At 34.7% G+C, this 279,406-nt stretch overlaps 36 protein-coding genes, 2 long non-coding RNA genes, 1 other non-coding gene and 2 pseudogenes across 80 annotated transcripts; 23 read left to right on the top strand and 18 right to left on the bottom strand.

Moving 5' to 3' along the window:
- Positions 1–2,359: 2,359 nt before the first annotated feature.
- Positions 2,360–5,274, top strand: LOC102615071 (putative F-box protein At1g49610). 2 transcript variants are annotated; one of them, XM_052444376.1, is made up of 4 exons: positions 2,360–2,795; positions 3,092–4,392; positions 4,498–4,692; positions 4,871–5,274. In XM_052444376.1, the coding sequence occupies exons 2-4, from the start codon at positions 3,151–3,153 to the stop codon at positions 5,099–5,101; spliced, it is 1,668 nt and encodes a 555-aa protein (XP_052300336.1). In that variant the 5' UTR covers positions 2,360–2,795; positions 3,092–3,150; the 3' UTR covers positions 5,102–5,274. The 2 variants fall into 2 exon arrangements, with proteins under 2 accessions (XP_052300336.1, XP_052300335.1); XM_052444375.1 differs by having other exon boundaries at positions 2,363–2,795; positions 3,126–4,392.
- Positions 5,275–14,716: 9,442 nt separating this feature from the next.
- LOC127903726 (uncharacterized) lies at positions 14,717–40,822 on the top strand. Of its 5 annotated transcripts, none has more exons than XM_052444379.1 (5): positions 14,717–14,877; positions 14,937–15,017; positions 15,637–15,789; positions 20,481–20,628; positions 40,638–40,822. In XM_052444379.1, the coding sequence occupies exons 1-4, from the start codon at positions 14,776–14,778 to the stop codon at positions 20,604–20,606; spliced, it is 462 nt and encodes a 153-aa protein (XP_052300339.1). In that variant the 5' UTR covers positions 14,717–14,775; the 3' UTR covers positions 20,607–20,628; positions 40,638–40,822. The 5 variants fall into 5 exon arrangements, with proteins under 5 accessions (XP_052300339.1, XP_052300338.1, XP_052300337.1 ...); XM_052444378.1 differs by having other exon boundaries at positions 40,632–40,822; XM_052444377.1 differs by lacking the exon at positions 40,638–40,822 and adding an exon at positions 20,729–21,107.
- Positions 23,821–26,733, top strand: LOC102615945 (putative F-box protein At1g49610). The gene is made up of 4 exons (XM_052444374.1): positions 23,821–24,255; positions 24,586–25,852; positions 25,957–26,151; positions 26,330–26,733. The coding sequence occupies exons 1-4, from the start codon at positions 24,248–24,250 to the stop codon at positions 26,558–26,560; spliced, it is 1,701 nt and encodes a 566-aa protein (XP_052300334.1). The 5' UTR covers positions 23,821–24,247; the 3' UTR covers positions 26,561–26,733.
- LOC102615353 (uncharacterized) lies at positions 39,274–40,822 on the top strand. Its single transcript, XM_052444382.1, has 4 exons — positions 39,274–39,409; positions 39,500–39,579; positions 40,323–40,475; positions 40,577–40,822. The coding sequence occupies exons 1-4, from the start codon at positions 39,298–39,300 to the stop codon at positions 40,688–40,690; spliced, it is 459 nt and encodes a 152-aa protein (XP_052300342.1). The 5' UTR covers positions 39,274–39,297; the 3' UTR covers positions 40,691–40,822.
- A 5,429-nt stretch (positions 40,823–46,251) lies between these two features.
- Positions 46,252–49,159, top strand: LOC102616234 (F-box protein At5g03100-like). Of its 2 annotated transcripts, none has more exons than XM_006466004.4 (4): positions 46,252–46,680; positions 47,011–48,277; positions 48,383–48,577; positions 48,756–49,159. In XM_006466004.4, the coding sequence occupies exons 1-4, from the start codon at positions 46,673–46,675 to the stop codon at positions 48,984–48,986; spliced, it is 1,701 nt and encodes a 566-aa protein (XP_006466067.2). In that variant the 5' UTR covers positions 46,252–46,672; the 3' UTR covers positions 48,987–49,159. The 2 variants fall into 2 exon arrangements, with proteins under 2 accessions (XP_006466067.2, XP_024952274.2); XM_025096506.2 differs by having other exon boundaries at positions 46,296–46,680; positions 46,977–48,277.
- A 7,326-nt stretch (positions 49,160–56,485) lies between these two features.
- Positions 56,486–58,252, top strand: LOC127898586 (uncharacterized). Its single transcript, XR_008056690.1, has 2 exons — positions 56,486–56,612; positions 57,824–58,252. It is a non-coding gene; the product is annotated as an uncharacterized LOC127898586 (long non-coding RNA).
- Positions 58,253–66,587: 8,335 nt separating this feature from the next.
- LOC102616528 (inorganic pyrophosphatase 1-like) lies at positions 66,588–68,491 on the bottom strand. 2 transcript variants are annotated; one of them, XM_006466006.4, is made up of 4 exons: positions 68,022–68,491; positions 67,786–67,907; positions 67,502–67,709; positions 66,588–67,054 (listed from the first exon to the last, which is right to left on the bottom strand). In XM_006466006.4, the coding sequence occupies exons 1-4, from the start codon at positions 68,157–68,159 to the stop codon at positions 66,728–66,730; spliced, it is 795 nt and encodes a 264-aa protein (XP_006466069.2). In that variant the 5' UTR covers positions 68,160–68,491; the 3' UTR covers positions 66,588–66,727. The 2 variants fall into 2 exon arrangements, with proteins under 2 accessions (XP_006466069.2, XP_006466068.2); XM_006466005.4 differs by having other exon boundaries at positions 66,588–67,078; positions 68,022–68,490.
- Positions 68,492–69,693: 1,202 nt separating this feature from the next.
- On the bottom strand, positions 69,694–71,525 carry LOC102617018 (inorganic pyrophosphatase 1). The gene is made up of 4 exons (XM_006466007.4): positions 71,307–71,525; positions 71,006–71,127; positions 70,703–70,904; positions 69,694–70,359 (listed from the first exon to the last, which is right to left on the bottom strand). The coding sequence occupies exons 1-4, from the start codon at positions 71,442–71,444 to the stop codon at positions 69,994–69,996; spliced, it is 828 nt and encodes a 275-aa protein (XP_006466070.2). The 5' UTR covers positions 71,445–71,525; the 3' UTR covers positions 69,694–69,993.
- A 5,978-nt stretch (positions 71,526–77,503) lies between these two features.
- On the top strand, positions 77,504–86,285 carry LOC102617320 (serine/threonine protein phosphatase 2A 55 kDa regulatory subunit B beta isoform). 8 transcript variants are annotated; one of them, XR_003064525.2, is made up of 15 exons: positions 77,504–78,062; positions 80,827–80,930; positions 81,050–81,148; positions 81,247–81,366; positions 81,669–81,857; positions 82,441–82,532; positions 82,941–83,059; positions 83,512–83,635; positions 83,837–83,960; positions 84,527–84,595; positions 84,685–84,776; positions 84,864–84,941; positions 85,023–85,090; positions 85,204–85,562; positions 86,221–86,285. XR_003064525.2 is itself a non-coding variant. In XM_006466013.4 (15 exons), exons 2-15 carry the CDS (start codon positions 79,974–79,976, stop codon positions 85,350–85,352), a joined length of 1,458 nt encoding a protein of 485 aa, XP_006466076.1. In that variant the 5' UTR covers positions 77,504–78,062; positions 79,901–79,973; the 3' UTR covers positions 85,353–86,187. The 8 variants fall into 8 exon arrangements, 7 of the variants coding, with proteins under 7 accessions (XP_006466076.1, XP_006466075.1, XP_006466072.1 ...); XM_006466013.4 differs by lacking the exon at positions 86,221–86,285 and adding an exon at positions 79,901–80,004 and having other exon boundaries at positions 85,204–86,187; XM_006466012.4 differs by lacking the exon at positions 86,221–86,285 and having other exon boundaries at positions 81,669–81,854; positions 85,216–86,187.
- A 993-nt stretch (positions 86,286–87,278) lies between these two features.
- Positions 87,279–89,365, top strand: LOC102618563 (uncharacterized). Its single transcript, XM_052444317.1, has 2 exons — positions 87,279–87,735; positions 87,864–89,365. The coding sequence occupies exons 1-2, from the start codon at positions 87,329–87,331 to the stop codon at positions 88,096–88,098; spliced, it is 642 nt and encodes a 213-aa protein (XP_052300277.1). The 5' UTR covers positions 87,279–87,328; the 3' UTR covers positions 88,099–89,365.
- Positions 89,366–89,511: 146 nt separating this feature from the next.
- LOC102618851 (hypothetical protein) lies at positions 89,512–92,533 on the top strand. Of its 3 annotated transcripts, none has more exons than XM_052444318.1 (3): positions 89,512–89,891; positions 90,014–90,189; positions 92,139–92,533. In XM_052444318.1, the coding sequence occupies exons 1-3, from the start codon at positions 89,710–89,712 to the stop codon at positions 92,243–92,245; spliced, it is 465 nt and encodes a 154-aa protein (XP_052300278.1). In that variant the 5' UTR covers positions 89,512–89,709; the 3' UTR covers positions 92,246–92,533. The 3 variants fall into 3 exon arrangements, with proteins under 3 accessions (XP_052300278.1, XP_052300279.1, XP_006466079.2); XM_052444319.1 differs by lacking the exon at positions 92,139–92,533 and adding an exon at positions 91,618–92,015; XM_006466016.4 differs by lacking the exon at positions 92,139–92,533 and having other exon boundaries at positions 90,014–90,497.
- A 3,334-nt stretch (positions 92,534–95,867) lies between these two features.
- Positions 95,868–97,729, top strand: LOC102619338 (dof zinc finger protein DOF3.1-like). The gene has a single exon (XM_006466017.4). The coding sequence runs from the start codon at positions 96,548–96,550 to the stop codon at positions 97,298–97,300; it is 753 nt and encodes a 250-aa protein (XP_006466080.2). The 5' UTR covers positions 95,868–96,547; the 3' UTR covers positions 97,301–97,729.
- A 6,111-nt stretch (positions 97,730–103,840) lies between these two features.
- LOC127903749 (putative disease resistance protein RGA3) lies at positions 103,841–104,962 on the bottom strand. The gene is made up of 2 exons (XM_052444441.1): positions 104,885–104,962; positions 103,841–104,260 (listed from the first exon to the last, which is right to left on the bottom strand). Exons 1-2 carry the CDS (start codon positions 104,960–104,962, stop codon positions 103,841–103,843), a joined length of 498 nt encoding a protein of 165 aa, XP_052300401.1.
- A 10,755-nt stretch (positions 104,963–115,717) lies between these two features.
- LOC127903748 (uncharacterized) lies at positions 115,718–117,526 on the top strand. The gene is made up of 2 exons (XM_052444440.1): positions 115,718–116,666; positions 116,754–117,526. Exons 1-2 carry the CDS (start codon positions 115,820–115,822, stop codon positions 117,524–117,526), a joined length of 1,620 nt encoding a protein of 539 aa, XP_052300400.1. The 5' UTR covers positions 115,718–115,819.
- Positions 117,527–127,092: 9,566 nt separating this feature from the next.
- On the bottom strand, positions 127,093–129,041 carry LOC102619632 (peroxidase 21-like). The gene is made up of 5 exons (XM_006466018.4): positions 128,907–129,041; positions 128,330–128,478; positions 128,007–128,195; positions 127,744–127,909; positions 127,093–127,650 (listed from the first exon to the last, which is right to left on the bottom strand). Exons 1-5 carry the CDS (start codon positions 128,983–128,985, stop codon positions 127,229–127,231), a joined length of 1,005 nt encoding a protein of 334 aa, XP_006466081.2. The 5' UTR covers positions 128,986–129,041; the 3' UTR covers positions 127,093–127,228.
- Positions 129,042–129,043: 2 nt separating this feature from the next.
- LOC112498942 (putative disease resistance protein RGA3) lies at positions 129,044–133,057 on the bottom strand. Its single transcript, XM_052444321.1, has 2 exons — positions 129,846–133,057; positions 129,044–129,192 (listed from the first exon to the last, which is right to left on the bottom strand). Exon 1 carries the CDS (start codon positions 132,618–132,620, stop codon positions 129,918–129,920), a length of 2,703 nt encoding a protein of 900 aa, XP_052300281.1. The 5' UTR covers positions 132,621–133,057; the 3' UTR covers positions 129,044–129,192; positions 129,846–129,917.
- Positions 133,058–134,538: 1,481 nt separating this feature from the next.
- Positions 134,539–141,147, bottom strand: LOC102619927 (ubiquitin carboxyl-terminal hydrolase 6-like). The gene is made up of 18 exons (XM_006466019.3): positions 140,980–141,147; positions 139,717–139,862; positions 139,519–139,554; positions 139,338–139,445; positions 138,907–139,007; positions 138,665–138,791; positions 138,028–138,087; positions 137,856–137,923; positions 137,497–137,547; positions 137,104–137,212; positions 136,260–136,348; positions 135,952–136,021; positions 135,661–135,741; positions 135,482–135,580; positions 135,339–135,390; positions 135,052–135,177; positions 134,876–134,950; positions 134,539–134,762 (listed from the first exon to the last, which is right to left on the bottom strand). The coding sequence occupies exons 1-18, from the start codon at positions 140,987–140,989 to the stop codon at positions 134,707–134,709; spliced, it is 1,464 nt and encodes a 487-aa protein (XP_006466082.2). The 5' UTR covers positions 140,990–141,147; the 3' UTR covers positions 134,539–134,706.
- A 980-nt stretch (positions 141,148–142,127) lies between these two features.
- On the top strand, positions 142,128–151,224 carry LOC102620203 (uncharacterized). 2 transcript variants are annotated; one of them, XM_006466020.4, is made up of 12 exons: positions 142,128–142,635; positions 144,011–144,237; positions 144,825–144,892; positions 145,320–145,391; positions 145,537–145,889; positions 146,065–146,133; positions 146,213–146,301; positions 147,298–149,556; positions 149,695–149,772; positions 149,869–149,980; positions 150,703–150,753; positions 150,845–151,224. In XM_006466020.4, the coding sequence occupies exons 1-12, from the start codon at positions 142,285–142,287 to the stop codon at positions 150,911–150,913; spliced, it is 3,798 nt and encodes a 1,265-aa protein (XP_006466083.2). In that variant the 5' UTR covers positions 142,128–142,284; the 3' UTR covers positions 150,914–151,224. The 2 variants fall into 2 exon arrangements, with proteins under 2 accessions (XP_006466083.2, XP_052300280.1); XM_052444320.1 differs by having other exon boundaries at positions 142,488–142,635; positions 144,024–144,237.
- An 824-nt stretch (positions 151,225–152,048) lies between these two features.
- Positions 152,049–159,448, top strand: LOC102621047 (uncharacterized). Of its 6 annotated transcripts, none has more exons than XM_006466026.4 (16): positions 152,051–152,330; positions 153,117–153,708; positions 154,210–154,339; positions 154,448–154,649; positions 155,019–155,105; positions 155,205–155,264; positions 155,371–155,457; positions 156,020–156,091; positions 156,317–156,372; positions 156,729–156,814; positions 157,208–157,298; positions 157,455–157,612; positions 157,707–157,798; positions 158,217–158,297; positions 158,701–158,774; positions 159,067–159,448. In XM_006466026.4, the coding sequence occupies exons 2-16, from the start codon at positions 153,150–153,152 to the stop codon at positions 159,140–159,142; spliced, it is 1,911 nt and encodes a 636-aa protein (XP_006466089.1). In that variant the 5' UTR covers positions 152,051–152,330; positions 153,117–153,149; the 3' UTR covers positions 159,143–159,448. The 6 variants fall into 6 exon arrangements, 5 of the variants coding, with proteins under 5 accessions (XP_024954357.1, XP_006466089.1, XP_006466090.1 ...); XM_006466027.4 differs by having other exon boundaries at positions 153,087–153,708; XM_006466024.4 differs by having other exon boundaries at positions 152,051–152,344.
- Positions 159,449–160,811: 1,363 nt separating this feature from the next.
- LOC102621902 (uncharacterized) lies at positions 160,812–163,823 on the bottom strand. Its single transcript, XR_369378.4, has 3 exons — positions 163,094–163,823; positions 162,794–162,994; positions 160,812–161,289 (listed from the first exon to the last, which is right to left on the bottom strand). It is a non-coding gene; the product is annotated as an uncharacterized LOC102621902 (long non-coding RNA).
- A 4,041-nt stretch (positions 163,824–167,864) lies between these two features.
- Positions 167,865–172,601, bottom strand: LOC102622100 (uncharacterized). 3 transcript variants are annotated; one of them, XM_006466028.4, is made up of 11 exons: positions 172,447–172,600; positions 171,660–171,725; positions 171,509–171,576; positions 171,052–171,085; positions 170,816–170,885; positions 170,327–170,384; positions 169,969–170,097; positions 169,251–169,342; positions 168,986–169,079; positions 168,387–168,465; positions 167,865–168,234 (listed from the first exon to the last, which is right to left on the bottom strand). In XM_006466028.4, the coding sequence occupies exons 1-11, from the start codon at positions 172,451–172,453 to the stop codon at positions 168,155–168,157; spliced, it is 777 nt and encodes a 258-aa protein (XP_006466091.1). In that variant the 5' UTR covers positions 172,454–172,600; the 3' UTR covers positions 167,865–168,154. The 3 variants fall into 3 exon arrangements, with proteins under 3 accessions (XP_006466091.1, XP_052300283.1, XP_052300284.1); XM_052444323.1 differs by lacking the exon at positions 172,447–172,600 and adding an exon at positions 172,361–172,382; XM_052444324.1 differs by lacking the exon at positions 171,509–171,576 and having other exon boundaries at positions 172,447–172,601.
- Positions 172,602–174,900: 2,299 nt separating this feature from the next.
- LOC102622398 (uncharacterized protein At1g51745) lies at positions 174,901–179,593 on the top strand. Of its 5 annotated transcripts, none has more exons than XM_025098122.2 (4): positions 174,901–175,039; positions 175,482–175,858; positions 176,825–177,870; positions 178,137–179,593. In XM_025098122.2, the coding sequence occupies exons 2-4, from the start codon at positions 175,653–175,655 to the stop codon at positions 179,174–179,176; spliced, it is 2,292 nt and encodes a 763-aa protein (XP_024953890.2). In that variant the 5' UTR covers positions 174,901–175,039; positions 175,482–175,652; the 3' UTR covers positions 179,177–179,593. The 5 variants fall into 5 exon arrangements, with proteins under 5 accessions (XP_024953890.2, XP_006466095.2, XP_006466093.2 ...); XM_006466032.4 differs by lacking the exon at positions 174,901–175,039 and adding an exon at positions 175,114–175,341 and having other exon boundaries at positions 176,825–177,864; positions 178,170–179,593; XM_006466030.4 differs by lacking the exon at positions 174,901–175,039 and adding an exon at positions 175,114–175,341 and having other exon boundaries at positions 176,825–177,864.
- Positions 179,594–181,787: 2,194 nt separating this feature from the next.
- On the top strand, positions 181,788–181,879 carry LOC112496417 (small nucleolar RNA R24). The gene has a single exon (XR_003062976.1). It is a non-coding gene; the product is annotated as a small nucleolar RNA R24 (small nucleolar RNA).
- Positions 181,880–193,178: 11,299 nt separating this feature from the next.
- Positions 193,179–199,657, bottom strand: LOC102623481 (anoctamin-like protein At1g73020). Of its 13 annotated transcripts, none has more exons than XR_008056492.1 (17): positions 198,639–199,643; positions 197,908–197,977; positions 197,644–197,759; positions 197,133–197,259; positions 196,947–197,047; positions 196,768–196,859; positions 196,550–196,654; positions 196,164–196,433; positions 195,409–195,544; positions 195,216–195,329; positions 195,054–195,124; positions 194,826–194,956; positions 194,565–194,647; positions 194,356–194,463; positions 194,087–194,245; positions 193,742–193,991; positions 193,179–193,646 (listed from the first exon to the last, which is right to left on the bottom strand). XR_008056492.1 is itself a non-coding variant. In XM_052444309.1 (17 exons), exons 1-16 carry the CDS (start codon positions 198,810–198,812, stop codon positions 193,866–193,868), a joined length of 1,983 nt encoding a protein of 660 aa, XP_052300269.1. In that variant the 5' UTR covers positions 198,813–199,645; the 3' UTR covers positions 193,179–193,646; position 193,865. The 13 variants fall into 13 exon arrangements, 10 of the variants coding, with proteins under 10 accessions (XP_052300269.1, XP_024955183.2, XP_052300272.1 ...); XR_003065671.2 differs by having other exon boundaries at positions 193,179–193,639; XM_052444309.1 differs by having other exon boundaries at positions 193,865–193,991; positions 198,639–199,645.
- Positions 199,658–200,365: 708 nt separating this feature from the next.
- On the top strand, positions 200,366–201,888 carry LOC102623873 (ESCRT-related protein CHMP1B). Its single transcript, XM_006466034.4, has 2 exons — positions 200,366–200,822; positions 201,433–201,888. The coding sequence occupies exons 1-2, from the start codon at positions 200,498–200,500 to the stop codon at positions 201,717–201,719; spliced, it is 612 nt and encodes a 203-aa protein (XP_006466097.1). The 5' UTR covers positions 200,366–200,497; the 3' UTR covers positions 201,720–201,888.
- Positions 201,889–202,455: 567 nt separating this feature from the next.
- LOC102624357 (jacalin-related lectin 19) lies at positions 202,456–203,768 on the bottom strand. Its single transcript, XM_015532213.3, has 3 exons — positions 203,550–203,768; positions 203,060–203,284; positions 202,456–202,937 (listed from the first exon to the last, which is right to left on the bottom strand). The coding sequence occupies exons 1-3, from the start codon at positions 203,550–203,552 to the stop codon at positions 202,593–202,595; spliced, it is 573 nt and encodes a 190-aa protein (XP_015387699.1). The 5' UTR covers positions 203,553–203,768; the 3' UTR covers positions 202,456–202,592.
- Positions 203,769–206,337: 2,569 nt separating this feature from the next.
- LOC102624642 (IAA-amino acid hydrolase ILR1-like 4) lies at positions 206,338–210,184 on the top strand. Its single transcript, XM_006466037.4, has 5 exons — positions 206,338–206,932; positions 207,321–207,446; positions 208,160–208,474; positions 209,028–209,156; positions 209,573–210,184. The coding sequence occupies exons 1-5, from the start codon at positions 206,558–206,560 to the stop codon at positions 209,978–209,980; spliced, it is 1,353 nt and encodes a 450-aa protein (XP_006466100.2). The 5' UTR covers positions 206,338–206,557; the 3' UTR covers positions 209,981–210,184.
- Positions 210,185–210,824: 640 nt separating this feature from the next.
- On the bottom strand, positions 210,825–214,452 carry LOC102619633 (glycosyltransferase BC10-like). Its single transcript, XM_052445103.1, has 2 exons — positions 212,983–214,452; positions 210,825–211,463 (listed from the first exon to the last, which is right to left on the bottom strand). Exons 1-2 carry the CDS (start codon positions 213,499–213,501, stop codon positions 210,825–210,827), a joined length of 1,158 nt encoding a protein of 385 aa, XP_052301063.1. The 5' UTR covers positions 213,502–214,452.
- Positions 214,453–214,737: 285 nt separating this feature from the next.
- Positions 214,738–216,372, bottom strand: LOC102624924 (40S ribosomal protein S30-like). Its single transcript, XM_006466038.4, has 3 exons — positions 216,208–216,372; positions 215,965–216,102; positions 214,738–215,077 (listed from the first exon to the last, which is right to left on the bottom strand). The coding sequence occupies exons 1-3, from the start codon at positions 216,209–216,211 to the stop codon at positions 215,031–215,033; spliced, it is 189 nt and encodes a 62-aa protein (XP_006466101.1). The 5' UTR covers positions 216,212–216,372; the 3' UTR covers positions 214,738–215,030.
- Positions 216,373–217,504: 1,132 nt separating this feature from the next.
- Positions 217,505–223,167, top strand: LOC102625205 (uncharacterized). Of its 2 annotated transcripts, none has more exons than XM_006466040.4 (10): positions 217,505–217,980; positions 218,279–218,521; positions 219,189–219,350; positions 219,901–220,010; positions 220,283–220,391; positions 221,499–221,654; positions 221,771–221,886; positions 222,105–222,170; positions 222,622–222,752; positions 222,829–223,167. In XM_006466040.4, the coding sequence occupies exons 1-9, from the start codon at positions 217,579–217,581 to the stop codon at positions 222,725–222,727; spliced, it is 1,470 nt and encodes a 489-aa protein (XP_006466103.2). In that variant the 5' UTR covers positions 217,505–217,578; the 3' UTR covers positions 222,728–222,752; positions 222,829–223,167. The 2 variants fall into 2 exon arrangements, with proteins under 2 accessions (XP_006466103.2, XP_006466102.2); XM_006466039.4 differs by having other exon boundaries at positions 217,506–217,980; positions 222,004–222,170.
- Positions 223,168–223,872: 705 nt separating this feature from the next.
- On the top strand, positions 223,873–233,661 carry LOC107174269 (uncharacterized). The gene is made up of 8 exons (XM_052444439.1): positions 223,873–223,962; positions 224,066–224,098; positions 224,214–224,270; positions 225,910–225,996; positions 226,417–226,575; positions 226,769–226,813; positions 232,991–233,167; positions 233,284–233,661. The coding sequence occupies exons 1-8, from the start codon at positions 223,873–223,875 to the stop codon at positions 233,659–233,661; spliced, it is 1,026 nt and encodes a 341-aa protein (XP_052300399.1).
- A 563-nt stretch (positions 233,662–234,224) lies between these two features.
- On the bottom strand, positions 234,225–235,121 carry LOC127903747 (uncharacterized; annotated as a pseudogene).
- Positions 235,122–237,640: 2,519 nt separating this feature from the next.
- LOC102629794 (uncharacterized) lies at positions 237,641–239,671 on the top strand. The gene is made up of 7 exons (XM_052444438.1): positions 237,641–237,787; positions 237,880–237,966; positions 238,071–238,286; positions 238,414–238,572; positions 238,766–238,810; positions 239,001–239,177; positions 239,294–239,671. The coding sequence occupies exons 1-7, from the start codon at positions 237,641–237,643 to the stop codon at positions 239,669–239,671; spliced, it is 1,209 nt and encodes a 402-aa protein (XP_052300398.1).
- An 844-nt stretch (positions 239,672–240,515) lies between these two features.
- LOC127898651 (uncharacterized) lies at positions 240,516–241,265 on the bottom strand. The gene has a single exon (XM_052444788.1). It carries the CDS (start codon positions 241,059–241,061, stop codon positions 240,588–240,590), a length of 474 nt encoding a protein of 157 aa, XP_052300748.1. The 5' UTR covers positions 241,062–241,265; the 3' UTR covers positions 240,516–240,587.
- Positions 241,266–244,778: 3,513 nt separating this feature from the next.
- On the top strand, positions 244,779–246,790 carry LOC127903746 (uncharacterized). Its single transcript, XM_052444437.1, has 7 exons — positions 244,779–244,940; positions 245,020–245,106; positions 245,185–245,400; positions 245,529–245,687; positions 245,881–245,925; positions 246,120–246,296; positions 246,413–246,790. The coding sequence occupies exons 1-7, from the start codon at positions 244,779–244,781 to the stop codon at positions 246,788–246,790; spliced, it is 1,224 nt and encodes a 407-aa protein (XP_052300397.1).
- Positions 246,791–247,292: 502 nt separating this feature from the next.
- On the bottom strand, positions 247,293–248,644 carry LOC107178093 (uncharacterized; annotated as a pseudogene).
- A 1,080-nt stretch (positions 248,645–249,724) lies between these two features.
- On the top strand, positions 249,725–252,317 carry LOC102621816 (uncharacterized). The gene is made up of 7 exons (XM_006466102.4): positions 249,725–249,967; positions 250,094–250,180; positions 250,282–250,485; positions 250,617–250,775; positions 250,865–250,909; positions 251,014–251,160; positions 251,664–252,317. The coding sequence occupies exons 1-7, from the start codon at positions 249,818–249,820 to the stop codon at positions 252,036–252,038; spliced, it is 1,167 nt and encodes a 388-aa protein (XP_006466165.2). The 5' UTR covers positions 249,725–249,817; the 3' UTR covers positions 252,039–252,317.
- LOC102630386 (uncharacterized) lies at positions 252,206–253,402 on the bottom strand. Its single transcript, XM_006466494.4, has one exon. It carries the CDS (start codon positions 253,288–253,290, stop codon positions 252,268–252,270), a length of 1,023 nt encoding a protein of 340 aa, XP_006466557.3. The 5' UTR covers positions 253,291–253,402; the 3' UTR covers positions 252,206–252,267.
- Positions 253,403–253,526: 124 nt separating this feature from the next.
- On the bottom strand, positions 253,527–258,142 carry LOC102622101 (ELF3-like protein 2). Its single transcript, XM_006466103.4, has 4 exons — positions 257,260–258,142; positions 255,679–256,646; positions 254,875–254,926; positions 253,527–254,753 (listed from the first exon to the last, which is right to left on the bottom strand). The coding sequence occupies exons 1-4, from the start codon at positions 257,482–257,484 to the stop codon at positions 253,746–253,748; spliced, it is 2,253 nt and encodes a 750-aa protein (XP_006466166.2). The 5' UTR covers positions 257,485–258,142; the 3' UTR covers positions 253,527–253,745.
- Positions 258,143–260,320: 2,178 nt separating this feature from the next.
- LOC102622399 (mediator of RNA polymerase II transcription subunit 6) lies at positions 260,321–264,179 on the bottom strand. Its single transcript, XM_006466104.4, has 5 exons — positions 263,844–264,179; positions 262,502–262,676; positions 262,043–262,112; positions 261,163–261,275; positions 260,321–260,709 (listed from the first exon to the last, which is right to left on the bottom strand). Exons 1-5 carry the CDS (start codon positions 264,077–264,079, stop codon positions 260,548–260,550), a joined length of 756 nt encoding a protein of 251 aa, XP_006466167.2. The 5' UTR covers positions 264,080–264,179; the 3' UTR covers positions 260,321–260,547.
- Positions 264,180–269,735: 5,556 nt separating this feature from the next.
- On the top strand, positions 269,736–272,403 carry LOC102630692 (transcription factor bHLH87). The gene is made up of 4 exons (XM_006466495.4): positions 269,736–270,068; positions 270,250–270,393; positions 270,501–270,789; positions 270,911–272,403. The coding sequence occupies exons 3-4, from the start codon at positions 270,598–270,600 to the stop codon at positions 272,018–272,020; spliced, it is 1,302 nt and encodes a 433-aa protein (XP_006466558.3). The 5' UTR covers positions 269,736–270,068; positions 270,250–270,393; positions 270,501–270,597; the 3' UTR covers positions 272,021–272,403.
- Positions 272,404–279,406: the final 7,003 nt, after the last annotated feature.

The raw sequence follows: 279,406 nt of genomic DNA, 5'->3' as shown, positions 1-279,406 counted from the left end.
TATCAAAAGATTCATTATCATCTTCTTCTTCTTCTTCTTTGCTTTCTTCATCAAAAAATGATCTAACAAAGTTGGTTAAGACATAAGGGTGGAGATCGCCAAGAAAGAGGAATGGCATTGATATTGTACTGTTTTTATTGTCGGTAGATTAATTATGACCTTTGATTAAAGTGACCATCTTATTCTAAAAAATAATCATGGAGATTAGAGGATTGTTTTTAAACTGTAATGCCTTTAATTATAGTAACCCAAATATATTTCATCCATACATAATTATCAAAAATAGATTTCAATAATCTTTTCTTGAATAAATGAGTGACTGTACTTAATCATTTCACAAAACAAAAGTAAACTTGCGCTGTCATTGTCTTCATGCTTACATAAAAAATCTGCCAGTAAATATTATTTCACATGAATGTTTAAAAAAAAAAAAAAACCACTGGGAAAATGTTTCAAGTCAGATTATTTTGTTTATCTGTTAAAGCCATTGTAAAACATCTGTCATCAATAAATCTCCCGTTGTTACTTATATGGTCGTTATTTGTTTTTATCTTGTTAATGAATATACTGAAGTTAAATTGTTTCTCCGCAACTCTAGATATTGGAGGAGTGGCAACGTGGGCCGAATTTGCCCACCCCCTTTTAATTGATCAAATTAAATTCGGCCCACGTCGCCACTAAATTAAATCATTCTCAGCAACTCTAGATATTAAAAATGAAAATTAAAAATGAAAAGAGTGTTTATTTATTGAAAAAAAAAGAATATTATTAAAATGAAGGTAAGTATAATTAAAAGAGAGATTTTAAGATAATTTTGGAGGAGTGCAAGAATCTACTAAAAAACTTGTACCAAATTAACAAATTTTGATTGCAAAAGGGTGGTATTGAATTAATTTTTGCACGAAACTCAAAAAGTCTATTTGCATAATACCAAGTCAAAATTGAGGAACTTTCTACAGGACAAGACTGTCTAATGAATAAATTTATATTAATTACCAAAGTAATAATCTTTTAAGGATCATTTCTTAAGTTCACGGGTAAGCAATTATTTTGGAAAGGATATAATCATGCAAAACTCTTGTGTTCATTGAGATTGACGAAGAAAATAGATATAAAAAGGATATTTTTAGCAATTAAAATGGGAGTTTAAAGGAAAACTATAAATTTAAATCTTTGTTTGATGGGAGTCACGAGAAATTGGGTTAATTGAATATTTTATTGAGTCAAACTGTCCGAAATTAAATGTCAAGACTTATGATAGCCTCACCCTCAAAATTTTTATAACATCTCTTCTAAATTTTATTTATTTAATTTATAAAATAAAAATGTATATATTAAAATTAACCTATGTAATACAAAATTATATGCTAAAATTTTTATTTATAAATATATTAAAATATTAAAATCTTAAATTATTTTTTCTTAATATATAATTTTTATCTCCATTACTTTAAGTTTTTGTACTTTTCTCAAGAATGTTTGGGGATGTACTTCAACGAGACCAGTCGGGTTTAGCAGACTTCTAGTAGCAGGGTTTCACGAATAGGTATATCTTGTAAGAGTCTGGTAGCAGGGGAACATGAGTAGGAATATTCTGCTCGTCCACGAATACGCCATCCGCGAGGCCGGTCTCCTGTTAGAAGTATAAAGCCATTCCTGCTAAGGGTTGAGGCGAGGAGACCCGGTCAACGAGAGTTGGCCAGACGTGCTCTCTAATCCGAGAATCAAGGCACGAAGGTCATGCAACCACCCACGATTACAGAAACGGAGCATCCACTTTCGAGAGGTGGGAGGATAACGGGCGTGAATGGAGGGAAGGTTTGAATTCAGGAGAAGCTTATAAAAAGGTAGTCAACAAAGGTAAAAGGGTTAGGATTTTTGACATTGAAACTGAGATAAAGAGAGCATTGAGTAATCGATACCAAAAATAAGCCATAAGATTAGTGGCTAACGTTCCCAGGAACACAAAACCTTCATTTCTGACTTGAGCGTCGGAGGGTTTACGCCGAAAAAACAACCGGCGTGCTCTAACTTATTTATGTGTACGCAGGAATTTTTGGGGAAGAAGTCATACGAGAAAAGATCCTGATCGTGGTCGAGTTGATTGAGCAGAGATGCTGGTCGTGGTCGAGAGGGTAATCAGAATCTCGCATCAATAAAAACATATCTTTAATTAAAATTTAAAGAATAATACAAATTATGAAATAAGATAGTGTTAAATTTTTTTTCAAGGAATAATAATATTTAAATATTTACTTGAATTTCTTTGGGATAAAATTTTTAAAATATTTATCATTATTCATAAATTACCTCGATTATTTAAGCAGTTCGGAAATTTAAAGGGGGTGTCAAGAGTCAAGACTCAAAAGCCTATTTGATGACAAAAGATTGCGTCATCCGAAGTTGTCAGGGTTAGATTTGCGTACTTTGTAACAAACTAGTTCTTCAACTAACAGATGGAAGTACATAAAATAGATGGAAACGAAACCACTCTTTATCTCCAAAAAGCTTAATTACTGTTGCGTAGCGACTAGCCGCATGTCCGATTCGCGTTAGGAGAAGCAGAAGGACGTGTCCGATTTGGATTTGGAATTTTCAAAATATATATACACGGAGCAGACTGAGGCTACATAATTTTGCTGTTGTGACTTTGTCTGTTTTGGATTCGGAATCCTCAAAATTAAGCCTATACAAAACATAGTTAAAGCAGATCAATCCTTTCTTGACAGTTCTGCTGTTTCGGTTGCCGTCGCTGTCGCTGTTGGACTGTCACGATTGATCGATCGGATGAATAGGTATTTTATCATCCTCATCCATATTGGTTCTGTGTTAACGTGTCTCTGTTTCTTTTCTTTTCTTTTCCTTTCTTTTCTTTTATAAATAATTCAGTTCTGTTTTAGGCTGATTTTTCTTTTTCCGGTGAAAGTGAAAGTTTCAGTGTCTCTTCTCGTACAAAAAAGAAATTAAACATGTTCAATTCAAAATAGTTTTTGTTAGGATTATTTATTTTCTTTATTACATTGAATTAAATTGATAGAATCCAGCCAATATTCTTATTATTATTAGTACTCCGTTGTCTCAATTTAATTAGCATACTTAGAAGGAAGATGTTGCTACTGATTCAGGGAATCTGGTGATGATATTGTTATTATGGAGGAGGTGCTTAGCAGCATGGACAGGATATCTAATTTGCCGGAACCAATACTGCATTGTATTTTGTCATTCCTCTCATTTAAACAAGTAGTTCAAACAACTGTTTTGTCGCAAGCATGGGAACATGCCTGGCGTACATTCCCAATTTTGGAATTTGATAAAACTTTCTTTAATCAAGTTCCTTCGGTTTCTTGCAACAACAAAATTGAAGCTCAACTTGGAGATGAGAAGTTAAGCAGGGCATTAAATTATGTAGAGGGAACTCTGCGCACCCGCCGCAGGGAGATGATAAGGTTAGACAAGTTCACACTTGACTTGTATGAATTACGGGTAAAAGAACTCGGACCATTTGTAGACCGGTGTATCTTCTCTGCATTAGAAAGTGATGTCAAAGAGCTGAAACTCGCACTTCCATTTCATACTAGTGCACGTGTTGTTGATACTAGACCAGGAATGCCTTCAGTTGACGCTCATAACAAGCGCTGCTACAATTTGCCTCAAGAGGTTTTATGCTCAAAATCAATACAAGTGTTAGCCTTAAGTTGTTGTAAGCTGCAGTCTCTGAGAAGTGTGAAGTTATCTTCTTTGAAAAAATTATGTCTCACAAGCGTTTATGCTCCCGATCTAGTCCTTGAGAGCCTAGTTGATGGCTGTCCTTTGATTGAACATCTAAGTCTGGTTAACTGCCTTGGCTTTAATACTCTAGATCTATCTGGTCTTACCAAACTCAATGAATTCAAGGTTCGTAACTGTCTGGAAGTTCTATGGCTTTCTATCCAAGCTCTGAATGTGAAGACAGTTAGCATTCAATTAAGCTTACCATGTGAGATCAATGTAGCCTCCTGTAAGAATATTAAATTTTTAACTCTGCGCCTGCTTTCTCTGAAGGATGAGTGGCTTTGTAGCCAAATTCCTAACTTTCCATTCCTCGAGAATTTGAATTTGGTTGGTTGTGACAAGTTGAAGAGTATTAAGATTTCAAGTCTCAGTCTTAAGATGCTGAAGATCTTTGAATGTGCAGGGTTGATTGAAGTCAAGATTGAGGCTCCTAATTTAAGTATTTTCAGATATCAAGGTGATGTGGTATCTTTCTCTATAGGTGCTATGACTTTGTTGGAAACTCATCTCAGTTTCAACAAGAATAACAGCGACATTGACTGGTATTCTGAGTATATTGGACTCCTTGCAATGTTCCATAATGTTTCCAAAGCGGTGAATTTGGAAAGTTACAAGGGTGAGGTATGTCACTTCTTGCATGCTATATGTATACATTTAAATATCGAGCTGTTTACCATTTTACATACTTTTTTATTTCTTATATATTATTCAAATTCTTTTGTGCAGAATGCGGATATTCCAGAAGACTTGAGGCAAATCCGATCTTCCCCATTCTATGGTTACAACAACCTGGACTTTGTAATAAATGGAACCCGTGTGCAAGTCGCAATTAAAAACACTATCGATGGTTTGCTCTGGATTTCACCTCATTTAAGGACTGTTACAATCAAATCATTTTACTCGAACTGGTTCTCTTTTAAGGTACTGGATATTTTGCGTTGGTCTGAATTAGTTCTTGGTTTATACTGTGAGAATTATGTGATTATGATACACATGTAATGCTGGTACTTAAGTTGGTCCATTTTACGTTTATGCCTTTGTTTTGCGTGCTTGTAACAAACGCTGCTTTGCTTATAACTGCCTTGTCCTTTTGTTTCAGTTTGAGTTTTCTTATAAGAAGCAGGCAGTATATGAAGGAGGGATTGCTCAATGCTGCAAATCCCGTCCCATCTCATGCTGGCGGCAGTGCATAGAGCAAGTTGTGGTTGAGTATACATCTAATGGTGTAAACAACGTCAAAAGGTACATTTTTAACGGTGAGGACATTTGGGAGAAGATAGATTGGCTTGCAGATTTGGACACTAGCTTGGCATGGAGTGTTGAACTCTAGCCTTGCGTCTGGCTAGCCCCTATGGCTCTTGTATTTTTATTTTGGATTGATTAATAAGGAGTCGGGTAATACGGTGCCAGGACAGCTTCTTTTATGTTTGTCAGTTGAAGACATTGTTTGTCATTTTTATTTATTGAATAACAAAAAGGTCAAATAAAGTTTTTCTTTGGACTTTTTGTTCTTCAGAGCAGAATGAAACTCAAATTAAGTTTTTCATTTAGCCGATGGGAGGTTCTCTCGATTTTTTGGAAAAAGTGTTTTGATGATACAAGTTTCAAAAATTAGGTAGTGCAGATTATTTTGGTGACTATATGGTTACATGAACTTCTTATAAAAGATAGGTGGTGGTAGAAACTAGATGATGTGAAATTTTTTGGTGGCTTAATATAATGATGGCTATCTGATGCAAGTTTCAAAAGTTAGGTAGTGCAGATACTATGATGAGATGCATATTCTAAGGTTTAAAGTTGTTGGCGTGATCACAGGGCTAAAAAATTATTGTTCAGTCACATTCGTTAATGAGTTTGTTAATAAGAATTAAGGAAGCATGTGATCACCAAGTTTGTTGTACAGTTTTGGAGTCTTACTAAACTTCTTGGTTCATGCTGTTATGAAAATGAATCTTGCAAAGTTGCAGATTTAGCATTAGCATCTTTGTAAGTAGAAAGGAAGGTATTTGGGACAACAATGATGGTGTAAATTAGTTTGTGTTGCTGGCATATGTTATTTAGACTTATTTCTTATGGTGTAAAAGGTGTCTCATTCAAACGCTCATATTTTGTTAAAATTTTGATCTAAAGCGATCTTGACATAAATAACTGCTAAAAGCCAACCAAAAAAAAAAAAAAAACTTTATGAAAGAAGATTTTGTTTCAAATTTTAATTAGGACATCCGGAATAAAAACTGATTTTGTTGTAGTGTCCTGTATATAAGTACATTTTTCTTTTTGTTAATTATATGAGTAATTTGTATAATAAGTTTCTAATTTTCTGTTGTGAGCTAGCTTGCATGGGGTTATTCATAATTAGAGCTAGCTCTAATCAAAGCGTAATTAGATCTCGTTCTAATCCAAATGAATCAATGAGATTTTTAATAACACGTAATGCGAGATTAGATGATGCTCTAATCCAAACGACTCTACAAGAGAGATTTTGATAGATAATTCCAAAAGAAATTATAAAAAGAGAGTTTTACTGAATAATTGAATTTGAAGTGCTGAAAATAATAATAAGACTTTTCTATTTATAATATAGTAAACTCACTTCCCTAAGTTAACTTAAAAAGAGGAACTAAATCACAATTATAATGGAAACAAAAGATAGTTTCCTAAGTTAATTAAATATCATACCTTAGTTGATCCTGATAAAAATAGAAAGTCCTAAAATATTAAAATTCTAGAATTTTAAAATACCTCAAATAACTTCCTACATCATAACATCTTACTTATGTCACACTTCTTGCTCTCATATTGTTATGACAGCTTGCTTATATTATGCTTCTCACATGCATGCTTTCTTGCTCACATATCTTCGTGATATTTTACTTACATCATGCTTCTTATTCTCATATCTTCATAGCATCTTGCTTATGTCATGCAACTCACGTACATGCTTTCTTGTTTTCTCCTGACAACAAATAATAATACTAATTAGTAAATTTTATTTAGGTAAGGATGAAAATTAATTAATTAGATAAGAATATTTTGGAGAATATTTTTTAATGATATCATTCAGATTTTTTAGATTAAACGAAAAGATAAAAAAAATAGCTTAATAACTTAATGATTAATGATTAAAAATTTTCATTAAATTGAAAAAAAAAACTTAATAACTTAGTTGATTGGAATTAAGTCATTAAATTAAAAAAAAAAGCGCCCACTAAACACTAGCCACTGAGCTTTATATTATTACTTGAATTAAAGGTTATCGTGGATACATTAAACAAAGCATATTTACTGCCAATTGAGCTGCGTCAAGAGGACTTATCCAAAAACTTAAATAATAGTAAAGACTCGCATTAATACCAACAACATATCGATTACCAGTGGTAAATTTGTTTAAACAAAGAGCAGAAGCAATAATTTTTTACACCAGTTTCCGTAATTTAGTTCACAAGGCTGTGGCACTCAACCCAACAAATCTTGTGTAGTTTTTTTTTGGTGTATTAAATCATTTGGTATCCGAAAATTACATTGTGCCCGCCTAATCTATATTCGAGTTGGGTAGGACCACTAAGGCGGCAAAACTCTCTAAACAAATATTTAATGCAGCTGCATTCCCAAATCTTAAATCTTAGTTAGGATATAACAGCCCCTGCTAGCTGATGTACGCACTTGTTGGTAATCTCGTGTAGCTTTCACAGCACATATGCTGAGCCAGAATTTCAATTCGTGCATCTCGCTATGGCAGGGCCTTTAACTAGCTAATAGTATTCACACGACATGACAAACTACAAAAATAACAGAAAGTGAAACAATGTGATAATCAAGTTTACTTAAAATAGTGAACTATCACAAAATGTTGAATAATATGAGATTGAAACAAACAAATCCAGAATCAGCAAAATGGATAATTGTGCATTGTACAAGAACACAATTGCAGCTAGGTACCTTTGCTCGACATTATTATTTGTTTGTTTGGAAGATTGGGTTCAAAATATCAAACACCCTTTTCTTAAAGTGGACCTGTTCATGATTTGCAATAGACTAATTAGGCCATTGTGATTTGCAATCAAGATTTGGAAGGATATCTGTCATAAGCTTTGGAAGAAATAAATCACTGTGGCTGTTAATTCTTACCATTTTAGGCTATTAAGTGAATCCTACTATGCTTTTTGTTAACTACAAATTCAATTGCATCTTTTCATATTGCCATATTCAATGAGTTAAGATCACTTTAAGGAAAGCATTTTCAGGAGTGTTTCTTAATCTTGTGGATCATTCATGAGAGAAGCAGGCAAATTCTGAATACAACGAAAGCAAAAGAGCACTAAATCTATGAATGGCCTTTCAATTTCAAGATAATTCAAAAGCTATTTTCAATGGAGTAGTCTATTTCTATTTGATATATACCTATTGCAGACAATTTTCTGTCTTAATCACTCATCAAAATTAATATTGCAAAATTTTGGGCATAACGTAGGTAGTTTGCAAATAGTTATGCGCTAATCATGTAAGCAATCTAGGTTATAATTAAATTTCTCATATATATATATATATATATATTTAAAACAGAAGAAATAAAATGCAAAAAGTTATATAAATTTCAACCATACATCTATTCAATATACATGATTGGGTGAGTTTCAGATTACTCCACCTGTGAATTGATTATCTTTGTATTATCTCTCTACTTTTGAAAATTTCAAATTACCCTAAAAATAGTTAACTATAACGATTCACTGTCGTTGACCTGTTAAAGTACAAAAATATCTCTTTTTTAACAATTTTTTTTTGTTAATAAACGATTTCAAGCAGCCATGGGTTTGGTATCCATGGCCGCGCTGCCATGGATGCATGGCCTTTGAGTTCTTAGAATTTTCTTGACCATGATATGCAACTATAATCGATAACTATTCTGAGTATTTTCAAATATGGAATTTTGACTTCAAAACTAATTGAGTTATTGCAAAACTTGCTCAGATTTTAATTGGATTTTAGTTTTACTTTAGTTTTTATTTACTAATAGTTTATTTAAAATTATCTATCAACAAAAATTTTGGGAGAGAGAATGTTTCAATTGTACTGCATTTATTTACAGAAGAGAGTAAGTTTTATTAGATGAGAATGAATGAACGAATGAATAGTAAGCAAGTGAGTTTTACTAGATGAAGATGAATGAACATTAACAAATGAATTTTGAGAATTTTAATTTTTTGAAATTAAATTAAAATTAATTTAATTTATGTTAAAGTATCTTTGTTCTCCAAAATACAAGCCAGGGGCATTAGTCATTTTATCTAATAATAAATATAAAAGAGTGAAGATATAGAAAGGCTTGATTTCTTTCGATTACTGAATGTTTCAAATTTTACAGATACTAATTTACCCTTTTAACAATTAAAATTAATGGAGAAATAATAAGATTTGAGGAGTAAATTTAGGTTTTTAAAAATAAGGGGATAATTTGAAGATAGTTAATTCATGAGTGGAATAATTTGATATTTATCCTAAATATTTCAAAATTATGGCTAATATGCGAGGAACGATGATATAGCAAGCGTCAATTGGATGGCAAATCTATATATACCTTTTTGAATTATATTGTTAGTCATTTTCATTCCTTTAATTTGATGATTATATGATTTGAGATCCCCTTTTTTCAATCTCATTTGTATAACTTTCTCAGTGGCCAGAACTTTAACAAGGCAACAAGCTAACTGAATTGAAAAAAAAAATTGAAGCTATATTAAAAAAAAAAATTGAAGCTATCTCATATTTGTAAATTTTCATTCAATTTCATTCAACAGCAAACACCTTCAACATTAATTGCTAAGGCTGAAACATGTGACATTAACATCAATTCTACAACATCGGCTATACTAACAATATATGCTTCACTCAATGGGCAGAGACTGGAATTTTATGAAGCTTGCAGTCAATTGTTGAGAGGTTACTGACTCGAATTTTTGTTTGGGGATTAGCAATTATTTTTCTAAATTTAAATTAGGATCCGTTTGGGATTATGGTTGAAATTTAATAAGCTGCTTATTTCATAATTTTCAATAAAAATAGTGTTTAGTAAATTTTGTAAAAGCAACTTATTTCATAATTTTCTCCATTTTATCAGCAGCTTTTAAAAACAGCTAGGGGGTTACTTTGATAAGCAGCTTATTTAATAAGCTACCATATCTTTTTAAAATTCCTATTATAACCCTATATTTTAATAAAAAGATAATTATATCTTATTTATCCATAAACTCTAATATATAAATCATACATTTAACTTTATTATATTTTAAGTAACAGATTATAAAGTACTTTAGATTTTTTTTAATTGATTATTTAATGTAATTTTACATATTTAAGAAAAAAGATATGTCTAAACAATTTTATTAAACATACTCTAAAAATAAAAAGTAATTAAAACTTATGTCTATTTTGGTTATTATATAATAAAACAACACTTTCGTAATAAAATTTACCAAACACATACACTATACTTTTCAAACTCACAGCAACTACAACTGCACAGTTTACCAAACTCCAAGTTACTTTTTTAATAAGCGACTTATTTTATCTGCACAGTACAAGCGGCTTATTTCATCAGCCTCCGCAATCCCAAACTGACCCTTAGTCTGAATTTAAAAAACAAAATTGAATGTATGAATATAAATGTTTTTTTTATTTCTAAAAATAAGTATTAAATTTTTTTAAATTTAAAAATTTTGAAAACTTGTATTTTTACATTTGTACTCTTACAAATTATAAAAGTTAAACCAACAATAAGTATCTCAAAGAATATAAATAGGATAATTTATTATCATAAAATAAATCATGTTCAATTGAATATCATCCTTTAATATTCTAAATTAGTATATGTTAATCAATTTTATTGTAGTTTATGATGTTTTTCTTGGAAAAATAGTCATAAAAAATTATAAAGATAAATAGTACTAATTTGAAGAAAATAAAAAGATAAAAAAAATAATAAAAAGATAAAAAAATTATAAAGATAAATAGTACTAATTATTTAAAAAATAAAGAAATAATTTGAAGATAGTTAATTCATGAGTGGAATAATCTAAAATTTATCCTAAATATTTCAAAATTATGGCTAATATGCGAGGAACGATCGGTGTAGCAAGAGTCAATTAGATAGCAATTCTATATATACTTTTCTCGAATTATATTGCTAGTCATTTTCATTCCATTAATGTCATGATTACATGATTTGGGATCCCCTTTTTTCAATCTCATTTGTTTAACTGTCTTAAGTGGCCAGAACTTTAACAAGGCAACAAGCAAACTAAAATAATAATAAAATAAAATAAAATAAAATAAAATAAAAAATTGAAGCCATCTTATATTTGTAAATTTTCATTCAATTTCATTCAGCAACAAACACCTTGAACATTAATTGCTAAGGCTGAAACCAGCCGGATGAAATGTGACATTAACATCAATTCTACAACATCGGCTACATTGATAATATCTGCTACACTCAATGGGCAGAGACTGGAATTTTATGAAGCTTGTAGTCAACTGTAACTAGCTGAGTGGAATCGCCATTGTCGTCGCCGTCGTGTTGTTCTTTAGAAATAATAACATTTGAGTTAATAAGTTGGAGCAGTGCATGTTGCAGCTCTTGTCCATCATACCATTCATGTATGTCTGCCTTTATGAGCTTATGATTTTGGCATATCAAATCCCAGACTGGGAAATTCTTTCTTGGCATGATATAGTCAGTCTGTTTGAGCTTCAAACTAGGGCAAAAATCGCCGGTTCCATCTCCAAAATCGCTTATGATTTTGGCAATAGCACCACTCATTAAAAATTATTAATAACATCAACAATAAAGTTGCCTTGTATAATATCAGTAACTTAATATAACTAGTAACACGAGAATATATATTAACATTACAACATAATAACATTACAACATGTTTACTTATAATCTGTTCCACAAAATTAATTATTAACAAAATTACTTTTGTTTCTCATTTTTTAAATCTTTTTCCAAATAAGTTCTCAAGCGAGTGTTGGAATTAATTTATCAAAAGTAGGGATGGGCATCCTATTCGGTTTTTATCGAACCGAAATTATTAAATTCATTTCGGTTCAGTTCAATAGCTAAAAACCGAATGGTTCAAGAATATAAGACCCAATCGGTTCTTCACTTTAAAATTTAAAAAAAAAATGAAGAAACCCTAGATCTAATTTCATTCCCTATCTGTGGAAAAAAATATATCAAACCCATCTCCTCTCTCTCACACACCACATCCCCCCAACTACCATTATCTTTCTTCTCTCTCACTTCCATCGTTTGTCTCACAACCGTCTTCGTTGCCCATTAGCAACTCTTTGCCGTGTTCTTACAACCGTTGTCGTGGGCCATTAGCAATTCCTTCCGGTGTTCTCACAGCCCGTCGCCGTGCAACGTCATATCTTTGTCGTCTCATCATTCTGTCGCAGAGTTACTTCTTGCTTATTGTACGCAGAGGTTGAAGGATTTAAGATGTGTTTTTGATTTTTTGAGCTCTCTCTCTCTCTCTCTCTCTCTCAATAGGTTTTAAAGTTGATTTTTTCACTTATGTGATATCTAGTGATTTAAGTTGAAGGTATAGCTCTTAGGGATTGAGATTGTTACTTTGTTTAATTTTAAATGCTTTCAATGTTGTTGTTTCTGTTTACTGTAGCTTTTTTTTTTAATTGCACTGTACGTGTTGTTGTGCAAATTTTAATGTACTCGCAAGCGCACGAATCTATTGTAGTATAGATCTATGGTGACGAGTGTCGATCCCACGAGGAGGTGCAGTTTAATTGTGTATAGAATTAATTTTGTAAATGGGTTGTTGGATTTATGGTGGAAATGATTTGGAATATGCTAAAACTTAAATTAAAATGGCGAGAATAAATTCTAAAATTGGAATTGAAATGGCGAGAATAAATTCTAAAATTGGTATTGAAATGGCGAGAATAAATTGACGAGAATTATATTGAAATGACGTACTTGGGTATCTGGATCCGTATCAACATGCATCATGGGCTAAATAATCCGTATTAATACCAATTAAATCATGAGGGGGGAATCCACACCTCATGAACCACGCTCTAATCAATATGGTGCTAAGGGCTTATCGTGCCAAATAATAATAACCTTGTACTAGAGGGCCGGTGAAACCAAGGCGGTACTAGACAAGATTAGTATTATTTGTCGACGAAAAGTCAAAACATCCACAAAAACTAGAGGGGAAGAGAAAATAAATTTACCAAATAAAGCCCATGACACATGTTGAGACTTCACCTTCAACCCAAGCTTGAAAGAAAATTAGCCGCTCATAATTGAACTAGGGGCAAAATGGAAATTTATTAAAATACGAAGAAAATACAAGATGGAGAAGGAATTACAGAAAATGGATCCCAAAAATGGATTCAGAGATATCAAATTAGGGGGGAGAGGCCCCCTTTTTATAGATACATGGAGTAAATCATGGCCATCGGATTAAAAACAGTTTGGACGCTCAGGATTGCGCCACGTCATCAGTCAACAGTCCACGGTTTGACCACGCGGATGAACAGTAACACGGTTTGACCCGACTTTGAACAGTAACGCGGTTTGACCCAGATGAACAGTAACGCTGTTTGGTTGAAAATAATCCTGTGTGATGCATGCACCGTACGCGAGATTTTTCATCCACTGATATGCTGCCACGTCACCATCAACAGTACATAAGAATTTTAGTCCAACAGGATCGTGACACCTCATCAGTCAATGCCACATCATCGGTCAATGCCACGTCATCATCCGTCTATGTGAACAGTGTCGTGAACAGTAACGTATACAGTACCGTACACGTGAATAGTACCGTACAAGTGAACAGTGCCATTTTTCCTTTTATGCTCATCCTAAGGTTTTCGACCGTCCTGAGTTCAAAAGTGATGTCCGTTTTGCCATCTGATTTCTCGTTTATTGTGAAATGACTATGATGCCCCTAAAATACATAAAATACTTAATTAAAATAAAACACATGTAATTAAATCACAAGAAGGTTAAATACATAAAAGTAAGGGTTGTCAGTAAGACTTGAAATGTAAAATGATGGTTTTCTCCTTTATAAATATGCATTTTCTAACACTCAACACGTGTAGCCTAATCCAAGAGACATGAGGGAAAAAATAATATAAATAATCTTACCTCTACTAATACTTGGGTTTGGTGTGTTTCCGGGTTACATTTAATTCACCTGCAATGTGCTTCATTGCAATTTATTCTTCTCAAAACATGCAATGCATATTAATGAAATTCAAAATGCAATGTTATATGTGGAAACTTTGCTTATTCTTCCCAAATACAAAACTATTCCTTGAAGTTTCAATGGAAGACTTGGTGATAGTATAATTTTCTCTTGTTAGACAATTTGAATTATATGTTTCTCTATTAAATATATAAATGTAATTATAATGTCTGTAAACGTAAAGAATAAAAACATGGAATAAATTTATCTTCATTAATGCTGCTTGATTAATCAATTATCTATTTTCTTTCATATTAACTCATCCTTGCAGATATCTAAGTCTTCAAGCAAGAGTTCAAATTTCAAAATAAGACAAAATTCAAGATGAGAATGAGTCTCCTGTCTATCATGAAGTTGAAGATGATTCATTTAAATTCTAAAATTCGTTTTAAAAAATATTGATTAATTGTAATTAACCAATTACATGAAAATTTTATATAAAGTTTTGTGTGGTTATATTTAAATTAGGATGTAAAAAGAATTAAATTTAGGCTGAAAATTTTGAGTAATTAGAAAGGGGAAAAATTGAACCGATCTGAACCGAACCGAATTAATTTGATTCGGTTCGGTCTCCTATTCGGTTCGTGTTTGGTTTCAGTTTTAAAGAACCGATTGGTTTCCAAAACCGACTCGAACCGAGTAAGGCCCAGCCCTATAAAACTCAAAGATTCAAAGGACATTTTCTTCTCTAATTCTCCATCCAGTCACCGCGAAAGCCATGGGAGTCGAGCGCTTTTCTCTGAAAATTTCCGCTCAACTTGAAAAAGTTGCGAGAATGGAACCAGATTTTGAGGATACGGAATTCCCGTACTGGCTGAAGGTAATAAGTTTACTATCTTCCTTAGGGATTTCTTTTTTTTTTTTTAATTTTTTTTTCAGTTCAAGTGCACCGCAGAGGGCTGCCGTTTGGAGCACAGCAAATGGATCCCTCTTTTCGTTGGATCCAAGGTTGCACTTCAGGTATAATAGATATATTTCTTTCGGATGTTATTTTTACGAGTTTTGTGTACACACTTCAGATCTGGTGTCTATTATCATAGAAACTCGTTGTTGAAATGCACTTCAGATCTGGGCAGTACCACTGCTAGTCAATTCAAATTCCATTCACGTAATACTTAATCTTTCTTAAATGCTACTACGAAAAACTAAGCCCCGAGAACAAAAACTATTAGTTGTAGCAATCTATACCTAATCATGTTTGTGCGCGGCGTGCACATCAGCCACTGTTTGATTGATTTAGATGCATTAATAGTTCTCTAATGACTGGTTTATAGAAACACAATTGGCAGCCACTGTTTGATTGATTCCGAACATATTGGTTGGTACAAATTAACCCAGGTCTTGGGAGTCAATTATGCATCCTTCAATTCAAATGTGCAATTGAGCTAGCTAATTTGTCAACAATTTAGGCTGCAATTAAGGTACCAATTTCAAGTATCTAATAGCAATTCCTGCCTATGCTTTTGGTTCTGTTTATTGTTGATGGCTGCTTGTGTCTTATTAATGTATGTGCAATCCTTCTTAGTCATAACATATTTTGTTGTTTGCTTATGATATGATTCAATTTTATGTACAATAGTGTAATGACTGCTCTCGGAGAGGGACTCTAGGCCTGGCCTCTGGATGCTTTGGCGTGCCTTATGTTGGAGGTGAGTCAACACTAGCTGTTGTGGAGTGCTGTGGCTTCGAGCCAATAGCCTATCAGTTTGACATGGGCTGGAAGATCGTGGGAGTAAGTTTCTGTTGCTGTACTCTGTTTTCATTTGCTAATACTTCATTTACCATACCATGTAAATTGAATTGTTTAACTACAATAAGACAATTGCAGCTGGGTACCTTTGCTCGACATTATTATTTCTCTGTTTGGAAGATTAGGTTTCAAACACCCTTTTGTTAAAGTGGATTTGTTCATGATTTGCAATAGACTTGTTAGGCTATTGTGATTTGCAGTCAAGATTTGGAAGTATGTCTGTCATATGCTTTCGAAGAAATCAATCACTGTAGCAATTAATTCTTACCATTTTAGGCTATTAAGTGAATCCTACTATGCTTTTTGTTAACTGGAAATTCAATTGCATCTTTTCATATTGCCATATTCATTCAGTTAAGATCATTTTCAGGAAAACACTTTCAGGAGTGTTAATTAATCTTGTGGATAATTTATGAGAGAAGCTGACAAATTCTGAATACAGCAAAAGTAAAAGAGCACTAAATCTATGAATGGCCTTTCAATTTCAAGATAATTCAAAAGCTAATTTCAATGGAGTGGTCTATTTCTATTTGATATATACCTTTTGCAGACAAGTTTCTGTGTATTACTTACTCATCAAAATTAAAATTGAAAATTTTTGGGCATAATATGCGTAGATTACAAATAATTATGTGTTAATCATGCAAGTAATCTGGGTTATATTAAGTTCCTCATGTATATGTAAAACATAAGAAATAAAATGCAAAAAGTTATATAAATTTCAACCATACGTCTATTCAATATACATAATTGGGTAAGTCTCAGATTACTCCACCCCTATGAATTGATTATCTTTATATTACCTCTTTACATTTGAAAATTTCAAATTACCTTAAAATAACTTACTTTAACAATTGACCGTAGTTGATTTGCTAAAGAACAAAAATGTCTCCTTTTTAACAATTTTTTTGTTAATTATCGATTTTTAAGCAGCCATGGGTTTGGTATCCATGGCCACGGCTTTGATTGCCTTTGAGTTCTTAGAATTTTCTTGACCATGACAATCAACTATAATCGATAACTATTCAGAGCATTTTCAAATATGGAATTTTGACTTCAAAACTAATCAAGTTATTGCAAAACTTGTTTAGATTTTAATTAGATTTTAGTTTTACTTTAGTTTTTATTTACGGATTGTTGATTTAAAATTATTTATCAACAAAAATTTTGGGAGAGAGAATGTTGCGGTTGTGCTGTATTTATATATAGAAGAGAGTGAGTTTTATTAGATGAAGGTGAATGAACATTAACAAATGAATTTTGATTTTTTTGAAATTAACTGAAAATTAATTTAATTTATGTTGAAGTATCTTTGTTCTCCAAAATATAAGTAAGGAGTATTAGTCATTTTGTCTAATAATAAATATAAAAGAGTGAAAAAAAAATAGAAAAGTTTGTTTTCTTTCAATTAATTGAATGTTTCAAATTTTTTAAATACTATTTATCCTTTTAATCATTAAAATTAATGGGAAATAATAAGATTTAGGGAGTAACTTTAAGTTTTAAAAAATAAAGAAATAATTTGAAGATAGTTAATTCATGAGTGGAATAATCTAAAATTTATCCTAAATAATTCAAAATTATGGCTAATATGCGAGGAACGATCGGTGTAGCAAGAGTCAATTAGATAGCAATTCTATATATACCTTTCTCGAATTATATTACTAGTCATTTTCATTCCATTAATTTCATGATTACATGATTTGGGATCCCCTTTTTTCAATCTCATTTGTATAACTGTCTTAAGTGGCCAGAACTTTAACAAGGCAACAAGCAAACTAAAATAATAATAAAATAAAATAAAATAAAATAAAATAAAAAATTGAAGCCATCTTATATTTGTAAATTTTCATTCAATTTCATTCAGCAACAAACACCTTGAACATTAATTGCTAAGGCTGAAACCAGCCGGATGAAATGTGACATTAACATCAATTCTACAACATCGGCTACATTGATAATATCTGCTACACTCAATGGGCAGAGACTGGAATTTTATGAAGCTTGTAGTCAACTGTAACTAGCTGAGTGGAATCGCCATTGTCGTCGCCGTCGTGTTGTTCTTTAGAAATAATAACATTTGAGTTAATAAGTTAGAGCAGTGCATGTTGCAGCTCTTGTCCATCATACCATTCATGTATGTCTGCCTTTATGAGCTTATGATTTTGGCATATCAAATCCCAGACTGGGAAATTCTTTCTTGGCATGATATAGTCAGTCTGTTTGAGCTTCAAACTAGGGCAAAAATCGCCGGTTCCATCTCCAAAATCGCTTATGATTTTGGCAATAGCACCACTCATTAAAAATTATTAATAACATCAACAATAAAGTTGCCTTGTATAATATCAGTAACTTAATATAACTAGTAAAAATTATTAATAACATCAACATCCCCCCAACTACCATTATCTTTCTTCTCTCTCACTTCCATCGTTTGTCTCACAACCGTCTTCGTTGCCCATTAGCAACTCTTTGCCGTGTTCTTACAACCGTTGTCGTGGGCCATTAGCAATTCCTTCCGGTTTTCTCACAGCCCGTCGCCGTGCAACGTCATATCTTTGTCGTCTCATCATTCTGTCGCAGAGTTACTTCTTACTTATTGTACGCAGAGGTTGAAGGATTTAAGATGTGTTTTTGAGTTTTTGAGCTCTCTCTCTCTCTCTCTCTCTCTCAATAGGTTTTAAAGTTGATTTTTTCACTTATGTGATATCTAGTGATTTAAGTTGAAGGTATAGCTCTTAGGGATTGAGATTGTTACTTTGTTTAATTTTAAATGCTTTCAATGCTGTTGTTTCTGTTTACTGTAGCTTTTTTTTTTAATTACACTGTACGTGTAGCCTAATCCAAGAGACATGAGGGAAAAAATAATATAAATAATCTTACCTCTACTAATACTTGGGTTTGGTGTGTTTCCAGGTTACATTTAATCCACCTGCAATGTGCTTCATTGCAATTTATTCTTCTCAAAACATGCAATGCATATTAATGAAATTCAAAATGTAATGTTATATGTGGAAACTTTGCTTATTCTTCCCAAATACAAAACTATTCCTCGAAGTTTCAATGGAAGACTTGGTGATAGTATAATTTTCTCTTGTTAGACAATTTGATTTATATGTTTCTCTATTAAATATATAAATGTAATTATAATGTCTGTAAATGTAAAGAATAAAAACATGGAATAAATTTATCTTCATTAATGCTGCTTGATTAATCAATTATCTATTTTTTTCAGATTAACTCATCCTTGCAGATATCTAAGTCTTCAAGCAAGAGTTCAAATTTAAAAAAAAAAACAAAATTCAAGATGAGAATGAGTCTCTTGTCTATCATGAAGTTGAAGATGATTCATCTAAATTCTAAAATTCGTTTTAAAAAATATCGATTATTGTAATTACAAGAAAATTTTATTTAAAGTTTTGTGTGGTTATATTTAATTTGGGATGTAAAAAGAATTAAATTTAGGCTGAAAATTTTGAGTAATTAAAAAGGGGAAAAATTGAACCGATATGAACCGAACCGTATTAATTTGATTCGGTTCGGTCTCCAACTCGGTTTGTGTTTGGTTTTAGTTTTAAAAAACCGATTGGTTTTCAGAACCGACTCGAACCGAGTTAGGCCCTGCCCTATAAAAATCAAAGATTCAAATGACATTTTCTTCTCCAATTCTCCATCCAGACACCGCGAAAGCCATGGGAGTCGAGCGCTTTTCTCTGAAAATTTCCGCTCAACTTCGAAGAGTTGCGAGAATGGAACCAGGTTTTGAGGATACGGAATTCCCGTACTGGCTGAAGGTAATAAGTTTACTATCTTCCTTAGGGATTTCTTTTTTTTTTAATTTTTTTTTCAGTTCAAGTGCACCGCAGAGGCTGCCGTTTGGAGCACAGCAAATGGATCCCTCTTTTCGTTGGATCCAAGGTTGCACTTCAGGTATAATAGATATATTTCTTTCGGATGTTATTTTTACGAGTTTTGTGTACACACTTCAGATCTGGTGTCTATTATCATAGAAACTCGTTGTTGAAATGCACTTCAGATCTGGGCAGTACCACTGCTAGTCAATTCAAATTCCATTCACGTAATACTTAATCTTTCTTAAATGCTACTACGAAAAACTAAGCCCCGAGAACAAAAACTATTAGTTGTAGCAATCTATACCTAATCATGTTTGTGCGCGGCGTGCACATCAGCCACTGTTTGATTGATTTAGATGCATTAATAGTTCTCTAATGACTGGTTTATGGAAACACAATTGGCAGCAGCAGCAATAGCTGATGCTTTAAAACAAGTAATTGAGATCTTCTAGGAGCATTATTATTAGAGCATTGAATTGTCATCGACAAGAATTCCATTCTTAAAGAAATTGACACATTCATGCATATCACACAAGCAAGCATTTTCCGACCATATTGGTTGGTACAAATTAACCCAGGTCTTGGGAGTCAATTATGCATCCTTCAATTCAAATGTGAAATTGAGCTAGCTAATTTGTCAACAATTTAGGCTGCAATTAAGGTACCAATTTCAAGTATCTAATAGCAATTCCTGCCTATGCTTTTGGTTCTGTTTATTGTTGATGGCTGCTTGTGTCTTATTAATGTATGTGCAATCCTTCTTAGTCATAACATATTTTGTTGTTTGCTTATGATATGATTCAATTTTATGTACAATAGTGTAATGACTGCTCTCGGAGAGGGACTCTAGGCCTGGCCTCTGGATGCTTTGGCGTGCCTTATGTTGGAGGTGAGTCACCACTAGCTGTTGTGGTGTGCTGTCGAGCCAATAGCCTATCAGTTTGACATGGGCTGGAAGATCGTGGGAGTAAGTTTCTGTTGCTGTACTCTGTTTTCATTTGCTAATACTTCATTTACCATACCATGTAAATTGAATTGTTTAACTAGTGCCCCCCCCCCCCCCACAGACCAATGGGATTGAATACCCTAATACCAGTCTCTCAACTGGGGGTTTTTCTTTAGATGAAGTTGGTGTGTCGGTGAAGAATCTGGAGTGGAAGCTGGTGAAACTCAATTGGTAAATAATGACACCTGAAATTAGAATGGCATATCAAGAATCTGGAGTGGAAGCTGGTGAAACTCAGTTGGTAAACAGTGACACTTGAAATTAGAATGGCATATCAGCATAAATAAAAGACTTTTTTTTTTTTTTCTTTTTTCTGATCTATGTTATGTTCAATGAAAGAGTCTTAAAATCAAAAATCAAATTAGAAAACTAAGCATAGAATATAATTTGGATGGACCCGGCTGCCTTCCAGTTGGGGGAAGATACCCCTTATTTTGTCATCATTTGCAATAGCCGTAGGATATATGGGCACATGATCTAATGGCTCCAGTTTGATATCTTTAATTATGTTTTAAATTGGCAACCGGTTAAGACAGGTTACATGGTACTTTAGGGTTTTAACAAATGTTCGTGCAATTCGAGGCAGCGAAAAAATTGAGAATAACTGTAGAGTTGGCCATTTTGGTTATGAATTATCCGCGTTGGTGAGTTGAACAACAGAACCTGTTGGAAATTTCAGGTAAGTTTGTATGAAGTGGCAATATAATTGTAGCTATAAGTATAGCAGTGGCTATTAGATCAGTGTTAGGAGCACTGCGTCCCCCTATTAATCTCATTAGCCCACTGCTGTATTATAATGATATTTAAGAATAAATATTAGGATCAGGCTACGGTGCAACTGTGGTACCGTGCCACAGTTGCATCCAGCCGTTGGATGCACTTGGATTGGTGGGATCCATTGGCATCCAACGGCTGGATGCAATTGTGGCACGGTACCACAGTTGCACCACAGGTTTTTCCCAAATACTAATAGGATTATCTCAATTTGTGTAAAACCCATATTTTATTTTTTAAAACCCCTATCGTATCTTCTTTTATTTACTTTATCTAGCCACTCTGGATTCTTTTCTACTCAAATGACATTTTTTGTTTAATTGTTTGTAGTTAATAAACTTGATGGTGAATTGTTACCGGAGAGTTTTAAGGTTGGCCAGTAGCCAACGACCTTAAAAGTAAGGAGTACTAATTATACCATGCACAAATTCAATTTGTACTTCCCTAAGCAGCTCCTTTTTTTTTAAATACATTTGATACTGAAGAAGAAAGATGGGGCATAAAAGGGTAGCTTACCCAAAACAATTTAGCCATATGATCTTGCAATAGCAAACATTGACTTGACTGTGGCACGTCGATCGCCTTTGCCAATCAAAATCGCCAACATGAGTTTGTTATTGGAATTTATGTCATGCTGAAAAAAAAAAATCCAATCTTTTCTTCTTTTTTTTCTTATTTATTCATATTGATTAATTATATTTTGGAAAAGCTAGTGTTTTGAGTTTGTAAAGAGTTTAAACAATTTAAAATGAAAAGAGTGTTTATTTATTAAAAAAAAGAATATTATTAAAATGAAGGTAAGTATAATTAAAAGAGAGATTTTAAGATAATTTTGGAGGAGTGCAAGAATCTACTAAAAAACTTGTACCAAATTAACAAATTTTGATTGCAAAAGGGTGGTATTGAATTAATTTTTGCACGAAACTCAAAAAGTCTATTTGCATAATACCAAGTCAAAATTGAGGAACTTTCTACAGGACAAGACTGTCTAATGAATAAATTTATATTAATTACCAAAGTAATAATCTTTTAAGGATCATTTCTTAAGTTCACGGGTAAGCAATTATTTTGGAAAGGATATAATCATGCAAAACTCTTGTGTTCATTGAGATTGACGAAGAAAATAGATATAAAAAGGATATTTTTAGCAATTAAAATGGGAGTTTAAAGGAAAACTATAAATTTAAATCTTTGTTTGATGGGAGTCACGAGAAATTGGGTTAATTGAATATTTTATTGAGTCAAACTGTCCGAAATTAAATGTCAAGACTTATGATAGCCTCACCCTCAAAATTTTTATAACATCTCTTCTAAATTTTATTTATTTAATTTATAAAATAAAAATGTATATATTAAAATTAACCTATGTAATACAAAATTATATGCTAAAATTTTTATTTATAAATATATTAAAATATTAAAATCTTAAATTATTTTTTCTTAATATATAATTTTTATCTCCATTACTTTAAGTTTTTGTACTTTTCTCAAGAATGTTTGGGGATGTACTTCAACGAGACCAGCCGGGTTTAGCAGACTTCTGGTAGCAGGGTTTCACGAATAGGTATATCTTGTAAGAGTCTGGTAGCAGGGGAACATGAGTAGGAATATTCTGCTCGTCCACGAATACGCCATCCGCGAGGCCGGTCTCCTGTTAGAAGTATAAAGCCATTCCTGCTAAGGGTTGAGGCGAGGAGACCCGGTCAACGAGAGTTGGCCAGACGTGCTCTCTAATCCGAGAATCAAGGCACGAAGGTCATGCAACCACCCACGATTACAGAAACGGAGCATCCACTTTCGAGAGGTGGGAGGATAACGGGCGTGAATGGAGGGAAGGTTTGAATTCAGGAGAAGCTTATAAAAAGGTAGTCAACAAAGGTAAAAGGGTTAGGATTTTTGACATTGAAACTGAGATAAAGAGAGCATTGAGTAATCGATACCAAAAATAAGCCATAAGATTAGTGGCTAACGTTCCCAGGAACACAAAACCTTCATTTCTGACTTGAGCGTCGGAGGGTTTACGCCGAAAAAACAACCGGCGTGCTCTAACTTATTTATGTGTACGCAGGAATTTTTGGGGAAGAAGTCATACGAGAAGAGATCCTGATCGTGGTCGAGTTGATTGAGCAGAGATGCTGGTCGTGGTCGAGAGGGTAATCAGAATCTCGCATCAATAAAAAACATATCTTTAATTAAAATTTAAAGAATAATACAAATTATGAAATAAGATAGTGTTAAATTTTTTTTCAAGGAATAATAATATTTAAATATTTACTTGAATTTCTTTGGGATAAAATTTTTAAAATATTTATCATTATTCATAAATTACCTCGATTATTTAAGCAGTTCGGAAATTTAAAGGGGGTGTCAAGAGTCAAGACTCAAAAGCCTATTTGATGACAAAAGATTGCGTCATCCGAAGTTGTCAGGGTTAGATTTGCGTACTTTGTAACAAACTAGTTCTTCAACTAACAGATGGAAGTACATAAAATAGATGGAAACGAAACCACTCTTTATCTCCAAAAAGCTTAATTACTGTTGCGTAGCGACTAGCCGCATGTCCGATTCGCGTTAGGAGAAGCAGAAGGACGTGTCCGATTTGGATTTGGAATTTTCAAAATATATATACACGGAGCAGACTGAGGCTACATAATTTTGCTGTTGTGACTTTGTCTGTTTTGGATTCGGAATCCTCAAAATTAAGCCTATACAAAACATAGTTAAAGCAGATCAATCCTTTCTTGACAGTTCTGCTGTTTCGGTTGCCGTCGCTGTCGCTGTTGGACTGTCACGATTGATCGATCGGATGAATAGGTATTTTATCATCCTCATCCATATTGGTTCTGTGTTAACGTGTCTCTGTTTCTTTTCTTTTCTTTTCCTTTCTTTTCTTTTATAAATAATTCAGTTCTGTTTTAGGCTGATTTTTCTTTTTCCGGTGAAAGTGAAAGTTTCAGTGTCTCTTCTCGTACAAAAAAGAAATTAAACATGTTCAATTCAAAATAGTTTTTGTTAGGATTATTTATTTTCTTTATTACATTGAATTAAATTGATAGAATCCAGCCAATATTCTTATTATTATTAGTACTCCGTTGTCTCAATTTAATTAGCATACTTAGAAGGAAGATGTTGCTACTGATTCAGGGAATCTGGTGATGATATTGTTATTATGGAGGAGGTGCTTAGCAGCATGGACAGGATATCTAATTTGCCGGAACCAATACTGCATTGTATTTTGTCATTCCTCTCATTTAAACAAGTAGTTCAAACAACTGTTTTGTCGCAAGCATGGGAACATGCCTGGCGTACATTCCCAATTTTGGAATTTGATAAAACTTTCTTTAATCAAGTTCCTTCGGTTTCTTGCAACAACAAAATTGAAGCTCAACTTGGAGATGAGAAGTTAAGCAGGGCATTAAATTATGTAGAGGGAACTCTGCGCACCCGCCGCAGGGAGATGATAAGGTTAGACAAGTTCACACTTGACTTGTATGAATTACGGGTAAAAGAACTCGGACCATTTGTAGACCGGTGTATCTTCTCTGCATTAGAAAGTGATGTCAAAGAGCTGAAACTCGCACTTCCATTTCATACTAGTGCACGTGTTGTTGATACTAGACCAGGAATGCCTTCAGTTGACGCTCATAACAAGCGCTGCTACAATTTGCCTCAAGAGGTTTTATGCTCAAAATCAATACAAGTGTTAGCCTTAAGTTGTTGTAAGCTGCAGTCTCTGAGAAGTGTGAAGTTATCTTCTTTGAAAAAATTATGTCTCACAAGCGTTTATGCTGCCGATCTAGTCCTTGAGAGCCTAGTTGATGGCTGTCCTTTGATTGAACATCTAAGTCTGGTTAACTGCCTTGGCTTTAATACTCTAGATCTATCAGGTCTTACCAAACTCAATGAATTCAAGGTCCTTAACTGTCTGGAAGTTCTATGGCTTTCTATCCAAGCTCTGAATGTGAAGACAGTTAGCATTCAATTAAGCTTACCATGCGATATCAATGTAGCCTCCTGTAAGAATATTAAATTTTTAACTCTGCGCCTGCTTTCTCTGAAGGATGAGTGGCTTTGTAGCCAAATTCCTAACTTTCCATTCCTCGAGAATTTGAATTTGGTTGGTTGTGACAAGTTGAAGAGTATTAAGATTTCAAGTCTCAGTCTTAAGATGCTGAAGATCTTTGAATGTGCAGGGTTGATTGAAGTCAAGATTGAGGCTCCTAATTTAAGTATTTTCAGATATCAAGGTGATGTGGTATCCTTCTCTATAGGTGCTATGACTTTGTTGGAAACTCATCTCAGTTTCGACAAGAATAACAGCGACATTGACTGGTATTCTGAGTATATTGGACTCCTTGCAATGTTCCATAATGTTTCCAAAGCGGTGAATTTGAAAAGTTACAAGGGTGAGGTATGTCACTTCTTGCATGCTATATGTATACATTTAAATATCGAGCTGTTTACTATTTTACATACTTTTTATTTCTTATATATTATTCAAATTCTTTTGTGCAGAATGCGGATATTCCAGAAGACTTGAGGCAAATCCGATCTTCCCCATTCTATGGTTACAACAACCTGGACTTTGCAATAACTGGAACCCGTGTGCGAGTCGCAATTAAAAACACTATCGATGGTTTGCTCTGGATTTCACCTCATTTAAGGACTGTTACAATCAAATCATTTTACTCGAACTGGTTCTCTTTTAAGGTACTGAAGATTTTGCATTGGTCTGAATTAGTTCTTGGTTTATACTGTGAGAATTATGTGATTATGATACACATGTAATGCTGGTACTTAAGTTGGTCCATTTTACGTTTATGCCTTTGTTTTGCGTGCTTGTAACAAACGCTGCTTTGCTTATAAGTGCCTTGTCCTTTTGTTTCAGTTTGAGTTTTCTTATAAGAAGCAGGCAGTATATGAAGGAGGGATTGCTCAATGCTGCAAATCCCGTCCCATCTCATGCTGGCGGCAGTGCATAGAGCAAGTTGTGGTTGAGTATACATCTAATGGTGTAAACAACATCAAAAGGTACATTTTTAACGGTGAGGACATTTGGGAGAAGATAGATTGGCTTGCAGATTTGGACACTAGCTTGGCATGGAGTGTTGAACTCTAGCCTTGCGTCTGGCTAGCCCCTATGGCTCTTGTATTTTTATTTTGGATTGATTAATAAGGAGTCGGGTAATACGGTGCCAGGACAGCTTCTTTTATGTTTGTTAGTTGAAGACATTGTTTGTCATTTTTATTTATTGAATAACAAAAAGGTCAAATAAAGTTTTTCTTTGGACTTTTTGTTCTTCGGAGCAGAATGAAACTCAAATTAAGTTTTTCATTTAGCCGATGGGAGGTTCTCTCGATTTTTTGGAAAAAGTGTTTTGATGATACAAGTTTCAAAAATTAGGTAGTGCAGATTATTTTGGTGACTATATGGTTACATGAACTTCTTATAAAAGATAGGTGGTGGTAGAAACTAGATGATGTGAAATTTTTTGGTGGCTTAATATAATGATGGCTATCTGATGCAAGTTTCAAAAGTTAGGTAGTGCAGATACTATGATGAGATGCATATTCTAAGGTTTAAAGTTGTTGGCGTGATCACAGGGCTAAAAAATTATTGTTCAGTCACATTCGTTAATGAGTTTGTTAATAAGAATTAAGGAAGCTTGTGATCACCAAGTTTGTTGTACAGTTTTGGAGTCTTACTAAACTTCTTGGTTCATGCTGTTATGAAAATGAATCTTGCAAAGTTGCAGATTTAGCATTAGCATCTTTTTAAGTAGAAAGGAAGGTATTTGGGACAACAATGATGGTGTAAATTAGTTTGTGTTGCTGGCATATGTTATTTAGACTTATTTCTTATGGTGTAAAAGGTGTCTCATTCAAACGCTCATATTTTGTTAAAATTTTGATCTAAAGCGATCTTGACATAAATAACTGCTAAAAGCCAACCAAAAAAAAAAAAAGCTTTATGAACGAAGATTTTGTTTCAAATTTTAATTAGGACATCCGGAATAAAAACTGATTTTGTTGTAGTGTCCTGTATATAAGTACATTTTTCTTTTTGTTAATTATATGAGTAATTTGTATAATAAGTTTCTAATTTTCTGTTGTGAGCTAGCTTGCATGGGGTTATTCATAATTAGAGATGCTATATTCAGCTCTTTGCAAGATATACATTCATTTGAAAACAAAAGAGGAGTACGAATGAATTAAAATTGACAGTGTTTAAACGTATGATAAGAAGAGAGCTACAATTATACAACTCCATCTTGTGCCGTGTGAGCATGATTGGTTTTGTTGAGAGGTGACAGACTCTATATATATATAATTTGGATGGGGATATCAATTATTTTTTTTAAAATTTAAATTAGTCTGAATTTAAAAAAAAAAATTGAATGTATAATGATTCTTTTATTTGAATCGTTAGAAATAAGTATTAAATTTTTTTAACTTAAAAAATATGAAAATTAGTATTTGTATATGTGTGCCCTTGTAAATTATAAATGTTAAACAAACAATAAATATCTCAAAGAATATAAATAAAATAATATATTATCATAACATAATTCATGTTTAATTGAATACAATATATGTTAATCAATTTTGTTCTAGTTTATGATGTTTTTAGACAAAATAATGTAAATTTGAAGAAAATAATAGTAGTCTTACTACTATATTATCACAATTTATTAAGATGGGTAATAATACTAGGTAAGGATAAAAATTAATTAGTTACACATGTTTTAGAAAATATCTTTTAATGACATCATTTAGACTTTTTAGATTAAACAAAAGCTTAAGAAAGTTTTCTTAATAACTTAATGATTAATAACTACAAATTTTCATTAAGTTGAAAAAAGGAGGACTTAATAACTTTAGTTGATTGAAATTAACTTAATACTAGTTTTACCACTGTATTATCACAGGTTATAGAGATAGATAATGTCAGCGCTGATTTTTGGTCAATTGAAAAATTACACAAACAAGACGATGTAAAAAAATAAAACATAGAGAATTTACATAGTTCAGTGCTTAGCCTATGTTCATGGGAATAAAAAGAGCAACTTTCACCATTTAGGGTCTGTTTAGGATTAATTTTAGAAAGCTTAAAAGTGATTTTGAAAATTTAAAAACTAATTTTAGTGTTTGATAAAAAAAAAATCAAAACTACTTTCATCAAATCAAAATTAACCCATCCTACAACTAATTCTGAAAAGTAAGGAAGAATTAGCTTTTAGATTCTAATTTTGAGAATTAATTTTATCCCTTAATTTAATTCCATAAATATCCTTAAAATTATTACTTAAACCCAAAATTATTTTTTATCTTTATTCAAATTAGAAACAAAATCAATATTTGAATAAATTTTTATTATAATTTATCAATATAAATTTAATAATTTCAATTTGTTGGTTGAATTATTATTAAATTTGTTTTACTATATTATAAATTTAATTATCGAGTATTTTAAGATAAAAATAAAAAATAAAATCAATATATTATAAATTCTATTTTTAATAAAAATTATTATAATACACAATTAAAAATATTATATGTACATGTTTTTATATGTATAAGTAAATTTTATCATGCATCGTGTACGTTTTAGTCATTTATTTTTCTCAGCAGTTTAACAGTAAAAGTAACTCAACATTTATAATTACTTTCAAGACTCACAGTACTTATAAAAATAAAATTTACCAAACGCTTAACTGATTCTCTTCACAGCTGATTATTTCTACAGCACAGTTAAAATCAATTATTTTAAAAGGCACAACATTCCCAAACTAGCCCTTAATGAAAAATACAAAAAAGTTTTTCCTTTTTTTTTTCTGACTTAACTCTTGCCTCTGTCTTATATGCACGAAGAGCTCTCTATTTATAATATAATTTTAGGTGCCCTAAGTCATTGATAACTTCTTGTTCTAATCAACTTTTACAAGTTAATTAGAGTTTTATCCGAAATCTATATTTATTTCTTGTTAAATTGGGTTTCTGAAACTTCTAAATTTTTCTTTTGGGTTTAAATAGCGGGTTCTGGATTCTTCCTTTGCAACTGTGATGACTTTGGCTTCATGACCTCAAGCTTTCAGTTCACATATATTCATGACATCTTATTTATGTCACGTAACTCACATGCATGCTTCTTGCTCTCACATCTTCATAACATGATGGAGCGAGTGCAGTGGAAGCGGAATTGATTGGATAGAAATGCTAGATATCATTGTAGTATTGGACCAAGCCAACGCAATTAGGTCACGCTCTAATCGAAGCGTAATTAGATCTCGTTCTAATCTAAATGAATCAATGAGATTTTTAATAACACGTAATGCGAGATTAGATGATACTCTAATCCAAACGACTCTACAAGAGAGATTTTGATAGATAATTCCAAAAGAAATTATAAAAAGAGAGTTTTACTGAATAATTGAATTTGAAGTGCTGAAAATAATAATAAGACTTTTCTATTTATAATAGAGTAAACTCACTTACCTAAGTTAACTTAAAAAGAGGAACTAAATCACAATTATAATGGAAACAAAAGATAGTTTCCTAAGTTAATTAAATATCATACCTTAGTTGATCCTGATAAAAATAGAAAGTCCTAAAATATTAAAATTCTAGAATTTTAAAATACCTAAAATAACTTCCTACATCATAACATCTTACTTATGTCACACTTCTTGCTCTCATATTGTTATGACAGCTTGCTTATATTATGCTTCTCACATGCATGCTTTCTTGCTCACATATCTTCGTGATATTTTACTTACATCATGCTGCTTATTCTCATATCTTCATAGCATCTTGCTTATGTCATGCAACTCACGTACATGCTTTCTTGTTTTCTCCTGACAACAAATAATAATACTAATTAGTAAATTTTATTTAGGTAAGGATGAAAATTAATTAATTAGATAAGAATATTTTGGAGAATATTTTTTAATGATATCATTCAGATTTTTTAGATTAAACGAAAAGATAAAAAAAATAGCTTAATAACTTAATGATTAATGATTAAAAATTTTCATTAAATTGAAAAAAAAACTTAATAACTTAGTTGATTGGAATTAAGTCATTAAATTAAAAAAAAAAGCGCCCACTAAACACCAGCCATTGAGCTTTATATTATTACTTGAATTCAAGGTTATCGTGGATACATTAAACAAAGCATATTTACTGCCAATTGAGCTGCGTCAAGAGGACTTATCCAAAAACTTAAATAATAGTAAAGACTCGCATTAATACCAACAACATATCGATTACCAGTGGCAAATTTGTTTAAACAGAGAGCAGAAGCAATAATTTTTTACACTAGTTTCCGTAATTTAGTTCACAAGGCTGTGGCACTCAACCCAACAAATCTTGTGTAGTTTTTTTTTGGTGTATTAAATCATCTGGTATCCGAAAATTATATTGTGCTCGCCTAATCTATATTCGAGCTGGGTAGGACCACTAAGGCGGCAAAAGTCTCTCTACAAATATTTAATGCAGCTGCATTCCCAAATCTTAAATCTTAGTTAGGATATAACAGCCCCTGCTAGCTGATGTACGCACTTGTTGGTAATCTCGTGTAGCTTTCACAGCACATATGCTGAGCCAGAATTTCAATTCGTGCATCTCACTATGGCAGGGCCTTTAACTAGCTAATAGTATTCACACGACATGACAAACTACAAAAGTAACATGTGAAGCTGACAAATGAATCTAAGTTGAATTCGGAAATACGGCAACGTTTTAAGGCTTCTAATTACTTAAGAGACTCACGTGCAGCTCAGCTGCTCTCAGCATAAAACATATGCATCTAAACGACGTGACTGAGGCGCGTTTAGATGAGCCACTTAAGTGACCACGTGAGGAAGCACATGCAGGAGCCTGAAATGAGTTCGTTAAGTTTGTTATCCACGTGTTAACAAACTGAACGATCTGGTAATTCCTTCTTGGCCTCTGCAACAGATTATAAAGGCTGAGAATGAGGGTCAGAAAAGCATGGTACTAAGTGAGTCTTGTAGAGAGAGTTCTAGAGAGAGTAAGAGTGCATTTTGTTCTCGAATAGAATCTTGTAAAGGCTCAGTGTAAAACCTCCATTGTAGAATCAATAAAAGCTCATCAAAGACTTCTCCCGTGGATGTAAACAGAGTGCTTTGTGCTTTGTTGAACCACGTAATCTTTATGGTTCTTGGTTGGTTTTATCTTTTGATTCTTGGTTCTTTCTGGTGCTTGGTTAAATTCCATTTGATTACTTAAGCTGTGACAGATTCCATTCGATCTTAAGCATTGTGCAACTTGTGTTTGATCTAATCTAAGAAATCTTGGGCAGTAACTTGTTTTGTTTAAGGTTAAAGAACTGACAAGTTACTACATAACAGAAAGTGAAACAATGTGATAATCAAGTTTACTTAAAATAGTGAACTATCACAAAATGTTGAATAATATGAGATTGAAACAAACAAATCCAGAATCAGCAAAATGGATAATTGTGCATTGTACAAGAACACAATTGCAGCTAGGTACCTTTGCTCGACATTATTATTTGTTTGTTTGGAAGATTAGGTTCAGAATATCAAACACCATTTTCTTAAAGTGGACCTGTTCATGATTTGCAATAGACTAATTAGGCCATTGTGATTTGCAATCAAGATTTGGAAGGATATCTGTCATAAGCTTTGGAAGAAATAAATCACTGTGGATGTTAATTCTTACCATTTTAGGCTATTAAGTGAATCCTACTATGCTTTTTGTTAACTGCAAATTCAATTGCATCTTTTCATATTGTCATATTCAATGAGTTCAGATCACTTTAAGGAAAGCATTTTCAGGAGTGTTTCTTAATCTTGTGGATCATTCATGAGAGAAGCAGGCAAATTCTGAATACAACGAAAGCAAAAGAGCACTAAATCTATGAATGGCCTTTCAATTTCAAGATAATTCAAAAGCTATTTTCAATGGAGTAGTCTATTTCTATTTGATATATACCTATTACAGACAATTTTCTGTCTTAATCACTCATCAAAATTAATATTGCAAAATTTTGGGCATAACGTAGGTAGTTTGCAAATAGTTATGCGCTAATCATGCAAGCAATCTAGGTTATAATTAAATTTCTCATATATATATATATATATATATATATATATATATATATATATTTAAAACAGAAGAAATAAAATGCAAAAAGTTATATAAATTTCAACCATACATCTATTCAATATACATGATTGGGTGAGTTTCAGATTACTCCACCTGTGAATTGATTATCTTTGTATTATCTCTCTACTTTTGAAAATTTCAAATTACCCTAAAAATAGTTAACTATAACGATTCACTGTCGTTGACCTGTTAAAGTACAACAATATCTCTATTTTAACAATTTTTTTTTGTTAATTAACGATTTCAAGCAGCCATGGGTTTGGTATCCATGGCCGCGCTGCCATGGATGCATGGCCTTTGAGTTCTTAGAATTTTCTTGACCATGATATGCAACTATAATCGATAACTATTCTGAGTATTTTCAAATATGGAATTTTGACTTCAAAACTAATTGAGTTATTGCAAAACTTGCTCAGATTTTAATTGGATTTTAGTTTTACTTTAGTTTTTATTTACGAATAGTTTATTTAAAATTATCTATCAACAAAAATTTTGGGAGAGAGAATGTTTCAATTGTACTGCATTTATTTACAGAAGAGAGTGAGTTTTATTAGATGAGAATGAATGAACGAATGAATAGTAAGCAAGTGAGTTTTACTAGATGAAGATGAATGAACATTAACAAATGAATTTTGAGAATTTTAATTTTTTGAAATTAAATTAAAATTAATTTAATTTATGTTAAAGTATCTTTGTTCTCCAAAATACAAGCCAGGGGCATTAGTCATTTTATCTAATAATAAATATAAAAGAGTGAAGATATAGAAGGGCTTGATTTCTTTCGATTACTGAATGTTTCAAATTTTACAGATACTAATTTACCCTTTTAACAATTAAAATTAATGGAGAAATAATAAGATTTGAGGAGTAAATTTAGGTTTTTAAAAATAAGGGGATAATTTGAAGATAGTTAATTCATGAGTGGAATAATTTGATATTTATCCTAAATATTTCAAAATTATGGCTAATATGCAAGGAACGATGATATAGCAAGCGTCAATTGGATGGCAAATCTATATATACCTTTTTGAATTATATTGTTAGTCATTTTCATTCCTTTAATTTGATGATTATATGATTTGAGATCCCCTTTTTTCAATCTCATTTGTATAACTTTCTCAGTGGCCAGAACTTTAACAAGGCAACAAGCTAACTGAATTGAAAAAAAAAATTTAAGCTATATTAAAAAAAGAAATTGAAGCTATCTCATATTTGTAAATTTTCATTCAATTTCATTCAACAGCAAACACCTTCAACATTAATTGCTAAGGCTGAAACAAGCCAGAAGAAATGTGACATTAACATCAATTCTACAACATCGGCTATACTAACAATATCTGCTACACTCAATGGGCAGAGACTGGAATTTTATGAAGCTTGCAGTCAATTGTTGAGAGGTTACTGACTCGAATTTTTGTTTGGGGATTAGCAATTATTTTTCTAAATTTAAATTAGGATCCGTTTGGGATTACGGTTGAAATTTAATAAGCTGCTTATTTCATGATTTTCAATAAAAATAGTGTTTAGTAAATTTTGTAAAAGCAACTTATTTCATAATTTTCTCCATTTTATCAGCAGCTTTTAAAAACAGCTAGGGGGTTACTTTGATAAGCAGCTTATTTAATAAGCTACCATATCTTTTTAAAATTCCTATTATAACCCTATATTTTAATAAAAAGATAATTATATCTTATTTATCCATAAACTCTAATATATAAATCATACATTTAACTTTATTATATTTTATGTAACAGATTATAAAGTACTTTAGATTTTTTTAATTGATTATTTAATGTAATTTTACATATTTAAGAAAAAAATATCTAATATTTAAGAAAAAAGATATGTCTAAACAATTTTATTAAACATATTCTAAAAATAAAAAGTAATTAAAACTTATGTCTATTTTGGTTATTATATAATAAAACAACACTTTCGTAATAAAATTTACCAAACACATACACTCTACTTTTCAAACTCACAGCAACTACAACTGCACTGTTTACCAAACTCCAAGCTACTTTTTTAATAAGCGACTTATTTTATCTGCACAGTACAAGCGGCTTATTTCATCAGCCTCCGCAATCCCAAACTGACCCTTAGTCTGAATTTAAAAAAAAAATTGAATGTATGAATATAAATGTTTTTTTTATTTCTAAAAATAAGTATTAAATTTTTTTAAATTTAAAAATTTTGAAAACTTGTATTTTTACATTTGTACTCTTACAAATTATAAAAGTTAAACCAACAATAAGTATCTCAAAGAATATAAATAGGATAATTTATTATCATAAAATAAATCATGTTCAATTGAATATCATCCTTTAATATTCTAAATTAGTATATGTTAATCAATTTTATTGTAGTTTATGATGTTTTTCTTGGAAAAATAGTCATAAAAAATTATAAAGATAAATAGTACTAATTTGAAGAAAATAAAAAGATAAAAATAATAATATCCTACCATTATATTATCACAAGAAGATGGGTAATAATACTAATTAATAGATTTTATTTAGGTAAGTATGACAATTAATTAATTATATAGAGATATTTTGGAGAATATCTTTTAATGATATCATTTAGATTTTTTTGGATATGTTAAACCATCTAGTATACGAAGACTATATTAAGCCCCGATTAATCCAGATTTAAGCTGAGTATGACCACTAAGACGACAAAACTCTCCCAATAAATATTAAAAGCGGCTACATTCCCAAGTCTCAATCCAAGAATCTTGGTTAAGTTAGAATAATTAAAAAAATAACTTAATAGCTTAACTGATTAACTATAGTAAATTCGTTTAAACAGAGAGCAGAGGCAATCATTTTTCACACTACTTTCCATTGTGATTTAGTTCGCATGGCAGTGGCGCGCAACCCTACAAATCTCGTGTAGCTTTCACAGCACATATGCGCAGCCAGAATTTCAATGCATGCATCTAGCTATGGCAGGCCCTTTGACTAGTTAATAGTAATTACACGACACGACAAACCCCAAAAGTAACAAAAAGTGCAACAATGTGGTAATAAAGTTTACGTAAAATAGTGAGCTGAATATCATTAAATGTTGAATAATATGAGATTGAAAGAAACAAATCCAGAATCAGCAAAATGGATCATTGTGCATTGTACAATAAGACAATTGCAGCTGGGTACCTTTGCTCGACATTGTTATTTCTCTGTTTGGAAGATTAGGTTTCAAACACCCTTTTGTTAAAGTGGATTTGTTCATGATTTGCAATAGACTTGTTAGGCTATTGTGATTTGCAGTCAAGATTTGGAAGTATGTCTGTCATATGCTTTCGAAGAAATCAATCACTGTGGCCATTAATTCTTACCATTTTAGGCTATTAAGTGAATCCTACTATGCTTTTTGTTAACTGGAAATTCAATTGCATCTTTTCATATTGCCATATTCATTCAGTTAAGATCATTTTCAGGAAAACACTTTCAGGAGTGTTAATTAATCTTGTGGATAATTTATGAGAGAAGCTGACAAATTCTGAATACAGCAAAAGTAAAAGAGCACTAAATCTATGAATGGCCTTTCAATTTCAAGATAATTCAAAAGCTAATTTCAATGGAGTGGTCTATTTCTATTTGATATATACCTTTTGCAGACAAGTTTCTGTGTATTACTTACTCATCAAAATTAAAATTGAAAATTTTTGGGCATAATATGCGTAGATTACAAATAATTATGTGTTAATCATGCAAGTAATCTGGGTTATATTAAGTTCCTCATGTATATGTAAAACATAAGAAATAAAATGCAAAAAGTTATATAAATTTCAACCATACGTCTATTCAATATACATAATTGGGTAAGTCTCAGATTACTCCACCCATGTGAATTGATTATCTTTATATTACCTCCTTACATTTGAAAATTTCAAATTACCTTAAAATAACTTACTTTAACAATTGACCGTAGTTGATTTGCTAAAGAACAAAAATGTCTCCTTTTTAACAATTTTTTTGTTAATTATCGATTTTTAAGCAGCCATGGGTTTGGTATCCATGGCCACGGCTTTGATTGCCTTTGAGTTCTTAGAATTTTCTTGACCATGACAATCAACTATAATCGATAACTATTCAGAGCATTTTCAAATATGGAATTTTGACTTCAAAACTAATCAAGTTATTGCAAAACTTGTTTAGATTTTAATTAGATTTTAGTTTTACTTTAGTTTTTATTTACGGATTGTTGATTTAAAATTATTTATCAACAAAAATTTTGGGAGAGAGAATGTTGCGGTTGTGCTGTATTTATATATAGAAGAGAGTGAGTTTTATTAGATGAAGGTGAATGAACATTAACAAATGAATTTTGATTTTTTTGAAATTAACTAAAAATTAATTTAATTTATGTTGAAGTATCTTTGTTCTCCAAAATATAAGTAAGGAGTATTAGTCATTTTGTCTAATAATAAATATAAAAGAGTGAAAAAAAATAGAAAAGTTTGTTTTCTTTCAATTAATTGAATGTTTCAAATTTTTTAAATACTATTTATCCTTTTAATCATTAAAATTAATGGGAAATAATAAGATTTAGGGAGTAACTTTAAGTTTTAAAAAATAAAGAAATAATTTGAAGATAGTTAATTCATGAGTGGAATAATCTAAAATTTATCCTAAATAATTCAAAATTATGGCTAATATGCGAGGAACGATCGGTGTAGCAAGAGTCAATTAGATAGCAATTCTATATATACCTTTCTCGAATTATATTACTAGTCATTTTCATTCCATTAATTTCATGATTACATGATTTGGGATCCCCTTTTTTCAATCTCATTTGTATAACTGTCTTAAGTGGCCAGAACTTTAACAAGGCAACAAGCAAACTAAAATAATAATAAAATAAAATAAAATAAAAAATTGAAGCCATCTTATATTTGTAAATTTTCATTCAATTTCATTCAGCAACAAACACCTTGAACATTAATTGCTAAGGCTGAAACCAGCCGGATGAAATGTGACATTAACATCAATTCTACAACATCGGCTACATTGATAATATCTGCTACACTCAATGGGTAGAGACTGGAATTTTATGAAGCTTGCAGTCAACTGTAACTAGCTGAGTGGAATCGCCATTGTCGTCGCCGTCGTGTTGTTCTTTAGAAATAATAACATTTGAGTTAATAAGTTGGAGCAGCGCATGTTGCAGCTCTTGTCCATCATACCATTCATGTATGTCTGCCTTTATGAGCTTATGATTTTGGCATATCAAATCCCAGACTGGGAAATTCTTTCTTGGCATGATATAGTCAGTCTGTTTGAGCTTCAAACTAGGGCAAAAATCGCCGGTTCCATCTCCAAAATCGCTTATGATTTTGGCAATAGCACCACTCATTAAAAATTATTAATAACATCAACAATAAAGTTGCCTTGTATAATATCAGTAACTTAATATAACTAGTAAAAATTATTAATAACATCAACATCCCCCCAACTACCATTATCTTTCTTCTCTCTCACTTCCATCGTTTGTCTCACAACCGTCTTCGTTGCCCATTAGCAACTCTTTGCCGTGTTCTTACAACCGTTGTCGTGGGCCATTAGCAATTCCTTCCGGTGTTCCTACAGCCCGTTGCCGTGCAACGTCATATCTTTGTCGTCTCATCATTCTGTCGCAGAGTTACTTCTTACTTATTGTACGCAGAGGTTGAAGGATTTAAGATGTGTTTTTGAGTTTTTGAGCTCTCTCTCTCGCTCTCTCTCAATAGGTTTTAAAGTTGATTTTTTCACTTATGTGATATCTAGTGATTTAAGTTGAAGGTATAGCTCTTAGGGATTGAGATTGTTACTTTGTTTAATTTTAAATGCTTTCAATGCTGTTGTTTCTGTTTACTGTAGCTTTTTTTTTTAATTGCACTGTACGTGTAGCCTAATCCAAGAGACATGAGGGAAAAAATAATATAAATAATCTTACCTCTACTAATACTTGGGTTTGGTGTGTTTCCAGGTTACATTTAATCCACCTGCAATGTGCTTCATTGCAATTTATTCTTCTCAAAACATGCAATGCATATTAATGAAATTCAAAATGCAATGTTATATGTGGAAACTTTGCTTATTCTTCCCAAATACAAAACTATTCCTCGAAGTTTCAATGGAAGACTTGGTGATAGCATAATTTTCTCTTGTTAGACAATTTGATTTATATGTTTCTCTATTAAATATATAAATGTAATTATAATGTCTGTAAACGTAAAGAATAAAAACATGGAATAAATTTATCTTCATTAATGCTGCTTGATTAATCAATTATCTATTTTTTTCAGATTAACTCATCCTTGCAGATATCTAAGTCTTCAAGCAAGAGTTCAAATTTAAAAAAAAAACAAAATTCAAGATGAGAATGAGTCTCTTGTCTATCATGAAGTTGAAGATGATTCATCTAAATTCTAAAATTCGTTTTAAAAAATATCGATTATAGTAATTACAAGAAAATTTTATTTAAAATTTTGTGTGGTTATATTTAAATTGGGATGTAAAAAGAATTAAATTTAGGCTGAAATTTTTGAGTAATTAAAAAGGGGAAAATTGAACCGATATGAACCGAACCGTATTAATTTGATTCGGTTCGGTCTCCAATTCGGTTTGTGTTTGGTTTTAGTTTTAAAAAACCGATTGGTTTTCAGAACCGACTCGAACCGAGTAAGGCCCAGCCCTATAAAACTCAAAGATTCAAATGACATTTTCTTCTCCAATTCTCCATCCAGGCACCGCGAAAGCCATGGGAGTCGAGCGCTTTTCTCTGAAAATTTCCGCTCAAATTCGAAGAGTTGCGAGAATGGAACCAGGTTTTGAGGATACGGAATTCCCGTACTGGCTGAATGTAATAAGTTTACTATCTTCCTTAGGGATTTCTTTTTTTTTAATTTTTTTTTCAGTTCAAGTGCACCGCAGAGGCTGCCGTTTGGAGCACAGCAAATGGATCCCTCTTTTCGTTGGATCCAAGGTTGCACTTCAGGTATAATAGATATATTTCTTTCGGATGTTATTTTTACGAGTTTTGTGTACACACTTCAGATCTGGTGTCTATTATCATAGAAACTCGTTGTTGAAATGCACTTCAGATCTGGGCAGTACCACTGCTAGTCAATTCAAATTCCATTCACGTAATACTTAATCTTTCTTAAATGCTACTACGAAAAACTAAGCCCCGAGAACAAAAACTATTAGTTGTAGCAATCTATACCTAATCATGTTTGTGCGCGGCGTGCACATCAGCCACTGTTTGATTGATTTAGATGCATTAATAGTTCTCTAATGACTGGTTTATGGAAACACAATTGGCAGCAGCAGCAATAGCTGATGCTTTAAAACAAGTAATTGAGATCTTCTAGGAGCATTATTATTAGAGCATTGAATTGTCATCGACAAGAATTCCATTCTTAAAGAAATTGACACATTCATGCATATCACACAAGCAAGCATTTTCCGACCATATTGGTTGGTACAAATTAACCCAGGTCTTGGGAGTCAATTATGCATCCTTCAATTCAAATGTGAAATTGAGCTAGCTAATTTGTCAACAATTTAGGCTGCAATTAAGGTACCAATTTCAAGTATCTAATAGCAATTCCTGCCTATGCTTTTGGTTCTGTTTATTGTTGATGGCTGCTTGTGTCTTATTAATGTATGTGCAATCCTTCTTAGTCATAACATATTTTGTTGTTTGCTTATGATATGATTCAATTTTATGTACAATAGTGTAATGACTGCTCTCGGAGAGGGACTCTAGGCCTGGCCTCTGGATGCTTTGGCGTGCCTTATGTTGGAGGTGAGTCAACACTAGCTGTTGTGGAGTGCTGTGGCTTCGAGCCAATAGCCTATCAGTTTGACATGGGCTGGAAGATCGTGGGAGTAAGTTTCTGTTGCTGTACTCTGTTTTCATTTGCTAATACTTCATTTACCATACCATGTAAATTGAATTGTTTAACTAGTGCTCCCCCCCCCCCCCGCAGACCAATGGGATTGAATACCCTAATATCAGTCTCTCAACTGGGGGTTTTTCTTTAGATGCAGTTGGTGTGTCGGTGAAGAATCTGAAGTGGAAGCTGGTGAAACTCAATTGGTAAATAATGACACCTGAAATTAGAATGGCATATCAAGAATCTGGAGTGGAAGCTGGTGAAACTCAGTTGGTAAACAGTGACACTTGAAATTAGAATGGCATATCAGCATAAATAAAAGACTTTTTTTTCTCTTTCTTTTTTCTGATCTATGTTATGTTCAATGAAAGAGTCTTAAAATCAAAAATCAAATTAGAAAACTAAGCATAGAATATAATTTGGATGGACCCGGCTGCCTTCCAGTTGGGGGAAGATACCCCTTATTTTGTCATCATTTGCAATAGCCGTAGGATATATGGGCACATGATCTAATGGCTCCAGTTTGATATCTTTAATTATGTTTTAAATTGGCAACCGGTTAAGACAGGTTACATGGTACTTTAGGGTTTTAACAAATGTTCGTGCAATTCGAGGCAGCGAAAAAATTGAGAATAACTGTAGAGTTGGCCATTTTGGTTATGAATTATCCGCGTTGGTGAGTTGAACAACAGAACCTGTTGGAAATTTCAGGTAAGTTTGTATGAAGTGGCAATATAATTGTAGCTATAAGTATAGCAGTGGCTATTAGTTATTTGAAAAAAATCGTCAAATATGAAAATTGTTTTTTTGTAATGAATGTAGTTCATGTGCTTTGAGATTAGACGGAGCAGAAAATCGAAAGTGAGGTTCAGACTAAAAGATAATGTGTAACTTTGTCCAAGAATGAAGGTAGGTCAGAGTGAAAAGCGGAAAGCATGTTATATCAGAAAGCATGCTATATAGAGATTACTAAGGAAACTGTTGTAGATACTAGCGTTGCAGAAGGAAGTAGTGGAAGGGAAAGAAACTATGGATTCTATTAGCTTTTTGTAACTTACAGGTTGCTTATGTTGCAAGAGGTCTCTCATATAATTTCCATGTGAACTCAGTGAATTCCAACTTCTCAAGAACTTAAATCGATGTCAGTCACCGACTTATCCCTTACATAGAAACCGATAATGCAACCCAATAAATCATTGTCTGTCAATTACCTATGCAAATTACTAAGGCCACCGGATACATGGGAGCCATAATAAATTTCAACAAAAAATCTCCAGCACATGTACTTGCTCATAATCAACTCCGTTCAAATTTTCACAAATCTTCGCGCCTACCCCTTACAACGTCATTATACACTGAAATGTTCATTACAAGCAAACTAGTTGAAATTTTATGGAGTAACACAAATGTATTACAATAGTACAATGCTAATTTACACAACATTAACTGTTTTCCTATTTGTTGCCCATATGATAGATTATGATCAGCTTCTTATAAAAAATTCTCATATGCCACAGTTCTAACTTCATTCAACCGCCACGAAATACCAGGTAATTCCTACACAACAGGACGCTATCAGCAACATTATTCGTCAACTGGGGATGATTAAATTCATTACGAAGCATGACAATAACCTGGCTCCTACTTTGATCTCCTTAAACAATGGAGCCCCAGTTGCCCTTCTGCTGTGCAAGGAATTTGTCTACAGATAGACCTTTCACATTGACAGCCTATGAAAATCCACAGTTATAAATCTAAAATAGTGCCTACCAACAAAAAGCAATGTCATTCCACCATTCAGTTTGATTTTATGGTGACAGAGGTTCACAAATATCTCAATGGACAAGGAAAAGCAATTAAACGGATTAAGTATGACAATGCAACATACTATAAAGGCATTTTCTATATTCTTTCCATAAAACACATTGTTCCACATACAACCTAATGCATACCTCAACAACCAAACTCCTTCGAAGAATTATTTTGCTCTTCCAATTAAAATAATGAAATGTAAATGATTAAATAGCTTTCTCAAAGCCTATATTTTGATTATCTTTTGGCCAATAGCATATGTACATGCGACTTAGGGAAATAGATAACAAACAAACATGATAAAATAGGATAAAAAGCAACATTATTCATTAAGGCATTAAGAAAGCAACCATAAGTACAACGAAAATGAAGGACCGCATCATGCATTACAATACCGCCGCATCATGCTGAAATCTGGAGGTCGCATTGGCATAACAGAAAAGTGAAAATAATAAATTTAACCATTTATTCTATTATTTTCGCTGTATCGACTGCAAAACGCAGTCGATTGCCAAATGATATTTCTTCATGGCAGCAAGATTTCATAAATTCAATTTCCAGCAGAATAAATAACAAAAACTTATTTGTCGAATTTCTTCCGCAAGAACCTTCTCCATCTCAAAGGAAACAGACAAAGGAATCAATAGAAACATATTGAACCTAAGCAGGATGAAGCTAACGATTAAACTCTTCATAACAATCCATAACATGCAAAACCATTTACAGCGTCCTCCACAAGAACCATAATTGGCGTCCAACATAAATCTCAAATTTTTACCGTTTTGTTCATGTAATCGGCGTCCAAAACGTGGCCGGTCGGTCACCAAATTTGCGCCATTGGCATTGATATTGTACTGTTTTTATTCTCGGTAGATTAATTATGACCTTTGATTAAAGTGACCATCTTATTCTAAAAAATAATCATGGAGATTAGAGGATTGTTTTTAGACTGTAATGCCTTTAATTATAGTAACCCAAATATATTTCATCCATGCATAATTATCAAAAATAGATTTCAATAATCTTTTCTTGAATAAATGAGTGACTGTACTTAATCATTTCACAAAACAAAAGTAGACTTGCGCTGTCATTGTCTTCATGCTTACATAAAAAATCTGCCAGCAAATATTATTTCACATGAATGTTTTAAAAAAAAATACCATTGGGAAAATGTTTCAAGTCAGATTATTTTGTTTATCTGTTAAAGCCATTGTAAAACATCTGTCATCAATAAATCTCCCGTTGTTACTTATATGGTCGTTATTTGTTTTTATCTTGTTAATGAATATACTGAAGTTAAATTGTTTCTCCGCAACTCTAGATATTGGAGGATTGGCAACGTGGCCCGAATTTGCCCACCCCCTTTTAATTGATCAAATTAAATTCGGCCCACATCGCCACTAATTTAAATCATTCTCTGCAACTCTAGATATTAAAGGAGTGGCAACGTGGGCCGAATTTGAACACCCGCTTATTTTAATTGATCAAATTAAATTCGGCCCACGTTGCCGCTAATTTAAAATCCTTAATAGATCAGTGTTAGGAGCACTGCGTCCCCCTATTAATCTCATTAGCCCACTGCTGTATTATAATGATATTTAAGAACAAATATTAGGATCAGGTTACGGTGCAACTGTGGTACCGTGCTACAGTTGCATCCAGTCGTTTGATGCACTTAGATTGGTGGCGTCCATTGGCATCCAACGGCTGGATGCAATTGTGGCACGGTACCACAGTTGCACCACAGGTTTCTCCCAAATACTAATAGGATTATCTCAATTTATATAAAACCCATATTTTATTTTTTAAAACCCCTATCGTATCTTCTTTTATTTACTTTATCTAGCCACTCTGGATTCTTTTCTACTCAAATGACATTTTTTGTTTAATTGTTTGTAGTTAATAAACTTGATGGTGAATTGTTACCGTAGAGTTTTAAGGTTGGCCAGTAGCCAACGACCTTAAAAGTAAAGAGTACTAATTATACCATGCACAAATTCAATTTGTACTTCCCTAAGCAGCTCCTTTTTTTTTTTAATCCATTTGATACTGAAGAAGAAAGATGGGGCATAAAAGAGTAGCTTACCCAAAACAATTTAGCCATATGATCTTGCAATAGCAAACATTGACTTGACTGTGGCACGTCGATCGCCTTTGCCAATCAAAATCGCCAACATGAGTTTGTTATTGGAATTTATGTCATGCTGAAAAAAAAAATCCAATCTTTTCTTCTTTTTTTTCTTATTTATTCATATTAATTAATTATATTTTGGAAAAGCTAGTGTTTTGAGTTTGTAAAGAGTTTAAACAATTTAAAATGAAAAGAGTGTTTATTTATTGAAAAAAAAAAGAATATTATTAAAATGAAGGTAAGTATAATTAAAAGAGAGATTTTAAGATAATTTTGGAGGAGTGCAAGAATCTACTAAAAAACTTGTACCAAATTAACATTTTGATTGCAAAAGGGTGGTATTGAATTAATTTTTGCACGAAACTCAAAAAGTCTATTTGCATAATACCAAGTCAAAATTGAGGACCTTTCTACAGTACAAGACTTTCTAATGATTAAATTTATATTAATTACCAAAGTAATAATCTTTTAAGGATCATTTATTAAGTTTACGGGTAAGCAATTATTTTGGAAAGGATATAATCATGCGAAACTCTTGTGTTCATTGAGATTGACGAAGAAAATAGATATAAAGAGGATATTTTTAGCAATTAAAATGGGAGTTTAAAGGAAAACTATAAATTTAAATCTTTGTTTGATGGGAGTCACGAGAAATTGGGTTAATTGAATATTTTATTGAGTCAAACTGTCCGAAATTAACTGTCAAGACTTATGATAGCCTCACCCTTAAAATTTTTATATCATCTCTTCTAAATTTTATTTATTTAATTTATAAAATAAAAATGTATATATTAAAATTAACCTATGTAATACAAAATTATATGCTAAAATTTTTATTTATAAAATATATTAAAATATTAAAATCTTAAATTATTTTTTCTTAATATATAATTTTTATCTCCATTACTTTAAATTTTTGTACTTTTCTCAAGAATGTTTGGGGATGTGCTTCAACGAGACCAGCCGGGTTTAGCAGACTTCTGGTAGCAGGGTTCCACGAATAGGTATATCTTGTAAGAGTCTGGTAGCAGGGGAACATGAGTAGGAATATTCTGCTCATCCACGAATACGCCATCCGCGAGGCCGGTCTCCTGTTAGAAGTATAAAGCCATTCCTGCTAAGGGTTGAGGCGAGGAGACCCGGTCAACGACAGTTGGCGAGACGTGCTCTCTAATCCGAGAATCAAGGCACGAAGGTCATGCAACCACCCACGATTACAGAAACGGAGCATCCACTTTTGAGAGGTGGGAGGATAACAGGCGTGAATGGAGGGAAGGTTTGAATTCAGGAGAAGCTTATAAAAAGGTAGTCAACAAAAATAAAAGGGTTAAGATTTTTGACATTGAAACTGAGATAAAGAGAGCATCGAGTAATCGATACCAAAAATTAGCCATAAGATTAGTGGCTAACGTTCCCAGGAACACAAAACCTTCATTTCTGACTTGAGCGTCGGAGGGTTTACGCCGAAAAAACAACCGGCGTGCTCTAACTTATTTTTGTGTACGCAGGAATTTTTGGGGAAGAAGTCATACGAGAAGAGATCCTGATCGTGGTCGAGTTGATTGAGCAGAGATGCTGGTCGTGGTCGAGAGGGTAACCAGAATCTCGCATCAATAAAAAACATATCTTTAATTAAAATTTAAAGAATAATACAAATTATGAAATAAGATAATGTTAAATTTTTTTTCAAGGAATAATAATATTTAAATATTTACTTGAATTTCTTTGGGATAAAATTTTTAAAATATTTATCATTATTCATAAATTACCTCGATTATTTAAGCAGTTCGGAAATTTAAAGGGGGTGTCAAGAGTCAAGACTCAAAAGCCTATTTGATGACAAAAGATTGCGTCATCCGAAGTTGTCAGGGTTAGATTTGCGTACTTTGTAACAAACTAGTTCTTCAACTAACAGATGGAAGTACATAAAATAGATGGAAACGAAACCACTCTTTATCTCCAAAAAGCTTAATTACTGTTGCGTAGCGACTAGCCGCATGTCCGATTCGCGTTAGGAGAAGCAGAAGGACGTGTCCGATTTGGATTTGGAATTTTCAAAATATATATACACGGAGCAGACTGAGGCTACATAATTTTGCTGTTGTGACTTTGTCTGTTTTGGATTCGGAATCCTCAAAATTAAGCCTATACAAAACATAGTTAAAGCAGATCAATCCTTTCTTGACAGTTCTGCTGTTTCGGTTGCCGTCGCTGTCGCTGTTGGACTGTCACGATTGATCGATCGGATGAATAGGTATTTTATCATCCTCATCCATATTGGTTCTGTGTTAACGTGTCTCTTTTTCTTTTCTTTTCTTTTCCTTTCTTTTCTTTTATAAATAATTCAGTTCTGTTTTAGGCTGATTTTTCTTTTTCCGGTGAAAGTGAAAGTTTCAGTGTCTCTTCTCGTACAAAAAAGAAATTAAACATGTTCAATTCAAAATAGTTTTTGTTAGGATTATTTATTTTCTTTATTACATTGAATTAAATTGATAGAATCCAGCCAATATTCTTATTATTATTAGTACTCAGTTGTCTCAATTTAATTAGCATACTTAGAAGGAAGATGTTGCTACTGATTCAGGGAATCTGGTGATGATATTGTTATTATGGAGGAGGTGCTTAGCAGCATGGACAGGATATCTAATTTGCCAGAACCAATACTGCATTGTATTTTGTCATTCCTCTCATTTAAACAAGTAGTTCAAACAACTGTTTTGTCGCAAGCATGGGAACGAGCCTGGCGTACATTCCCAATTTTGGAATTTGATAAAACTTTCTTTAATCATGTTCCTTCGGTTTCTTGCAACAACAAAATTGAAGCTCAACTTGGAGATGAGAAGTTAAGCAGGGCATTAAATTATGTAGAGGGAACTCTGCGCACCCGCCGCAGGGAGATGATAAGGTTAGACAAGTTCACACTTGACTTGTATGAATTACGGGTAAAAGAACTCGGACCATTTGTAGACCGGTGTATCTTCTCTGCATTAGAAAGTGATGTCAAAGAGCTGAAACTCGCACTTCCATTTCATACTAGTGCACGTGTTGTTGATACTAGACCAGGAATGCCTTCAGTTGACGCTCATAACAAGCGCTGCTACAATTTGCCTCAAGAGGTTTTATGCTCAAAATCAATACAAGTGTTAGCCTTAAGTTGTTGTAAGCTGCAGTCTCTGAGAAGTGTGAAGTTATCTTCTTTGAAAAAATTATGTCTCACAAGCGTTTATGCTGCCGATCAAGTCCTTGAGAGCCTAGTTGATGGCTGTCCTTTGATTGAACATCTAAGTCTGGTTAACTGCCTTGGCTTTAATACTCTAGATCTATCTGGTCTTACCAAACTCAATGAATTCAAGGTTCGTAACTGTCTGGAAGTTCTATGGCTTTCTATCCAAGCTCTGAATGTGAAGACAGTTAGCATTCAATTAAGCTTACCATGCGAGATCAATGTAGCCTCCTGTAAGAATATTAAATTTTTAACTCTGCGCCTGCTTTCTCTGAAGGATGAGTGGCTTTGTAGCCAAATTCCTAACTTTCCATTCCTCGAGAATTTGAATTTGGTTGGTTGTGACAAGTTGAAGAGTATTAAGATTTCAAGTCTCAGTCTTAAGACGCTGAAGATCTTTGAATGTGCAGGGTTGATTGAAGTCAAGATTGAGGCTCCTAATTTAAGTATTTTCAGATATGAAGGTGATGTGGTATCCTTCTCTATAGGTGCTATGACTTTGTTGGAAACTCATCTCAGTTTCGACAAGAATAACAGCGACATTGACTGGTATTCTGAGTATATTGGACTCCTTGCAATGTTCCATAATGTTTCCAAAGCGGTGAATTTGGAAAGTTACGAGGGTGAGGTATGTCACTTCTTGCATTCTATATGTATACATTTAAATATCGAGCTGTTTACTATTTTACATACTTTTTTATTTCTTATATATTATTCAAATTCTTTTGTGCAGAATGCGGATATTCCAGAAGACTTGAGGCAAATCCGATCTTCCCCATTCTATGGTTACAACAACCTGGACTTTGTAATAACTGGAACCCGTGTGCGAGTCGCAATTAAAAACACTATCGATGGTTTGCTCTGGATTTCACCTCATTTAAGGACTGTTACAATCAAATCATTTTACTTGAACTGGTTCTCTTTTAAGGTACTGAATATTTTGCATTGGTCTGAATTAGTTCTTGGTTTATATTGTGAGAATTATGTGATTATGATACACATGTAATGCTGGTACTTAAGTTGGTCCATTTTACGTTTATGCCTTTGTTTTGCGTGCTTGTAACAAACGCTGCTTTTCTTATAAGTGCCTTGTCCTTTTGTTTCAGTTTGAGTTTTCTTATAAGAAGCAGGCAGTATATGAAGGAGGGATTGCTCAATGCTGCAAATCCCGTCCCATCTCATGCTGGCGGCAGTGCATAGAGCAAGTTGTGGTTGAGTATACATCTAATTGTGTAAACAACGTCAAAAGGTACATTTTTAACGGTGAGGACATTTGGGAGAAGATAGATTGGCTTGCAGATTTGGACACTAGCTTGGCATGGAGTGTTGAACTCTAGCCTTGCGTCTGGCTAGCCCCTATGGCTCTTGTATTTTTATTTTGGATTGATTAATAAGGAGTCGGGTAATACGGTGCCAGGACAGCTTCTTTTATGTTTGTTAGTTGAAGACATTGTTTGTCATTTTTATTTATTGAATAACAAAAAGGTCAAATAAAGTTTTTCTTTGGACTTTTTGTTCTTCCGAGCAGAATGAAACTCAAATTAAGTTTTTCATTTAGCCGATGGGAGGTTCTCTCGATTTTTTGGAAAAAGTGTTTTGATGATACAAGTTTCAAAAATTAGGTAGTGCAGATTATTTTGGTGACTATATGGTTACATGAACTTCTTATAAAAGATAGGTGGTGGTAGAAACTAGATGATGTGAAATTTTTTGGTGGCTTAATATAATGATGGCTATCTGATGCAAGTTTCAAAAGTTAGGTAGTGCAGATACTATGATGAGATGCATATTCTAAGGTTTAAAGTTGTTGGCGTGATCACAGGGCTAAAAAATTATTGTTCAGTCACATTCGTTAATGAGTTTGTTAATAAGAATTAAGGAAGCTTGTGATCACCAAGTTTGTTGTACAGTTTTGGAGTCTTACTAAACTTCTTGGTTCATGCTGTTATGAAAATGAATCTTGCAAAGTTGCAGATTTAGCATTAGCATCTTTTTAAGTAGAAAGGAAGGTATTTGGGACAACAATGATGGTGTAAATTAGTTTGTGTTGCTGGCATATGTTATTTAGACTTATTTCTTATGGTGTAAAAGGTGTCTCATTCAAACGCTCATATTTTGTTAAAATTTTGATCTAAAGCGATCTTGACATAAATAACTGCTAAAAGCCAACCAAAAAAAAAAAAAGCTTTATGAACGAAGATTTTGTTTCAAATTTTAATTAGGACATCCGGAATAAAAACTGATTTTGTTGTAGTGTCCTGTATATAAGTACATTTTTCTTTTTGTTAATTATATGAGTAATTTGTATAATAAGTTTCTAATTTTCTGTTGTGAGCTAGCTTGCATGGGGTTATTCATAATTAGAGATGCTATATTCAGCTCTTTGCAAGATATACATTCATTTGAAAACAAAAGAGGAGTACGAATGAATTAAAATTGACAGTGTTTAAACGTATGATAAGAAGAGAGCTACAATTATACAACTCCATCTTGTGCCGTGTGAGCATGATTGGTTTTGTTGAGAGGTGACAGACTCTATATATATATAATTTGGATGGGGATATCAATTATTTTTTTTAAAATTTAAATTAGTCTGAATTTAAAAAAAAAAATTGAATGTATAATGATTCTTTTATTTGAATCGTTAGAAATAAGTATTAAATTTTTTTAACTTAAAAAATATGAAAATTAGTATTTGTATATGTGTGCCCTTGTAAATTATAAATGTTAAACAAACAATAAATATCTCAAAGAATATAAATAAAATAATATATTATCATAACATAATTCATGTTTAATTGAATACAATATATGTTAATCAATTTTGTTCTAGTTTATGATGTTTTTAGACAAAATAATGTAAATTTGAAGAAAATAATAGTAGTCTTACTACTATATTATCACAATTTATTAAGATGGGTAATAATACTAGGTAAGGATAAAAATTAATTAGTTACACATGTTTTAGAAAATATCTTTTAATGACATCATTTAGACTTTTTAGATTAAACAAAAGCTTAAGAAAGTTTTCTTAATAACTTAATGATTAATAACTACAAATTTTCATTAAGTTGAAAAAAGGAGGACTTAATAACTTTAGTTGATTGAAATTAACTTAATACTAGTTTTACCACTGTATTATCACAGGTTATAGAGATAGATAATGTCAGCGCTGATTTTTGGTCAATTGAAAAATTACACAAACAAGACGATGTAAAAAAATAAAACATAGAGAATTTACATAGTTCAGTGCTTAGCCTATGTTCATGGGAATAAAAAGAGCAACTTTCACCATTTAGGGTCTGTTTAGGATTAATTTTAGAAAGCTTAAAAGTGATTTTGACAATTTAAAAACTAATTTTAGTGTTTGATAAAAAAAAAAAATCAAAACTACTTTCATCAAATCAAAATTAACCCATCCTACAACTAATTTTGAAAAGTAAGGAAGAATTAGCTTTTAGATTCTAATTTTGAGAATTAATTTTATCCCTTAATTTAATTCCATAAATATCCTTAAAATTATTACTTAAACCCAAAATTATTTTTTATCTTTATTCAAATTAGAAACAAAATCAATATTTGAATAAATTTTTATTATAATTTATCAATATAAATTTAATAATTTCAATTTGTTGGTTGAATTATTATTAAATTTGTTTTACTATATTATAAATTTAATTATCGAGTATTTTAAGATAAAAATAAAAAATAAAATCAATATATTATAAATTCTATTTTTAATAAAAATTCTATAATACACAATTAAAAATATTATATGTACATGTTTTTATATGTATAAGTAAATTTTATCATGCATCGTGTACGTTTTAGTCATTTATTTTTCTCAGCAGTTTAACAGTAAAAGTAACTCAACATTTATAATTACTTTCAAGACTCACAGTACTTATAAAAATAAAATTTACCAAACGCTTAACTGATTCTCTTCACAGCTGATTATTTCTACAGCACAGTTAAAATCAATTATTTTAAAAGGTACAACATTCCCAAACTAGCCCTTAATGAAAAATACAAAAAAGTTTTTCCTTTTTTTTTTTCTGACTTAACTCTTGCCTCTGTCTTATATGCACGAAGAGCTCTCTATTTATAATATAATTTTAGGTGCCCTAAGTCATTGATAACTTCTTGTTCTAATCAACTTTTACAAGTTAATTAGAGTTTTATCCGAAATCTATATTTATTTCTTGTTAAATTGGGTTTCTGAAACTTCTAAATTTTTCTTTTGGGTTTAAATAGCGGGTTCTGGATTCTTCCTTTGCAACTGCGATGACTTTGGCTTCATGACCTCAAGCTTTCAGTTCACATATATTCATGACATCTTATTTATGTCACGTAACTCACATGCATGCTTCTTGCTCTCACATCTTCATAACATGATGGAGCGAGTGCAGTGGAAGCGGAATTGATTGGATAGAAATGCTAGATATCATTGTAGTATTGGACCAAGCCAACGCAATTAAGTCACGCTCTAATCGAAGCGTAATTAGATCTCGTTCTAATCCAAATGAATCAATGAGATTTTTAATAACACGTAATGCGATATTAGATGATGCTCTAATCCAAACGACTCTACAAGAGAGATTTTGATAGATAATTCCAAAAGAAATTATAAAAAGAGAGTTTTACTGAATAATTGAATTTGAAGTGCTGAAAATAATAATAAGACTTTTCTATTTATAATAGAGTAAACTCACTTCCCTAAGTTAACTTAAAAAGAGGAACTAAATCACAATTATAATAGAAACAAAAGATAGTTTCCTAAGTTAATTAAATATCATACCTTAGTTGATCTTGATAAAAATAGAAAGTCCTAAAATATTAAAATTCTAGAATTTTAAAATACCTAAAATAACTTCCTACATCATAACATCTTACTTATGTCACACTTCTTGCTCTCATATTGTTATGACAGCTTGCTTATATTATGCTTCTCACATGCATGCTTTCTTGCTCACATATCTTCGTGATATTTTACTTACATCATGCTTCTTATTCTCATATCTTCATAGCATCTTGCTTATGTCATGCAACTCACGTACATGCTTTCTTGTTTTCTCCTGACAACAAATAATAATACTAATTAGTAAATTTTATTTAGGTAAGGATGAAAATTAATTAATTAGATAAGAATATTTTGGAAATATTTTTTAATGATATCATTAAGATTTTTTAGATTAAACAAAAAGATAAAAAAAAATAGCTTAATAACTTAATGATTAAAAATTTTCATTAAATTGAAAAAAAAAACTTAATAACTTAGTTGATTGGAATTAAGTCATTAAATTTAAAAAAAAAAGCGCCCACTAAACACCAGCCACTGAGCTTTATATTATTACTTGAATTCAAGGTTATCGTGGATACATTAAACAAAGCATATTTACTGCCAATTGAGCTACGTCAAGAGGACTTATCCAAAAACTTAAATAATAGTAAAGACTCGCATTAATACCAACAACATATCGATTACCAGTGGCAAATTTGTTTAAACAGAGAGCAGAAGCAATAATTTTTTACACTAGTTTCCGTAATTTAGTTCACAAGGCTGTGGCACTCAACCCAACAAATATTGTGTAGTTTTTTTTTTTTGTATTAAACCATCTGGTATCGAAGATTACATTGTGCCCGCCAAATCTATATTCGAGCTGGGTAGGACCACTAAGGCGACAAAACTCTCTCAACAAATATTTAATGCAGCTGCATTCCCAAATCTTAAATCTTAGTTAGGATATAACAGCCCCTGTTAGCTGATGTACGCACTTGTTGGTAATCTCGTGTAGCTTTCACAGCGCATATGCAGAGCCAGAATTTCAATTCGTGCATCTCGCTATGGCAGGGCCTTTAACTAGCTAATAGTATTCACACGACATGACAAACTACAAAAGTAACAGAAAGTGAAACAATGTGATAATCAAGTTTACTTAAAATAGTGAACTATCACAAAATGTTGAATAATATGAGATTGAAACAAACAAATCCAGAATCAGCAAAATGGATAATTGTGCATTGTACAAGAACACAATTGCAGCTAGGTACCTTTGCTCGACATTATTATTTGTTTGTTTGGAAGATTAGGTTCAGAATATCAAACACCCTTTTCTTAAAGTGGACCTGTTCATGATTTGTAATAGACTAATTAGGCCATTGTGATTTGCAATCAAGATTTGGAAGGATATCTGTCATAAGCTTTAGAAGAAATAAATCACGGTGGCTGTTAATTCTTACCATTTTAGGCTATTAAGTGAATCCTACCATGCTTTTTGTTAACTGCAAATTCAATTGCATCTTTTCATATTGCCATATTCATTGCGTTAAGATCACTTTAAGGAAAGCATTTTCAGGAGTGTTTCTTAATCCTGTGGATCATTCATGAGAGAAGCGGGTCCAACTATTTTGCATCATGGGTTTGGTACCCCAGTCGATTGTCTTTTAATAAATGCGCCTTTAGATAGTCAACAGAGGAATTTGAGGGCTGAGATTTAACCATTGAAAAATGGGTAACTGGTTGAAAGAATAGTTCTAGTACAATGAAAAAGAAAAAGAAAAAGATAAGGGCCCGTTCGGTATCACAAATTAAATCATGAAAGAAATCGCAAAACAAAACCCAAGCCTTATCTCCTCATCCCGATCGAAGTTCACAGCTCTCTTTCTCTCTCTCTCTCTCTGTCACAATTCTTCAACCACATTTCGTCACAACTCTCTCTCTCCATCACGATCTTTAACCAAAATCGACTGTTGTTGTCCTTCTGCTTCTCTTGACTGGTGGTGGTGGTGGTGCTGCTGCTGCTACGGCGTCTCTGTTGAGGATCAACTGGTGTTGCTGCTACTGCTGCGTCTGTGATCCATCTCAATTGGTGGTGGTGGTGGTGCTGCTGCTGCTACTGCTGCTACTGCTGCGTCTCTGCTCTGTCTTGACTGGTGCTGCTGCTGCTCTCGCTCTCTCTCTCAGGTTTCTCCTATAACGAGATCTGAGCATATATGTTGAGGATTGACATTGGCTCACTGGTGTAGGGATGTCAATGGGGCGGGTTCGGGGCGGGGATCATGATCCCCGAACCCGCCCCATACCCGAAAAATTGTAATGGGGGATAGTTTGGGTATATCCCCGAAAATCCCCGAATTGAGCGGGGATTAAAGCGGGGACCCGATCCCCATTTTTTAAATAATAATTTCTAAATATTTTATTTTTTTTTAAATAATAATAAATCTGACAACCTCCATATTTAGAAATAAAATTACAAATGATTAAATTCCATATTAAAATAAAATACAAGTGATTAAATTTTAACAACCTCCACATAAATAAAAACATAATAATTCTAAGCCTTCGACATAATTACAAATGATCAAATTTTATACGAAAAATCAAAATAATTTTAAATTTTCAACATAAATTTGTAGCCATCACCATTGATGCACATTCTAAGATTCTTCATTAACCTATAACAACATAAACAAAAAAAAAATTAATAAAAATAGTTAATTTTTATTTGCATCTATAATTTCTAGTTAAGAAATTATATTTAATGGTTAAGCGTCTATAATTTACTAATTAAGCATCTATAATTTCTAGTTATATTTAATGGTTAATGATTTCATTTTTATAACTTAATTTATTTATGTTGGTGAATATAACAGTGATTATATTATTAAATGGTATTTCCCAGATAGCTTATTACAACAGTTTTGTAAAAGAATGTAGAAGAAAATTGGCAGTAGAACTTCTCTCTTCACTCACTACCAAATAGAAAACTACAAGAAAAATAAACAGAACCCATTTGCTCAATTATTACAAACCCCACAACTTTGTTTCCCTCCACGCATCCCAAAACCTCAAACCAAATAAATCCCCCCCATCCCCTCAAACGACACTTTTGCTCAAACTACTGTTGCTGCTACAGCTTAGAACGAAGGAGACAGATTTTTGTTTACAGATGTATTTTTCAAGCACCTCGGTTCTACAAAATCCTAGTGTTTAAGTAAATAACCTGTAGACCTACATAATTTCTTCACCATCAAAACACACTACAAACATTATGGTCTGTCCTGTTTTAGCTACAGCAGCACTGTTAATTCGTCTCTTCACTTGAAATTTTGAAACGCCCAGAAATTTTAAAGCACACAAAGACCCATACCCAAAAAAGACAGTTAAGTTGTTCACAGACTTCGTGGTGGTATCCAGAGCTTGAATGAGACAGTTAATAAATAAACAAAGAAAGAAAAGTAGAAAAGGCAAAAGCATTGCGGCAGGAGAACCAACAGGTGCGGCTGAGTGTTGGTAGGTGACGACGAACGGTGGCGGCTGACCGGCTGTTAGTGACGACGGCAGCTCACGAGCTGTTAGGGTTTCTTTTGGGGGAAAAAATTAGTTTTTTTTTGTTTTTATTTTCGGGTCGGGTTAGGGGATCCGGAAAAATCCCCGAACCCGAACCCGAAAAATTTTGGGGTTTTAGACCCATCCCCAAACAGACCCAAATTTATTTTCAGTGTTTTTCGGGGCCCCATACCCGCCCCAAATTAAGCGGGGCCCCGCGGGTTTGGAGCCCCGCGGGTATTGTTGCCAACTCTACACTGGTATTATTATTCTATTTGGGTAAATTTTGAGTAATTATTATTTATCTTGTGCATATTATTTCATTATTCTTATATTTCCAAGCTTTACTTGTCCCTGCGCCTTAAGGAATAAGAAAAAAAAAGTGTAAGAGAAATAATAAGAGTGGAAATGGTAATGTTGTCAATGAAGAAGAAACCTTTAATTTTTGCTTTGGTTATGTGTCTTGTTCTGTGTCTTGTTATGGATATTGGATTTGGTGTTGGTGTCTTGTTGCAGAGTTATGAGAAAGCAAGTTACAGTCGTGGGTTCAGCAAATCTTTTGGCGAGATTTTTATACTTCTAATTATGGAACTCTTCAACTCACTAATGGCTTGGCTTCTACACCTCAAATGGGGTAAGGGCTTTCTTTTTTTTTTAATTGTCATGCTCCAATTTTCAAGGATTTAACTTAATACCTACAAAAGGATAAACTTGCATATCATGTGACCTTGGTGGCATGAGAATTTTGGTTTTAGTGGGATTTTGGATTATTCTGGAGTTTAGTGTACCTTTTGAAAGGTAATTTGGTTGATGCATGAATATCTTGTGTCAAATGTCCAGGAGAAAATGTTAATATGTTTGATTTGGTTTTTGCTTTCCTGTTTGTGTCTTGCAGTTGGAATAGCTGGAATTTTTTTGCCTACAATATCAGTGAAGCCATCATTAAAGAAATTGGTATTTGTTTGTTAGCTCATATGATTCGTTTGTTTTATTATATCATACTGAGAAGCAATTAACATATTGGCAATGACAATTTGGAAAGTCTTGTTATTGAGAATAAGAGAGAAGTGCATTAATTCAATTGGGTTGCAAAGAATTTGGATGAATGAGGGATGATGATTGTAAAAAATAGTGCAATGGCAAATAAATAGCTGAAAGTTGAAATAGAATTGGTTGAGGAGAGAAAGAATGACTTCTATCAAACATTCTTGATTAATTTAAGTGGCAGATACTCATTTGAATTAATCTTTTTTTTACAACTAGGGGTTTTGCATATCCTGAGTTTTTTAAGAAAGTGATCGCATGATGATGATAATATTGATTCTCATTATGTCTTCACGATTATAAGTTTATCTTTTCGAGGTACTTGCAAAAGTTTTACAGGTTTACTGTATAAATAATACACTAGGAACATGTAGTTTGTTATTATCTGATGATTTGCATTTTTCATTTTAATTTCTGCTGAATGCATTGAAATTACAACAAAATGGTTGTGATTGGATATGAAATACATTGGGAACTTATGTATACATATATACCATATATTATTTTCAGCTCTGTGTTTTGCACAATTTTGTTTTGATGTTGGCTTCATGTTATGTTTGTAACTGCTGTGTTTTTGCATCTTGTTTGTTGAACAAGCACTTTTTACTTGATGGCTTATGTCTATCAACCATCCTCACTTCATGGGTAGTTATTGCATTCGACAAAGCACCTGAATCCCAAATGTAGTTTCAGTGGTTCTCTGATCGATCATTGATCAATATATTCTCCCATTTCCTTGTTGACGATGATAATTCTGTTTTAATTTCTAAACTATATCTTCCATTTCATGCCTTGAATCAGAAGGATGAATTTCGTGAAGTTGCAACGAGATGTGAGACTGAAACAGGACCTTCCATCACAGTAGGCAATATTAAGGGCATGGTCCCAAACTCTAGACCTTGAGATTGCAAGATGTAGGGCATCATAACTGAAAGCATGTGCTCATGGCAATTTTTGTGGCAATACATTCAATCTCAGCCATTTATTTATTGCACAGGAAACACTTCCTGTTAGATCATTTTTTATGAATGATTCTTGTCATCACCTTTTCACTAAGATACGTGTTTGTCCGATGTCCTTTTTTTTTCTCTTGTGCCACTATGTTTTCATTGGGTTGATTCCATTGTATTAATTAATTTTGTAAATAACTGATTGTTGTTGTATTCCTCATTGATTAAAAGTGAATATTGTAAATTAAACTATTATTCTATTTTAATTCTTTTGTATGAATGATTTGATTTAAAATCTAAATTGTAGAGATGAATGGTATAAGAGATAAAATTGTAATTTCATGCAACATGATTACTTGGGTAATGCATGATACCCATCACGTAATTTTTATAATTATTTTGTTTAAATCATAGATATTGTAATATTTTAATTATAGTATAAAAATAAAGATAATATGAAACTGTTTTCAATTAATGTTAATAATTAAATTTTATTATCATTTAATTTTTTATAATTATTTTGTTTAAATTATTTATGATATGTTTGTGTATGTATTAGTTAAACAATTATTCTTTAATTATAAGTATGACTTAAATATTTAGTAAAAGTTGTTTTTAAAAAGGCAAACTCTATCTTACATGCATGTAAGATACATGCCTCTCACATGAATAGTGTATATGTGGGACCCACACACTATTTATGTGAGAGGCATGTATCTTACATGCATGTAAGATAGGGGATCCCAAAAACTTTTAAAAATGGTACTACCAAACACATATTTACTGTTTTGAAAATATTATAATTTTCATATTGATGTCGACTTTTGTTCCTATCACATCTCGATATCTGGTGGGTACTATTTATCACTTCCCCGGGGGGCAGTTGTCACTAGATGAGAGTGAGGGCTTTATTCTTGTCATTGGCCGAAAAATATCGTTACTCTTTGTTCTTTAGTGGATGTTCTTGTTCATTTAATTTGCATATGTTGGTCCACGTACCCCTTCACATGATGCTTATCTTTTACTTACCTTTGATTATCGATGGGGGTCCATGCCTATTCCTCCACCTATCTGGTGCTGGTGGTAGGGGTGTTCGCGGATCGGATTTTATAGATTGGACATCAATCAATATCTCATCTACGATTTTGCGGATTATAAATTTTCTGTCAAATCCAATCACGGATTAATGAAACTCAATCCAAATCCAATCTAATCCATATGTCTACGGATCAGATGCGAATTTGACTCCATCCATATCCAATTCACCATTTGCTGGATTGATTTGCAAATTAAAATTTTTTATGTTATCCAATCTACGAAGTTATTAAATTTTAAAAAATATAATATAAAATTAATTTATTAAATTAAAAAATCTAATGTAAAAATAATTTTACTTTCAATTAAATTCAAAATTGAACAAGATTTAAATAAAAATAAAGTTATGATAATACATTCAAAATTTCAAATTACAACACACAAAAAAAAAAAATTCATTTGTTCAGATCAATACATGAACATTAACTAAAATTATCAATTTAAATGTTGAAACTTGAGAGCTTTGACGTAACATGAAAAAATTAAAAAAATTCAAGAGAATGAAAAGAAAGCAAGCAATTAAACTTATTTACCTCAAGTGCTGAAGTGAAACACTCATGGCTTGTGCATGCGGTGGGGTAGAGATTTGGTGTTATATGCCAAAATGTTTTGTTTGTCTTAGGATTTTTGTTTTACTTTATACTTTTTAATGTTTACGAAGCTATATTTGCTTATTTAATTATTATTTTTTATTTATATTGTTATCGAATAAGATATAATATTGTGTTAATTTAGCTATACTTTAATTAATTTATTTTTTTATTAGTAAGTAGCATTGCTATATTTATGAGTTTTCTTTTTTTAATTAAATAAATACTTTTTCCCGATTTCACGGATTTTTGCGGATTTACAGAGACAAATTCATATTCAATCCATTGATTGTGGATTTTTAAATTTTCAATTCAATCCCATCCACCAATTCACGGATAAGATTTTTACGGATTGGACGGATTGAGCGGATCAAATTTGATTCTGAACACCCCTAGCTGGTGGTTTTAAAGTGAGAAAAATGGTTAATTCAGGCTACGAGACCTTCCGTTTGTTACTATATTAGGAGAATTATATGTTTTATACTTAACAAATTAGGATTTACAATAGAACAGACTCATCAAAAACTGATGCATATATACAACACAATTGTTTCTGTCTACTGAAATTATTATTTTTTATTTTACACTTATTACTTTAAATTCTTTACCGAAACAAATAAGGACTACTGAATAACATGTCATATAATTTAATTAATTTTTTAATTATTACAGTTTAATTGGGGCTCATTTTGTAACGGACTAAACAACTCATAGTTTCTATTACTTACAATAATCAATAGGGATTGTCAAAGAAACTTGTTAAAATACAGTGTCGATGATATTTTTCTCATCCTTTTTTCCTCTTTTAATTTATCCGTCATTTCAATAGAACCTCCATTTCTTGGTTGATGATTTACTCTTTTTAATTTTTTTTATTACACAATTTATCATCACCACCATCATCATCATCATCGTCATAATAATAATAATAATAATAATAATAATAATAATATTATTATTATTATTATTATTATTATTATTATTATGGGAATGTCATGGCCTACTATTTAAACTACATGGATAAAATTAAAATTAATTATTACTTCAAACCTCAGGGTTAGGGAATTTTCCCCTTTTTTCCCCACCAATTACTTTCCTACTTTCGCAATGCATTGCCTCGTCTCTTCCAAAAATTTTCCGTCACTTTTTTCGAAAATTTCACTTCCATCTTAGCTCAACCCAGAGTTGCACGCTTCCGCCAAATTGTTTTCAACCAATAGTTGCATCCACCTGTTTGCTGTTTGTTTCAATACACGTCTTCTTAACTTACCTTGGACGGTTGGACCCATTATCAAATTCTTCTTTCCCCTCTACATTACCGGCCCATTACCTTTTTTTCCGGTTACCTCCAATTGTCTTTGTGTCACTTCTGCAGCCGTGGGATTATATCCAAAGGCTCATTTACTATAAGACAAAGGACTGGGGTACCAAACCCCCGATGCAAATTAGCTATCCCTGAGAGAAGTAGGCAAATTCTAAATACAACAAAAGTAAAAGAGCACTAAATCTATGAATGGCCTTTCAATTTCAAGATAATTCAAAAGCTATTTTCAATGGAGTAGTCTATTTCTATTTGATATATACCTATTGCAGACAATTTTCTATCAAAATTAATATTGCAAAATTTTGGGCATAACGTAGGTAGTTTGCAAATAGTTATGCGCTAATCATGTAAGTAATCTAGGTTATAATTAAATTTCTCATATATATATATTTAAAACAGAAGAAATAAAATGCAAAAAGTTATATAAATTTCAACCATACATCTATTCAATATACATGATTGGGTGAGTTTCAGATTACTCCACATGTGAATTGATTATCTTTGTATTATCTCTCTACTTTTGAAAATTTCAAATTATCCTAAAAATAGTTAACTATAACGATTCACTGTCGTTGACCTGTTAAAGTATAAAAATATCTCTTTTTTAACAATTGTTTTTTGTTAATAAACGATTTCAAGCAGCCATGGGTTTGGTATCCATGGCCGCGCTGCCATGGATGCATGGCCTTTGAGTTCTTAGAATTTTCTTGACCATGATATGCAACTATAATCGATAACTATTCTGAGTATTTTCAAATATGGAATTTTGACTTCAAAACTAATTGAGTTATTGCAAAACTTGCTCAGATTTTAATTGGATTTTAGTTTTACTTTAGTTTTTATTTACGAATAGTTTATTTAAAATTATCTATCAACAAAAATTTTGGGAGAGAGAATGTTTCAATTGTACTGCATTTATTTACAGAAGAGAGTGAGTTTTATTAGATGAGAATGAATGAACAAATGAATAGTAAGCAAGTGAGTTTTACTAGATGAAGATGAATGAACATTAACAAATGAATTTTGAGAATTTTAATTTTTTGAAATTAAATTAAAATTAATTTAATTTATGTTAAAGTATCTTTGTTCTCCAAAATACAAGCCAGGGGCATTAGTCATTTTATCTAATAATAAATATAAAAGAGTGAAGATATAGAAAGGCTTGATTTCTTTCGATTACTGAATGTTTCAAATTTTACAGATACTAATTTACCCTTTTAACAATTAAAATTAATGGAGAAATAATAAGATTTGAGGAGTAAATTTAGGTTTTTAAAAATAAGGGGATAATTTGAAGATAGTTAATTCATGAGTGGAATAATTTGATATTTATCCTAAATATTTCAAAATTATGGCTAATATGCGAGGAACGATGATATAGCAAGCGTCAATTGGATGGCAAATCTATATATACCTTTTTGAATTATATTGTTAGTCATTTTCATTCCTTTAATTTGATGATTATATGATTTGAGATCCCCTTTTTTCAATCTCATTTGTATAACTTTCTCAGTGGCCAGAACTTTAACAAGGCAATAAGCTAACTGAATTGAAAAAAAAAAAATTTAAGCTATATTAAAAAAAAAAATTGAAGCTATCTCATATTTGTAAATTTTCATTCAACAGCAAACACCTTCAACATTAATTGCTAAGGCTGAAACATGTGACATTAACATCAATTCTACAACATCGGCTATACTAACAATATATGCTTCACTCAATGGGCAGAGACTGGAATTTTATGAAGCTTGCAGTAAATTGTTGAGAGGTTACTGACTCGAATTTTTATTTGGGGATTGGCAATTATTTTTCTAAATTTAAATTAGGATCCGTTTGGGATTACGGTTGAAATTTAATAAGCTGCTTATTTCATAATTTTCAATAAAAATAGTGTTTAGTAAATTTTGTAAAAGCAACTTATTTAATGATTTTCTCCATTTTATTAGCAGCTTTTAAAAACAGCTAGGGGGTTACTTTTCATAAGCAGCTTATTTAATAAGCTACCATATCTTTTTAAAATTCCTATTATAACCCTATATTTTAATAAAAAAATAATTATATCTTATTTAACCATAAACTCTAATATATAAATCATACCTTTAACTTTATTATATTTTATGTAACAGATTATAAAGTTTTTTAGATTTTTTTAATTGATTATTTAATGTAATTTTACATATTTAAGAAAAAAATGTCTAATATTTAAGAAAAAAGATATGTCTAAACAATTTTATTAAACATATTCTAAAAATAAAAAGTACTTAAAACTTATGTCTATTTTGGTTATTATATAATAAAACAGCACTTTCGTAATAAAATTTACCAAACACATACACTCTACTTTTCAAACTCATAGCAACTACAACTGCACAGTTTACCAAACTCCAAGCTACTTTTTTAATCAGCGGCTTATTTCATCAGCCTCCGCAATCCCAAACTGACTCTTAGTCTGAATTAAAAAAAAAAATTGAATGTATGAATATAAATGTTTTTTTATTTCTAAAAATAAGTATTAAATTTTTTTAAATTTAAAAATTTTGAAAACTTGTATTTTTACATTTGTACTCTTACAAATTATAAAAGTTAAACCAACAATAAGTATCTCAAAGAATATAAATAGGATAATTTATTATCATAAAATAAATCATGTTCAATTGAATATCATCCTTTAATATTCTAAATTAGTATATGTTAATCAATTTTATTGTAGTTTATGATGTTTTTCTTGGAAAAATAGTCATAAAAAATTATAAAGATAAATAGTACTAATTTGAAGAAAATAAAAAGATAAAAATAATAATATCCTACCATTATATTATCACAAGAAGATGGGTAATAATACTAATTAATAGATTTTATTTAGGTAAGTATGACAATTAATTAATTATATAGAGATATTTTGGAGAATATCTTTTAATGATATCATTTAGATTTTTTTGGATATGTTAAACCATCTAGTATACGAAGACTATATTAAGCCCCGATTAATCTAGATTTAAGCCGAGTAGGACCACTAAGACGACAAAGCTCTCCCAACAAGTATTTAAAGCGGCTACATTCCCAAGTCTCAATCCGAGAATCTTGGTTAAGTTAGAATAATTAAAAAAATGACTTAATAGCTTAACTGACTGAAATACTTATTCTATCAACAAGTATATAACGCAGTTGCATTCCTAAGTGTTTAATCATTTAGATTTTAAATTAAACAAAAAGATAAAAGAAATTGACTTAATAACTTAATGATTAGTAACTAAAAATTTTCTGAGATTAAAAAAATGACTTAATAGTTTAATTGACCAGATGAAAAAATAAACAGCACCCACTAAACACCAACTACTAACCTCTCTATTATTACTTACTCTCTATTATTACTTAAACTCAATGTTATCATGGACAAAAAGCATATTTACTGCCAAATGAGCTGCGTCTAGAGGACTGATTCAAAAACTTAAATAATGGATAAAGACCCACATTAGAATCAACAGGACAACAACATATGATTAACTATAGTAAATTCGTTTAAACAGAGAGCAGAGGCAATCATTTTTCACACTACTTTCCATTGTGATTTAGTTCGCATGGCAGTGGCGCGCAACCCAACAAATCTCGTGTAGCTTTCACAGCACATATGCGCAGCCAGAATTTCAACGCATGCATCTAGCTATGGCAGGCCCTTTGACTAGTTAATAGTAATTACATGACACGACAAACCCCAAAAGTAACAAAAAGTGCAACAATGTGGTAATAAAGTTTACGTAAAATAGTGAGCTGAATATCATTAAATGTTGAATAATATGAGATTGAAAGAAACAAATCCAGAATCAGCAAAATGGATCATTGTGCATTGTACAATAAGACAATTGCAGCTGGGTACCTTTGCTCGACATTGTTATTTCTCTGTTTGGAAGATTAGGTTTCAAACACCCTTTTGTTAAAGTGGATTTGTTCATGATTTGCAATAGACTTGTTAGGCTATTGTGATTTGCAGTCAAGATTTGGAAGTATGTCTGTCATATGCTTTCGAAGAAATCAATCACTGTGGCCATTAATTCTTACCATTTTAGGCTATTAAGTGAATCCTACTATGCTTTTTGTTAACTGGAAATTCAATTGCATCTTTTCATATTGCCATATTCATTCAGTTAAGATCATTTTCAGGAAAACACTTTCAGGAGTGTTAATTAATCTTGTGGATAATTTATGAGAGAAGCTGACAAATTCTGAATACAGCAAAAGTAAAAGAGCACTAAATCTATGAATGGCCTTTCAATTTTCAAGATAATTCAAAAGCTAATTTCAATGGAGTGGTCTATTTCTATTTGATATATACCTTTTGCAGACAAGTTTCTGTGTATTACTTACTCATCAAAATTAAAATTGAAAATTTTTGGGCATAATATGCGTAGATTACAAATAATTATGTGTTAATCATGTAAGTAATCTGGGTTATAATTAAGTTCCTCATGTATATGTAAAACATAAGCAATAAAATGTAAAAAGTTATATAAATTTCGACCATATGTCTATTCAATATACATAATTGGGTAAGTCTCAGATTACCCCACCCCTGTGAATTGATTATCTTTATATTTGAAAATTTCAAATTACTTTAAAAATAATTATCTTTAACAATTGACCGTAGTTGACTTGCTAAAGAACAAAAATGTCTCTTTTTTAAGAATTTTTTGTTAATTATCGATTTTTAAGCAGCCATGGGCTTGGTATCCATGGCCACGGGTTTGATTGCCTTTGATTTCTCAGAATTTTCTTGACCATGACATGCAACTATAATCGATAACTAGACTGGGTATTTTCAAATATGGAATTTTGACTTCAAAACTAATCGAGTTATTGCAAAACTTGTTTAGATTTTAATTAGATTTTAGTTTTACTTTAGTTTTTATTTACGGATTGTTGATTTAAAATTATTTATCAACAAAAATTTTGGGAGAGAGAATGTTGCGGTTGTGCTGTATTGATATATAGAAGAGAGTGAGTTTTATTAGATGAAGGTGAATGAACAGTAACAAATGAATTTTGATTTTTTGAAATTAAATGAAAATTAATTTAATTTATGTTGAAGTATCTTTGTTCTCCAAAATATAAGTAAGGAGTATTAGTCATTTTGTCTAATAATAAATATAAAAGAGTGAAAAAAAAATAAAAAAGTTTGATTTCTTTCAATTAATTGAATGTTTCAAATTTTATAAATACTATTTTATCCTTTTAACCATTAAAATTAATGGAGAAATAAAAAGATTTAGGGAGTAACTTTAAATTTTAAAAAATAAGGAAATAATTTGAAGATAGTTAATTCATGAGTGGAAAATCTAAAATTTATCCTAAATATTTCAAAATTATGGCTAATATGCGAGGAACGATCGGTGTAGCAAGAGTCAATTAGATAGTAATTCTATATATACCTTTCTCGAATTATATTGCTAGTCATTTTCATTCCATTAATTTCATGATTACATGATTTGGGATCCCCTTTTTTCAATCTCATTTGTATAACTGTCTTAAGTGGCCAGAAATTTAACAAGGCAACAAGCAAACTAAAATAATAATATAATAAAATAAAATAAAATAAAAAAATTGAAGCCATCTTATATTTGTAAATTTTCATTCAATTTCATTCAGCAACAAACACCTTGAACATTAATTGCTAAGGCTGAAACCAGCCAGATGAAATGTGACATTAACATCAATTCTACAACATCGGCTATATTGATAATATCTGCTACACTCAGTGGGCAGAGACTGGAATTTTATGAAGCTTGCAGTCAACTGTAACTAGCTGAGTGGAATCGCCATTGTCGTCGCCGTCGTGTTGTTCTTTAGAACTAATAATATTTGAGTTAATAAGTTGGAGCAGCACATGTTGCAGCTCTTGTCCATCATACCATTCATGTATGTCAGCCTTTATGAGCTTATGATTTTGGCATATCAAATCCCAGACTGGGAAATTCTTTCTTGGCATGATATAGTCAGTCTGTTTGAGCTTCAAACTAGGGCAAAAATCGCCGGTTCCATCTCCAATATAGATGATCTTCTTCTCTTTGGACATTGATTCCTGGATTTTTTCTATCACCACTCCCTGTTAGGTATTAATTAATTAAGAATTATGATACTTGACTACTGCATGTGATAATTTTGTCATATTCCTCATTTGATTAACCTAAGCAGGCCGGAACTAATCTCAACATATATATACCAAAAGAGAGAAAAAAAAAAAAAGTATGGTACCGACACTCAAGTAACAGGAACAGCAATTGAACAAAAAAGTAAGCTCCCATGTGTTTAGATCCGATCGATAGAAAGAGCTGATCGGCCTAATTAATTTATAAATTCTTGTTTTTCATTAACCTTAACGACCCAACAATCTTCAAATTTTCGTGGTGATGTTTCTGTCTTTTGTAGCTAAATAAGATCGCTACCTCAAATTTATATTTTAAAATGTGCCAACATTAATCCCAGAAAACAACTCTCTCATACGTTATTGGTGTACGTAATGAATTACCTTGCACATGTTTGGTGGGCAAATTTTGGTACTGCAAGCATGGGAAGATTTGGTAAAATCATGGTGAGGGAAAATCCTTAGCCTCCCTTCTTCGTCAACAAAACTCGAGTTCGTATTGATCTCTGAAAATAATTCCCATATTCCATGGTGTTTCAGAATTGTCTCAATGAAGAACACGTTCGCGTCGCTTACTATCTTCAAATCACACCTGTATATAGAAGCAACATTGCAAATTTCATATATAATTTTTTTTTAAAAAAAAAAAGAAATGACATTATATATACCCTAGATCATGAGCTGCTTTAATGGCTGAAATTATGCTAGGATGAATAGGAGCTCTTTTTAGAACCTCAGCAATGTCCTCAATAGTTTTGCCTTGTGCATGAAGCTCCTCCATCATTCTACCCTGCATGTTTTTGCACATAAAATTAAAACAGTAAATGGCTTTATTTTAATTAACTAAAAGAAGAAATTTGAAAGGAAAAGTAATTAAAAAGAAAAATTGAAAGTGGGTACTAACCATGAGAGAGTTCCAGGGCATGGTGGGGAGGAGTTGATTGAACAACTCAGTAGCATGCAACTCATCTACCACCCAATTGTCGCTGTCGCAGTCGATAATCGTCTTATCGAAGTCGAAAACCACCACGATGTCAGCCATTTTTATGAACAAATTAAACTAGCAGGAAATTAATTTTCTCTTTGGTTTTGCAAGTGATGATCGCCAAACGAAATTGTTGGTGCTGTTAAATTAATATTGAACAAATATTTCTAGAGATATGCTGGGTATTTATAGACTTGATAGCTATGCAGGTGAAGAATTACAGCTGTGATTTTGGATATACGCCAAGGAATATTTTATCAGAAACTTATGGCTTGATTGTTAAAAACATCACTGGCCATATCTGTAATTTGAGAATGTATCACATTCTCGGCTGCTTTTTCTTTCTTTTTTTTTTTTCCTGTTCTCTTTTCTAGACAAGAGATAGAATTTTTGTGATGCTTCTAAAACTTTATAAGATGTGAGATAATTTTTTTTTTCTCAGTCAAGTCAAGCTTATTCCAATCTTTGCAACCATCTCATGAATTATTTCATGGAAACATAATGTGTCTAAAATTAATAAAATGGTATTATCTTTGTGATTAAGTTGTTCTAATAATTGAAATTAATCGATCTAAGTCATCGAAATCATTGAAAGATATCTTCTAAATAGTAATTTCAGACACCAATATATTATTAAAGAAATTGGTGATTAAATAAATTTGTGGGATACGAAGAGGTCAAAATTATAAAAATTGAAGGTGCTTTGAAGCTTCAAAGACGTACCAAATTTGAAACATTTCAACATTAGTAGAATTTAAATGTATTATTAATTCACTGTTGGAAAGCATTAACGCCAGTCCATGACTGACCAAAATTGACCCGTCGTTTAGCAGCCACAATGCAAAGTGGGAGTCTTCCTCGATGGCTACTTTTTTTTCTTTTTTAGTAGCATTTTTATATGCGGCACGCGCCATCGTCAGGATCCTTCATCGTCGCTCATCAGATTAAATAATTTTATCATTAAGGGAAGCTGAAATATTATATATACGATTGGAGATTGCTGATAGCAAGTTAAAATAAAAATCTTTCATTTTCTTATAATATATTATATATGTTAGCTGCAAATGCTAGTACGTACATTTATTACCAACGTCGCGTGCCATGGTTTAATAATTCGACATTCTTTTTTCAAATCGGTCGTTATCATTATTATTATTATTATTATTATTATTATTATTATTATTATTATTTAATTTGGTACTCATTTCTGAATTACAAAGAGCCACAGGAAAAACTGAGGGATGATTTAAGCCACGTTTCAGCAAGAAGAAGACAATTCATGGACATGGTGGTGTCCCGCAGACAAACTCGGCAAGCCTTTATCAAATTAAGATAAATGAATTTCTTGCTTGATGTTCTGCATGCGAATATTTGTACGCCTCTACCCTCATTGGAATTTTATCTTTCAAATTCCTGTTTTGATTTCGACTACAATCAAAATGTTTCAAGACCAGATACATTGTCTATTAAGATTCTCTTATGATCTAATCTTTTCTAAGTAAAAGTATATGTAGGTTTAATAAATAAAAAAAATGAAGAAATTAAATCATATTCATACACTATTACTTAAAAAGACACATGACACAAGATATCTAAAACCACATGATAGGATCACGAGAGGATCTTTATCTGATACATTGCTGGGTCCGTGTGAACCAATAAAGCCAAAAATTCTTGACTTTTGTGGACTGAAAAGTAACAATATTTACACAAAATGGACCTAATTGGCTGAAGGATAAAAAACAGGGGAAAGCAGAGAGGTGAGAACAAACAGGACGTTAGCATAGAAATAAAGTTACATTATGGGTTACATTAATCTACAATTATTGAAACATGCTCATAAAGGAAAAATCTTTTGAGCAATGTTGCTGCACATTTTTGTGCAAAAAAATTATTGAGTAACAGAGAGGACTTGAGGCAGGGTCTCATGGGCAGCAGCAGAGATTGTCTGCAATTTGCAGTCAGCAGAAAGCAATTGAGCTGAGTTGTTGTTGTTAGTGCTTCCAATGGTGTTCACCAGGTGAAGCAAAATTTGCTCAAGCTCTTCACCGTCAGTCCACTCATGAATCTCGGCCTTAATGAGCATTGGATTCCTGATAATTAAATCCCATAATGGGAAATTTTTCCTTGGCATCACGTGATCTCCTTCACTAAGCTTCAAGCTTGGACAATAATCTCCACTTCCATCACCAAGATAGATTATTTTCTTGTTTCCTTCCTTAGATAAAGAAGCTTGAATCCTTTCAATGACCACGCCCTGTTCACAGAATTTAAGCACAGCCCAATGTTAAAGTTGAGATAAATTTTTTTGATCAATTTTGACTGTAAGCTAATATAAAAATGGAGAAGGGGGGCCACAAAGAACAATTAGCTGACAACAATTAGATGAAAAAAATTGAAAAGAATCTCGAGAGGCATATGAGATTGTCTAGAACTTTGGAAACAACTCTAGAATTTTTATCATATGATAATTAATCTTGACCAAATAATATTTAGACTTTTCTTTGAAAGTTAGGTGACATGAATAGCAAATTTTTAAATCTTATTAATAAAAAAATGAAATTGTAATAATAATAAAAAAAAGAGTACAAAATTCAAACCTTGCACATATTTGGCGGGCAGAGATTGCAGCCATGAGAGCATTTGGTGAAGTCGTGAAAAGGGAAAATTCTCAGCCTGCCTTCTTCATCAACAAAGCCAGGATTTGTGTTGATTTCAGAGAAACAATCTCTAATCCCAAGATGCTCCAAAATTGTTTCAATGAAAAACAAATTTGCATCACTGACGATTCTCAATTCACACCTGAAACGAATAAATAAACCCTATTAATATGTTTTAATTAGTCTCCAATTCTTTTTTGCTAATTGAAAATTAATGAATTCCAACGTTAATGAAGTTCATACCCTAAAGCATGGGCTGATTTAATGGCAGGAACGACCCTGGGATGAATCGGAATCCTCTTCAGAACCTCCAAAATGTCTTCAATCGTCTTGCCTTGTGAATGAAGCTCCTTCATCATCCTGTCCTGTAATTTTTTTAAGCACATTAATAAAGAGTTATGCTTTGAGTTAAAAACATACATTAAAAGGCAAAGGAATCCAAAAACTGAAACATGCCCTTTTTTTAAGCACATTAATAAAGAGTTATGCTATGAGTTAAAAACATACATTAAAAAGGCAAAGGAACCCTAAAAATCAAACGTACCATGAGAGAATTCCAGGGCATGGTGGGAAGGAGTTGATTGAACAAATCCGTAGCACCCAGTTCATCAACAACAAAGTTGTCGCTATCGCAGTCGATGATGGTCTTGTCGAAGTCGAAAATCACAACAATTCCAGACATTATATTTTTCTTTCTGTTGCTAAAATAAAAAGCTCGAAATTCTTGATTACTTTCTCCTGAATTTTTGGTGCAAAGAGTTACAGGGGGCGGAGACCTATTTATATTGAGAAAAAGCGACGCGGCTGGGAGGAATAAGCCTTATGCCAAAGGAATATTACGCGGAAGATTCTGTGGTAAGTCCAACGCTAACAATACAAGTCATGTTTTTCCAATTACTGTCTCTAGAATTGTCGGCTTTTTTTTTCCAATAAAGCAAACATGTACCCCGTTGTATTATTTCTGTGGTTTAAAATAAATCCTGGCCATTGGTTTGATGGCTTTGATGTGATAGGGATCAAAGATCGAATGGGTTATGGGTGTGACTTTTAATTTTTAATTTTTAATTTCTTTTTTGAGATTGATTAGTCACCAAGATTTCGGTGGGCCTGTTAATTTAGTTAGTAATGTTGATCCTGGGGAGGTCCAAGAATAAGGAGGGAATATTCTCGAGGAATTGAATTCTCGGTTGGCCAATTTTGAAATGGAATATCCGGAGGCTCATTCGAAATTTCTAATCCAGGGGTTTTGATTCCTGGTACGTTTCTCCTGTGGCTGCTACGTTTTCTTAATGTAAATCCCACTCGCGTCGTGTGTTCTTATTTGAAGTTGGAGAATGACAGAACTCCACTACTTATTAATTATTCATAATAAACTTATCTATTTATTTATTTATTAACATGCAATTAATTTATATATATTTAAAATTCTGCCAATTGATGAAGGAAGCCGATTCCTTGCAAATTACTCAACCTGTTGATGGCATTCGCCTAACTTGTCTCTATCTTATTTTGGTTATATAATGTAAAGATTTTTAATCCTCGATTATTAATGTTTTTAAATTTGGATATCTTTATGATTTGGGAATTAGAAATGAGGAGGAACTAAATCCCGACAAAGAACACTTAAAACAATGTCGTTTTGGATGTGTTTGAAAAAAAAAATCACCCAAAATGAGTATATAATGTAAAGAATTTTAATCATCTATTATTAATGTTTTTAAATTTAGATATCTTTATGATTTGGGAACTAGAAATGAGGAGGAACTAAATCCCGATAAAGGACACTTAAAACAATGTCGTTTTGGATGTGTTTTAAAAAAAAAAAAATCACCCAAAACGAGTAAATGAACTATTATGAGATATATCTTATCTATGGTGCCTATAGGATTAAGAACTGCTTAATTAGCCATTAGTATTCTATAAAATTAACAATAGGAAAAAATCATCAAATTAGACTGTTTCACTCTTTTTTTTTCCTTTAAAGTTTAGATATTGATGAGAAATCTTATTTATTTAAACAGCAACCCTCTCTATTATTTATTTTACTTGAATTTGAGTGCCTTAAACATCCACCACCAGTCCAGCTATGTCAAGTGTGCGTATACAGCTGACAATCAAACTCCTTCACCCATAAAAATAACAGACAAAAACAAAGAATCCCCAGCTAATTGATTGAAATTGCAAATCTCATTTGTCTAGTTATCTTATTGGCATAAGCTACTATAGGTGATGCATTTGCAACTTGAACTATAAAGAGCAATCGATATGAATGAAAGGCACAATCAAACTCCCTGCCCACTACGTAAACTAAGACTAAAAGGCTATGGCAACATCTGCACTCGACAGATCGAGTATTTGTTTGGCCATCCGGAAAAGAGATTTTGTTGAGTCACCTGGAAAATCCAAATCCAAATGATCGAGGCTCCTCAATGATTAAGCAGACTGCAAATTTTTTTATTGAAGTTTGTTAGGTATGTGTCTGCTATTTACTCTTTATATCAGTTTATGGAGTACATGTGTTACAATATACAATCTAAAAGGTGTAGTAGCTGCTAGCTAGGCCTGCTTTCTGATTCAATTTTTCTATTGTTATTCTCTATTCTTTCCCACTGGATTTGATTCTTAATTTGTTTTCCCATCAAGCATGGGCTGCCGCTCCTTATTCTCGAAATGAGTATCTTGTCATCTTAATTAGCTTCAGCTATATCTTACCCATTTTACTTTTATTATGCAATATCATTAATTAATAGTATTAAACAAAACATGCAAACATGTGATGGTTGACAAATTTGTATGCATGGAGCTAATGGATTCGCATTCTCCATTCTTGATCAAGTAAATGGAATAATACTATTCCAATTTTCAGATCATCTGATTAATCAATCTTCTTTCTCAAAAGGAAAAATAAAACCCTACACGCCAAATTGATGCTGCCAAGTTGTAAATTATAGAGGAGGACTTATGTTTATGGCATATTCTTACACATTTTTGGTTTTATTAATTTCATTACAAATTGTGTCCAAAAGGCCTTGAGCAAAAGCAAGTAACCAAAACCGGAAAAGGCACTTATTTTGTTCAAGTTCTGTTACTTGGAAACGTGGTGAGCAAAGCAGAATGGGGTGACACTAACAATGTTATGTGTCACGGGGTGTGCCGCAGAACGTGACTCCTCCAAACGTTGAAAAAAACATCCAAATGTCACGAGAGTTTCAGTTTTTGTTGGCTTTTTGTTTACGATGTCTGATTTATTTTTATTCATTTATTATTATTATTACTACTTTTTTGGGGGTTTCAGACAAATAAGACTTACGGCTTTTGGTGCATGTACCGTGTGGGCAAACAATAGTACAATCCCACTCTCCAAAAATAGCCAAAACTAAAGCTACAAAAATCGTATTGATGATGAATGCGGCTCATACCTGGAGTCCCCGTACATATGCGAACCCATCAACATGTTTTGCAAATCTTATACGAATAAAAATCTCTTAATCAACTTAATTTTGTCTATTCACATTAATCATTTATTGGTTATTACTTACTGAATCAATTAATAGTAATACCATCTTAGGCATATGTGTTAAATAATCATTTGATGTCGCCATGAACTTACAGACGCACCCTATATTTGTGTGTACAATAAGATAACTCATATTTATAGATTTATTACTATTGTTAGAAAACTTTCTGAAGCTCTAGTTTGAAATGAATCCACCTTTATTTTTAAATTTACATATGCATATGAAAATATAAAAGATTTAGCCTATAAGTATTTTTTTTATATGCCCTAAAGCCTAGTTGGCTTGAAGTATATAATTTAGAAATATCGTTCATTCTTTTTTCTATATTTCCTCTGAAATCTTGATTTACTTTGTCTATGAAATTTTGATTCATAATCAAAGAGAATGATTATACATATAGTTGTGGAGAGATTAGGTAAAGTAATTAAATATTAATTGTCATAAATGTAGATGTGGCACAGTTGCACCACACACATTCTTTAAAAGTTGAAGAGATGGTGAGAGAATCCTAATTCTTCTACCATGATAACAAGCCAAACTACAAGAAACCAGAAGTGAAGGCAAACACTTTATTTTGGTGGAAGTGTCCAAAACTAAAGCTCCTCTTTTGTGTTGTATATTCCGTTATGATTGCATAGGATATATTTTGGCTGGCGTGTTCTATGCTAATCTTTGCCTCAATTTTGCTCTTTTAAAACTCAAAAATTTGGCTTCACATGGTGGTGGATTGAGTAACGAACATAGCTCACTCTACTGGGGGCTTATAGTCTGCCGGTTAAGACTATAAATCTAATCGAACTAAGTCTTGCTACTTTGATTAATCAAACAATATTTAGGAAATCATCGCACTAGTCCAAGTCTTTGTACGCAGATACACCCTCCTTAGCTGAGAGACAAGTGGGTGGTCTTGATTCTAGGCCAAAATTTAGAAAGGAGATACATGAGATATATTAAAATGTGAATATAATTAGTGGGTACTATTCGATTTACACCCAATATTATACCAATATCATGAGAAAAATTTGTATGGGATATGCTCACCAACTCAATATTTGGCAGAGCAGTAGATTCTACAATGAGACTATTGATGGTTCTCACCACAAATTTATTGAATTTATTATTTAAAAAATCACTAGAACTCATAATGGGACTCATTACTCTACCCTGCTGAAATAGTGAGCATATTTCATATAAATTTCTCTTCAGACCAGCTGTTTATTATTATCTGGAATTCACTCGACCGAAAAGAACAGAATCCTTCATCTACATAAAGAAAATATCAAGAATGCTTTTAGCATGCACAACAAGTGTATCCTATATCAGATTTCTCAAATTCAAGCCACATTAAGCATATGTTTTCTAAAAGAAAACACCGTGTAATTTTTCTTTTATTTTTTTTCTAGAAAATATTCTACATACTTCTTTAACCCCAGAAAAGAGTTTTCTTTTAACATTGCAATTAAAAAAAAATCAAAACAAATAAGAAAAGCTCACTATTATCACAGTATTTTTGGCGATTTGGGCATGTGGACTGATTTTCAGCTGGGTTCATTTCGTGGGTGATCCAATCTTCGACTTTTCCAGACAATGACTTGCACTTCTCATTAGTATAAATTTTGGGTTGGCCCATGGGCTACATTCGACCAAAAGTCATGGTTATGAAAGCCCACTTGGAGCTCTATTATTATTATTATACGTTAAATGAAAGTTTTGTTTTTCTGTTTGTTTCTTTTCAATTGAATTTGATAGGAGTAACAAATCTAGTAATCTACAATGCAACACTGTACGGAAAAATTCCCCCATCTCTTCTATCAAAACTTCTTATACTCTTATTTTCTATCATCTAGCATTTAAAAGTTTACAGTAGTACAATTTAGGAACATACGCAGAAATTTTGGGAGATTTACTAACGAAAAATTAATCGAATAATAGGTCTGATATTTTATAAATACATTATACATGTGTCGTTCTATATATATATATATATATATATATATATATATATATATTCCGAAAAGCATTCTATATATATTGTTGAAGAGCATACATTACACATATTATTATAGCTATCATTTTTTGCATTCGTGTGAAAGTTGGTGACGGAGGGCCCACGGAATAGTGCAATTGGTGAAGCAGCAGAGGCCCCCCAAGAAACGGATAAATTAGTGACTGTAAATTAAAGTGTGCACTTTTGCGATTGAGTTGCTATTTATGTTCAAAGAAAAGCCTCAAAATAATACTAAATATATGTATAAAAAAGGTCCAAAAAAAAAAAAAAAAACTCTTTATACCCCCCCCTGTTTTATCACTTTTCCACTAGGATGATACGTTTCTTCTTCTTTAATAATTGACATGCATTTTTTGTAGTGTAATTAGCCATTCATGCTAAACATAGTTTGATTTGAGAGGTGACAAAATTTAGTGTTATTTTGTCAACTTTTTTTTTTCTTTAATAATAAATGGACAGGGATCATATCACAAAATATAAGATGATTCCATAGAGTTATGATTTCTCTAATTTTGAAAAAGTAGAAGAATAAGAAGCCCAAAATATAAGATTTGACAATTGATTCCTTTCACATTTTTTTGATAATATATGTTTTTCTTGAGATAGATAATAATAGTAATAATGTTACTTTTGAGAGGGAAAAGCAAGAATTTTGTGATGCTTTTTGTGAATTTATTCTCAAATATTGGGGATGAAATCTATAGACATGGTTATACAATCCATTACTATATTACAAAATTATAATACTTATTAAAAAAATTATACAGTAAATTTTTAAAAATTTGATATCTTATATACCGTACCATGTTATGCCGATATAGTAGATAATGTATTAACAAATTATTATTATATACTCTTATCATTTTCGGACTCAAATCTGGCCCACACCAAAATTAGATGGTAAGTTTTACACGCATGTGATTTTTACATAATCAAATCAAATGTAAAAGCTTTTGTTAAACCTCCTAAGGTTACCGGGGGTGGGAACTAAGTTGACGTTAGGCAATAACTGAAAAAAAAAATTATAAATGGATGGAAGATCAATGGGCATCACATATCCCCTCATCAACAACCGTTAGATCATATGACTTCCACAGCTCCCGTCTCACCGCCAATCAAACCCGTCTGTCACACTTGTGGCGTCACTCTATCGGCCCTTAATAATTAAATAAAAAAAGTATTAAAAAAAAAGTTCCATTATTGAGAGAGAAATTATAACTTAACGAAACAAACACAGAAACACAATCACAACAACAAAGGTGAAAAAGAAGATTTAATTTAATATCCAAAAAAAAAAACCATTAATCCCATTTTTCTCCTCTGAAAAAATGAAACAAAGATAGACATAACTTTCTGGAGAGAGAAACCCAAAAAAGAAAAGGAAATTATTTTATTTTATTTTATTTTTTGTGTTTCAAGAAACATTAACCAGGCCCGAAGACATAACACAACATTTGTTTCGGCATTTGTTTTGGTTTGGTTTTGTTGTATGTTGAATGGTCGAATTGGGAATCGTAATCTCATTGGTGTTGCGTAGTTATGGTGATGGTAGGATGCGATCTTTGATTTGGTGGTGACTTGTGAGCCGTTGATTTTGATTACTCGGTGGGGGTCATAAAAAAAAAGACTTTTTTTTTGTTCTTAAATAAAGAGGAAATGAACGGCGGTGATGAGGGGGCGGAGTCGGCGGCTCAGGCGAGCCCACCGCAGCCGCTTGAGTGGAAATTCTCTCAGGTCTTCGGCGAACGAACGGCCGGTGAGGAAGTTCAAGAAGGTAAACATTTGTTCATATTTATTTATTTATTTATTTTTAAGTTTTGGTTCTTGGATCTAATAGGTTTTGGACAAATCAGGGTTTGATTTTTGGGGGTTGGATCTAAAATGGATGGTGGGTTATTGTGTAGATGTCATTTAGATTCGTGGGTATGTTTGTTTTTGTTTGATTATGGCGTGTTTTGATATTTTCGGTTGAAACAATGTTAAGTGTCACAGTGAAGTGCATATGCTTTTGTAAATTATTGTTATTTGTATAAGAAATGGGCTCTTTTATTTTAAAGTCGTAAATACATAGTAGTTTAGATCTTTTTGTTTTTTAATTTCTGGTCTTGGGCTTGTACTGCATGCATCAAATTATGATTCCCTTTTTTTAATTAAGCTTTGATTGATATTTGTATTTTGGGTTTTATCATAATTTGAGCTAGCTTCATATATGGGGATCATTCTTTTCCCCTCCTTTTGGGTCTATTGGAGGTGTTTGGCATAAGAACTAATCTAGAGGTAGTAATTTTCCGTCTTGTAGACTTCCCCTCTTGTTTTTTTGTGTTGGCAGGAATGTATTTCAGATTACTTGTATTACAACAAATAACTTACGGAATTCGTAACTTCATTGTTTCCTAGGTCATTACCAGTTGTCAGCTGTGCAATAGTTTTTTCTTTAATTATGGTCTCACTTTTTGTTTTTGATAATTCAGTTCTTGAACTCAATTCATATTAGTTCATACTTGTAAAGCCTTAATGCTAGAGTACTTATCAGTTTGACATACAGTAACCTTTATGTGGAAATAGTGGAGTGATGACAACACGCCAGTGATACTGGTATGTAAAGTTAAATGGGTGTGGCGAATTGTGTGTTGCTGCTTTTGATTTAGAACAGTTGAAGGAGTGATAACTTTTGGTGGAATCTCTGGCTTTAATTTGGATTCCACATTCGTAGGTCATAGTTTACTTTAGCATATATGTTACAAAGGCTGCATTTTAGTCTCAGCAATAATGGGTAATGTGACGCCCCATAATCAGATGCAACTGGCAAAATAAGGCTTCACGATGTTCGGTTCTGCAAGAAAAGACAAGTCATAAGAATTAAGCAAAATCATCCTAATCAAAACATGGATTAAATTTTAAGAAAAAAATTAACAAGACAACAGAGGACCATGTGGAACTAAAACCATTGACGAAGTTACTATGTTGCGGTGGCCCCCAAGGGGGCAGCCTAGTTGGTTGAGGGCTTGGGATCTGGTGCTTGGCTGCATCAAGGTCTCAAGTTCAATCCTTCTGGTGAGATTAAAAATTCCATCTTTTGCTGTCTCATAGGTCATGGGGTCGGGGTGCCCAACTGACCACCCAGTTTAGGGTCTCCCTCATGGTCCGAGTCTGGGCGGGAGTCTGGGTTATCCAAAAAAAAATGCGGTTATATTGTGGCAGTTAGCAGTGCCTACAAGAGGAGCAGAAGGAGCTTGTACACTGAGGTGATGCCAAAGACGATTGTAGATCAAGATATTGAATGTAGGCAGATGATCCCAGATGGAATAAAAGATCTAGCTCTAGAATTATTTAGTTACTGGAAATAATCATTTTGCACACCGTGAGTAGTTGGTGTTTAAGCTTTTCTAAGTTTTTTGATTAGTTAAGCTTCAAAAATTATGGTAGCTATTAAACAGGTGCTTTTTACAGGGGAGTTGCTGGTGGAGAGAACAGTAATTTTGTCAGCATGTGTGGTACCTTTGAACATTTTTAGAAATTTAGAAGAGCTGTTTTATGAAAAATAGATATCTCCTTGGTTGAAGTTGATGAGCTCACGACTTTGCTGTTTTTCTGCCTTGGGTAAAATATCAGTAACTGCATTATCAAGGACTCTGGCGGTTAGATGTCAAGTTAAGTGTATTGGGAGAGCCAATCTCAGTTGGAAATGTTCCTTCACATTCCTGCTATAGCTTCAGGTGCGGATTTATTAAGAGACTGATTGTTAAGAATCTCTCTATGACCCTCAGAGATTTTACTGTTATTGAAGGTGTTTTGCTTTGTCATATGAGGATGGAATTTTTAAATTAACTGTTGTGTTGTTATGAAAAGCTAGATCGATATCATATCATAGAGGTCATGATATGTGTACTTTGCTGTTTGGTCACCTACGTAAGCTTTTTGTATAGCTATAGACCACTGGTCTTTTTGAGAATTATATTGTGCATTATCTCCTGAGAATATCTGCTAATTTTTGACGTGGTGTTGAAAGAGTTAAATTTACATGGGTGAGATGCTAGACCAACGAGAATGTGCCTGATGGTCTTGATGTCAGATTATTTATTTTTTCCTTCCCTCTGTCCAGTGACATCACCTTCAGTAAAGCCATGACAATAATGGTGGCTTCAATTGAAGTTTTTTTGTCGTAGTGGTTTCACTTCCTGTCTGCATCAAACTACTGGAGATCTGAGGGCAATCCTAACATGCATCAGACAATCTTTAGAATTGTCAATACTCTTTAAATTTTTTATTTTTTTACTATGTAGATATGGTGGACACTCCCCTAGCATGCATACAGCAGTTAATACAAGTTTTCTGCTGCTATATGAACAAAAAAGAGTGTTTTGTTGGGAATGGGGTTGTACTTGCAGTGATAATAGTAGGCCTTCTTTCTTTGAGCAATACGAGTTAATATTAGAACTTTGGAATACATGTACTGTATGTTACAATTATCCATACATTTGTTTGATGGAAGAATGGCTATGGGACTTCTCTCTGACTATTTGTCATTCATTCTACAGTTGATATTATTTCAGCAATTGAATTTGATAAAACCGGAGACCATCTTGCTACTGGTGACCGCGGGGGCCGGGTAGTTCTCTTTGAGCGGACAGATACGAAGGATGTGCGTTCTTTCTATCCTTTCATGCTTCTCCTTTTTTTTTTGGATGTTAATTTTGTTATATTGCCATATTGTTTGTTGTTTCTCACAACAATAAAATATTTTATCTATCATAATATTAGCATGGAGGATCCAGAAGGGATCTGGAGAGGATGGACTATTCAACAAGTAGGCATCCTGAGTTTCGTTATAAGACAGAGTTTCAGAGCCATGAACCTGAGGTATTCCCGCTGGATGTCAAATTTTTATATGTATTTTCGTTCTGCTTGTTGGATATGGAATTCTTGTACTCATACTTTATCTGAATGTCATATTTCAGTTTGACTATCTCAAGAGTTTGGAAATAGAAGAGAAAATAAACAAAATCAGATGGTGCCAAACAGCCAACGGTGCACTATTTCTCCTCTCTACTAATGATAAAACAATTAAGTTTTGGAAGGTAAGGGAAAAAATTTTTAAATCGAGAAGAAATTTTTCCTCATCATGTACATCAGTGCTTTATATCATATCTTTATACTGAAACTGCAGGGTTATGGGTGGTTGGACTTATTAGGATATCATTTTCTGTCAGATTATTCTTGGTTAATGTTATTTTACTTTATATATTAATGCACTGTTGCATTTTATCTACTATCTTCACTGTCTGAAAGTTATGTCTGGCTTATATAATTGTCGACTCTGATTTATGGATGGCCATGCCCTAACAGCTGCTGAATTCACTGTATTTCCTACTGAGAACAGGTGCAAGAAAAGAAGGTGAAGAAAATTGCTGACATGAATGTGGACCCTTCAAAAGCAGTAGGAAATGGCAATGTTGCTAGTTCAAGTAATAATGTTAGCCCTAAACCATATCTTGCAAATGGTGGATCACCTAGCAAGGAGTTCTCATTCCCACCAGGGGGCATTCCATCGCTTCGTTTACCTACGGTAGTTGTACTCAATCCAATATATTCATATTCTTCCTGTGGTTTTATTTTCTAATTAGGTGTTGTAAATTTTCCAGATAATTTTTGGGAGATTAATTTTGTTGCTTTTTATACCCTATGTATGCCAACGGTAGAAAATTAACATCAAGAGGAGGCTCAAGGAGTCACAGGCATTTTTGTGAAGCCTCTCCTTCTCAAAGACCAAGGAAATCTTCAACCTGGGTGTGGGATATGGTTTGTGTTATTGGCATGGCATTTAAGGGATATTATTTTTGTTATTTCTTTTTGTTGGTTTTTTTTTTTTTCCTTTCAGTTGGAGGGGAAGGGGGGGTTGGTTTGGAGGGGGGGGAAGGAGGACTGGGGTTTGGGGGGGGGGGGGGGGGGGGGGGGCTTCTGTGAGGGGTTAACTTAAACCACTTGGACTTGGATATTTGAGTCCTTGGTAGTTGGTACCTCTTCTAATTCTCTTTAGATGGAGGAGGGGGGCAAAAATAAAGGCATTTGTTTTTGGATATCATTAGTGTTGTTTGATCTGGTGGATTGCTTGTCTGATGTTATCCTCCACTAATACTTAATCTTTCATCTAGGTAACGTCCAACGAGACTAGCCTAGTGGCTAGATGTCGAAGGGTATATGCTCATGCACACGATTATCATATCAATTCTATTTCTAACAATAGGTAATTGTATTTCCTTATACAGAATTTTTATTTTATCAATTTTCGAGTCTAAATGTTTTATACTTTGTTTTTCTTATTCAAGAGAGGGGTTGTATTGTGCTCTTGGATTCCAACCAAGAGGTCAGAGGTTTAAATCCCTTTGGGGACTTCTATGTGGCAAATTATATTCCTCAGGTTTCCTGATTAGCAAAGATTGTATGGTCCATACTAGTCCCCAATTTCAATCCCAATACATATCTTGAAGTTAAAAAAAAACTATTTTACATCAGCATTGTTGGATATTAATTAGTGGATTTTCTATGTTTGAATTGAGGGAAGGAAAAGAGTTAAATATGTGCTTTGTGATGTCTGCATCTTTCTCATTGTGTGATTTTTTTTTTCACTGATCCCCTCTCTCGTGCTCTGCAGTGACGGTGAAACATTTATATCGGCTGACGATCTGCGAATTAATCTTTGGAACTTGGAAATTAGCAATCAAAGTTTTAACATTGTTGATGTGAAGCCTGCAAACATGGAGGATCTAACTGGTACACTCTAAATTTTATTGGCCTTTGGTTATATTAGAACTTCTCTGTTTCTGGTTCATTTTTCCAGTCCTAGATAATTTGGGGTTAGATGAAGTATGCTATCTGGTGCTTGGTTTCGTGTTGAAGTTTATTATTCCTCCAAGCATGTTTTTGGATAGTTTATCTACTACCTTCCTTCCTGTGAACTTATTTGACCCATTTCTTCGTTTGATGATTATAAGAGAGTTGTGTTGGGGACTCAATTGATCACGCTGATTTCTGCGTAACCTAGTTACTGTGATTTTCATTGTACTAGCCAACCTGGTTTTTGTATAATTGGACCTGCTTTTTAAAAATATCAAAACAGCTTTCTACTAACTTCCCTATCTGTTTGGTTGCTTCTATAGTTTGTTTGTTTTATGTATAATCTTTTTCTTTCTTAAGCCTTTAACCATACATTATTCTTCTTACAGAGGTGATAACTTCGGCAGAATTTCACCCTACTCACTGTAATATGTTAGCATATAGCAGCTCAAAGGGCTCAATACGCCTTATTGACTTGAGGCAATCAGCTTTGTGTGATTCTCATGCTATATTGTAAGTATTCCAGTTTGCTTGTGTTCTAATGAAGTCCTTTGGAACAGAGGAAAAATAGGGATTTTACATATAGGTTCAGACATAGATGCATGCGGAAAAAAAAAAAGAGAAAATGCGTTGGTTTTGTTATGTCATTTGATGTGAGGGGAAGTTACTTTTAATACCCTCTATTTACTGACTGATAATTTCCTCTTTATACAGGTTTGAGGAACAGGAGGCCCCTGGTTCTAGATCATTCTTCACAGAAATAATTGCATCTATTTCAGATATTAAGTTTGCAAAGGATGGAAGACATATACTTAGTCGTGATTACATGACTCTTAAGGTTACTTGTCATTCATAATGGCAAATAAATTTGCAATTGCATATCTGCTAAATATGTATTCTCTTGGATTCGACAGAGTACTTCCTGGGGTTTGGGTCTTCTAATTAAGCATGCAAATGATGTTGTATGGCTTCAAGTGGTCACTGAAAGAATTATATATTTATATTCCTGTAATTTTTTTTTTCACTAACTGACAACATGAAATATGTGGGAGGGCATTGTCAAATACATTGCATAAAGAGTATATAATAGAATTTTTGGCTTTACAGAAATGAGAAGATAGGTCTCTGAAGTTTTTCTGTTCCCAAAGCATGGTAATTAAAAAGAGAAAATTTTATATGTGGGTGGTGTGCATTTACATAGTAGTCATATTTATTCTTTTGTACTTTTGTTTTACAACTTTGAATCCTATTCTTAAAAAATAAATGAATAAATAAAAGTAGAATCAACACTAGTTTTAGCATCATTTTTGGAGTGGCTCTTTGGATATACATCCTTGTCAGGTTTTGTTGGGAACATAAAACTTTTATCCTGGGTCTGACATGAGTCTGTTGCTTCGTTGTCAGTTGTGGGATATTAACATGGATTCAGGCCCTGTTGCAACCTTCCAGGTTCATGAATACTTGAGACCTAAGGTGAGGTTTCTATCATTGAAGAAATCCAAGCCAGCTTTCCTTTTACTTTGTGCATATGCCTGCTATAACTTTTCTTACCTTATATGCAGCTGTGTGATTTATATGAAAATGATTCAATCTTTGATAAATTTGAGTGTTGCTTAAGTGGTGACGGATTGCGGGTGGCTACAGGTTCTTACAGGTCTGTTTATGTTCACTTGTTCATTGTCATATTGTCACTGAAAACTTCTGGAATGCAACTAAATATTTCTTTCATATGTTGTCCCAGCAATCTATTCCGTGTGTTCGGCTGTGCCCCAGGAAGCACTGAGGCCACAACTTTGGAAGCCAGCAAAAACCCAATGAGGTAATTATGAGTAATCAACAAAAATGGCAAATGAGTTATGTAATCTCGTTGCTGGATATAAACTTCAATATGCCATTCCAGGAGACAAGTTCAAACCCCTTCAAGGCCTTCCAGATCCCTTAGCAGCATAACACGTGTTGTCAGACGAGGTGGGTGCTTTCCTTGCTTTCTTGCTTTTAAATTTTGATAGTTTCTTGTGTACCGAACTCTCTCTTAACCATGTTCTTTGTTACACTAAAAAGAACTATTTTCTGGATTGGAGAATCTGTAGCAGGATCGGATGTGCCTGGAGTTGATACAAATGGAAATTCTTTTGATTTCACGACAAAGTTGCTGCACCTAGCATGGCACCCAACCGAGAACTCAATTGCTTGTGCTGCTGCAAACAGCTTGTACATGTATTATGCATAAAGATGGTGCAAGAAGATTGTATTTGCTTTGTTACTTTCTGTAGGTTGCTGACGGAAAAGGCTTCTTCCCCTTTCTCACCAACCTGTGAATTGGAGCTACGTCAATTTCACACTACCAAGTGCCCTATCAATCCTTTGCACATGATATATGGTATGGAGGTCACGAAATGGCTGTAGAATCCATGAGGAAGCTACCTGATTTTGTTCCCGGGTGGGCAGCTTGATTCTCTCTTCTTTTTTTTCTCCCCCTTTTCCCCTTCTCTTCCCATGCCCCCAAAAATTCCTTTTTTTTTTTTTTTCATTTTTCTGTTTTGCGTATCTTCTGGTAAAAGTAGAAGATGCGGTTGTGTTTTAAAATTGTGTCGGGTCAAAGTCAAGAAGGAAATATGATTGTAGCTCTCCTACAACAAGAAAAAAACTAAAGGATGTTCAATATTTGCCGCTAGGTTTAAGGTAAATGTAGTTTTTGTTTTTTGCCCCCACTCTCTTTTACTCCAATCTTAGTGGGAAGGAGCTGTTGAGACTTGCACTGCATCATTTTTTCATTGATTCTTTAGTCGATGTTTGGAACATCACCCCTCTAGTTCTAAAGATAAATGTAGCTCTTTTTATTGATTCTTTGTCACTAGGTTCGCCAAGTGACTGCTTCTGACTCCAAATTGCCTAGCTACAAGTTTTGGTGGGACGGCCGGTGTTTGCCGTTAGGATTAAGATAATTGGTTCCCTGTTTGCTTTTCTTGTTTCTTCCTTTTTCTCTTTTGGCGGTTAACAGTTGCCCCAAAAAAAAAAAAAATTGACTGTAGAATGGCTTGTACTCTTGTAATGTTGTTTTTTAATCTTTGTTTTTTTTTTTTTTTGACCTTTTGCAGCCCCGTGCTTATGCTTGCCTTTCTTCTGCTTATAGTAAGGAAATGAAATGATGTTGACATCTTTATTTTGCTTGCTTGGAAACCACGGCTGTTTTCAGCCTGGAGGTTTCTTCTTTTTATGCTTGCTTTGAGTTGATGCGAAACCTGCCGCGTGTGCGAATATTCAACCTTACCTGCAATTGACGATGCCTCGTTTTAACTTTTTTTCTAGACCGACTAGAAGGCTCTGTTTGTGCAAGCGAAGTTCCAAGTATGAAATAAAAGCTTACGACAAACTGAACCCATTGAAGTAGAAATTCGCTTAAGCAGTTAAGCTTAAGTGCTTAACCCGTGAACTATATATTATGATACAAATAATTTTACCAGACGAGTTATCATCCTCCTACTTGTGAACGAGTCAGTAGCTTTTAGTGTGACAACAACATCTGTCCTTTACTGGTCTTTGACACTTGGATCTCTATTAACCTTATCCTCGCGGCGTTAATTGTTTTTTTTTTTCTTTTTTTTTGATAAATAAACTTAATTTTTAAAATTGTAAACTTTGACTGCCCAACAAGAAATAATTAAAAAATGGTCCTCCCGCCCATTGTGCAAGTATTTAGCGAGTAACAATAAGGGGGCGTCTGCCGTTGATGGTACTAATCAAGAATTCGGGTTCGGGAAGTTCATCGGTTCCCGGATGAGAGCTTCAATCATAGATTCAGAACTTCAAAGACAATTCTTTTTCTTTAAGAAAAACAAAAAGAAAAAGAAAAAGAAAATTCATTACGAAACTTTTCATTGTTATATTGAAAAATAAACTAACTTTTTAAAAACACGTATAACTAAAATATTTTGTAAAAATTCTTTTTCACGTTTAAAATTAATGAAGCCCAAAATCACTCTTTTTTGCTTATAGAAAATGAAAAATTAAAAAAGAATATGGAACGCACTTCTTTACTCTTCTCTTCCCTTCCCTTTCTCGATAATTCGACTATATTCTATTCTACACCTTTCTATTCTCTTATCTGTTTCTATTTGCACTTAAAAAGGCTCCCCTTACTACTTGTATGCATTAATATTATTTTACAGTTTACACACACAAACACAGAGAGAGAGGCAAAACACAATGGCTGTTGTGTCCAGAACAGCGTCACGTCTGGCTCTCACCTCACCCGCAACCCCAAGACCAACTCTTCTCCACTCAACACGCTGCTTCTCTTCCTCTTCATATTCACCTTCGCCTTCACCTTCATCTTCACCTCAACCTCGGGCAACATTCGGCCCAGTGGGCCTGTCAAAGGCTTCGGAATACGTGATATCGAAGGTGGATAATCTCTTGAACTGGGTCCGTCGCCGCTCCCTGTGGCCCATGACCTTCGGTCTGGCGTGCTGTGCTGTTGAGATGATGCACACGGGTGCTGCTAGGTATGACTTGGACCGTTTCGGAATCATTTTCAGGCCCAGCCCCCGGCAGAGTGATGTAATGATTGTTGCAGGCAACCTCACAAACAAAATGGCCCCTGCACTTAGAAAGTAGGTGTCTATAATCCTATCACGTCATCCGTCCGTACAGTATTAATTTAATTATTAAATGAAATCTAGTGTTCGACTTCAACATGTAATTATACGTGCATGCATGCATTTTTTGTTTTTTCTTGCAGGGTTTATGATCAAATGCCTGAACCGCGCTGGGTGATATCAATGGGGAGCCGTGCTAATGGAGGTGGCTATTATCACTACTCCTACTCGGTTGTTCGAGGCTGCGATAGAATTGTTCCCGTCGATATATACGTTCCCGGCTGTCCGCCCACAGCCGAGGCCTTACTATATGGAATCCTCCAGCTGCAGAAGAAAATCAACAGACGCAGGGATTTTCTTCATTGGTGGACCAAGTGAATATTTCTGGTTCAAAATTTTAAAGTACGAGAAAGTCTGAAAATTTTTAAAAAGTATCACGAAATTAACACTTTAAAACCACAGAATTTTAAAGTTTTTTTTATAAAATTTTTTCGCACTTTAAAATTTAAAAATTTTAAATATATGTATAAAATTTTTCATGAAGTATTCTTTTATTCTATATAGAGAGAAAGAGAAATGTTTCAATTCAGAATTTTAAAGTGCAGAAAAGTTTGAAAAAGTCCGAGAAAATATATAAATCAAGTGATTTTAGCGTTTCAAGTTTTAAACCTCTTAAACCCACGGTTTTAAAGTTTTTTCAGATTTTTTCCATACTTTAAGATTTCGGATTAGAAAATTACTTAATGTATAAAGAATTATACACCAATATATAAACAAAAATAAATTTTAATATATTTGAGATTGGATTTTTTATTTGCTAGTGTATTAAAATTTATTAAAAATTATATTTTTTATTTGATAGTAGCATTTTCATTTTGTTTAATTGAGAATATGCACGCCGAAAAGTTATGATATATGTTGATGCGAGATTCTGGTTACGCCTTCCAACGACCAGGATGTCTGCTCGATCAACCTCCCCTCGATCAGGATCTCTCCTTGTACGCTTTCTTCTCTAAGTGTCCCTGCGTCCACAGAATCAGGTCAGAGCACGTCGGTTGTTTTCCCGGCATAAACCCTCCGACGCTCAAGTCAGATATGAAGGTTCTGGGAACGCTTGCCACGGATCTTATGGCTTTTCACTAGTCTCAGACCCTCGAGTTCTCTCTTTTCTTAGTTCAAATAGCAAAAAATCTAACCCTTTTACCTTTGTTGGCTACCTTTTTATAGGCTTCCTCTGAGTCCCGACCTTTCGTAGTTTACGCCCGTTATTCTCCCCACTCTCGGATGTGGATGCCCCATTGTCGTCATTGTGGGCAAATGGAGATGGACCTCGTGCCTTGATTCTCGGATAGGAAGGCACGTCTTGCCAACTGCCGTTGACCGGGTCTCCTCGCCTCAACCCTTAGCAGGAATGCCTTATGCCTCTAACAGGAATTCGGCCTCGCGAATGGCATATTCGTGGACGAGGAGAATATTCCTGCTCGCAGAACTCCACCACCAAACACCTGCTCATCACGTCTGGTCTCCTCGATGTATTTCCCTCAAACAATATATGTATTTCTTTGTAATGTGACTTTGCTTCGTGTGTGTATATATTTATATATGTGTATAGAGTATATACCTCCATATTGTAATTTTGATACCATACAGAAATTAATTAACCATGCACCACCGGTCAATCCTGTTGTAAAATTGGAAAGTACAACTAGGTCAAAAGTCCTTTCTAAATTATTGGAAAGTTGGTTGCAAGTGGACTCATCTTCACTCTGCAACTGCCATAAAAGAAGGCTGATACACCCTTGATCATTATCTATATTAAATTTTGAAGGAGTATTTAAACAAGGTATGAAATTTACTCTTGAACAATCTGATTATCTCCTTAATTTTACCACCAACTCAAAATCTTCACTCATCGCTGATGATCAATCTTTAGTATTCTGAAGTTTAAATACTGAAATTTATTTCTTGGTGTAATTTATCATCAAAACCATGGATTCAAAGTTGCCTCAGTTGCAATCAAAGGCATCTCAAGCATCAGAATTTTTGATCAAGAATGGAAGTGCTTATATCAAGCAATTGTTAGAGGACAACAAGCAACATATCAAAGATCCACCCAACATAGAGACTTGCCAATTCCTAGCCAAACAATTGTTTCATACTCGTCTTGCAAGGTTAATTAATTAGTCTCTCGGACGTATTTAATTTTTATTTATAAAATATCATCATCTTACAAAATGCGGATTGTTGCTGATTAATTAATCAAGTAACTTGTTGCTAATTAACTATTTAATAGTATCCCGAATCGCGTCGATGCATTCTGGAAGGAACTGGATGGTCTTAAGCAGTTCTTGAAGAACAGGGAGCTGGAGATGAACTTGGATAATGCTGGCCTTGCTGCTTTGTTTGGAGTTGAGTGCTTTGCATGGTTCTGTGGTGGTGAGATTATTGGAAGAGGCTTCACAATTACAGGTTACCATGTTTTACTCTACTTCCTATACTTAACCTAGTGTTACAACTCAAATAAAACTACTACTCTTTTGTCTCTTTGATCTCTCAAAAAGCACTTGGCGTAAGTGCTTTGGTCATTGACAAGTGTTTTTTCTCTCTCTCTCTCTCTCTCTCTCTTTTTTTAATAATTTGTAGTGATCGATGTTTCCCAAAATAACCTATTCTTTTGTCCTCGAATTTGCCTAAAACAAACTTAGTTTAATGAACATGTACTGTTGACAAATACACATAACCGTTGATGATATGTGAATGGGTTGACTTATAAGCAATTTTTTCCCCCTTTTTGTAAAGAATCGAACCTGTAAGCGAATCAATTTGACGGTTGAAATAATTAAATGAGAATATAGAATGGAGGAATATAATTTAATATGTATCAATGTCGCACATGAAGCCAGCTCTAGTGAAAGAATATTAGGACCTTTATCTAATTAGATTCCCCCTCTTCATTTTCTTTTGGCTCCTGGGAAGTGAAACTGGTTCATTGTATATGCATAACATGTAGCATTTCAAGCCGAATCACATCTTGATTTTGTAATGCTTCCATGCATGCATGTCAACCCTACAAGGGATGTAAAGATTCAGTTTCATCTCATATATGCACTCATTTATTTTTAAAATTTTAATTGTTATTTTTATTTAAAAAGTGGAAGGGTGAACAAAGCTTAAATTAATACATGTACCTCCTATCTTCTTCAGAATTTAAATTCGAGACCAATGAAATAAAGTTGATTGACCTGATTGTTGATAAACTTTAATAAATTAAATATTAGAATTTTTCAACGTAACTTTAAATTAAAATCTACCTAAATTTCTAACTCATGTTTATCAAATATTTTATCAAGTTTTAATTACTTAATAGTTAGAGTTTTTATTTCATACTTAAGAACGTTCTACTTGATAACTAGAACTCAAAATTAAGAACATACAGGGAATTGGTGGTAGCATTTTACTGATGTTAAATCATGGAGTGGTTTCTTCAGCCCTTTTTCTACGTGTTGGTGTTCTATATGACCGACATAAGACTCGACTTGTTAGATATTACTGCTCGCTCTTACGCGTCCATATATCTATAGCAAATAACCAATGCAATGATAAATTATTCATTTTGTACACACACAAGAAATGAGAAATGATAGATTTTATCCCAAGTAGATGGTAAAAATCACACAAATTGTATAATATATGTCATATTTATATACAAATCGCATACTTTGAAGTCTTTTAAATCTACCCCACAAAATCAAACCATACATAAAAAAAATCAGTCATTGAACTGTTTGTTCTTCTGCATTTTTGGTACTGAGCAAAACTCTCTTTCTGATAACACAACATTTGCACAAGATGAACGTGAAATCTTGAACACACGGTGAAAAAATCAATCAACTGCAGCGGTGAATCCGGATAAAGACTAGGGCATATATTCTGTATGCACGCGGATGGGCAACAAGAAGCACGCCATCTGAGCCGTGTTGCACGCGGCAAAGACATGGATAAGACACCTGCCTGGTACTGCTACCGGGGTTCATGAACATTTTGATCAACACCATCATCACCGTTCATCACACCATCATCTCACAATGGCACACCTCAATCAATGGTTGGAGCTGGCCAAAGCTTTTCGTTTTGATTGGACACTTTGGACCCACGTTCCATCATTTCCTCCCGTGCTCATACCAATCAATCAATCAATATACAATTGCCTCTTCTTTTTCCTCCTCATTATATTTGTTAAATCTAAAACACGAATATAATAAAAAGGGAAATTCGATACTAATTTATTTATTTACTACATATTTTAAAGACTTTCTGTTCTCTTTGCCACCAATTTTTTTTTTTTTTGGTTTTGTTTAGTCATTAGTAATCTAGTATAATCAACTGATGGGATCTTTTTGTCTTTTGTCAACAAGCAGCCATGGAGGAATTTCTTGTCATTAAATCTTCAATAAATACCAGCGATCAGTCAACAGGCATGAATAATCAATCAACCAATAAATGTTACTGGGAAATCCATAAATAGCTTAGCAACAAATAGATAACATGATGCATATCAAAGTTTTTCAACTTCTATCAATGCATCTATCTATGATGTTGTGAATAAGTACTAGTACACTACATCCGATATGTACAACAAATACCATCCTAACGATGCAATCATGCAACGGAGGAGGAAACTCAAAGATCCACAAATAGCTGGAAATATCGGACGAGTATTGTGTATTACTCTATTTTGTTGTAAAATACACTTAGTGTCAAACTTGGACGATGAATTTGTAAAGTTATTAGGTCAATTTTGACATACTATATCATAAACAATTATAGTAATATGGTAAATGATAGCGAACGAATACCATACTGTTATATACCAATCATACCAATTTCGACTCATGATGTATAATGCATCTAATCAATTTAAGGATAAATACTTATTTAGTCTTTAAATTTTAGTTTAGGTATCTGCCTTATATTTTAAAAAAGTATCTCAAAACATCAATACAGTTAAATATGTTACATTATTACTCTTACTTTTTCTTTCATTTTACAATAATATCCTTCCAACAATATTATTGACATTAATTAATTTATCTATAAAAATAATTTAATTAGTAAATCAACCAATGATTATTTGTTAATGAATTAACCAATAAAGATCGGTGTGGAATAACTAGTTTTTTTGTATCTATACAATAGCCTTACTAATAATGATTTATAAATAAATTAATATGATTCAACTTAAAGTAATGTTTAATATCTTTACGACGATCTTAATAATTAATGTACTAAATTAATCCTAAAAGTAAAATAATAATATAAAGATTTGTGTAAATGTTTATGTTACTTTTAAGATTAATTTGATAAATTATTAATTTTTTTATTAACATCCAATAATATCATTGCAAGGTTATTATTATAAAATCAAAGAAAAAACAAGGTTAGAAGTGTAACATATAGTCATATATAATAGTAGGGGCATATTGAGGTACATTTTTTTTTAATATAGAAACTAAATGAATAATGAATGTAAAATAAATAAATTAAACGAGAATTTACTCTTAATTTTAAATCCTTTATTAGCATAAATTGGATCGAGTTGATTGGTTTTTCATAATTTCAAAACTTTCTTGTATAACACTAATATTATATAGTTTTAAAATTAGTTCTTTTTTTCATATTTTGTTGTTGTTGTTGTTGTTGTTGTTTGGGTATTAAAAGAGCACCAGCTGGGCATGTCCCCATTTTCTAGCTGAGGACGAACCTCCTCGGCTAAAGGTTATGAGCAGATTCCTGGTGAAAGTATTCTATGTGGTTCACTTGATAACCGACCATAGACAAGTACCAACAAGAAACCTGTCATTCAGAAAGAGGGCACGATCTCATGTCAATACGATAATTTCGCCATGCTGCAAACCGCTGGGAAAAACACGACACCCCACATTTGCCCATATTTGATTGTTGAGATCCGTAAGGACCCTTGATCACCCGAGTATGATGGATGTGGGAAATGTTCTAGAGATATGTGATGACTGCCTATAAAATCTCGGAAAAAATATAAAGAAAAGGAGACACAAAAAAGATGGGGAAAACTCTGCCAATTTGATTATAAAATTTAACTTCTAAAACACTTTTCTTTCATTCAATAGTTTTTAATTTGCACCAATCTAAAAATACAACGTTTTTTCAAAACTCCACGTACTGACTTAAATATCGAAGGATTTTCGCCGAAAAAACACCGACGCCCCTGATTTGTTTCTATGAGAGCAGGTTATGAAGGGAGAAGAAGGAGGTTGATTTAAGTCATTTGGCTTGTACAATTAGGGAAAGCCTCAGGAGTGCAGTGATCCAGTCAAAGTTAACATAACCGTTAGTGAGTCAGCCTGGTCAGACATAAGACGATCGGATTCCAGCATCAACAGTTGTTATTATTATTATTATTATTATTTTGGGGAATTATTGAATACGTTGTTAGATTTCAATCCATAACTAACAATCAAAAGTATAAGCCATTGCTTGCTTGCATTTTCTTGAACGTCAAGTCTTATCCACAATTCACTTCAAACTTTTACAACCTAAGCAATCAAAGTGTTACAATGTGATTAAATGATCGTAAAAAAATATATAAAAAAGAGACAAAAAAGGCCAAAAAAAAAAAAAAAAGACAGACCAATAAATGACAGCCAATTACGATCCGCGTATGCTATAATCCATAGCTTTCACGTTCAGTTACATAAGTTAATCTGTCAGGGGAGCTTTTCCATCTAGTGCTCGTACCACTCGTGGGGTTCCGCCACGTGTTGCCGGTGACATTGGCTATTGGGTGACGGCAGCTTAACGCAAAAATTCCTACACGCGTCCAAGCACTTGGACGGCTGTGGTGTTAATTCTCTTAACATATGGACGGCTGTGATTTGCTGCTGATTTTCGAATGATGCGCTCACTGGGATATCTTGCTTTCCTTTCACGCAAGCTTTTGTCTCGTAGTCGTAGGCTCACACACTTGGCCGCTTCGGCTGATAGTGGTTTTCGGCTGGCTCTGGGGCTTAATGATTGTCATTAGAAGCTTAATAATTCACACAAAAACTGCAAGCCTGGCTGTTGAGGCCTTGTCCATAATAATAATAATTATTATGGGAGTGAACAAAAAAAAAAGATAAACAAAAAGAGTGTAAATGAAAAATATAACATGTCATTGGTGTTGTTAATTAATTTTTTTTTAAACTGATTAAACATTATGTTATTGTATTATACTGAGATATTTATAAATAACAACAGATCATTGCACTGATATTTACAATCAGATATATACATGTGACTTATATTATTACATTTTTATTCTATGAAGTACATGCCCAGTCAAATACTCCTCACGGGAGAGGGATGTTTCTACTTTATTCGCATTTCGTAAAGGAGAAAGATGTTATAAATAATCTCAACATAATTATGCTTAATTGAGGGAGTTTGAGGCTGTGGGGACTCGAGCCATTGCCCTTATAGTCATATTTGACTTTAAGGGCAATGGTTCATCATTGGGCTGCAAGCTCAGGTGGCGTGTTGTTAATTAGTCAGGTGATTGCTGTAGATATATCAATACCTTAAAATAGTATTTTGTTGGGTTATATAATATAAGAATTGTTAACACTTTTTTTTATTAATAAATTTTAAAAACAAACCAGCCGGCTTATGACTTTGTAACCTTATATATTTATTTTTAATTTTTTTGCTCTGAGTAACAATCATAATACACTATGTTTTCTTTAGAATAAATTATATTTAATGCTCGATTAACGACTCCATTAATCGTGGTATAACGTTATGCATTAATCGTGTTAGTCAATTTTCACTTATTTTTTTTAAAAAAAAATTGTTTTTATTTTCTTTTTTTAAATAAGAAGCTGATAAATTAATGCTTTATGGCTAATCATACCCACTAATAAACTAATGAAAACACTAGCATTATGGTGGTTGACGTTTGTTCTTTCTTTTCGATTATAAAATAATCGAAACTATTGACGTCTGGCCATGCTTAAAAAAGGAGTTAAGCATCAGAATCATTGCTGTTGCTATTAATAATAATTATTTTAATAAAAAGTGACTTCTTTGTAATTAATTATAAGATAAGTGGGAGGTTTTGTGGGTCAATCCAGAAGAAGCTCAGCTAGCCGACCGAAAATAAAATCTACTTGTGTGAGTGAAGAGAGGAATAGCAGCGGCGCTGTTCTCTACTGTTATGTGTTCTCTGCTTCCCTTTTATTTGAAGTCTTATGGTCACTCTTACGCGTTCGCACACACGGATTGGATCGTCTTCTTCTCATCTACTTCCTAAATCTTTGATCTTCAGTCTCTGAATTCTAATTTTTTTTCCCCGTTTACATAAAATCAAAAACCCAATTGGAAAGTTGAGTTTCTAAGTGTAGTTGTGTGGAACAACTTGAAGCTTTTGCTTTTTCTTTTTGGGTTCTTTTGCCCTGTTTTAGGGACATGGAATTTGGAGTTTATGGTAGAGCTTGAAAGTTAGAAACTTTAGGAGCTTTTGATGATCTTTTTCATTTCTATGGAAACTAATGTTTGTTTCTGAAAAAATATCTTGTTCTTTTGTCTTCTTTTAAGTCTCTTTTCAGCCTTTTTGCCACTTCACTGGCTAAAAGCTTTTTATCCAATTTTCACTAACCTCCCAACTTCAGATCTTTACCTCACTTTCTCATTACAAGTCCAATTTTCCTGGAAAATTGTCAAGAGCTAACCAAATCCTCAAACTAAAGCCAGCCCGCTTCACCAAACCATCAACAAACACAAATCAAAATCTAATCTTTTGGTCTTCAAGAGAATGCAGGATCCAGCAACATTTAATCCGATGAAGCCCCATTTTCCGGAATCGGAGCAGCTGAAATGCCCCCGCTGTGAGTCAACAAACACCAAATTCTGCTACTACAACAACTACAATCTCTCTCAGCCTCGCCACTTTTGCAAGAACTGCAGACGGTACTGGACCAGAGGGGGTGCCCTTAGAAACATTCCCATCGGTGGTGGTACCCGTAAAAGTAACACCAAGAAGCGCCAGAAGCCTGACCCAGATCCTTCCCGGTCCAACCCGACCCGGAAATCTCAAGAAACAGCCAACACACAATCAATGTTACAGGCCGCAGCAACTACTAGTACTAGTTCACAGGAACCTGCCGTGACTTTGCCCGGTGCAGTGGCCCGAGAGTCTGGGACGGAGCACGACCCGAGAAGGTTATACGGGTTGCCATTGGATCAGGATCATAAGATGCTGGACATCACAGGGAGCTTTAGTTCACTGCTGGCCTCTAATGGTGGGCTTGGAAGTGTTTTGGATGGGATTACTCCAAATGGGTCGGGTTTTAAAATGGTCCAAATGGGTGGTTTTGGGGAGAATTTTGGTTCCGATCAGAGTTTGGATTTGATTTCGGTTCGGGGTTCCGGGTCACAAAATCAGGGTAACAATAATGGTGGTGAGAGTTTTATGCAAAGTGGTAATAATGATTCAAGTTGTTGGAGTGGTGGGAGTAATGGGTGGCCTGATCTTGCTATTTACACCCCGAGTTCTAATTTCCAGTAAAGATATTCTTTAATCTTAATTTGAGTTAATGGGGTTCGATCAATGGTGTTAAGCATGGTGATTACTTATGATAATTAGGATACTAAGGTGGTGAAATGGTGAACAAAGGAGCATATTTTTGTAGCATTTGATGACGACGACGACGAGGACGACGACGATGCTATTTTGCTATATTAGAAGGTGACATTGCATACCACAAGGCCACAACACTAGCTTTTATATATATAATTATGTATGTATAGGTAATGTTGCTTCCTTTATCTATTTTTGAGTGGGGTTGGTTTGTTTATGTGTTTTATCTAGCCAAATTAAAGGAGAAAAATGGTATTTATGAATTATTTTTCTTATTTTTTAATGTTTATTTTGAGTGTGGAAGATTAAGATATGACTTATGTCTTTACGCTTTAATGACCATCAATTTAGTTTTCATTTGATTGTGTTAAAAACAATTGCTGTTTGCTTTCTCTGGGACTTAACATTCTTCTTTATCCTTACTATTTGTGCTTAACAAAATGAATATATTATATTATATTATATAAAGCTTTATTTTGTTTTGTGCAAATTAATTGGGATAATGTTACATTATTAGTTTGCCTTAGTTTACTCTTTATTAGTGCATTATTCATTTGAATTTATTTTTGTTCAACAAGAATGGTATGCTGGGTATGGAAGATATTGCATTTGGATGTTTCTATGGACAAAATTAAGTTGATGGAATGGGAGAAGATTTTGGAAATCAAAAGTGCATAGCTCAAGTTCAAATGTTGCAATTTTTTCCTTACAAGGACCAGACAAACTTTAACTTCCCTCGCCACTTGGATATTGTTTCTTATTGCGCGATATGTATCTTTTGGTTTTAAGTAGAGTGATGATGTGATAAATTCTTATACAAATTTATTTTATATAAATTAATTTAATATTAATTTATTAATTAAATAAAAATATAAAATAATAAAAATAAATTACGTAGATAAAGAGATATTTAATTTAATTAATTTTATTATGACATATTAATTTATATAAAATAAATTTTTATAAGAATTTGTGGTTGTATTATTATTCTTTTAAGTATTAACAAGTCGGCAAGATTCAATTCGATATCCACCTCCGTCCGATATCTTACATGGATTTGTAAAAGATAAATTATTTGAAGGATTAGGGTTTCTTCTCTTAATCCATTTAAAGAAAATAATTGCTGGGGATCATTCAAGAGTCGATGCTAAAGCTCCTCTTTTTTCACGCACGAGACTGGATTTACGTACACATTATCTATTTGTGTGAGAAGATTTTCTCTTGTATGTTTGGAAGAAGGTTTGGGCATTGTGGGGTTATATATTTAACAGCACTATGCCAATGTTGAATGCTACAGTGAGAGTTCTCAAAGGATTGAATTCCCGTGTACATTTGTGAGATAAAATTTGCTTTCATATGTTTGAAAATAGATTTGGCCTATAGTATAGGTCCAACTATTGATCCTGTCATACTAGAGCTATATTATGCAGGTCCAAATAAATAAATGTCTAATTTATAATATTAAAAAATTTCATGAATTTAATTATTTTTTATAGAAAAAAGTGTGTAATTTGGTTATTAACACAGTTTTCTTGATTTGAAAGTTGACTAACGCATAGTTCCTTGTTTCACTGTTAGCTTAGGATGCTGTCATGCCAACCATTAACAACGGAAGAATCCATCACTAGTGGCCAATTTGCCCACTCGAATCTTATTCTTTCTCTTGTACAGTCTGCAGAAGACAATATTGGTATGTGCTTCAAAATGTTGACAAGTAATCGAGTAACCCTAACTCAAAATATCCAGACTCTAGGGACCTCAAAATTTAATTCATAGCCCTGTTAGCAGTTGAATCTTAATTTGGGAAAGCTGCTTAAATCAAGCAGTATTATTAGGAAGTTCTGGAAATCAACCCATAGGTGTTTAATGGATGTGATGACTCCCAACCAAATGAGACGAATCATCATCAAATGCTTCTCCTCTCTATTACTTCTCATGGGCCACACACTCTATGATGTTTGCTCAATTGGACCACCACCACCCTCTGTGATAACAATTCCATCTGCATCCAACCATAGGGTGGGGCTCCTTACTTACTTTCAGCAAATAGGGAAATGAGGCCCACTCATAGTGATGTGGACCCACTATGGAAAGATCAAACGGCTGAAAATGAACTTCTACGAAATCAAGGGTGTTGCATACTTGTATTGTTAAAGAAGCAAGTTTTCCCTTGCAGGGCAAGAACACATTAAAAAATTTCATTGATCATCTTCGAAGATCATCAAAACCGTTCTTTGGGAATTAAAGATCCCAAGTGGTCACTTCAAAATTTTTTATTTTTTTACAATCACTTCTTAAAGGTTTCATTAAAACTATAGGTGAGTTGGTGTCTTTGAAGTCTACCTCTAAGTGGCATGAAATCCATTTTAAAGCATCGGTATTCGGTAGCCTCCAATTTCGAGGATGAAGTGATAGGCATCAACTACCGCGTCAAAGTTATTCTCGCAATTGTCTACCTACTTGCTAAGTTTTGATTTTGCATGTCAAGGATAAGTGCCATATGAGTCCTTGACTAGAGCTTTCTACTCTGTTTGCCCACCAAATTTGAACTGTAAGAAGCCAATATGTTTTCGTCTCCTCAATTAATGCAGTCTACATCAGTGATGATAATGGCTTTGGCAATTTTGGCACGTGTATTTGACCACTATGATGCTGTTCTGTGCTCACATGACACATAATCTCAATAAGTTTAATGTGTTTATCTAGTCATGGTTGTGGAAAATTCGAAGAAGAAAGCACCAACTGGTGGCTGTGGAAGTGCTTTTCCCACCAAAGGATTTTCACACTTTTTAACTATGAAGCCATTAAATTTAAACCAAGTATTCCACAATCCGAAGGATTTTATTGGAAGTGTGCATTAAGTTCGGATAATTTATATATATATTTAATATAAGCATTCTTTGCCCTATATGCACAATATCAAAAGTTAGTTTTTGAGGTAAAAAGCAAAATTAAAAAATAAAAATAAAAGACAAGATATTTTAGGCTGTTCAGCCTTAAGACCTATGTTCATAGGTAAATATACCCTTCCTGTTATTACTTTTAAGAATATATTCATCTTTTACTAATAAAAGAATTTTCTTCTCAAAATTTTTCTTTTGTATTTTTTTTATAAAAGTCTATAATATTATTATAATCTATTCTTATTGTAAATGTATTATTTTTTATATACAAATGGAATGAGTTTAAAAAATTTATTATTCCTAAAATTTTTAATTCTATACTTAATCTTTTGCTTTTTGTTTCTGTAAATTAATTTTCCGCTAATATATATTACTATTTCTTCTTTCTCTTTTGAGCTCTCTTTAATAATCACAATAATTTGTAAAAAAATCTCTATATCTCATAAAATCCAAGAAAAAAAAAGAAAAACAACAACAAAATCATAGACACATAAAGAACCTGAAACATGAGCATAATTCAAGGGATGGCAATTTTACTTCAGAAGGCAATGTCTTGCACGTCGTGGCACTACTTAATTTTAATTCACCCAGCTGAGCCAATGATGACATGTTGCAGAAGTGCGAGTTGAGCAATTACCATATTATAGTGACTGCGATTTCTAGAGAAATATAAATGTGACAAATAAATGTAAGGAAAATAGGACACAATAATTTATATAGTTTGGCACAAAGCCTACATCCACGGATAAAAATTGAAAGATAATTTTACTAACAAATGAGAATTTACAAAATTAGGAAAAACTCTCAAAACCCAAAAACTCAATACACCCAAATAGATCCTCACTAGACCACTCAAGTATAAGCTTTCTCAAGACTCTCAAATTGCTTCTCATGCAATTGCTCTCAACTCTCACAATTTGGATAATCAAACAAATAAAATTTACCTTCTATTTATAGGGAAAAATAGGATGCACTATTGCACAAACTCCAACAATTTTGTCAACAAAAATTAGGTGCCTACCTTAGCAATTTGTCTTCAAATTTGCGTCTCCAATTTTGAATACATGCATGTATTTTTCTTTTCAATTTGAATGCATGTTTGTCAATTGCATGCACCAACTAATTTTGAATGCGTGTATTATTTTTTCAATAATTCTCCACCTCAGCAAAGATTTATCCAAATCTGAGCCGACTACAAAATTGTTGAAAAAATCAATACATGCATTCAAAATTAGTTGGTGCATGAAATTGACAAACATGCATTCAAATTAAAAAAAAAAAAAACACATGCATGTATTCAATTTTGAAGAGGTAAATTTGAAGACAAATTGCTAAGGTAGACACTTAATTTTTGTTAACAAAATTGTTGGAGTTGGTACAATAGTGCACCCTATTTTTCCCTATATAAAAGGCAATTCTTCATTTATTTGATCATCCAAATTGGGAGAGTTGAGAGCAATTGCATGAGAAGCAATTTGAGAGTTTTGAAAAATCTTCTACTTGAGTGCTCTAGTGAGGATCAATTTTGGGTATATTGGGTTGTTGTGTTTTGAGAGTTTTTTCTTCATATAAAGTCTATTTTCAAGACTTTTCTTCATGTACTTTTCTTTCAGCGTCTTCCATAAATTTTTTTCTGATGTCTCCTTCATGACATAGTACTTTTGATCTTTAGTCAGATATAGGTGAATAGTACTACACGCATGTCTATATTTATCCACTCCTTGTCATCTATCTTATCAAGTTTTTCTTCGAGGGCGACATCCGACTCTTGCTGACATAAGACATCCAACACTTTACATTGCCACATACCGAAATTATTAGTACCATCAAATTTCTTCAATTCAAACTTCGCATTAGTCATAGTAGTCATCACTGATGAGGACGGCGATGATGCCTTTGCCATCCTTCCTAATCCAAATGACCAATGCCTTCAACAATTATTTACACTTGAAAAACAATATTTATGATGTTAATTTCGTGTGAATAAATACACTAGGAAAGTTCTCAGAAGAATAGAGAGGTCACAATGGTCCCACTTAAAATCTAGACTTCTTAGACTCTCCTATAAATGCATACATATACACTACTTACAATAGGCTGTCTCCCAAGTATAAATGACCATCTCCACTGTATGCGTGAACAATATCGTATACATGAACAGTGCGTATACGTGAACAGTACTGTATACCCCAAGCACGAACCTCCGGCTTTGATACTAATTGTTGCGGGAGCACGAGTTGAGTAATTACCAATATTATGGTGATTGCAACTTCTAGAGAAATATAAATGTGACAAATAAATGTAAAGAAAATATGACAAAATAATTTACGTGGTTCGGCGTAAAGCCTACGTCCATAGATAAAGACTGAAATATAATTTTACTAACAAATAGAAATTTAAAAAATTGAAAAAAATTTCAAAACCTAAAAATCTAATACACCCAAATAGATTCTCATTAGAGCACTCAAGTAGAAGCTTTCTCAAAACTCTCAAATTGCTTCTCATGCAATTGCTCTCAACTCTCACAATTTGGATGATCAAACAAATAAAGAATTGCCTTCTATTTATAGGGAAAAATGGGGTGCACTATTGCACCAACTCCAACAATTTTGTCAACAAAAATTAGGTGCTTACCTTAGTAATTTGTCTTCAAATTTGCCTCTCCAACTTTAAATACGTACGTGCATGTATTTTTCTTTTTCAATTTGAATGCATGTTTGTCAATTGTATGCACCAACCAATTTTAAATGCATGTATTGATTTTTTCAACAGACATCCAACTGGCGGAAGTAGTTTTGCCTTTGCAGTTATTTATCTTTTAACCTGTGTAAATTTGGAGGTGGCTGTAAAGCTTCAAGAACATGTAACATGTTCATCATTATTTTCATCTAAACTCCTCCTACTCCCAGTGAAATGAAATATCAGATGAAGGGCATTTTTCTTACCCCAGATATCTACCTTTCTAGCTTCACCAACATCTGTCACATTTCCCAAGCCAAGCTTATTCAAGTTGTTCAAACATTCAAGGGTACATGCTTTGCCATATAACGATCACCATCTTTCAAAAAAAATTCACTTATTAAATGCCTTAGATTGATTAACTTTCTATACCTTGGCATAGTCTTTTCAGCCTTAAAACAGAAAGAAATATCTAGGGTTTGTAGATTGTATAAATTACACAAATTGTTAAACAAACATTTTCAAGCTCAGGTACCTCAAATTGTTTTACTTTTCCTATTCCCCTTGCAATTTGATATGTTGCAGAAAAATGAGCATTTCGATAGCAGTCACAATTACCCCAATCTATCGTCCTTAAAACATGTCAACTTATCCAACAATTTCGAAAGACTATTAGTAGTCAAACATTCTTTAAAACCTTCTAGCACAAGGCTACGCAATTTTGTTTTATCGTAATTAAATAGAGACGGGGTACCGGCCAATTATTTTAAAATAGGATCATCGAATTCCCAGCTTTTCTACCAGCAAGCTTCAATTGAGACACTGCGGAACCGTCAACTTCAACTTGAGCAAAGTCATGCACTAAATCATGCATTCTTACAACTTCTTATGCTACGGCCACCATCTTTTTCAAAATCTTGAAAGAAAGAGAGCATAGCAAGGTTTTTAAAACACTCTTCACCATCTGACTCCATATCATCTCTTTCTTTCCATTTTTGAGGTGACCTTGAGTCATCCACAACTTGATCAGCCGATCCTTCTCTATCTCATAGTCTTTTGGAAAGATGGCACAATATTTTTTCAGATTGACAGGCAAATCAGCATGGCTCAATAGCAAAGTGGGAAAGCCACCCTTTTCTATCTCTTCTAGTGGCCACATCTCACTATGGAAGACACGTTGCCATTGTTCAATCCTTGTTTTAAGGCTCAACAGACGCCCTACAGACTTTACTGCAAGTTGCAAGCCATTGCAGTTACTTAAGATCTCTCTACCAATATCTTCTAATTCGTCACTTTCTGCACTAGTCTTGCCAAAATATTGCAACTTGACTAAACAATCACCAATATTCCTTCCCAGGAAATTTCCCTAGTGGGATCATGTTGGTGGTTGCCATTATTTTTACAACATTCTCTTTTCGTGCAGTCAACAAAATTCTACTTCCTGGAGAACTACACGTAAGAGAGTCTATCACCTGCTTCTACTTAAGATGATGCAGGTAAAAATATTGATCAACATACAGCTAAAAATATTGTTATAATGAAAGAAATTCATCCTTATTTTTAGTTTTTTTTAAAATCGTGTGTGCGTGAGTGTATATATTTGGAACACAGAAAGCCAATTAGAATTTACTTGTTAATAGGGAAAGCAAAGCCTAATTTATATTTGTTTTTTCTAATTCTATAATTGGATTTCTTATTGACCATTCACTTTCCCATAATGTGCACGTATTCAGATGCAGATTTTTATCAACAAACTTGTATATTTCCTATATTTTTGAACAAATTATTTTGGTGCCTCTTTCTTTGGTCTATCAGGGAGTTTTTAAAAAGTTAATAAACACTGATAGTGTGTATAATGTACCCGATTGCGTTAAGGACTTGAGCAGTACACGCCCAATGGCAACACTTTACACGAGTGGAGTAGTTTCACCTTCTCCTCTGCTTCTACCTGTTTGACAAGGATCGAAGCCAGCCGCTCCATGACTGCTGAAACAAGCACTTCAGCCATGGTTGAATCAGAGCAGAGTCAATGGTGCTAAAATTCAAGAGTATTGAAAAGGATTAAAAGTTTTATTGACTACATTTCTTAAGGAACAAAATCGGGTATTTATACACGAGTAAAGGAATGATATATGGAAGAAACATTTTACAGATATTATGAGATTAATTCTAAACTTAGTCGTTGACTAGCCGTTGGCTAAGTTATGAAGAAAATATGGACTTGAATAATAGTTGGCCATCTTTCTTTGGTGAGTTTGCATGTCACGAGATTGTGTGAGATGATTGTTGCAAGCCTTTGGCAAGAGCAATGCAGATTGCCAAATTTGTTTCCAATGGTTTGTTACTTGCCTTGTTAATGTGGGATTGAGTTGGTGTGCTGATTTTTTCCATGTTGATATGTGACTCATGTGGCTGCATGTGGTTCGTGTGTTGTGACAGTTTGAATTCCACATTTGGTGCGCAATGTATCTGAACAAATTACGGACCAGACACTTAAATTAGGAGAACTTAGTTAAAAAAAAAATTATTTAATTTGGGATGTTTTTTTTTTAATGTTCACTTGAATACATTTTAAGTTTTATAAATTTAAATTCCATTACTTTCTTTTAAATTCTAAGTAATAATAGTAATAAATTATTTATTTTAAATACGTGAAAGTATCATTTTTCTAAATAGTTTCCACAAAATATTTAAAAAACAAAATAATGTGGTTATTGAGATTTGAACCAAAACTTTAAAACCATCAAATAATACTTTTACCATTGAATTACAAGTTTTTTGTTATATGAAAAATGTGTCCAATTTTTTTTTAACTATTTCAGAAGGGGATTGAGGTACATTTAAAAGAAAAATTTAGTAATATAATTTATTCTGCAAAATTAATTATTAACAAAATTAATTTTGTTTCTCGTTTTTTAAATTTTTTTCTAAATAAGTCCTTGAGCGAGTGTTTGAATTAATTTATCAGAAGATTCAAATGACATTTATACCCCATAAGGCCTTACGTCGTTGTAAGCTACTATTGTTTTTATGTATAATAAATGATCTATGGTTGGGGAAAATTTGAAGAAGAAAGGACTAATATTGGTGGACGTGGAAGTACCTTTCCCATTCAAAGGAGTTCAACAATAATTTACTATAAGCCTTTCCAAACCCTATATTTACATGAATTCCTGTGTGCGTCCCTGTTTCTTTTTTTCCTTTTATATTCTATTTCGTTATTCACTGGCCATGGGTTCTCTGTATATCTAATTCCCGAATGCTAATTTTCTTCGCATGATTTTTTTTTATATAATTTGTTTGGTATTCTTTGTATAAAGAAAGAAGAGTTTTGAAAGTACAATTAAACTACATTACAATTTGATTTAGTTTGAATTAATGATATTTCTTCTTCCACAATATGTATAATTCTATTTTTTGATTTGAAGATGCCATTATAAAGATGTTAACCAGTACACCAGTACTACTTGTCAGCTCTGCTCCTCATGATTAATCTTGTTATAATTGACTAATTTAAATATATATTGACACTTTGTAGTAGTTCACTGAAAGTGTGTATTACATTTTAAAGAGTATTGAACACTTTCTTGTCAACTTGAAATTTTTAACATTGTCTTATACCCTTGGTGTCCAATAAACTATATACATGGACCATTGTTATGCACGAAAAATTAGTATTTCAAGGGGGAAGGCAAAACTAAAAAAGAAAAGAAAAATAAGAAATTTACGTCATTTGACCTTAAGGCTTACGGGCATAGATGTCAAAGTAATTTTATGGATAATCAAAGGATATATCCCACAGTTCACGAATGATCACGAATACAAAGCCCAAAAATACCCAAATGAAGTCTCTCGCTAAAAAGTGACGAAAACAAAATAATATAGTAAAAAAGGTAAAATAATAGAGAAGAAGAACTACAATTCTGGCTATGCAACCAGATTATGTGTTCTTAATATGACTTGTGCATCTGCAGAAAGAACCTGAAAGAGAATCATACAATTATTTCCACTTTAACGCCAGGGAATCAAGTACAAATGGAAAATACGGCACATTGTTAAATTATTTTCGCTTTCATTCCGAGGAACAAATGAAAATTCCAGTTGAAAGAAAGGTCAGCGTGTACAACGTTAAAAAAAAAAGAAAAAAAAAAGAAAAAAATGGTCAGATTGAATTATTATGTCTTAAAACAGCCATTCTGAAAATTATTTGTTGCTATGGTTAATGACGCCGCTCCAAAAAAAAAAAAAAAAATGACGCCGCCACAGGCTGATGATACCGATACTGAAATTCAGGGTCTAGGAAAACTCCTAGATTGCATTCATAGCTGCCAAATGAGCACAAGGATTAATCCAGCTGTAAAACCTTGACAAACGCCTGCAAATTTCAAGAGATCATGAGTAAACTTTAGCACCAGCCGGGAAAAAAAAATATAATTCCAAAAATTTATAATTTCAGTAAATCAACACTCTGCGGCAACTCTGTGAAATAATGGCCAAAGCAGTCATAGCTCCATGCCAATTTTGCTGCAGTTACATAGAAGCCAAGAATTATCATAAACTCATCAGGGTAATTCTTCGTAATGCCTTCCCCATCCAGATGCATCTGTACTTCTGCTGAAGTCTTGCGTTGCATATGAGAAAACTCCCGGAAAGTCCTCTGTTTCATCAAATGATAGCCAGCTCAAAAGTCCATGCCTGGATGCTTTGTTTTCTTCTCAAAATCTGATTCATATTCTCTGCCATCTTCAGCATTTAACACCCAAACACGCCACGCGAGTTTTAGGGGTATCATCTGATTGTAAATAAAAAATGAAGTAAATAATATGAGAATGAAAAAAAATTTCTGTTGGTGGAGATTGGAAATTGCATTAGCTGTCAAGGTTTGAAAAAATTATTAAATTATCTTAACGCTATGACTCCACCCTGGTTTTAATCAATCATCCGAAAATAACTGATGCAGAATAGGTCTCTCAAGACCTTCTACTATGCCAGTAAACTTGACAATATCAGCGCGAAAACAGTTTAGAAATATCCCCCTTGGACGAAGATGGAAGGGAAGTGTCCTTAAGTTGGGATATTTGCACGTTTTTCAAATGATCAAGAAGCGGCATGATTGCAATACCTATAATCCCGTGACCCCACTCTTGCCAATCATTCAAACTCCAGAGTTCGAGATGTTTTCAATTTGGGTAAAGAACAAAGACAAAGATCATGACCAGCCAATACAACTGCCTATTCCCAAAAATTCCATACGCACCTTTTTCAATCCACTAATTTTCTTTCAACCGAGTGATTCAAGTGAAATTTTAGCCGAGCAAACCGGCGGGTTGAATTGGGTATTTAAAAAAAAATTATACAAATAAAATCACAAAACAATTTAAATCAATACTTTAAGAAATTCAATGACTATAAATTTAAAAATACATAAAGAGAGAAGAGAGAAGAGAGCAAACACATGAATTTTTACGTGGTTTGACAAAACTCGTTTACGTACACGCCTCCAAGCAAACCGAACTTGATGATTTCATTACTCAAACCTTCCAAGCCTTCAAGATTTTTACAATTGACTTCTAAAGTGTCAATAAACCTTTGCAAGTAGAGATAAACACACATACACCTCTTTCCCAAGTGTTTTTCATACTTGCACTCACTTAATTTTAATATTGAAATGAAGTTTACAAAGATTACTCTCCACAAGAGTGTATAGAAAAATTATATCTCAAATGAATCATTGTATGTAGGTAAGCAAAATGAAAGCTCAAGATCAATTGTATGAACAAGATTTAGCTTTATAGAGATTAAAAAAGTTATTTGATTTGAGTTTAATTTGAGTTTTTATAGTTTAAATAAGCAAACTAACCATTATTGATTTTCTGAAGAATTGTAAGATTGCCACTAAAATGAGACGGTTAGTTGCTATGTTGATGGGGCAAGTTACCGTTACAAATTAAATTTGAAATTTTGGCCCAAACAAATCGCCGCTTGCTTTAAGCGGTTAGCCGCTATTAGTTAAGTGGTTAGCCGCTGCTGTTCCAACATATTTGCAAATAAGTCCACTTAAGAACTTAAAATAATATTTGTTGATTTTAAAGTTCTTAAAATGTTTCAATTTAGTCCATAAATTTGAAAAACACACAATTTCATAAAATCATTTTTCTTATAAGTTTAAAACCTTTTTATTATATGAAAAAATTATGATTTATTTAAATTTCATGAAAAATAACTTGAGCTTTTAAATGCTAAATCATGCATACATTAAATCATATTAGTTTTACATGAAATATAACAATAAAGATCACCTTAAGCTAATACTCTTAATGTTTGTCTTTAATTGTGTCGTTATCTATTGAGTGTCTTAAACTTGATCTCATATGTATGAATTGTTTCCCATTAAGAACAACTGAGATTGTGAAATATAAATTTACCATTTTACCCTTAACACATGGTTTGTTATCATCAAAATTAAGGTTTGTTTAACCAATTAGGCCAACATCAAGGGATGGCAGGCAACGTCTCGCAGAAAAAGATATGTTCTAACCTTAATTTTCTCAACTTAGCCAATGATGACATCCAACTTAAGGAAATTGTTTTCCCTTTATAGTCATGTATCTCTAATTTGTCTAAATTGGAGATGGTGCATCAAGAACATGTTTATCATGATTTTTATCTAATCAATCCTGCTTATGGAACTGTAATTTCAAATGAAGAACCTTTTTCTTACACTTGAGATTTGTTTTTTTTGCTTTATCAACATCATTCACATTCCCCAACCCTTTTATCTCAAAAGCACCCTACAAGTAAAATGTTTCCAAACAATCAAGAGTACAAGCTTTGCATCTTTTAGAACCAATTCCCTTAACTTTTGAAGACAAGTCAATCTCTCTATTCCTTTTGGAATGTGACTTAAACTATAAGTGAATTTGTTTATCAAAGTCTTAGATTGGTTAATTGTCTTATACCTTGATGTTGATGCCTGATTTTTCCCGCCTGGGGTTGAATCAAGTGCAATAGATGGAGGTAACATGTATATATAGTAACAAACAAGAAAATGGTGAAATGGGGCTGGAGGTGGTGGTCTCCAGCGTGCCTACTCCGATGCTTAAGTCAGTAAAATGCATTTGAAATTGAAATCAGAGTGTTTCTAGTTTACTTGAGTGATCATACCTCGTCCATGATGATTTTTTTTACCCTAAAAACACTTCAATGTAGAAGAAAATGGGACATGATTCCCTTATTTTTGGGGGTGTTGTGGGCATAGTGGCTTTATAGCCAACTTCTCTAGTCATTTTTTTACAGTATTTTCGTGATTTTTTCTTAATGATAAGCATCATCCTGACATTTTAGCCTTGTTGACTTGGCGGCTTTGACCCAATCACGGTTTAAATCAAGGTTTCCATATTTCCCATCTGAAGGGTTCTTGAATTCCCATTTGACGGATTTCGTCCCTGTCTTTGAGGGATCCAATTTTCTTCTATGGAGATTCTTACCCCTTGGAGGTGGTATCAGTCATTAATTACCTCATCAACACTTGGGATTTTCTTTTCAGCCTTAAGTAATAACAAGCATCTAAGGTTTGAACATTGTATAAATCACACAAAACATCATGCAACTCTTCTATGTTTATAAATTCTTTCAAGCTAAGGTGCCTTCAAATGTTTTAATTTTTGTATTTCGTTTGGAATTCCTTTGATTAAAATAAAGTGATGACCTTGAAAAGCAATATTACCCTAGACTATCATTCTTAAACATGTCAACTTATGGAACAATTTTGAAAGATCATCGTTAGTCAAACATTCTCGGTAACATTCTACCACAAGGCTTTGCAATTTTGTTTCATCATCAATACATATAGAAAATGAGTCAATTGAATCATGCGGTCTAATAACTAAAACTCGTGGCACAAACTTAATTCATGAATATATAAAAATGACCTCTACCTCTACAACAACATATAATAACGTTTGTGTCTCATTCGAATACATATTCAAACTTCGTACACTTCACATCTCATGACACACACATACATTGTAAATATTTACATATGAATACAAACGTGCTTAAAATGCAAATCATGCAGCAATGTGTCCCGTGGCCCAACCTCAACTGAATTGCACAAAACCCTGTGGAATCCTAAGAGAAAATGGATAAATAAGAAAATAATGAGCTGGCAGCTTAGTGAGTGGATATAATTATATATAAAAATAAAATAATGTATTAGTGTTTATATATAATCATGTGACATAATTCCGCACTGAATATAATACATCAACAAATATGAAAATCATACATACATACATTATAAAACGACACCAAATAGCACCCAGGGGAAATAACTTTCAATGTTCGCCGGGATCATCATCTTATGAGTAGAGCGGGGAAAAACCTCTCAATATCTAGCAGAATTTAACTACATCGCATAGGTAGAGTGACCTAACTCTCAATACGCATGCGCAGAGCCCATGGGGGAGGGTACACATATGGTGACTAAAAATCACATCTCATGACTCAATCAAACATATAATATGCGTACATATAATCATAACATGATATTAAATCATAGTATCAAACATAAATTAAATGCTTCATAGAATATATAATAGTAATAATAATATCCACTCACAAATCATGTTTTACTTTATGGTTCGTTGGGGCTCGTGTGGGTTCCTGGTTTCTTAAATTTCTTCTAAAATACAAGATTCAAAAATTAATTATTAGAACTGATACAAAAACTTATACGTGTAGTGTAAACTAAATCATAACTGCTTAAATTTTATAAATCTATTACTCACTGACTCACTAAATATAGATCTAAATGCCCAATTCTATTTCTCGTATTATATTCTTGCTTAATTCCTTTTTTGAATGTCTTAGCTTCTTCTTCCTTTTTTTTTTTTAATTTCCTTTACTCTTGGCTTCTCTCTCTCTCTCTCTCTCTCTCTCTTTTTTTATTTCCTTTCTTCTTTTCTGACTTTTTATCTTTAGTCTTTTTTCTTTCTTGATTTCTTTCTTTCTCTTCTCTTCTCTTTGGCTTTTGCTGTCAATTTTTAGATGTATAACAAGCAACTCTCAACATTTATACTTTATATGGCCATTGACTTAAGCAAGATGACTAGTAAATTGATGAAGCAGATAGGTGAAGCAAGCAGTTGAGATTGATGAAGCATGTACTTGGTGGCGCAAGACTAATGACCCATTGTGCCTTCCTTTTTTTAAAATTATTTTTCCCAATCGGTGCATGGCATTTCTTTTAACTATTATCATTGAATGCCGAGCTTTTCTACTGTCAAGCTTCAAATGAGACACCGCATAATTATCAATTTCGGCGGTGTAGCATTCATTCTTTGTCAAAAATAGAGAAAAGTTGTGCACTACATCATGCCTCTTACAAGTTACAACTTCTTATGCTACCACCATCATCTTTTCCAAAATCTTGAAAGAAGAGCGCATAGCAAGGTTTTCAAGATACTCTTCACCAATTAACTCCACATCATCTCTTCCTTAACCTTGAGCCATCCACAACTTGATCAGCCAATCGTCTCATAGTCTTTTGGAAAAGATAGCACAATATTAAAATCATTTTTTCGGATTGGCAGGCAAATCATAGTAGCTCAATAGCAATGGAGAAAAACGCCCTTTCTATCTCTTCTAATTTTGACATCTCTCACTATCTAAGACACGTTGCCATTGTTCAATTCTTGTTTTAAGGCTCAACAGACTTCCTACAGCCTTTACTGCTAGAGGCAAGCCAATTGCACTTCCTTAAGACCTTTCTAGCACATTTTCTAATTTGCCACAATCTTAACGAGTCCTTCCATTTTTATTTTTTTTTTGTCAAAATGAATATTCAGCCTATTGTCACGATAAGCTAACCGAGCAAGAGTAGTTTTCCTTGTGCCTCCCTTACCAACTATAGAAATAATAGAGGGTGATACTGATGCCACTCCTTGACTACTCTCACTCAACAACTGGTCTACCATTTCCTTCTTATTCCCACGTCTGCCATGAACTTGGGATAGATCAATAACAAAAGTAGTTATTCGTCGTTCTACTTCTCTGGTGGTTCTACTCATAATCAAGCTAAAACCTAACATATCTTTTTCCCTAGATATAAAATCTGGGGTTCTTCCTGTCAGCAATGTCTCGGCAAAGGACAAGTTGCTTTGGAGAAAATCGATAAGCAGGGATGAAAGAACGTACATTCTTGTTAATCTTGGAAGCATTTTCAATCCACTCATCGAGCACACCCTGAATGTCGTAGTACACGTCTTTAAGCTTATCACAGTATTCTCCCCCACTTATCTGACCTCTGCTTCTTCAAGCGCAGCTTTTATGGCTGTGAAATTGCTGGTGACGTTTTGCACTTCGTATTCAACACCGACGACCAGTCTCACTTCAGCTTCAACCTGTTGAATCAAGATCGAAGCCCGCTGCTCCAAGACTGCGGAAACCAGACCTTCAGCCATGAACAAGTAATTGGACAGAGAAAGATTTGAGAAGCTCAAATTTTTGGGGTGTGTTTACGTGATGTCATGCTCCCGCATTTTCGGTTTCAGTTTTTAGAGACCAGTCAGTAAGCGGTACCATTACCAATCGAGGAATCATTTACGCGGTCCATCTATTAATAGTAATTTTAAATTGATATAAAACATTGTCGTATTTCTGCCGGCTTGAGTTGGATTACCACGAATTTTCCGGATAATTTATATAATTTTAATTTTTTTTGTTTGCGTCTAAATTGAATCTATAATTTTAATTAATTAAAAATGTGCATTTTAATATAAAATGTATTGCTCGTTGAATTCTATTTTTTGATCTTCTATTTTCTCGGAAGGCCTATTGGAATCTACTAGTTGTGGGGAAAGTGAAGTCCCAACTCCCAAGTCTAATATATATATCTTTTTTTCTCTAAAGCTATATTAATAAATAGACACTAATTGTAGATTAAAGATAAGTTGATTTAATCAAATCACTCATAAAATAAAAAAATTATAATATTTTTACTATTTTTATCAAAATTATTATTTAAAAGTTATATTCACTACGTACTACTATTAAATTTTATTTCATGCATACAATTTCTTTGTGCATTCACATTACATAAATTAATAAAAAAAAATTGTATTTATTTCCTAGCATATGTTAAAAATTAAAAAAAAAAAGACATGATTACTGTAGGTATATGCTTTATAGATTTGTTTTTATGTCATTGACAGAAAACTTGGGGAACAAATGAAAAAATTGTCTATTCCACCTAAAAATCATATATAAATGTGTATTTTTTGAAGAAATAAAAAAAAATTGTAGTTGTTGATGCTGAGACCTAGTTGAGCTGTGTTGTGACTAGACCACTGTCTCAGCACTTGAATTTGTTTGGTAGGAGATGGATCTACTTGCATCTCTTTGCTTCGAGCTGTTCTTTGATTGCGAATACCTCCTGATAAATCTACCTTCGTTCACAAAAACGGGTAGGTGGGGCGGCATATGTTTTTCCGATGTAATCCTTCCAACACTCAAGTCAGCTGTTGGACTTTTGGGAAAAACTTTTGCCACGACACTTGCGGCTTAATTTTTTTACCTTTTAATTGGAAAGTCTTTTTAATAGTTCTTGTTGATGCGAGATTCCGGTTCTCCTCGTTCTACGACCAGGATCCCTGCTCGATCAACTCTACCACGACCAGGAGGTCTCCTAGTAATGCTTCTTCTCCGGATGTCCCTGCACACACAGACAAGTCAGAGTACGCCGGTTGTTCTCCCGGCGCAAACCCTCCGACGCTCAAGTCAGATACGAAGGTTCGGGGAACGCTTGCCACAGGTCTTATGGCTTTTTTGTGGTTTTCTCTTTTATCTTAAGAATGCTAACCCTTTTACCTTCGTTGGCTACCTTTTTATAGGCTTCCTCTGAATCTCAGTCTTCCGCTCTTTTCGAGACGGTATGGGACTCCAACTGCTGCGTTATGGGCAAAACATGGGATCTAGCGTGTTACGCCACGGTTCAGGGGAAAGCGTGGCTGCCACGGCTCTGTGAGACCTTGCGTGTTACGCCACGGTTCTGGGGAAAGTGTGGCTGTCATGGCTCCGTGAGATCTTGCGTGTTACGTCGCGGTTCTGGGGAAAGCGTGGCTGTTGTGCCTAGGTTCTCGTGCTGGAGAGCGCGTCTTGCCAACTGCCGTCGACCGGGTCTCCTCGCCTCTCGGTCTCTAGCCGGAATGGCCTCATGCCTTTTATAGGAATTGGCCTCGCGGACGACAACATCGTGGACGAGCAGGATGTTTCTGCTCCTGTTCTTCCACGCGCCAGGCTTTAACGGAAAACACCGGTGCGCAGAACTCCGCCATCAGATGTCTGCTCGTCATTCCTGGTCCCTTCGACGCATTTGTCCCAAACAGTATCCCTCCCAAACACCGGTCCCCCAGTTTCTGGTGTTGGGTAATGTAGTGGACCAGCAGTAGAAACTCGATAGTACTCGCTCGCGTGGGTTTGGAAAAGGCTGCCAGGAGTCATGTCGCATTTAATTGCGGACGAGGTGACGTGGCAGAAATCCCCCCCTCCATTTGAATTTCAAACCGACGGTTACGGGATTCTCGGAATATGCGTCATTAAATGCTGGCAGCCCAAGAGTTTGCTTCTCAGTAAGGAAACCCAAAATCTTCAAACACGAACTCGTCATTTTCTCCATTCTTGTCTCTCCGGCGAATGAACCTCGGCGCCAAAGCTGTCATCCCTGTCTCTCTCTGACCGAGTCCCTGCTTCAGGTATTTTTTCTATTTTTTTTTTTTTCGGTATCGGTTAATTGTAGGTAATCTCCTTTCTCTCTGCTTTGCTTGAGGTTGTAGTTGGCGGTGGTGTTTTGGTTAGAACTTAGGATATGTCGAAGGGTAAGGAGAAGGTCGTTGAGGTTGGTGACGACGAACTAGGTTTTTTGCCTAGTCTGCCCGCTGATTTTGCTTTTGATCCCGGGATCCCCTTAGAGCCCATTAGGTCTAGTGTTGGTACTAGCGCTAGGAGGATGTCTCCCCAAACAACCTCCTCGAGCGACAGTAGCGATGAAGAAGGGTCTTCTGGATCGGAGAACACTTTGAGTGAGGGTCAAGGGGATGATTCTAGTGAGGCGTCCCCATCAGGAGCATCACAACCAGAAGAACGGGGTACAGTAGGGGGTAGAGCCTTGTCGCGTGATTATGCCATTGACTACATGTCGTGTACGACCACGTTTGACGAGCTCAATGACCTCCGACTTAGGTATAGTATTCCTGGTGAGATACCTCTTAGGATCCCAGGAAAAAAGGATACACCTAGCCGGCCTCCCAGGGGACACGTTACCCTGTATCTGGAGAGCTTTAAGTATGGGCTGAGGTGTCCCTTGCAGCCTTACTTTGCCCGGATACTTAACGGGCTAAATCTGGCTCCTGGTCAGCTGAACCCCAACGGGTGGAGAGTGCTCTCTGGTCTGTTCATATTGTGGGACAGATGTTGCCAAAGCGAGCCCACGGTTGATGAGGTGAAGCATCTGTACCAGCTGAAGAGCAGCCCTAAAGATGCCGGCTGGTACTACTTCCAATCTGGTACCAAGAGCAGGAAACCCATAACTGATCTTCCAACTGGTGGTGGTGGGACTTGGAAGAGGAAATTCTTTTTTGCTGGGGGTCCCTGGGGTCAAGTTGCACAAATAGACGGGAAGGATTGTCGCGTCCCACCCCGTTTCACGGTCCCAGGTTGCCTGCTCGCTTTAGATGTCTTGTATCCATAATTGTTCCTGCTGTATTGGTTTGTCTCTAACCAAGTGTCTGTTTGTGCTGTAGTTTCCTGGGGTGTTCACTTCCCGCTCCGACCTGGTCTGCTTAAACGGGTCGAGGCTGTATTGGCCAATTCCTGCTCGAGCCGAGAACTGCTATCTACATACAACTTCCTCGAGTCTCGGTTGATACTTCCTGGCCATAAGATGGAGGACGCAGTGATTGGAGCTCTGACCAGGAAACGCTCTCGGCCTCCAACAACCGATAGGGACCAGGACAAAGATGCTCCCGCTGCGAAGCGAAAGAACATCGTGCAGCAGGTTCCTCCCTTGCAGGCTCTCCCTCCTGCCTCTGCTAGAGTCGGGGAATCCAGTAGAGCGGCCACTGATCCTGCTTCCTCTTCTCCACCTGTTGTGCCTCGGTCCCGCTTACCCGACAGCCGACCAGAACACTTGGTTCCCTATCTCAATGAGTTGTCTAAACTCGTGAGCAAGAAGGACCTGGAGGGCTTTGACGGTTGTACCCTGGGCGAGCTGGTGGGAGCCATGCAGTACAGTGCTTTCCATCTCAGCTGCATGGCCACCTACTATAAGGCCAAGGTTGGCCGTTACGACAGGAAGATGAAGGAGGACATTCAATCGGCGACGACCAGAGCTGACGTTGCCGAGAAAAAGGCGGGGGAGCTAAACGTCGAGAACCTCAAGCTGATAGAGCAAGAGTCCCTTGCTCAAGCAAAAGCCATTACACTCGAGGAGGAGCTGACCAAGGTTAAGGAGGATCTCCAAGGGCAGAGGGCTATGTATGAGGCTCAGCTCGAATCTCTCCGCGATTCCCACTGAGCTCATGTAGAGAACTTGGAGAGGGAGGCCGACAACCAGTACGACCAGGGACTTCGGCATTCGTATCGTTGTATCATGGCCGTCCTCGGGAAGCAACACCCTGATCTGAAGATGGATGACCTTGCAGCTGGTGTTGCTCAACATATGGACGAGGAGGCGGCCAAGGAAGATGCCGAGGGGTTAGAGCCGATCGTGATTGAGGAGGGTAACTCTCCTCCTCGTGCAGTCCCTGCTGATGTTGGCGAGGCGAGCACCCCCCCGGACGCAACTGGTGATACCCCTCCCGCACCCGAGGAGGTCCAGCCAACCGATGCTGCTCGGCTCACTGACCCACCATCTTTTTGATATATTTCTTCTTGTATTGTAATGAACGACGTTTATGAAATTTATCCCCTCTGTTAGCCATTAATAAAAATGTTGTTGATTACTATCTCGTGTCGTACTCATGAATTAATTTTCGTCTGAAACGCTGATCGCTTCTGTCTCGCCGTAAGACAGGCTTTGAGACTTGGTGAGGCCTTTGCGTGCCATAGAAAACTTTCCAAATGCTTTGGAGCCTGCTCGCCTTCTCGCGAACGAGCAGATCCTTGCATGCTGGCCTTTTGTCTGGCCCTAAGACAGGCTTTGAGACTTTGTCGAGCCTTCGCATGCCTTAGGATTTTCTTCAAACGATTTGGATTCTGCTGCCTTCTCGTGGCCGAGCAGATCCTGGCATGCTTGGCTTCTGTCTCGCCATAAGACAGGCTCTGAGACTTGGCGAGCCTTTGCATGCCTTAGGATTTTCTTCAAACGATTTGGATTCTGCTGCCTTCTCGTGGCCGAGCAGATCCTGGCATGCTTGGCTTCTGTCTCGCCATAAGACAGGCTCTGAGACTTGGCGAGCCTTTGCATGCCTTAGGATTTTCTTCAAACGATTTGGATTCTGCTGCCTTCTCGTGGCCGAGCAGATCCTGGCATGCTTGGCTTCTGTCTCGCCATAAGACAGGCTCTGAGACTTGGCGAGCCTTTGCATGCCTTAGGATTTTCTTCAAACGATTTGGATTCTGCTGCCTTCTCGTGGCCGAGCAGATCCTGGCATGCTTGGCTTCTGTCTCGCCATAAGACAGGCTCTGAGACTTGGCGAGCCTTTGCATGCCTTAGGATTTTCTTCAAACGATTTGGATTCTGCTGCCTTCTCGTGGCCGAGCAGATCCTGGCATGCTTGGCTTCTGTCTCGCCATAAGACAGGCTCTGAGACTTGGCGAGCCTTTGCATGCCTTAGGATTTTCTTCAAACGATTTGGATTCTGCTGCCTTCTCGTGGCCGAGCAGATCCTGGCATGCTTGGCTTCTGTCTCGCCATAAGACAGGCTCTGAGACTTGGCGAGCCTTTGCATGCCTTAGGATTTTCTTCAAACGATTTGGATTCTGCTGCCTTCTCGTGGCCGAGCAGATCCTGGCATGCTTGGCTTCTGTCTCGCCATAAGACAGGCTCTGAGACTTGGCGAGCCTTTGCATGCCTTAGGATTTTCTTCAAACGATTTGGATTCTGCTGCCTTCTCGTGGCCGAGCAGATCCTGGCATGCTTGGCTTCTGTCTCGCCATAAGACAGGCTCTGAGACTTGGCGAGCCTTTGCATGCCTTAGGATTTTCTTCAAACGATTTGGATTCTGCTGCCTTCTCGTGGCCGAGCAGATCCTGGCATGCTTGGCTTCTGTCTCGCCATAAGACAGGCTCTGAGACTTGGCGAGCCTTTGCATGCCTTAGGATTTTCTTCAAACGATTTGGATTCTGCTGCCTTCTCGTGGCCGAGCAGATCCTGGCATGCTTGGCTTCTGTCTCGCCATAAGACAGGCTCTGAGACTTGGCGAGCCTTTGCATGCCTTAGGATTTTCTTCAAACGATTTGGATTCTGCTGCCTTCTCGTGGCCGAGCAGATCCTGGCATGCTTGGCTTCTGTCTCGCCATAAGACAGGCTCTGAGACTTGGCGAGCCTTTGCATGCCTTAGGATTTTCTTCAAACGATTTGGATTCTGCTGCCTTCTCGTGGCCGAGCAGATCCTGGCATGCTTGGCTTCTGTCTCGCCATAAGACAGGCTCTGAGACTTGGCGAGCCTTTGCATGCCTTAGGATTTTCTTCAAACGATTTGGATTCTGCTGCCTTCTCGTGGCCGAGCAGATCCTGGCATGCTTGGCTTCTGTCTCGCCATAAGACAGGCTCTGAGACTTGGCGGGCCTTTGCATGCCTTTGGTTTTTTTTTTTTTTTTTTTTTTTTTTTTTTTCGGTTTCAAGCGAAATAAATTCGTCGACGTTACATTAATGGCAGGATTTGACTTACATGAAATTGTTCGGACATAAAACATAAAAATAAAAGATAGACAGCATGAGCAGAAATTGCTTTAAAATGTGAGCAAGTCTTACTGGAAGTATTTTCGGAGGTGTGCTGCGTTCCATGGGCGTTTCACTTCGTGGCCGTCCGCGCGAACCAGCTTGTAAGCTCCGGGCCCCGCTATCTGCTTGACTCTATACGGCCCTTCCCAATTCGGTCCCAGCACTCCTTGAGTCGAATCTTTGGTGCTCTGATTCACTCTTCTCAGTACCCAGTCTCCGACCCTGAATTGCCGTATGTTCACCTTCTGGTTATAATACCGAGCAACCCTCTGTTGGTAAGTGACTGATCGCTCGGCTGCTTGTTCCCTCCTCTCCATTAGCAGATCAAGATTCAAACATATCTGCTCGTCGTTCTCCTGCTCATTGAAGTGATCTGTCCGGTGTGTGGTCGTTCCTACCTCAGCCGGCACGACCGCTTCATGTCCGAAAGCCAAAGCGAACGGTGTCTCCCCCGTTGCGGTTTTGTGGGTTGTTCTGTATGCCCATAGCACACCTGACAGCTCGTCAACCCACGCACCCTTTTTTGCTCCGAGCCTGGTTTTCAGAAGCCTCTTGACTGTCTTGTTGGCTGCTTCTACTTGTCCATTCGATTGGGGGTGAGCAGGCGAGCAATACTTCAGCTCTATCCCGAGGTTCTGGCAGAAATCCCTGAAGCTGTGATTATCGAACTGCCTGCCATTATCCGTTACCAAGGCATATGGGATCCCGTATCGACAGACCAGGTTTCTCCACACGAAGTCTGTTGTTTTCTTCTCTGTGATCCTGCTAAGGGCTTCTACCTCTATCCACTTCGTGAAGTAATCTACAGCGACTATCGCATGTGTTGCTGCTCCTCGTCCCTTTGGCAATGGGCCGATCAGATCAATTCCCCATTGAGCGAATGGCCAAGGGGAGGCCATGGAGGTGAGCTTCTCTGGTGGTTGGTTAGAAAAATTTGCAAAACTCTGGCAGCTTGCACAGCTCCTGGTCTTCCTTTGCGCATCCTGGTGCATCGTCGGCCAGAAATATCCCTGCCTTAAGACCTTGTGGGCCAGGGACCTCCCGCCAGAATGATTTCCGCAAATTCCTTCATGCACTTCCCTCAGCACGTAATCCGCGTCGTCATCGTCCAAACACCGAAGGAACGGTAATGTATATCCTCGTCGATACAGTACCCCATCGATCATCGTGTATCTCGAGGCCTGAGCTCTAATCTTCCGAGCCCGTAGCTTATCTGGTGGTAAGACCCCGTCTCTAAGGTACGAAACTATCGGGTCCCTCCACGAGCTTTTTTGTTCTATCCGCAACACCCCCAAATTTTGCTCGATACTCGGGCGAGACTTTACTTCTAGGGGGACCGACTTTGGCATTTTTGGGTCGGCGACGGCTGCCATCCTAGCCAAAATGTCTGCTCGACTATTCTGCTCCCTGGGGATTTGTATCACCTCCACTGCTTCGAACTTCCCCATCATCTGCCTGACTATCCTTAGGTACTGTTCCATCTTCTCCTCTCTTGGTTGGAATCTTTCACTGACATGATTCGCAACCAGCTGGGAATCGGTTCTGATCTTAACTCTGTCCGCTTTCACGGCCCTAGCCAATTCCAGCCCTGCTATCAAGGCTTCATATTCTGCCTGGTTATTTGTGGCTGCGAATTCCAACTTTACAGCATAAGAGATCTCCTCCCCCTCTGGGCCTTCCAGGACAATCCCTGCTCCTGAACCCCGCTCTCCTGATGACCCATCCACAGATATCTGCCATACTTGAGTTTCGTCGTTGCCTATATCTGCATCTTGCTGATCCAAGCATACTTCAGGCTCCGCGAACTCAGCTACGAAATCGGCCATTGCCTGGGCCTTTATCGCCGCGCGGGGTTTATAGTCTAAGTCGAATTCGCTCAGCTCTACAGCCCATTTGACGAGCCGACCAGAGGCATCCGGCTTGTGCAGAATTTGACGCAATGGCTGGTTGGTGATTACCGAGACCGGGAATGCTTGAAAGTACGGCCTCAACTTCCGAGCAGCAACCACAAGGGCCAGTGCCCATTTCTCCATCGTTGGGTATCTGGTCTCAGCGTCGAGCAGGGCCTTGCTGGTGTAGTATATCGGATACTGAATTCCTTCTTCCTCTCTCACCAGAACGGAACTGGCGGCCCGATCAGATACCGCCAAATACAGATTCAACTTGTCCCCATCCCTCGGTGTGGACAGTAGCGGAGCTTGCTGCAAGTAATGCTTCAAGTTCCGGAAGGCTTCCTCGCATTCTGGGGTCCATTCCGTTTTCTTTCCCCTCCTTATCACTTGAAAGAATGACTGACACTTATCTGTAGCCTTGGATATGAATCTGCTCAACGCCGCCAACCTCCCCGTGAGGCTCTGCATCTCCTTCAGGTTTCGAGGAGACGTCATTTGCACAATCGCCTGGATCTTCTCGGGATTTGCTTCAATCCCCCTATGGCTCACCATGAATCCCAGGAATTTCCCGGACTCGACCCCGAAAGCACACTTCTCCGGGTTGAGCTTCATCTTATACTTCCTCAAAAGCTCGAACGTCTCCTCGAGATGTCTGACATGTTCCTTCGGGACTTTGGACTTGGTGATCATGTCGTCCACGTACACCTCCATGGTTTTCCCGATCAAGGGCTTAAAGACTTTATTCACCAGCCTTTGATAGGTGGCCCCAGCATTCTTGAGACCGAATGGCATCACCCTGTAACAGAACAGACCTTGGTTAGTGATGAAAGCCGTGCTCTCCTCATCCGGCTCGTACATGGGGATCTGGTTGTATCCCGAGAATGCGTCCATGAAGCTAAGCAGACCATGTCCAGCCGTTGAATCTACTAGCTGATCGATCTTTGGTAAAGGGAAGCTGTCTTTTGGGCACGCCTTATTGAGGTCTGTGAAATCCACACACATCCTCCACTTGCCGTTCGCCTTCTTTACCAACACCACGTTCGATATCCACTCTGGGTAATTAACTTCCCGAATGAACCCTGCTCTCAGAAGCTTCTCCACCTCATCACTTACAGCCTCATACCTCTCCTGGTTGAAGCACCTCCTCTTCTGCCTTACTGCCCGAGCACCTTTCTTTATTGCCAGCCTATGACATGCTACCTCTGGGTCAATCCCTGGCATGTCCTCATGTGTCCAGGCAAACACGTCGGCATGAGCCTGTAAGCATTTCACCAACTCCTGCTTTTGCTCTCCCTCAAGTCTCGACCCGATTCTGATCGTCTTTCCCGGGTTCTCCGGTCCCATGCTTACTGTTTCCAGATCCTCTACGGGTTCTTGTCTGCCAGTCTTGTTTTCCACTCGGGTATCGAGGGATGTTATCTGCATCGCCTCCCTTGCTGCCGAGGAGTAGCAGCTTCTTGCGATCCTCTGGTCTCCTCGTACCACTCCGACTACCCCATTCACCCGGTACTTTAGAGACAGATAATGGTTGGACAGCACCGCTTTGCTCATCCTTAAAAATGGCCGACCTAGGATCATCTGGTAAGGACCTTCCTCGTCCACTACGACGAAGTCCAGTATCATTGTTCTTTCTGTCGGGGGGCTCCCGATTGTGATAGGCAGTTCGACCACGCCCAGAGGGACCAGCTTCCCTCCTCCGAACCCCTTCAAGGAGGTGTTGGTGTATTCCAACTTCCGGTCGGCTATTCCCATCTCTTCCAAAGTTGATTTAAATAGCACATCAACTGAGCTCCCCGTATCAACCAGTATCCGGTCAAACTTCTTGCTAGCGATCGTGGCCTTGATGACTAAAGCGTCCTCGTGGGGGTATAGAATCCCTTCCTCATCCTCATCCGTCCACATGATTGGCACTTGCCTGACCCTTGCTCGTTTGGCTGCTGGGGTGTTGAAGAGTATCTCTTTACTGGTCATGGCGTATCTGGCATAATTTTTTCTCGATCTGTTCGAATCTCCAGCCAACGTTGGGCCCCCAGCTATCACCCTCGCTGCGGGCGGCTCGCGTCTCAAGATTCCATCACTCTGCTCCCCTTCATCCGTGGTGGCCACCATCGGGAAAGTCCCATCCATAAACTCGTCCAGGTACCGATTTCTCACCAAATCTTCGACCTGGGTCTTGAGATCTCTACACTCTGCTGTGGTATGGCCATGGGTGCCATGGAACTTACAATAACGTCCTCTATCCCTCCTGTTGGGTAGCTTTGTTATTGGTGTGGGGAGGTGCAGCAGCCCTCGACCCTTTATGGCCTCGTACACCTCATCCAGGGGCATCTTCAAGGGAGTGTACCGCCCATAGTCCTGGTTCTGGTCGACCAGATGCACTGCTCTTTCTCTGTTTGCCCCACTGTGAGTTGGGGGCGGTGGGAGTGCTTCTGGTCTGCTCGTCCTGCTACCGTGGGAATGTTGATGAAGGTCGCCGGATGCCGAATCATGTCTTCTCCAAGGCTCCCTAGCTGGGGAGCGAGGAGGTGGCGCCCTGCTGCGCTGATACTGTGGCGGCCTCTGATGAGGCTGGTAAGCAATTACCCTACCTCCTGCTCCACTACCGGAGATCTGGTGGTCCCTCCTCCTGTTCGGTCCATTAGTTGGTAATGCTTTCTTCTCTTTCCTCCCTAACCCTTCCAACTGGTCTGTCTTGATCCGTGCAGCCTTCTCCTCCTCAATCTCGATGTCTCTTTTAGCCTGTTCGTATGCGGCTGCATACGTTTGAATAGCTGGGCTTCTCAAATTGTACCACAGCCTTCCTATCTTCACCCCTTCTTTCAGTCCCCTTAACGCCTGAGGGTGGTTGAAGGCTCCCAAGTCGAGGACAGCCCGGTGAAACCTCTTGATGAATTCCCGAAGGGTTTCTTGCTCCCCCTGTTTCATGCTCTTCAGCTCCATCATGTCATCTTCCGGCGACATTGCCCCACTAAACTGCTCTGCGAATTCCTGGCACATCTGCTCGAAGGTTTTTATGCTGCCCCGAGGAAGTTTCCTGTACCATTCTCGTGCACGTCCCTCAAGGGATAGTGGGAACACCCTGCACCTTTGGGATGGAGATAATCCCTGGACCCCCGTTATGTCGTTGAAGCGCTCTATGTGCACCAGCGGGTCAGTTCTTCCCGAGTATCTGAGGTCGGGGAGGCGGAAATCTCTTGGAATAACTGCCCTCATGATCTCTGCTGCGAGCGGTGATTCCCCGTCCAGCATTATCCTCCAACCAGGGGCTCTGTTCCTCCCTTGCATGTCATCAATTATTTGCGCTAGCCTTCGCACTTCCTCCTCCAGCTGTCCTGCGCGACCAGGGTCGCGCGCTGCAGCTTGATCCCGCTCTCGCTCTGCATCATGTAAGTGTTGCCTCAGTTCTGTTTCCTCTGCGTTCACCACCCCGTCGCCCCCGTCACAAGTCTGTCTTACCGGGGACTGCTCTCTTTCTCTATGAAATTCTCCCCGCAGAGGTACGTTACCTCTCTCACCGCCAAATCTCCCAGCGGTTCGACTTCTCTCCGCACTATCGGTACCTGGTGCCGCTCCACCGCCTCTCACCCTTCCCTCTTGGGTTACCCTTCGCTCGTTCCGCAGCTCATGCAGGATGGTTGTCAAGGTTTCCATCTGCTTTTCCATTCGCTCCATCCGGTCGAACATGACTTTTTCCCGTGCTTCGCTGATCACCTCCCTCAGCGTCACGGAATCGTTAAGCCTTATGTCACCCCCTTGTGCGCTACTTCCTCCTATCTCCATTGACTTTCGCTTACTCCACCCCTCTTCTTGCTACCGACAGAAGCTTTTTGCTCTGGATCCCCACAGACGGCGCCAAAATGTTGATGCGAGATTCCGGTTCTCCTCGTTCTACGACCAGGATCCCTGCTCGATCAACTCTACCACGACCAGGAGGTCTCCTAGTAATGCTTCTTCTCCGGATGTCCCTGCACACACAGACAAGTCAGAGTACGCCGGTTGTTCTCCCGGCGCAAACCCTCCGACGCTCAAGTCAGATACGAAGGTTCGGGGAACGCTTGCCACAGGTCTTATGGTTTTTTTGTGGTTTTCTCTTTTATCTTAAGAATGCTAACCCTTTTACCTTCGTTGGCTACCTTTTTATAGGCTTCCTCTGAATCTCAGTCTTCCGCTCTTTTCGAGACGGTATGGGACTCCAACTGCTGCGTTATGGGCAAAACATGGGATCTAGCGTGTTACGCCACGGTTCAGGGGAAAGCGTGGCTGCCACGGCTCTGTGAGACCTTGCGTGTTACGCCACGGTTCTGGGGAAAGTGTGGCTGTCATGGCTCCGTGAGATCTTGCGTGTTACGTCGCGGTTCTGGGGAAAGCGTGGCTGTTGTGCCTAGGTTCTCGTGCTGGAGAGCGCGTCTTGCCAACTGCCGTCGACCGGGTCTCCTCGCCTCTCGGTCTCTAGCCGGAATGGCCTCATGCCTTTTATAGGAATTGGCCTCGCGGACGACAACATCGTGGACGAGCAGGATGTTTCTGCTCCTGTTCTTCCACGCGCCAGGCTTTAACGGAAAACACCGGTGCGCAGAACTCCGCCATCAGATGTCTGCTCGTCATTCCTGGTCCCTTCGACGCATTTGTCCCAAACAGTATCCCTCCCAAACAGTTCTCTTAGAAAGATTAAAGCAGAAAGATGTCGAGTAGAGAGAGAGAGAGAGAGAGTCAAAATTCAGTTAAAAAAAGGAAGCCAAAAAAGAAAAGAAAAAGCCCTTACTTACCTGGTTGGGGCTTTTATAGGTACCCAAAACCACCGCCCCAATATTGACGCACGACCATAAGTGGGTGCACGACACGATCGCGCATGGATGCACTACATGATCATTGGTGAATTGGCTTCATGCCCAAATATCTTGGAAAGAATTACGGGTCGGCCTTTGACCAAACCAAACAGTCGACGTGGTGCAGACTCCCTCCTCGCATCAACCAACCGACCACGCATGCTCGACCTTCGGTACATAGAGAAGAGGAGATTTCTCCGTGAGCGGATTTCCTCGCACCTTAACTAAGGAGAGTACGATTCGCACCAAGCAACCTCTGGTCATGCTCGCATTTTACTCCTCAAACAATAGCTATGAGCATACTTACTAAAAAAAATCATACATACATGCACACATTCATACGTACACGAACACATATATAATTTAATATAAAGGAAAACTCTGATCTACACCGGTGCTTCGAAAGATTTGCTTCATTATTAACGAACTCTAATAGAGTACAAAATTAAGAGTGAAACCAACTGGGGATTCTAGAGCACACGTAAAAAGGGTGCAATTGGAAAGTCTTGCACTGAATTTTTATTGCATATTTGCACACCAATTCCAAGTTGTAGCCAACAGTATTAATACAAGTTTGTCAGTAATTTCACCCCTACATGCTGAAACATTGGTATTCAGTAAACATTGTTAGTATTGCTATTTGCATAACGACAATCCTTTCTTATTTCCCCTTGGTCTTCAGTAAGCGGATTATTCTCGGATAACAAGCCCACAGCCCTCGAAAACTGTTGGTGGAAATAGCCATTATCAGCAGCCATCTTTTCAACAAAAGGAGCGGTTCTTGGATCAGAAGCTAATTGTTGATCAACAATGAGTAATCCCTTTTGGTTTAGCAAGTTCTTGTAGTAGTTGTTATCGATAATCATGGGCGTTTCTGGGTCGTTTCTCGCATATAACACTGCCTTTGGATCCGGATTTGGCGTTGGACATCGGCGTTTTAGGTATTCTCCGTATTCCGGATTTAAACTTGGATCGACGGTGGGATAGAGTCTGTGCACTAGATTGACACAATGAACTCGTCCTACAGAGTGGGCTCCTGCACAGAAAACAGAAGCCAGTTTTTTCGTAAAAGTTTAGAAACTTCAATTCAGTCAAGCTCATGATGAAACAAGAAATTAAAAATATATACCTAGGAGAGCAACAGTTCCCTCAACGTCAATGCCAGTAGATTGAAAAGCAGAAAGCACTGTGGATAAGCTATCGTTGTGGTTAGGGATCAACTTGTCCACCTCTGTGAAGTAACTTTCCCTGCTATCTTTCCGCCCGGTTTTCATTTCAATGCGTGGTCCTCCCAGCTGTGAGTAACACGCCCACCCACTATTCAATATTCATTTCAATCTACTAAATGTTGCATCAGTTTTTTTTATTCTTTATTTGCAATAATTAACGTACCATCACAATGCCCTCTCTAGCAGACAGGGCGACGATATCAGCACAAGAAACAGTCACTGGGCATTCTTCTTCGAGGGCTTCTTTGATTGTGTCCACATACCTGAAATTCCTCATGCCGAAACTTCTTTCCGATGCCTGCTCTGATACAATACCACCCGCTTTCTTCAGCAAGAGCGACGCATCACATGACTGCAAATTTTTGGGCAGCTTAATTGTTGTAGCAAATTAACAAAGCTATGATCATTATATCAATATGACAATATTAAAGATAACAAAATTATGCTATGTGAGTTCTATATATATATGTATGTATGTATACGAACCTTGACGATGCAATCGTGGAAAAGATTTCTGACCCACGAGACTGCTGTGTTTCCATGTTTGTTGTATAGGTTAATGACCTGTTGTTTTATGATGTCCTCTGCTTTCGGACAACTCTCTGCATAATAATTAAACTGGAGCTGGCTTTCACCTGCGTCAAATTCAAACAAGAAAATAAATAAATAAATAAATAAAATGGTATATGTATATTTATAACATGCTACATAGAAAATATTTCAGAAAGCAAATCAAAATGTTAGCGGATGTGTAGCTCGTGGCACACTTTATTTCAATTAGGATTACGTGTATGTATATTAAAAACAATTTTTTTTTTTCCGCGTAGCCGTGTGTATTTTTATTTATAAACATTCAAATGAATGGCACACTGAATATACAAGAACACACACATCTCATTTTATTACTATGTCATATTAAAAATAAATAAAATTTTGCTTTTCTTTTTCAGTTCATAAGTACCCGAAAACAATTTTCTGAAAAAGTAACTACCGCAATAAAAGTGCTAAATTTCCCCACCATCTCATATAAGAGAGTGTATATATATATATATTAGTAAAATACCAGAATAAAACTGCAAAAGCAACGGTAATAGCAGCAAGAAGTAGCTTGAGCAAAGATGATGATGCCTCTTAGTAGCCATATCTCTCTCCAAGCTTTTGGCTTCTTGCCTTCTTGGCTTTTTGAGTGATCCAAACAAGGGACTGACCAACTGCTTTTATAGGAAGTGCTTGAAGAATTTGTTAGCCTCCCACTACGCGGCTTTCCTTTGACCCTTTCGGCTCCTTCCCCACGCCAGCGGGCCCCACTTGAAGACCACCCTCTTCAAATTAACAGCATTGTATATAAACTGAAATTATCACTTCTTTAATCAAATATTTAGCCATAATATATGGAACGTGGCGATAAATTTGTCAAGACAAAAACCGAAAAATTAGTTACTGAGAAATAATTAGTTCTGTAACATAAAAAGTCAATATTTGGCATTAGCCCCTGATTATGCATGCCATGTCACCCCCGCATTAGTATTTTTAGTGGACTTAATCATAATAATACTCAAGCAAACCACTAATTCCCAACAAGAAAGTCGCATTTTGAGGCTAAATTATGTGGCCTGAAGCTAACCTAATCCAACGCCTGAACCGTGTAGTGGACTAGTAGTTGATAGAATATATATTGCTAACATGGACTTAGCTATTTTAACTTTTATAATTGTGCCATTGACTTTTTAAAGTGCAAATGTAGAATAGAAAAAATATGAGGACATAAATTAATTTTTTAATTTTTTCAACAAATCTAACGACATTCAGCTCCGGAAAGTCCAAAATACTTTCAATCTTGCAATAATCTAGGGAATGAGGAAGACTTAGCTGGTGCTCAACAAAACAGTTCCTAAAATAAATGTGATACTTTTGAATTACTCGCTGACTGCTGTGTGCAAGATTTTGCATTGAACAAAAGCGATATTTTAACTGATAAAAAATGAGGACAGGAAGAAGTTACCTGGGGGACAGATGCACTTGCGGCACGGCAGTCTCAGAATTTCTGGGCTTTTTCTTGGCACATAGCCATTATTCAATCTCTGATATTAGGGATGTGAGAAACCTTGTACCGCCAGTCTCCTGTCCTTCCATAACGTTCTTTGAGAACCGAGCACCAATTCATCGTCAGCTCATTCATCTTTGTCGTTAGAAGAAGGTGGTCTGGCAATGCCTTCAATTTGTGGCAACCATCAAGTTTCAAGCGGTGAAGACGTGGCATGATTTTAATATCTTTTTGTCCAGAAATCACGTAATCCCACTCTTCCCACTCATCCATGTCCCTAAACTCGAGAAACTTCAATTTCGGAAAGACAACTGACGAGGAAGACAATGATATGCCATCACTTTCTATCCCCAAAAATTCATTACCCACTCTCCTCACGCTTGACAGAGCTTCCACAACAAGTGATTCCAGGGATGGCAACCTTCCCAAAGATGGCAGTTGCTCACATTTTCCATAGCGCTGGAGATTTAACATCCTTAACTCGGTTAGTGACATCAACCAACTGGGACTTATAATCTTGCTTTTATAGTCACATATCGTTAACTTCTCCAAATCTGGGGAAGGCTGCAAGGCTTCAAGAACTTCATTATCCTTATCCACCAATTCTACTCGACCCAACTTAATGAACTCTAGCCTCAAACAAACAAGGTGTTTCTTGCTCTCCAGTTTTGCACTTTTGGCTTCACCAACATCAGTCACATTTCCTAATGCTGTCAAAACAAGTGACCCTTGGAGATGGTTCAAGTTCTGCAAACACTGCAGGCTACCTGCTTTGCTTACATTTTCGATATCGCTAACAGTGAATTCACTTAACGTCCGAAGACAAGTCAATCTCTCCAATCCTTTGGGCAAGTACAGTAAAGGAGTCCCCTCATTTATTAGATGTCTCAGGTTGATTAACTTGGCTATCCCTTGAGGCAACGCATGAAGATTCCCACAATTGCTCACATCTAACGTTTGTAGATTACACAAATCACACAGTGCCTCAGGCAACTCATATATCGCATCATTGTTACTCAAATTAAGGTACCTCAGATGTTTCAACTTCTTTATGTTTCTGGGGAGTCTGGCAATTGACAAACAAAAATGTCTTTCATGACAACGCAAACATAACGTCCTTAGGCACGTCAATCTATCAAATAAGCTTGGAAGAGCTATGTCAGCCACGCTGTCCCTTATCCCTGGAAATATAGTAGATGAATTGCTCTTGTGAACAATCGAAAGACTACGCAATTTTGTTTCATTACACATGGGTTGTGCAAGAAACTGAGCAAAATCATGCACTATATCATGCATCTTACAACTTATTATGCTGCCATCATATTCACTTCTTTCAAAATCTTGAAAGAAAGAACGAGTTGCCAAGTTTACAAAACACTCTTCACCAATTAACTCCATATCTTCCCTCCCCTCTACCTTAAGATAACCCTGAGCCATCCATAACTTGATTAAGTGATCTTTATTTATCTCATAGCCTTTAGGAAATATGGCACAGTATGAAAAACATCTTCTCACTATAGATGGCAAATCGAAGTAGCTAATTACCAGAGGGGGCAAAAGCCCTTTCTCCACATCTTCTACTTTCCATATTTCACTATCTAAGACAGTTTTCCACTGTTCCATTGTTGTTTTCAAGCTTAACAGACTCCCTGAAGTCTTTGCAGCAAGAGGCAAGCCATTGCACTTGTCCGCAATCATTCTACCAATATCTGTTAATTTTTGGCACTCTTCAGTTGTCCTTCCGGAAAATGCAATTTGACTGAACAACGACCAGCAATCATTGTCAGGTAATTTAGCTAACAAGATCATGCTGGTGGTTCGCATCATTTTTGCAACATCTTCCTTACGTGTTGTCACCAATATTCTACTTTCCGGAGAACCAAACTTAAGAGTGCTCACCAACTCTTCCCACTTTGTGGGATTTCCACTCCATACATCATCAAGGACGAGAAGAAACTTCTTTCCCTTGACAGATTTCTCAATGTGCCGCAGCAAAGTGTCAAATGCAGCAACAGCCGATACAACATCTCGAAAAGATTCAAGGATCGCTTTGGCAACCCTAATCTCATCAACAGGGTCAGAGAAACACACCCATATTCTTTTGTCGAAATGGGCATCAACTTTGACCTCGTTAAAAACTAATCGAGCAAGAGTAGTTTTCCCAACACCACCAGTCCCTAATATGGAAATGATAGGGAGGGACATTTTTTCTTGGCTACTACTACCCAACAGCAAGTCTATAATTGTTTTCTTCTCCTCATCCCTTCCACGAACTTTTGACACATCAATAACAGACGTAGTCATTGGTGGTTTCAGTTCTCGTGTGCCACTAGTCAAACTGAAACTGAACCTATCTTTTTCCCTTGCAATATCGTCCAGTGTTTTACTTAGATTCTTTATCTTGACAGCAATGTCATAATGCGGAACAACTGGCCTATAGCAAAAGCCATTGCAGAGGTTGAGAGAGCGTACCTTTCTCGAATTCTTATAAGCATTTTCAACTTCCTTCATGCCGGTGTTCCACTCGTCCAAAACATCATCAATGTCATTGGATGTGTCTTTAAGCTTAAGTAGCCAATGCCTCACGGCTGTCTCGTTCACTAGTCTGCACTCTGCATCTTCAAGCACAGGTTCAATGGCCTGGAAATTGCTGAGAAGGCTTTGGACTGCTTCACCTACCCCCGCGATCGACGCCAGTTGTTCTATGATTCTGGAAACAAGAGCCTCAGCCATGGTTATTCAGTATTAGATGAAATTTTAGGAATTCAAGTTATTTGGTGTGGTGGCAATGCTACTCCCCTTCGTTCAGTATTTATAGCTCATGGCAAAGATTAAAAAAAAAAAAAAAAATCTAATGTCACACGCACAAATTTACAGCTAGTTTCCATTTAGCAAGAATCTGATGCAAAGAGTGGAAGGCAGGAAGAGTTGGACAAAATAAAGTAAAAGTTCAAAAGCAAATTCGAAGGCAATGCAAAACACATGTATGTCTGCTAAATTAGAAGATCCCAAGGCTTACGATGACACATCCCGGACTTGGCTAACTTCACTAGCCAAGCAACCAAAGCGGGGGACCTCGGTGGGAATAGTGAAAGAAAGAGAAGGGGAAGAAGCGGGGTAGAGGAATTGGTCGACTCATCAGGCCCATGACCTGAAGACTGCAGGTTCGAATCCTGTCCCCGCCTAATCACTGCAAACAACTGACATCCTTGGTTGATGATCCTCGTCGGTGGAAGGGAAAGCGCGAGAAAGGCAAAGACAGCGAGAGTTGGACATTATAAAGTAAAAAGTTCAAAAGCAGATTCGAAGGCAATGCAAAACACATGCATGTCTGCTTAATTAAAAGATCCCAAGGCTTATGAAGACATATCCTCGACTTGGCTAACTTCACCAGCCAAACATTTCCTCAAATAATAATCTTTAGACCATTGGCATTCACATTTCTTGAGGTTTGTCTAAATAGAGGAGAATCTGCCTGTTTACTAATTTTCAGTTTCAAGGAAAGAAACAAAACTTGACATGGAAATTAAATGATGAGTTCAATTGAACCATACGACGACATTACGAGAATGGAACATATTCTGGTTTCATAATCACCTATGGAATTGGCCCGGCTTTTATATGCTATTCTTTGCTTTGGCCTCGCAGTGGGTGTTATTCCTTCGCTCGATGACAAAGTTTTCAATTTCCTAGAAATCTTCCTTCATAGTCTATTATCCATTACTTGCAGCATTTAACTTGGTGCTATGTAATGAACCTCTTTGTGATTCAACTTGTATCTTGTGTCCTTGTATATTGTTCATATTGTGATTTTTTGTTTTTGTTTACGGCTATTGTCTTAAGTTGCAAGTATTTTAATTCTTAAGCAAAATCAGAAAACACAAGTTGCTATGCTTACCAATGAGAAATATCCCAATTGAATTTTAGTTTGAGAATTAATCAGTTTGAGGATATTGAAATTCCTAAAGTCGATCAGAATTCAGAACCCTACTTCAAAAAATTTGTCAATATCCTACTAAATCATTTTAAAAAGTCCGATTATTTTGTAATCACTCTAAACTATGAAGAATTTAATAATAGCTTTGGCAAAATATATAATAGATCAATCATGAGATGTTAAAGAAAGAATATACGGCAGTCGGTCATTGGGCATTATTATTGAAAATTAGAATGTGGTCGGTAATGCCCACCATGAAGGAATCATTAACAAATCCTAAATCCAATTGACAAAAGGTTGGACGATTTATTCGTTTGCCAACAAAACAAAGAATATCGGCATATGGCATCAGACAACCAAACACAAGACATCCACTTGATATGCACGTCGTTCGCGAGGCCACTAAGATACCGACCAACTCACTTTAGAAAGGCAAATGATGAATGAAACGTCGTTCGTTTAACGGCCTGGACAGGTGTCAAACGACCCGAGGGTTTTTCATCAGAGAAATCGAACTAAAAATAGAAAATTCTGCTGCTAGCCGGTAAAAAGAAAAATAAATAAATAAAAGAAATAGCAATCAGGAACTACTTTAAAACTCCCAAACACATTTAAAGAGAAATTCTAATTTCAATGAAATGTAAAATCAACTTTTAAGGAATGTCCCATTTTCTGAAATTCAATCAATTGGGGAAAGAAAAAAAAAACGCGCCCTAAAAGTATAGTTATAAATAAGATATATACGGCACAGTTTTAGCAGTACAACACAATTCTGTAAGGATCTATTGACCAATTCACAATTCAATTTTCAAACTACCAAAGTTTCCGTGATTTAAAATCAAAGATCAACCTCTCCCAAATTGATTTGAAAGCTAAATCGGACTACATGGAGATGGAACGAGCCTTGTACATGCAAATGTATGCCATATGCCAATCACCTGAAAGAAAAACATAAATTTCATTAGAATAATATTTTTAAATATCTAATGTACATATATAGCTGCTCACAACCCACAAGCTAAGATAAAATTTTCCATGAGGCTCAGCTTACCTCCTCCAGACAGTTTAGTGATGTCTTCCTCTCGCTGAGGAAGGGGATTATCATCATCATATTCAATCCATTTTCCTGTGATTAACAACAGTCAGTTTAACAACTAAACAAAAACAAAAACAAAAACAAAATAAATACATTGCAAAATTACCGTACAAATCAGCCAAAAAACTTACCACTTTCTTGCTTCACCCAAGCAACATAATGCCCTGAATCAGCACTCCTACCCTTGTGGGTCAGCACAGCAACCAGATCGTAGATTCCAGTTAGATGTGTTTCCTTGTCAGTGTCAGTAGTAACCCCTGAGGTAGACAGAGCAATCAGATAGTTGAAGGAATGTGTTTGATGTTAGTGCACTTGAGTTGTGAGGTAATTATATATATGGTTTATGTTCCACATATTATGAATGAAATGCAGAACAAGCACACCCCATCACTATGATAAAGGTGAATCAAGTTTTTACCATCTTGAGATGAAGCTACTGATGATTCTCCACTTCCATTTGATGCTGATCCCTGCTTTGCAAAAAAAAAAAAAAGTTCATAACAAACAAATCCACATAGCATATGATTATGAGTTCATCTGCATAAGTAACAGTTAAATCACCTCGGCTTCTGTCATTTTGACGTCATTATCCTTCGAATTAGAGCTCTTCTCACCACCTTTTTTTAAACCAAGCTTTTTACCCTCCTCATCCCTTAGTTTCTGAGAATTCAACAATTTTGTTACCATTCATGAATAATGACTTAATATAAAACTCACTGGAACAAAAGACACGCAGATACCTGACGAGGGGCATCCAATTTTTTGCGAAGATCATCAGAACAGAAATCGTAAACATCCAACTCCAGCGGGTAATCCACTTTCTGAGATTCTCAAGACACATTTCAAATATGTCATAAATCAAATGCTTATGCCAAAAAAGGGTATGCGTCACAATAGCATTTTAGACTTCAAATCAAATGATTGTGCCACAGATAGTAATATTTGGAATTAAATAATATTCCTTTTGTACAAACATGTGAAAAAATTAATCCTTTGATAAGTAATAGAAAAAGAAAAGAAAACCAGAATACCCTCAAAATCTTGGCTTTCTGGTTTGACTCCCTCTTCCAGAAAAAGCGAACAAACTGAATGGTCAAGTACCTTTAAAAAGAAAAATTATATGTGAAAATTTTGGTCCATCTCATATAACATGTCAAAATATAAACAAGAAAGACAAAAGCTAAATCAGCTTCAGACTTCTGAACCATTGCAGAGTGGGTCAAAACATTGATGGAAAGAGCCATATAGTTAGATTCTCTAAGAACATTTGGTGGTGAATTGGAACCATCAGGGAGAATGCACAGTCAAGAAAATAAAATGAAAACAAGTGATTTGTTACCTAGGCAAGCCATTAATACAAGACTCTTTCAAGTAAACTGCACTACGACCCAAGGCAGGAGAAGCCTTCTCCAGTTCTGATTTCAAACCCTACATGCATCATAAAAATAAGAAGATTAACATATTGATTAGAGGTTAATCAATTAAAAAAAGGTATAATGATCACTCCATGTAGAAATCATGAAAGAACGGGCAATATAACAGGCGTTGACTACAGACATAAATTTCGAAGGTTATGCCACAGCAGTAGAAGATAGGATAGGGGTCACTTCATGGTTGTTATAGAAAGATTCACATTCCAAAATGAAGAGACTAAAAGTGTTATTCAGCTGAAAGAAAAAAAGGTAAGTTTGTGAATGTCAAAGCTTCATATACTAAATATTTCAAAGCAATCAATCAAAGCTTACAAGACTGTTTTCAGATACAGGATGGACATTCGAAGAACCTAACAGTCACATGATCCTTTCATCCGTATCAAAAGTAATAATAGTGACAAAGCGAAGTAGACAGCCTAATACAAGTTAAAGACATCAGCAAGGGATGATACTCAAACGTACTGCACAATTTATGCTTTGTATGGGTCCTTTGTTTTCTTTTGACGATCATATTTCTGCAGACAGCTTGTTCTTGGTTCATTTGAGACAACAAGGGGATGTGAGTGTGTGAGTGTGTGTGTGTGTGCGCACGCGCGTGTATGCATATATAACAAGATCTAGTCAAGGAAAGAACTCATTGAAACTACAGTGTTGCACCCAGACAATTATATCATTTGACGTAATACAACTCCACATTATCACAAACAAAAGGGAAGAGGCATTGTATGATCGTCAGCTGATGTCACTTACATGCTTTAGTCCTTCATGCAAATGGTTCACCTCATGTGATATGTGACATTTAAGAGCATAAATTGATTCCGTTTCCGAGCTTTCCTCACCACTTTCTTGGCAATGCACTCTAGCACTCAAAACCATCTGATCAGCAATTTGTATATATCGAACTATCTATTTTCAACATTCCTTAAACTGTAGAGTTAATAAGCTTTCTACATCAATCATTTTATTTCAAAGTTACAAATTAAGTTTTGCAATCAAACACATAAACCTCATAACAAGCATGATAAAATGAGCTGTAACAAAAAACCAATCTGAAAATAAAATGAGCTGTAATGAAGCTGATATTACTATGTGAATGATGCTTAATAGTATGCTAATGCTTCTAAATAGAGCTTAAAGACATACCTGCTCACAATATCAATACCGAAAAGGGCTTTCACTGTATCGGGAATTTCACTGCATGTGAAAAATTATCAAAAAGAAAACAGGGATTATTATTTCCAAATAAGCATCAATGAAAAAATAGATAATCAGTCAATTTAGATAATCAGTCAATTACAAGATCAAAATGTGAAACAGTAATCATCCATCAACATGGTAGTTAAGAAACAATGATGTTGAAAACAACTTAGAATGAGTCAGCACTGCTGTTAGGTGGGCTGCTATAAGACCAACACCATACCCATCCAAAGGGTAATTGTCCTACAATTATGCCATTAAAAATGGGGGAAAAGAAAAATAAAGAAAAAGAAGAGGAAAACCACCTAGCATTTACTGATCTTAGAGACTGTGAAAGCGTATACAAAAGCTGTGTCCAACACTCTTCAGCATCCTGTTATAAATCCAGAGAAGTTCAGGGCTCAACCCACTAACATTAGAACAGTAAAGGGGGAAAACAAGAAAAACTGTGGTCACTAGAACAGAAAATAGAATAACCTGCTGCATGAAGGTACCATTGTGCAACTGGCCAAACTGAGGATACTTTTTACGCAACAGCTGTAAAATGAAAAAAAAATAAGTATGAGATGCATTCTCCAACAAGCAAAAAGTAATATATCAACCAAACGCTAAAATGAGGTTTCCAAAATATGGTTCTCTGGTAAAATCAGTTTGGATGACTCCAACTATGTGTAAGCACCCCAGAGATGATAACCAAAAAATATCAAGTAGCACAACCACAAGCCTTCAACTTTTAGGAGAGAATATTATGTCAGAAAAAAGTGTCACTACATAATGTATACTAGTGATCTCAACTAATGCATGACCTAGGTAGACAAACCTAAGAATTATAACTTCAACATAAAAATTATAAAAGAGTAATAAGTATTTCATCATCCTTGACTTTAGAAAGGAACACACTTTGTCCGCAGCAAGACTCCAACTTTCACTATAAAATCACTCAGTTGAAGCATGAGAACTCATGTCTACCAAAAGCATATTGCTCTCTGCTTATAAAACTACTCTCCCTCGATCTAAGACTTAACCATGAATATATGGTATCTTAAGGGCATTGCACATAGAACAGCCATAAAAGAAGTACCACTGATTATGTCATACAGGAAAGAGTACAAACCATCCAAAACTGCATAGGAGCCACAGGCTTCACACTTTTATCAAGATCATTAAATAATTCAGAAGTAGCAACTGTCAACATATGAGAGCTTTGATCCACATCATTGCTTCTTCCAGACTGTGAATACCTAATTAACCCATCCAACATCAAATTTCGGCCATACAAAAACATGCCAAATCCAGTCTTCAATTGGCAAGGCATCACCAGGGAAGCAACAATATTCATTGACAAAGATAACTTACTTAATTAAAGCAGACTTCAACTCTGGAACAGAATGCAGGCACTGGATGGTGGAGTTCATGTAGCAGGTGTTTCCCAAATTGAACAGGCCAGCACTATGACCCTGGAACACAAACAATATTCAATGGAAGTATTATTTTGAAGGCAAGAGAAAGGCATCTAAAACCAAAGCATTTATATGCATATACATATTAATGGGAGATGCCCTCATCAGTAAATTAGAGCCACAATTAACACCACCAGTAGAATAATAATAATAATAATAATTAATTATTATTATTATTTTTTTTTTTTTTTTTTGGCTGCCCAGAAACAAATAGAATGATGATAATGACAGAAATAGAACTGAAGAAAGAGGTGGCTCATCATATTAGCACCAACAAAAATAAAAAGAGAGGAAATAAGCACACCCAGCAATAGTGATTGAAGTTACCAGTGATAACACTTGTTCTTCTTCAGGAAGATCTTCCACAAAAACAGGTCCCTTCTCAGGAGCCTTCACAATCTCATCTGCTGTTCCCATCATCATCAATCTTTGACCCTAGAAATAAAAGAACTTAAGTTTGTCCCCATCACAACAAAATTTAAATTACCATTATCGATTAATGATTTACCTGTTTCACTCCTAACATTGACCAATCTGAATCATCCTGCATTCTCAGAAGAATCCGATTATAAGAAAGGCACACTCATGAAATAGGAAAATATATGCAGAGAAATCAATTTGCAATGTCATTATGTAGGTATTTAAGCAGGTCATAATTTGGTTGTGCAATCAATTATGCTTAGCTACCATAAGGCCATCCAAGTACCTTCAGTAAACCGCCCTTTACCATAATCTTCTGCCTTTCTGGTGGCACACCAGTCAGATCATACAATTGACACTTGAAAACATAAGGGGTCTGGCTAGTGTCAATTTCCACATTCGAAAAGACCTCCTTTTGCCATTTCACACTCACTACAACAATGCAGCAGAATTGTGAAGAAAAGCAACCACAAACATTGTAACAATGTATAACAACTAAAAATCATCAGATTATGCTTCATTAAAAATAATCTAGGGAAAGAATGATAAGAAATGCACAACTTTGTAATGTGCATTACTGCTACAAACTCCATATGATAAAATAGAAATTCCAACAAATTTTACTATTACATATGACTTCTAATAACAAAAATTATATACACTTTGTATGCAAATGTACATGAATGCTGTGTGATTTGTTTATGATTTCTGAACAACCTACACATTATTGAGCTACAGTAAATAAGCACTGCCGACTTCAAAATTAACCCATCCCTTCAAAAAACTACTCTAGCACAACAAACATAACATGTACATAAGACACAAAGAAATAGCACACAGTTAAATCACACTGTTAATCACCAGTAGCTAAAAGTTAAATCCACAAGTCAACTACCAATCTCACAAACTCAAAGCCAGTAATTGGTGATAACCCAGTTAGAGTAGTTCAAAATAGCATTAAATAATAATAACAATAACAGCTACAACAACAACAATAATAAATCAAGCTATGAAGAGTAATGGTGCAAATCCAAGACAAACTACTCAAAATAAAACAGGGTAAGTAAGCTAAGCTTCAGTTGCTCATTAAAAAGAGACTATTCTGTAAAATAATAATACGATTTCATATCTCAGTTCACTAGACTACAAACAAAGACAAGAAAACTCTGAATGGTTTATTTATCAAAAATTTATAACCGACATTGGAGAAAATAAAAAATATTAAACGGATATCACCACCAATAATCCACCACTGACCCGGCTCATAAAATTTCAAAAGAAAGCACAATCAAGTTCCAGAAAAATATCAAAATAAAGCCAAATATCATATATTAAGCTCCAAAAGTGTCTATTAATCAACAAATCGTGAACAAATCCACACACAGAAAAGGGAATCGCAAATAACCCAGTTCGCGAAATTCCAAATAGAGCATAAAGATCAAGCTTCAGCAGTTTCGATACGAGTAAAGGAAAACAAAATATGAGCAAATCGAATTAATTAAATTTTGTTAATGTGAAAAAGCAAAGATTGAGGGCTTAACAAGCGAACCTGTTAGCATGATTGAAGAGGCTTAGAGAAATCGAGAAAAATGTGTAAATGGGTTTTTGAACAGTTCGGTTTTTCGGTTTTTGTTTATGGCTTGGAGCCTTGGACGAAGGGCAATCGAGTTGATTGCTTTTATATATAATTGACGTCCGGATCCGACTCGTATATGAACACCCGGGACCGCATTCAAATTCGTGTGTTTTCGAGGAAATTTCACTGATCACCCTGAGGTTATTCTGATATAAAAAACTACACGTATAAATTGAATTGTGTTGATTGAATTTTTGCAATGCAATATGAATAATATTTATGGATGTTATCTCAATTTAAATCCTAAATAATAGAGACATTTCTGAATGAAAATAATGATAATAATAATAAAAATAATATTAAATAGTAGAATAATGAATAATATAATGAAATTAATTTTTTAAGTTTAATTGTTGTATGTAATAATAGTAGATGTGATTTATGATTAGTTAATATAAATAATCGTAAATATAATTTTTTAATAATAAAAATTTCTGAAAAATAAGAAATTAATAAAATAAAATCTTTGAATTATAATCATGGTCAAATTGAGTTTGAAAAATATTAATTTCATATGAGTGATGCTATAAATAAATTGAAATGCTATATTATTATACGACATAATAATTTAAAATTTTAATTTAAAATAGTGACATAATTTTTATCTATTAGATCCATTCAACGTAATAATAGATACTAGATAGATAGAGATTAAATGTCAATTTTTAACTTTAGATCATCACAATAAGATAAAGAGTAATGATCCAGCCATAAACTCTTGTATAAATTTATTTTGTACAAATTGATGTAGTATGATAAAATTAGTTGAATTAAATATTACTTGGCCCACATGATTTTTTTTTATTAATTTATATTTTCATTCAACCAATAAATTAATACTACGTCAGTTTGTACAAAATAAATTTATACAAAAATTTGTGGCTGTATTATTACTCTAAGATAAATGGATCCAATTGCCTATTCCAAAAAAAAAGGGGGATCCAATTGCAAGATACTAAAGAAGTGAACAAATAAAATGAATTCAAGTATGAAATATTACAAAAAAATCCCTGATAATTTCCTGAAACTACTTATGCATCCAACAACGAGCACAAAACTACTAGAAGTCTAGAGCACAGCAATAAACACAAACCAAAAGCAAAAAGAGAATCAAATTCGAAAATCAAGAGAAATCCCAGATTATATAAACTAAATATACAATATATATTTGTATATGTTTTGACAAATTAAAGCAATTTAATCTGAGCAAATTTCCCAATGTACGGAGGGTCGAAGCTGGGCCGCGGCGGCGGCCGAGCAGGCGTCGTCAACAAGCGCAACTCATTTCCGCCGCCACCGCACCGGATGGGCACGCCGTCGTCATCGAGCCGGCTCTCTCAGGGGTCCTCGGCCGTCCGAAACCGGGCAGCGGGAGGACCCAGCAGCAGCGGGTCAAAGGCTGCGGCTGCGGCTGAGGAGACGTTTAGTCTTGTTTCGGGGAATAATCCGCTTGCTTTCGCTATGATTATAAGGCTGGCGCCGGATATGGTGGAGGAGATTAAAAGGGTAGAGAGCCAAGGACGATCAGCCAGGATTAAGTTCGATTCAACAGGGCATACGGATAGAAACGTGAGTTCTTTTTTAGTTGCTTTGAACTTGATTATAGCTGATTTTGATGGGTTAATAGGAATGTTGCTTCGGGTATTTGTTTCTTAAGGTGTTTTGGCAATTGGGTGTTGGCTAATTTGTCTCAATTTGGGGCTTAATTTTGTTAGGGTGAATAATTGTTGTGGAAACTTGAGTTATTTTTTGGTTTAATTTTATCTTTGTAGTGGTGTAGTTTGGCGAATTAAGAATAGTCTTAGTGGAAACTTGAGCTTCTTGATTTTGTTTTATCTGGAACATCCTAATAAACTTTGTTTAGATTGGAACTTGTATTATATGGGAGTGTCTTGGCTTAGTTCTATCTGATATGGGCCTATTTTTGTTTTCACTGTGGATAATTCTTGTAAAATTATGGTTTAAGAGTAAAACATATAGGTACTATTACGAGAGAGAGATAGCTCTTAAATCGATCACTGGTTGATTTGTTAAAATAAAAAAATATTAATGGGAGGGTGAGATTACAGGGGTACTCCGGTGCATAGGAAAAGGAACTAGATCCTACAAGAATGAATGAGGGAGCTTAACATAACCTCCACATCTTTATGGCAGGAAACTGTAACATGGGGAAGCATGTTGTAAGTTGCATTTGGCAGTAGATAACTTTGTGCATTTGCAACAGTGCTGGGGGCAATGATGGATGCTAAGTTTGTTTAGGCAATGCTGGTGCTAAGTTGATTTAGGACCATTCAGATGATAAGGTTATAATATTAAGTGTTCAAATCAGAGATTAGATAGGAAGATTGCCACAGAAGTGGTTGTTAAGAAGGAGAAAATATGCAAATGACAATAGTAACCATGAATTTATATCTAGTGGATGCTTAGTCGAACCTGGTAACAGCATCTGCTCCAGTCTGAACTATTCCTGGAGATATTTGTTAGCTATCAGTTGTGGCTGAATGCATGATCATATTATTAATATTCTTCTACCTAGAGTAGGATGATATCTTTAAACTCTTTAATATGCAGTAGACATGATTCCATGTAGGGTGAGGTTAGATTGTCCTTTTGAATATGATTTTTTAAGGCAGTTTGGTCATTGATTGCGTTCTATGAACACCATAGACAGTTTTCCATCATTTTGTTTTTCTTTTTCCCTCTTTTCTTTTTCAACATTTGGTTTCAGTGTTGGTGCACCAATGACTGTTGTTGTTCTTGTCACAAAAAAATGAAAAATTTACAGTTATATATGTGGTTTTTAGCGGATTTATAGCTTAAATTTGTTTGTTAATTTTCCTTGTATTGCATAAGTCTTGTGGCAGCTAAAGTTGCTTTTGTTTATGTTGTTGGTGCCTATTGTTTCTTGGGCAGCATCGATTTAAATGGTTGATCATTGCACCAGGTTATTGATGTAGGTGGTAAAGAGTTCAGATTTGCATGGTCACGGGAATTTGGTGACCTCTGTGATATATATGAAGAACGTCAAAGTTCTGAGAATGGAAATGGTTTACTTGTTGAATCTGGGTGTGCCTGGCGCAAGTTGAATGTCCAACGCATCTTGGACGAATCAACTACAAAGCATGTTAAGATGCGGTCAGAGGAAGCTGCACTCAAGTCAAAAGAACGCAAGTATGTAATTCATATCATGAAGATGCTTTTTATTTTTTGGAATTCTCAAGTCATAATATTCTTGGAATTCTATAGTTCACTGTGGCATTTTCATATCTTTTTATTTTTATACTTGATTTTATCTGTGTATATCATATGCACTATCAGTAAGAAAATATTTTTTATTTCTTGGATTTATTGTATATTGTATTTAAAAAAAAAAATTGTACCTGTATATGTTAGAATCTTCATAGAGGGTTTAGTTTCTCTGATGTCTGGTGCATATATTATGGTATTAGCTGATTGCGGAAGTCTCTTGTTCGGATGCGCTATGCGGTTTTTCTTGTGAAAATTTGGTTTCTTTACCTGATGGTAACCCAAACTAAATTGCCCCTTTTTTCTATTGAGAAAAATCCCCTTAACTATAAATTGCAGTTATTTTATGTTAATCTGATTCTAAAATATTAACATCCTTGATTTTTTTTTTTATATTTAGCGTGTTGAATTTATCAGGATGTCAATTGTTTTAATGATACCTTCAATTTTTGTATATTCCCTTCACCAGTCAGTTATTCATTTTCTCATTGACTATCTTTTTGAGTGTGCAGAGCCATTGTGCTAGACTATGGGAATCCATCCATGAAGAGTCAAATTAAGCAAGTAGCTGCTGTTGAGGGTGATCTTTTTTTTTTTTTTGGGATATTCTGTGTTGTTTGTTACAACTGTTGCTGTTTTTGTTGCCTGTCTCTGACATATATGGAGGAGACTGTTTTAATGAGAAATCAATTTGAGTTATGAGAAATTTTTGTAGTATAGAAAAAAATTGTTCATCAAAGTTAGGATATAAACTCTCTCTCTCTCTCTCTCTATATATATACATATATAATTTCAATTGCCATGCAGTCAATATTGTATCATATATTCCAAGCTGATGAGGCTAACAATTTTCAAATCTAATGGAAGAATGTTTTGGAAGATGTTGATTTATTTGTTCATGTGTACTGATATTGATGTTTGAAGTTTTAATAAGCATCCTACTGATGATAACAAATATCAAGGAGTATACATATTTACAGTGTCTAACTTGTATCCCTTGGTTTCAGCTAATTCTTGGAGGTCATTTAACAAAAAGAAAGAACCCCCATTCAAAAAGCAGAAAGTCGAAACTCTTCAAGGTAATAATAAGATTTTTTATTATTTTATTTCCATAGGGTTGAGGAGTTGTTTTTTTTTTGTTGGGGACGGGTCTTTGATCTTCTTATTTATTTATTTATTGTTATTATTTATTTATTTAATTTAATTTTTTTGCAACGATTGCAGTTGGTGGCCCCCCTAGATCTACCATTAAATCAGCAGGGGCTTCTACTGCCTCTCTGAAGGCTGGACGCTCTGCTTCACCTCTGTCTTCTCCACCCAGGCAATCTGGTACTCTGGCATCGCCAGATGGATCTGGAAATATGGTTAAGAATCATGTGAACACAGATGATGTTACACCTGTACAGGTAAAGAGCAAAGAAAATCCTCCTAACTCTGAGAAAGAAATCCCTAAAAGGAGTAACAGTACAGTGTGGGAGACACCGGGAGGCAAAGGAAGCTCTGGAGCTAAGCCAACAGATTTGAGGAGTATGTTGATTGCTTTGCTTATGGAGAATCCCAAGGGCATGAGCTTAAAGGTTAGCTGAATAAAAACTTTAAAAGTGAATGTAAATGAAGATTTCCTTTGTTTGCTGCTAGTAGATTTTTAGACTGAATTAATCTTGTTTAATTTTGCTTCATAGTTCATTCTTTTATATTGTTTCTCCTTCTATCGCTAACTTTTCCACCCCTTTCTCTGTGTATGTGTCATAGGCCTTGGAGAAAGCTGTTGGGGATGCAATTCCCAATTCTGCTAGAAAGATTGAGCCTATCATTAAAAAGGTAACTGGTGAAAATCTGATGAAATGGTTTTGATACTAGTATCCGATGTTATGCCTTCTCATTGAATTTTGAGCATCAGATTGCAGTTTTACAAACTCCGGGAAGGTACTTCTTGAAACCAGGAGTGGAGTTGGACAGCTCCAAGAAACTTTCTTCTGAAAGTGGAAGGTATCTGCCATATTACAGGATAGCTTTGTGCTTGTTGTGGTTTTTCCCAAACAAAGTTATCAATCTGATTATTTTCTTTTTCTTTTTTGAATTGATTATAATTGATTATGTGCCTGATTTCGTGTCTTTTTGGGGATTTCTGTTGGATGTTAACTGTTTATCATGAGAACACTCGAAATGATTCTGGATAAAAAATAAGAGACAATACTTGTATTGGGAGAGGACAGAGCATTATTAAGCAGCGGATAAACTGTTAACTTGAGGAGGCAAGATTACTCTGTGAGACAAAACAATTATTTAAAAGAAGTGAATAAGATCAGGAAGATAGAAAAATGGAGCATGTACTGCAGGGTGTAACATGTTGAACTTTGAATGCCACATTATTATGAATGACCATGTATTTGTTCAAACCTTGTAGTTTCAGCAAAAGTAGTTTGTTCTAATAACCCATAATTTCAAGGTGCTTTCATGTCTGACTCTTTTTACTACGTTCTAAATGTCAAAATCACATTTCTTCTTCTTCTTCTTCTTCTCTTTTTTTTTTTGGAAGACTACTGGGTATGGTGAAATGATAATGGTTTTCATCATTTTGATTCCTCTGCTTTTAACTGTAATGATCTTTCTTGTTTTGATTTTGAAAAATCTCATCCCATCGTGTTCAATTTTGTATCAACTCTTTTCAGTTGTTTAGAGTGAGACATTGCTTTGAATATTCGTTAATCATCCTTGTATCCACTTAGTGATCCTCTAGACCATATTGAATTTTTGGCACCACTATCTGAATTTTGTAACTAAAGAATTCCATGGATAATATTGTTAGCCTAGTCCACTCTGATTACTCTCCCTGCTAAAGTTTATAAAAAGTGAAGTGATCAGTTTACAAGTGTTTAGCGCGCTTGAATCGACACATATGGCTATGCATCTGCATTTAATTTTGGTGCATTTTACCTTTTTTAATTTGTTTGCTGCATGTGATTGTGATGCTTGTTGTTTCAGCTCCCCTGAAGATAACCATCAGCGAACACCTGGTGCTGAAAACATCCATGGTCAGACACCTGCTCAAGGACTGAGCTTTGTGGAGAATAATCCTCCTGGTGAGATGGAGGAACAGGCTCAATCACACTCTAAAGTTGGGGATAAATCAGTTGCACTGGAAAATAATGATGTCCAAAGGTATTCTCCTGATTTGTTTGGTGAGAAAAAGATCTCTGATAATAGTGAAGGGCAGGCAGCCAGCTCTAGCGACAGTGGAAGCGATAGTGATAGTGACAGTGACAGCAGTGATAGTGGAAGTGACAGTGGAAGCCACAGTAGAAGTAGAAGCAGAAGTAAAAGCCCAGTTGGAACTGGGAGTGGTAGTAGCAGTGATAGTGAAAGTGATTCTTCTTCCAACAGCAGGGAGGCGTCTGATGAGGATGTGGATATTATGAGTGATGATGACAAGGAGTACAAGCAAAAATTACAGGCCTCTGAACCAGGGTTGTCAGCATCACCTGTACCATGGAAAAACAATGACAGTGGACCCATGCAGAATGAGATAGGTGAGAAGCAAGATGATGAGGTTGACATTGAGGATCATGGATCTGAAGCTGTAGACATTGAGGGTCATGGATCTGAAGCTGTAGACATTGAGGGTCATGGATCTGATGCGGTCGACATTGAGGGTCATGGATCTGATGCGGTCGACATTGAGGGTCATGGATCTGATGCTGTCGACATTGACAAAGACTTCCCTGATGATGGACAGGAAATTGATATGGCTGTAACTAGTTTGGTTCCCAGCAAAGATTCTCAAAATCCAATGCAGGGCAAAAAAGATTTAACAGATCATGATGAGTTTCAAGAGCGCGAAACTTTTATAGGAAATTTATTTGATGATAAGGGAACTTCAACCAAAGATAGCTTCAAGCATGAGAGGTCTAAGTCTAACCCCCCTAAAAGAACATCTATAAATAAATCCAAAAGAGGCCCTGACTTCAAGCATGTTGATGAGATATCAGATCATGGTAAAAAATCAAAAGTGGAGAGGACTCAACCACCTATTTCTGGGGGAAGGGATACCCAGTTACTTGAGAGTCCTCACCATTTGTCGCCTAATAGATCCTTTGAAGACCCTTACAAGGGCCCTACCACTCAAATGACAAGTACTGACAGGGAAGGAAATGCTGATTTTGGCTTCCAAAAGGGCTACAACCAGGAATTTCCTGGAAAATATAATTCAGATTTTCAGCAGTCAGGTCGAAAGTCTTCTGATCAAAGGGTACGGTCAAAGGCTCGTGATACAGCAGAAAAACTGAACAAACATAGTCGTAAGATCACTGAAAAGAGTTTTCAGGGGCATGATAGTTCTCCAGTTGTTAGAGAGAAAGCTTTTAGAGACAACCAAAATGAAGATCGTTTTGCAAAGGAAAAAAAAGGACCCAGAAATCTCAAAGAAGGTGGTGCTGAAGCTAAAAGTTCAGGGCCCTTTGATTCCAGTAATGGGAAACGTGGTGAAATGGTCGAAAAAATCAATGAGACTGGACAGTTTTCAAGCTCACACATAGGAAATGGAAGAGCCAGTGTGCTCCAAAGAGAGCTTTCAGACTTGGAGTTAGGTGAACTTCGTGAGCCATTACCTAATGAAGTACCAATTAGGAAGCAATTCGATAGGAAAGGTTCTTTTAAACAGTTGGAGAACAAGTCAAGTGCTTCAGACAATTATAATTCGGATTTAAGCAAGGGAAAACTGGTTGGAAAGCCTACTTTGGACTCTGGGAAAACACCACCATCTAATAATATCGGAGTTGGGATGAAGAGGACTCCAGAACATCATGTTGAAGAATCAACAAGAACTCACAACAGGCATGTGAGATCCCAGTCACACAATAACTCCAGAGATCATACTGAAGCTGGAACCATGTTTAACAAATCAATGGATGCAAGTAGTAAGTCCAGACAAACTGAAGCTGGAACGAAACTACCTGGTGGTCTGGATAGTACTGGGGAAAGCCATAAGAAAGCACCGACAAATGCGTTTCAACTAGATGGCTCTAAACGAGGTCTAGCGTCCCAATCTGCAAAGAAGAATAAATCACGAAAGGCAGCTAATATGATGGCAGACTTGGTTGATGGGCGCAAGGATACAATTTTGACTGAGAGCAATGACAGTGGTCGAAAGGGGAGAGAATCTTCTTCAGATGAAGACACTAGTTCTTATTACAAGTATGAAAAGGATGAACCAGATCTGAAGGGACCAATCAAGGATTTTTCTCAGTAAGCAGTCTTATATGGGCTTATTTATGAATTAATTTTCCTTGCTGCAGCTTTATCATATCATTATTGCCATCGTTTTCTGATCACCAGGGCCCAAGGCATCTAATTAGCTTATATGTCCTTTATTGTTTTATTTAGGTATAAAGAATATGTGCAGGAGTATCGTGATAAGTACGATTGTTACTTATCTTTGGACAAGACCCTAGAGAGCGACAGGTATTACAATGATTTTCCTCGCTGGGTAGTGTTGAATTTAATTTTTTTTTTTTTTTTTTGGTTTTACACATGCAACCTCATATCTATTATCTGTAGGAACAAGTTCCGTAAACTGGGAAAGGACCTTGATTTTGCAAAAGGCAAGGACATGGAGAGATATTGTAAGCTCTTGGGGCAGTTGAAGGACTCTTATCGTCGGTGTGGAACGGTATGGCTCTCTCTAGTTTTTAGATTGCATATATATCATTTACTAATGGTTTCTGTTGAATAGTCAAACCTGCCAAGTAGATGATCTTAACATTGGCTTGCCTGGATGAATTATTTTGAATGCCTGATATGTGAAGGCACTGCCTACAATTGCTGCTTTGGGTTAGTTTGTTAGTTGCAGGCTCTGTGGATGGGAAGGTAGAATAATTTATGAATATATTGAAGGGATGGTTGTATAGGTGGTTACGGCTGAAATTGCAAAAGAGTTTTCTTCAATTTCTACCAGTTAGTAAATGTGATGTTTCTGAAGCCAAGGTTGAACACCAGAGTTAGGATTATGATATTGCATGTGCTTTCTGGAACTTCAGTTGCTATCTCCATCATGGTTGTCTTTACATCTTTTTGGTTGATTTAAAAAAGATGGGTTATGGAATAGGGATTTTCAGGTTTTTGTGCAAACTTCCCATTTGTTCAGTTGCTCATGCTTCACTCCATGCTCTTATTATTTCCTCATTTTATTTCTCCACTTTCAATATGATTGGTTCATCATAGTTCCAGGGAACGTGTCTTGTCAGAATGGGTGTTTCTGATAGATGACTACCAAAAAAACTGATGTAGGAATGACAATATCATAAATTTGCTTATTGATGCATTTGCAAACCATTCTTTTTATCTTATTGCTGACTTCTGTGCTCTCATTCAATATAATGATGTTCACTGCAGAGACACAAGCGGCTGAAGAAAATATTTGTTGTGCTACATGAGGAGCTGAAGGTGATTCATTGAAATACTGTCAACCTTGAACTTTGCATGCAATTTCTATTTTCCAGTCTATGATTTATATGTGCACATTCCTATGTTGCAGCACCTCAAGCAGAGGATAAAGGACTTTGCACATACATACATGAAGGATCGAAGTTTAATAACTGCATGACTATTCTCGCGATGGGCTTATCCACGCTTTGCTCGCGTTCCTGCAAAATTGTGAAAGCTCAGATATTTTCAATACATCAAAAGAAACAAGTTTTGGGAACTACATAAAAAGCTAAGAATGCAACACCAGTGTAGATTAGTCAGAAATGATTCAATTTTTTGAGGTTTAATTACATTAACCTTCTTGTATAGAGTTTGACACAGTTACTGGAATCATCCTAGTAAGATATGTTGGGCTAACTGTGACAGTACTGGTTGTAATTTTTATATTCTTAATAAAATCATTTCCTGGTCAAAGCAAATGAAAATCAATATCAAAGCAATATTTATGACATTATCGATTCAAAATTTTTCTTCAATTTATTGATTAACACGGCTGACATGGCCATACGCATTTAAGAACTTATTCAACTTTCGGACAAATGATGTGAAAATCAAAGATCAATTGATGGGTCTGACTACCTTCGACTCTACAGCTGGACATTGTTAAATGATTAAGCAGTTAATAAAAATACGACCATTTGATAATGCTTAGATTTGTTGGGTACGTATCTTTGAGTACTTTAATCACAGCCTATTTTATCATCTTATATAAGTGAAAAGAAAATTAATATGATTGGATGTAATAGTATTAACATCAAATTGACATGAGACAACTGTTGAGAAAAGAACCATGATTACATTTAGAGAGCAAATTAAGAAAAACTATGAAGATCTTTTATAGATTTTCTTAATACAAATTGGCAATTACGTACAAATAAACTAATCGTTAATTAAAAATTAATAATTAATAATCCAGTGAAAAAAGAAAGTTTCAGATAGATTCATTATCCTACGAACAATTGTTGGTGAAGCTTAGTCTAGTCTCAAACCGGTTACATAAATGTTTTAAATGGATTTTTTTTTTTTTTAAATAATGAGTTTAAGAACAAATCTGAAAATAAATCTTGTCTATTTCTTTCGAAAAGGGAAATCAAAGAAATAAGGGAGGTGCACACACGCGCTGCCGAACAATAACTTTTTCGCATGTTGCCATTTTCGCCCTTCGTACAGCTTATTAATTTACCCAATTTGTAATTTCGTACAGAAATCTAATTTCAAATCCACACTTTATATGATTTATTAAATAAATAAATGATCATCAATAAGTTAAAAAAAGGAAAAAGAAAAAACCACTGACAAAAACACGACGGATAAAAAAAGTTCGCTGTGTCTGTACAAAATCTGCTGCTATAATCTCTCTATAAACATATGTACATTGATATTGAGAGATGAATCACTGACCAATCTCATCAACAACATCAACTGTGAGCAAATTAAGTGAAAAGAAGTTTTTAGTTTAAAGAAAAGTACTCAAAAGAGCCAGTTTTTCAGACTGAAATTTTGTCCTTTTCCTGTTGAAGTTCTCGAATTTTTTGGTACGATTCTTCAGGTATTTCATGTTATTCTTGATTATAGTTTCTGGGTATCGTTGAAGATTCGAAATTGGCTTCTGGGTACTGTTCAAAAGTGTAATTTTTTGTTACTTATGCAGTTCGAGGATTGGTTTTCCTATGTTTTTCTTTTTTAAAAAAAAAATTAAATTTTGAATCTTTTGTGTGTTTACATTCGGGTTTGATAGAAACTTGGTGTTTAAGTGAGGAGGTTGATTTATTTTAATTCTAGGGAGTGTTTGTGGGGACTTTTAATTTGGTTGCTGAGAGTGAAAGAGAAAATAAATGGAAATGAGGATAGAATTAGTAACTAGACCTAAGATTGTTTACTGCCTCTGTAACTATGGAATGGTATGGGAAACTGAGAGTTAATGATGTAATTAATTGAGTAGTTTTAAGGGTTTTGTATTTCCATGGCACTGGCCAGCTTGTTTTTTCTATTGCATTTAGTTTGTTGATTGGTGGAAGGATAAGGAGATATATTACTGAATTTGAAAATTTTCTGTACTTTGTAAGTAATGATTCCTGTATAAATGATGTTACCAAGAAAGGTTAGGAAAAGATTGAAAAACAAAAGGCTCTATAATGTTTTCAATCCAGTTGTCTCCTTGATCAGATATTGAAGTTTCCAAATTTTTATTCTTTTGTTCTTATATAATAAAATTGAAAATTGTTGGTTTCTTACATGACTAGTTGAGCTTTTTTGTTAACTTGTTGTTGGATTTAAATGAACTTATGAAGTGTCCTTGTGATGGTGGAACGGGCACACAGAATTTTGAGTTGTGGGTAAGATTGTCATGCTGAATGTTGCTGCCGGTTGGTGGATTAGGGATGAACTCCACTATGGATGATATGAACTTGATTCAGCAGGCACAAAGGCATCATCTGGTGGTCAGGGAGCTTGGAGAGGAAATTGATCTAGAAATTGGACCAGGGGATGATGACCCTTCATTTGCTAATAATCCTCTCATGGGTGGTCCGCGAGAACCCTCTGCAGAAGAGCATGACCAGAACAAGCAGATGGGAATGGTTTCTCAACTACCCAATGATGATCAAGATATGTCAAAGACACAACCAGCTAAAAGGAAGAAAAAGGTGGTGAAAAGGTGGAGGGAGGAATGGGCTGATACTTATAAGTGGGCATATGTTGATGTCAAGGAAGGAACAGCGAGGATATTCTGTTCTGTTTGCAGAGAGTATGGTAGGAAGCATAGAAGGAATCCTTATGGGAATGAAGGCAGTAGGAATATGCAGATGAGTGCCCTGGAAGAACATAACAATAGTTTGCTTCACAAAGAGGCTCTTCGCCTCCAGATGGCCTCCAAGGATAAAATCATTGCTGACAAGCCTATTTATGTAAAAGGTATCACTCATTCTGATGTATCTACTGAAATTTAATGATTCTCTATAAGTCATTTAATGAAGGATTTTTATTACATAATGGTTGCTTCTATATTTGAGAACAAGTGAACTGATTGATAATATCTGACTTTGTATGTGGGGAGCCCTTGAGATGCTTAATAAATTATTATAATAACTGTGCTACCTGAGAATTATTCACTACATTTGTCCTCTTCTGAAAAAATAATTGATTTAAAGCTATTGCATTGCATGAAATTAGATCATTCTTAACATTGTCTGTATTGTGTAGTTTATACACATGAAAATTAATTTTTGAAGACCTGTTTAAATCTTTATTTGTTTATTATGCACCAAAATCAGATGTCAAATTTCGGTTGACTTATTGTTTTAATGATTTTGATGTTTACATTCATATCTTGCACCCTCATAATTGCATTACACCAATATATATTTTTCGTTCCTATGGTTTCTATTTTGACACTAACTTGGCTCATAAATGAAGCTCTTATGTCAAAAACGGCTGGATCAATTGTTGAAGCCGCATTGAAAAGGGATCCTCATGAGATTGAGTTCATACAATCTGTCCAAGAATCTCTCCATGCTTTAGAAAGGGTGATTGCAAAAAATTCCCAGTGAGTTGCTTTTTGCGAGAAGCAAACCATTATTGTCCTTTATTCAAAACAAAAGAGCCTACGATCAAGCATATTACAAACCTCATGAAATGGCTTATTATGTTTCAGTTATGTCAATATCATGGAAAGGTTGCTAGAGCCTGAGCGTATGATTGTTTTTCGAGTTCCGTGGGTGGATGACAGGGGTGAGACTCATGTCAATCGAGGCTTCCGAGTACAGTTCAGCCAGGCATTGGGTCCGTGTAGGGGTGGCCTCCGCTTTCACCCATCAATGAACTTAAGCATTGCCAAGTTTCTTGGTTTCGAGCAGGTACTGTATGAATGTTGCAGTTTGTGATAGTCGACTCATCTTCAATGATTCAATGTCGCAACTTTATGTGAAAAATTTATAGTTCTTAATCTTTATCCTTTTGGATGATTTGCATATGTGGAGGGTAGGGGTTTTTGAGAACTCCATTACTGTCATAATCAAACTTTTTACATAAACTGTGCCTAAAAGGATATAAGCAAATAAAAGATGGTAAAACTTGTTTCATGAATGCAAGCAAAAGCAAAGAGTGAGGATATTTTTATTCAGCTTTTGATCACTTCATCACCTGGATGGCTTAGACCTTTTCAGATTGAAGTTAGCTTAAGCTTTGAACTGCTGTCCAGTATGATAGTGTTTACTTTTTTACAGACATTAAAAAATGCTTTGTCGCCGTACAAACTTGGGGGGGCAGCAGGTGGAAGTGATTTTGATCCTAAAGGGAAAAGTGATAATGAGGTTAGATGCTGTCCTGGATTGTAACATTTTTTCAATATGAACCTTCTTAGAAATTCAAAAAGTTTCTCTTACAGTTGTTTGTGAAACCTACGCTGGCAGATCATGCGCTTTTGCCAAAGTTTCATGAATGAGATCCATAGATATCTGGGTCCTGACAAGGTAACTTGAAAAAGCTGGCACATTTTTTTTTTATAATCTGTGTTTAAGCCTACGAGTCTAATATTTATTTTTGCATGTCTTAATTTTTTTTCTTATTATTATTTAGGACCTTCCATCAGAGGAGATGGGCGTTGGTACTAGAGAGATGGGGTACCTCTTTGGGCAGTATAGACGTCTAGCAGGTCATTTTCAGGTACTTAAAAAATCTGAAAGAGGAGGCTCAACTCTTTGAATTTTTTTCTTTTTTTTTCCTTAATGGTGCATAGCTTCTTGCTGTTTGTTGATCTTTCATTAGGATTTATGCTGCTGTTTGATTTCTTTAATTAGAAATGATCGCTTGCATTGTTTCATCTAATGATCAGTCTCTTGTCCGATTTTGTGCACGTCCCAAATGAACTAAATGACTTCCTCTTACTATACTAGCTTGTTTTAACATCTAAAATAGAAACGATTGCTTAAACTGATTCCTCTTAAGCTTTGTTTCATTATCTATGTTCATGTGAGTATGATGGGTGGGTGTTGAGAAATGACTGATGCTATTTTTGGATTTTTTTTTTTTTAATTTCCTGTGTACTTCACAGTTAAAGGCGATCCAAAATTTAGGGACCATTATCATAGTTTTTCTTTGATAGTTTATATTTTATCTTTTACATCATATAAGTTGATACTCTAAGTTAGTGCTTGTTTGAGAAATCATGATAAGAAAATTAAGGTTTTTGTCTTTTTGCCTTCATACATATGCCTTACTTATGCAGGGAAGTTTTACAGGACCGAGAATATTTTGGTCTGGCTCTAGCCTTCGAACTGAAGCCACTGGCTATGGGCTGGTAAATAATATCTCATCTCTATTTTTTATTATTTGTGTGCACGGGGGTGTGTAGGAATCATGGTGGGCCATGTGAGAGTCGCATGCTTATGTTGCCTTATTCAAATCCTTATGAAGGATTTTTATGTTCTTCTTTATTATTATATTTGTTAGAGTTGGTGTATTCAGCTCGCTGAGCTTGTCTTTTTTCAAATCTATTGCAATTTACTGGGTACTGCTTCCTCAGGTTTTCTTTGCCCAGCTTATTCTCGCAGACATGAATAAGGAGCTCAAAGGACTGAGGTTACTCTCTTCACTTTTTTCACATTTCTACTATATATGGTTGCTAGAATGCAGAACCACTTCATAGAAACATTGTACCAAATTGACCATTACATTATGATTTAATGCCTTGTATTTTATGTTGGTACTTTTTATCTTCTCTTGAAAAGGTTAGTATTTTTTAAATTTTATTTATTATTTGTCCATATATCCAAGCATGATATGTACTTTGACGCGAGCATCTTATTGCTGTACTGTTTGGTCAAAGTTGTGTCGCTTTATCTATAAAAAAAGTGCTGAAGTAGAATTTTATTTACTGCTGAAAGTTTGTACTGAGTTTGTGAATGTTAATATTTGCCCATAAACTTCATGTCCAGATGTGTTGTAAGTGGTTCTGGAAAGATTGCAATGCATGTCCTGGAAAAGCTTATTGCTTATGGTGCTATTCCTGTTTCAGTGTCAGGTAATTCTCTATTCTTTTTGAGCATTGTATAAATCGTCATAAGATTATCCTGAAACTGGATTAGTACCAGGTTTTTGAAGTTTCATCATCATTTTTATCTCCAAAAATTCAAATGGCAGCCAAAACTTCTACGATAAATCTAGCTTACTAATGTTCAATATGACCCTTCCAATTTATGTTGGAAGGACTAAGCTCGCTAAGCTGCTGATAAATATTAATACATGCGCATAAATGGCCTATTGAACAATTAAAACTCTTTTGGAGCATTCGATTTGGTTAATAATGTTTGCTATAAAAGTTTGTTCAGACAGTTTCATACTTTCATATTTTTCCGCTTCTTTTGAGGTGAATGGGCATAATTAAAGTTCTACTATTACTGGTATTCTTGCATAGATGCTAAAGGATATTTGGTGGATGAGGATGGATTTGATTACATGAAAATATCATTTTTGAGGGATATCAAATCACAGCAGAGAAGTTTGAGGTGCTTGTTCTTCCTCCTCTTTCATCCCCCCCCCCCTCCCCCCCCCCCCCCCCCCCCAAAAAAAAAAAAAAAAACCAAAAGCCGTACTGCTCTTTCCCCTGTGAAATTGCAAATTCAATAAATTTTTATTCTGATATATTTGTATATTGCCTGCAGAGACTACTCAAAGACATACGCTCGGTCTAAGTACTATGATGAAGCAAAACCTTGGAATGAAAGGTGTGATGTTGCATTTCCTTGTGCCTCCCAGAATGAAATAGATCAGTCTGATGCCATTAATTTGGTTAATTCAGGTTGTCGTATACTTGTAGAAGGTAGTAATTCCATGTGATGTGTAGTAGCTTTTATCATCTGTTTATTGTTTTTTAATGAGAAAAATAGATTACTGACTATTTACTTGCTGACTAGGTTCAAATATGCCATGTACACCTGAAGCAGTTGATGTTCTGAAAAAAGCTAATGTTCTCATAGCCCCTGCAATGGCTGCTGGTGCTGGAGGGGTTCGTTACTCAATTTTTTACAGCACATGCTTTTTAGATGCATTTTCAGTCTGAATACTTAAATAGAATCACTGCTTGTCTAATTTGCTTTGAGTCAGGTATATTCTGACAAAATAATGACAAAGATGACCGATAATTATATGGCATCTAATTAACAGCTTAATTTGAAGCTTTTTTAATTGTTTAATGAATGATATACTTAAATTTCATGCTGCAATAGAAAAGGCAAGGATTTTTTAAAAAGTATTAACATTCATAAAGGAGTTGACTGTTTGACTGATAGGAGTCCTTATCAACATTAAGGCTTGACTGTATATTCATTCCTGCATTTGAGTATGTGTTTTGGATTTTCTTACTAGTTTCATTTATTCATCTACATTTTGAATCTGTATTATATCTGTAATCTGGTTATCTGCAGGTTGTTGCAGGAGAACTTGAACTAAACCAGGAGTGCAATATGGTGCACTGGTCGCCCGAGGACTTTGAATCTAAATTACAAGTATGACACCCAATACTTCAAATCTTGCTCTCAAATAGCTTAATCTTGAATGCAAATAGCTTCAAGCTTTTCTTTCCTTTTCCTTTTCATTCGAGCTGAGAACGACATAGCTGCAAGCATTAATTGTAACTATTAGCTGTCTTAATATTCGGGGTCTTTTTGACCAAGCTGACAAAGTTCGTTAAGTTGTTTGCTTGTGGAAAACTTATATTGTGGGTGACTCTAGGAACAGTTAATAATCATCCATTTGGTCATGCTGTGGAAATGAAATCAACTGAATATTTTTATTAGATATAATGCTAAAATGGAATTGAGGAAAAAAAATACTATCTTCTTTTGGTTTGTTTGGTGCTGTTACTGTAATCAGTTAATGTGGGTGTATTCTTGTTTTCCATTTTGACAGGAAGCTATGAAACAGACATATCAGAGAGCCCTCAAAGCAGCAACAGATTTTGGTTATCAGAAAGAGAGTCCAGAGTGAGTGTTTTTTTATGCTAACATCATTATCTCAAATAAGATTTACTCTGCTATAGCATTTCTTTAAATTTTCTTCCTGGCAAAATAAAATGCCATCCTTCATTTTTTATTAGTAACTCTTCAAGCAAGTCATACTATCACTCAGCTCAGGGAAGGGGGGAGTGGTGGTGGCTTGTGGGGGTGAAAACAATTTTTTTTGAAAAAAAAAAAGCCTGCAGTGATGTTATTATTTTCCATTTCAATGCAAAATCAAGTTGTCATTCTGATTTTTCTTCTATTAATTGTTCCTCAGGGCTTTGGTGCATGGAGCAGTCATCTCATCGTTTCTTACTATTGCTCAAGCCATGACTGACCAAGGGTGTGTATAGAGCAGAAGCACCATGTACAATTCTTTTTCATAACCCTGGAATTGGTTCTGGTTCACCAACAGCTCATCGGCAGCTCTTATGGTAAAAGAAATATTAACAAAGTGTACCAAATCCCTTTGTAACATATATGTAATGCAATAGTTGAGACTTAAATTATGGAAAGTTATTGTTACACCCATTATGTTAGAACAATGTTTAGATAATAGTAGAATCATAGTCCCTGCCTGGCTTCTCGTCAAATTTTTTATTACAGCAGCATTGTAAAGACTTGGTCAGCAGAATTTGGAAATAAAGGTCAATTTATCATTTTTTTTCCACCTTAGTTTTACTTTTACCATAGCTAAAGCACCTGTGACACAATCTTAAGACATTTTAGCACTAAACAAGATGTTAATTTGCCTCAAATGGTCTTATGTTAATAGTCAATAGAGGTGCTGACATTAAGAGTCTGTAAGCTGGAGGCGCCAACAAGTGTGAAGTTATCTTTGAGAAAATTGTGTATACCTGGAATTTGTGCAGTTGATCAAGTCCTTGAGAGTGTAGTTGCTGGGTATAATTTGATCGATTATCTAAGTGTGTTTGATTGCTCAGGGTTAAAAAGTCCATGAGTTATCTGGCCTTACCGACCTCAGTGAATTCATGCTAGTTCACAGTTTGATATTTCAATGGCTTCGTATCAAGGAACTGAAGCTCCAGGCGGTCGAAATTGAAGGGCCACCAAGAGATAAATGTAGCCTCATGTAAGAATCTGAAGTCCTTGAACTTCAAGAGGGCTTACCTAACAGATGAGTGGCTCTGCTACCTAATTACTGAACTTCCTTTCCTGGAGCGAATGGTTTTGAATAACTGTCACGTGTTGAGGAGTATTAAGATTTCAAGTCTCAGTAAGAAGAAATAGATGGTCATTAGATGTTTAGAGTTGGCTGAAGTCAAGAAGGCTCCTCATTTAAGTACATTCCAATGCAAAGGTTAATATCCTTCTCTGTAGGTGCTATGGCTTTGTTGGAAACTTCTCTACCTTAAGTGCAAAAATCCCAGCATTGAAGTACGAGATGAGTGTGTTAAACTTCTCGAAATGTTCCATAGTTTTTCCAAGGTGGTGAAGTTGCTAGAGTACTGGAGTTATGAATATTGCCCTTGAGGCAATTCAACTTTGTTTCAAGAAGCTTCTTCTGTTTTAAGGTACTGCATATTTTCTGTTCATGAGGATTTGATACCTGCATGACATTGCTGTATCCCACTCTAGTCCACTTTATTAATCAGTCTTCTACATGCTTATAACACATAATCGCTTTGCTTGTTGCCTTGTAATTGTGATTCATTTTATGACAGTAGGATTGCTTGATGCTGCAAATCTCATCCCATCTCTTGTAATTGCCTTTTGATAGTTGATAATAATGAATGAGAATTTTTTTTCTTTTTTTCCCTCTCATCTTTGTTACTAGCATTTTATTTGTGCAACCAGGAATCCATACAATGCCTGCAAATTCGTGACTATTGTGTTTTCTGAAAAATGATGATAATAAGAATGTCTTTACCTAAGAAATTCCTTTAATAAGCAGATCTCCTTTTGCAATCTTCCAAAATCAAAATAAAATTAACAGAAAGCATAATTGATGGTCATTATTTGGTGTAAAGAGTAAACAAGTAAACGAAGATAATAACAATATTTAATTAAGAATTATTTTGGAATTTACAAAGATGTGCACAACTAAAACTAATTTTCAAAATTTATTAAATGGGTGCTTAATCAGGAAATCTTTTGCATGCCCAAGGCAGATATTTATTAGCAATATATCTGGATATTACTTAATTATAACAATATGGTCTTCAACAGAGTATATATCCTGATCAAATAAGCTCATCTCCCTTTCAAAACCCGCCAAAATCAGACAAAAAGTTAGCCAGGAATAAAAAAATCAATAATCATCTAATGGTGTACTCAACTCTGTAAGTGAAACAATCTTCTTCCAGATGTAGTCACCCTTAACAATATACCTCTTCACATCTTTGCCAGGCACAGAATAGTTGCCATCTTCAATCTCAAATTCCTCCATACACTGTTCCCAACATGAGATGAGACGGGATCTGCAGCATTGAGCTATCCCGCCTTCATTAACGGGCAGCTTCTTGTACGAAAACTTGAACTGGAAAAACACATATATAAATGAATAGCGACATGCAACATTTGTTGTAAGCATGTAGAAGGCATTATCTTAGGCTCTAATTATTAAACAATTGAAAAGGCAAAAGTAATCTTACGAGTGGGAAAAGGTGTCTAAATCAAAACTGTCACTAACAAAATGAAGACCACTCATGTATACCAGAAAAACAAATTAAAGAGACAAACTTGTCATTTTATATGTGGAGACGAGGAATAAATTTTCACACGTAAATGTGAACCATAGCTAATAACATTGAGAACACTCGCATTAAAAGGAGAGGTTTAAAGGATATATAAAATAGACTTCTAAACTTAACATTTTGCTCAATTTTTCTCTGAAACATTAGCAATATGTGACAACCACATATCAACTTTTCATTCAAAATATTAGCTTCCTTAAGCATCCTGCTGATAGCTGTGTTTGGACTTCCCCCAACATCAAAAATTTGGTATAACTTTACTTCTTTCTCTTAAGTTGAATTAAACACCTAAATTTCGAACGAGGAACATTTTAAGACAAATTGATTTTTCGATGGTTATCTATGTGTCTATGTTAATATAATGGCTATCACAATTTTACCAAAGAATCAGTAAACAAACATGCAACATTTGGTTTTACATAGAGATGAATGCTTCCCTTCAGTACTTAATTGAAGTTGACAACACATTGTATATGAAATTTAAGTTGATTTCCTAAGATAGCTCTCATCATTAATTGCTCATTTAGTTCCTGCTTCCTTTCAAAAGAAAAACCTAATGTTGTTCAAGAATATAAGATGTGAACTAGAGTAATTTGATTTCCTAAAACGGTCGTTAACCATTTATCATAATACTTTTTTTGAGTTTTAGCTTATTTGCAGCTAGTTATAGGACCTATCAGCATAGTGCGGCAACCAATATAGGCTTGAATAGTTTGACTGTTTATCAGAATATTAGCTTCCTTAAGCATATATACCGATATCTGCATTTGGACTTCTCCCACATCAAAACAGTTTACAAACAAATGCAGTTCCTTCTCCAAAATGGTACCTTCTTAGTTTTTGAAAATTGACGTTTCCATGATCTCTCTGTTTCTGGATTAATACAATGGCTGACTCATGCTTGTCAAAGAATCTTTAAGCAAACATGTAACATTTAGTGTTATGCAGATGAAGTTTTCCCTAAAATTAGCATTATCTATGAAGGAAAAATATGTTGATTTCCTAATTAGATAGCTCAGCATTACTTGCTTAGTTCTTGCTTTCCTTCTAACGAAAATGCTAATGTTGTTCAATAACCTACGAGATGTAAATTAGAGTAACTGGATTCCTTAAAACAGTTGATCATAATCGTTTATCACAATAACCTTCTGTACTTTTTACCTTAAGTTATTTGCAAATAGTCAGCGGAACTATTATTAGATGAAGTAACGAATGGAACTATTGTGAGTTGCATCTCACAAATATGGAGCAAGTATTCAATTCTTTGAAATAGAAAACATGCAGAACCTTGAAAAAGAAATTTTCATATAAAGGAAATTATGGTCCTATTATGACAGTCTTTGCATGGAGTGATATCCAAAGCGCGTCATCTATAGCATCTGTCACAGCAACACTCAAACATCCTAGAGTTGGGTAAATGGTCAAATGCTTGACATTACGAAGCGGGGAAGGATGGATTTGCCTCACTTCTTCTGGAACAATCAAATTCTTGACAAAATAAAATTGAAAAATGTTAAAAAGTTTAAAGAAAATTGTCTAGAAGAGGGAAGAAATAGGATAATGAAGAATCAGCAAGAAGAAACATACCTCACCCAGAAACTTCGCAGTGTGTCCATATCACTTCAACATATTTAACATAACATTGAGTGTCCATATCATCAGTGATGAAACAGAGATCAGCTTCCGACAAAGTCAAAGCATCTGAAATGAAGGATATGATAGAACCGCTATATTTAAAAATACGTAAATTAGGAGTTTCAGTCTGCACTTCTGCCAAACTCTCACAACCCATTATGCAGAATTGCTTAAGATGGAGCCTTGAAATCTTAACACTAGTAAATCTTGGACAAGAGTCTATGGTTAAGCTCTCAAGAAGGGGACAATTTGAAATGTGGCTGCAGAGCCACTCATCTGCAATGGAAGAAGCCCTACTGATTTTCAAGGATTTAAGATTCTTACAAGAGGCTACATTTATTTCACATGGTACGAATGGGACCTCAATAACAATTGAATGGAAACTCTCTCTCCTTTGATCACCACCCATTTAAGTTCTTTATTGTCGAATACCCTGATCTCATTGAGTTTATTACTATGACCGATTAACTCTAGACTTTTAAACCCTCCACAAGTACGGATACATAAGACCTCAATCAAAGGACACCCGGCAACTAAATTCTTAATAACTTGATCATCTGCATTAACTTCTGATAGATGTAATTCTCTCAAAGAAGGTAACCACACACTTCTTGGCGACTCCAGCTTACTGCTAGTTAACACCAAGACATTTAATGATTTTGAACATAAAAACACCTGCGGAAACTTGTACTGCCAACTATCCTCTCTTCCCCATTTTTGAAGTCTTAAGTATCATTATTTTGACATCACCCTCAAGTGCAAAGTAAATGCATTGGTCAATGAAAGGTTCAAATTTTAATAAAGATGGTCTTATAGGTTTGAGGTCAAGTGCAAACATCTTTATCCTAGCCTTCTCCTTCTTTCAGCTGTGAAGAGTTTCTTCTATGTAATTGAATGCCTTCCATAACTCCACTTCCATCAATTGAGCTTCTTTTTCATTTGGTACATCTCCACGGAATTTGATTAAAGAAAGTCGAATCAAATACCAAAAAGGGGAACCTACGCCACACTTGTGCCCATGTTTTAGACAATACGCTTGTTTGAACTACTTGCTTAAACTAAAGGAATGACAAAATGTGATGTTGTATTGGTTCCGGCAAATTAGATATCTTGTCCATACCCTCCATAACATCACCAGCATCCCTGAACCAGTCTCATTGCAATTGATGACATTTATTAGAGAGAAGCAGGAAGAAGATTGGGAAATTTACAAAATTAACCCAAAATTTTTTATAATTTTCACAATTGGCCCTCTAAAGTTTTTTCTATCATAATTAGCCAAACACAAGGTTTCTTCCCCAAATTACCCTTGTCTATCAAACCAAATGCAACTTTTCTTCTCTCTCTTTATCAAACCAAACACAACCTTTCACTCTTGAATCATCAACGGCAAACGGCAACGGCAAACGATAACGACGAACGATAAAAGTAAACTTCGATCAAATAAAACCGAATCCATCCGGATCTAATACCAATCTGACACGATTCTAATAAAGTGAAATAGAGTCAACTTGATTTTATTCGACAAAAGAGTTTCAATGTGATTCTATGTTGGTGCGACAAACGCCTGTCACACCAACTTCACATAAAAAAAAAAAAACAAATTGTAACTTGGTGCGACAGGCTACCTGTCGCACCAACTTCACGTAAAAAAACATTATAAGTTGGTGCGACAGGTTGCCTATCGCACTAAAGTTGGTACGACAGGCTGGCTGTCACCCAAACTTTGTGCGATTGGCAGTTTGTCACACCAAGTTCCAATTTTTATTTTTTTTACGTGAAGTTGGTGTGACAGGCTGCCTGTCGCCCAGATCATGTGCGACAGGCTGCCTGTCGCCCAGATCATGTGCGACAGGCACGCTGTCGCACCTGATTAGGCGCGATGCCTCCCGGCACTAAGCCCACGCCAACTTCAATCTTCTCCCATGCACCACACCAACAATTTCAACCATGCCATCAACATCACAAACACTTCAATCTTCACTCACCACCACCAACACAACAAGAAAATCACAACATAAAAGAAGAATAGAAAATAAAACATGCTTCAAAATCTAGGGTTTTTGAACTAATCTTTGATTTTAGATCTTGACCGAAATTTTGGTGATGTTGGCTGTCGAAGGTGGACTCCGGGAAGCCACCGGCGATGAGTGACCATCTTGGGAGAGAAACCGTTGGTTAGAGAGAGAGAGAGAGAGAGAGAGAGAGAGAGAGAGAGAGAGAGAGAGAGGAAGTTTGTTGAGAATGGAATGGGTATTTTCGGCACTTGAGATGGTTTTTGGCTAATGTTGATAGGAAACAGTTTGGAGGGTTAAATGTAAAAATTATAAAAAAATTTGGGTTATTTTTATAAATTTCCCTAAAAAATTCCACTAAACCAATTTCATTCATTGAGTGAAAATAATTATGATCTAGGCACAAGAGAAATTTAGTCAAATTCAGCTTAATTTATTTAAATAAAAAGAAAACACTCACGAAAGGCTTAAAAAGATTATTCATTCACACGGAAAATAAATTTGGCAAAGAAAATCAAGAACAGAATTTGAAGATTGATCACAGAGATATGGGTTGAATAGAATCTAAAATACCTGTCCAATCCCATGCCTGCCGTCTAAAGCATGCAGCAGCAGAAGCATAAATATAATATAATAAATTAACAATAATACTAACAGTAATGGTGATTGTGCTTGTAACCTGAAACCAACAAACAAAGATTTACGGAATTAATTAATGAGTACTGATCGATTGATGGAATCACAATAATTGTTTTGTACAAATAAATATATACAATAATTGAAATAAAAATATCATCATCAGTTACATCACATAACACATTTCAAGTAATAATGTCACAAACGGTGAGTCCCGACTCCCAGTTCCCACCCGTAATAAATCAAGCATAAGTTACGTAAGGCTAAAGAGTAGTTTGTTGAACCTCAGTAGTCAGTGCACGTGGTAAAGAAACATTAATAAGTTTATAAAGCTGAACATTGTACGTTGGTTTGTTGATTCTTTGACAATCGTGGATAGATCGAATCTCGACTTCTTAATAGAAGAAACATTAAGTTTTGGTCTAAATATTGTTGCTATTGCCCGTTGGCAGGAATTTGGAACACTGATGTAGTGATAGTCATACCTGCTTTACGACTCCGAGGCTTCTTGTAATAATTGAATTATTTTTTACTTTTCCGTTGAGTGAAAAATCTATTGATGGTAGTGGTTAATGGATTGGTCAACATATCCGTGTAAAATTTCAAGACCCAATCCATGATGTCAAATCTCTCTCCAATAATACCAAACATGGCTCAATCAAATAAGGACCACCCATTTACTCGAGTGGTCAATTAAATAAAACTATTTAAAACTACTCAAATAAATAGTGAAGGTCATAAGCCATGATAATTACAAATAAAGACTTAGAAGTGGACATGGAATGGAGTTTATTAGGTTTGTTAGAAACTAATCCAACCCACTATTAATTATGTTTAAACAAATGACTCAGTTTAATTAAATAAACATATTCAACTCAACTCAATCAAGCCCTTAAATTATTAGATTGAATTAGATTAGGCTGATCAGAATGATTAAAATTAAAAATTTTAAAATTGAAACATTAAAGTTTAAAAAAAATTAATGTTTAAAATCAAAATTCAAATAGTGAAAACAGAAAAAATAAAAAACACACATACACACAAAAACACACACATCACTCTTTATCATGACATTATATTTCGTCCATTGTAGCCAACATCTATCAATCAAGTCAAACTCGGTGAGCCTTTTACATTTCAGGCCCAGCCCAATTTGTTCATCAGAATAGTGCACATTATGCAGTTTTGAAGCCCAACCTATTTAATTTTCATTAATTTTATTCTTTTAATTAAAATGGATTAAAGTTCTATCGACCCCTATCTATTAATAAGAAGGAAAATTAAATTGACGGCAATTATCTTCAATTCCTAAAACAAAATTTTTAATCCCTTTACTTAGTTTCTAAGGTGCTGCATCTGTGGATTTTTATTTGATCATGGCAGATTCGTGACGGCGTCGAATTTGGATCTTCCATTTTGGCCAAATTGATCATTGCATTTATAATTATTTGATTAAAAAAACAAATCGAATAAATTAATACTAACTTTTACTATCCCGACTTGAGCTAATAAGCTAAACTATTAAGATAATATTTCTCTAAAAAATTTTGTGTACCTCTATGGTCGGATTCATAACGTAAATTGATAATTTGTTAAAGTACGAATATATTTGACTGATATTTTATTGTATACAACATGACTCTCATGTCACTTATTTTCTCCTTATCTTTAATTTTTCTTATCGCATCTAGAAGTTCTGAAAATAAATCCTCAAATTGCAATAAATTTTGAATTTTATTTTTTGGTTAATTTAATGTATGTGTTAGTGAATTGATTCATATTCAATTGATTATATCGGTAAAATATAGTGAATTTTTAATTGATTAAATGTACATTCATTGAATTGCAAACACACTATATAAATTAATACATTATAATTTATCAGTTAATTAATAGATTTCTATAGTCCCAAATCTATTAATTTATGAGTAATACTAGAAATCTAAACATTTAAGTCCCAATAAATGTGGCATTCATCAATTTAATAATAGAATAAAGTAATAAGTAATTTTACATTTATCATTTAACAGATAAGTAACATATAGTATTGGGACTAAAGTTTAAAATTCAAGTATTGAAATCTCTAATATTATAATTAATTATAGAGATTATAATGTATCTTCCAAAAGTTCTTAAATAGAAGACAAATTCCATTTTTCACTAAATCTCAACAGGTTGCTATACGGAAAATGGCACAAAGTATGTTCTGTTTTGCTCAAGATACACTAGGATTAGAAACTGAACTCTCCCACCCAAGATAACTGGGGCTAATATATTAAGATGACGCCCAGAACAATACTAATAATCTTCAGTGCCAGCAGTCATTTCCGACAAGAACATTCGTAGTTTATAATGCTTCCATTCAGCTCGGCTGCCTTGAAGAGTGAGTGGACGAGTCAGATTTCTCAGCAAGATAATGTTCAAGCATATCTACCTCGTCATCTGCAATTCACCAAAGAAATAAATATGTCTTCCCACTAGGTTTCCATGGAATAATGACGGATGAATTTTATTCATAACTCTTTAAGAAATGGTATATATATGCTCTTGCTATTGTCAGCAGATGAACTAATGGGATGGTAAGTAAGATTCACCTTCAAAATCATCATCATCAAAGTCAATATCTTCGTCATCCTCATCATCAGATACTTCATTGACTGTAACTGCACCTTTCTGTGTAAGCCAGAGAAGTTAACATAAAGGGCACTCAAGTAAAAATGGCACCTCTGTATTTTTAAAGAAATATCACGAAGTACCAACTTCTCCACTTCTATTGATAAAAAGGAAAACAAACAAAAATGAAATTCCCAACTCAAAACCAAGCTCACACAGACAATAATATATGCATCCTTTACCAGACCATATACAAAAAGAGTGGTGTAAAATCAACTGTTTCTGGTCAGAAAACAATGTCTTACACCTCATTGAGATAGCTAGTCCACTCCCATGATTAATGTTATAAGAATATTGAAGTTCACATTCCATTGCCCTGGTCATAGACATAGCAGAAACGAAGATATGATAGTTTCCAACATACAATAGTTCTGTTATCTAGTACTCCACCCATAGTAATGCTTCTCCATCCATAATAATGCTATCACTAATAATCTACTGATGATATGAACATGCAACTAAAAGCATATTTAGTCTACAGGTACCAGATTTTGGTGCATCTGAACAGACAGAGAGATACCTGAGATACTGCAGTAGCTCTTCCACTTTCAAACCATTGTCTGCCTGTGAGCTTTTTCTCCTTGGGTGCTGTTAACGCAGACTCAGGCATTAACCTGAAAGTGGAAGCAACGTCATTTAAGATGGATATAATCATTCAAACAAATATATAGTATCTTAGGAATGGTCCAGCCATAGCAGGTTGAGCGCCCAAGAGATACAAATCTCTTTGAAAAGGAAAACTGACAACCAAATGTAAACTTTTTCATGTGATTTGTAGGACTCACTTGGCGCGCTCCAATGCCAACTCTGCCTCAAACCTTTCCCTCCATGCTAAAAATGTCTCAACAGTGACTGGTTCTCCATGTGGAACAATTACCTATTATGGTGAAAAATATTAACAAAAAGCAAAAAGAAGTAGAAGAAGAGGAGAAGAACAGAAGGAATGAAACAGCCTAGTCTCCTCCATAAACACGAACTTTGGCAGAAACGAAAAAAATAATAATAAGAAAGGTGCAATAATAGAGAGACAACTAAAAAGTCACAAAAGCAAATGTGAAGAATGGACAACACCCATCACTAAATATTTCACACAATTTTTCTACCTTATAGATGGATCAACTCTCATTCATTTGGAATCAGGAGGTGCAAGATATAATATTTTTTTCCTTTTTCCCCTCTGTTGATCAGAAATTTCCCTTTGATTTTGATAAGAGTTCCACCCCATACCAGCAGCCAATATAAAAGGAACATCACATTCTCCACAAACAGATTTAAATTATCAACACAATCATTACCATGCATGAAATAAGTGGAAAAGCAAGTTCCATATATATATGTAAGTAGCTTAAACTATGGACCAGTAGCACACCATACAGTAGTGATGTTTCATTGTCAATGTGCATAGTGAGGTTTTGGTATCTTCGACAGTAGTTCACTTAGAACTTGTATATATACTTCAATTTAGCAAATGTATAAACAGAGTACTGTAAAGAAAAAGACTACCTCATCTTTTTCCAACTCTTCTTCTCCAGTGTTATCAATACCGGCATCCTGGCTATATCTTTCAGACAGCCACTCCTTAGCTGATGTAACCAGTGTATAAATCATGGCCATACCAAGATTTTCAGATGCCTGCAGAACCCAAGTATCTGGAAGGTCATTTTAACTCATCAAGATTTCACTGTAAATACTGTTATCCTTTTCAGTTTAAATTAATCTTTCCAACTCCGGAAATTTAAATCTTTAGTAGAAATGCATAGAGACAGAACAACATCAGGATGCTGTGTGCGTTGTCTAACCTATAGAATAAAGTGAAAAAGTAAAAATGCAAGTAGCACCAAAAAGTTCTTGCAAAACATACCTCTTGCTCAAGCTTTTCTTTCAAGATTTTAAGATCACCAGCTTGAATTCCTCGCAAGCTGAACCATGAATACAAACTTCAGGCTTAAAAATGCATGTTCATTAAAAAAAATTAAAAATAAAAATCCACAAACAAACAAACAGTGAGTCTCAAATAAGGGTATAGCTCCTAATTATCTGCGATTAACAATCTGAATGATGTAGACAGGTTAGGCGCTTATCAAAAAGAGAAAAATGGAAAAGAGATGCAGCTCTGTGATATGCTTGAAGATCAGCTGGCACTCAAAGATGAAGGCAGTTAATGAAGAAAGGGTAGTTATTTGCTGTGTTAAGCTGGTCTGGTATTTGAAGAGCATTACAGAAGTTTAGGAAAGAGTCAAGAAAATTCAAGTAAAAGTTGAAATTGGTAACATATGGAAAAATAACACCCTACCAATAGTAGAGTATTCTCATGGGAGGATAGTAGACCTACAAAGAAGGGCATACAAACCTTTTTACATTCAAAAGTGGAGGTTCATCAGGATACTTCTCTGTGTGTGAGAAAATTAAAGCCAACTCAACTGCAAAAAGAAGTTTAAGCCACAAGCTTATGTCCATGATGAATATAAAATCCTGAACTAAGAAAGCCAGCAAGTAAAGCTCCCATGCCAAACCAAACTGGTTAGGCTTTGATGATGAATAAAATACAACGATTCATGGGGGAATTTATAACCGAAAAATAGTAACCTGGAGGCATTGTTGACTCATCTGCCTCATCATCCTGTTGAACAGAAAACAAGGTAATTACATTAAGAAAATGGACTTTCCAAAGCACAAACATAGTCAAAAGATCCCTATTCTTGTCTTTCTAAATTTGCCATATCATGGCAAATTTAGATCACTAACACGTTGACCAAAATAATAATGGCTCCTTATATAACCATAAGTATGAAGAACCTAGTAGAGTTACTGATAAGAATCAAACATAGTCATCCATTTACACAGAAAACACAGCAACTTCCAAAAATTTCTTTCAGCCCCCAAATTTAAAATTGTATTTGGGTGATAGATTGCTTTCGGCTCAATAAACCTCTGCTTAATATCTGATCACAGGAAGAAGCTTCAACCCAGCTTCATAAGTTTAGACATTAGAAGGCTCACATTTTAAAAAAAAAAAACCTCTAATTTCCTACTTATCACATACCTGTGGAGATAACGTTACTTGGAAACATTGATTGGAAGTATTTAATCCACTCTCACCAGAGTGAATTTCTGTTATGAAGCAGACCACAGAAACCCAAGACTCAGTACAGAATGGTAGAAACAGAGACCCGAAAGTATAAACACCCACAAACCTTTGAATTCATCCATAAGTATTGCCTCTAAAGCTTCGATTTCCATCTCCTGTTCCTGCACATGGTCTGTAAAACATAGTTTAAGACAAAGGAAACTAACAGAAAGAACATATAAACAAAGATAAGAAATCTTACAAAAATGTTCAATGTCTAAACATATAATACGACTATGCCATCAACTTCTAATTGATAATGGTCTTACTTTGAACCACTTACAGACAATATCTTGCAACATTGAGTACAACTCCAAACTGTTTTACATGAAAATTAACTTCTTTCATTTTTTCCAAAGAAAGATCTTTCTACACTCTCATACACACAAATGTGAATAATCAATTATTAGTCTCTACATGCTAGCACCAAAGCACCATTAGCGCTAACAATAATAGACTCGAGCAGGAAAAAGAAAAAGAAAAAACTAAAACAAGCTGATGAAAGCTTTAAGAGAACCGAATTATAAAATTAATCATAAAAATTAAATCTTGCTGATACTTCTAATTAATTATCGCTATAAGCATCAAAGTTTCATCACTAAAAGTGCTCAGGGTAATCAATATGTTTTAAAATAAATAAATACATTCGAACTAGAGCTGGAATGCCCGAAAATTAACTCAAGAAGAGAACTTTGATTAGGAATAAATTGAGGCATCACGCAATTGAGTTGCATTAAAAGGAAAAAAAAAAAAGAAATTCAAAAGTGCCTTATTAGACGTAACCATATGCGTATAGATTCAATATTGAATATTCTAAATAAAATTTTAAAATTGAACACTGGAAGTAGCATTACCAGTCATTGTTATTGATACGTTTTGATTAGTTTCTCTTCTTCTTTCTGTCTTCAGTTCTCCCAGTCCAAAGGTACGTGAGAGACAAAAAAAGCTTAATAAACCTAAAACCAAATTTAAACGCACCGTTTAATTGTTTGGGCTGCAACCTTCGTCAGGCGCGTTTAGTGATTCATAATTAAAATAGACTCGAATTGAAATATATGGGATCAGAATGACAAACGAGGATTAAAATAAATTATTTATTTAAAGAGTAATGATATAGTCATAAATTTTTGTATAAATTTATTTTGTATAAATTAATGTGACATTATAAGATTGGTTAAATTAAATATCATTTGGCCCACATGATTTGTTTTTATTATTTTATATTTTTATTCGACCAATAAATTAATGACACGTCTGTTTGTATAAAATAAATTTATACAAGAATTTGTGGCTGTATCATTACTCTTATTTAAACTATATGAATGAGAATAAGTTGTATTATTATTAATGCATTTACCTTATTTTGTAATTGGAATAAATTACTGGAAGTTACTAAAATAATTTTACGTAGTTTTTTTTTTATATGAAATCTGAATGAATATGAATTTGACTAAAATTTGAATCGGTCTGAATGCATATATCTAAATAATTTTTTTAATATTTGAATATAAGTGTTAATTTGTTTGTTTTTCAAAAAAAAATCTTAAATATGATATTTTGACATATATAATCTTATAAATATTAACTTATATTTATTGGTTAAACACATGACAAGCTATAAATAAATTATTTAGTTAGTAACAAAAAGTTGATAATTTTTACCTTAACAAAGCATGAAAAGTAAAATATATATCAAATACACGAGCTTTTTTACACTGACATATGATGCTTATAATGTTATTTTTAGTATATTATATTGATATTTTTCTTGTTAATCAGATAAGTCAATCAATAATTGTTTAATCATTGGAATAAAAATTAATGTATTAAATGAAATTCAAAAATCTATTATAAAAATAGTAAATATAAATACAAAGAGATGAACCTATATATTATAAAATACATTCACCTAAAGATCTATTATGTTTAAAATTCTCATTCACAAAAAAAAAATAGTTGAATACATGTAAAAGGAAAAAGATAAATAAAAAATAATAAAAGGATAATTTGTATAATATAAAATAAATTTATTTAATACGGTATTAATGAGAAAGAATATTAAAGTTTTATTTTATTATTTTATCATTTAAATAAAAGTCAGAATATTTAATTTTTTCTATTTAAACCTAAGCATCTTATAATCAGATATAAGTGATTAAAAGCAAACAAAACAAAAACTGAAAATAATTAAGATTCAAAATTCAGCCAAAAAAAAAACAACCCCAAACTGTTGATCTGCAGTTGTGAAATATCAGCCGTCTATTGCTTGATCATCATAAACGGACGCATGCATAAACAGCCGTTGATTCGTAGGCCCTACTCTTGCATGTAGGACACTAGGACATGTGTGGGAAAAAATCCTATGCAACTTGTCTACCCAAATGATACGACTTCTTGGTTAGACAGTACAATACATGCAGTTTCACATAATTAAGAAATTAAGAAGTTTGATTATTATCGAATTTCATGCCACGTCATCAGAAATATGAATAGCTGTTTGGATGCCATTATACTATTTAGAAGATGATTGATGTTTGTGTTTGTACATTTGAATACGCTTGTCAATAATTAATTATTTAGCAAATTTGAGTAAATTCATTGACAGTCATAAATGGGATAAAATACAGAAAAATAATTGGCAATTATTTGCGTTGAAAAAATAAGAGATTATTCCAACAATTATTTGCTTAACAGCATGTGTTTCAGCGTTTACATAACAAGTTTAAATTATTTATTGTTTATAATCAAATTTAAGCATCCACTAAATTACCAAATTTTTAAGAGTGGAATGGTTTTGCAACAATTCTATTCTTATAATATATAGTGTCAATACAAATTTAAATATATCAATTTAATGTCTGAATCGAGGTATTATATCATTTATGCGTGAAATAAAATTCATTTTGTAAACAACAAAAATATTTAACATTTAAGTATGCCACGCGTCATTAAAGATTCCTAAATAAAATCTCATTATTTATTATGTAAAACATATTGACATTAACGAATATTCAATAAAATTACCACGTGTAAAAAATGAATCACGATCATCAATCAAGAAATTATTGAAAATACTATGTTATCATGTGTCATGTAAAATTTTAATTTATTATTTTTTAAAATATAAATTCAGTACTCTTACATGCATAAAGAAATCCAAAGTTATCAAGTAAATTCAAAATTGTTGTCTGGCATGAATAAAAATGTAAAAATAAACTCATGGAAAGAAATTGAATAAAATTTATGAAAATAAATAAAGTTAATAGTTGTATATTAAAAACCGTACTAAAGAGTGAGAATGCCTCACTCGCTAGGCTTTACTCTGCGCTCTTTAATATTTTTCTTCTCTCACCCAAACGCATACGCACAGTACAGTACAGACAAACAATCCCTCTCTTCTCTCTCTTTCTGGTGAAAACAGAGGAAAAAAAAAAAGAAAAAAAAAAGGTGCGCTTTTTTTTTCATTTATTAATAATAATATTAATGATTATTATTATTATTTTTGTGGGTTTTAATATTTTGATCCGAAGCACAGAACGCATTTCATTTTACTTCACAGTTTCTGTCGTACTATGTTCAAAACCCACATAAACAAGACAGAGATTTTTGCTTCTACAAAATCTCAACGCAACTCTAGTACTAAAAAACACTAAAGAAAAAGAGAAAAAAAAAAAAAACAGATTTTTTTAAATTTTCTTGTATTTTTCTCGTAATTAGATCTATTTTAAGCATAAAGCTCTTTACTTCAGGTATCGTTTTCAAAAAGTTTTAATTTGTTGCCTTTTAGGATTTTTTTTTGAAAAATATTTTTTCTGGGTTCTGTACAGCATGCAATATTTGCTTTTGTTTTGCTGATTTTGTTTACTGGGTTTGTCTTCTGTGTTCACAGGCTTAAAGGGTTTGTATGCTCTTGTTCAAAAAACAAACCCGTGTCGCATGAACGGCCAAGATTGATTTATGAGATCAGTTTGGTGGGTTTTTAAAAATTAGTTGATAATTTTTGTAGTGTATTTTTTGTTTTTATAGAAATCGTAGATTTTTGGTAGTGTGGGTTTTTGTGATGATGGGTAGTCCTGAATCTGAAGATGATGGCAACAGAAACAATAACATTGACCCGGCTGTTGGCGGGTTGGTTTGGGTACGGAGACGAAACGGGACGTGGTGGCCGGGTCGGATTCTGGGTCTTGATGAGATTTCTGAGGGTTGTTTGGTCTCACCAAGATCTGGTACCCCTGTTAAGCTTCTCGGCCGCGAGGATGCCAGTGTGTGAGTGCCCCATTTACTTTTCTTACTTAGCTTTCTCCTTGCTTTTAACTGTTTCTGCCTTGATTATTTCTGCTAGTGGAAGCTTGGTGATGATCTTTTATGTTGTTTGTTATTGTGATTTTTGTGCTACTGTAGTCTTGATAGTCACTTAGCTTGATGGTTGAGCTTGAGCTTGTGGTTTTTGACCCAAAAATAAAGACCAGGCAATGAATGAAAATGAGCCTGCTAGTTCTCTTTTTGGGATTTTCATCTTATTAATGTAATTGGTTGTCTGTGTCGCTGGAGTTTGATGTTCTGGGTTTGAGACCAGGCAAGAATGGGATGCAGTGGGATACTTGTATTTGAAGATTCAGAAAAGGGAAGGTAGCATAATAATTGGTTTCATTTGAAGTTGTTTGCTTGCAAAGTTTTCTAATAACGAGTTTGTCATTTGAAGTTGTATGAGGGGACTGGAGGTTGTTACTTTAGTTTATATGAGCCCTTCAAAGTTTATGTCATATACGCATTGAACAATTTGTTGATATGGCTGAGTTCAGGGAACCATACAGAGCATTGGCTTTTTAATGATAGAAATTAGAACATTGTGTTTTAGGTGTAAGCTTGAGGTTTGCTGCATGTAAGAGATGCATGCTTAATATGTGTGTGTCTTGGATCAGTTCTAAGAGACAATAATAGAATTTTATAGGATTACACAACCAATGCTTTTGGATGTCTCAAAATATTTCTTTTAATATGAGAAGTAGACAAGACTAGCTATCTGTAGGCAGGAACCAAACTCTTATCTATGTTTTATGTTCTTGATAATATTCTGATATTGCCTTTAAGTATTTTGAATGTGGTTGAAGAGTAATTAAGTTATTGCTCTTACAATGTTGGCTTCTTTAAATTTCTGGGTGTTAAGTTTTCAATTGATGTGTGCATGTTGTCTAAATTTTTTGACTAAATCTATTTGTTTTGATGGCTTAGGGATTGGTATAATCTTGAAAAGTCTAAGAGGGTAAAGGCGTTCCGTTGTGGAGAATACGATGAATGCATTGCAAAAGCAAAGGCTTCTGCTGCAAGTTCAGGTAAGAAAGCTGTGAAGTACGCTAGGAGGGAAGATGCCATCCTTCACGCTCTTGAGCTTGAGAGTGCTCGCTTAGGCAAGGATCATCCAGACTACTGGGTTAGACCTGATAATTCAGGTGGGGATCAAGGTAGTTTGACAGGAGAATCTCCTGTGATGTCCCATTCTAGCAAAGAAAATGAGGATATGACTGATCAAACAAGTGATTCTGAAGACAGTTCAGATTCAGCACCTGAATTATCTCAATATGGAATTTCTTTTCAAGAGCCTAATCTTATTAACGGTTCTAAAGAGCTCTCTGTGCAAGGAAAAAGGAGAAGAACACCAAATGACTCGGAGGATGATGGAATGGAGGGAACAAAGCGTATGAGAGGACTTGAGGACCTTGGCATGGGAGTAGGCTCAAAAAGGAAAGTACAGGCTGGGGGGGCACCTGAGTTAATTCAACAAGAAAGTGCTTCATTGTGCAATTCACAAAATGGCAATGTGTCTAATGGAGGTCCTGTGAGTGGTAGCAAAGGTTGTTCTTCAACTTTAAAAAGAAAGAGAACTCCTGTGGCGAATGTCCATGAATTCTTAAAGAGGAAAAATCGCCGTCGGCCTTTGACAAAAGTTTTGGAGAGTACGGCTATGGTGTCTGTCCCAGTTATTTGTGATCAACTTGCCACTTCAAACGGCTCATCTCTTCCAGGGTTATCTGACAGCAAAGCTTCTGTAGTAGAATCTAATGAGTCAAGGAAAAGTACATCTGTGGTAATTAACAACTCTGAAAGCACTGGAGTTTCATATGACAATGGCGTCTCATTAAATGCCTCTGGACCTGCTTGTGATGGTAGCCATAGCAATCAAAAGATGAAGGAGACTGAAATTTCCAGCATACCAGGTTTGGCAGGGAAAGACAGGTTGTTTGATGTGCCATTTGTTGGGGAGGATAAACATGGTACAGGTATTCTTGACCAACACATTTGTGAACTTCAGTATTTATGTAGCCTAATCATTATAATAGAGGGTTAGTCAAACTTGCTCCGTTTCCAGCCTTGTGCCATTAATGCTCTTGTCATAATGATTAGGAAATATGTGTGGTTGTGGACTCTCTTCTCCCTTCTTGAATTCGCAGAGGGAGGAAAAGATGAAAGTTAGTAGTGTGAAAGTTTTCTTATTTTAATTTTTAGATTTTCCTTCTTTTATTAATTTACAATTTGATTATGCTAGGTATTTCTCCTATAATTGTGCCTTCTTCACCAGGGAAGCCTCAAGTTGGTGTCTCAGGAAGGCAACCTAGTCAATGCAGTGAAGTTGAAGCTGTAACTTTGAGGAACGAGGGGCTTAATGAATCTGGTTCTCCCTGTTCCATGGCTGTTCATGCCAATAATATTAGCCAGAGGATGGAGAAAGGTACATCAAAGTGGCAGTCAAAAGGAAAGAGGAAGTCAAGACATATGAGTAAGAATAGAAAACAGGCCTCAAGAAAATATTCAGACATGAATGATGAACCAAATACTTTTGTCGACAGTTTGCACCGCCTGGATGGTCTCTCTCATGGTTCTTTTGATCACAAGGTTGATTGTGATAGCATTTGTGGTTCCAAGTTGAAATCTGAAACTGAAGAGCAGCCTTGGGGCAAGTCTTTACCTCATATGAGAACCACAGAGGTGAAGCTGTTGTCCGATGAATCCTTGAATCCAAAAAGGTCACTTCCCTTTCGTCAGACTCGGTACACAGTTCACTCCAGATATCAGGATTTTCCCGTCAGAAACCTTTGTGTTGATTCTGTACTGTACAACGTTGAGCTTGAGGTGAAAGCTGGCTACCGGCGACAGCATGTTCCACTGGTTTCCCTCATGAGTAAATTGAATGGTAAAGCTATCATAGGTCACCCTCTGATGGTTGAAGTTTTGGGTGATGGCTATTGTGATGGCATGGAATCTGATGCAACTCGTGTGTTTGTTGTGGAGTCTGCTCCAATGGGTTATCCAGTTAAGCAAAAATCAGAAGCTGGAAGAAATTCCAACAAGCGTAAAAAATTATCATCACGCTACTCATCAAGTAAATCACTGAAATCCAGAAAACCTGAGTCGTTATCCAAAAAGATTCGGAAACTCTCCTCCCTAACTAGCCAAGTAGAGAGGAAGCCAGCGGAGCAGAAGCCCAAGGGTCCTGTAATTTCTTGTATCCCTCTAAAGTTAGTGTTCAGTAGGATAAATGAAGCAGTGAATGGTTCTGCGAGACCGGCAAACCGAGCTTTGACATGAAGCAACTTGTGAATTTGGTACCCGCGGGGAGAGGTTACAGTAGGTGCTTTCTACTATAAATTTGGTCAGTGTACTGGGCATTTTTATCTGAATTGATTGCCTAGTATCTGCTGCATACTTAGCAGGACTCTTTGCATAGCTAGAATCCATTTGTACAATTTCGTGACATTTGGCTGTTGTAGGTGTAAGAACTAGGAAGGATGAAGGCCTCCTGCTTTTCCTATGTAAATAGTGTAACATTAGTTGAGTTGTAAAGCTGGTGATCTGGTATTAGGAGGCTCTTGTTACCTGCTATTGGGTTCTTAATTCATGAATTGAGGTGGAGTCAAGAGGGCTATTAACTTTATTTTCTTCAGTTACTTGATTTGGAACATGAGTAGTAATTTATACCTAGCGCCAGCAATTTTTTCTTTGTTATGTCTTTAGGGTGTGTTAGTTAAGCAAATCACAGTACATGGGATTGCATGTTTGGTAAATCTTCAATGCTGTATGCTGTATTCTAATGTATTATGGGTTTGTTTAACATGGCACGGTTCATATTATTATTTTTAATTTATTTAAATAAAAATATATATTATTAAGGGGAAAAGCTACCCACAATCTTAAGGTTTGTTGAAATGATTATCCACATCATTTTAGTTTTATAAATGATCACGTAGATCTCTTTTTTATATAACGTAGTACATATTACACAAAATATAATATTACATTGCAGTAGAATATAAAATAAAGCAATATAACTTAATGCAATATAATTAATACGATATGATAAACTTAATGTTAATTTAGAATGTTTGTCTTACATAATACAATTAAAATAGTGTTGTTGGTATTTGATGTTTGATATCCTCTCTCTAATTTGCACTCTTAGGATAAGTTAAATGGTATTTTCCAAAATTACTAATTCTTTGTACAATTTTAATATCTTTTTAACTTTTTTTTTTTTTTTGAGAAAAAATAACAAGGACTGAGATCTAATCTTTAGTATCAGCTGTAATTTTGTAAAGTGCAAGATACACAAATGTGACGTCTCATGGCATTCTGTATTAATAATAATTTGGGATGATGTAACATGTTTTTTCTATTACAAGGGTTTTCAAGGAGATATAAAATATGTTTTCTGGATCGGTTAAACTGTAAATAACTACCAAAACTACTAATCATAATAATAGGAAGAAGAAGAATAAGAAGGGTATTCTTGTCACTCAAAAATTTACTGGACAGAACCGTAATAATTGGAAATTAACCCTACCCTCCAAGTAATAGAACTCTTAAAATTAAAAAGAGAACTAAATTAGGGTTTATGGCTTCATTTTAGAAGTAAAACCCTATCAGCCTCCACTCGAGATATCCAAATCAATCAAAACCAGAATCCCCGACAGCTACGATCTCTATGATTCGATGGAATTTGTTTTCTAGACTCTGTAATTTAAGATTAATTGGATTTTGATTTTGTGGTGATTTGGTTTGGTTTTGGGGGAGTGTAGGTTAACAGAAGATGGCAACAGTGGGGGGGCAGTTGATATGGGAGATTGTGAAGAAGAACAACTGTTTTTTGGTGAAGGAGTTTGGAAGAGGATCTGCTAGTGCTCAGTTTAGCAAAGAGACTAACAATCTCTACAAATCTTAACACTTTCAAGCGCTGTAATCACATGTTCTGTTTATAAATTTGGTGGGAGAAAAATTGAATGCTCTACTTTTGTTTTTGGTCGGTTTTGTGGGAATAGGGGAAAAAAAAATTAAGCTTGTAAGTGGGTGGTGTTTGGTTGCTTAGGTTATTGCTGAACTGCTTTGCTTGTTGAGGAAATTTGATTTGAGCTTCTTCTTGTATGCTAAAGAATAGATGAAGATCTTAGTTTTTGAATTTTGACATTTTATTATTATGTTTATGTGAAATGATTTTTTTGGATTCGATGATTCCTTACTGTTTGATACCCTAGAAAATGAACCTTGGATGCTGATTGTTTTGAGTCCAAAGATAGTGTTATTAAGTTCTTACAGTTTTTGGCTTAAGTAGAATTTGAAGTTTGGCCTCTGATTAGTTTAGAAGTTTCAATTGCATTTCTTAATTGAGTCTAGAGCTTGGTTAACTAGTCTGCTTGAGATCTCATTTTAAAAAAAAAAAATAGTCTGCTTGAGAGTCTTACAGTGTGGTTCTGTGTTAGGATTGGCTAACTAGAAAACAGTTACCATTCAACCTGGGAAAGATCAAGTTGTGGTGCTTGCGACGACTAAAACCAAGAAACAGAATAAACCCGCTGCATTACTTCACAAATCTGTTATGAAACATGAGATCCACAGAATGGCAAAGGTGATAGCTAGTCACGTAATTTAGAAGTCTGTTGCTTTTATCTAGCATGATTTTCATTTTCTAATGCTTCCTTGGTCTATCACTTGGATGAATGCTTACTATCATTTGTATTGTATTTTGGATTTTGTTTGCTAAGTGAATGAAGGAAGCTTCTTAATCTTGATTTGAATTTCTTTATCTTTGGTCATGTAATAACAGTTGGATTTTCAATATGTTTTTCCAGAAATTTGACAAAAGGCATAGTGCCTGATTACTTCCAATTTGAATTCGTTATTTAGCTTTTTACCACCTTTTTCCTCCTTAGCAGTGATGAAGCACTAACTTGTAAGAAGAAACCTGTCTTAATGGTTTCTCCAATGAAATTCACTAGTTACGCTTGGCTTCTGAGCTTACGATTAAAATTGTTGCTCTAATGATTTTTCCTTACATCATTGGTGATAACTGCTAGCTTCGTACACGTTAGTATGAAGTTGGTATGCTCAGTTAAGCTAGTCATGTTCTGAATAGTCTTGCCACTGCAGATGGTGAACTGTGTTTGTGATTGTTGACAATAGTGGAGTTTTTTTTTTTCATATTATCTCCTCTCCTCTGCTATTGCAAACATTTGCAGGTTGGAGATAACTACTACCAGCCAGATCTGAAGAATGCGGTTGAGTGGTTTTCATCAAAGCCTTAAAGTTGCAAGATCTGGTGTCAAGAAGAGGAATAGACAAGTTGTGAACATATGCCGTCGGAGTTGAGAGGGTGCTGTGGTGCTTGATTTATGCCGATTAAAACGCTAAAAACTTGTTTTCGTTACTTTTTTTTTTTTTCTTTTGGGGGTTTATTTTTAGATTTAAAAGTAAAGAGATCACAATTTTGTCGGTCAGCCTATGCTGCATTAGATATATGGTGATATTCGTGGCATTGAAGGCAAAATTTTGGCTAGAAAAGAATTGCGTCCTTGTTCTCTACCTCTCTTTGCCTAGCGATCAGCCACGTGCTTCTGATTTAAGCCCCGTTTTCACAAGTAAAAAATTGGGTGGAAAGAAAAAATAGAAATTCATGAATTATTACATCAAAATGTTGGTGGTTCTTTATTGGCAAGAAAAAAAAATCAAAGCCGAAAAACCAACGTCTTTAGGATTTAATTTTCCAACATTCATCATATGAAAAGTCACTCAAGTTGCATACCCAGTATCATTGCATTTGCTTGTCTAATTAGTGGTAGCAATGAACCAATGGTGGCCACCCAAAACAACAGATGTTGGCTGGCAAAACAGATCATTAGATTATGTTCATGTTGTGTGAGTTTCATGTTATGTCAAATCTAAGACGTTTTAAACTAGGGGTGGGCATATTTTAACCCAACCGATCCAAACCGACGGTTTAGGTCGGTTTGGATCGGTTTCATTAATAAAAATACTGGTTTCGGTTTATTGGATTATAAACTGATATCACTCGGTTTGGATTTTGGTTTGGAAAGATTTCAAATGGATTCAAACCGATTCAATCCAAAATTTACACTTTCATACGTACACAAAGGAAATGTACACTTACATACACAATAGCATATCTCTTACTATAAAAACAAAAAGATAAACCTAATTTTCCAAACACTCACGCCTCTACCTCCACCTCCAGACTCCAGTGCTTCCTATTCCTAATTCCTATCATTCTCTAACTCTCTCAATCTCAAATTCTCAATCACTCATTCTCAAGTCTCCTGAGGTATGTTTTGATTTTATTTTTCTTGCTAAGATTTTATTTCATTTTAGTTAAAAGTAAAAATAGATTTTGGTATAATTGATGATAATTTATTTGATTAATTATTTTTCTTGCTACGATTTTATTTCATTTTAGTCAAAGTTAAAATGGATTTAGGTATAATTGATGATAATTTATTTGATTAATTATTTTTCTTGCTACGATTTTATTTCATTTAATTATTTTTCTTGATTTTATTTTTCTTGCTACGATTTTATTTCATTTTAGCCTAAGTTAAAATGGATTTAGGTATAATTGATGATAATTTATTTGATTAATTATTTTTCTTGGTTTTATTTTTCTTGCTGTGATTTTATTTCATTTTAGTCCAAGTTAAAATGGATTTAGGTATAATACTATAATTGATGATAATTTATTTGATTAATTAATTCCATAACTATTTTTTTAATCTTTATTAATTGTAGAAGCTCTCAACATGGAAGATAATTCTAATATGAATGATATCATGAAAGATGGAGAAACATTGATGGATGATTTTCTGGAACCTAAAAGTAAGAAATCTAAAATAGGGGGTGGTCGTCTTCATGACAGTGAAAGGGGTTCAAAAGCTTGGCCTCATCATATCAAAGATAAAGTGAATAAGACATGTAAGTGCAAATATTGTGGGAAGCAGTATAAGTGTGATAGTAAGTTTAATGAGACTTCTAATTTGTGGACTCACTTAAGGAACAATGTGAAAAATATTGGGCTACTTTAGATGATGAGACTCAAACTAAACTAGCAAGCTTCCGTGTTAAGAAAAAAAAGTCTAATATGGCAAGTGGTAGTGGCACTGGGAATACTGTGTATGGTAGTGGGTTGGGTCTTGCTGGAAAGTTTGATAAGGAGGATTGTAGGAAGACTGTAGCTATGTATTTTATTCTTAATGAGGTTCTATTTAGGGAAGTAGAGTCTTATGGGTTTCATTTTTTGTGCGATAAACTTTGTCCTAGATTTGGCCCTCCTTCTAGGAGAACACTTGTTAGAGATACATATCAATTGTATTTAGCTGAGAAGGCAGCATTGAAAAATATGTTTATTGCAAGTAAGTATAGAGTTTCTATTACTATAGACACTTGGACTTAGGGGTGGGCAAATTCGGTTTGGATCGGTTTGAGACATATTATCAAACCGATCCAAACTTATCAGTTTGAAATATTCCCAAACCGATATAGACATAAATTTTTTATAAACCGAACTGATCCAAACCGACTGGATCAGTTTGGATCGGTTTGGATCTTCGGTTTGAGTTCTAATAACAGAATATATACTGGTTTTATATTTGTTCACAATAGAATAATTTTAATAAACAAAATCTCTCCATGTTCAATCAAAACAAACTTACAAAATTTGTTCACAACATAATACATTATAATAAAAAAGTTCTCCCCATGTTCAATCAAAACAAACTCACAAAATTAAAATAAATTTGAACAACATTTAACAATCAAAATATTGTGCATTTGTCGTCAAAACTTATGCCCAATTGCTTTTCATTTGTCAAAATCTGCATAAAATGGCAAATATAATTAGTTAGATTACTTAACTTAGAATATAATGTAATTATACAATATTTAAAGCATAGTTACCTTGCTCCACAGACGCACATAATTCCAAATCACTGAAGGATGATGATAATGCTTCTACATCAAACTTCCTAATATATTTTTCATCCATACCAGATGCTTTAAGCCATTGTTGACTGCATATCAAAGCCTCCACCATTGTAGGGGTTAATGAACTTCGAAATGCATCAACTACACGACCTCCGGTACTAAAAGCCGATTCAAAAGCCACAGTAGATACAGGAATTGCTAACACATCCTTTGCAATTTGTGACAAAGTCCTAAACCTGGCACTATTTGCACTCCACCAGCCCAAAACATCAAACTGATCATCATTTTCATCCTCACTAGGTTCGAACAAATACCTCTCAACCTCATTTTTCAAATCAATGGAATTTTTCTGCACTTTTAACTGCTTATATTGAGTCTTTGTATTAATAAATTAGTAGTCCTTGCCACTTTTCCTTCTTAAACCCGCATCAATTGCCCAAACATCATTACTAGATTGGCTACCACCACCAGAAGTAGATTCCACAGGACAATAGGTCTTATATAGCTATGAAAATAAATTGAAGTAAATATGAATACATTTAAATTAAAAAAAAATAAAATAACTATTATTATAACTAAATTTGTTTTGAAAGTTTAAGAATATACCTTCAAAAGTAGCTTCTTAATGTTTGATGTAATTTCTTCCACTTTCTCAGGATTATGCAATTGTTCAAAGCAAAACAACACATAATTCAATTTGTACCTTAGATTAAAAAAAAAAAAAGAAATTAGAGTAAATAATTAGCACAATAGATTTTATCATAAAAAATAAAAAATTCAAATGAAATAACAGATTTTTACCTTGGATCAAGCACCACAGCAATGATCAATAGGTGATTGATGGTGTCCACAGAACCCCAATACTTGTCACACTTTATTTTCATTTTTGCAGCCATTTTACTGAGAAGCACGTCCTCATTTTCAATATACAAATGCAATTGGGTTTGAATGGTGCAAAGATGATGAAAATACAAGTTAGATGTCACTGATAATGAAGCACTAAAATCAACTGTAACATCATTGAAAAATTTCAAAAACTCAATAAATATTTCAGCATTTTTCCAATCTTCAGCAGTGGGTGGCCTGATATGTTCTGCCTTCCTCTCATTGAAAAAACTCATATATGGTCCATCATGTTCCTCTTCTTCGAGCCTTTCAAAAGCTTTCTGAAAGTGTATGGCTCTCGACAACATAGTGTAGGTAGAATTCCATCTAGTGGGCACATCATATGCTAAAAGTCCTTTATTTTCAATTTTCTCTCTCTCAACACATGATTTAAATTTATGCAACCTCAAACCAGAAGACCTCACATACATAATTGCATTGCGAATGCTAGCAATTGAGTCATGCATCTCTTTAAGCCCTTCAGTCACAATCAAATTAACAATATGGGCACAACAACGTAAATGTAAACAATCTCCATCTAAAATCATTGCATCGCCCTTCCAATTTTTCAACTTTTTTTTCAAATAATTAACAGCAACATCATTAGCACTCGCATTATCAACTGTAACAGTCATCACTTTTTCTATACCCCAATCAAGCAAGCATTTTTCAATGAGCTTGCCAATTGAATCCCCTTTGTGGCTTGTTATTTGGAAAAAAATTCAAAATCCTCTTCTGTAATTTCCAATTATGATCAACCTAATGGGCTGTCACAACCATATAATTAAAATTTTGTATGGAAGTCCAAGTGTCTGTAGTAATAGAAAATCTATACTTACTTGCAATAAACATATTTTTCAATGCTGTCTTCTTAGCTAAATACAATTGATATATATCTCTAACAAGTGTTCTCCTAGAAGGAGGGCCAAATCTAGGACAAAGTTTATCGCACAAAAGATGAAACCCATAAGACTCTACTTCCCTAAATGGAACCTCATTAAGAATAAAATACATAGCTACAGTCTTCCTACAATCCTCCTTATCAAACTTTCCAGCAAGCCCCAACCCACTACCATACACAGTATTCCCAGTGCCACTACCACTTGCCATATTAGACTTTTTTTTCTTAACACGGAAGCTTGCTAGTTTAGTTTGAGTCTCATCATCTAAAGTAGCCCAATATTTTTCACATTGTTCCTTAAGTGAGTCCACAAATTAGAAGTCTCATTAAACTTACTATCACACTTATACTGCTTCCCACAATATTTGCACTTACATGTCTTATTCACTTTATCTTTGATATGATGAGGCCAAGCTTTTGAACCCCTTTCACTGTCATGAAGACGACCACCCCCTATTTTAGATTTCTTACTTTTAGGTTCCAGAAAATCATCCATCAATGTTTCTCCATCTTCCATGATATCATTCATATTAGAATTATCTTCCATGTTGAGAGCTTCTACAATTAATAAAGATTAAAAAAATAGTTATGGAATTAATTAATCAAATAAATTATCATCAATTATAGTATTATACCTAAATCCATTTTAACTTGGACTAAAATGAAATAAAATCTCAGCAAGAAAAATAAAACCAAGAAAAATAATTAATCAAATAAATTATCATCAATTATACCTAAATCCATTTTAACTTAGGCTAAAATGAAATAAAATCGTAGCAAGAAAAATAAAATCAAGAAAAATAATTAAATGAAATAAAATCGTAGCAAGAAAAATAATTAATCAAATAAATTATCATCAATTATACCTAAATCCATTTTAACTTTGACTAAAATGAAATAAAATCGTAGCAAGAAAAATAATTAATCAAATAAATTATCATCAATTATACCAAAATCTATTTTTACTTTTGACTAAAATGAAATAAAATCTTAGCAAGAAAAATAAAATCAAAACATACCTCCGGAGACTTAAGAATGAGTGATTGAGAATTTGAGATTGAGAGAGTTAGAGAATGATAGGAATTAGGAATAGGAAGCACTGGAGTCTGGAGGTGGAGGCGGAGGCGTGAGTGTTTGGAAAATTAGGTTTATCTTTTTTGTTTTTATAGTAAGAGATATGCTATTGTGTATGTAAGTGTACATTTCCTTTGTGTACGTATGAAAGTGTAAATTTTGGATTGGATCGGTTTGAATCCATTTGAAATCTTTCCAAACTAAAATCCAAACCGAGTGATATCGGTTTATAATCCAATAAACCGAAACCAGTATTTTTATTAATGAAACCGATCCAAACCGTCGGTTTGGATCGGTTCGGTTAAAATATGCCCACCCCTACTTGGACTTCCATACAAAATTTTAATTATATGGTTGTGACAGCCCATTGGGTTGATCATAATTGGAAATTACAGAAGAGGATTTTGAATTTTTTCCAAATAACAAGCCACAAAGGGGATTCAATTGGCAAGCTCATTGAAAAATGCTTGCTTGATTGGGATATAGAAAAAGTGATGACTATTACAGTTGATAATGCGAGTGCTAATGATGTTGCTGTTAATTATTTGAAAAAAAAGTTGAAAAATTGGAAGGGCGATGCAATGATTTTAGATGGAGATTGTTTACATTTACGTTGTTGTGCCCATATTGTTAATTTGATTGTGACTGAAGGGCTTAAAGAGATGCATGACTCAATTGCTAGCATTCGCAATGCAATTATGTATGTGAGGTCTTCTGGTTTGAGGTTGCATAAATTTAAATCATGTGTTGAGAGAGAGAAAATTGAAAATAAAGGACTTTTAGCATATGATGTGCCCACTAGATGGAATTCTACCTACACTATGTTGTCGAGAGCCATACACTTTCAGAAAGCTTTTGAAAGGCTCGAAGAAGAGGAACATGATGGACCATATATGAGTTTTTTCAATGAGAGGAAGGCAGAACAGATCAGGCCACCCACTGCTGAAGATTGGAAAAATGCTGAAATATTTATTGAGTTTTTGAAAATTTTCAATGATGTTACAGTTGATTTTAGTGCTTCATTATCAGTGACATCTAACTTGTATTTTCATCATCTTTGCACCATTCAAACCCAATTGCATTTGTATATTGAAAATGAGGACGTACTTCTCAGTAAAATGGCTGCAAAAATGAAAATAAAGTGTGACAGGTATTGGGGTTCTGTGGACACCATCAACCACCTATTGATCATTGCTGTGGTGCTTGATCCAAGGTAAAAATCTGTTATTTCATTTGAATTTTTTATTTTTTATGATAAAATCTATTGTGCTAATTATTTACTCTAATTTCTTTTTTTCTTTTTTTATCTAAGGTACAAATTGAATTATGTGTCGTTTTGCTTTGAACAATTGCATAATCCTGAGAAAGTGGAAGAAATTACATCAAACATTAAGAAGCTACTTTTGAAGGTATATTCTTAAACTTTCAAAACAAATTTAGTTATAATAATAGTTATTTTATTTTTTTTTAATTTAAATGTATTCATATTTACTTCAATTTATTTTCATAGCTATATAAGACCTATTGTCCTGTGGAATCTACTTCTGGTGGTGGTAGCCAATCTAGTAATGATGTTTGGGCAATTGATGCGGGTTTAAGAAGGAAAAGTGGCAAGGACTACTAATTTATTAATACAAAGACTCAATATAAGCAGTTAAAAGTGCAGAAAAATTCCATTGATTTGAAAAATGAGGTTGAGAGGTATTTGTTCGAACCTAGTGAGGATGAAAATGATGATCAGTTTGATGTTTTGGGCTGGTGGAGTGCAAATAGTGCCAGGTTTAGGACTTTGTCACAAATTGCAAAGGATGTGTTAGCAATTCCTGTATCTACTGTGGCTTTTGAATCGGCTTTTAGTACCGGAGGTCGTGTAGTTGATGCATTTCGAAGTTCATTAACCCCTACAATGGTGGAGGCTTTGATATGCAGTCAACAATGGCTTAAAGCATCTGGTATGGATGAAAAATATATTAGGAAGTTTGATGTAGAAGCATTATCATCATCCTTCAGTGATTTGGAATTATGTGCGTCTGTGGAGCAAGGTAACTATGCTTTAAATATTGTATAATTACATTATATTCTAAGTTAAGTAATCTAACTAATTATATTTGCCATTTTATGCAGATTTTGACAAATGAAAAGCAATTGGGCATAAGTTTTGACGACAAATGCACAATATTTTGATTGTTAAATGTTGTTCAAATTTATTTTAATTTTGTGAGTTTGTTTTGATTGAACATGGGGAGAACTTTTTTATTATAATGTATTATGTTGTGAACAAATTTTGTAAGTTTGTTTTGATTGAACATGGAGAGATTTTGTTTATTAAAATTATTCTATTGTGAACAAATATAAAACCAGTATATATTCTGTTATTATAACTCAAACCGAAGATCCAAACCGATCCAGTCGGTTTGGATCGGTTCGGTTTATAAAAAATTTATGTCTATATCGGTTTGGGAATATTTCAAACCGATAAGTTTGGATCGGTTTGATAATATGTCTCAAACCGATCCAAACCGAATTTGCCCACCCTTATTTTAAACACGATTTATTTAATAATTATGTCAAAATATTGAAATTTTAAACTGGTATGAAAATTAAATAAATTACCCAATATATATATGAATGTCTATCAATATTTTACAAATTTACATTATTGAAGTTTTAAATCTATAAAATTTCATAAATGAAACATTGTATATATGTTCATTCTTCCAATCAACAAAAAGAGAGATATTTATGTTCAATATTTGAATTTTCAAAACAAAAATTTATAAATTAATTTAGAATAAAAAATATAATTGTGTCATTATTCGATTAAAATCGGTCAAGAACTTAACTCTAATCTGACATGAAAAAAATCGTTCAGACCTTGTCTATTTAATTAATTGTGTTAAATTTAACGATTTGTATCTATTTATTTGTATTGTATTCTTATTAAGTAATTTGATCGTATCAAATATTATTAATTTTAGCATTACGGTGCTATATAAAATTATAGTTATAAATGCGGGACGCGTACGTGTGAAATTAATTGACTATCCAGGACCAAGCAAATAAAATGACGTGTAAATTGTAATTTCCCCATCACATGAGACTTCTCAACTTTTTCCTTTTTACATTGGAGATGACTTCTTAGTAGCCCAAGCAATAATCAGCTTATATAATCTTGTCCCTTTCCTTTTTCATTCGCCCAAGATCAAATAACTCGACTAAATTAAAATCATTTGTCGCTACCAACCAACTAACTAGAATCTGAAAAAGGGTATCCTGAACAATTGCAATAATTGGATTGATTGATATTTCTAATATAGTAAATGCTATCATAAATACAATCATATTCAATTCGATGGAACTGGTTGATTTTAAACGAGATCCTCTATAATTTCGTACGTTGAGGAGTTATTTTTTGCTTTCATCCAGTTATTAGTAACTTGATTATTTTTATATATAGTATATAGAAATAATACTCGTAAGAGTCCTATTAAAATTAAGAAATATAGTCTTGCCTGCTATCTACACTAAAATAAATAAAAATTTCCCCAAAAAACCTACTAGTGGTAGGGATGTCAAAACCCCGGATCGGGTCCGGATATCGCAATGACCGAACCCGACCTGGATGCATAGATGCTCGGGCCGGGTTGTGTCGGGTTTTAATCCGGGTATCTGAATTTTATATTTTTTTAATATTATATGTGTATATATTTTTTATTTTTTGGTAATTTTATAAGTTTTAAATTTATTTTAATGAAATTTGACATGAAAATATGAACTTTAAGTGTTTAAAACTTTATATATGTATAATAAATGAGTCAAATAAATATAAATATTTAAAATGATATATATTTTATAATATTTTTTTTAATAAAATCTGGATTCTGAGTTTATCAATTAATGCCCAAGACTGGCCCGCTAAAATGCCTGGGTGTGGCCCGAGTTCGGACCGGACGGATATTTTTGCCACCCTTAACTAGTGGAGATCACTAAATTAAAATTATATGTCGCTACCAACCATACTTAATATTAATTCTATATTTTCGCTGATCGATATAATTAGTAGTGCTGCAAGTTAAGATTTTAGTAGTAATTCTTAGTAATTGTATTAAATCCAATGATAAACATGGTACGTGGATGAATAAACAATATCAAGTACTATTATTTTTTTTTTTAATTTGAAAATTACTGATTATGTCAAAATTACTAATTTGTTTTTTAACATAAGAGTCCTCAAAATTTTGAGGCATTGAAAGCAAAATTTTGGCCGGGAAACGATAGATGAATTGAATAGTATACTACTTTATTAAGTATTATTGCATTTCCATGCTTACAAGAAAAGATTTGTAAAATATTTTGAAACCCGAGGGATGTAGCTAATTGCCTTAAATTTAATTTGAGATTTCAAGTAAAGATGTATGCAAGTTAATTCATCTTTCAACCAATTTATATTTTGATTTAAAATCAAAAGGGTTTCTCCAACTCTTGAGGGTTATTTGATTAAAGTTTCAAGTGTAAAAATTGTGTCTCGCATTGTAGAATATAAATATTTTTGCACTCCTTCAACTAGTAGATATCATTTTTCTTGATAATCGTCACCTTACCCCAAAGATTAATGAAGTAAAAGTAGAACAAAGATTAATGTGAAGTAAAATCTATAAGCGTTTAATTTAGCTTCAGCTTTCAATTTCATCACCATGTCGAAAACTCTTCAATTAAAAAGTCTGAATCATTGTTAATAATTGGAAGCAATTGGTTATAAATTGCGTGACTCTTTTTTGCAAAATATTTGTGAATAAATTATAAAACAAAGTACAATGAGTAGAATCCCACGTAACACTACCACACATGCACACAAGCATCGTTGTATGACATGAGCTACATGTTTTTTTCTTCTTTTTCCTTTTAAACAGTGGGGCTTAGTGTATACTATTAAAATTAATACATGTCTTTTCTTATTGATTTTTTCTACCTTTATAAATCAATAAGAAATAACACACAACGACTCAATACATTATACTAAAAATTTTGTTCAAAATTGTAAGCTACTATGTGGGTTAGACCGAGTCTAATGACTTACTGAGCAAGAACTTCAAAGTTTCTTTCGAAACTTCTTAAATCCAATTATATACATAAACGAACAAGACTTAGTAATTTATAATTTTATATCTAAAAAGAAAAATAGTCAACGTTGTGATTTATAGTGGTAAATTCTATTGATGAATAAAACTAAGAAAAATATAACTCGAAATTTTGAGTAATACAAATAATTATAAAACACTGAATTTATTTTCTTCTATCAGCAAGAGATGGTAGCCATTGATGTTTTCAATTTATTTTCACAATGGGAAAAAAAAATGGGGGGTTAATGTTGTTTCTTCTAAAACAAGGATAATTTTGTTTTTATCATTAGACCACGGTTTTGGTAATCTGTAAGAATCTGAAGAGAATAAAACGAAAAGAAAAGTCAAGTCAATGGAAATGGGTACCTCACCACACGTATTAGAAATTTTAGAATATTATGTTTGCTTGGGAAACTTTAATTCGCTAACCTTATAAATCTCATCAATAATATGTTGTCTCCATTCACCAACCATTTCACCGGCTGCGGAAACAAAGGCAGCCAGCAGAAGCCATGTCTGTCAAGAAAAATCTCTCTCTGCAAAACAGCAGAGCTGTCAAGGATAAAGACCCTGCAAGCAGCTCCTCGAAACGCAGACACTACAACAGTTTCTTCTCGTTCAAGGAAATATCAATGGAGCCGGGTTCATCATTGAAAGAAATGGATTCGAATGAGGTGAAGGCTAAGATCATCAGATGGGCTAAGGCTGTTGCTGCATACGCTCGACAAGTCAGTGGCAAATTTGGTAGCTCCAGGAGTAGTGTTGATAATTGTGACACGGGAAGCCCTCGCAGCTGAGAAAGGAAAACCCCTGCTTCCTAGCGATGTATATGATGTTGAAATATAAATATTTTTTTGTATATGTATGCGATGAAGTAAATTTGCAGTAAATTCCATATAGGTTCACCAGTACCATTCAAATTTCATCATTCTGTCCTCAAGAAACAACAGCAGCATCAGCTTCTTGTTCTTGTTTACTTGCATACTCTTACAGAGATTAGATACAGAAATTGGCAAGCTATAGAAGCCAAACTACCTCACTCGTTCTTCTTTGATTCGTTAGACGTCTTTTCTCCAGAAATGGTTCTCAAAAGCTGTTTAGAGCAGACATCCTGTGCCTGTGTTGCATTCCTCACCCTGTTCGCTCTCACCCAAGCAGGCTCCTGTTGTGAAAGTAAAAACACAGGTCTCAGCTTGGCAACATGATGCTTAACAGTTTTCAAAATTAAAATGCAGAAGAGTAACCGTAAGGGGTCACCTCAGGAACAAAGTGAGAAAATCCAAATTTAATCAGCAGGAGAACGTGTTCCATGATGAGAATGGCTGCAAGCCCAGGCTCTATTTTCCACTTCCCCTCCTGATCGTATAACCATACTAAAAGAGCAGAATTGGTGCAAATTGACATCACTATCAGGAACTGTGATTCAGAGAAGTAGTTATATCTGGATTAATATTTGATACCTAAGTATTGAGGATAAAAATACATGTCGAAAAGTGTCCACTTTCATACAAATTATTCCCCATCACCTGAAATATGTTTATCCACGCGCCAATTGTGACGGCATCCCGAGGAACAGGCCTTTTAAACATAGAAAGCAGCTTCAATGCATCCGTCCTAATTTCCATAATGTTGTTCTGTATACCAAACTTCTAATTAATTTACTTCAACATAATTCAAATGAATGTCAACCAGTATTCATAAATTAGGTGAAAATGCCACTAAAACTAACAAATACCACTGCAGCAAAGGCAAATGCAAGGGGAAAGGCGCAGGCAAACATCATGATCATTCCAAACTGCAATGCCAACTCCAGAAAATCTGCAGATAGTTGGAGATATTTATTCGGCAGAAATAATTTATAAGTCAAGATGTGCTACAAAACCACTTGAAAAGATAATTTTGACCACTATAACCTTTGATCTAACGATAAAAATCTGCATTTGGATCCAAAATGCATCCATCAGTTATTTAGAAGTAGCAAGAGTTAGCATATTACCGTCGAACAGCCCATCCTCTAGCTCCTCTACAATGCTTGCAGAATATGCAGGTTTGAGGTACTCTTTCTCCACCCTGGTAGAGACATGGATCTTCCCACTTGGTTTATTGTTCTCGTGTTTCTTCTTGTTTCTTGACATAAAAGAAATGTTAAGAAATTATTTGCGAATTCAAATGGAGAGTGTAGGTGCCCTGCATCGACAGGGTGATACGACAGAAAAGGCTTTACCTAATAGTTTTGTACTTTTTATAGCTGTACTTCATATATGGTAAGGAATTTTCTAGCAAATTCTCCAACACCTGTATTGCAATTTCAAACCCAAAGAACATTAACCAATTGAGTTGTAAAACATTAACATAAGGTAGAGAAATCTAGTCGAATGTTTTATACCTCAGAGATTATAAGACGCTGTATTAAGACTTGGCGAAGAGTCCTGAAATTGCGGTGTAAAAGGGCATGATAGAAAATTCCAATATATGATTGCATAAAATAAAGACCGAACACCTGCATATTAAGTGAGCTCCTGAAGTGATATTTCCACAAAATTGAACAGATAAAAAATGCAACATTAATTACTGCTCACTACTTTGTAGACCAAGCTGTCAGCCCTATTTTCCGAATTCTCATTGTTTTCATTTTTGATGAGTTTGACTGATATCTTTCCCCCAATCTGGGTAAAATATTGAATGACAAAAAGATAAATGGCTGTCAACCCAAACCTGAAAACCAAAAAATAGAAAGATATATCAAACTATTTTATGAGAAGAATAAATAAGAAATCACTAGACAGGTTGTTGCTAAGCACTACAAGTGGAGGAAAATCCTTTATAAATAATTTAGGATTTCCAGTCTGTTTCCATTATTTACAGTAACAATGACTTTTGGTATAATTGAATAAAGACATGTGGCATAAGTGGTAGTGTCCGTGAATTAGAGATCAACAATAGAATAAATATAAACTGTATTGCAGTAAATCATAGTTATTGTAACAGTTGCAGCTCAAAAAGAGACACAGATCGAATCTCACTTAATCTGCTATTTATGCTATTAAATCCACATACAAAAATGTGAAACATGAAGTCTGTAAATCGATGTTCACCCATAAGAAAATTTATATATATATATATATATATACACGACGGCATACTCATGAGATAATCTGAGAATTCTATATATACTTGGTACCAGGTGTAAGGTCATAACATAGACTGAAATTAAGGGAGACCATAAATACAGATGTAAGATGTAGCCAAGAACATAAACACCCTGGCTTTCTTTCAGCGATTCACAGCAAAGAAGAAAAAAGAAATGATGAAGTAGCATGACTCGGAGTCTTACTTTATAATGTCAGATCCAATGACCTCGTAAAGATGAGCATATGCCAACTCAAATGGCAATTGGAGGCAGATGATACTCAAGATAACAAACACATCATTTCTAAATCGCATGAGATGTCCAAGCCATTCATGTCTTTGATATAGTTCTTTCTCTCTTGCCTTATCAGTTCCTAAAGTTTTTATAACTTCCACAGGAGGCTGTCGGTAACTCCACTTCATGCCCAAAAGTTTATGTCCTTGGCCAATACCAATTGTACAATTTATCTGCCATCTGAATAGCCCAAGTTCACACAAGTAGAGGGAGTTAAGAAAACATTAATAAACCTAAAATAAGCCTATTTTTGCACAAAGATAATAATTGTCCCACCATTTTTACTGTAGATATACCTGGCTAAAAGGGCATAGTTTTTCCGTTTCCAGAACTGGAAAAACAACACAGCCCATAAGGTTATGCTTATGAAAAAGACAGGGAGCGCTAGCAACTGCAACGATCTGAAGGAAACACAAGCAGTGAGCCCAGAGGCATCAAGAGCAAGTTGCTTTAGAGGCACCAAGCAGAAAGGCATTAAAAACCACAAAAAGATTCAAGAGCTGGCAAAACTTACCCAAAATCCACCAATTGCACAATAAGCCCAAGTGCAGCTGGAAAGAACAACCATTGTGTATACTTTCCAAGGAAAGCAAAATAGATAGCAACCTAAAAAGCATGAACTTCTTGACTAACAAATCAAGCAAAACAGAGAAATAATGTACAAATGCAAACATGTATTTTCATCAGGGTTACCTTTGTCCCAAAATATGAATAAATCTCATCAATTGGCTGGTCAGTGAGGTCCCACCAATTCAGTGCCCAACTTCTCAGGAGTTTTTTCCTCTTCATTTCAGCTATAAATAAAAGTTCATTTTACTTCCAGAGATTGGTCAACACCAGGACTGCAAGTAGTATGATAATAAATCTAAATTGCCCTACCGTGTAAAGGAAACACTTGTTTAACAATGCCCTTAGATTCCAATGTCTGCAGTAAAGATTGCCCAACTTCCCAACAGAACTCTTTCCCATCGTATTTTAGAGATATCATTAAATTGCTCTTGTTTACCTGGATTTAGAATAGGTGGACTCTCAAGAGCATATTATGATGTACACATAGACAAGGAAATGCATAAAGATACCCATGTACATACATATTTAGGATCAGGAAAACTGTCAACAATGCGAGATTTGAATATGAGCTAAACAATCAAAAGATAGTTTAGTTCAAATTATCCTTTAAATGGAACAAATTCAACATCCAAAGGGAACATTCAAACACCTGAACCTACTATCGTTCGTTTCTCATACTGTATAGTTCTTTACCTGGCCAACTAGCAAATCAACCGGCTAACTTCTGTTACTACAAAAATGTTTACATTAAAATTTGACCATTTGAAAATGATTAACCAAGTTCATTGATCTGAGAAAATAAAATAATTGAATGACTCACAATCCCATATATTAAGTGGTGGTAGCATTGAAAACGCTCGGACCAACTAAACAACGAACCATCTGGCTGTTTCAGAAAAGCATCCATCTCTTCCCATTCAAATTGTAGATCCATTCCTGGAATTAAAATCAGGCTATAAATACCTCCCCAACAATGCGCCTTGTGAAAATAATGGGATTCTAGCACTTCTCATTAAGGGAAATAGATCATGTGAAAAGAAAAGTAAAACTCCATTGAAGTCAGGAGCTGCATTGCAGAAATCACCAATACGAGTAGGTTTCTTCAATTGTATCTCTGCTGCAGCCCTCCCCAAAGTCACTGGAGGTGCTGCCACCTGAGAAGAAGATAGTTCTAAATCAACAACTCAACTCGAGAAAAACTTGAAAATTCCCACCAATTGAAATTGGTCAAGGAGAGTAGCCACAGAACTAAAAATTGAATCATTATTCAATGACACAAGGAAAAATATAAAGAAGACCATCAATTCAAATAATTGACATGGTACCATCTATGTGATCAAAAACGGAAAATGACAAAGAAACAGAAGTAAAAGAAGTTTTTAGAGGACAGAATATTCTTCCCACCCACATATTTATACTTCTAAAAGGTAAAGGTGTGTGCAAAGCACAAATTCAATATTTTACCCTTTATCTCTGCTAAGATTCCAACCCCGTGGCAAGATAAATAAAGCTTCTTGAAAACCACTCGGCCAAACCCTTGGGGCCTTCCCACCCACATATATACAGTAGCACATACAAATACTTGCTGACCAAAAGAAGCAACAAGTTGAGTTCACAGAAAAGTAACTGAAGTATAATATTCAATAACACTGCAAATAAGTTAGTGCAAGCAAACATAAATATTAATCAAGCAGCTTATATTAAATCACAAAGGCAGAACATATCATAGTTAAAATTAATGCCTTCATTCAAACAAACAATATGTAAACCAAATTAAAAGAATGTTTAAGAAATCAATATTTAAAGAAATCAAACCTTGATAAACTCATCTGAAACTCCAGAAACTATATCAACTATCAACCCAACATTCCTAAACTCAGCTACAAGAATGTCAAGACAGTCACCAATCTCCTTATCTTTAATCACATTACTTTGTGATACCACCACTGCTATCTCATATACAGCCACTTCTTCTCCATTCCCGTTCATTTCTCGTAGAATTCACACCAAAGCCACCAAGAATACACAGCAGCTCAAACGATTAAAAGAGTACTATTTGCTCAAATGGCCAAAATTGGTCTACGTGCTTTGAATCAAACACTGCTTGTTTCAAATAAGAGGCCAATTATCTCTAAGCAAAAATATGATCATTAGTACAAATAGCTGAAATGAGAATTGAGCTCAGTAACCAAAGAGAAAATATTTGGTTGAAATAGCTAATAGCCAAATGGGTGTCATTGCTTTGGATCAAACAAACAAATAAATGCGATTTTTGCTCAAAAAAGCAAAAAGGGTTTTCAGTTTAGGCTCAAATAGCCAATGGGTATCCGTTTTCAGATCAGCAAAGCTTGTAATCAACTAAACTGATAAATTTCTGCTGAAAACAGCAACATGCACAGGTTCTTGAGATAACTCAAATAATCAAATGGGACAGCGTGTTCAAGGCTTTAAAGATAGCGATCAAACCAGAAGACACAAAATTTTCTCAAAATATCACATTGAGTCGTCACAAAACACGCATGGAGACTTAAACAGGTGGCCGGGTAATAAGGATGAACTAGTAGCGAAGGTGAGACACTTGGGAGGATGTGCAGGATTGGTGACACGTGGATTGCTAAGACATTGTTTGGCGGTACTTTTTGTTTTCTTCCGTTATTGCTTCTGATGGCACAACTTCTCATGCAACATTGATTTATGTAAAAAATTTAGAAAATGATATTTCTTCGTCATCAGCCATGTCCCATGATTCCATTCAACAAATTGAGTCTCTATCAACTGCTGCAATTTGCATGGCAGGAGGCGATGAAGGTGAAGATAATTGGTGCAGAGATTATTCTACATTGCCAGGAAAGATTGTGGGATCAAATATACACATATTCTCATTTCAGATTCATTCTCTTGCAGCGAGTTCAGATATCAAATTCAAGTGCGACATGTCATAAGTGATCACGTTACTAAATTTCGGTCGCACTTACAATAAATTAATGAATATGCAGCAAAAGATTGAGAAGCAAGACCAGAGCATTAAGCATGGAGACGTTACATGTGTACTTTAGTGTGTTTACATGCTCCATATGTGTTATGAAAAAAATACAAGTTCCTATCCCATGCCATTTTAAATTGATGTGTTATTTTATTTTATAATTAAAGCATCAATTAATTAATGTGATATGATTTTGCCGCCTTCCTCCTAAACGCGGCTAAGAATTCGACTTCCTATACTGGGTCCGTGTGTATTTTCTGTGAGGTGTATCTATCTCGTTATGTCGCTAGCATTTTCTTCATCTAGTGTACAAAATATTTAATAATAAGGTTCTATTTCGTGTTAATTGAAAAAATAATAATAAGGGTCTGTATCGCGCCCGCCCGTGTGTATATATATATATTTCCAATCGACCGTTAAAGATTTTGTGCATTTATTTATTTATTTTGGTTGAAATATGTTGATTTGGTTAGGCCAGGCCCAATTTTGAAATTGGCCCACATTAATCCACGTTCTCTCTCCTTGTCTTTCCTCGAAGCAAAGGAATAGCAGAAAAACAAATAAAATAAAATAATAGAGGAAGAAAAGGCGAAAGAAGTATCTCAATAACACAAAAAGTCGTCTTCGATCAAAATCCCCAATTCTTTGAAACCCTTGCTTGATTCAATTCTCAGATCCGAAACATTTCGCGATGGGAAACACGGAGAAGCTGTTGAATCAGATCATGGACTTGAAATTCACCTCAAAATCTCTTCAACGCCAGGCGAGAAAATGCGAGAAGGAAGAGAAAGCCGAGAAATTGAAGGTGAAAAAGGCCATCGAGAAAGGCAACATGGACGGCGCCAGAATCTACGCCGAGAACTCCATCCGCAAGCGCACCGAACAGATGAATTATCTCCGCCTCGCTTCTCGTCTCGACGCCGTCGTGGCTCGTCTCGACACCCAGGCCAAAATGACCACCATTAATAAGTCCATGGCTAACATCGTCAAGTCCCTTGAATCCTCTCTCGCTACCGGTACATAAAAATATTTCTTTTTTTTTTGTCAATTTGTTTTCCCAAGTTCCGTGATTTAGTGAATTATGTTGAATATGAATATTGATGCGATATACCATTGCTGGTGCTTTTGTTTTGGTTGGTTTTTCAGGTGATCGTATATTTTCAAAAGTTGAATTGTTTATTGAGTGATCATGCATTTTTCCTAAAGGAAAAAATGATTTTATTTTATTTATTTTATTTTTTTGTTAGCTTTGTTAGATATCAAAAGCATTGTATGGTTGCAGAGAGAAAATTCAAAAGTAAACTTCATCCTGAATATTATTAGTTGATATAGATGGCTCCAGGCTCTGGCGAAAAATATGCAATTTGGCTCTGCAATCTTTAAAGATTTGGCCTTAATGATTACTGCACCTTTGTAGTGTAGAACTTTGCTTTGGGAACACCTGTGAAAAGATTGCTTTCCAATTCCTGAAGCCATTTTACCTTCAAATGTTCCTTGATAATATAGAAATTCTGTTTATTGGCAAATTTTAGGATGGTACATGATTGCTTTTAATTCATGTTCAGAATGATTGGTTTGATGTAAAGATAAGTTATGGATAATGTTTTAAATCAACATTTGTTACAGGTAATTTGCAGAAGATGTCAGAGACTATGGACTCATTTGAGAAGCAGTTTGTGAACATGGAGGTTCAAGCAGAGTTCATGGAGAGTGCTATGGCAGGGTCAACCTCATTATCCACACCAGAAGGGGAGGTCAACAGTTTGATGCAACAGGTTGCTGATGATTATGGACTGGAGGTTTCAGTTGGGCTCCCACAACCGGCTGCACATGCTGTGCCAACCAAGCAACAAGAGAAAGTTGATGAGGACGATTTATCAAGGCGTCTTGCCGAGCTCAAGGCTAGAGGTTAATCTAGAGTTGGCTCATTCATATTTGATGTGTAGTCATATATATGGTCTCCAGGATCATGTTAAAAGTTGGATAAAACTTACTATTTGTAAATTTGACTGAATTTCGATTTGTGATTTTATGTACACCTTATGGTTGGTGCCTATGGATGCCGATGCCGGTTATTTGATATCCTGTACATTGTCTATGTTGTTAACAATTTTTTTTTTCCTTGTATTATCCCTCCTATCCACAGGATCACAGCATGCTGGTGTTCAAGGGTCTGTCTGTCTTGGTTTTTGTCATAGCAGTGAAGCTCTTTCTGTAGATTTGAGCGAATCAACTTCAGGTTCTTTAATTGAATTAAGGCCGCTGAGATAGACTTGATACTGATGTTTATAAATGTCTGTCTTGTTCGACGATAGCATGCTCTTAGTGCTGTGCATGCAGTTGAAAATTTAACCTGGTAAGAACTTATTAATTCCTTTGTCTTTAAATAGAGAAATTAGAGTATTTATGCAGAGTTTTAGAAGCTCAAAATTCCCAATTCTAGATCAATCAACTGTATCTTGGATTTGCATGGATATCAAGTAGGCAAGTACATATGATTTCTTTCACTGATGGCCGAGGTTTAATACAGTTTGAAAATTAAGTTACCCGTGTTTGGTTTAAAAGATCTTTTGATCCTTATTCATGTATTTGTAGGGATTTGAATGGTTATCCTAACAGTGACATAATGATTGATGAAGATGGACTCTGTAATGAAGACGTGATATGTTAAGAAAATTCGAGGACCCAATACATAAAACTCTAGCAGGAGCGCTCATAATTCTAAGTATTTGTTCGTAATAATACATCAGCAGTATCAACTTTATTGTCGAGGTATTAGCCTCTATCTAATGGGCTTTTCCACCATCCTTGGTGGCAGACGACTTCGCAGTTGTGCTTGCAAGCCTTTGAAGCCCTTTTTGGACCCTTTGAAGGAGCTTTGATGATTGTTTCTTAGACAAATAGAAACCGATTGCATCGACATACCAGCCACTCCTTCCCTTAAAACCAACAACCAGTCCTCCATCCATTGAGAAAGTAAATGGGGTTCCTTCTTCAACTCCGAAAGGACCGAAGGTTCTTTTGTTGCTCTTAAATGTTAGGGATCTGATCACAGGGCTGCCACCATAGACGACAGGACAGTAGTGGCCGCTAACACTGATCAAGAATTCTTCTGGGAATCGAAGCTTTATCTGAAATTGAATGAAAATTTACAGCGCAGGCGAGCAAGTTGTTTTAAGGATCAAAAAGTTCCCATATCAAGAAGAAAAATAAACTAGACGGGGAAGGACAATAGAGTAGGAATTGAGCAAACCTCAGCTGTCCGATTGCCTCCGACTCCTCCATGTTTTTCTGCTGTGACAGGGTTGCCCTTCTTATCGTACACCACCCGTATCGAGTCAATACAACGGTCATAAGCAAGGGTGATCTCTCTCACCCCATGGTAGATGCCATCATCCCAACTGGTTCCTCCATTTCCTCCCCATGGTCCAATTACTATACTCTTCTTTTGCCCACTAGCATGATCCTTGCCACCTTCCTACAATAATATTAACAATTACTCAAAAGAGCTCCACGTTTACAGTATTGGGACAATTTTAGTTTCAGCTGTAGACACTAAATCACCAAGTCATGCTTCATCCAATTATTAGAAAAAAAAAAAAAAACGTAAACGGTTGGGGGAGGGGGTTTTATTGGAATGTGTTTATAAGGAAAATCATTGAGAATAAGCAAAAATTTAAACCCAGCATTAATATAAAATTAAACTAAAATAACAAAATATACTAAAGTTGCGTATATCATACCATAAATGGAGAGGAAACTACTGAAGAAGCAAAGCTGTGATATGGAGAAAGGGTATTGATTTGTGCGAGAAAGTGAAGCTATATAGTTAATTACTATAGGCAACAAGAGGTTGTGAAGCTGAAGCTGCATCTGATTCCAAATGTATCACTATCCCTTCAAGTGATAGTATTTGGTGACTCAAGATTCCTGAAACGATTTCTCTCTGCCAGTTGGCCCCGAAGACAAACTTGATGAACACTGAAACAGTATCAAACATTCCAATTGACTTGTATACGGGAATAATGTTCTTTATTTCTAAAAAAAGGTTCATGAGAAAAATCAAAATTCCTGAACGAAGGGGTAACTTTGTAGCATATATGATTATGATCTGGCCGGCTAGCGTCACATGCACGCTTTGAAACTCTCCTGATGCGCCAAGTCATAATTTGGTGTTTTAGCTACACGTAGATGACCAGACCTTAAGAATTAATTGAACTTTGGCCTTCAAAGCAATGTTTAGATTTAACTTCTGTCACATAGAATTAATTAAGAAACTATGCTAGTGGTATATACTTAATAAGTTTAATAACTTCTTTCACATACAGATTTTATAAACTAACAAGTTTCTTTATTCTCCTTCACATATAATCACTGATATTGTTTATACACACATATGTCTAACAATTAAAATTCATTTGTGTACAAGTTCCAAATTAAAGAAAACTAAAACGACAATATATATCCGCATGCTTCAGTTCAATGCTGATTTGGAGAAAATCAGTTGATATCTGAAGGTTCTGAGAATTCCACTCCAGTGAGGCATAATGATCATGTGCATGCTGGCCCTCGTTGTACGGGTGAATCAGGATTCAGGAGAAGCCGTATGGGTGGTGATCTTGAAGGTTGTGATAGTGAAATTGTTCAGCTAGAACCAGTGAATGTGAAGTGGCTCGATGGAATTGGGAAAGAAGATAGCTTGCTCTCGCCGGAATCGCATGGCCGATGTCCTTCAAATCCGCATCGAGAGTGTATCCAACCAGTATTGAGTGTTGCTAGTGCGTGTGACGGCGGAAAAACTTAAGGTTTTTTGTTTGTAAATTGTTGGTGCCTTGGCGTCATGTTACTTTGCTTTTGGGTGACTTTACAAATTGTTGGTGACTTGACGTTATGTTACTCTGTTTTTGCTAGTGCGTGTGACTTTGCTTTTATTTTTTTATAATTTTTACAAGTTATATTTGTATATTTGATTATTTAATTCTTTTTCATTTTATATTATTATTGGGTAATGGCTAAGATATGTTATAGTGCTTATGTAACTATGTAATGTCATGTTATATTTATAATTTTTTAATTATATATATATATATATTTTTTTTTGTGGATTCACGAATTTCTACGGATTTACAGAAGCAAATCCATATCCAATTCATCGACTACGGATTTTTAAATTTTCAATTCATATTCAATCCACGGATTGGATTTATACGGATCGAATAGATTGAGTGGATCAGATTGAATTCTAAACACCCCTAGCTGCGAAGATGATGCGGAGACTGGGGCCACCGGAGTTGATGAAATCGCGCCATCTGAAGCTAGGCTTTTGAGATTGTTGACAGCACTACTTCTGATACTAGTGATTATTTATTTTATCTCCTGGAAGAAGCTAGCCATGCATATGGGGCTGCTATTGATATTTTATCTGCATGATTATTCTATATAATTTGTTTTTAATATAAATAATCACATGTGAAAATAAAGATAATGTTAGATTAACTAAAAAAAAAGAAAAGAAAGAAGCTACTTGGCCAGTTGGGCCCGGACCCCAGAAGCTAGCCAACCCTGAAATTAATCAAATAATATTCTTATTAACGTGAGAGGTTTTGGACTATTATGAGCCCTAGATTATTTTATTGTGTTATAACAAAATTTATAAAAAGAAAGGGTTCATGTGCTATGTACATTCTCTTCCTTATTTAATAAAAATTCACAAACCCTTTTCAATTCCATATTTGCTACTTCTACTAATTGATGTTGGATTGAAAAAGACATAAGCAAACGTGCCGACAAATTTATACCTCTCCTAAAGAAACATAATTCATATAAAAATTTAATTAGGGTAGTCTATATCATACCTCTTCGAACCCAAACGTGCAGACAAATATAATAAGGGAGATTTATAAAGAAAAATAAGGGTGATTATTTATGAAAACAACTAACTTCTCAGTTTCCTTACTTCAATAATAAAATAATATTTTTGATGTGAATACATGTCAGTAAATTTATTGTGGCGGATAAAGATCGACATCTAAATTATTATTTACTTGTTGATTATTGGTTGTCTGTTGTTCGTTAATATTTAGTTGTCCATATGTGTAACATAACTAATTACTCAGGTGCATTTATTTATATACGAATAAAATATTTTAAGTTATTAGAGTAAGAAAAATGTTAAGTTATTTTTATAGATTACCCTATATTAGCTATTTTCCACAATTGTCCCATTACAGCACGTGAAAAATTATTTGCCAAATCTGAAAAATATGAAAAATGAGAAATCGGCACGTGCAAGAATACCATCCAAGACTCTTCCAATAATAGTGTGAAAAAATAAATAATTTCTTAAAAAAAAATTAGAATAAAAATAATTTTAATTATTTTAATAATTACAATACTTTTCAATATTAAAATAAAAAATAATATAATACTAAATTAAAAATTATAAAATACTCTTTAAATAAAACTGTCTCAATAATCTCATTTAAAAAATATTATTTAAACAAACGGCGCTTCAAATGAGAAGCCGCGTTTGGGTGATGCTGTGTAAGTCAGCAAATGAGAATCCAGTTTGAACCGTAACCACTCTTGATAGATACTGCAAAAGACGAGCGTCTCTTTGCTGAGACCACATGCTAAATTTTTTATTCTCCTTAAATTATTCGAAAAACCTATTTATTAAAGAAATCAACTTCAACGCATAATAGGGTCTGAAGTTGCTTATTCCTCATTTTGTTCTTGGAAATCGAAACTTATGGGTGGAGCCATGAGTTTCTCGAAGTGGGTCTTCGTAGTTTTTGTTCTTCATTTGCTCAATCCATGTCCTGTTAGATTCTCGTATGGCTCTTCAAGCTCAAATGGGTTATCGGATATTCCAAAAAAGTTGCTTAATTTTGCAAAAAGACAAGAGCTTGTTGGCTGGATGATTGGTATCAGGAGAAAAATACATCAGAATCCAGAACTGGGCTATCAGGAATTTGAGACTAGTCAGCTTATTAGATCAGAATTGGATAAAATGGGTATTAAATACAAACACCCGGTAGCAGTAACTGGTGTTGTTGGTTTTATTGGGACTGGTGAGCCTCCTTTTGTTGCATTGAGAGCAGATATGGATTCTCTTCCTCTGCAGGTTTGAAAATTTTCTCATCATTTATTTATTTATAGCCCATGTTTGTTAAATTAGCTGATTGTTTTATAAAAATGTTTATTTTTTTGGTTGACTTCAGTTTATTGCCAGATTGTTTGATCACTTGAATTTGTATCTCTTTTATGCTCTTCGTATGCTGTTTAGTTATTAATTGCATGATTGGCTTATGCTGTTGAATGAGATAAGTTGAAGTAGAGCACAGCATAAAAAATTTGATTGATTTTGGTTTCTTTTAATTTACAAATTTTAGATAGCTTTGATGGTGATAACAGATCGGTATGTTTTCATTTCATTTTCAATCTTTTACCCCCTTGGGTTGAAAAAAGAACGTTATTGAGAACTGGATTGATGGGGCAATTGGATTTTGTAGGAAATGGTTGAGTGGGAGTACAAGAGTAAAATTCCTGGGAAAATGCATGCCTGTGGGCATGATGGCCATGTCACCATGCTTCTAGGTGCAGCAAAAATTCTTCAAGAGCACCGTGAGGAGTTAAAGGTTTGTTGCTTTATTCACACATGTCATCTTCTACTCGGGAAACTAGGTTATGGGTATAGTTTATAAACATATGTTGTATGTTATGCAACAACAGTAACTAGATAAACAATGGTATATTGGTAATTTTGTGTAGACTATAATGGCTAATTCAGTGAATTCTGTATTTTCCTATTAGATTGTTCTAATAATTATTTCAAAAGCTGATATCAATAATAGTCAAGAAAAGGGGATGCCATTTAGAAAGCCAATTATCGAGCCATGCTAGTGATATTTCAAGAATAAAGATGTTTGATGCTTCTCCCAATGGAGTGTATGGATTTTAGACTATTGTTAGTGGGTTGAGTCAAGCTAATCTTCACGATAATGTTGAGGAAACATGTACTCTTCCTCGTATAGGTCAAGTTTTGAAAGTGCCAATCTGAAACATTGCCTGTAAATGGAGTTGAGTGCTTCAATTAAAACTTTTACACCTATAGTGTGAGTAAATACAAGTATAAAAAAATCTCAAGTTTATGTTTCAGCTTCCTCTTCTCAAATGATAATTTCTGAACAATTATTAGTTTTACATTTTTTATTGGTATTAGTATTACCTTCGTTATCATTTTGAGTAAGAATGAGTGGCATTTAACTTATTGAAGATAAGTTCTTCATAATACTCACACACAGAGACTTGTGTATGCCTGAGATTGATCTTTTTTTGCTTGTTTCACTAGGGTACAGTTGTTCTGGTTTTCCAACCAGCCGAAGAAGGAGGTGGAGGAGCCCACAAAGTGCTCGAAGCAGGAGTCCTGGAAAAAGTTAATGCCATATTTGGGTTACATGTCGACCCTAACTTACCCATAGGTGAAGTAGCTTCAAGACCTGGTCCTCTGTTAGCTGGGAGTGGCTTCTTTGAAGCAGTAATAGGTGGAAAAGGAGGTCATGCGGCCATTCCTCAGCATTCAATAGATCCAATATTGGCAGCTTCTAATGTGATTGTTAGTTTACAACATCTTGTTTCTCGTGAAGCTGATCCACTTGATTCACAGGTAAATTCCATCAACTGTTTCTTATGTTTTTTCCTTGCCTTTCCTGTGTGTTTTAAAGTTCTTCAATGTATTTGGAATACTTTCTTCTTGTGAGTGCAGGCAGCTATAATTCAATAAAATCTTTTCTGCCTTTGAATGGTGTCCCTTTTTTAATTGATTGATACTTGGTGGTTTTGTCAGAGTAGGCAATGTTTCTTATACATAGTAAAACTTGATCCCCTTTTCCAAGGGGCAGAACATGGCACACATAAAGTAATTGATGTGCTAGGGATTAGGAACTCTGCAAGGAGAGTACACCATTACGTGATCAATAGACATTGAGGTTCTTGTGAAGGTTCAGGGGGATCTTAGGTGCTCTGCCCTTGAAGAGGAGACGAGAGGAGAGTCATCATTATGATTTCTTTATTTAACTTTGGTCGAATACTTCTGTTTTGACCTCTGTTACTGTGGAGGATGTAACTGTTGACAGTCAAATTAATTTGATGGAACATGTCTTCAAATTGTGATATTGTTCTGAGTCCACTGTACTTTAACTCTGGGCATTCATTTGTAGGTCGTGACAGTTGCAAAATTTCAAGGAGGTGGTGCATTCAATGTCATTCCAGATTCAGTATTAATTGGAGGCACTTTCCGGGCCTTTTCAAAGGAAAGCTTCACGCAACTAAAGCAACGTATTGAGGAGGTATGACAGTTAAATAACTTAATGTAAATGATCATTCATAAATTGACCAAACACCATGAAGTAACTTTATGCAAATAGTTGGCATTTTTTGCAACCATAACAAATGTGGTTTATAATTTTCTAACATGATAACTGAGATAGTACTTTAACCATTCAAAATGATGTCACTACCTCTATTATCCCTGAACTTCTGAATGGACTATGATAAATCAATTGCCTGTTGATATGGACCTAGTAGCTTCCTCAAAAGAATGGAATGGAATGGTTGATCATGGATCTAACTGGTAATGCGAGTGCTATTCAGATGAGGAAAAGCATAAAAAAGAAAAGAAAAGATCCACGACAATGGAAAGTTTTTATTTTTAATCAAAATTCTCTCCTTTTTATTTTTCAAGACTCTGTTTACTTTGCTGCAGGTTATCATTGGGCAAGCTGCAGTACAGAGATGCAGTGCAACTGTTGATTTCCTGTCAAAAGAGAAACCCTTTTTCCCTCCCACCATAAACAATAACGATTTGCACAAGTACTTCCAAACTGTTGCTGGAGATATGCTTGATACTCAAAAAGTTAAGGTTATGGCACCAGTGATGGGATCTGAAGATTTCTCATTTTACCAAGAAGTAATGCCTGGATACTTCTTCTTCCTAGGGATGAAGAATGAGACACTTGGGAAGGTTGAATCTACACACTCCCCCTACTTCACACTCAATGAAGATGCACTTCCTTATGGAGCCGCACTTCATGCATCACTTGCTTTAAGGTATCTTCTTGAGTTTGGACCAGAAATTTCTTTGCCAGAGGGAAACTACCGCGATGAACTGTAAGGTACTGTTGACTTGCTTATCAATGACTATGGAATCCAGTACTGGTGTAAATGTTACCAGAATGTCCTGTTATACAAGTTTGATTCAAGGAAGAACATCTTATTGATTTTCAGTTAGGTGGGAAATAAGTTAACATTCGTCAATGTATCAAGACAAAATAATTTTGGAAATCGTTAAGGCATTGCGAATAACATTTCTATCGGATTTCCTAGGAGTTATGTGATATTGCAGAAATATTATGTATATATTATTTACCATTTAACTTGAGGTAAATTATTATGCTATATATTGTAGATACTCTTTTTCATCCCTGTCCTGTCCAGTGCATTGAAGCCTTACCATCTCACCTGAGAATTTTGATTTGGAATGGTGATCACAAGAAGGTAACTAATTAACTCTTTCTATGAGTTTAATGGAGAATCAAAGATTGAAGGCCATTCAAAAATTGCTATGAAAAAAAATTTGTAGCCACTCAAGTTAAGCACAACTATCTCCAAATCTTGGAGAGAAATGAAAAGGTTACCTTACATGAGAATCTTATTGGGAGATAATAAGACATATCATCAAAACGGATGGTGGTACGCAACTTTATATGTATGTTACAGTAACATTACATTTGATTGACCGGTACTAGACAACATGGTATATCAATCATTAGACGGAGCTGTCTAGCATGCCTAATTTAGAATCTAATATTCTTCAAATTGAGTGATATTGAAAAAACCTGTAAAGGCAAGGTAAAGATGGATGAAACTCATATAATGGAGACTGGGTTAGCAGTAACAAAACTCCCATGTTCCAGTTAGCATTTGTCTAAGTGTGCATCTCAGTGGCCAAGCCCTTGTCAAAACCCAAAAGCTGAGAGAGACAATTCTAACAAAGGACCCAAAGCACTTGGAGCAAACTTCCTTGCAAAAAGATAACAAAATGAAGTCACCTGCTTATTGTAGTAGCACTGCGAACTTGCAGTAATCTTCCTGAAAAATTCCTCGCTTATGTCAGCCCCACCATACGTAGCGGGATGAGCACCGCCCCTTGACCAGTCCGTCCAAGTAAGGGTTCGGTTCGCAAGAAGACGTGAAAAATGTATGGTCAGCATTGTGGGGAAGTAATGTTCATCCACGTAACATCCTGGTTTGCAGAAATCTCTGAACTTAGGATAGTAGCTGGTGTCTTCGATTATGTCAACTGCAAGCCTCCGATTAATTTCAAACCACTGCGAGCCTTTACGCCACTGGGAAAGGGTGACTTCAGGTTCCATGTTTCCATTATAGCGCCCTCTTCCATAGGGTCCAGGATCGTCATATGATTCCATAAAACTGTATCGGGATTTTGATATGTAATAATAAACAATGCTGAAGTTGTGGAGAGGAACGCAAGACTCAGAGAGGAGGATAAACCATTCATTGGAAACATCAAGCAATGCGTTAGCCAGGAGTCTTCTCTCAGCCTCGCACATACTCATCTCTCCCCACTCAGCTGGCTGCAAATAAAATTCTCAAATATGTAAATAATCATATCCATGGAAAAGGAGCATGGACGTATTGGATGTTGAGGAAACAAAATTTTAATGGGACAACCATTAGCTCTTGCCAACATATATAAATTCCACTCCACAAACAAAAATATGCCCAATGGAAAGGCTTAGTCTTGTAAAAGAAAGAAATATGAAATTTAGCACCAATGTGATGTTAGCGCTGTGACATTGTGAGTAGCAATTCTAAGGTAACTAATAATTACTGTGCATAAATTCAGAAACTGGGAATAAACTTCTATGATTCATAATAACAAATTTCCTCAGCTGAATAAAAATCACTTATGCTCATTAAGATATACCAAGAACACATTCAAGTGCCAATTGAGGGGCGAAATGCTGCTCGATGAAAGAAATTGTACATCAATAGGAAATTGAATGCAAATAAACAGCAGCTTTTGGGTACGGATATCGATACAAGGAATAGGACAGTGTTAATTTCTTAAAATTTATTTTAAGTAGCACATATCCGATGGTGCTTTTTAAAAATATGCTATGCACATAATTTCCCTCAATTGTTAGAACTCAACTAAACGAACCTTATTACAAATATCTAGGTCAGGCACATGAATGCGATCGTTACTTGAGTAATAAACATAATCCCTCTTTGCACATATCACTTACTCTTTCTTTCTTTCTGAAGAACAGGAGCCAAAGCAATGGACTGAATTTTTCTTGCCATAATTTCAACTACATTTATTCCCTCTCTACTCATTCAGACAATAATATCCACCCTGGATGGATGAACTGTCACAACAATTCTTATAAGGACTCTTTGCCAACAGATACCACATTCCAGTCCTCATGTTTGTGATTATTTTAAATTGAAATAGCTCCTATTTTGCACCTCATCCTTTCGGATCCTCAATTACTCTATAACAATCAGCAGTGTCTCTTCTGATAGCAGAGCATGCAAGTCGTAATGTTCAAATGTACCTTGGAAGAATAATTTAGGACAATACCATTTTTAGGTTGATCAAATAATTTGGAAAGTAATTTTGAATCAATCAGGATGATAAAAGCATAGCACACAGAGGAAAGGAGACAAGATTGTTCAGAATTAGACTAGGAACTGGATTAGTAAGAGCAAATAACCAATTCAAATCACCAATGCAGGAGATCTCTAGCCGTGCAGAGTTTACAGAAAGCAAAGCAAACATAAATTAGTTTCTGTTGACTGAAGTACAAAGCAAGAATAAGGACTGCCATCTAAACCATTAATCAGTTAAGATGAAGGATTCAATTAGCTGCCATCTCTAAAGGGCCGTCCCATTTAATGGCAATTTTTTTTTCAAAAATTTAATAAATGGATTTCCTGTGCAACCCACAAGTGTCTCTATAAACCAAAAACGTACAAGAATTCTCAAAAACAATAAGTTCAATATAAAGAGACCCCTGTAATTGTAGTTAACAATCTCTATTTGTATAAAGTCATGCCACAATTATATAAAGAATGGTAGTTTAATACCTGACTCGGAATTTGTCTCCTATAGAAAACTGAAGAAGGTGAAAATTTGCCATTGTAAGCCGGATGAGGATGAACATAGATAGAGTAGAGCCCTTCGTGCCCCTTGAAGAATTTCTCCCAAAGAGGTGCCAGTGGCAATGGCCCCTTTGTCAAGAACATGAAGGCAATTTTGGGTACTCTCTTAAATGGATACTTCTTTATTCGAGGAACAAATGAAGCCCTCCAGAACAATTCAGTGTCGTTCATGTTATGCAACAGGTTTGTTGGAGGCTTAATCCAACTTTTTATGTCGCTTACATCTTCCAAGCGAACATTAATGATGGATGGTGCAATGGGCATGATATTACGGACTGCATTAAATTTCGTTGTATACAAACCAATGATCGAAAAACAAAGCCCCACAACCAAAAACATCAAGAAAATTTGCATAAATTTGAGTGATAAAGGCCTTTGGTTTGTTCTAAAAGTAGAGGCAGGGTCCTTCCCCTCCTCTGATGGTACCACCAATCTTGTTTGCATCTTAACCTCAATGTTTCGTCAGAATCAGATCCTTGGTATTGAAGCTTCTGCAAGATGGAATCCAGTAATCCTCTTAAAGGCAAACCAGACTCTGAACCAGCAATTTTACAATGACAATGGCAGAGCAAGCTTCAGTTTAGCCAAAGGGGTATTTGATATTGGATCATTTTCCATCATCGTGTAAAATGTGTCATCAAAATCTCACCAAGATCAGAGATCACCACATATAAACTTATAGAAACGTCCCTTTCCCAAATGATGGGTACTTGTCAAAAAAGAATTTTGCAAAGAAAGGAAAGATCTTCATACAGTCAACAAATTTTTCATCTTATTGTCTTTGGAAAATGTGGTGCAGTATGTGACATGATTCTGGGAAAGAAGATGAGAAGAATGAGGTCGCCGTTACCAAGTATGTTATTAATGATATATAAAAGATGAATCAATGGAGAAACGTTTGAGACAATGAGAGCAGATCGGTTCGTGCATTTGCCTTAATTCACGAATTGCTCCAGCATTAATTGAGTGAAGAACAAAATTAATGTTTTGTGAAGAAACAGAGGGAAAGGCTTGTAAGGCTTTTCCTTGGGTTTCTTTCAATATGGGGGTGTTTTGAAATTCCTGTTTTAATGAAGATATATACACGTAAGTTTAGCGTCTTTATTGCAAGTGGAGTTTGGAGAGAAACCTAGGATCTGATCCTGTCTTTTTCTTAATATATATAATCTTTTAATTATTAGTATTCTTTTCTTTTTTGAATTTCTTTCCTTTTTCGAGCTTTAGGTTGTCTGACCCTTCGAATACTTCATACATTATACCCTCATTATATTCCATGCGTCGGATTGTCCAGGTTTCTCCAAACGACCAAACCTTAGTTTAATATAAGAATGTCACAATTCTATCCAATTAATTATTTTCATTTTTATGAAAATTTAATGGTTGCTATTAACTGAATTAAATTAGAACTTCAAATTATAATTAACTAACATGCGTATCACATGGAATTTCTTTTTTTTTTTACCCAATATTGGTTTGTCCAAACGCTTTCAATTGAGAGCTCCTTATGTGAAAAGACTCTATATAAGAGGAATTTGCATTAGTTTCTGCTTCTCTCACTACCGAGAATTTGCATTGGTATTCACACATAAATCAAAAATAAGAAATAGAAAACACAGGTAATAATTGTACCTTAAAAAAAAGAAAAAGAAATAAATGTCAACAAACATTGAGACACAGCAGTAATTGAATAGCCAGAGTCTAATTGATTTTCCCAGCTAAAAATCAGTCAACGATCAATACATACTTCATGTCCTCTTCCATGACAATGACTGAGAAAACCAGCATAAGCTAGAACTTAAATTCAATCCTAAACTGATCAAAATTTGCTTCAACTAAAAAGAACTTGAATTAACAATTTAAAAAAAAAAACTACTAAGAAATACTAAGGCCAGCGAAGTTGATTTAAATAGAATAATATCCATTTTTCACATGAGACTCCACAGTTTATTCAAAAACTTGTCTTGAGTTCGAGTTTACTTCTGTGAAGAGTTGGGTCCACGCTTCTTTCCAAAACCAACAACTGGAAAGTGCAAACAAAATAAAGAGTCAAATCATTCAAGTAAGCCACCAACAAACTCAAGAGAACACAATCCAGGCATTCTAGTCAAAATCATTATTACTGGGATCAATATACACATATCACTGTGCGGCAATCATTCGTCAGACAATTCTACTCATAATTTTACCTATACATGCTCATTAAAACTTCAGAGAATGAATAAGTACAAGATAAAAACAAAGCATATCCCAACACAAATACACAAAGGAGACATTGACCATCTTTTTTACTCATTTTTTCTCTGCCTCTCTCCTTTCCATTCCTCTCCTCTCCTCTTCTCTCATTTCTTCCAACTACACGTGGACTAGAGTCTACTAACTTCATTTTTATAGGTCACAAAGATCTGATGGGTATCCAAAGCAACAGTAGCCCATTAAGATCATTCAACATATTATAACCATTGCTAACGACAATAAAGCTACAAAATTCCAGTGACAATATCAAAAGATACAATTAAACAATGGATCTCCCTAAATTACAGTTTGCTTAAGTTACCGTCCATGAAAAAAAAAATAAAAATAAAACACATAAACTGGGCCATTAGACACATAAACCATAGACACATGATCAACACGCAAAATTAAAAAAAAAAAATTTCAATGGTCATTGAAATAAGATCATCAGGCAGCAAAAATATATTTCTTTGCATAAAACACAAATACAATTGGCATTTTTCATTACAAAGCATTGCTTCTTTTGCAAAAACTTAAAACTAGGCCATTATAATTTTCCAGTGCATTTTATTTTATCATTCATGTAATAAAAATAAAATCAAACAGAAAAAACAATACAAAAGCAAACCCAAATATTCAATAATCCAGAGAAACGGTGAGAAATGATCAACTGACCGGCAGTGACGAAGCGGCGATTGTACTGCATGCGCTTGTAGGCGCGTCCACGGGGCCTCTTCTTCTTGTCTTGCTTGGCGACCTTCGGCGTCTGCCCTCTCACCTTTCCGGCACGTGCCAGCGATCCGTGTACTTTACCTGCACACATATCATGGCCATTTTAGAAATTCAGAATCATAGACCAAATAACAATATTATTTGGAAATCTATTTCGGTAACATATTGTCCGAAATTGAAAATTACCCATGATTGATTGCTTTAATCAGATCTTCTTCGTCTGAGTTAACGTCAGCGACAGGTTGCGGGTTTTTTTCTTTTTTGGTTCTTTGTTAGGGTTTTTGAGAAGCGGAATCTAATTTATACTTATGTGTGTGCAGATCCGACGGTTTAGATTGGCTAAGAGAGATTTAAATGAGGTCCGTTCGATGTTTTTTTGTCTTGATATATTTTTATTTTTATTTGTTTTCATATGATTTCTTTTTATTCAATGTCATATAAGATAAAATACAGCAATTGTATGAAATACAGCAAAAAAAAGTACATAGTGTAAATATTCAATCAAATTCCAACATGAACTCGTTGAGGATAAAAAATCAAAGGATATACTCTCATATTCAATAGGAAACCCAAACTAGAATTCATCACAATTTTTATTTTAGTATCTATTTGGTATGACTTATTTAATAATTATAAGTATTTATTTATTTAATCCTATAAATTTTTATCAAAATTTTTGTTGTTACTTGGTGGTTTTTTTAGTATAGCTTTTAAAGCCCATTTAGTACCTATTTGGTATGTCTTATCTAATGATTATAAGTATTTATTTAATCACATAAACTCTTATCAAATTTTTTATTATTGTTGTTGTTTTTTTTTTAAGTTTAAGTAGAGCTTTTAAAGGTTATTTAACTTATTTTACCTCTACTAATAAAACCTTAAATTTTGAGTTTTTGTAAGTAGAGGTTGAATTTTTTTTAATATTAAAATATTTAAAATATCATCTACTTATTTGACAATCTCATTTTATTCTTTTTATAACATAACTTTAAAAAGTTTATCTATTAAAGTAATTTAATAATTTTAATAAAAGCTCTTGACAACCAAATAACTAAAATTTTTTAGGGTAAAAACTTTACTTATAAAAGTTCTATTTAAATAAGTTTTATTGAAAACTGTACCAAACAGAGTATTAATCTATTTTGCCTCTATTAACAAAATCTTAAATTTTGGACTTTAGGAGTAAAGGTTGAAATTTTTTTTTAATATTAAAATATCTAAAATATCCTCTATCTATTTGACAATTTCATTTTATTCTTTTTATAACATAATTTAAAAAAACTTATTTATTAAAGTAATCTTATACCATGCAATGCTGGCGCCAAACAAACCCTTATATAGCACGGACCCAAGTAAGTAAGTAATACAAGACAGCCATTTAGTATTGGGCTGGCCCATTTGATGCTCTTCTTTCAATTACTGAATTAGCCTCCATAGAACTGCTTAACACCCAAGTTGCCCTCTATCCCAAATGCAGTCATAACTCTAATCGTCTATGGCCATTCCTTTTTGTTTCATCTCCCACTATAACCAAAACGCAAACACGAACGCGAACACATGATGCGAAGCCACAGTTTGAGACATTTGACAGCAACAACAACGACTATTTCAAGCCCATCGTGGCTTCCAAAATTCCGCTCCAGTTCTAGCAGCGCACTTGCATCTCTCTCTTTCGCTCAAAACCCACAAGAAAACCAACAGCAGCAACAAAAACAACAAACCCAACAAAAAATATACTGTAACAGTAGTAATGATGATAAAAAATCTGACAGTAACAGGGCCAGTTCGTATTTTCCCAAGAGAGGCCAAGAACTGGAGTTGGTCTGTGAGAGTTTGGCATATAAAGGGAAAGGAGTGTGCAAGGTGGCAGACACTGGCTTCGTTGTATTGTGTGACCGTGTACTCCCTGGTGAGAAGTTCATTGGTCGAGTCACTCGCAAGAAAGGCAGTTATGCTGAGGTTAGTCGATTTATTGCTTTTATAGCTCGACCTTTGTTGTTTTTTGTAGTTTGAATTTTGATTATTGTATTCGGTTTTGTTTTGTCTGTGGTGAAATTTGTCTTACATTGAGGTTTATTTGATGAACTGAAATGATTTTGAGCTCAGTTTGTGCACATGGTTGGTATAACTGTCGCATCGTTTGTGGGGTTGTTTGATTTTTTAAAATTTCGGTGAAAAAAAATATATATATGAGAAAGAGAATTAATTAATTTTCAAAATATTTTTTTGCTTTTTACTCATTTTGTTGCAATTGCAGGTGACCAAGTTGAAGACATTATCTCCCCATTGGGATTCTGTGGATGCTCCTTGTGAGTATGCCTCATATTGCGGAGGTTGTAAGACACAAAACCTGTCCTATGAGGCTCAACTCAGAGCTAAGGAAGGACAAGTCCGTGATCTGGTGGTACATGTTGGAAAATTTTCTGATAAAGATCCAGAATTTGCTGGCATCATGAAGCCCATTGTTCCCTGTGATATTCAATTTCATTATAGGAATAAGGTTAGTGTGCAAAATAAAGCTTTGCCAGACTTGCTCAAGTGTGATAACTGTAGTGGTTTCAATCCCTCTTTGTTTGTTTTCTTCAGCTTCAAGGTATTCAGTATATCAACTTTTAAATACAGTGCTTTTGCCTCTTTTACTGAGATAACAATCGACTATCTTTTCCTGCATGGAAATAACCTAGATGCAAGATAATGTAATAAATAAATATAGAAATTTTTCAGTGAATGGGTAACAATATTATGTAAGCTTTAAAAAAGTAAATGTAAATACAAATTGCAGATGAATGTAGAAATTTGTTCATGCTGCTTCTGCTGAAGTGTTCACATGCTGCCATTACCACTGTTACTTCTAATGTAAATTCAGTGCATGATACAAAATAAAGATAGTTAAGATGCATCTGACCTACAGAAAAAGTAGAAATAAGCTGATAGATGCATGCCTCCTTTTCAGTTTCAGTGATCAATTCACTGGTATGTTATAATGAGCGCATGGCTTCATGATGTATTTTTATATTTTTATTATTGTTTAATTGATCGTACGATTCACCTTTTGAAACGGTATCACTTCTATTTTTCTTTTTCTACTGAAAAAATGTATGTAAACAAATTAGTTGAATCAATTATGAAAGCAGAAATTCTCAGTAGCTACATTCATGTTTCTGTAGATGGAATTCTCATTTGGTCTTAAAAGATGGTTTCCTAAAGAATCATTACCTAAAAGAGGAGATCATATAGAGAATTATGCTCTGGGATTACATGCTCCTGGATTTTTTGATAAGGTTCTTAATATTGACAAGTGCTTGTTGCAAAGTGAGCCTGCCAATCTGGTAAGCTTTGTTTTTAATTTTTATGATAGTATTTCTGTATATTCTCATGTGCGAACACTGGATATTACTTCTTAGCAAAAAGAAATTAATATTCATTTCCTATTTCAGTTGACTTCCATTGTTAATTTTACTTACTGTCGATCCCTTATTTATACATATTAAATGTTGTATAGCACCCAATGCTCATTGTAACAAGTGCCACTTTATGAATCTATTGATATTTTTTCCATTTTATTGTAGTGTTATATCTCAGTTTGATACAACCAGGTGTAAAATGTGACTCCATGTTCTCTAGTTGCCTGTGCTTTATATGCTAAAACTCTTCAATTATAGCACACAGAATTGTAGAGTTACTGGGCACATAATGATGTGGATATTTATTGGAAACAGAATTGGGAAAAGAAAAGAGAAAAAAAGGGTTCATACACACTGGAAATGCAGCTTTAACTAACTTTTTGCCATTATTTGTTGTTGATTATTATTGGCAGTATGTATGGATTTGTGTAAGAGAAATTTATTTGTGCCTCTTTGTATTCCATTTAATACATAGGTTCTTGCGGCTGTCCAAGATTACTGGAGAGACCCACAATTAGGCCTATCTCCTTATGATGTTCACTCACATTCTGGATTTCTCAAGCATCTAATGCTAAGAACTGGAAGGTACTTTGAGTTCTACCATAAATCATATCATCATTGATGGCTTCATAATCAACATACAAGATTGCTTTTGTTCTTAACTTTTTATGTTCACTCTTTGATAAGGAAGTCACTACTGCTCAGTGATATTACTTATATTTTACATTTTGTGGACATTCTCCTATAATGCAATGCCATAATGTTTGAACATTGGGGCTAGACTGGGGTTGAGGAAAAATTGAATTCAGTAAACTAACTTTTCCTGTGATTTAATAGTTTTATGATTTGTGCTCCAGTGATGTGAAGACTGGGCTACCCGAACTCATGGTCAATTTTGTAACCTCATCTTACAAGCCAGAGCTGCTGAAGCCACTGGTTGAGAAAATTTCATCTGTGCCTGAAGTGGTTAGTGGTCTGTATGGAAATTCCTATTATCATTTATGACAATATAGATTTTCATTTATGTCAATATAGATTTTGTGGTTTTACTTGATACAGTTAGTCAAATTGTTGAGTGGCTATTGTCAAATGCTTTTATTTGCACACTATCCTATATGGCAGATTAGCCAGAAGTGGGAAAGGATCATACAGTGCATGCGATAGCAAATTCTTTAGCCAGAAGTGGGAAAGGATCATAGAGTGCATTTGATAGCAAATTTTTTTAACTGCTTTAGGATAACATGAAATGTTACTGTATATATGAAGAGGGATCTTTTTGTCGGCTCATATATTCTGTCTTCAGGGTTGCAATTATCAAATAATCTCTTTGTATCATTTAACCTACTTTTGGTTCTTATGTTGATTCCATTTGATTGGTCTGACCCGTTATGAGAATTTAAAACTTGAATCAATTGCACTGTACAATCCTTTCTCACTTCTGTCTTATCTGCCACTGTGGACATCGTGCAAATGAAAAGGTCTTGTACTTTCCTAGCTCTGTATACTCCTTATCTGCAATGAAAATTTCTCTCTGTCCTGACTAAAGATGCATATCTTTTAGGTGTGCATACGTGTTCTTATCTATCTTTTCTATGTAAAACCCAACTCTAATTTTTCTAGAACCTACTTCCTGCAGTTAGATATCTGGCAAACCCAAAGCCATTAATATATGGTGACTCTCTTAAACTTCATATGAGTCTAAATGTTCTATAAATTATCCATATAGATTGTCTCATATCAATTTGAGCCAGGGGCGGATCTTCGTGGAGACTAGAGTGGGCCATAGTCTCTGTAAAATTTCAATTTTTTTTTTAAATATACATGATATCCCCTAAATTATAATAGGAATTAAAAAATAATCTCTAAACTATATATATATTATTCACTTCGGCCCCTGTAAGCAAAGTTTTCAGCTTTCACCCCTGATTTGAGCCTCTTTAACATAGATGTGTAAGTGAAAAATCCTTTGGCTTCCTCCTGACAGCCTCTTATCTCAGTCTGTAAAGACTGTATATTACTGGTTTATTTTTGCATTACATAGTTATAGTAACATAGATTTCTGATGAATGATAGGTGAGCATTATGAATAATGTAAATACTTCTGTCGGTAACACATCTGTCGGGGAGGAGGAGTACACTCTGTATGGGAAATCTAACATCACCGAGACATTAAGAGGGCTTACGTTTCAAATTTCGGCCAACTCTTTCTTCCAGACAAATACTCACCAGGTATGCCAGCAGATACTTGCTCCCGTTCTTTGTTCCTTGATCTCTTGCTTCAGCTTTTCATTTGGCTTCATGGGTAGTTCCCATAACAGTAAATGCAAAGATCTACACTGTTTTAGGCAGAGGTTCTTTATAAACTCATTGAAGATTGTGCTGGTCTCAGAGATGATGGCTCCGAGATTGTGCTTGACCTATTTTGTGGAACCGGTACCATTGGTTTAACACTTGCAAGATGGTATATCTCCTTGCTTCATTAGATTTAATTGTTGAGTATCATCAATTTTCTGTTTACTTGGTTTTTAACCATATATGACCTAATATCATAGTTTCCCTTTGCATTCCATACTGTCAGGGTTAAACATGTTTATGGATATGAAGTAGTTCCTCAAGCTATATCAGATGCTTGTAGAAATGCAAAGTTGAACAATATTTCTAATGCTACTTTTGTTCAAGGGGATCTCAACAAAATTGGTGGAGATTTTGGCAATGCTTTTCCAAAACCAGACATTGTCATTTCAGGTATTCTTCTTGCTAGGTTTCTTCTTCACTGAATTCATCGTTTCGTCTAGAAAAGTTAATTGTCATGCTACAGCGCATTTTAAGCTGTTCTAATGATAGACTGGATAGTTGACAATTGCTTGAGTTCTTGGTGGAGTCGGGGTGGGGGGAGGGCTGGGATGACATTTAGATATACGAGGAAGATAATTTCAAATTTTAGGTTTTCAGACCTGAATTGGCAGCAATTGACTTGAGGCATGATTTGGTTTGTGGTTGATGACTGATGAGCAAATTCTAATTGAATCACAATAGTACAAGACTGTATTACAGTAAGCCAGGGAATTGTGATTTATTATTTTAAAAGTAAGTGAACTGATAAGAATTCGCTTTCACCATTCAATAGTTGCATAAAAAATTATCTGGAAGTAAGGGTTTTTTTTAATTTATTTTTTTAATATGGCAAATTCTGCAGATCCAAACCGCCCTGGTATGCATATGAAATTGATCAAGTTCCTACTAAAGCTGAAGGCACCACGCATTGTTTATGTATCGTGCAATCCGGCCACGTGTGCACGTGACCTTGATTACCTTTGTCATGGTGTGGTGGGTATAGTGGTTATACTAAATCTACTTTTTCTTTAACTTGCTGTGGTCTTAACTCTTGAAATTTCTCGTGCAGGGAGATCAAAACATAAAGGGATGTTATAAACTAAAAAGTTTACAACCAGTAGATATGTTCCCTCACACTCCTCATATCGAATGTGTATGCCTACTTGAACTTTCTTGACCTTAAGCTGCAATTCCAAGCTAGCTGCTGCACTCCTACTAGGTTGGCAGGGGACCCAAGCTATTCGTGGTCCAACTGACAGTAATCTTTAATTTGTACTTCTGGATGGGTGATTTCCAGCTACATGATTATATTTCTTTGAATTGTAGCTTCATTCATGCAGAGAACACAGTATTTGAAAATTGGAAATTCGATTGATTCGGTCTAATTAGCAAATAAATCATTCTATGATGCCGAATATGCAAGGAAATTAAATAAGCCGCTAATTTGGATACTGGCATCTAAATTTGAGCTAAGCAATAATTTTTACGTTTCTTCTTCTTGTGGGCATTCATTAAGGGAAGGAATTTTAAATGCAGTAGCATTATGCTACGTTGGAGTAAAGGCAGAAGTCAAGTCTGATGCGGTGCTAAAATATCCAATTATCCATTATTTTCCAGCTATTTCATGTTGATTTCTCTGTGTTATCAGTTCTGAAATTGGTGTACTTTTTATGAATTTGGAAGTATGAACAATCTTGCTGCTCATGGCACCACTCGCACAAGGAAATACTTGTGAAGTTGAGAATCTATCCTTAATTACGTGACCGTATTTTTGTAACTGTTGTGCTTCTGGTTCTAGTTTGAGTATTGATCTTTAATTCGGGTTTATTTTAGAGGGACACTACACAAGTTTTATAATAAAGAACCAACTCTCAGTACAGTTGCAAGATCAGAAACTCGCTCATTTGTGTTTGAGGCACGTAACTGATTTAGAAGAACTGCGGCAACAAGAGACCATTGAGTCACTTCCTAAGGCAAAGAATAAATTAAGCATTTCATACTTCCTATTTTTTTCAACTGGTTGATCAAGTTACTTCTTCCGTGGAGTGGTAAATGACCTGCTTTTCCAATTGTGCCTTCATATTTGGTTTTCTTGGATTTTGAAGGTGACAGAATGGAGGTGGAATATTTTCCTCCCAAAGGAGATGTAATTTTGCAGAATGCAGCACCTGCAGACTTGTATGTATTGGTCGTTGGTGCTGTGGTAAAAATTTTACCGTACACTGTTATAATTCTAGGCCCCTTACTGTTGACTGTTTGTCATTTGCATCAAATTACTCTTTCTTATATGCTTGTATATCTAACAGGAACTCATCTTGCGAAAAGGTAGAATTGAACAGGTAAGTTAATTCACAATGCATGATTCTTGATAATTTTCCATCAGTCATATGACACCTGGTCTGCCATGATAAAGTAAAGGCTGTTTCAAATGGTTTAATGCATGTTGTTGGTAAGGGAAAGCCGGGGGATGTCGTTGATGACCTTGGTCGGCTGTATTTTGAGCCGGGGATGGTTTGATGGAGGATCCTGGGAAGTAGTACTACTATACCTCTCCAGAGGCACATCGCAGGCTCAACACTTCGGAAAACTGATGGGACTTTGCAAGAAGTTTAACGCTTATAACGTACCAATTTGAGTGTTGGAGAGAAAACATGATCAGTTTCCAAAAAAGTCGAAGCATCAAAAGAAAAGGATACTACATCACCTTATTGATTTCTGTATAAGCTTAATTTAGGGGTCTCCATCTTCACTTCAACCAATCTTACAGAATTAGAGATTTGCAATCTCTTAAGACTAGGACTCGAAATATTAATGCTCGTCAAGTCTCCAAAAGACCATCAACTTAAATGATCAAGGAACTGAAATTGATAAATTTGGTTGCAGAGCCACTCATACATAATTATGGAATTGAAAGCCATAGAGAATGGTAGAAGGATTTGAGATTCTTGCACGCTGCTAAATTGATCTCACTAGGCATCTTCCACCCAATAATATCTTGTGATTACGCACTAAATGCTCTAAGCTCCATATGTCCAAGTTCACAATCGTTTTCTCGCCGCCCCCGCGCCCCGCCCCGGCCGGGCGGGGGGGGGGGGGGGGGGGGGGGGGGGGGGTTCATAATTGTCTCTTACTTGGATTCTAGTAATGACGATCTATATTTTAATACAAGTTTTAAACTCATGGGGTAGCATTAAAACCAAGTAATGATGAGCATTACTATATATAGAGTATCAAAGTCAACTAAATGACTAATGCTCAAGTGAGGCAAACACACCCTCTTTCACGTGATAAAATTTAGGTAAAATTGTCGACCTACACTTAATGGAGGTGTAAAAGAAACATTTTTATAGTCTCTTCAATTATTTAAGCTTGGCACAATCTTTAGCTATATATGAGCAAACTTTTGAGTAAAAGTTGAGTTCATAAATTTCTATATAATACTAGAGCCAATTCATGAGTTAATTAAAATAGAAACCTTCCATAACCATGTCATTAGTGATAAATTAAGATGGATGAATGATGAAACCACATTGGAGATTTTGTTAAAGGCCGAGCAAATTAGATAACAAGGTGACGCATTCAAACTATACAGTTCATCCAACGTAAATTTTATTGTTAGTAAAATTACCAATAAAAGAAAATTTTTACACGAGCCATTGGATGAAAATAAGTTTAGAATGTCTACATACATTTACAGTGAGGATCCATTATTTTGTTAGTGTTGGTTTCCTTTTTATAAAATGATACAGCGACGGACATCCAAGCATAATTAGTAAGTTAAGCACTTCCAATTATTCTTAACTTATCTATAAAGAACAAACAAAACCGATTGGTGAATAAATAGTAACGCCCAATGGCCCAATTTTATCACAAGAAAATTAAGTTCGCAAAAAAAATTGAAGTTCAACATGGCTGATTGGAATGATAAGAGTATCAAACTTGGAGACTACAAATTTTTCTTAATACTGCTTTCTCACACGTTGATAACATTTGTTGATGGAAGAGGAGTTGATCAATTCATGAAAAAAAGAGAGTTGCCCATGCACGAGGGAACAGTCAAAACCATTGAGGTTATTAACATTCTTTTTTTTTTCAATTTTTGTTTAAGGTTATAAATTTTCAAAGCTCAAATTGAGTTATATTTTTGCAGAGTGAAGATGGTGATGTGATTGACTGTGTGGACATAAGAAAACAACCTGCTTTTAATCACCCACTGCTGAAAAATCACACCGTACAGGTTAGTACATAAAATTTGCATTAAAGATTTCTAATTAAATGGTTCGAAAAATAAAAGTTTGTCTTTTAAATTCATAGATAAAACCCCATGCACAATCAAGAGGAATCGATGAAGCAGAAAACAATCCGAATATGCTCTTTCAAAGTTGGCATAAGAATGGCGAATGCCCCGAAGGAACTGTCCCACTACTGAGAAGAACACAGAATTTTAATCATAGTCGACGCAGCTACCCAGCATTTTTGCACAAGAAAGTAGCACAACTAAACGATGTCAATAATCCCTCTAATCATGAGGTCAAAATTTAACTTTAATTATAATGATTTTTCACTTAATTATACTTTTAAGATCTTTTAATTGTTTCTAATAATTTCATCTTCCTTTTGTATGAAAAAAAATACTAAAAACATATATGATTATCAGTATGCACAAGTTTCTGCAGTTGATGGGAATTACTATGGTGCTCGTGCTACAATCAACGTTTGGAACCCTCTAACAAATTTCGGAGAACTCAGCATCGCTCAAATTTGGGTTTTGGCCGGCGATGGAAATGAGTTGAATTCTTTAGAGGCTGGATGGACGGTAATTAAGCTTCAGCCAATGAAACATGTATACAGATTGCATATTTATAGCACGTGTGGAATTATTAATTAAATTTCCTAGTGAAAGCGGAGTTCAAACTTCATACGATTTTAATAGTTAAAACTAAATATGAATTGACCAAAAATTCAAGTAGTGTCTGAATGTTTACTAAGGAAATCATTCATGATTCCAGGTTAACAATGGCGAGAAGAAAACAAGATTGTTCATATATTGGACTGTAAGTAGATATGATCATTCCTCAGTTCCATATTAAAAATTGAAAATTTTCTTAAATTACTACGCGCGCGTGTGTGTGTGTGTGTGTGTGTGTATATAGAGAGAGAGAGAGAGGGGGGGAGAGAATATGACTAGATTAATTGCTTATAAATTTTTGCTAACACGTTTTCTTATGGTTGTTAGAGTGATGGCTACCAAAGCACAGGTTGCTACAATCTTGATTGCCCTGGTTTTGTGCAAACAAACAAAAATATAGCCCTCGGTGGGTCTATAGAACCTGTTTCGAAGTATGGTGGGGAGCAACGTGACATATCCATTGTCATACATAAGGCACGTAGTAACAGTTATTCTCATTCTCATGTCTGTTAATTTTACTAGGACAACGCAAAAAGGAATGTTAACTGTGGATTAAATTAAACCCCAATACCATTAGGGAGAGACTGACTGCATTGATTTTGTTTTTCTTCTTTGATCAGTTCAATAATAATGATGGAAATTGGTGGCTGCAAGTGCAAGACCAGTTAGTAGGGTATTGGCCAAGCTCCATCTTTACACATTTAGCCGGCACTTCTGATGCTATATCTTGGGGAGGAGAGATAGTCAATAACCAACCTAATGGTCATCACACTTCAACTCAAATGGGAAGTGGCCATTTTCCTAATGAAGCCTACGGGAAAGCTAGTTTTTTCACAAAACTTGGATACTTTGATGAAGGTAACAATGTCAAAGATCCTGAAAATCTTGAACCTTTTGTGACAAGACCCCCCTGCTACGATTTACGTACAGGAAAAGATAACAAGTTTGGTGTCTTCTTTTATTTTGGAGGTCCTGGATATTCAGCAAATTGCCAATGAAAGTAATATGTATCATCAATTGAATAAAGTTGTACTACTAGCTTCTCATTACTAAATAACATCGGAAGTGTCTTTTATTATTCGTTTTTGCAATAACTAGTTGTGTGGTTGTACCTTATGATTTGAAAAGGAGACACCAAAAAATAGGTACATTTTTGTTCAGAAATTAATGGTATAATTAACAATGTGACTTTCTTCATATATAAAATGAAATGGTTAAAGCACGTGAAAAAAATTTAGGGTAAGTTAGAAAAATTCACTTTTAACTTTATTTATTTTTATTTAAGGTCTTATTGGTCTAGTCTCTCTCAAAGTCAATAGTGGAAGTTAAATAATCAGTCAAAATATATATTCTCTCCAAAATTATCAAGTTGTAGAAAGCATACATGCATGCTTCTGAAGTTTAAACAGAAAATGAAAGAAAGATTGCATAAATTAAATACACCTCAATACGAGAGAGAGTCTTGATTGACACTAAGTAATTGAAGAATTAACATCCCAACCTTAATTAATTAATTAATTATAGGCATTAAACAAAACTGAAAATTGAGTAAATTATATAATCAAGCGGTGGCCGAATGAAAATAATTGCAGCTAGCACCCTTGTTAGGCGTCAAGTTCCCACATCCGAAAAAGAAGCTTCCACACTTTGGTCCTGGCTTTCGAATTATCTTCTTGAAGCTTTTAGCTCCACAGAAGCAACACCGAAATTCTTCAACTTCTGCTGGATTACGAGAAGTATGCTGAAAAGTGCACATACGCTGCAGCACAAGAAACTGATGATGACGATTCGACGTAATCGGAGAATCCTGAGTAATTGCTTGCGGCGGCGTCAAAGATTTAGTAATTGAGAATTTAAATCCCCTCTGCATGATGACTGCAAGAAATCTTGCCATGTTTATGGAGTCATCAAGGCCCCAGTGAGCACGGCCGTGCCAAACAAGCTCAACAGCCTCTTTCAAATTTCACCTCATGTCGGCAAAAACCTTGCTGATTGGAACCCTCAAGTTGATCCAACGGTTGAAATACGCAGGCTTTTGAATCTTCTTGATTCGGCATTCGGATTCCAGCATTACCTGACAGTCCCAATCTGACCATGCCACCACAGAAAAGTTGGTGTTGCTTAAACCCATTTGCAAAAGCCATTTGTCGTGAAAATATAAAGCCTCCCCGAGAGTAACGCCATTGTCAACTTGGTGCTGTTGAATTCCTGTCAATTCTTTGCAAAAATCAGTCAATAAGGGATCAAAAGTTGGCCGCACATAAGTTTGAAAACATGCTATAATATCTCCGGTTACACCACTCACCACCACGGATGGAAATTCAATTATGCCCTGTGGATGAAGATTTCTTTCTTTGTCGCACGTCGCTTCAAAATCTATTACAACATAATACTCAAAACCTTGAAGAAGAAAGGGATTTGGAAAATCTTGAAACTGCAAACGATTTGGAAGACGAATTTAGGGGCCGGGTTGGAAGCGGTTGAAAAAGTTAAGAGCCATCCCTTGGTCTCTTCTGACTGCATAAATTAAAAAATTATGTTTTTGACAATAAATATAATATTAATAGTAATATTTTATGAAGACACAAGTAAAATGCACAAATCCTGCTGAACGGATGCTCTTGACTTGCAACATCAAGTGATTTAAACATAAAGGCAAAGAGATAGAATTCTTCTTATATTCCAAATCATATATTTTTCACAAAGTTCTATAACAACAATGAAACGTATAATGCCACTCGGTGTGTTCTTTTAAATATAGACCAGCTTCCACCAGCTAGTCGTAAAATCCAAGTACTGTAAATGATTTGTACACAGGCTTGAGCACTGTCTGTGGCTGCAGCAATACTCAATTTCCAAAGCTGCATTGCCCTTAATCAAGTCGCTCTTAACCCTTCTGTAAATGACATGTAAAATAATGTTGGCATCTGGTGCACTAACTTCTATTTCAGTTTTGGAGCACACCACCTTCAAGGAGAACTAAACTATCCCCTTCTGGTGTTCGCCACCTTGCTCTAGAAATAGAAGCTACTTCACAGTGAACACTTATCGAATCAATTTTACGATATTAAAGACACTACTGCGATTATATATTTTGCATCCACTTTCGAAGTGAGACAGAGAAGAAAAAAAGAAGAAAAACCGAGAGAAAAGGAGAAGAGAAAAGAAAAGAAATAAAAGAAAAGAGGGAAGCCGAGAGTAAGGAAAAAGGGAAAAAAGAAGAGAAAAGGGGAAAAAGAATTAGGAGCCCAAGAGAGGGAAATAAGTTAAAAAGAGAAATTGAAAGGAAAAGTTACAGGAAATATAATTGGACAATTAGATTAATATCCAATAAACTAATAGGTAATAAATTTATAAAGTTTGAGCAATTATGTTACAATTTACATGATATGTATAAGTTTTTATATTAGTTCTAATAGTTAATTTTTGAATTTTGTATTTTAGGAGGAACTCGAGAATTGAAGAACCCACAAGAACCCCAACGAATCCCGGAGTGAAATAGGATATGTGAGTGGATATTATTATTACTATTATGTATTTTATGAATCATTAATGTTCAATATTATGATTTAATATCATGTTACAATTACATGTACGCATATTATATGTTTGATTGAGTCATGAGCTGTGTTTGCCAGTCATCATATATGTACCCTTTCTCATAAGCTCTGCGCATGCATATTGAAAGTTAGGTTACTTTACCGTGCGATGTAGTTAAATTTTGCCACGTATTGAGAGATTTTTTCTCTGCTCTACTCGTACGATAATGATCCCGACGAGTATTGAGAGTTATTTCTCCTGGGTACTGTTTGGTGCAGTTTTGACATGTATGTATATATGAATTCCATGTTTGCTGATGTATTACATTCAGTGTGGAGTTATGTCATATTATTATGTACATACCCTAGTATACTACTTAATTTTTCTATATATAAATTATATCCACTCACTGAGTTGCAAGCTCATTATTTTTCTATTTATTCCTTTTTCTCCCATGATTCTGCAGGATTTCGTGCAAATCAGTTCTAGTCAATTAAGGTTGGGCCACGAGACCCATTACTGAATAACTTGTATTTTGAGCACGTTTATGTTGCTTATATATATATATGTGTGTGTGTGTGTGTGTGTGTGTGTGTGTGTGTGTGTGTGTAAGTATGTATAGTAAGACATAAACTGTTTAAATTTTGAATGTATATTTTTTAAGACACATAAGTTGTTATGTGCTTATATCATAGACCATTTTTATATATTTTTTCACGAATTAAATTTGTGTCAAAAGTTTTACCTATTAGTTCGCATGATTCGCCTCAGATCCGACATATAAGTCGGGGCGGGTCGTGTCACACACCCTCTTTCACGTGATAAAATTTAGATAAAAGTGTTGACCCGCGCATAATGGAGGTGTTAAAAAATATTTTATAGTCTCTTCAAGCATATAAGCTTGGCACAATCTTTAGCTATATATGAGCAAAATTTTGAGTAAAAGTTAAGTTCATAAATTTCTATATAATATCAGAGACAATTCATGAACTAATTAAAATGAAAATCTTCCATAATCATGTAATTAGTGATAAATTAAGCTGCATGAATGATAAAACCACGTTGGAGATTTTGTTAAAGACTGAGTAAATTAGATAACGAGGTGACTCATTCAAACTATACAGTTCATCCAACGTAAATTTTATTGTTAGTAAAATTGCCAATAAAAGAAATTTTTTACATGTACTATTCGATGAAAATAAGTTTAGAAAATATGTCCGCAGACAATTATAGTGAGGATCCATTATTTCGTTAGTGTTGGCTTCCTTTTCATAAAATGATACAGCAACGGATACCCAAACAAAATTAGTAAGTTAAGCGCTTCCAATTATTCTCAACTTGTCTAAAAAGAACAAACAAAACTGATTGGGAATAAATAGGAACACGAAATGGCCCAATTTTATCACAAGAAAATTAAGTTCGTAAAAAATTTTGAAGTTCAACATGGCTGATTGGAATGATAAGAGTGTCAAACTTGGAGACTACAAAATTTTCTTAATACTACTTTCTCACATGTTGATAACATCTGTTGATGGAAGAGGAGTTGATCAATTCATGAAAAATAGAGAGTTGCCCATGCATGAGGGAACAGTCAAAACCATTGAGGTTATTAACATTTTTTTTTTCAATTTTTGTTTAAGGTTATAAATTTTCAAAGCTCAAATTGAGTTATATTTTTGCAGAGTGACGATGGTGATGTGATTGACTGTGTGGACATAAGAAAACAACCTGCTTTTAATCACCCACTGCTGAAAAATCACACCGTACAGGTTAGTACATAAAATTTGCATTGAAGATTTCTAATTAAATGGTTCGAAAAATAACACTTTGTCTTTTAAATTCATAGATCAAACCCCATGCACAATCAAGAGGAATCGATGAAGCAGAAAACAATCCGAATATGCTCTTTCAAAGTTGGCATAAGAATGGCGAATGCCCCGAAGGAACTGTCCCACTACTGAGAAGAACACAGAATTTTAATCATAGTCGACGCAGCTACCCAGCATTTTTGCACAAGAAAGTAGCACAGCTAAACGATGTCAATAATCCCTCTAATCATGAGGTCAGAATTTAACTTTAATTATAATGATTTTTCACTTAATTATACTTTTAAGATCTTTTAATTGTATCTAATAATTTCATCTTCCTTTTGTATGAAAAAAAATACTAAAAACATATATGATTATCAGTATGCACAAGTTTCTGCAGTTGATGGGAATTACTATGGTGCTCGTGCTACAATCAACGTTTGGAACCCTCTAACAAATTTCGAAGAACTCAGCATCGCTCAAATTTGGGTTTTGGCCGGCGATGGAAATAAGTTGAATTCTTTAGAGGCTGGATGGACGGTAATTAAGCTTCAGCCAATGAAACATGCATACATATTGCATATTTATAGCACGTGTGGAATTATTAATTAAATTTCCTCGTGAAAGCGGAATTCAGACTTCATACGATTTTAATAGTTAAAACTAAATATGAATTGACCAAAAATTCAAGTACTGTCTGAATATTTACTAAGGAAATCATTCATGATTCCAGGTTAACAATGGCGAGAAGAAAACAAGATTGTTCATATATTGGACTGTAAGTAGATATGATCATTCCTCAGTTCCATATTAAAAATTGAAAATTTTCTTAAATTACTACGTGTGTGTGTGTGTGTGTGTGTGTGTGTTTGTGTGTGTGTATATATATATAGAGAGAGAGAGAGAGGGGGAGAGAATATGACTAGATTAATTGCTTCTAAATTTTTGCTAACACGTTTTCTTATGGTTGTTAGAGTGATGGCTACCAAAGCACAGGTTGCTACAATCTTGATTGCCCTGGTTTTGTGCAAACAAACAAAAATATAGCCCTCGGTGGGTCTATAGAACCTGTTTCGAAGTATGGTGGGGAGCAACGTGACATATCCATTGTCATACATAAGGCACGTAGTAACAGTTATTCTCATTCTCATGTCTGTTAATTTTACTAGGACAACGCAAAAAGGAATGTTAACTGTGGATTAAATTAAACCCCAATACCATTAGGGAGAGACTGACTGCATTGATTTTGTTTTTCTTCTTTGATCAGTTCAATAATAATGATGGAAATTGGTGGCTGCAAGTGCAAGACCAGTTAGTAGGGTATTGGCCAAGCTCCATCTTTACACATTTAGCCGGCACTTCTGATGCTATATCTTGGGGAGGAGAGATAGTCAATAACCAACCTAATGGTCATCACACTTCAACTCAAATGGGAAGTGGCCATTTTCCTAATGAAGCCTACGGGAAAGCTAGTTTTTTCACAAAACTTGGATACTTTGATGAAGGTAACAATGTCAAAGATCCTGAAAATCTTGAACCTTTTGTGACAAGACCCCCCTGCTACGATTTACGTACAGGAAAAGATAACAAGTTTGGTGTCTTCTTTTATTTTGGAGGTCCTGGATATTCAGCAAATTGCCAATGAAAGTAATATGTATCATCAATTGAATAAAGTTGTACTACTAGCTTCTCATTACTAAATAACATCGGAAGTGTCTTTTATTATTCGTTTTTGCAATAACTAGTTGTGTGGTTGTACCTTATGATTTGAAAAGGAGACACCAAAAAATAGGTACATTTTTGTTCAGAAATTAATGGTATAATTAACAATGTGACTTTCTTCATATATAAAATGAAATGGTTAAAGCACGTGAAAAAAATTTAGGGTAAGTTAGAAAAATTCACTTTTAACTTTATTTATTTTTATTTAAGGTCTTATTGGTCTAGTCTCTCTCAAAGTCAATAGTGGAAGTTAAATAATCAGTCAAAATATATATTCTCTCCAAAATTATCAAGTTGTAGAAAGCATACATGCATGCTTCTGAAGTTTAAACAGAAAATGAAAGAAAGATTGCATAAATTAAATACACCTCAATACGAGAGAGAGTCTTGATTGACACTAAGTAATTGAAGAATTAACATCCCAACCTTAATTAATTAATTAATTATAGGCATTAAACAAAACTGAAAATTGAGTAAATTATATAATCAAGCGGTGGCCGAATGAAAATAATTGCAGCTAGCACCCTTGTTAGGCGTCAAGTTCCCATATCCGAAAAAGAAGCTTCCACACTTTGGTCCTGGCTTTCGAATTATCTTCTTGAAGCTTTTAGCTCCACAGAAGCAACACCGAAATTCTTCAACTTCTGCTGGATTACGAGAAGTATGCTGAAAAGTGCACATACGCTGCAGCACAAGAAACTGATGATGACGATTCGACGTAATCGGAGAATCCTGAGTAATTGCTTGCGGCGGCGTCAAAGATTTAGTAATTGAGAATTTAAATCCCCTCTGCATGATGACTGCAAGAAATCTTGCCATGTTTATGGAGTCATCAAGGCCCCAGTGAGCACGGCCGTGCCAAACAAGCTCAACAGCCTCTTTCAAATTTCACCTCATGTCGCCAGAAACCTTGCTGATTGGAACCCTCAAGTTGATCCAACGGTTGAAATACGCAGGCTTTTGAATCTTCTTGATTCGGCATTCGGATTCCAGCATTACCTGACAGTCCCAATCTGACCATGCCACCACAGAAAAGTTGGTGTTGCTTAAACCCATTTGCAAAAGCCATTTGTCGTGAAAATATAAAGCCTCCCCGAGAGTAACGCCATTGTCAACTTGGTGCTGTTGAATTCCTGTCAATTCTTTGCAAAAATCAGTCAATAAGGGATCAAAAGTTGGCCGCACATAAGTTTGAAAACATGCTATAATATCTCCGGTTACACCACTCACCACCACGGATGGAAATTCAATTATGCCCTGTGGATGAAGATTTCTTTCTTTGTCGCACGTCGCTTCAAAATCTATTACAACATAATACTCAAAACCTTGAAGAAGAAAGGGATTTGGAAAATCTTGAAACTGCAAACGATTTGGAAGACGAATTTAGGGGCCGGGTTGGAAGCGGTTGAAAAAGTTAAGAGCCATCCCTTGGTCTCTTCTGACTGCATAAATTAAAAAATTATGTTTTTGACAATAAATATAATATTAATAGTAATATTTTATGAAGACACAAGTAAAATGCGCAAATCCTGCTGAACGGATGCTCTTGACTTGCAACATCAAGTGATTTAAACATAAAGGCAAAGAGATAGAATTCTTCTTATATTCCAAATCATATATTTTTCACAAAGTTCTATAACAACAATGAAACGTATAATGCCACTCGGTGTGTTCTTTTAAATATAGACCAGCTTCCACCAGCTAGTCGTAAAATCCAAGTACTGTAAATGATTTGTACACAGGCTTGAGCACTGTCTGTGGCTGCAGCAATACTCAATTTCCAAAGCTGCATTGCCCTTAATCAAGTCGCTCTTAACCCTTCTGTAAATGACATGCAAAATAATGTTGGCATCTGGTGCACTAACTTCTATTTCAGTTTTGGAGCACACCACCTTCAAGGAGAACTAAACTATCCCCTTCTGGTGTTCGCCACCTTGCTCTAGAAATAGAAGCTACTTCACAGTGAACACTTATCGAATCAATTTTACGATATTAAAGACACTACTGCGATTATATATTTTGCATCCACTTTCGAAGTGAGACAGAGAAGAAAAAAAGAAGAAAAACCGAGAGAAAAGGAGAAGAGAAAAGAAAAGAAATAAAAGAAAAGAGGGAAGCCGAGAGTAAGGAAAAAGGGAAAAAAGAAGAGAAAAGGGGAAAAAGAATTAGGAGCCCAAGAGAGGGAAATAAGTTAAAAAGAGAAATTGAAAGGAAAAGTTACAGGAAATATAATTGGACAATTAGATTAATATCCAATAAACTAATAGGTAATAAATTTATAAAGTTTGAGCAGTTATGTTACAATTTACATGATATGTATAAGTTTTTATATTAGTTTTAATAGTTAATTTTTGAATTTTATATTTTAGGAGGAACTCGAGAATTGAAGAACCCACAAGAATCCCAACGAATCCCGGAGTGAAATAGGATATGTGAGTGGATATTATTATTACTATTATGTATTTTATGAATCATTAATGTTCAATATTATGATTTAATATCATGTTACAATTACATGTACGCATATTATATGTTTGATTGAGTCATGAGCTGTGTTTGCCAGTCATCATATATGTACCCTTTCTCATAAGCTCTGCGCATGCATATTGAAAGTTAGGTTACTTTACCGTGCGATGTAGTTAAATTTTGCCACGTATTGAGAGATTTTTTCTCTGCTCTACTCTTACGATAATGATCCCGACGAGTATTGAGAGTTATTTCTCCTGGGTACTGTTTGGTGCAGTTTTGACATGTATGTATATATGAATTCCATGTTTGCTGATGTATTACATTCAGTGTGGAGTTATGTCATATTATTATGTACATACCCTAGTATACTACTTAATTTTTCTATATATAAATTATATCCACTCACTGAATTGCAAGCTCATTATTTTTCTATTTATTCCTTTTTCTCCCATGATTCTGCAGGATTTCGTGCAAATCAGTTCTAGTCAATTAAGGTTGGGCCACGAGACCCATTACTGAATAACTTGTATTTTGAGCACGTTTATGTTGCTTATATATATATATGTGTGTGTGTGTGTGTGTGTGTGTGTGTGTGTGTGTAAGTATGTATAGTAAGACATAAACTGTTTAAATTTTGAATGTATATTTTTTAAGACACATAAGTTGTTATGTGCTTATATCATAGACCATTTTTATATATTTTTTCACGAATTAAATTTGTGTCAAAAGTTTTACCTATTAGTTCGCATGATTCGCCTCAGATCCGACATATAAGTCGGGGCGGGTCGTGTCACACACCCTCTTTCACGTGATAAAATTTAGATAAAAGTGTTGACCCGCGCATAATGGAGGTGTTAAAAAATATTTTATAGTCTCTTCAAGCATATAAGCTTGGCACAATCTTTAGCTATATATGAGCAAAATTTTGAGTAAAAGTTAAGTTCATAAATTTCTATATAATATTAGAGACAATTCATGAACTAATTAAAATGAAAACCTTCCATAATCATGTAATTAGTGATAAATTAAGCTGCATGAATGATAAAACCACATTGGAGATTTTGTTAAAGACTGAGTAAATTAGATAACGAGGTGACTCATTCAAACTATACAGTTCATCCAACGTAAATTTTATTGTTAGTAAAATTGCCAATAAAAGAAATTTTTTACATGTACTATTCGATGAAAATAAGTTTAGAAAATATGTCCGCAGACAATTATAGTGAGGATCCATTATTTCGTTAGTGTTGGTTTCCTTTTCATAAAATGATACAGCAACGGATACCCAAACAAAATTAGTAAGTTAAGCGCTTCCAATTATTCTCAACTTGTCTAAAAAGAACAAACAAAACTGATTGGGAATAAATAGTAACGCCCAATGGCCCAATTTTATCACAAGAAAATTAAGTTCGTAAAAAATTTTGAAGTTCAACATGGCTGATTGGAATGATAAGAGTGTCAAACTTGGAGACTACAAAATTTTCTTAATACTACTTTCTCACATGTTGATAACATCTGTTGATGGAAGAGGAGTTGATCAATTCATGAAAAATAGAGAGTTGCCCATGCATGAGGGAACAGTCAAAACCATTGAGCTTATTAACATTTTTTTTTTCAATTTTTGTTTAAGGTTATAAATTTTCAAAGCTCAAATTGAGTTATATTTTTGCAGAGTGACGATGGTGATGTGATTGACTGTGTGGACATAAGAAAACAACCTGCTTTTAATCACCCACTGCTGAAAAATCACACCGTACAGGTTAGTACATAAAATCACACCGTACAGGTTAGTACATAAAATTTGCATTGAAGATTTCTAATTAAATGGTTCGAAAAATAACAATTTTTCTTTTAAATTCATAGATAAAACCCCATGCACAATCAAGAGGAATCGATGAAGCAGAAAACAATCCGAATATGCTCTTTCAAAGTTGGCATAAGAATGGCGAATGCCCCGAAGGAACTGTCCCACTACTGAGAAGAACACAGAATTTTAATCATAGTCGACGCAGCTACCCAGCATTTTTGCACAAGAAAGTAGCACAGCTAAACGATGTCAATAATCCCTCTAATCATGAGGTCAGAATTTAACTTTAATTATAATGATTTTTCACTTAATTATACTTTTAAGATCTTTTAATTGTATCTAATAATTTCATCTTCCTTTTGTATGAAAAAAAATACTAAAAACATATATGATTATCAGTATGCACAAGTTTCTGCAGTTGATGGGAATTACTATGGTGCTCGTGCTACAATCAACGTTTGGAACCCTCTAACAAATTTCGGAGAACTCAGCATCGCTCAAATTTGGGTTTTGGCCGGCGATGGAAATAAGTTGAATTCTTTAGAGACTGGATGGACGGTAATTAAGCTTCAGCCAATGAAACATGTATACATATTGCATATTTATAGCACGTGTGGAATTATTAATTAAATTTCCTAGTGAAAGCGGAGTTCAGACTTCATACGATTTTAATAGTTAAAACTAAATATGAATTGACCAAAAATTCAAGTACTGTCTGAATATTTACTAAGGAAATCATTCATGATTCCAGGTTAACAATGGCGAGAAGAAAACAAGATTGTTCATATATTGGACTGTAAGTAGATATGATCATTCCTCAGTTCCATATTAAAAATTGAAAATTTTCTTAAATTACTAAGTGTGTGTGTGTGTGTGTGTGTATATATATATATATATAGAGAGAGAGAGAGAGAGAGAGGGGGAGAGAATATGACTAGATTAATTGCTTCTAAATTTTTGCTAACACGTTTTCTTATGGTTGTTAGAGTGATGGCTACCAAAGCACAGGTTGCTACAATCTTGATTGCCCTGGTTTTGTGCAAACAAACAAAAATATAGCCCTCGGTGGGTCTATAGAACCTGTTTCGAAGTATGGTGGGGAGCAACGTGACATATCCATTGTCATACATAAGGAACGTAGTAACAGTTATTCTCATTCTCATGTCTGTTAATTTTACTAGGACAACGCAAAAAGGAATGTTAACTGTGGATTAAATTAAACCCCAATACCATTAGGGAGAGACTGACTGCATTGATTTTGTTTTTCTTCTTTGATCAGTTCAATAATAATGATGGAAATTGGTGGCTGCAAGTGCAAGACCAGTTAGTAGGGTATTGGCCAAGCTCCATCTTTACACATTTAGCCGGCACTTCTGATGCTATATCTTGGGGAGGAGAGATAGTCAATAACCAACCTAATGGTCATCACACTTCAACTCAAATGGGAAGTGGCCATTTTCCTAATGAAGCCTACGGGAAAGCTAGTTATTTCACAAAACTTGGACACTTTGATGAAGGTAGCAATGTCAAAGATCCTGAAAATCTTGAACCTTTTGTGACAAGACCCCCCTGCTACGATTTACGTACAGGAAAAGATAACAAGTTTGGCGTCTTCTTTTATTTTGGAGGTCCTGGATATTCAACAAATTGCCAATGAAAGTGATATGTATCATCAATTGAATAAAGTTGTACTACTAGCTTCTCATTATTAAATAACATCGGAAGAGTCTTTATTATTCGTTTTTGCAATAATTAGTTTGTGTGGTTGTACCTTATGATTTGAAAAGGCGACCCCAAAAAATAGGTACATTTTTTCAGAAATTGAAAGAAAACTGGAGTTATTTGTTTTGAGAGAAAATTTACAGAGGAAAATTTATTTCATTAATTTTGGATTCTTCACATTACATTATAATTAAATCAATACATCCTAGATACTCACGAGATTAGTTACATACACATTAAAACGATTAATAACAAACTTTAACAACTTGTGCTGACATGTTATCTATCATAACTAACTCTGGTGATTTGGCACTGATGAGCTGGCACTGTTGACTAACTTCACTTGCTGAGACTAACGACTCCTTCACCTTCTTATTCTTCATGAGCTCAGCACAATGAGCTTCCTTAACAGAAATTAATGGTATAATTAACAATGTGACTTTCTTCATATATAAAATGAAATGGTTAAAGCATGTTAATAAAATTAAGGTTAAGTTAGAAAATTCAATTTTAATTTCATTTTTTTTTTATTAAAGGTCTTATTGGTCTAGTCTCTCCTAAGTCAATAGTGGAAGTTAAATAATCAGTCAAAATATATAATCTCTCCAAAATTATTAAGTTATAGAAAGTGTACATGCATGCTTCCGAAGTTTAAATAGAGAATGAAAGAAAGATTGAATAAATTAAAATATGCCTCAGTACGAGAGACAAACTTGATTAACACTAATTAATTGAAGAATTAACATCCCAACCTTAATTAGTTAATTATAGGCATTAAACAAAACTGAAAATTGAGCGAATTATGTCATCAAGTAGTGGCCCACTGAAAATAATTGCAGCAAGCACCCTTATTAGGCGTCCAGTTCCCACATCCGGAAAAGAAGATTCCGCACTTTGGTCCTGGCTTTCGAATTACCTTCTTGAAGCTTTTGGCTCCACAGAAAATACCGAAATTCTTCAACTTCTGCCGGATCACGAGAAGTATGCTGAAAAGTGGACATACGCTGCGGCACAAGAAACTGATGATGACGATTCCACGTCATCACAGAATCCTGAGTAATTGCTTGCGGCGGCATAAAGAATTTAGTAATTGAGAATTTAAATCCCCTCTGCATGATGACTGCAAGTAATCTTGCAATATTTATGGAGTCATCAAGGCCACAGTGAACACGGCCGTGCCAAACAATGCCAGCCAGCTCAACAGCCTCTTTCAAATTGCACCTCACGTCGCCAAAAACCTTGCTGAATGGAACCCTCAAGTTGATCCAACGGTTGAAATAAGCAGGCTTTGGAATGTTCTTGAAGCGGCATTCGAATTCCAGCATGACTTGACAATCCCAATCTTACCAAGTCACCACAGCAAAGTTGTGGTGACGCCACTGACTATAACCGAAGGAAATTCTATTATTTCCTGTGGGTGTGGAGTCTTATTTTTGTCGCACGGGGCCTGGAAATCGACAACTGCAAAGTAATCAATATCCTGAAGCTTTTGCGGAAGAAAAGGATTTGGCTGAGGAAGAAGAAAGGGATAATTTGGGAAAAGGGGGTTTCTTTGGAATCTGTCAATTGCCATTCTATCTAGGGATGGCAGAATAATCCGGACCCGGATCGGATCCGGACGAACCCGGATAATCCGGTCCGGGTTGAACCCGTATTGGAGTTGAATAAAATACGGATCTGGATTTAATTTTATGAACCCGGATGATATTCGGACCGGGTCAGAGTTTGGGTGAACCTGCATATCTAAAACCCGGACCCGGATATGTTTCATTTTAATATTAATTTTTTAATAATTTTTAATATAAATATAAAAGAAAGGAAGTAAACAACAATGCGCACAGCCGGCCCTAATTTTGCAATTCGCATTCCTCTTCTCAAATCTCACATCCACCGGCCGCCAACCATATTTCCTTTTCTCTTCATCAAATCAAGTCGTCGTCGTCATCATTTCAGCCATTTTCTCTTTTCTGTGTTCATTATCATCATCAGTTGCTGTGTTCCTCTTCTTTGCACTACTGCAACCTCCATTCCTTCTCAATCGTTCAACTATTGCAAATTGAGTGGATTAGCTTCCACCTCTAAGCCCATCTCTGCTTCTCGTTTGTCATATTCCATGGTGGGGGCTGTCTTTGATGGCATTGCATGGTGGATTTGGTGGGCCACGGTCTTTGATGCCATTACAATTCAAAATTAATTGTAATTTTCGTGCATCCACTTCCTATATTAGGTTATTAATTTATTGAATTTTGTTGGTAGTATTTGCAACGCCTTCATATTAGGGTCTATCTTGTGTACCTGCCTGAATTTCATGGAAAAAAAATGGTTAATCAGTTTTAATTTGTGATTTGAGTTGTAGTTTCCAATTTTTTTTCATTTTTTAATCATAATTCAAAAGACAATCCGGGTTTCAAACCCGGAATCCAGAAACCTTAATTTTTCTGGGTTGAACCCGGACCGGACCCACATGCAAAAAATCCGGATTATATCCGGGTCCGGTAAAAGAAAATGACATCCGGGTCTGGAATCGGGAAGGCCGAACCCGGAACCGGACCCGGATTTTGCCATCCCTAATTCTATCTCACGTTATTGATTGTTGATGTAGATTAATTTTGGATTTAAGACACTGTGTGTGTGTGCGTGCGTGTGTGTGTGGATGATAAATTTATTTTTCTAATCTAGTTTTGATTTCCTAATTATTTTTATATATTTTTAATTTCTAGTTGCGTTAGGAATTGGGCTGGTATTTGATTTCAGATATAGCTTAATCCTATTTGCATTAGAATTTCTTTAATAAAGGTTTGGGGTTTGATTTCCTTAATGGAATGGAGAAGTAATCAGAATCAGTAAAGATGTAATAAAAAATCTTATAGCGGCACGTAATTAGGTTATAATCAAACTCATAATTAAAATGGGACTTGGATTTCATGATGCTGGTATAATTTTGTGTTGAGCAAATATAAGATTGTGATCGGTGTCTATTAGCATACTAATAATTCACCAGTCATTATATCTTAGTTATATTCAAGTATAAATTTTATTATTATTAGATATTTTATACATAATAAGATCATAACTATATACGCAATTGTAAAAGCACATGTTGTATAAGAATATAAAATCTTTGAAGTCTCACATAACTTAGATTATCATGGATTTAAATTAAAAAGAAATATGTGCAGGTGATCATGGGTTTAATAGGTAAAATCTCTAGAACCTCCCACCATTTCATAGTATCCCAAAATGCACCTATCATCCCAAAAATTTTGTTAACCATTCTTGTTCTTCTTATTATTATTCGCTAATTTTGCAGTTTCACCCCTCTAATTAGTGTGATGTCAGAGGTTTCTGGCCCCACTTTAAATGCCTAGGAAATTTTGTTTCAGAAAAAATAAAAACAAAATAAAAAAATTTAAGACATTATATATAAAAATAATTAAAATAACTCAACAGAAAAATCCCATCCTGTAACAAATATAAGCACTAAGATCAATATCACAAATCATTGATTGGTTGTGTGGTGATCTATAAACACCTCCATATCTTATTCTTGAGATCAAGGATTTGAGTTTTATGTGGATGTGGAAGTATATTTTATTTTATTCATAATTTTTTTGTGAGTAGTATATGTCAAGTCAAAATGACAAAATATGTCTCATGATGGAAAGTCTTAATTGGTCGTCTTCCTACAAATACCTAAAGAATATGTCATTAATGTGGTTGAAATGTATGTGGCACATGAAACTTTCAAATTAAGTGGTCTAATAAAATTAAATCATGGAATTGGTGATAAATCAAGCTATCAGCATGAATTAAGAAACTAAAGAAAGGAGATTTTATCAACGGACGGAATAAACTAAGTAGATAAAGAGGTGACTCATTGACACTAAATATCTAATTCTGTTTTAATTAATTACATCAGTTTATTAGTTTCCAATAAAAGAAAAGTCGTGAATATAGACATATTGGATGAACAAAATTATAGAATTTATTTCATTTTTTTCGTGTTATTTAATTAAATATAGAGTTAGATATCCAAACATGCTACGTAATTGTATGATTCCTAGCTTTACGTAGCATACAAACAAGATCAGTAGGAGAATAAATACTTGACCCAAATGGTGAAAATTTTCATCAGAAAGTTAAATAAGAAAAAAATAAAAATTAATATTGAAGTTCAACAATGGATGATAGGAATGATAAGAGTACCAAATGCAAATCTGTGTTCATAATTCTCTTACTTGGATTCTAGTAATACCGACCAACTAATTTCATGTTTTTAAAAACCTTGACATGATCTATATTGTAGTACAAGTTTAAACTCATGGGATAGTATTAAAACCAAATAACGACGAGCTTTACTAGATAATATGTATCAAAGTCAACTAATGCTCAAGTGAGGCATACACACCCTTTTTCACATGATAAATTTAAGATAAAATTGTCGACCAACGCATGATGGAGGTTTTAAAAAAGTATTTTATAGTCTCTTCAAGTATTTAAGCTTGGCACAATCTTTAACTATATATGAGCAAACTTTTGAGTAAAAAGTTGAGTACATAAATTTTTATATAATATTAGAACTAATTCATGAGCTAATTAAAATATAAACCATCCATAACCATGTAATTAGTGATAAATTAAGCTGCATGAATGATGAAACCACATTGGAGATTTTGTTAAAGGCCGAGCAAATTAGATATCGAGGTGACGCATTCAAACTATACAGTTCATCCAACGTAAATTTTATTGTTAGTAAAATTACCAATAAAAGAAAATTTTTACACGAGCCATTGGATGAAAATAAGTTTAGAATGTCTACATACAATTACAGTGAGGATCCATTATTTTGTTAGTGTTGGTTTCCTTTTTATAAAATGATACAGCGACGGACATCCAAGCATAATTAGTAAGTTAAGCACTTCCAATTATTCTTAACTTATCTATGAAGAACAAACAAAACCGATTGGTGAATAAATAGTAACGCCCAATGGCCCGATTTTATCACAAGAAAATTAAGTTTGCAAAAAAAATTAAAGTTCAACATGGCTGATTGGAATGATAAGAGTATCAAACTTGGAGACTACAAATTTTTCTTAATACTGCTTTCTCACATGTTGATAACATTTGTTGATGGAAGAGGAGTTGATCAATTCATGAAAAAAAGAGAGTTGCCCATGCACGAGGGAACAGTCAAAACCATTGAGGTTATTAACATTCTTTTTTTTTCAATTTTTGTTTAAGGTTATAAATTTTCAAAGCTCAAATTGAGTTATATTTTTGCAGAGCGAAGATGGTGATGTGATTGACTGTGTGGACATAAGAAAACAACCTGCTTTTAATCACCCACTGCTGAAAAATCACACCGTACAGGTTAGTACATAAAATTTGCATTAAAGATTTCTAATTAAATGGTTCGAAAAATAAAATTTTTGTCTTTTAAATTCATAGATTAAACCCCATGCACAATCAAGAGGAATCGATGAAGCAGAAAACAATCCGAATATGCTCTTTCAAAGTTGGCATAAGAATGGCGAATGCCCCGAAGGAACTGTCCCCCTACTGAGAAGAACACAGAATTTTAATCATAGTCGACGCAGCTACCCAGCATTTTTGCACAAGAAAGTAGCACAGCTAAACGATGTCAATAATCCCTCTAATCATGAGGTCAGAATTTAACTTTAATTATAATGATTTTTCACTTAATTATACTTTTAAGATCTTTTAATTGTATCTAACAATTTCATCTTCTTTTTGTATGAAAAAAAAATACTAAAAACATATATGATTATCAGTATGCACAAGTTTCTGCAGTTGATGGGAATTACTATGGTGCTCGTGCTACAATCAACGTTTGGAACCCTCTAACAAATTTCGGAGAACTCAGTATCGCTCAAATTTGGGTTTTGGCCGGCGATGGAAATGAGTTGAATTCTTTAGAGGCTGGATGGACGGTAATTAAGCTTCAGCCAATGAAACATGCATACAGATTGCATATTTATAGCACGTGTGGAAATATTAATTAAATTTCCTAGGGAAAGCGGAGTTCAGACTTCATATGATTTTAATAGTTAAAACTAAATATAAATTGACCAAAAATTCAAGTCCTGTTTGAATGTTTACTAAGGAAATAATTCATGATTTCAGGTTAACAATGGCGAGAAGAAAACAAGATTGTTCATATATTGGACTGTAAGTAGATTTGATCATTCCTCAGTTCCATATTAAAAATTGAAAAAATTCTTAAATTGCTACGTGTGTGTGTGTGTGTGTGTGTGTGTGTGTGTATATATAGAGAGAGAGAGAGAGAGAGAGAGGGGGGGAGAGAATATGACTAGATTAATTGCTTATAAATTTTTGCTAACACGTTTTCTTATGGTTGTTAGAGTGATGGCTACCAAAGCACAGGTTGCTACAATCTTGATTGCCCTGGTTTTGTGCAAACAAACAAAAATATAGCCCTCGGTGGGTCTATAGAACCTGTTTCGAAGTATGGTGGGGAGCAACGTGACATATCCATTGTCATACATAAGGCACGTAGTAACAGTTATTCTCATTCTCATGTCTGTTAATTTTACTAGGACAACGCAAAAAGGAATGTTAACTGTGGATTAAATTAAACCCCAATACCATTAGGGAGAGACTGACTGCATTGATTTTGTTTTTCTTCTTTGATCAGTTCAATAATAATGATGGAAATTGGTGGCTGCAAGTGCAAGACCAGTTAGTAGGGTATTGGCCAAGCTCCATCTTTACACATTTAGCCGGCACTTCTGATGCTATATCTTGGGGAGGAGAGATAGTCAATAACCAACCTAATGGTCATCACACTTCAACTCAAATGGGAAGTGGCCATTTTCCTAATGAAGCCTACGGGAAAGCTAGTTTTTTCACAAAACTTGGATACTTTGATGAAGGTAACAATGTCAAAGATCCTGAAAATCTTGAACCTTTTGTGACAAGACCCCCCTGCTACGATTTACGTACAGGAAAAGATAACAAGTTTGGTGTCTTCTTTTATTTTGGAGGTCCTGGATATTCAGCAAATTGCCAATGAAAGTAATATGTATCATCAATTGAATAAAGTTGTACTACTAGCTTCTCATTACTAAATAACATCGGAAGTGTCTTTATTATTCGTTTTTGCAATAACTAGTTGTGTGGTTGTACCTTATGATTTGAAAAGGAGACCCCAAAAAATAGGTACATTTTTTTTCAGAAATTAATGGTATAATTAACAATGTGGGTTTCTTCATATATAAAATGAAATGGTTAAAGCATGTGAAAAAAATTTAGGGTAAGTTAGAAAAATTCACTTTTAACTTTATTTATTTTTATTTAAGGTCTTATTGGTCTAGTCTCTCTCAAAGTCAATAGTAGAAGTTAAATAATCAGTCAAAATATATATTCTCTCCAAAATTATCAAGTTGTAGAAAGCATACATGTATGCTTCTGAAGTTTAAACAGAAAATGAAAGAAAGATTGCATAAATTAAATACACCTCAATACGAGAGAGAGGCTTGATTGACACTAAGTAATTGAAGAATTAACATCCCAACCTTAATTAATTAATTAATTAATTATAGGCATTAAACAAAACTGAAAATTGAGTAAATTATATAATCAAGCGGTGGCCGAATGAAAATAATTGCACCAAGCACCCTTGTTAGGCGTCAAGTTCCCACATCCGAAAAAGAAGCTTCCACACTTTGGTCCTGGCTTTCGAATTATCTTCTTGAAGCTTTTGGCTCCACAGAAGCAATACCGAAATTATTCAACTTCTGCTGGATCACGAGAAGTATGCTGAAAAGTGCACTTGCGCTGCCGCACAAGAAACTGATGATGACGATTCCACGTCATCATAGAATCCTGAGTAATATCTTGCGGCGGCGTCAAAGATTTAGTAATTGAGAATTTAAATCCCCTCTGCATGATGACTGCAAGAAATCTTGCCATGTTTATGGAGTCATCAAGGCCCCAGTGAGCACGGCCGTGCCAAACAAGCTCAACAGCCTCTTTCAAATTTCACCTCATGTCGGCAAAAACCTTGCTGATTGGAACCCTCAAGTTGATCCAACGGTTGAAATAAGCAGGCTTACTTGCAATATTTATGGAGTCATCAAGGCCACAGTGAACACGGCCGTGCCAAACAATGCCAGCCAGCTCAACAGCCTCTTTCAAATTGCACCTCACGTCGCCAAAAACCTTGCTGAATGGAACCCTCAAGTTGATCCAACGGTTGAAATAAGCAGGCTTACTTGCAATATTTATGGAGTCATCAAGGCCACAGTGAACACGGCCGTGCCAAACAATGCCAGCCAGCTCAACAGCCTCTTTCAAATTGCCCCTCACGTCGCCAAAAACTTTGCTGAATGGAACCCTCAAGTTGATCCAACGGTTGAAATAAGAAGGCTTTGGAATGTTCTTGAAGCGGCATTCGGATTCCAGCATGACTTGACAATCCCAATCTGACCACGTCACCACAGCAAAGTTGGTGGGCGTAACGCCCATGTGCTGCTGCCAATTATCATGTAAAAATAATGCCTCGCCAAGAAAAATGCCTTGTCAACTTGATGCTGCTGAATTCCTGTCAGCTCCTTGTAGAATTCCGTAGGCAATTTATTGTGAGTTGGGCGTACGTAAATTTGAAAACAGACTGTAATCTGTCCAGTGACACCACTTACTATAACCGAAGGAAATTCTATTATTTCCTGTGGGTGTGGAATCTTTTTGTCACACGTGGCCTCGAAGTCGACAACTACAAAGTAATCAAAATCCTGAAGCTTTTGCGGAAGAAAAGGATTTGGCTGAGGAAGACGAAAGGGGTAATTCGGGAAAAGGGGGTTTCTTTGGAGGCTGTCAAGAGCCATTCTATCTCACGTTATTGATTGTTATTTGCATACTAATAATTCACCAGTAATTATATCTAAGTTATACTCAAGTATAAATTTTATTACTATTAGCTATTTTGTACATAATAAGATCTTAACTATACACACAGTTGTAAAAGCACATGTTGCATAAGAATACAAAATCTTTAAAGTCTCACATAACTTAGATTATCATGGATTTAAATTAAAAAGAAATATATGCAGGTGATCATGGGTTTAATAGGTAAAATCTCTAGAACCTCCCACTATTTCATAGTACCCCGAAATGCACCTATCATCCCAAAAATTTTGTTAACCATTCTTGTTCTTCTTATTTTTATTTGCTTATTTTGCAGTTTCAACCCTCTAATTAGTGTGATGTCAGAGCTTTCTGGCCCCACTTTAAATGCCTAGGAATTTTTGTTTCAGAAAAAAATAAAAACAAAATAAAAAATTTTAAGACATTATATATAAAAATATTTCAAAAAAAACTCAATAGAAAAAGTCCATCTTGTAACAAATATATGCACTAAGATCAATATCACAAATCATTGATTGGTTGTGTGGTGATCTATGAACACCTCCATACCTTATCAAGGATTTGAGTTTTACGTGGAAGTATATTTTATTTTATTCATAATTTTTTGTGATTAGTATATGTCAAGTCAAAATGATAAGATATGTCTTATGATGAAAAGTCTTAATTGGTCGTCTTCCTACAAATACCTAAAGAATATGTTATTAATGTGGTTGAAATGTATGTGGCACATGAAACTTTCAAATTAAGTGGTCTAATAAAATTAAATCATGGAATTGGTGATAAATCAAGCTATCAGCATGAATTAAGAGACTAAAGAAAGGAGATTTTATCAACGGACGGAATAAATTAAGTAGATAAAGAGGTGACTCATTGACACTATATATCTAATTCTGTTTTAATTAATTACATCAGTTTATTAGTTTCCAATAATAAAAGAAAAGTCGTGAATATAGACATATTGGATGAACAAAATTATAGAATTTATTTCTTTTTTTTTCTTGTTATATAATTAAATATAGAGTTAGATATCCAAACATGCTACGTAATTGTATGATTCCTAACTTTACCTAGCATACAAACAAGATGAGTAGGAGAATAAATACTTGGCCCAAATGGTGAAAATTTTCATCAGAAAGTTAAATCAGAAAAAAAATAAAACTATTGAAGTTCAACAATGGATGATAGGAATGATAAGAGTGCCAAATGCAAATTTGTGTTAATAATGCTATTTCACATGTTGATCCTATTTGTTGAAGGCAGAAGGGTCGAATTCATGAAAAATAGAGAGCTGCTCATGCATGAGGGAACGGTCAAAACCATTAAGGTTATTAAATTTATTGCATACATGAACTTAATTCCTCCTTTAATATATTCTTATTATGCTGGTTCAAGGACCAAAGGTTATGAATTTTGAAAGCTTCAAGTCGTATTATTATAAATATGTTTGCAGAGTGAAGATGGTGATGTGATTGACTGTGTGGATATCAACAAACAACCTGCTTTTAATCATCCACTTCTGAAAAATCACACCATACAGGTTAGTACTTAGTACATATATACATAAGGATTACGTAATTTTAGAATCATTTCTAATTAATCGAATTTGTCCAATGTTTTTTTTTTTCTCCAAATTCATAGATGAAACCCCATGTGCATTCAAGCGGAACTGAATCAGAAAACAACCACAATATACTCTTTCAAAGTTGGCACAAGAATGGAGAATGCCCTGAAGGAACTATCCCCATATTAAGAACACCACATTCTAATCGTCGTCGTCGCAGCTACCCAACAGTTTCGCAAAAGAAACAGGCCAATGATTTCAGTGCTCCCCCTGGTCATGAGGTCACATTCAGCTTTATATTAATTTTTTATTTATTATATATAATTTCACTAGCTAATTTTTGTGTCTGCCTACTGATTTTATCTTCTATATTTGCTTAAAAGAAAACTAAACACAAATATATATGAATTAGTATGCACTAGTGGCCCTAGTTGGTGGGCAGTACTATGGTGCTCGCGCAACAATCAACGTATGGAACCCCGCAACATACCAAGGAGAATTCAGTTTCGCACAAATTTGGGTTGGGTCAGGTGAAGGAGATGAAGCGAATTCTATGGAGGTTGGATGGTTGGTAAGCTGGATCAGCCAATTAAATTTTAAAAATTCAATTAAATTTGAGAGAACAATCAGTAACATAATAATTCATCATGGTTAATCCAGGTTAACAATGGTGAGAATAAGACAAGATTGTTCACATACTGGACTGTAAGTATATTTGAGTCCTTCCATTATATTTATCACAAATGAACATATTATTAGTTTCTTAATAACTTGCTTTATGAATATGTTAACTATCATGTGGTTGTTAGAGGGATGACTACCGTAGCACAGGTTGCTACAATCTTGTTTGCCCTGGTTTTGTGCAAACTACCACCCAAATTAGCCTTGGTGCTGCGGTGGAACCGGTTTCCCGATATGGTGCTGAGCAATTTGAAATTATCATCACCATAACCAAGGTAATTAATCTCGTTAATTCAGTTTTAATTCAAGTTCTGTTTATACACAAATTCAAGTTGGAATTGGTGACATATAAAAGAATTAAAGAAAATGATCAATTGTGTTGTTAAAAAAATTGTATTTTTATTCAATTTATTTTGTGTCTCTTTTATTATTTTCCTTCTAGAATCAGACGTGACTACTTCTATCTTTCTTTCTTTCTTTTACTTTTTTTTTTTGAATGTTTTTTTCTTTCTTCTACTGATTAATTGCTGACATTCGCGCAGTTAGTTGCTAGCGATTGATTAATAAGCACAAAAAAGAGAAAAAAAAAAAAAGCATAAGTTTGATTGTAGGGGTAAAATAATAAAATTAAAAATTAAAAAATTAACATAATCCTTTTAGAGCAAGGGAGTTTGAAACATGAGGAGAAAAATGATTAATTTCTGCAAACACGGATTTTGATCATTTTCCTTAGAATATTATATATATGTAAGATGAAAGTCAACAATTGTTATTTCAGGATAAGAGCAGTGGGAATTGGTGGCTTCTAATGCAAGACCAGTTAATAGGGTATTGGCCAGGCTCCATCTTCACAAGTTTAGCTGACTGTTCAACTGAGATAAATTGGGGAGGGGAGATAACAAATAGCGAATTTGCGGGACACCACACTTCAACTCAAATGGGCAGTGGCCATTTTCCCGAAGAATCCTTTGGAAAAGCTTGTTTTTTCGAGAAAATAGGATACGTTGATGAGTCTGGCAATATGAGAGATCCCGAAGATCTTCAGGTTTATGTGACAAAACCTCCCTGCTACGATTTACGTTTTGCAAAATACGAGGGCGACGGTATCTCATTTTATTTTGGAGGTCCAGGATATTCAGATAAGTGCCCGTGAAAGTGTCCTTGTCAATGTAAAGTTGCGTTTCATGCATGTTATTACTAAATAATATCAAAGCAGAATTAATTATCACTAAAGTTTGCAGATGCATTTATTCTATTTACATGGTTAAGATTAAGGAGTTAAATAATTGGCCATGGATTCACTGGTTATACGTAATACCCATTATCCAATTACAAGCACCAATAAACAGAGAGAAAATTCATTTCATTAAGCACTTTTTGAGCTAAGAAGTAGTAGCCCATTGAAAATAATTGCAACAAGCACCCCTATTAGGCGTCCAGTTCCCGCATCCAAAAAAGAAGCTCCCTCGCTTTGGTCCCGGTCTTTGAATCACCTTTTTTATGCTTTTTGTTCCACAGTAACAGTATCGACAATCTTCAAATTCTTGTATAAGTGAAGTATGTGGAGGAGTATGCATAGCTTGTGGCTCAAGAAACTGGTGCCGGTTCCATGTCAGACAATTTGGATTTGCTTGTGGCGTCAAAGACTTAGTGATGGAGAATTTGAATCCCCTTCTCATGATGACGGAGAGTAATCTAGCAATATTAATGGCATCATCAAGGCCACAGTGAACACGACCCTGCCAAATAAGTCCAGCTAGCTCAACGGCCTCCTTCAGATTGCATCTCACGTCGCCAAAAACCTTGCTGAATGGAACCCTTAAGTTGATCCATTGGTTGAAATAAGCAGGCTTTTGAATCTTCTTGATTCGGCATTCCGATTCCAGCATTACCTGACAGTCCCAATCTGACCATGTCACCACAGAAAAGTTGGTGTTGTTTAAACCCATTTGCAAAAGCCATTTATCGTGAAAATATAAAGCCTCCCCGAGAGTAGTGCCATTGTCAACTTGGTGCTGTTGAATTCCTGTCAATTCTTTGCAAAAATCAGTCAATAAGGGTTCAAAAGTTGGCCGCACATAAGTTTGAAAACATGCTATAATCTCTCCGCTTACACCACTCACCACCACGGATGGAAATTCAATTATTTCCTGTGGATGAAGATTTCTTTCTTTGTCGCACGTCGCTTCAAAATCTATTACAACATAATATTCAAAACCTTGAAGAAGAAAGGGATTTGGCAAATCTTGAAACTGCAAACGATTTGGTAGGCGAATATAGGGGCTCGGGTGGAAGCGGTTGAAATCGAAGTTAAGAGCCATCTCATGGTCTCTTCTGACTGGAGATGTTGGATTTAAGAGTGTGAGTGTGTGTGTGTGTGTGTATATATATATAGATGATGACATGTATTCCCAATCTAGTTTTGATTTCCTAATCCTTTTATACAAATTATTCCTAGTTGCGTAAGCATTGGTGTTGGTGTTTCATTTCATGTGGCATTCCTAGTTCCAGTAGAATTCCTTTCATTAATGCTTTGGTGCTTTATTTCCTTGATGAAATAGAGAAGTAATCCGAATCAGTGTAAACCGACGGCTGACAACTGGATTTTTGTTTGGCACGTAATTGATATATGTACAACAAATTAAAATGGGAATATTAGCCTGCCTCTCCATTCTAATGGTACAAATTGGGTGGTGACAGTACCTAAAGCATGAACAGTTTATCACTCATTAAGAATTATATTTACATCTTTTCAACATAGGACTACTGGGTACAAGTTCGTAAGAGTTTGATAATTTAAGACAGTCATTTCATACTCCATGTTTCATCAGGACTGGAAATGAAGTAAATGCAGGTAAAATTAATCATACTGTTTTCTCTCTTCCTGTATGGACCGGAAAATTCGAGCAGCTGATTCTGTTGCTAATCTAGGGTTGCAAGGAACAACCTTAATCACCCGTGCCTGCTGCTCACCAGTTTGATCATTTTGATCTGATGCTTGAACTATTGGTGCCATAGGGAACAGAGGGAGTGCATCCCCCTTAGCCCTTTCAGAGGGACTACTAGCAGTACTTGCCTGTACCTCACTCTCTTTAGAAGCCTGAAATTTTTCAAGACAGCTTGTTATCACTCGATTCATCTGGCTTGACATGTTACGTGAACTTTGATGGGGTATCATGAAGTTAATGTCCACCATTGATAAATGATTGTCCTTTGACTGGTCTTTTGGAGGAAATGGGATCATTTGATCAACAGCTGTGCCAGAAATAGACTGATTCATGACTGGCATGCCATATGGTGGAAAGCCAGTCTGACCCAAAGGAGGGGTGGTCGGAAGAATTCCAATCCCTTCTTGGTGAGATGCTGGAACACCATAAGCCGTGTTCAAGAAGTCAGCGCCTGTGGGATTTAAGCTCACTGGACTGCAGCTGCCATAGAATGGTGCCACAAAACCTGTGGTTGGAGGACATGGCCCTGTATAGGGCTTGTAAACAAGTCCTTCAGAAGGGGACATCACAGAAACTAACCACTGATTTCCAGTTGGTGGGAAACACCATGGAGTCTGTTTGATATTCTTCGAGTTAGCACCAGGTGCAGGAGGTACATTCCCAGAACAAGACCCATTATTTGATTGTTGAGATACAAATCCTTTGCTTGAGTCATTATTGATAAAAGGATGCGGAATATTAGCAACTGCATTGTCATCGGCACATTGACTACCGGGATCTGGATTTGGGGAATAATTTTTTGCCTTCACAATGCAGGGCAGTGATCGCAACTTAGCTTGACAGGTGTTTAAAGGAGGTTTGCCTACACAGAGGTTGTCTTCAAGCAGCAAATTTGGAGATCTGGCGATCAATCTTTGTACCTGTTGCAATTAAACATTATGCATGGTTTTTCTTTTGTACCTTTGTAGAAGAGAAAGCAGAAACATGAATGAATCTTATTGCAAAGAAAGCAGAGAAACTTGACCAGGAATTACAACTTACCTTCAGTAGTCTATGCAATTCAAATACTTGCAAAGTGAAGACCCTTTGTTGACTGAGGAAAAAAAAAAACACAGTAAAAGTTTATTCAAACACTTAATGTTAATGAATGTTTAGTGAATTGGTGAAATATTATCAAAAAACCAAATTAGATTAAGAACAATAAAATTCAGATTATTTTATCTGTCACAAGCAGAAACTGACTACATCAGGAAAGGGTTATTTCAGATATAATAATACTTCATAACTAGAGAAGGGAGTCCGACAGTTTATAAAAGGAGACCACAAATCCATCAAATACTAAAAGTTTACGAATTAACAGAAGGCATAGGCTTACAAAGTTTGCTATATGCAATATATCTGATCAACGGCCGCTAAGACAGTCTGCTTTGGAGTGGGCCTGCACTGTTCCTAATTCCTACCATTTATTGGGCAATAAGAGTCAATAACTATTTATTCAATTTTAGAAAGAAGAATAGACCTTGACTCCCTCCTGCTTAGGAAACTCATTGAAGACTACACTGAATTCACAGAGCCTGAAAGTTTGCTTGCACATATCCACATGGTCTAGAGTTCACCAGAAGCCTATGAACACCTAAAATATAAAGTTCGGAAACCAATCTAAACATAATGCTGCTCAGATGTGGAAACAATATATTCTGATGTGAGGAATCGACTTATAGGTAATATAATATGAAGATAATCATAATCACACAAAAAGCAACCAGTCAATCATTTGAAGATAATCATAATCACAAGAAAAAGCAACTACTCAATCATGTGATGCTCTTGAGATGCAATACTTACTCGATGATAGCTCTTCTAGCTTTCCAAAATTGTTTCTCACCTATGACTCCCACAACATCATCTGGGGATACAGCCAAAGCTGATACTGAGCCCACCATATAGGTGTTGGAAACATTATCTTGTTTGTCTACTTCTCTCACCTGCACAGACCTCTCATTCTTGTCTTCATGACATTCAACATTTTCAAGCTCTTTAGGACTGCTATTATCATCTCCAAGCGACGGCCTCAAACATGATTCCTTTCTCACCTTGAAAGCATTGTCCTTGTCTATATCCATGGCAGTTTCCATCAGAAGGCTATAATTATGGGCCACTTCATCCCTCAAAGCCACACATTCTTGATGTAACCTTGAATTGGTACTGTGTAAACTGTTAAGGGTTTCCATTGAACTACTTCTATTTTCTTGGTTTAAAGATGAATGTGCTCTCTTCAATGATTCCAGATGCCTAACTTTAGATGGGCGGATGGAAGACACATCTGCCAAATCTCTATCTCTATTCAATGGGATTGAAGTATAATTATCCACAGGGTCCGGACTTGTCTGAGGAGTGTCCTCATCATTCTGGTTCCTCGTACGTGGTCTGGACTTGATATCTCCTAAAGCAGATCGTTTCTTCTGCTTAAATTTCCGATCTTTGCTCTGCTGACTGTTACTACAATGCGGAGATATTCCTAACTGGGCAGAGGAAACTCTTAAATCATCCTCATCTTCAGGCTTCCTCAATGAAAAATGCCTAAAGTTGGAGAAATTACTTGGCTTCGGTGAACTGCTTTTAGAATTTGATGACAAAGGTCCGGCGGCATTCAAACATTGGTAATTTGAAGGTTTCACTGATTTCCTTTCTTGATTTGCCATCATATTGTTCAGCTTGATACCATTGGAGGAATAAGAATGAAGCTTCTCAGCTGAAAACGAAGGTGCAGGGGAGTTGCAAAGTTGGGTAAACACACTCCTTTCATGGCCGCCCTGAAATAACAAATCAATTATTAAAATCAAAAGAGACAATATAGCAGAGAACATTAAATTGTGTATATTCAAAACCATACAGGCAACTTTTAATGGAGTCAACGCCGACGCAAGGTAATGGAATGTTTCGTCAGCAGTCAGATCATGGGACCTCAAATAAGCATTTAGTTGCAGACACACAAGAAAGGTAGAGAACAAATCAATCCAAAGCTTAGACTGACACCAGAAAAATTAGGAAAAATATTGCTCCCTTGAAACTAACTAAAATCAGCATAAAGTGGACAGAAAAATAAAACAATACAAAGGTGTTCCGAGATCACACCTAAACTCACATTTCTCAATTCATTACGAATGAAAATTCAGAAATTCAGTAAACTCCTAAGGTGCATCATATGAGCAAAACCTGAAATTTTTAGCAAACAGAGACCTGAAACCTTTACCAAATAGAGTAAATTGTTCCCTAAAGAGAGCTAAAGGCATAAGATTAGCTCTCAGCAATCAATTTTACAGAAGTGCAGATCAAACAGAGATCATTGATCATAGATATAAGAGAGACAATTTAAAACGTGAATTCAGCACATTAAGATCAGAAAACCATATGAATTAAACTCACATTGCTTGACGACATTGAAGAAACCAAGCTGGTGCCATTGGGAGGTGGAAGAGGCAACATAGGTGCTGATCCAGAGCTGTACCTGTGAGAGGGTATGCTAAGCTGTTCATAGAGAGCCATTTTGTTTCTTGGAGGTGCCCTTGGTCCTCCTTTCTCTTTATCATTCACATGAAGCCTAGGAAACATAGGACTAGTCACCTTTCCTTCTTCTTTTCCTTCCCTCATACTTCAAGTCCTTCACAACAAATTCCACATACCAAACTTTCTCCAAATTCACAACAAAATTCCATTTGCAAGGCAAATTCAATTGCTTAAGCACTCTGAATCCCCATCCCTCAAAAAGAATAGTAAAGCTCACGATCAACCCACTTCAAAGAAACAAATCTTGTGACTCAAGCCCAAAAAGAAAGAAGAAGAACACATGAACTCTGACGAGACAAATTCACAAGCAACCAATTAACAAACCCACCTCATGAAATCAAACCTTCCCATGAGACCAAAAGCTCAAACACCCAAGAAGAACAACACAATTTCATAATTTCCCAAAAACACGCCCCGCTCAGAGAGCCACAGTCTCAGCTAAAACGAAAGCAAATGAGGCAACATAGAATGTAGAGGCCAAAAAAGCAACAGTGAAGATATCAGCTATCAGATACAGATAGATAAATGGTGGCCAAAAAGAATAGATTCTGCTTAAGAGAAGGGTTGCTTTGGAATTCCACAAAAGAGGAGGATCCGATCTTTCCCTCTTTCTCATCACCTAAAAGCTAACATGAAAAGCTAAAAGACCAAAAGAAAATAAAAGAAACGCTAAACAAATGAGATATGGACAACGTAGGACCCAAGTGGATAGAATAGAACTGAGAGACTCCCTTCAATTATCTTCTACAGTACTTTCTTGTACAGTGCCAACAACAGAGAGATCCCCCAAGAAACTTGCGGATATATACTGACGTGGCCAAATCTTAGCGGCTATTTGGGGAAAGATAGACAGGCAAGACTGAGTCTGAGTGTAATCTGGATTTATATATAACCACATGTTACTTATGTTTAACATGGCCAATCTTCTCTCGCAAAATCCGCATAAGATTTGTTTAAACCCGAAGTGTTTTTACTTTTCTTTACTTCCAAGTACGATGAAACCAATCCCCACGCGCATATTGAAGTAACGCTGTGAGAATTGTCTAATTACGACGCTGTAACATTTGGCTTTCCTAACACTTTCTCATTTTCTCGAATTAGAATATAGTTTATCCATCTATACCAAATAAGTCCCTGTGTTCGCCTGTTCGATTTTGTATCCTTATTATATCGAACCACGACACATTATAATATTAGAGTTGAAGAGAGAATCATTCATTTGTTTAGTGACATTCTACTTCTCATCTTATAATTAAAATAAAAATTTTAATTTTTTATTTATGTTGTAAGTATAAATTCTTTTTTTTTTCGTACCGAAACTTATAAAATAAATACATATCACAAATAAAAGAACAAATTATACCTTATTTAGTTATTTAAGAAAAAATAAGAACTTGGGGACCTTGATATTCTTATCCCCATTTATGAATAGCTTGTGTACGGACAAACGGTGGAGTTTGAGCGGGGGGTAAAATTACCGTCTTTGGAGGCGCGTGGCACGAGGGTGATATTTGCATGGTACTATTGGAAACAAAGATTGCGTTTGACCGGTGGTTGTGGAGTAAATTTATTACATTACCTACACGTGCTCAAATTTAAGTATAATTTATTAATTTTGTACTTTTTAAGTTTAGAAGAGTTCCTCCACGGTAATCAGGTGATCGCTCATCATGTAGAGAAACTTCTTCCAAACTAAATAATTCTCTTTAAAAAATTCTTTTTATACCATGGTATATTTTTCCATAGCTTTCATTATTTAAAAAATAATAATTTTTATATAACCTCATTACTTCATTATTCAAATTGAGATTTTAAATTTCTCCTTCTTAACAAGCTGTGCCTCGGCTATGAATATGATACATCGAGCCAAAGTTTGGATAGATTTTTATGCACTACTAAGTTAATTTATACTCTATTTTATAATATAATATTGATTTTTTTTTCAATCAAACACAAACTATAATGATAAAAGTGTTTTTAAAACATCACACTTTTTCACTTTGTCCTAAAATATATGATTCGGGGCTTCAAACAGATTATTTGAAAGCGTAAATTATCAAAATTTCTAAGCGAGCCAAACTATCAGAAAAGGGAGCGCACATTCATAATCACACGATTAAAATTATAACATATTTTTTTATTATTTATCACTTTACGTATGTGGCTGTGATTTATACTCTACTTTAAAGTAGTTTTAAGATAACCATTGCCAAATATTTTGCATAAAAAATTACTATTGATCATGACATGTCCTAAGCAAATTGCCAAATAATCAGACACGTGATTATTACTCATACTCAATTGCTATTTATACAAAGTTCACAATACATAATTACATGTCCACCTTGTAGATCGCAGACCATGATAATTCTATTGATCAATTTGATCACATGATGGCATGTGATCCGACGGTCTAAAAGTAGTTAAAAAAGATGGCTCAATGTCGAGCTTCACGAAAGTTTGGTAGTGGTATAAGTGATAAGTGGGGTCAGCTGCCCAATTTAGTCCAAAAATCTAAAAAGACATATTTCTTTTTTCTTTTCTTTTTTTGGCTCCATTCAATTTTAAATTTATTCATGTTGGATTAATTAAATATATTAAGACATTAAATTTGAGTTCTAAAGGTATTAAAAAATTTAAGTTTAGTAGTATCTTTTTAAAATCACACACATAAGACATATATATATATATAATAGTAAAATTTTATTATTCATATGTTTCTTTCTTGATTGTATTTTGTATTGGTTAAAATTTTGCCTCCACTGATTGGATTTTATGACTATGGCTAATAGTAGGTAGCTCGTTATCTTGTTTAATTAAAGTTGCAATTGGCTTTAGTCGACCAAAGAATAGATAACTCACAACATGAGCATTTCAATTTACAGAAGAATTTTTGGATCAAAATAAAATAAATTTACGCTTTGTCTCCGTGAAAGGAACCATTCTTATTATATTTTCACATCCTCCTGTCCATGTACAGGAACTAATTACATTGTTACAACCGGAACCTCAGAAAACTTGACATTTTCACATAGATTAAAAGATCATTAGCATAAACCTAAGGTTAGCTTTTGTAAAGAATTTTAAAGACTTAACTGGTTCCGACTGCGCTCACACTAGTATTAAGAAGAGGCTGCACACTCTGCTTCAAATTTTCACTCTTTTGGCAGGACCTTGGTCAATGATAGGATCAATAGCAGGAGGTTGTGGCTCTGCTGTCTGTTGGGTTTCAGGGTCTTTCTCTGCTTCCTCAGTCTGAGGGGGCGCATAACCTTCTGGGAATGGTGGAGGTGGAGGGGCCGGTGGTAGCTGCAAAATAGAGAACATTTCTTATGAATTTGAGAGAAAAAAACAACATGATAGCTCTGCACAAAAGATAGAGAAAAAAGTTCTTATCAAAAACAAATGTTGAGATAATTCATCAATTGCTGTAATTTGGTATTTATTACTTGTACAGCCGATCGGTTGTTGATATTTCAAATATTCACAAAAGAGCCAAGTAAAATAATGATCTCTATTGACAAAACAAAATTGAAAACATCCAACCTGGCTATCACATTTGCAAGTAACTCAAACTCATGAATAGTTATGCAATACCTACCCGGAACATTCACCTGTTTAAATGACTGTTAATATATTGACATCAAGATCAACAGTATTCCTATGTTCTTTCTTTGTTTCTTTTTCATTTTCTCCTTTTTAAAGATTTTTAGATTCTCCTTCAAAAGAAACATGAGAGGATTCGTACAGAGACAAAATTACCTTGCGCTGTAAGGAGGCAAGTATTTGATCTACTCGCTTTACTTCTTTCAAATCAATTGTCTCTTTACCAGCCTTTGAGTGGAGAGGGGTACCTCCATCATTTTCAGCATCAACTGCAGCAGAATGAATTAAGACTTAAATGATGAGGAAAGATATGTCATGGGAAAAAAATGAGTCGTACACAGATTATTAACTGATTTTCTAAGAGTACTTAACAGGATATACGGCAAGGAAATCACAGTAAGGTTAAAGGCCTTGGTCTTTCTTCCTTTTCCATTTACAAAACTAAAGATTGAGGCAAGGTACAGAATTTTGGATCCAACGGTCGGTCAGAGGCATAAAGTTATAACTTGATAAATTATATGGCTCCAAATTTGAGCCCATTTCGAGCTGTACATGACATAAATAATCCTTCAGACATAGTCTAAACGTACATCAACATGCAAAGAAGGCTGTAATATTCAATGCAGTGAAGTACTGCATCGAATATGACGTTTGCTGAAACTGAGTGACAGGAATAAATAAATAAATAAAATCTTAAGACATCGACTGAAAGATCCCAAGCTCTTTGAGGCCTTTCATATTCACACCATATTTATTATATTTTCCTCATATTGTGATCATCAATAGTTCAAAATGTAACTGATCTGAAAGAACGTACTTCCAACTTCCAAGAGCAACAAAATATGAGTTAAGACAATCAAAAAAACCCAACTCCGAGGGCAAACCAACTGAACACCTTAGTTTTATTGCAAAATGACATACATACAAGTTATACTCATACGGCTAAACATATCGCACAACTAATGAACAGTGAATCTTATAAAAAATGATAGATTAAAGTAAAACAATGGAGCATAGTTAGATAGCACTTTGATACCATATCCAATCTTCTCCAACTTCGAGGCAGCAGTTGTAAAAGCCTTCTGTATATAGTGGAGAGCCCGTCCCTGTCATTTGGGTACAGAACCAAGATCAGATTCATAAAGATTAATTGATATACTTGTGAAAAGATGACATAATATCTGTTCCACATAGTCTCCACCAGGATATCAATACACAGATAGTCTGCTTGGTCCAATCTATGGATTAGAAATTGCTATATCATCATGGTCTAACATGAGCAGCATATCATCTAAACCTCTTTTTATAAGAGTGATATCCAACTAATTCTTATATGATCTTTTTTCTACACTTTAAACTTGCTTTCACATCATCCATACGATTCAAGCAATGCATTAAATTATGATTATGGCTCAAGGATAATTATTTCATGACCAAAAACTTCAGTTATGTAGGAATAATTTATTTATGAAAAGAAGAGAAAGGGAAATCTCACAATTCTAGCCGAAAAGACATTGCAAAGTTGTGGTGCTTGGTAAATTGAACCATCCAATACATAATAAGTGAGCATTGGTGTGACTTTCTCGGGACCATCCCTTTTTTGCTTACGGATAACAAAGAGGTGGGGCTCCATAACTTCACTAAGCATGTATTCAATGCCGGTCATTTTCCTGCAGAACAAAAAGATTTGAGGCCTTTGGAGATAGAATAATCCAAACTATAAAGAGAAAGCAACATGATTTATATTAACCCTTATATTTCCATTAAACGCAATATCTTCAGTAAAAGCATAAAAACTTAGATATTTTCCATCAATGACCACAAAGTTTTGGCATATATCGGGTATGTGCTTCTATGACGCTTAATCTTGATGACCAATAGAAGGATTGCATAATGAAACGATCATGTTCTCAAATTGTTCATGAATCAATTTTTGTAAATATCTACGTCTTTGATTCTGGTTGGTTCTTCAGCCACAAAAACTTCTCCTTGTGACTAATATGATTAAGCACAGACTGTGACAGACATCATCGAGAAAATGCACTAATTTTAAGCAACTTGTTGATACTCCAAAAGAACAAGTGAAACCACCGAAGAAAATTAAATAAAAGTAGGACACATTTTTAGGACTTGGGTTGCATTTATTTCAACAAAATATACTCATTCAGAAGTTTTTCCATTACAGAAACTTGCAGACTCAGTATTCTATTTAAAACCTATGGAGAATTAATGCCTCTCTACTTCTTTGGTCATTAAATATATTTCCTCACCCCACTTTCGAACATAAGGACATTTTGTAGCTCCAAAATTAACATCATTCTTATTCTTCATCACTGTCTTCGGTGGTATTCTTAGAATAGAAGCAAAAATATTGACCTCTTGAATGCATTAGAATAACATTCACTCCCAAGACAGTAAACAAATTAGAAACTGAAATAAAATACTAATTCTGCAAATTTTCCTGAAATCCCTTTTAAAATGTTCAATGACCAAATTTCAGCATCATCAAGACCCCAAATGACAATGGGAGCCAAATTTACTCAACCTAACGCAATTTCACTTCAGCTCAGAATCAGTAAGATCAAGTCTCAGAGGGCAGAGCCAACTAAAACAACAGAGAAGTTAAAAACTCGAAATTTCCATTCAACCCAAAATCATTATTTCACCCAGTCCACCTAAAATCATGCTTAATTTCGTTAAAAATAAATAAACCCACAAACCGTATATAAAGATTGAACATAAACAAAAAAAAAAAAAAATTAACTCTAAACATACTAAAAGAGCAAATGACACAAGATTCAAAATCTGCTCTGTACAAATAACTTTGAAGAACTTACGAGAGTTGAGAGATGTCTAGAGGGTGGATGGACCGCATTCTGAGCTGTTCATTGTTGCAAGTCCTATCATAAAACAGAGACAACGTGAAGTAATCAAATATCATGTTTCGATCAAGTGGGTATGTGTTTAGCCACAATTGGTCCCTGAAGCAGATCCCCGTCATGTCCGTACCCGGTGGCGGTGGGGCCGCCGGTGGTGCGCCCTCGAGGTTCGCCCCCGGTGGTGGCGTCGCCATGTTTAAGTTTGATGAGTGAATGCTGTGCGTTTTCGAGCTTGGGGTTTTACCGTTTGACAGTTAGGTATTTTAATTCCGAGAAAGACGACGTGTCGTTTTCTAAGTTGCAGCCATTGAAAAGTGCATATGCAAATCTATGGTTCCCCGCTCCAACTTGTCGGTCGAGATCTGAACGCCTGGGCCCAATATTAGGCGACTTTGTGCTGTTGAGACTTTTTATTGGCCCAATATTAGAGACTATTGAAGCCTGGTGTCCATGCGTTATTGCATTTTGGCTCATCTTTTCAAAAGCTAGTATTTGTTAACAGCCAAGGAGCTAACTAATTATTTAAGATCCGAGTGTTCGACTGTTTAGTGTCCCCAATTACCTTCAAGAATTAGAGTGATACAGCGGACTTAACAGTACAACAGACATTATATAATCACACCATATGACATAACAATTTTTTCAAATTTTAAGAAAGTCTAGAATTTTAGATCAGATGAACATATACGTTAGTAAAACCACCTCACTCAAAGCTCAAGTCATTTAAGTCGATAATAATTAAGTAAAGTCTAACAATCAAAAGACTTACAATTATATTGTATCTAGACAATTCTCCATTACTCAAAAGAAATGCGCGCGCGCACACACACATACAATGCTTTTCAATTTGGTTTGGGTCAGAAATTATAGAAATCTCTCAACAACAAAATTAAACTTGGTGATTATGTAGGGCTGGTGTCTCAAACTGCACGTGGGGGTCGGCATCATAAAGGTCTTGGCCCATGGGACATCCAGATTCCAGCTTGTGTGTTCTAGGATTCGTATACAGTAGTACATATTGCTAGGTTGCTACTACTATTACTATTACTACCCAAGAGTGAGTTCTAGAAAATGTATTGAAAACGACTTGCCAGTTGCCATTTCGAAGAGATAACAAGGGCCCCTACTCTCCCATGGACTCTTTGGCCCCTTGTGGGTTGTTAAGAGTTAGAAAGCTAAAGGCCATTGAATGTGACAAAGTTTCGTATTCATGCATGCATGCATGAATACTACTTAATTGGAACAGCTACGATCTTCATCATTTGCCCTCAACTCACCGTCTTTTACGCACCGTGACGACAAGTCGCCATCACCGGTTAATTCATTCTCAGCCGGTGGTGGTCACACCATTAATCCCCTTATCCATCATGTACTACTGCCGACATGTCGCATCGATGTAAAGGCCATCTAGAGCGTTAATTAGTTAATTTTGACAGTAAGATCTTGTATTGTTACACATTTACTTTTCTGTTACTGCTTTTATTATTATTTTGTGTACTTTAATGAATTTCTGAATAATTTTTTTCAAAATAAAAATTAATACATTCTTAGATTCTTTTTTTTTTATTTTAGTATAAAAATTCTTTCTACATGAGAAATTCTTTAATGAATTGTTATGCAAAGTATTCATATCAATTTTGTTCCACACCTATCTATCAAGTAATCGACTTTATGTCCATTTCGCACTATGTATTATTATATCAGTAAACTATTTTTCGAAGATCATAAAAAAATAATGTTCTATGATAAATAAGATTTCAATTTCTTTTTGTAATTGAGTTTGAGAAATATTATTATCTACTACTAATCAATCAATCATCCATATCAGATTATATTGCGATAAAATATATTTTATGAATATTTTAACTCACCAAATAAGATTTGATATGAAAACTCCAATGTTCATGACTTTTTTGTATGGCATATTTTATTCTAAAAATTTTCAAAAGAAAAAAATTTCAAAAGAACAAAAATATGGTACAACACATCTACATCAAGGATAGTATAGATACACTGATTAAAATCTTAGAAGATAGGATTAGGCTACGGTGCAACTATAGTACCGTGCTACAATTACATCCAACTGTTGAATGTAATTAAATTAATAAGATCCACTGACATCTAACGATTAGATGTAACTGTACCTACAATTGCACCACATATTTTCCCTAGAAGATAATGTTAAATTTTGAGGGAGATTCGGTCATCGATCAGATGGTCCCAGTTACAGCAATACGCTGTGTTGATTTTCCACATGGGAGACGGCTATCTCCTCAGGTGACCGTCCAATGACGCTATGCCACGTGTGAGTTGGAGCGTTGAGTTCACGTGTGAGCAGGTAATAATAGAGGACGCGAGAGATTTGTGGCCGTGTGGGGTCTACGTTAGCCGTTAGCTATTGCATTAGGGGACCAGCGGCCGCGAACTGCGATGCCGAGCCGGGTCGGGTCGGTTTTAGCCGACACACGGTTAGATGGAAACATTTGCAGAAAGCCAGAAATAACGCGGGAGGACTGAGGAGAGCCGAAATGTCTTAATTGCGATTTTGACATTCTTGACAGAGACAGTATCGTGTGTGGTTGACCACATGCTTAGAAAGTTACAGTCGATGCAGGTAGCGGCAGATCTAAAAAAATGTGGCATACGATAACTAAATTACATAACAGTAAGTTAGTAAAATTTAAGGAGTTAAAGTAAATAATAGTAAAATTAAATTAAATAAGAGTGAAATCACCTATATGAGTTACTGTAAATTTTTATTCTTTTATTTAAAGTGTTGTATTTATAATTTTTAAAGTTAAAATTTAAATTTTATGGGTTTATGATTTAATGGGCTTATTTTAATATATTTAACCAAACTAGTTAGAAACTCAAGTAATTTTCTTTTTAATCTTTAAAACTTATTTTCTCAAGCGAGGCATTGGTTGTGGGCTAAATCTACCCTGAATGTGAAGCGCATCAAATAAGAAATTATAAACTACGTCAGAGGAGTAATGTTAGTTATACAATAAAATAAGTTATGCTAGGATGTATGTGCATTTATTTTTAAAAAATCCTCATACAAGTGATGATTATATTAAATTAAATACACATATCATTCATGTATAAATTGATTGTAATATCTCTGATATATTGTAAAACTTCCATCAAATTTTCGATCGGGAAATCGTTGATCAACTTTCCATGCGGGCTGAATGTGGTTAGTGGCTATGCTGAGTGTTTATAATGGTTTAAATAAGCTTTTCCATCAGCATTTAATTAAAATAAAATTTGCTATTCGAGGAGTACAAAACATTTGAAATACTTTGTCTATGTGTTCCTTAAAGAAATTTTCTTCTGAGGTATTGCAAATGTATGATTTCACGTATATATGAACATTAATCTGATGGTGCTATTTATGAGTTCGTGAATTTTTTTATAAAACTTACTGTGTAAATGTAATTGTTTAAATAAACCTTGATATGATTATATATAATTGCTGTGTAATATGATATTCAAGTTATAATTGTCGTGGAATGGAAACCTTATCTATCAAGGATTTAGTGGATTCATTTTTTGGATATTTACCTTACTATTATCAAAGAGATATTTACTACATCTATGTTTTCATGAGAGAATACCTATATTTATCTAATTATATAATTGGGAGGCACAAAGGATGAGACTTCATTTTGAAGGCATGTGTAGTGTTACCATTAGCCTAAAGACACAGAGGCATGTAAACTCGACAGTTAAGATCTAATTGCAGGTTAAAACGATGACATCTCCTTAGTGCGATCATCCCAAATAATGTGGTTCAACTCATTATCGTTAGTTGATTAATGCTGCACCGTACGTGCTATCAAGAAGAGAATAACAATCGAGAATCACATGACTGTAGACTCTGTCCAGCCCTTTAGCTGCTGGTAAATATTCAATCTAGCCAAACTCAATTGCGGTAAGATTTTTTTGTTAGTGAATAGAGTCAACTCAACCCACTAAACTAGGGCAGGTTCAAACACAACTACGGTCTCTGTCACTTTCGTTGGTAAGTGCTAAATATGCTTTACAATCCAATTCACAATTAATATGATCAGGACGGGCTAAGAATTGGGTTTCAAGTGGGTGTGTTCTTTAATTTCCATTATGTAAATTAATATTAATTGACAGTATATATTGTAAAAGCTTATCAAGTGTACACCGATCATATTATTTGGTTTCAAATTTTTGTTTCAAGTAAAATCTTAGTTTTTGCTTATCTTATTGCTTGACCTGCTGAAAAACACAAGAGTTGACACAATATATGCAAATTGGGAAAAGAATTGAAGCAAATGCTATATGGGAACCCATCCACTGAGCTGTAATGATGGGTTGCATGTGGGAAAGACTCAGAAGTCAGAACCCAGATGCCTCTTTCTATCCCTAAGAAGTACAACTATCTATATATTAATAAACTCATTAATCCATTTTCAAAAATTTTAACCCAAAAAAAAAAAAGTATATGATTTGATGAAGGGACAAAATTCTACAGGCAACTTGGTTTTGTGCAATCTTCTTCTTTGACTGCCTTAGCTTGCCTGCCAACAACACTTATGTTCTAACATCCCACTACCTAGTTTTTTGTTCTGATTAAATAGACTTCCTAATGCATCTGCAGTCTGCACACATCTATTTCAGGTTTCATTTATTTTTTCTTTGTTTCTCAATTTTCACCGCTGTAATTAACTTCACTCACAAAATATTTCACCACTGGCTATCATACATCTTTGATCCATATATATTGTTTTATTTAGCATATGATCAGACACTTATATGCAAGCACATAAGATATATTTGTTGAGAGTTTTTATAATTACAGTTAAAAAAATCTATCTTATTTTTTTTAGATTAAGGGTTTGTTAAAAGTCTAGAGTATAAAATTTTATTAATTTCAGATTTTTTAAAATTTATTTTTTCTATAACTTATGTTTAATTTTTAGACATTTATGTTTCAATAGAAAAAGTAATTTTTTTGTAACTTTTATCTTAATTAAAAAAAATCTTAATGAGAAGTAAATAGTATATTCCACAAATATCTCTAATATACTTATTTTCTAGATTATAAAACCTAATCTCTCTTTTTTTATTTATTTATGAGGATATAAATATCAAATAACTATATTTAAGATATTTTTTACTTGTAAAAACAAATAAAATGTTATTTATATTTAAATATTAAAAAAATTATTTAAACATTAGTATTTAAAACATTTCAGATTTTAGAAAAATTTAAACTCATTCAAGTTTTAGGTTAAAAAAAAAAAAAGACTGTGTAACTCTATTTTGGTGCAATCTCATCTAAACGCAAATTGAATCTCTCCACTTACATCCAGTAGTACATATCGACCTCCTCTTAAAAAAAAAAAAAAAACCGTTTTTTTGCCTAAAAGAGAAAAAAAAAAAGGTATCTCTTGTCAAAGAGAAAAAAAAAAAAGGTATCTCTTGTCAGACTCAAATTAACCCTTCACCTTATCCATGAGAAAGAGGCTTGTTACTGCCTTTAGCAAATAAAAATTAAACACCATCCATACATTATTATTGGTAAATGATGAAGTGATTAAAGAATTGTGCAGTAGAAAGTGAAACCAGTATTTACTAGTTATGATTATAAACATGATTAATGGAAAGCTTTTAGTCTTTTAGAAAGAGAGAATAAGGAGAGTACAGTAAAAAGATGCACATTCTCACAAGCAGTAATTTTTATTTTTTTAACTATAGCTTTACAGTGCGCATGGAATAGCAGGAGCAAACCAAAAGGAGGAGTCAGACTCAGAGCCCCCACTCAGAGAAAACAATTATAAATAAATATTACTTACAACATTTATTAAAAAAAAAAATCAATTAGTTAAGATTCAAAAAAATGTTGCTCTGAAGTCTCATGCTCCCCATCTGCAGAGAAATATACTCTTACAACCCCACCAGACTGGCCAAAAAGCCTTATCTTTTTTCAAACCCCCCATTACATCTGCCTTTCAGCTTCTGAAACTATTTTTTAATTCATCTTCATCTTCTCTTTTTTCTCATACTTAAAAACTTTTTTTTTAACTCCCTTACTTAATTTGTTCTTAAAAATTGGACCATCTGTACTTTCCATCTATATAAACAAGCCCTTTGAACTTTGCTTAACACCATTGTCTCAATATTGGCTCTCCATGGCAGAAGAAGGTAGAGCAATAAATCCAGCTTTCTTATGCATATGTATCTCTTGGCTTTTGGCTACATATATCTTCTCTTGTTTTGTTTCTTGAATTTTGTTTTGGTTTGCATTTATTACATTGGTGGACAAAATTTAGTTGCCAAAACTGACGTTAGCAGTGGCTTTTCTCTTCCCTGTTTCTGCTCACAGTTTCCATGACATAGCTAGAATTAAAGAAGGTAGTTAGTGCCAGTACAACAGTTGTACAGGAGCTGATATCAAGCTGAGGTTTGAATCTTTTATTTTCATCAATCACTTGAAACAAATTTGAGCTAGCAGCTGGATCTAAAATCGGTATGTCAATTGAATTATTATTCTAAGTTCCTTGATTATATATATTTCAACCTATGTTTAGATTTAACGATAAACGTGTCTTATTGGGTTTCTTTGATTTGTTACAGATATAAAAGAATCAGAATTAAATCTATCATATCTATCTTATCCTCTTACGTTACGTACATCGAGAGTCGCTTTGGTGTAAGGAATATTCTTATATCAATGGATAGTATTAGTATGGCATCGATATGGAGCAACCAACAACATGAAGCTGAAGAAAGGTTCATGATTTCCAACACATCAAATTGCTATAATGGTTACGGTGGCAAGATGGATCCAACAGAAGACCTCTTCTATCCAGTTCAAGTGTTGCAGAAAGCTCAAATATCACCACTCAATTCAAATTTTGAAAGAGTAAGCTAGCTAGCTAGCTAGGCTAATATTAAATGATTAATTCATCAAGTACTGGCTAGGTTGTGCTTTAGTTTAATTCAATAAATGCATGTTGTCTCATTCATTATATTTAATATTGCAGCGTGGACTAGATCACGCGGCAAGCTTGCAAGACACTGTTGATCCAGAATTGAGTTGTGAGGCAACGCCGCTATCGGGAAATCTATCGGCTCCTGGAGCTGAGTTTGGCATGGCTGATCAATCACAAGTTGCTAATAAGGCTGTTGGTGTTTCAACAACTACATGCTCTCTTGAGTCACTTGATTGCTTGCTTTCAGCAACTAACAGCAACTCCGCCGAGACATCGGCTGAAGATGATGATGGGATCTCCATTCTGTTCTCTTCTGATTGTAGAAACCTGTGGAACTTTGGTTCCAACAGTAGTGCAGTTTCATCCGGAGAGTCTGAAAACAATGCTCCCAATAATTTTGCAAGAAACAACAATGGTCCAGTCAATAATGAGCTTGATCACGAAACAATCTCTCATTGTTCCTCGGTTCAGTATGTCAACAATGGCAGAATTGTTCATCAGGAGGAATTAAGGCCTGGTTCAACAAAGAGGAAAAATATTGATGATCATCAAAGTGAGCAATTCCATCTTTTTCAAGGAGGAGGTTTTAAGCTCATCTCTGAGAATCCACCGAAAGCAAAGAAACCAAGATTGGACAAGCGACCAAGCTCAGCAAACATCAATTTTCAGTTACAGGCAAGTAATAACTCTTCAGTATCTTCATCTATTGAGGAACCTGACCCTGAGGCCATTGCTCATATGAAAGAGATGATTTATCGGGCAGCGGCGTTTAGGCCAGTGAATTTAGGCTTAGAGGTGGTGGAAAAGCCTAAGAGGAAGAATGTTAGAATATCCACCGATCCACAAACAGTAGCTGCAAGGCAAAGAAGGGAGAGGATCAGTGAAAGGATTAGGGTTTTGCAGAGGCTGGTTCCTGGTGGAAGCAAGATGGATACTGCTTCAATGCTTGATGAGGCTGCAAACTATCTCAAGTTTCTTAGGTCACAAGTCAAAGCATTAGAAAACCCAGGCCATCAAAAGCCTGATCATCATCACGCCATGAATTACCCACCTACAAACCTTGCTTTCTCTTCATTACCATTCAACAACAACAACAACAACTCATTTCCTGTGCAAACCCATTTCTCACTTCAGAACCCTAATCATATCCACCGCCCATAGAGTTGATGGAAGTTCAAAAAGGAAAAAAAAAAAAATCTAACCCATTATGGATCCTTATTTATCATAGACCCCATCATTGTATCATCAATGATTAACATGCAAAACCACATTTCCTAGCCTTAAAAAAGCACGTACAAAGGTACTGATCCAAGGTCCATATGATCATAAACTTCATCATTAGATCTTATCATGTGATCGAGGGTTTTAATTAAACCATCACTAATGATAACCTTCATCATGACACCCATCTCCCAATAGCTGAAGAGACGTCCAATTTTTTTACTGTTGTTTTTGCTGCTTCCACTATGCTTTATAATATCTTTTTCAAAGATTTATTGTAATATTTATTGTAGTGGAATGACAAATATGAAGAGTGGAACTAATGAAGCTTTTAGCCAGATAACCTTTTTGATATGAAAAGTTTAGCGCAATTATGGCAGTTATGATTAAGATCAAGGGCCAGAAAGTGTTTATATCACTTTTGCTTAATGTTTAATTATTAATTATGATAACTCTTTTTTTTTAATTTTTAATGAATATTCTCTACTGTACTTAGCCGATCACTTTTAATTGGAGATCTGTTTATAAAAATGGTTGTCTTTTAATTAATGTACTTTGTTACATAATCAATGCAAGAGAGACATTCGCTTAAGAATCGTGAGGTTCAGTCAGTGGTCCTGTCTCCTTAAATCAATCCAAAGCGTGCTCTTGAAAATCTCCCCAATCTCATTGCTTAGCACATGTTTATGCTTCTTTTTTGGCAGGTGACATTGTTCTAGTTATTATAATATAACACTTCCGCTTCACTTTAATATTCTTTAAGCCAAGAATCTTACAACTAATGATATTGTAATTGATGATAATCAATGACGTAGCTAGCTTCAATACCCAAGACAAAAAATTACGGGACAGTAATCAGCTTTATTGAGTGTGAGTATTAGTTCATCGTACGTGTCTCTCTGTGAATATATGCATACTTTTAAAATATATATTTAAGGCTAGACAAAAGGAATTACGCTTAACATTATTTTGAAGTTTGATAACAATTCATAATTTCAAATTTATATTTTAAGATATGCAGTTGTAATATTTGAAAAAGAAAAACGTAAATTATCGACTATACAAAACTGGTAAACGGGTAGATGACAAAAATTTGATTGTGAGATTAGAAAGCTGTGAGAGTTTTGTTATTAGATGGTTGCATATTTGGCATTGGCTTGCAAAGGTTGAAAAAGAGGTTTCGATTGGCTAAAAGAGGTAGCAGAGTGGTGGGGGCAAGAATAACTATATGCTAAATATAGACATTCTGTTGTGAAAGTAACCCCCAGATCTCTCATCGATCTTGGCTGCATTTGTCTTTGGTTGACAATATCTTAACATGTAAACAATTTGCGTGTGGTGGAAATTAAAAGGAACGCATCAAAAACTGAATTTGGGTGTCTAGTCTTTCACAAGTGGGAGATTGAATTGACTTTAATTAATTGTTGCATTAATAAGGCTTTGGAGTGGTGGACAGCTACCTTTCCTTGAGAGCTGACTTACTGTTATAGTGTTATTAGCTAGCCTCCAGCAAAGAGAAAACAAACAAACGAAACGACTTGTCAATTTCATTTTTTAGTCCAAGTTAGCGTACACACCCAATGGCGTTCAATCATTGATCATCCTTTAGGCAGAAAATGCTGACTTAATGTATCATGTATATGAACTCAATTTGAGATGTTAGGCTTGGCAAATCTTCTCTTATTCATTCCTTATCAATAAGTCATAAATTCATCTTCAAACAGAATTTTCGTTTGTTATGCGCACTAAACCTAATATATATATATAGAGAGAGAGAGAGAGAGAGGATGCATCTTGAGGTTGACAAAATTTGTGTTAAGCTAGAATTCTTCTTTGTTTTTTTCTTTTTTCTTTTTTTAAAAAAGTTCACACCATTGGTGGAACAAGTTATGAGCAAGCTTCCAAATTAAACCCAAATAAAAATTCCGAGACTCTCTCTAAAATCAAAATGATGTCTAATTCAAGCCCACTTGTATTAAGGAAAGACCTAGTCTAGTATCTGGAAAAAATCAACTCCCGCGCACAAATCGTTTGGATAAGACGTGAAGGTGAGAACTAGCGGAAGAAATTGTTATTCGGCTTAAGTGCATAGGCAGAAACTTGCGGATAATGTTAATGCATGCATCCTTTTGCTGTTCAAATAATTTTCAGTGCACAAATCGTCAAATCTCATGAACCAATTGGCCCATTTGGTGAAAGTGTTTCTTTTAGGAAACAGTATACACTTCTAGATGGCATTATTTGACTTGCTTAATAAAATAAAATAAAATCTTATTGTTCATTTAGCCGTTGATGGGTTGGATCTTAAGAACAGCAAGCCCACTTATTTTTGTTTGGATTCATCAAATTGGTTTTTTCCGAGATGGGCTCATTATTCTTTGAGATCAAACCGGCCGAAAATGCATATCCAATTGGGCAAACCTTTACAGTAGTGATATTTGACAGTTTATCTCTTTAGCCCTTATTTTTTAATTAATTCATTATAATTTCAAAATTACCCTTGCAGGAATAAAAATAAATAATTTTAATTTTTCTTTTCTTTTCTTTTCTTTGTCACATGCACCCAATCTCTATTGTTGCCACAGAACCTCGAACCATCAGGCCCAACACTGTAGAATGAAAATATTTGGATGGTGCAAAATCCATGAACTTAATGGATTCACTCCAAAGGTCATCTATTTGATTGAATGAATATAAACATTCAGCAAGCAATATCATAAAACCGGAAGTAATATAGAAATATTTGGAACTTTTAAAGTTGAATAAAAAGAAGCAAACCATGCATTCTTCTTAGGGAAATTTACAAAAATGGCCATAAAATATTTGCGTTTTTCAACTTTAACCCCTCAAACTTTTTTCTATCATAATTAGCCAAACACCATACTTTTTGACTATATTACCCTCATCACTTTCATCAAATTTACAAAGGCATGCCACTTTTTCAATTTCAGCACAACTAAATACAGTTCTTCTTCAATAACTTAACAAACATTTATCACTCTCAACAAACTTCATCACTCTCTATAAATCAATTACATAATTGAATATAATCATCAATGGGAGAGCTTCTTAAAATTAGTTTATGCTTCTACACAATGTAAATCTTTAATCTATTGATTTTATCAACTAAGTTCAAAATTAAAGTGGGTTTTGTTGCAAATATTGTTATTTTTCATTCATAAAACAATGTGATTTGTTAAAGTACTTAGTTTGAGTTGAGAAATGAAGAAAAATCATTGAAAATACAGAAAAATCGGGCAAAAAATGAAGTTCAGAACAAGTGAGATAGGCAAGTGGGATAGGTGCATGTCTCATATAAATGCACTGTATTTATGTTCGACAGGCACCTGTCCCACTGCTTGTCGCACATAAACCCATAGATTTTATAGAGTACATGATTTTGAATATGATTTGTCTCGTCGTAAGCTTCGAAACGGTATATTATGTGCCTAAAACGGACATATATAGCTCAAGTTATGACTTTCGCAATATATATGAAATTTAGTGAGACAGGCACCTGTCCCACTTGCCTGTCTCACTAAATTTCATATATATTTCGAAAGCCATAACTCGAGCTATATATGTCCGTTTTAGGCGTATAATATACCGTTTCGAAGCTTACGACGAGACAAATCAAATCCAAAATCATGTACTCTATAAAATCCGTGGGTTTATGTGAGTCAGGCAATGGGATATGTGCCTGTTGCACATAAATGCAGTGCGTTTATGTGAGACATGCACATATCCCATTGCCTGACTCACATAAACCCACGGATTTTATAGAGTACATGATTTTGGATTTGATTTGTCTCGTCGTAAGCTTCGAAACGGTATATTATACGCCTAAAACGGACATATATAGCTCGAGTTATGGCTTTCGCAATATATATGAAATTTAGTGAGACAGGCAAGTGAGACAGGTGCATGTCTCACTAAATTTCATATATATTGCGAAAGCCATAACTTGAGCTACATATGTCCGTTTTAGGCGTATAATATACCGTTTCGAAGCTTACGACGAGACAAATCATATCCAAAATCATGTACTCTATAAAATCCATGGGTTTATGTGCGACAAGCAGTGGGACAAGTGCATGTCGTACATAAATGTAGTGCGTTTATGTGAGACATGCACCTGTCTCACTTGCCTATCTCACTTGTTCTTAACTTCATTTTTTGCTCGATTTTTCTATATTATCAATGATTTTTCTTCATTTCTCAACTCAAACTAAGTACTTTAACAAATCACATTGTTTTATGAATGAAAAATAACAATATTTGCAACAAAACCCACTTTAATTTCGAACTTAGTTGATAAAATCAATAGATTAAAGATTTACATTGTGTAAAAGCATAAACTAATTTTAAGAAGCTCTCCCATTGATGATTATATTCAATTATGTAATTGATTTATAGAGAGTGATGAAGTTTGTTGAGAGTGATAAATGTTTGTTAAGTTATTGAAGAATAACCGTATTTAGTTGTGCTGAAATTGAAAAGGTGGCATGCCTTTGTAAATTTGATGAAAGTGATGAGGGTAATCTAGTCCAAAAATATGGTGTTTGGCTAGTTATGATAGAAAAAAATTTGAGGGGTCAAAGTTGAAAAACGCAAATATTTTATGGCCATTTTTATAAATTTCCCTTCTTCTTCTGATGGTTTCTCAGCTAAACGTCTATCATTAATTCGTTAAATTTATTTTAAAACCAGTGCCCCACTACTTCCCATTGTAAGCCACATCTCGTCAAGGTTAATATTCTTTATAATTTGCCAAAGTGATGGAAGTGATGGCGACGGTGAGGATGGATGTGGTGGTAACAAAAATAAGTGGGCGATGGTGGTAAATTAGTAATGATGTTTTGGTGACGGTGATGCTTGAGAGAGTATAAAGAAAAAAAATTTAAAAAGTATTTTTATTTTTAATAAGGGTAATTTTTGAAATAAAATGAATTAAATAGAAAGTGAAGGCTGTTGAGATAAATTGAAAGGATTATGCATTATTACTCAAACCTCAATTTACTCCTTCCTTTGAATGATAGTTTTCAATTTATCTTTTAAATGTGTGAAAACATCAATTTATTTCAATTTATGATTAAACACATAAAAAAAAAGTCATTAATGTGCACCCATTTGTCATCATCTTCTAAGGATGGCAACGGCCCATGTATTTTGCAGGAATACTAATACCTATACCTATATTTATTCGGTAGAGGACATCCTCATCACAAATCTTTACCTGTGGTGGGTGTAAACCGGTACGGTCAGGATTCCTCGATAAAAATTACTGATAGTAGTCCTTTTATCCTATCCTTTATATCCCCTTTTATTTTTTATAACTGCATATATTTAAAAAATGATAAATTAACTATTTAGCTTTAAATAAATATGCAAAACTTTATTTTAAAATATTTTAAATTTTTTTTTAATTTTAGGTAAATATGTATTATAATTTGATGTTTGTTAAGTTTAATTTTAATCTATGTATTACTAAATATTTAGATCAAAAATAAAATTCTTCACTTCAGCATTTCCTTATCCATCCTTTACTCCTTTCAATTGACATTCATTTGAACATTATTCTATTATAATTTATTTTTTATTAGGACAAGATTTTAGATAATCTAGTAAATGTCTAGTCTATTAAACAACTAAAATTTCTAAGTAAATGTCTAAGACAATATCATATTAGACATTTACTCCTCACCCCACCCCCAACCCAATCCTCAATATGTATGAGTATTTAAAAAATTTTTGTTTTATCATTTATAATATTGGTTAATATTTTTTTTTACCTAATATGAATAGGTTATAACTAAGAGAAAATCTCACATTATAATTCTTATTTAATCCTAAAATATTGTTATGTTTTCTTTTATCTCTCAAGGTGTTGCTCTCTTCAAACATTTTTAGTTTTGGTATTATTTCAACCTTTTGGAGATTTTTTAAATAATTTAAATGCTACATAATATGGTAATGATTTTATCTAAGTATCTAAATTTTAATTTACTGAAATCATTTATCCATATCTACTATAAATAAGTAAATGCATAATGAAGTGGAAATGAGGAATCATTCATCACATGGAGATTCCCCATCCTCACCCCACTAAATTTAATGGGGAATGAGGTGGAGAATTGAGGCAAAAAATTTTAAAAAGGCTGGAGAATGGGGTAGGCCTCCCCACCTCCACCCCACCCCATAACAATCTCTACTGAGTTCTTGGGAATTAATAATATAAATGTATAATAACAATAATAATTAATGTAATTAGTTTCTTTGTAAAACATAATTTCTCTCTTCTAAGCTTTCTCAGCATTTTTTATTTTATTTTTATCTTCTCATGGCTAAGCCTCTAAATTTACCTATTGAATGTATCATTTAAAAAAAAAAAAATCCACAAACAGGATTGACATGCTTAGTCATAGGATGCTATTACAGACAAGAACATATCCATCATCAAATCATTCACGAATAGATATTATTATTTCATTAAATTGATATTCTTACATCATATTTATTGTAAGTGGTTGATTGCTTACAGATTCGGTGATATTTTTTAATATTAAACATAGAAATCAAGAGGGAGAAAGGAGTAAATATTTGTCAAAGAAAGAGTTTCCTAAATTGAATAAATCCCTTGCTGCTAACAAAATCTTATCTAAAGATTTATTACGTTCCACAAAATCTTGATGATTGATATAGATGAAATAAATGAAATTTTAAGGGTTGTTGGTCCGCTCTATATATGTACATACACATAATAGTTGTTATTTTATAAGAGTGCGCGCACTTTAATAAAAGTGAAGGGATGCCATTATACCTATTACACTAATACACTATACCATATTGTAGCATTCTCGCACTTTAATACCATTAATTGCAAAGTGCAAACGTGTAGACGACTTTTCTTCCGAGGCAAGCAACTGTGCTATTTGAGGAAAAAGATAATTATCTTATCTTCTTTTTTTTTTTTTTTGACAGGGAGGAAAAAGATAATTTAATTAATAAAAGATTTGAGAATTGGAATCAAAAGTGATTTGGACCACACTTGAGGTACGTTTTATTGTTTTTTCAAGTATATTATATATATAAATATTGCTAGATTTTTTCAAATTGTAACTTTTAACCTCCGAAAAAATGTTTAGTTAGTTTTCAGTAAAAATAGTGTAGAAAGGTATTTTAAAGTTATATTATGAAAAAAATGGAGTAAATTTGTGAAAAAAAAATAAGAGTATTTAAAAAAAAAAAAAAAACTCTACCACATTTCCTTCTGAAAAAAATTAAAATTCAATCTCTTCCTAATAAAATATGAAAAATGAAAAAAAA

Source organism: Citrus sinensis, chromosome 7 (assembly GCF_022201045.2).
Source record: "Citrus sinensis cultivar Valencia sweet orange chromosome 7, DVS_A1.0, whole genome shotgun sequence".
In the NCBI taxonomy this organism is placed as follows: domain Eukaryota; kingdom Viridiplantae; phylum Streptophyta; class Magnoliopsida; order Sapindales; family Rutaceae; genus Citrus; species Citrus sinensis.
This window is presented reverse-complemented; position numbering and strand designations above follow the sequence as displayed.

Excerpts from the sequence above, each read along its gene's own strand:
- LOC127903748 (XM_052444440.1), top strand. The coding sequence starts at position 115,820 with ATGTCGAAGGGTAAGGAGAAGGTCGTTGAGGTTGGTGACGACGAACTA. Across the intron at positions 116,667-116,753 it reads ACCCCGTTTCACGGTCCCAG|TTTCCTGGGGTGTTCACTTC; the intron begins GTTGCCTGCTCG and ends TTTGTGCTGTAG.
- LOC102618563 (XM_052444317.1), top strand. The coding sequence starts at position 87,329 with ATGGCTGTTGTGTCCAGAACAGCGTCACGTCTGGCTCTCACCTCACCC. Across the intron at positions 87,736-87,863 it reads ATGGCCCCTGCACTTAGAAA|GGTTTATGATCAAATGCCTG; the intron begins GTAGGTGTCTAT and ends TTTTTCTTGCAG.
- LOC102622399 (XM_006466104.4), bottom strand. The coding sequence starts at position 264,079 with ATGGCGACGCCACCACCGGGGGCGAACCTCGAGGGCGCACCACCGGCG. Across the intron at positions 262,113-262,501 it reads ATGTCTTTTCGGCTAGAATT|GGACGGGCTCTCCACTATAT; the intron begins GTGAGATTTCCC and ends CCCAAATGACAG. Across the intron at positions 260,710-261,162 it reads TTGCCTCCTTACAGCGCAAG|CTACCACCGGCCCCTCCACC; the intron begins GTAATTTTGTCT and ends TCTATTTTGCAG.
- LOC102630692 (XM_006466495.4), top strand. The coding sequence starts at position 270,598 with ATGGATAGTATTAGTATGGCATCGATATGGAGCAACCAACAACATGAA. Across the intron at positions 270,790-270,910 it reads TCAATTCAAATTTTGAAAGA|CGTGGACTAGATCACGCGGC; the intron begins GTAAGCTAGCTA and ends TTAATATTGCAG.
- LOC127903726 (XM_052444379.1), top strand. The coding sequence starts at position 14,776 with ATGGGAGTCGAGCGCTTTTCTCTGAAAATTTCCGCTCAACTTGAAAAA. Across the intron at positions 14,878-14,936 it reads AATTCCCGTACTGGCTGAAG|TTCAAGTGCACCGCAGAGGG; the intron begins GTAATAAGTTTA and ends TTTTTTTTTCAG. Across the intron at positions 15,790-20,480 it reads TGGGCTGGAAGATCGTGGGA|TGTAATGACTGCTCTCGGAG; the intron begins GTAAGTTTCTGT and ends TATGTACAATAG.
- LOC102617320 (XM_006466008.4), top strand. The coding sequence starts at position 77,945 with ATGAACGGCGGTGATGAGGGGGCGGAGTCGGCGGCTCAGGCGAGCCCA. Across the intron at positions 83,060-83,511 it reads AAACATGGAGGATCTAACTG|AGGTGATAACTTCGGCAGAA; the intron begins GTACACTCTAAA and ends TTCTTCTTACAG. Across the intron at positions 84,942-85,022 it reads GCCAGCAAAAACCCAATGAG|GAGACAAGTTCAAACCCCTT; the intron begins GTAATTATGAGT and ends ATGCCATTCCAG.
- LOC102616234 (XM_006466004.4), top strand. Across the intron at positions 48,278-48,382 it reads TGGAAAGTTACGAGGGTGAG|AATGCGGATATTCCAGAAGA; the intron begins GTATGTCACTTC and ends TCTTTTGTGCAG. Across the intron at positions 48,578-48,755 it reads TGAACTGGTTCTCTTTTAAG|TTTGAGTTTTCTTATAAGAA; the intron begins GTACTGAATATT and ends CTTTTGTTTCAG.
- LOC102629794 (XM_052444438.1), top strand. The coding sequence starts at position 237,641 with ATGGCTGATTGGAATGATAAGAGTGTCAAACTTGGAGACTACAAAATT. Across the intron at positions 237,967-238,070 it reads TGAAAAATCACACCGTACAG|ATAAAACCCCATGCACAATC; the intron begins GTTAGTACATAA and ends TTAAATTCATAG. Across the intron at positions 239,178-239,293 it reads ACAGTTATTCTCATTCTCAT|TTCAATAATAATGATGGAAA; the intron begins GTCTGTTAATTT and ends TTCTTTGATCAG.
- LOC102615945 (XM_052444374.1), top strand. Across the intron at positions 25,853-25,956 it reads TGAAAAGTTACAAGGGTGAG|AATGCGGATATTCCAGAAGA; the intron begins GTATGTCACTTC and ends TCTTTTGTGCAG. Across the intron at positions 26,152-26,329 it reads CGAACTGGTTCTCTTTTAAG|TTTGAGTTTTCTTATAAGAA; the intron begins GTACTGAAGATT and ends CTTTTGTTTCAG.
- LOC127903746 (XM_052444437.1), top strand. The coding sequence starts at position 244,779 with ATGGCTGATTGGAATGATAAGAGTATCAAACTTGGAGACTACAAATTT. Across the intron at positions 245,401-245,528 it reads ATAATCCCTCTAATCATGAG|TATGCACAAGTTTCTGCAGT; the intron begins GTCAGAATTTAA and ends TATGATTATCAG. Across the intron at positions 245,926-246,119 it reads GATTGTTCATATATTGGACT|AGTGATGGCTACCAAAGCAC; the intron begins GTAAGTAGATTT and ends TATGGTTGTTAG.
- LOC102615353 (XM_052444382.1), top strand. The coding sequence starts at position 39,298 with ATGACATTTTCTTCTCCAATTCTCCATCCAGGCACCGCGAAAGCCATG. Across the intron at positions 39,410-39,499 it reads AGTTGCGAGAATGGAACCAG|TTCAAGTGCACCGCAGAGGC; the intron begins GTTTTGAGGATA and ends TTTTTTTTTCAG. Across the intron at positions 39,580-40,322 it reads GATCCAAGGTTGCACTTCAG|TGTAATGACTGCTCTCGGAG; the intron begins GTATAATAGATA and ends TATGTACAATAG.
- LOC107174269 (XM_052444439.1), top strand. The coding sequence starts at position 223,873 with ATGGAGGTGGAATATTTTCCTCCCAAAGGAGATGTAATTTTGCAGAAT. Across the intron at positions 223,963-224,065 it reads TATTGGTCGTTGGTGCTGTG|GAACTCATCTTGCGAAAAGG; the intron begins GTAAAAATTTTA and ends TATATCTAACAG. Across the intron at positions 224,099-224,213 it reads GAAAAGGTAGAATTGAACAG|GGAAAGCCGGGGGATGTCGT; the intron begins GTAAGTTAATTC and ends GTTGTTGGTAAG.
- LOC102624924 (XM_006466038.4), bottom strand. Across the intron at positions 215,078-215,964 it reads TCGCCGCTTCGTCACTGCCG|TTGTTGGTTTTGGAAAGAAG; the intron begins GTCAGTTGATCA and ends TGCACTTTCCAG.
- LOC102623873 (XM_006466034.4), top strand. The coding sequence starts at position 200,498 with ATGGGAAACACGGAGAAGCTGTTGAATCAGATCATGGACTTGAAATTC. Across the intron at positions 200,823-201,432 it reads TGAATCCTCTCTCGCTACCG|GTAATTTGCAGAAGATGTCA; the intron begins GTACATAAAAAT and ends CATTTGTTACAG.
- LOC102622100 (XM_006466028.4), bottom strand. Across the intron at positions 170,886-171,051 it reads TGAGTCAACAATGCCTCCAG|TTGAGTTGGCTTTAATTTTC; the intron begins GTTACTATTTTT and ends TTCTTTTTGCAG. Across the intron at positions 170,385-170,815 it reads CCACTTTTGAATGTAAAAAG|CTTGCGAGGAATTCAAGCTG; the intron begins GTTTGTATGCCC and ends TTCATGGTTCAG.
- LOC102621816 (XM_006466102.4), top strand. The coding sequence starts at position 249,818 with ATGGATGATAGGAATGATAAGAGTGCCAAATGCAAATTTGTGTTAATA. Across the intron at positions 250,776-250,864 it reads CTATGGAGGTTGGATGGTTG|GTTAACAATGGTGAGAATAA; the intron begins GTAAGCTGGATC and ends TGGTTAATCCAG. Across the intron at positions 250,910-251,013 it reads GATTGTTCACATACTGGACT|AGGGATGACTACCGTAGCAC; the intron begins GTAAGTATATTT and ends TGTGGTTGTTAG.
- LOC102617018 (XM_006466007.4), bottom strand. The coding sequence starts at position 71,444 with ATGTCTGGAATTGTTGTGATTTTCGACTTCGACAAGACCATCATCGAC. Across the intron at positions 71,128-71,306 it reads TGCCCTGGAATTCTCTCATG|GACAGGATGATGAAGGAGCT; the intron begins GTACGTTTGATT and ends AAAAAATTACAG. Across the intron at positions 70,360-70,702 it reads GCCCGCCAAATATGTGCAAG|GGCGTGGTCATTGAAAGGAT; the intron begins GTTTGAATTTTG and ends TTCTGTGAACAG.
- LOC127903749 (XM_052444441.1), bottom strand. The coding sequence starts at position 104,962 with ATGGCTGAAGTGCTTGTTTCAGCAGTCATGGAGCGGCTGGCTTCGATC. Across the intron at positions 104,261-104,884 it reads AGGTAGAAGCAGAGGAGAAG|ACTAGTGCAGAAAGTGACGA; the intron begins GTGAAACTACTC and ends TATTTTGGCAAG.
- LOC102619633 (XM_052445103.1), bottom strand. The coding sequence starts at position 213,501 with ATGCAAACAAGATTGGTGGTACCATCAGAGGAGGGGAAGGACCCTGCC. Across the intron at positions 211,464-212,982 it reads GGAGACAAATTCCGAGTCAG|CCAGCTGAGTGGGGAGAGAT; the intron begins GTATTAAACTAC and ends TTTTATTTGCAG.
- LOC102619927 (XM_006466019.3), bottom strand. Across the intron at positions 139,008-139,337 it reads AAGAACAAGTGTTATCACTG|GGTCATAGTGCTGGCCTGTT; the intron begins GTAACTTCAATC and ends TTTGTGTTCCAG. Across the intron at positions 136,349-137,103 it reads TGCATGAAGGACTAAAGCAT|GGTTTGAAATCAGAACTGGA; the intron begins GTAAGTGACATC and ends TGATGCATGTAG.
- LOC102621047 (XM_006466026.4), top strand. The coding sequence starts at position 153,150 with ATGTTGCTGCCGGTTGGTGGATTAGGGATGAACTCCACTATGGATGAT. Across the intron at positions 157,613-157,706 it reads TTGTCGTATACTTGTAGAAG|GTTCAAATATGCCATGTACA; the intron begins GTAGTAATTCCA and ends CTTGCTGACTAG. Across the intron at positions 158,298-158,700 it reads ACTTTGAATCTAAATTACAA|GAAGCTATGAAACAGACATA; the intron begins GTATGACACCCA and ends CCATTTTGACAG.
- LOC102624357 (XM_015532213.3), bottom strand. Across the intron at positions 202,938-203,059 it reads GAGGCAATCGGACAGCTGAG|ATAAAGCTTCGATTCCCAGA; the intron begins GTTTGCTCAATT and ends ATTCAATTTCAG.
- LOC102624642 (XM_006466037.4), top strand. The coding sequence starts at position 206,558 with ATGGGTGGAGCCATGAGTTTCTCGAAGTGGGTCTTCGTAGTTTTTGTT. Across the intron at positions 206,933-207,320 it reads TGGATTCTCTTCCTCTGCAG|GAAATGGTTGAGTGGGAGTA; the intron begins GTTTGAAAATTT and ends TGGATTTTGTAG. Across the intron at positions 209,157-209,572 it reads TAAAGCAACGTATTGAGGAG|GTTATCATTGGGCAAGCTGC; the intron begins GTATGACAGTTA and ends ACTTTGCTGCAG.
- LOC102625205 (XM_006466039.4), top strand. The coding sequence starts at position 217,579 with ATGATGCGAAGCCACAGTTTGAGACATTTGACAGCAACAACAACGACT. Across the intron at positions 219,351-219,900 it reads AAAGTGAGCCTGCCAATCTG|GTTCTTGCGGCTGTCCAAGA; the intron begins GTAAGCTTTGTT and ends TTTAATACATAG. Across the intron at positions 222,753-222,828 it reads ATTACCTTTGTCATGGTGTG|GGAGATCAAAACATAAAGGG; the intron begins GTGGGTATAGTG and ends TTTCTCGTGCAG.
- LOC102616528 (XM_006466005.4), bottom strand. The coding sequence starts at position 68,159 with ATGGCTGACATCGTGGTGGTTTTCGACTTCGATAAGACGATTATCGAC. Across the intron at positions 67,908-68,021 it reads TGCCCTGGAACTCTCTCATG|GGTAGAATGATGGAGGAGCT; the intron begins GTTAGTACCCAC and ends AAAAACATGCAG. Across the intron at positions 67,710-67,785 it reads AAAGCAGCTCATGATCTAGG|GTGTGATTTGAAGATAGTAA; the intron begins GTATATATAATG and ends TTCTATATACAG.
- LOC102623481 (XM_052444309.1), bottom strand. The coding sequence starts at position 198,812 with ATGAACGGGAATGGAGAAGAAGTGGCTGTATATGAGATAGCAGTGGTG. Across the intron at positions 197,760-197,907 it reads GAAGAAACCTACTCGTATTG|GAATGGATCTACAATTTGAA; the intron begins GTGATTTCTGCA and ends TTTTAATTCCAG. Across the intron at positions 194,464-194,564 it reads CATTTGCCTTTGCTGCAGTG|AACAACATTATGGAAATTAG; the intron begins GTATTTGTTAGT and ends TTTGGTATACAG.
- LOC102618851 (XM_052444318.1), top strand. The coding sequence starts at position 89,710 with ATGGATTCAAAGTTGCCTCAGTTGCAATCAAAGGCATCTCAAGCATCA. Across the intron at positions 89,892-90,013 it reads TTTCATACTCGTCTTGCAAG|TATCCCGAATCGCGTCGATG; the intron begins GTTAATTAATTA and ends ACTATTTAATAG. Across the intron at positions 90,190-92,138 it reads AAGAGGCTTCACAATTACAG|CCATGGAGGAATTTCTTGTC; the intron begins GTTACCATGTTT and ends GTCAACAAGCAG.
- LOC102619632 (XM_006466018.4), bottom strand. The coding sequence starts at position 128,985 with ATGGCTACTAAGAGGCATCATCATCTTTGCTCAAGCTACTTCTTGCTG. Across the intron at positions 128,479-128,906 it reads GCTTTTGCAGTTTTATTCTG|GTGAAAGCCAGCTCCAGTTT; the intron begins GTATTTTACTAA and ends AATTTGACGCAG. Across the intron at positions 127,651-127,743 it reads GGGAACTGTTGCTCTCCTAG|GAGCCCACTCTGTAGGACGA; the intron begins GTATATATTTTT and ends TTTTCTGTGCAG.
- LOC102630386 (XM_006466494.4), bottom strand. The coding sequence starts at position 253,290 with ATGTCATCATCTATATATATATACACACACACACACACACTCACACTC.
- LOC102622101 (XM_006466103.4), bottom strand. The coding sequence starts at position 257,484 with ATGAGGGAAGGAAAAGAAGAAGGAAAGGTGACTAGTCCTATGTTTCCT. Across the intron at positions 256,647-257,259 it reads CTTCAATGTCGTCAAGCAAT|GGCGGCCATGAAAGGAGTGT; the intron begins GTGAGTTTAATT and ends TTGTTATTTCAG. Across the intron at positions 254,754-254,874 it reads AATTGCATAGACTACTGAAG|GTACAAAGATTGATCGCCAG; the intron begins GTAAGTTGTAAT and ends TAATTGCAACAG.
- LOC127898651 (XM_052444788.1), bottom strand. The coding sequence starts at position 241,061 with ATGCTGGAATTCGAATGCCGCTTCAAGAACATTCCAAAGCCTGCTTAT.
- LOC102615071 (XM_052444375.1), top strand. Across the intron at positions 4,393-4,497 it reads TGGAAAGTTACAAGGGTGAG|AATGCGGATATTCCAGAAGA; the intron begins GTATGTCACTTC and ends TCTTTTGTGCAG. Across the intron at positions 4,693-4,870 it reads CGAACTGGTTCTCTTTTAAG|TTTGAGTTTTCTTATAAGAA; the intron begins GTACTGGATATT and ends CTTTTGTTTCAG.
- LOC112498942 (XM_052444321.1), bottom strand. The coding sequence starts at position 132,620 with ATGGCTGAGGCTCTTGTTTCCAGAATCATAGAACAACTGGCGTCGATC.
- LOC102619338 (XM_006466017.4), top strand. The coding sequence starts at position 96,548 with ATGCAGGATCCAGCAACATTTAATCCGATGAAGCCCCATTTTCCGGAA.
- LOC102622398 (XM_025098122.2), top strand. The coding sequence starts at position 175,653 with ATGATGGGTAGTCCTGAATCTGAAGATGATGGCAACAGAAACAATAAC. Across the intron at positions 175,859-176,824 it reads GGCCGCGAGGATGCCAGTGT|GGATTGGTATAATCTTGAAA; the intron begins GTGAGTGCCCCA and ends TTGATGGCTTAG. Across the intron at positions 177,871-178,136 it reads GGAGGATAAACATGGTACAG|GTATTTCTCCTATAATTGTG; the intron begins GTATTCTTGACC and ends TGATTATGCTAG.
- LOC102620203 (XM_006466020.4), top strand. The coding sequence starts at position 142,285 with ATGTACGGAGGGTCGAAGCTGGGCCGCGGCGGCGGCCGAGCAGGCGTC. Across the intron at positions 144,238-144,824 it reads CTCAAGTCAAAAGAACGCAA|AGCCATTGTGCTAGACTATG; the intron begins GTATGTAATTCA and ends TTGAGTGTGCAG. Across the intron at positions 146,302-147,297 it reads CTTTCTTCTGAAAGTGGAAG|CTCCCCTGAAGATAACCATC; the intron begins GTATCTGCCATA and ends TTGTTGTTTCAG.